Raw genomic sequence first — 286519 nt, 5'->3', positions numbered from 1 at the left:
GTCCTTCGGAATGCTGCTGCAGTTCAGAAAGGCCGAATCCATGGGAAACTCTCAGCTGCATGGGAAGGGCCTTATGAAATTTGTGATGAGCTTCAGCCAGGGACATACCGACGTCGGCAGTTGGATGGAACTAAGTTGAAAAATCACTGGAACGCTGATGTACTGAAAAAATATCATGTGTAAACCCTTCGGGGCAGAACAATCTTTGTAAGTACATTTTGAATTAATGAAAGGCCTTGGACCCACCATTTATATAAATATTTGCAACTTTTTATCCTTTCAAAGTTTTCTTGGTTCTATCTACTCTTTAAGGGTTTTTTATTCAGCTTCGTCTGAAACCTTCGCCTTCGGGTAACTGGGTTTCAGATTGCTGACAAAACTCGTCTTTTTAAAGAACACTGGTCTTTCAGCTAAAGTCAAACTTTAGTAAGACTTGTTCTCCAAAGACATGAGTTCATGGACAATTCTGGGATATTGCCTTAACTGAGCCTTGTATCCCAGAAAGCCATTATCCGAAACATTGCCTTCAGTTGGCCCTGTGTTTCGGATATCCATTTTTCAATGATAGACAGAAAATCAAGGATAACAACAACTGTTGGAAATTGTTTATTCAGCCTCGTCTGAAACCTTCGCCTTCGGGTAACTGGGTTTCAGATTGCTGACAAACTCGTCTTTTTAAAGAACTCTAGTCTTTCAGCTGAAGTCAAGCTTCAGTAAGATTTGTTCTCCAAAGGCATGAGTCCATGGACAATTCTGGGATATTGCCTTAACTGAGCCTTGTATCCCAGAAAGCCATTATCCGAAGCATTGCCTTCAGTTGGCCCTGTGTTTCGAATACCCATTTTTAAGAAATAAAGAAATTGTTTATTCAGCTGAAGCCATACTTCAATTTCTGGGGGGGGGGGGGCAAGAAGCACTACCAGTGCAAGTTTATGTTCAGCAGAATTGAAGAAACAGTAAAGCATTCAAAAACAAAGCAGCTGAAGAAAAGAACATCAAATTAATAATTCATGCTCAGAAATTGAGCTACAAGTTCAAATAAGTTAAAAAAACTATATCGGCAGCCGCCCACAAGCGAAAAATAACAGCTGCCGAAATACGTACAAAAGCAAAAAAATAAACTGTTTTGTACGACAAGGCAAGCTGAAGCAAAAAACAAACAAGGCAAAAATTCAGAAAGCGGCAAGTCTAAAGTTGAGCACATGATGAACCGCAAGATTCTGAAGACGATTGCCCGAGTTCCTATGCTTCAGCCCGAGGATCAGACTGGTCAGCATTGTTGGGCCCCATGGTGGTCTCAGCCCCAGCAACAGAAGAAGCAGGCTTTGCACTCTGCCGAGCCTCCCTTTCCCTCTGTTCAGCCTCCAACTCCATTCTCTCATCTTCTTCTTCGGCTTCCTCAGCCTTAAGGATTTCAGCTTTGACTGGAGTTGCATACTTCATATGAGGGTCTTCGGGATCCTGGACCCATTCAGCACATTTGGACCAGTCCAACTTCGGCTCAGCATGAAGGCAGACTCTTCGGCACACTCTGAACCCGTTTCTGAAACCCATTTCATATTCTTCCTGGGTATAGACACGGACTTTGAGTAGAGCCTCAGCATCAACCAACTTCTTCTTTGTCTCCTCCAAGTCTTCCTTGGATTTCTTCAGCTCATCGGCGAGCTTGGAGGAGGGACCTTTCAGCTCATTCAGCTCCTGCTGAACTTGGGAAGCCTCTGTCTGAGCCTGGGCCACTTCTTCCTTTTTGGCCATCAGCTGATCCTCAGCTTCTTGGAGCTTAGCTCTCTGAGCTTCAGCAGCAGCAGCAGCCTCTGAGAGTTGGACATCCCTGGCTTGGAGCATCTCTTCAGCAGCCATTCTGCTGGCTTCAAGAGCTTCTAGTTGTTGCTGCACTTCAGCTTGTGCAGCAGCTCCTTCCTGGATTCGGCTCTCAATAGTAGCCTTGAATTTGGAGATGTCCACTCCCATGTTCTCTTGGAGGAATTTTTCCCCTTCCATCAGTGGGGGAAAAACTTCCTTCTCCATAGCATCGCAGAAGGTTTTGAGGGCTTCAGCAGCTTTTTTCTCATATTCTTCACCCTTCTGCTGCTTCTCTTCAACTGCTGCTTGTTTCAGCTTAGCAAGCTTTAACTCCTCTTCGGCTACCTTTTTGTCGTGCTCGGCAGCGTCCACCCTATCTTGTAGGGTATCTATCAGCTCTACAGTTTGAGTCTGATTGTGCACGAACTGAAAACAGGAGCACAAGTTAAAATAAAAAATAATAATAATAACGATAATTGAAGAGCAGAATTTTAAAGGAGATAAAGGCAAGGAAAATCACCTGCACCATCAGCAGTTGGTTAGACCTGGCTGGGTCAAGAACTGATCTGCTGGATTCGCCCATCCCAGCAGTGGCCTTCAGCGACCAGATTCTTGCCCTATCTACTTCGGACATGCCAGCAAAATCGCCGAAGTAGGCTGCAGCACCTTCTCGGTTCTGACCCCATATGAGGTCCCAGATGTGATCTGGGATTGGAATTCGGGGGGCCGAGAAACCCATTTCTCCAGATTACAGAGTCTGGAAGGAAGGAAAGGATGACGATGGAGCTTCTTTAACTTTGGATGGCTCAGCATCCTCCTTCTTCTCAGAAGAGTCAATTATTATGACTTCTTCTTCTTCAGGGGTGAGGACGAAGGCCTCAACCTCTCTTGCAATGTCTGCCGTGAAACCCTCAGCACTGGGCATCACGACATCCTCATTCTTGTGGTCAGCAGCACTCTCTTGAACTTCTTCTTGGACCCCTCCCTTAGGTTCGGGATTTTTCTGATCCACCTCCATCTCGGGAGGTGGCGGAGGGGTCTTTGGAGGTGATTGAGGTGGTGGCCGGGGAACCCTCGGCGATCCATTGCCTTCCTCGGGTTCCCTTATTTCGACGCCGATGGTCATCGGCCTCCGCTGAAAGTCATGGGGACCGATGATGGTCATTCTTCGGCGCCTTTTCTGAAGCGGCTGCTCGTCCATGTCTGAGTCTGAGGACTCTTCTTGTATCTGGTCTTCGGGACGAACAGGGGCTTTCCCTTCTCTGTTTCTATTACTCTCTTCAGACTGTAAAAGATAGGGGAGGAGGAAGAATGTGAGTAAAAAAAACAAAACAACAAACAGAAACAGACAAAATTAAGTCTGAAAGCTCACCGAGGTTTTCAGCAAAGCCTCGTCTTCTTCAGCTGCCCTAGCTGCAGCTTCTTCTTCAGCAGCCCTGGAGGACCCTTCTCCTCCTTCAAAAGCTTCAATAACCCGTGCAACCTCTTCGGCCGTACGGACAGCTTCAGCTTCTTCGTCCAGCAGCTGAAACCAGGGATCTCTCTTCTTCCACCAAGGCTTCTGCCTCTGATACAGAGCAACAGCCTCAATTTGGAAGTGGGAAGAGTCTAGATGAACTTCTCTATGCCTCGCTTCAGTGATAGAGGGGGCCCGATCAGTTACAACTCGTTCTCGGTTGACGCCAAGACGAGCGTAGTTAATGCCGACGTTGGTCTCGTCCCGCTTTGAAAAAGAAAAGGGGAAAGGTCAGTTCAATTAGGTTGGCACAGCATAAAAAAGCAAAGTGAAAGAGGAGAAAAAGAGATAATTAAAAGGCCTCGGCCCCAGCCGAAGAAGCTTACCATCCTTAAACTTTCGGCTGAGGCCGACAGCTGCTAGTATGTTCTCTTGGAAAACATAATGCGTATCGGGGAGCCAAGTCTCCGGGATATGCTGCATTCGGCCGCTGCCCCCCCCCCCCCCCCCGGTTCGGCAGCTTGCCGAAGATATTCTGTTGATTAAGGTTCGGATCTGGGCCGTTATCTGCGGGGGGACCTAAACTTCCCATGTCGGGATAAGGCTCAGCAAGGTACCGGGGAGCGCTGAAGACGCAAGGGTGGCCCGGGTCCGTGGGTGCCCTAACCCAAATCCATTGACCTCTCCAGTCCTTGTCTGAAGAGTCGTTCGGCCACATGGTTAGGTACTGGGGCCGAGACTCAATCCGGTACCACCCAGAACCATGACTTCCGTGCCCACTTTGAATATTTGGCACTAGCCGATGAAGCTTTTTGAAGCAGTGCAGGTTCGGCACATACCTGAAGAACTTGCAGACCCATAAGTATGTCATCACCCTTCGGATGCTAATAAGAGTTAGCTGACATAGGGAAATATTGTAATGGATCAGCAAGTCTCGGACGAATACGTCCAAAGGGAACCTCAGCCCATACTGAAGTTGTCTTGTGTACACCCCCACATGCCCCGGGGGTGGACGATGGATTCTATCGGATGCCACGGGCATTCGGCACCAATACCCATCAGCTTCAAGGATGCCGTAATGCAACTCAATTTGTTCGGCAAACCGATACTGTTCGGCATTCTCCACCCACCATGAGTAGGGGCGGTTCTTTATCATGGCCGAATCTACTTCGACATCCTCCCACTCTGAAAACCCGGGAAGGATATCCCAAAGGACAGCGGGAACTTCATCGTCCCGCCCAGAAGCGCTCGGCCCCTCCGTTCTCTGAGGAGGAGCCGAAGAAATTGGAGTCGCCCTAATCCCTTCAGCAGGGTCAGACTCTGCTCTTTGTCCATTCCAGGTCCCAATCCTGTTCCTGGGATCGGGAATTGGCCTTCTCTTCTTGGAGCACGGGCTCTACCCCTAACTCCTCTCGCCATTGATAATTTCGAAGAAAAAAGTCGAAAAAAGGGGAAGGAGTTCAAATTCGAAGAAAAATAAACTAAAATCAAAGGAATTTACCTTAATCTGAAGCGAAAGTTGCCGATTTACGAATTGGTAGTGGCGAGTCTCAGTTTCTAAGCTTAATGCTCGGGGAATTTGCGAAGTTTTGATGCAGGTTCTTGGGTTCTCTCGAGAATTCTGGGTTTGTGTTGGTGAATAAGTGAGGAGAGATGACGCGCCTCTAATTATATCTCCAGAAATGGGAATACGGGGAGTCCGCGTTTCAATTTCTCTTAAATACCCCACTAAGTAACCGTTAAACACACGACCTTGCGATTAAACTGCCCATTATCCGTCCAACTTCCACAATTATCCGCCTTAACTGTTGTTATCTCATTAATTACGGTTTAATTACGATTTAAATTCAAATTTTTGGATTAATTAAATCATTCACTTCCCTCCTTTTCTGATTAAATCAAACCCGACCCGTCATCCTTCCAAATCGGGTCTGGGGGGCAAGTTGTTTGGGTCCAATTTAGTCCAATTGGGCCTAGGCATTAAATGATCCAATTAAAAGCCCAAGGTCAAGGTTCATCTCTCCAATTATGCTAAAGTCAAAGATCAGTCCTCAAGGCAAGTCAATTGGGCTAAGGCCCAACTTCTCCATATATGCAAAGGTATAAAAGCCATCAATATTACATTTGTACATTCATTCAAGCAAAGCCTCAAGCAATTAATTCTCTTGCATAGTGTTCTCTTTCTACACACTGTACTGACTTTAGCATCGGAGGGGCCTTCCTCGGCAACACCCCCGAGGCTAGTTTACGTGTGTTTACTGTGCAGGAAACCTTCGGCCCAACATCACTTGGACTGAATCCAGTCTTCTCCACTTCATCGGACCTTCGACAAGGTCCCATTGTTTTCACCCGAAACAGAATGTATAGATGATAGATATAATAAAGGGTTTATTAGTTCAACACAATTAATCGTAAAGAAATATTGAGGGACTTACAAGGACATCAGAGATGACTCTAGGCTGATTGAGAGGCTTAAAGAGGAAGCGCAAAATATTGCTAGTAATAAGAACCATAGACATTTCTAAGAGGAGAACAGTGAAGGAGAAATCAGGATGATTATTATAAGCACTTTGAAATATCCTATAGGCACGATTTCGACGATTCCTTTCACAAAGTATCTCAACAACTTGGCCATGATAATCTATCATAACAGATCCATTTAACATGGGAACAATTTGGTCCATTAGCACATAAATTGTTGATGACAATCGTCTTTCAAATGATAGAACAACCTGTGTGTGTACCGCGACAACTTCAACAACTTAGGGTCATAACGCATTGATTACCAAATCCATAATATCATCACAATCAAGCATGAATACTACTATATGACCATGCGAGCAAAACTTAAAAAATGATGAAATACAAACAAAAAATTATTGCATGATAATTTTATGCTATGTTTTTTTTTTTCCTCCCCCGTTTTTTTTTCTCTTCGTGCACTCGTATAATATTTTTTAAAAGAATTTTCCTCCTTAATTAGGGGAAAAAAAAAGGATTAATATGTATAATAAATAATCAACTTTTTTTTTTTCCAATGAGGATAACAAGTCACATAAACAGTACACTACTAATTTTAGATATCATAGTTAAATTTTCAAGTATCACATTTATAGGAGGATTTTAGATCTTATCATGCTAGGAAATTTTTTAGAGTAGCTTGAATAATAATTTCATCACTATCATGATCTTAATCACAGCAATCACATAATTATAGGTAGCATTTCCTAAGCTGGTTGTACATGTACTTTGTGTAGCTGTGTTTAGTTCCTCATTTCCATATATGCCGGTTAATAAAGACACTTAATTACTTTGATACATTAGGAGGACAGTAAATGCTTATTTAATGATCTTATTTGTATGCAATTATGTATTATTTAGTTACTGAAGCTGGAATTTATATCCTCTTATTATTTTTTGTTCGTTCTGTCCATATATATATATATATATATATATATATATATATATATATATATATATATATATATATATATATATATATATATATATATATATATATATATATATATATATATATATATTGTGAGACAAAAGTCAAATTGGAAAGAACAAAATGATCGTAAAGATTATTATACAACACTTTATATTTACATATTAAATTGATTTAGGTCTAGCAAAACCAAGTTTACTCTCATGTATTAGTAAAACAAAGTTTGGAATAATATATAACTAGTATGAGTCTCAGGCATGCATTGCACAGGGGTTACTACTTACTAATTTGAAACAAAAATGTTGTAAAAAAAATCTCTTAACATTGTCTTTATTTCATTGAGGCTATTCCTACGTGATTTCTAGGCAATATAATTATTTTTTATATCTCTTTTTTTGTGCGTAACATATATTGATTTATGTGTATATGAATAACATGAATTACTATTGGCTAACATGGTAATAAGATATTGATTTATGTAATCTCATGTCCATGAGGTCATGCATATGTTCGAAACTTGTGGGATGTTTTTACGCTTTTTAACATATAAGTATAGATGTACTCATTATATTCATGATATGTGGCAACTCATCTAGGAGGTCATAAATAAACCACAAATCAGATAAAATTAATGGAAATTGATTAAATCTAACAGGTTTAAATAACAAGAAAAACTTAAAAGTAAATGTAGCAAAAAATTCAATTTAATTGCAAGCCAAAGAACTAACTCGTTCATTTCTCAACACTTGTTGTTGCACTACCAGTACAGAGCCTAAAGTATTAAAATCGGCTGATACTAAAAAATCACCAATCAATCCTAAATCAGGATTTTCACTCCATTCTGATAAACCCTCCAGTAAAGTTGGATTGATTCCATTTCCCCTTCCTAAAATCCAAAGATCTATCGAAGCACTAGAGTTCAATAATTGTATAGTTGTAATCGTTTCAAAACCATTGTTCACAACTACTTCCCTATACACAACTTTTTCATTCTTCTCATTTTTTACCCAAAACCAAGTTATCACCCCATCATCCATTTTTCTTTCCGACTTAATATCTCCTATTTGTTCATTTGACAAGAATCGAACCACAATAAGTGATACATCTGGATGTTCAACCATGTGGCTTGCTAATGCAAGAGCCTCTCGAGCATCAGGCCCTCCAAGAAACAATAGAACAAATTGGCGACGAGTGCATTGATTTAATCGAGACGGGAATATCTCCCATGTAGCAGCATCCTTACATGCTAAAATTCCAACGGAGCAAGGTGCATGTGTTAACGTATTTGTATTAGTGTATTGTACCCCTGGCCTAAGTGTGGCAGTCGATAAATTATTCCCATCTTTAATACATTTCTTGTGGAAGGGTAAAATAATAAATCTTACCTTGTTCAAATAGGCATTCTCACAAATGTCTTGGTACATGGTTTGATTAGGGGTAACACTAGTAAATAAGTTCATTGTAATGCAATTCATACGATCCTTCTCGTATAGCTTGATGGCCTTGTGGACGGCGACATTGTTGTTGTCCCAATACTCGTCAATCTCCTTCATGTGGTCGATGTACATAGGGGTAGCTCGCCCTAAGAGTTCGATAAGGTGGATTACAAAAATTGTAAATGGGTTATTCGTTGTTGGATTGACGAAGTCCAAGAGGCTAAATAGGGAAGTCACGCTTTCTTGGTCGTAAATGCATGCCATCAATCGAAGTTTAGACACATCTACCGTGTGTTGTATGGTTCTTTTCTTGTTGATCATGTATGGTTTTGTTGGATCATACAGGTAGTTGACTATAGGGCAAGTTATGCTTGTCACAATAATTACTAAAGTCATCATCAATGAGAAAGATGATGTATCTAAGATCTGCATGCATAATAAAAGAAATTACATTGTCGTATATATTCAGTAAAATATGAGTATATAATGCAATGAAAATTTTACAGTAATCTTTTGAAATATGAATACTATAATATTTTAATGATTATATATTTCATAATTGATATATTTTATTCCAAGTAATTAATTATTTTACTTTATTAATGATATTAAATAATATTATCAACATTTTTTTGATTTATTAAATTTTTAGTTTCATTTATGTAATTTTTATTCTTATTTTATAGCTTCTCAAAAAATATTTATATTAGGTTGGATTAAATTTTTTAAAATTTTTTATTTACATTGTTGATATTATAAGACTAATTGTGGCTATTTTATAGCGTGAAAAAATAAATCAATCATATTATATATCATTAAAATAATATGATAATTGAGCTATCACTAATTAATGTTGCTTTTGTCAATTGTAAGTATTATCCTACACATATAATGGGGAATATATACGTAAAATACGTTTAAGTGGTATTCCAAATCCTCATAATTTTGCTGCATGTTCCTTCACATGTAAAATCAAAACATAATAATCACCGGGAAACATATTCATTTTAAGTATTGAGGTATTGATGAAGAAAATATCACTCTACTTTCGCATTATTAAAAGGTTGCATCAAGCTCAAATAAGATTAATGCTTATAATTGTACGTACCTTATAATCCATGTAGTGAAGAAAGAGAAAAAATTCCGTTTGACCTTTAACGTTGAATATGAAGCCAATAATAAGAGAATCTGTATATGACATTTCCATAAACCGAGCAGACATAACAATCGTAGCAAACTTAGCTATGATAGGTAGAACTGCCAAAGTCAAGATGGGAATTAAGCAAGACCAACACTTGAAGATTGCAAACACATCCATTGTAAGGCCAAGAGTGGCATATGCAAAGGGCATAAAAATGTCATTTGTAATAACCTCTGTATGATTTATAATGGTTTCGCCTATTAAGGGGCCGTCTGGTATGACTAGCCCTAGAATAAAAGATCCAACTCCAATTGATGATCCGAATAGATCAGTAATAAATCCAAACACGAAAACTCCTAACAAAATAGCAACGATATAATTTTGCTCCACAAGTTTAAATTTAGGAGTACGGTTATTAATCCATAGCATCACTTGTGGTACGACGTAGAGTAGTAAGCCACTGACCAATAAATTTGTAAGCATGTAATACAATACGTAAATCCTGCCAGCTTCGGCTTGCATCATAGCTTCAAAGGAAACAATATGAGATATACCAACTAGTTCAATTAAGGTTGCCGTTGTTAATATCGTAAGACCAATTTCCGATCTCAAAAGTTGCATGTCTCTTAAAATGGTGTAAAGAGTTGGAAATGATGAGACAATCATAGTTGAAGTAATAGCCGCAAAAGAAGATTGTTTGTGTAGCATGGGATTGTCTATGTATTTACGAATAATTAAAGTTACTATGTACATGATGGTATGAGGGATTATCACCCCAACAATTGAAATCACCCAATGCTTCTTTCCAGCCTTGTTGACCACCAAAAGGTCCATTTTGACCCCCGTTAAAAACATAAAAAATGAAAGCCCTAAGATCCCGATATTTTTTATTACAAAGTATGAGCTATCTGACTTGAAATTCTTCTTAAAGATATTATTGCGACATAAAACTGACGGTCCGAGGATTATGCCCGCCTACAAACACAAAATACATATTTTTTGTCTTAGTATTTTTTGTTATTAATAATTAAATAGCATGGTCCAATCAATTGATTTTTGGTATAGTGGTGATTGGGACTATACTTGGTAGGGAGGACTTATGTTCGATCCCCCGCAACAATAATTGGAAGGGGATTGCAACCTAACCACCCAAAACTGATCCCCGAATCCGAATTAGCTCAAAGGGTGAAGCGGGTGGAACATACAAAAAAATAAAAAAAAATAAAAAAAAATAAAAAAAAATTGCATGTGGTCCATGAAATGCCTCATGCCTTTGAAATCTTGTAACTGGTTAGACATGTTCATTCTTTGTTATTTGTTTTTTATTCACTATTTTGTTTATTTTGGTTTTGGAATTGTGTGGTTTTGATTTTTTAAAAATCTTTTTATATTAATTTTGAGGTTTTTTTTGGTTAATGGAGAACCATATATACACCTGTACTCTAAAATATTGACCATAAATCCTCATTACTCTCTAAGAAATAATATAGTCATATGGGATAGATAGATCTTGTTAGATTCGTAACAATGATTACTTTTAGGATATCAAATTTTTATAATTTTGCATGTATAAATTGAAGATAGTTATATTTTAAGACATGTCTTAGAGACGGAGAAGAGTCAAATAGGGCAAAAAATTAAGGATAGAGAGAGCATATTTTACCTAATTATGTTCAACAATTATTAATTAATTATCGATAAATTTTACTAACGATATATTGAAAACAAAGACTTAATCATATAATGCTATAGTCATTATATACTCTTCTTTTTTAGAATAATTGACACATCCAAATTTGCGAAGTCGCCCCGACCAATGGATGAGGCCTCGTGTATTGGAAATAAAACTAGACCCTCTTGTTAATGAAATGGAAGAGAAATTACCAAATAATTTATAAATATATTTAATTAAATCTAAACCCTCATTAAATGCATTGATTTTGGGTAATAGCTACTAAAGCCCTGTTCTTTTGAGCTTCTGGGCAGAGCATAGTAGAGCAGAACAGATTTCAGCATAGCAGATTAAAGTAGAGCAGAACAGATTTTATTATTATTATTATTATTATTATTATTATTATTATTATTATTATTATTATGTTTAATCAGAGTAGAGCAGATTGAAGCAGAGCAGAACAACTCTAAAGAACGGGGCCTAAGTAAGCTTATTAAGTAAAGGGATAAAAATTCTTGTAGTAGGTTGTGAAAGGGCTCGAGCACACGACCTTCGCTATGAATGAGAGTAATTTTTAATGACTAAACAAAAGCATACCTGGATCTTAACTATGTAGAATAATAAGACTAAGGCTCCCAAACAAGTTCGGCCTTGTGCGGTTGCTCAGCCTGCATCGCCTAAGCTAAGGGCCAGGTCTACAATCTTAATTTACACACATATGTCAATACATTAATTTGACCTTATATATATTAATAATAAAAAAAATAGATGTCATGATAAAAACTTGACCTTTTAATTCAGGAGTACTTCCTAATATATTATTGATATAGATACAATAGTAATAAATATTGATTTTTTTTTTATGTTTTTTTATTATTATTTTTATTTTGGTGAAATAGATATTGGTACATAGCCTAGAAATTTTTCAATATAGATGTGATAAAAACATGATTCAATTTCAAGTTTAAAAAACTTCAAATATGATACATTATGGATATTCCATTTATATGTTGCAATGAATTTTAGCAGGGCAGTCGCTGGGGCGGGGCAGGTGGGGCAACCGCCCAGGGCCCAGTTTGTAAGGCCCAAAATTGGTTTTAAAGAGGGCCTCAAATTACCAAAAAAAAAAAAAAAAAAAAAATTAAACTAAAATTGTTTAATTGCTTTATACTAAAGTTCGTCATTCATCAATGAATGAAGTTTGTCAGTTATTGTTCCCAAAGCAAATTGAATGTTCCAACTGCCAATTCCCTTAGTTTTTGCTTCTATAATATCTAGCTTTCCCAGGATGAATTCCCCTTTTGATATTTTTAAAAAGTTAATTACTTCTTTCAATCTTTCCAAAGTGTACTATTATCCATATTTAAATTATCCAAAAAATCCCTAGTAAAATTATTTGAAGATGAAAATTATTTAAAACGTTGATATAGCTTTGCAATTTCCAACTCTTGGCATATTATTATTATTATTATGGAGTATTATATACTCCCTAGATCATTAGCAGTTTTAATTATTATTAGTATAATTAAAATAGCGATTTGATTTTCATGTATCTTTTACAACTAAATATATTTTCATAATTGTTCTAAAAAATATTTTTCCATAATTAAAAGATTGAAAATCTAAGAGATTTTTTTAAGATTTATAACTAATACTTCGTACATTTTAATATTTGATATGTGAATTTAAAGTTAGAGTTGAGGAAGCTAGTCTTTTATTTTGCATACCCTTAAAATGCAAAAAAAAAAAAATAACGCTCGTTCACTAGGGCCCCAATCTATATGTTCGCCCTAGGCCACCAAAATCTCATAAACGGGCCTGAATTTTAGCATTTACTCATTGTATCCTTGCATAGCACAGGTTGTTTCATTCATTGTAAAATCAATAAGTAATTAACTGGGTTTTTTTTTTCACTCTTCCACCCATTTTACTTTTTTTTTTTTACTCTCTAATTTTCTTATATTATTTAAGTTGCAAATAGAATGCGTAAATTCAAGAACAATGATATATATTATTGTAAAAAATTATTAACGAACTTACAAGGACATCAGAGATGACTCTAGGCTGTTTGAAAGGCTTCAAGAGAACGCGCAAAATATTGCTAATTATAAGCACCATAGACATTACAAAGAGGTAAACAGTGAAGGAGAAATCATGATGATTACTAGCACCTTCAAATATTGAGAAGGGACGACTTCGACGGTTTCTTTGACAAAATATCTCAACAATCTGGCCATGATAATCCATCACAACAGATCCATTTAACTTTGGAACAATTTGGTCCATAACACCTCAACTTGTTGATGACAAATCAATTATGTTGAGGAGGAATGAAACACTATTTCATTCCAAATCCATAATATTATCATAATCATGCATGAATAATACTATATGATCGACCATGCAAGCAAAACTTCGCAGCTCAAACAAGATGAAATATAAGCAAAAAAATTGCCAACTTCCTTTTCTTTTCAACTTTTTTGTTCTTCATGCACCCGAATAATTAATTTTTTTTTTTTTAATTTTTATTTCCTCCTAAATTAGAAAGAAAGATGGATTTAATAAATTAAACAATTTTTTTGAAAAAAAAAAATAAATTCTGTGGGAATAATAAGTCAGAATATCAGTGCTTTACTAATTTTAGAATTCTTAATTGTAATTATAGGTATGATTGTAATCAAACTTGGAGATATTTTAGAGTAGCAAGGATTATCATATCATCACTACCATGTTCCTTGATATCACAGCAATCACATAGTCAAAGATAGCATATCATGAGCTTGTTATTGTATATTGTACATACCTTGTATAGTTGTACTACCCTAATTAGTTTTGATTATTATCCTTTTTTTTCATTATCTGTATCCTTCTTTACATGACAAATATATTCTAAATTTCTAATCAATTAATTATTTGTAAATGGACAAATTAAATTGACGAACAACTACTTCCCCCGTTTTCTTAAAATCTACTCACTCTATATTTTATTTCATTTTTTTTTAATGTTCAACTCACTTTTACTATATTCTTTTTATTATTATTTTTTTTAATCAACTATTACCCACTTTTATATTGATTATAGGCTTATATTCCATCTTAAAAACTTGTGTTTTACTCTATTCTTGTATAAGTTAAACTAAAGCTCAAAATCAAACTATGTGTACGCATGAATTACAACTAAATACTTGTTTGTCATTAACATAAAATTTCTTTTAGGATGGTGTAAAGAGTTGGGAATGATGAGTTAATCATAACTGAAGATATAGCTGTAAGAGAAGATTGTTTTTTGAGTGTTGGACTGTCAATGTAATTAAATACGCGACTAGATAATATAAGCGTTACGCACTGGGGGATTATCACACCAGCACCTGCAATCACCCAATGCTTCTTTTTGGCCTTGGTGACCGTAGAAAGGTCCATTTTCACCCCCATCACAAACAGGAACAAGGAAAGCCCTATAACCCCGATATTTTTTTATTACAAAGTGCGAGCTCTCCGGAGTGAAAATCTTTGCAAAGATATTGTTGCGACCTAGGACTGATGGTCCAAGGATTATGCCCGCCTATACACACAAAGTAAGTACACAATTTCAATTTGTTCTAATAAGTATGTATTATATTGTTAGTAATTATAATTAATATTCATATATACTATATAGAAGTGGTTAGCGGATTAGAGGTCGGGCATAATATATTAAAGCAATGTATTGATCATAATTTAATTTCAAATTGTTCTAAGAACTTTTTGACCATTTTAAAAAGTTCTTAAGAGTATTTAGTTAGGATTTTAGGAAGCTGTTTGAAATAGCTTTTTGGGTCCACACTCACACGAGCAGTTTTTTAAAAGAGCTTTTTTGCTTTTTGTTATTTTTGTCACTAAAACAGATAATGACTAAATACTATATATACAATATTTACCAAATGTTTTACACAATTAGTTTACATGGCCAATATTTAATAAATATACAATTCTATTAATTTATTTTATTAAGTATCATTATCTTGTAAAGTATTCAAAGAGCACCCCATAGTATTCTACTTTATTCCATTTGTTGCAATGATTTTTTTTATAGAATTTTTGCCATCCTTGCTCTACACTACTTGCCCTATTGTTAAATCAATAGACACTTATAGGCTTATTTCATGCTTAATTGTTTTTCCTTAATTCTTTTATTTGCAAAGAGAATTTGAAAATTAATGAGCTATGTAATTAACTTATCGTTTTAAGAGAGAGAGAGAGACTTACAAGAACATCAGAAATGAGTCTAGGCTGTTTGAGAGGCTTCAAGACGAAGCGCAAAATGTTGTTAATAACAAGAACCATAGAAATTTCTAAGAGGAGAACGGTGAAGGAGAAATCAAGATGTTTAGCACCATGAAATATTGAGAAGGCGCGACTTTCATGGTATCTTTGACAATTTATCTCAACAATACGGTCATGATAATCTATCAAAATCGATCCATTTAATTCAGGAACAATTTGATCCATAACATACAACAACTTAACTAGTTTATGATAATTTAATTTTAAAGGAGGAAAGAAACAATTTGTTTCAATTGTCTATCAGTGGATAGGCCGACGTCAACATGCATGTGTTTAGCTTAATGGAGACGATGATTGCCAAATCCATAATATAATCATAATCATAATCATGCATGTATACTAAGAGCATGCTACCCTCTTTCTTTTCTTTTTTGTTCTTCATACAGTTGTATGATTTTTTTTTTTTAAAATTTTAAATTTTCTCTCAAATTAGAAAGAATAAAAATAAGCAAGGGATCAATTAGAAAAAAGAAAATTAAAAACGGTTATTTTTTTTCTGTGGGAATAACAAGTCATAAACACAGTAATCTACTAATTTTAGATATCTTAATCATAATTTTAAATTTCAAAAATCACATTTATAGGTATAATTCTTATTGTTAGGAATATGTTCCGTAGCTTCTCATTGCACAGTATAGGAGAATATATACAAGAGTCCTAGGGAAAGATTACACAATCATATTAATTACAGCTACACGTTGACATATGCTAATACACCCCCGCAGTCGTAGCGGGAGGTAAACGAACGCTAAGGCTGTCTCGGAAGTCTTCGAAAAGGAGTTGTGGCAGTCCTTTTGTGAATATGTCAGCGATTTGGTAGCGGGAGGGAACATGAAGCACTCTAACTTGACCTCGGCTAACCTTTTCTCGGACGAAATGTATGTCCATTTCGATGTGCTTTGTTCGTTGGTGTTGAACGGGGTTGCCGGAGAGGTAGACGGCACTTACATTATCGCAATAAACCACCGTGGCCTTGCGAATTGGGCACCTTAATTCGAGCAGGAGGTTGCGAAGCCAGCACGATTCAGCCACCACATTTGCAACTCCGCGGTATTCGGCCTCGGCACTGGACCGAGATAAAGTTGGCTGGCATTTCGCGGACCAAGAGATGAGGTTATCGCCGAGGAAGACACAGTAGCCGGAGGTGGAACGCCGTGTGTCTGGGCAGCCACCCCAGTCGGCGTCGGTGTATGAGATTAGAGCTGAAATGGATGAAGGATACAAGTGAAGCCCGTGTTTAAGTGTGCCTTTTAAGTATCGAAGAATTCGGCGTAGAGCTTGCAAGTGTTCCTGCCTCGGGTCATGCATAAAAAGGCAGACTTGTTGGACGGCGTACGAGATGTCGGGGCGGGTGAAGGTAAGGTACTGCAACGCCCCTGCCAAGCTGCGGTATAGAGTGGGGTCTTCGATGGGGGAGCCCGATGTGGCGCTTAGCTTAGCTTTGGAGTCTACTGGGGTGGAAGATGGATTACATGAGGACATGTTTGCTTTTGCAATAATTTCTTCAGCATATGACTTTTGGGAGAGGAAAAGACCATTGCTGTGATGAGTTACCGAAATGCCAAGAAAGGAGTTGAGTAAGCCAAGATCCTTCATTGCAAATTCGGCCTTGAGTTTGGCCATGATGGATAACCGAAGAGATTTGGAGGAGGCCGTGAGAATGATATCGTCGACGTAGAGAAGAATGTAGGCAACCTCTTTGCCATGACAATAGATGAATAGTGAGTGATCGGATTTGCTATGAATAAATCCAATGGTGGCGTCGAAATTAGCAAACCGACGATACCACGCCCGTGGTGCTTGCTTGAGACCGTAGAGAGCCTTATCAAGAAGGCATACATGTGAGGGATTATTGGGGTCCCTAAACCCGGGAGGTTGGTGCATGTACACTGTTTCATCAATAGTACCATTCAAGAAAGCATTTTTGACGTCCATTTGGTGAATGGACCATGACTTGGATAGAGCAATGCTTAGGACGGTGCGAATCGTTGCCGGTTTGACCACGGGACTAAATGTTTCATCACAATTGACGCCAACCTGTTAATTCCTGCCATTAACAACAAGACGGGCTTTCTGCCTCTCAAAACCACCGTTAGCATTTTTCTTGTGGCGGAAAAGCCACATACAAGGTATAACATTGACATTAGAAGGCCGGGGCACCAACTCCCACGTCTTATTTTTAATAAGGGCATTATATTCATCAAACATAGCATCTTTCCAATTCGGATCGGAGAGGGCGGCAATCGGGTTGCGGGGGAGGGGGGAAGGCAGAGAGGAGGCAGTGAGGTTGAAGTGGCGTTTTGGCTTGAAAATGCCATTTGAGCTTCTGGTGGTCATTTTTGTGGGTTGGGAAATTTGCTGAGGTTAGATCTGGGCTAAAATAGGAGGGGAAGTAGTAGGCCGGCTTGCTGAGCCCATTTGATGAGTAGGAGGTGTGGGCTGAGTTGGGGAGCCCACGAGAGGAGAAGGAGAAGAGAAGGGAATGGGCTTAGGCGTGTTAGGGCCAGGAGAGGTGGGCACATGGGTCGTATTTTCTGGTGGGTTAGGAGGAGAAGCAGCATGAGTGTGAAGTTGATGTAGGATGGTTGGGCTGAGCCCAATGTCTAAGAAATCATACGAATGGGCTGCTGGAGTATGGATTTTGGCAAAAGGGAATTGACTCTCATCAAATACAACATGTCGAGATATAAAGATTTTGTGAGTGGACATATCGTAACATTTGTACCCTCTGTGATTAGGTGGGTAGCCTAAGAAGACACAAGGGGTAGACCGAGCTTGAAGTTTGTTAATAGAGGTAGAGGGGAAAAGCGCATAACAAAGGCATCCAAAAACACGTAAATGAGAGTAAGATGGATCTTTGTGGAAGAGCATTTGAGTGGGGGATTTAGAGGCAATAGTTTTAGAAGGTAGAATATTGTGAATGTAGGTTGCCATTTCAAGGGCATGATGCCAAAAGGAGGGGGGCATGGAAGAGTAAGCAAGAAGGGTACGAACCATATTGTTGATGGTGCGTATTTTCCTTTCGGCTTTGCCGTTTTGAGAGGAGGTGTGAGGGCAAGAGAAACGAAAGAGCATGCCATTTTGTTCACAAAGTGTACTAAAGGGGCCATTGTCATATTCTTTTGCCATTGTCACATTGGAAGCATTTGATTTGTCTTTCGAATTGAGTGGACACATAGGCACGAAAATGCATAAAGAAGGAGTATACTTGTGACTTTTTACATAGGGGGAAAGTCCATAAGAAGTTACTAAAATCATCCAAAAATAGCACATAATAAACATGCCCCGCCGAACTCATTTTCGGCGATGTCCAAAGATCACTATGCACAATATCAAATGGCATGCAAGTAGTAGGCATAGAAGAATAAAATGGCAATTTCACAAGTTTACCAAGAGGCCATGAATTGCAAATATAAGTGCTCAAACGTCTATTACATTCAATAAAATTGTTCTTTCTAAGACAATGCAAAATATTAACTCCGGGATGACCAAGCCTGTCGTGCCAAAGAGACGGGGAAATAGCAGCAAAACTAGATGGAGATTGGGCAGGATGTGCGACATTGGTGAGGGGATAGAGTTCGCCGGAACTATCACATCGCAAAATTGTTGTCCCCGTCGGGAGGTCCTTCACAGAATAACCAAACGGGTCAAACTCAACGGAAACCCAATTATCATTTGTGAATTTTCTAACAGAAATCAGATTTTTAATTAGTTTCGGGGCATGAAGGACATTATTTAAGGAAAGGGAATGATGAGGTGAGGGGAGAGAGGTGCAACCGATGCCATGAATTGGGATTTTGTGTCCACTGCCAACTATAATGCTACGTTGATTATTGCCCAAATTAAGATAAGGTGAGAGTGTACCTGAATTTGACGTCATGTGGGACGTAGCCCCGGTATCCATATACCACCCATCATCTGGTGGAGTGAGGGAGAGAGTATGAAGAGCTTGATCAATGTCAGTAGGAGCGTAACTAGAAGGAGGAGGGGCATGAGTGGAGTACGCTTGTTGTTGTGGTCTAGGGCCCAAAAGCCCTTGTTGTCGTGGGCCTGATGGGCGAGTCCAATTTGCGGTGGGGTAGGGACAAGGTGGGATAGCCCACGCTTGCGGAGTCCACTGACTCCAAGGAGAAAATTGCGACCAGGGAGGCAAAGCAGCATTCCAGTTTTGAGAAGTTTGGGGAGTTCGATGTTGCTGGTTGTAACCATGGTTCGACCCACCCACGCGGTTGTTGTTGTTGCGACCACGTCCTCGGCCGTTGCCGCCACGGCCGCGACCACCACGGCCCTGAGTTCTTCCGCCGCGGTGAGAGGAGCGGTGGTTGGAATCATTAGCGGGATAGGAGTCCCCATTAAAGTGAGTATTGTCATGACTGTTGGCAATCAAAGCAGAGCCCGCCGTGATGGCTTCAGTGGCAGCTTGGTCAGCGAGACGAGATTCTTCGAGGGTGAGCATGGATCTTGCTTTGTAGAAATCAGGTAGAGGGTCGGATTGGTGGATGACAGTGGCTACGCCATCAAAGGATTTCGGGAGACCGCGAATGAGGGTTAGCACCAATCTGTGGTTATTGACCGGCGCACCAACGTTGGCTAGTTGGTCGGCAAGCATTTTCACCCTTTGACAGTATGCAGAAACATTGGGGAAATCTTTCATTTCGACATTGGAGAATAGACCTTCCAATTGCACCGCACGAGAACTTTTGTTGTCTTGAAAGATATTGCGAAGACGTTCCCACGCTTGTTGAGCCGTGGAGTCGGGTTCAAGAATTGTTTGGAGGAGATCGTTGGATATGGTGTCGTTGATCGGCCCCCTAGGTGTCGTTAGTTCCTAAAGGTCGAGTCAAGAATAAAAAGAAAACCCACGTCCTAAACTAACCAAAGGTAGCATAGTGGAAGAGGGGTCGAATCCTCAGGGAAGGTCAAACGTCTCTTGCTTAGATCACTTATAAGTCAATTGAAAAGGGAGGAATAAATTTTTGATGGATTTATCTATAGCTACTAGGGAAACAAATAAACTAAGAACTAAATTAACAAGCAACAAGCAGAGGTATAAAACTTCGAAAATCAAGGAATAGCAAACACTAGGGGATAGGGGAGAATTCCTAACTAACAATGATTTCAACAATTAGAGGCAACAAGAATGGTTCAATCGGTCAACCAAACAATTGGGGCCTATGGTCCAACATCTAGGATTCCCTCTCGGGCTCACCTAAACACCGCCTACCCAACCCCGCCTCGGTGGTCGAGGTCATCCCTAACCTAGTCATCATCACATACAAGCTCACTCTCGCGCAACTAGCATGCAACACAAAATAGGGTCTTAGAGGTGATCAATCTCTAATTCCTAACAACTAAAACCTAGGTTGGAATCAATTGCAAAACTTCTCAATCTACCCAATCTTGCACCACATATCATTCATTTCATCATTAGTTCATCATTTCCCCCTCCCCTAGCTAGAAACCTAGCCTAGAGAAGGAAGGGTCATACCAAAGCACACAAGAACATTAACAAAAGCAAAAACTAAGTTTAATGAGAGAAACATGGCTAAAAACCAGAAAATAGGATGATTAAACTTTACTAAAGAAGTTAACTTTGAAGAGAATATGTTAAGTCTACTTGTAATCTATTCTAAATAGCATGAAATCTAAGCAAATAAGGATAATATTATACTAATAGCAAGAAAATAAAGGATCAAAACCAGAAATTGCAAGTTTAAACAAGGAGGCAACTAAGATATTAAACTATTCTATTGACTTGAAATAACAACTAAAGATAAGCTAAAACTAATTAAAATAGATAAATAAAGCAATAAATAAAGAGTAGGGATAGAAATAATACCAAAAGATTTAATCTTGGATTGAAAATGAAAGAGAGTGACAAAGAGTAGTGTTTTAGATCTAATGAGGAACTAAACCCTAACTAATCTAAAGTGCAAAAGAAAGAAAAAAAAACAATAAGCTGAAATCTGATTTTCTAATATTTCTCTCTCTACATACCTCTCCTCTAAAACCTAACCCAAATCAAGGCCCAAAATTTTAGGCATCACGTGCAGAGTAAAATAATTAGAGCCGTCGGCCTACGCGTGTAGCAGAGTTCAAATCGGTCAGGGGAACACGGAGCGCCCGCTCTAAGGCCAGAGCGCCCGCTCTGAAGTCTCGCAGAAAATGCTCTGATTATTCTGGGAGCTAGAGCGCCCGCTTCAACATTAGAGCGCCCGCTCTGAGGGTTGGGTACTTGGTTTTTCTGCAGCAAGGAATACAGAGCGCCCGCTCCATATCTAGAGCGCCCGCTCTGAACTCTTCATTCCTTCATATTTTGGGCTCTAATGCTCCAATCCCTTTGACTCCAAAGCATGCCTAATCCTTGCATCCAATCCTTGCTTTCTTAGCCACGGGAGGACCTGTAAGATGGAAAACACAAATCATAGGAAAGGTTCTAATAGGAGCAAATTGAAATGGGTTAAAGGAGAGGAATAAAACCTTAGGAAATGAGCCAAAAATGACTCAAAACCACTCCAAGTAACAAATATGCTCAATAATAACAAAACTAAGCTAAAATAGAGGAAAAAGGGCAAACAAAGGGCTCAATCGGGGAAGAAACGAAGTAGAAAAGTGGGCCAAATGGCCACTGATCAAATTCCCCCCAACTAAGTCCTTTGCTCGTCCTCGAGCGAAGTAAAATAAGCAAACAAAAATAACCAAAAGCATAAGTCTATACACTAACTCACTTTCGTAGGAATCACGGTCGTTTTTAGCGTAAACGACAAGCCATTTAAACCCCCAAGTCACTTAGGAGGACGAGTATGCTCTCGTGAGGGTTTTCGAGAGAGATTAACCCACAACTTCGCACTAAATCAAGGCAAGGTTTTTAGAGACAAATAGAAAAATAGAAAAATAGAAAAATAAAAAGGGAAAGAAACACAAACATGAATGGTTGAACTTTCACTACAATGCAATCACAAGGATGCGCAAGCTTCTTGACAAGATAGGTGGACAAGCTAGCTAATGCTCCTGGTTGAAGGCCACATAGCTCATGCTCAAAAGCTTGGACTATAAAGATCCTATCCTCCAATTGTCCCTCACCAAGGCAACCTTCCTCATCTCGATCATGTACACTAGGCGGCTAGTCGTCTCGAATTCCACAAGAGAATTAGGAGAACAACAAGGAGGTGGGCAAGGTAGGATTGCCCTAACTTAGTAAATGCAAATCCAATCTAAAAGCTCGACCCATGACTCTCTCCACCGACATTGACTCAATCACTCAAGGTCCAAAGGGCTTTTAAGGTGCAATGAAATGGCTTTGGGGTAAGGGTTAAAAAAAAAAAAAAAAAAAAAATTCTGGCTGGTGGTGTAAGCTCCTAAGAGTGAAACATTAATGAATCGAGCAAAACCAAGGCCAACTAACCTTAGTTGGTGGGTATTATACCCCCCAACTAACTCTAAAACTATATACAAGATCGATGCCTTACTTGTGCATTCTTATTCCAACTTTTTTTTTTTTTTTTTTTTTTTTTTTTTTTTACCAAAAGATTTAATTGGGGAAACAAACACGTCCCTTGCAATTTACATTATAGACATCCACTATGCCAAACTTTTAACTTAGATACAAAGCCAAGCTCGAGTTTCACTCATTTCTATAAAGGTGAAAATAAAATTAGGTTCATAAGGCTTGTAATGCGGGTAGACAAAAAGTGGAAGGCTCAAGGGGGTACGCAAAAGGTGAATGTAAACCCAAAAACCTGAAATTTGAAAGTAAAGGTGTCCTAGGAAATAAAAAAAGGATCTAAAAAGAACGAAAAATTATGCCCTTATCCCGAAATGAATGCCTTTATCATCCTATGAGTCGATTCGGTCGCGGTCTCAAGAGTCAAATGGAGCGAGTTTTAGATCAAGTAGCAAAACACTAAGTCTCCAAATTTCTAGCCACCTAGCTTTCATTCACAAGATGAGCTACGCCCAACAACCACAAACCGAGGACAAAAGGGATCAAGGCCTAAATAGCCCAAGATATGTCCAATAGGAGTCATTTGAGCAATGAAGCTATGTGATACATCAATATGCCCAACATTAATAAAGCACGATTATACATTAATGGCTTGAACTATCTCCGTTCAACTTCTGTCAGTGATACATCAATAACAGATCTTGTATTCGAGTTGCTTGTTAGGTGACTTAATCCGATGTCTAGTCCATCTCTGATGAAAAAACCGGGTTGTTCAGGCTCCGGAAGAGTTGTCGAGTGACTATCCAACTTACGAACTACAAATGCCATAGTAGGCCTTTTGTATGCAGATTTTTGAACACATAACAAACCTAGTTGAATCCATTTTATGAATTCAGTTGCTAGATCTAAATCTCTTATTCTTGCATCCACTAATTCCATGAGCACGCCATCTTTCCATTTCTTCCAAACCTAGATACTCTAATTTTGTTAGGAACAATTATAATTTTTTTTTTAAAAAATTTATATCTATATCCATCAACAAATCAGTAATCAAGTTTCTTACATAACTTAGAAGATCATCCTCGTAGCTTAGTTGTTGGAAAGTAGTATTCCTCTTTCCGCACATAATTTTTAAAGCTAGTACTTCAAAACTATAAACATCTGATTTGATTGAATATTGTCCCTTCAATGCGTATTCTGGAGCCATGTAACCACTATAAAAGATAGCATTTAGGTTAAGAGCACAAACATATATATACCTCTTAGAACTTTGAAGTAGCTAGAAAACTTGAAAAAAATTTCTCCCTTCTCTTGTTAATGTTGTAAAAGAATGTAATCAAAATAATTTTTTATTTTTTTATTTTTTTTTATTATTATTTTTTAACTTACTAAGTACCAACATTGATGCTAGAGGCTTTCAGATATGTTTGTGCTACTTCAAAGTGCTGAATTTTTTTAACCTAAATTGCTTAGCATTCTGGAGCCATGTAACCACTGAACTAAGCCTCTAACATTTTAACTTTGTAGTTCTCTGAATTTGATCTGCTCCAAAAATCCTAGCCATGCCAAGGTCAGCAATTTTTGGATTCATATCCATGTCCAATAAGATGTTAGAGGCTTTCAGATCACGGTGTATGACTCTGGAGAATGCAGGTAAAGCATCCCTCGAGCAACTCCTACCACGATTTTGTAACGTATTCTCCATCCTAATTTTTCATGCCTTTGGGGATCTGCGCATTAATTATCATATACACATTTGCATTTATATTAGGATATTAATTATCAAAGTTTTACATTGGTAAACGTAAAAATCAAGTAAATTAATTTGTTTGACAAAAAAAAAAAGTAATATGTCCTTGATGAAAGTCAACATACCATACCAAATAGAAAATAGTCTAAGCTTTTGTTAGGCACATATTCATATACTAGCAGCTTTTCCTTCCCATCTAAACAAAGTCCCAATAGCCTCACCAAATTTCTATGTTGAAGTTTGGATAGCAACAAAACCTCATTCTTGAATTCATGAAAACCTTGTCTAGATCCACTAGACAGCTTCTTCACAGCTATTTCTTGTCCATTTTTTAAGGTCCCCTGGATCAAAACATGATAGATTTTTTCATTTATAAATCACAATTTGTTGAGCCTTTTGGTTTTGATGGACAAATTGACAAACTCGACTAATGAATGTTTTGAGTCTTTGGTGAATAAAGGGTTCAAGCAAAGTTCGTTCCGGAGTAGGAACTTGGATGCGGAGTAGCATTCTCTAATAAGCCTCATGCAAATCTCACGTTCTAGTTTTAATTGTGAGCACTCAATAATATAAAGTCGGAAAGGAACTCAATGACTTATGTTATTAAAAAGACTACTGGAATAAAAGTTAGTTTTAAAAGATAATTTCTTAAGGAAAAAGATAATTTATAAAAAATTTTATCTAGTCATCTAATTTCGAATAAAGATAATTATCAAAGATAATTATCTAGTTGTTTTAATATAAATAATTAATTTATCTTTTCAAATAAAATCCTTTTTAAAATAAAATCTTTTTAAACAAACTTTTGATAAAGTTAGCAAAACAGTTTTCTTTGAGAATCTATGATTATACGGTTTTATCATAGCTAATGTTTATCAAGTTGTTGAGATAGTGGATTAGTGAGATAAGGCTAGGAAACCTCCTTCATGATCACCATCTGTCAAGATAACTCCACAAGTTGTTAGTGGGGTGTTGGCATGTGGACGTGATTATAGTGGAGGTTAATGACTAAGCCTTCTCTATAAATACTCATGCAAACTATCTCAGAAAAACACAACTCTTGAGCATAAAAATTCCAGTAGCCATCTAATAACATAAAGAGAGTTATTATCCTTCTTATATTCTTGAGTGCAATAGGTATTTGTAATCACATATTGTATTCAAGTACTTTGGGGTTGGGATTGTGAGTTTATAAAGTGAGGTCAAGGAAGCTTCGTTGCTGAAGGCTTCTGTGAGAGTTGGGAACAAGTTCCTAATTTGTGGAACTTGTTAACGGGTTTGAATCTTCACTTGTAAAGAGTTTGATTACATAGTGGAAATTTAGAAAAGCCTATATCTTCTCTCGTCATTATTTCATTTAGTTAAATTCCGCAAAAGTTTTTAGATTTCATCTCAAATACAATTCACCCCCCTCTTGTATTAGCCAGTTAGACTTTCAGTTGGTATCAGAGCGGGAACTCAGAGCACGCAGGCAACCCTGTTGAGTAAGTTCCTGGGAAAATGGCTTACACAGAGGAAAAGGAATTCGGGAGTACATCCATTCAAAGACCTCCATACTTCAACGACAAATATTATCCTTATTGGAAGGATAAGATGGAAATCTTTATCCAAGCAGAGAATTATCAGGTATGGCGGATTATACAAGTAGGAGATTACGAAATTACGAAAACGAATGCTAACAATGAGGTAATCCCTAAACCTATGGATGAATATGAAAAAACTGATTATGAAAAACTAGAAATGAATGCTACTGCCAAAAAGTTTTTAATTTGGGGACTTGGACTTGATGAACATACTCGTGTCAAAGGGTGCAAGTCCGCAAAGGAAATTTGGGATCTTCTGGAAGTTACACATGAAGGAACGTCAGATGTTAAAACGTTTCAAAATAGACATTCTTTTGTCTCAGTATGAGCGCTTTGAAATGGGAAACAAAGAATCCATTAAAGACATGTTTACTCGATTTAAAAGTATCATTAAAGAACTAACGTGTCTTGGTAAGATAATTCCTATAGATGAGCAGGTCAGAAAGGTCTTAAGAAGTCTTCCAGACAATGACAGATGGAGAGCAAAGGTTGCAGCTGTGCATGAATCAAAAGACTTCACCAAGTTCAATCTGGAACAGCTTGCGGGTTCCCTCATTACCCACGAAATCCAGTCGAACAATCGGACTCAGGAGACTGTCAAAAGTCAAGGGCTAGCACTAAGAGCTAATGAAGAATCCGAAGAGAAGTCTGACATTGATGAAGAAGAAGCTGCAATGTTGGTGAGAAGGCTGAAAAAATTCTACCGTAACAACAAGTTTTTAGACAAGAAGAAAGGATACAGTAAAAGAAATCAGGAATCCAAAGCCAAGTCTTCTTGTCACAAATGTGGAAGCACCAACCACTTCATCAAAGAGTGTCCATTATGGGAATCTGAGAAAGGCAAGGGAAAAAAGCTGATCAAAACAGAAACTCTAAGCCTAACTCTTCTAAAACAAATTTCAGGAAAGCAATGATTTCCACGTGGGGAGAATCAAGTTCCGAAGAAGAGGAACAGGAACACACAAACGATGAAGTAGCCAACCTCTGTCTAATGGCAAAGCATGATGATGAGGTAGTCATTCAACCTAGTTATTTGAAATCTCTCTCAAAGGATAAATTAATCTCTTTATTGTTAGAAACCTTAAATGAATATAAAGAATTATGTGCAAAACTAAGGCAAGCCGAAAAGGCAACTGGAATTTGTAGAGATCATGTAAAGTATCTGAATAGCTTAAGAAATGATGTTCAAGGCAGATTCTTTGAATTGTTAGATAAAAATATTATGCTAAAAGAATCCCTTGAAAGAGTCAAGAGTGAGAATATCATTCTGAATATTAAATTGACTCAATATAAAATGCTGTGTACTAACATTGATTCTTGCAGGTCTACTGAAGTTCCTTTAATCATCTTTAATAATGAACTAGAGCATGTTAAGAAAGAGATAAAGGAAACTAATGATAAAAATGAGAAACTAGAAAAGGACCTAGAAATAGCAAGAAAAAGTAGAAGTACAGCAAGCACGGGTGTTCCTAAGTGGGTACAGGAAGCTCTGACAAAAAGAACAGAAGGTCTAGGCTATGTGCATAAGAAGAAGTCCACTGGAAAGAAAAAGAAATATGTGAATTTACCTAGTGAGACCGTTTGTTCTTTTTGTGGTAAAAAGGAACATCGCAGTGAAGAATGTACTAAGAAAGCAAATCAGTACATTAAGAATGTGAACTATGTTTGGCAGAAGAAAACTGATTTAAATGTGTCAACACAGGAACCCATGAATGAAAGGGTTCCTGCTACTAACCCTTAATTTCTTTTGCAGGTCGCAGTGAGGGGGAACAACCAGTGGTACCTCGATAGCGGTTATTCTAAGCACGTGACAGGAGATGAATCCAGATTTCTCTCACTGACGGCCTATACAGGGGGAACAGTGACCTTTGGAGACAATAAGAAGGGCAACATTGTTGCTGTTGGCAAAGTAGGAAGGTCAAGTTCCCATGCAATTGACAATGTATTTTTAGTCGAGGGTTTGAAGCATAATCTACTCAGTATTTCTCTGTTTTGTGATAAAGGAAACTCTGTAAGCTTTTCTTCTGAAAAATGCAAAATCATCAACAATAACACTGGAAAAATCGTTTTGGAAGGAACTCGTAAAGGGAACACGTATACCGTGGACCTTAACAAAGTTCCAAAATACAATCTATCCTGTTTAAGTGTTATTGAGGATGATCCACTTCTATGGCATAAACGTTTTGGACATGCTAGTCTTTCATTTCTTGACAAATTAAGGTCAAAGGACTTTGGTAATCGGTCTACCTTCTATCAAGTTCCTAAATGACAAAATTTGTGAAGCCTGCATCAAAGGAAAGCATGTTCGATCATCGTTTAAATCAAAGAAAATGGTAAGCACCACAAAACCATTGGAACTCATTCATATGGATTTTGTTGTGGCCCCGTTAGAATTCAAAGTAGAAGTGGAAAAAGATATGTCTTAGTTCTTGTGGATGATTATTCTAGATTTACATGGGTCATATTCTTACATAGTAAAGATGAAACTTTTGATATGTTTATGACTTTCTTGAAAAAGACACAAAAATCAATAGGTAATCAACTTATTCATATGAGAACTGACCATGGTACGGAATTCGAAAATTCCAAGTTTGATGAATTTTGCAGGGAACAGGGAATAAGTCACAATTTCTCTGCGCCAAGAACACCACAACAAAATGGTGTGGTTGAAAGGAAGAACAGAACATTGGAAGACATGGCTATAACAATGCTAATAGCAAGTGGGATTTCCAAGGAATTTTTTGGGCAGAAGCCGTCAACACAGCATGCTATATCATCAACCGAGCCATGCTCAGACCAATGTTGGACAAGACACCTTATGAACTATTAAAAGGGAGAAAACCTAATATTGCTCATTTAAGAGCCTTTGGATGCAAATGCTTTGTTCACAATAATGATAAAAGAAATCTTGGAAAATTTGATGAAAGGAGTGATGAAGCAGTCTTCTTAGGATATGCATCTAATAGTAAAGCTTATAGAGTTTACAATAAGAGGACTATGTGTGTAGAAGAAAGTATACATGTGATTTTTGATGAAACTAATAATTATGAATGTATACAGGAATATGAAGATGGAGATTTTGAAATTGGTCTCACTCGTTCAACATACCAAGATGAAGAATTAATTTCCAGAAAGCAGCCTGTTCGAATTACTGGAAATACTGATAAGGAACCTACTGAAGTTCCAAATAATACTGAAGCCTCTGTTCAAAATACAGAAGAAACATAAAACACAGAAGGCGAAGCAAATGCAGAAGCAGAACACCATGAAGAAATGGAAGAAAGAGCAACTCAAAATAACACTTTTATACCAGCTCAATCATTCCAACCAAAGCCATGGAAACATCAAAGGTCACACCCCCTGGATAAAATTATAAGTGACCTAAGTAAGGGAACTCAGACGAGATCCCAACTGAGAAAATTTTGTGCATTCAACGCCTTCCTATCAACACTGGAACCTCTAAATCACAAAGAAGCCTTGGAAGATGCTGATTGGATTGTTGCCATGCAAGAGGAATTACATGAATTCGAAAGAAACAAAGTGTGGCACCTTGAACCTAAACCAAAGAATCAAAAGGTTATTGGTCTCAAATGGGTATACAGGAATAAGCTAGATGAACATGGCACAATTGTAAGGAACAAGGCAAGATTGGTTGTTAAAGGCTACAATCAGCAGGAAGGTATCGATTTTGAGGAGACTTTCGCTCCTGTAGCTAGATTAGAAGCAATTCGTATTTTAATTGCATTTGCTGCATTTATGGGTTTTAAACTTTATCAAATGGACGTCAAATGTGCTTTTTTAAATGGTTTTTTAAAGGAAGACGTCTATGTTGAACAACCACCTGGATTTGAGGATCCAAACTTTCCTAACCATGTTTTTAAGCTTGATAAAGCACTGTATGGATTAAAACAAGCTCCAAGAGCCTAGTAAGAAAGACTTTCTAAATTCCTTTTACAAAATTGATTTCACAAGAGGAAAAGTTGATAAAACTTTGTTCTTAAAATCAAAAGGAACTCATTTATTAATTGTACAAATTTATGTTGATGATATTATTTTCGGTGCAACTAATGAATCCTTGTGCAAGTACTTTGCCGATTTAATGAGCAGTGAGTTTGAGATGAGCATGATGGGGGAACTCAACTTCTTTCTTGGGCTCCAAATTAAGCAAAACTAACGAAGGAATAATGATCCATCAGCAGAAATATGTGAAGGAGTTATTGAAAAAATACAGTATGGAAAGCACAAAGATAAACCACACTCCATGGGAACAACCACAAGGTTGGACCAAGACCCCAAGGGAACTCGTGTGGACCAAACAAAATACAGAGGTATGATTGGTTCCTTGTTATATTTAACTACTAGCAGACCTGACATTTTGCTTAGTGTAGGTCTTTGTGCAAGATTTCAATCGGATCCAAAGGAATCGCATCTAACAGCCGTCAAAAGGATTCTACGATACTTAAAAGGGACGGAAGACTTGTGTCTGTTCTATCCAAAAGTGACTCGTTTGACCTAAGAGGATATGCTGATGCTGACTATGCAGGAGATTTAGTAAATCGTAAAAGCACGTCAGGTATGGTCCAATTCTTAGGCTCTTGCATGGTTTCTTGGAGTTCCAAGAAACAAAACACTGTTGCTCTATCCACTGTCGAAGCAGAATATGTGGCTGCTGCTGCATGTTGCTCTCAATTGCTATGGATAAAACAACAGTTGCGTGACTATGGCATTATTTTAGAGTGCGTTCCTATTCATTGTGATAACACAAGTGCCATTTGCATCTTTAAAGATCCAGTACAACACTCTAAAGTTAAGCATATACATGTAAGGCATCACTTTTGAAAGATAATGTTGAAAAGGGCTTAATTAAGCTAGATTTTATTTCTACTGAATGTCAAATTGCTGATATATTAACTAAGCCTTTAAGCAGAGACAAGTTTGAAAAGATGCGTGTGGAATTGGGGATGCTACGGCTCAAGTGATTTTTGTTTGGAACCCCTAAGGTAAAATCGATGTAACTAACAATGCTATGCTCAATCTTGTGTGCATAACACAGCTGAAATTACCTAGGGGAAATATTTGTGAAGTATTGAAAAGTCACTTATACATACTTTTAATCATTCTTTATTCTCTGTATTATGATCACGTAAATTATCATCATAATTTACGATCAATTTGCACTTATCTATCTTCTTAATTTTTTTTATCTGCTTTCCTTCTTGTTATTATTTTTTTTCTTCCTTATTTTTTATTCTTATTTTTTTTCTTCTTCCTTATTTTTTATTCTTATCTTTTTCCTTCCTTATTTTTTATGTTCAATTCTTTTTCTATTCCTCATACAATTCAAAAATACAAAAAGATTTTTTTTCGTAAGATAAGGAGCCAGTATATTCACTACTCCTTACTTTCCGTATATTTCTTATCTTTTACACGTTTATCTTTTATTGTGATAAGTTTTGAAAGTTGCAATTAATTCACCCTATTAAAATCCTACTACCCCTAAAACTACTCTACTACCTCACCATATAAACCGTCACTTTTTCTCACCCTTCCCAATTAAACTCTTTTTTTCTTTAACACTCCACCCTAATCAATCACATCAAATTAACTTCTCCATACACCCTCATAAAAACCGGACTCACTCTCTCTCCTTCCTATTTCACACTATTCATCTTCTCCTTCCTTTCAACTCACCTTCATAACCATGAAAACCAACCTAAACTCAACACCGAAACCACCAATAACCCGGAAACCTTCCTCTGCTGGCGGCTCCCCTGAACCAGTCCCACTTGCCGTCGTTCACCCTTAAGCTCCGACAAAGAGAAAGGCTACAACCGTGAAAGGAGGTGACAGAAAGAGGCGAAGCTCTCAAAAGTCTCCATCTTGGAACTACACTCACGGCTATCACATCAATTATGACTGGTGTACGGCAAGTAAGTTCTCCGAATTCATCTCCTTAATTGATTATCAAGAATGGGTGCATTTGTTCCAAAATTGTTCTCACTATCCAATTTACCCTAAGCTTTTGTTTGAATTCAAAAATACTTTCAAACACAACAATGGTGTATGCACGGCTACAGTAAAAAATACTCACATTCATTTTGATGTTGCATATTTAGGGAACTTGTTTCAAGTCCCCACCTCTGGCTATAGTTCGTACCTAAAACACAAACAAATTGTGCAAATTGGGCATTATGATGAGAATAGAATAATCAAATTTATTTACCTAAGTTTGTCAATGTTTGTCATCATCAAAAAGGGGGAATTTGTTGAGCCTTTTGGTTTTGATGGACAAATTGACAAACTCGACTAATGAATGTTTTGAGTCTTTGGTGAATAAAGGGTTCAAGCAAAGTTCATTCCGGAGTAGGAACTTGGATGCGGAGTAGCATTCTCTAAAAAGCCTCATGCAAATCTCACGTTCTAGTTTTAATTGTGAGCACTCAATAATATAAAGTCGGAAGGGAACTCAATGACTTATGTTATTAAAAAGACTACTGGAATAAAAGTTAGTTTTAAAAGATAATTTCTTAAGGAAAAAGATAATTTATAAAAATTTTATCTAGTCATCTAATTTCGAATAAAGATAATTATCGAAGATAATTATCTAGTTGTTTTAATATAAATAATTAATTTATCTTTTCAAATAAAATCCTTTTTAAAATAAAATTTTTTTAAACAAACTTTTGATAAAGTTAGCAAACAGTTTTCTTTGAGAATCTCTAATTATACGATTTTATCATAGCTAATGTTTATCAAGTTGTTGAGATAGTGGATTAGTGAGATAAGGCTAGGAAACCTCCTTCATGATCACCATCTGTCAAGATAACTCCACAAGTTGTTAGTGGGTGTTGGCATGTGGACGTGATTATAGTGGAGGTTAATGACTAAGTCTTCTCTATAAATACTCATGCAAACTATCTCAGAAAAACACAACTCTTGAGCATAAAAATTCCAGTAGCCATCTAATAACATAAAGAGAGTTATTATCCTTCTTATATTCTTGAGTGCAATAGGTATTTGTAATCACAGATTGTATTCAAGTACTTTGGGGTTGGGATTGTGAGTTTGTAAAGTGAGGTCAAGGAAGCTTCGTTGCTGAAGGCTTCTGTGAGAGTTGGGAACAAGTTCCTAATTTGTGAAACTTGTTAACGGGTTTGAATCTTCACTTGTAAAAGAGTTTGATTACATAGTGGAAATTTAGAAAAGCCTATATCTTCTCTCGTCATTATTTCATTTAGTTAAATTCCGCAAAAGTTTTTAGATTTCATCTCAAATACAATTCACCCCCCCTTGTATTAGCCAGTTAGACTTTCACAATTCGATAAAGAAATTTCTCCATCCTTAATATTGATTACTATATTTACTCTGTATTGTTTAATTACCTTATATACTACAACAAAACCGCCTTGGCCTAGTTTATTTTCGCGTGAAAATTGATTTGTTGCGATTTGAAGTTCACCAAGACTATATTGTAATGATTCAACATCTGTGAAATGGTCTCCTAGAACAAAAGATAGAAATTAATTAATTACTTTAAGATTAACCGAAAAAAACACATAACTTAATAAAGCAAGGATTAGAAATTATCTATTTTTTTTTTTTGGTTATTTACTTACCAAATTGAGTAGCAAACGTGACATACTTCTTTGCTTTCTTTCTCATGCGGCATATGAAAACGGCAAGTAATATTGTAACTAAGATAGATAGAACCACTGCAGCAACAACAATACCCATCTTCCATGATGTGATGTGTATAAATTTTGAACATAATGTACCCATTTTCGAATTATTTAGAAAATTCAAATCTTTTATTAGTTCGAATATCAATTTTGCAAATTTTAGTGAAAACTGAAATCTTCGCAACCAATTTAGAAATGGCTCTTTTCGTTATGACCACTTACTTAGTTACTTCTACATCAGATGGTGGCTGGTATGGATAATAAAGTCTAGTGGGACAACTGATGGAAGGTGGTTTGAATATCTACAGGTTGTATAATAAAAAAATGAGAGACAATTGGGGTGTAAGGAGTAATATAGATTAGTTATGTATTGACCAAGCAAATACATAGCAATATTAAAATATCCCGTAAAAAATAATATTAAAACATAATACAAGTACATGGCCTGGAAGAATGAAAACAGTGACGTACAATGAAATTTATTTATATTCATTAAGAGTGTATTTAAATTAGTACCACTATAAGCACTGCATATATATAGTACCATTGAACGTATAATGGTATTATTTGAGAATCTAAATTTATGGGCATCTACATGAAATTCTGTGACACGACTAGGATGCAATTGTTTTTCCATGAAAATTGTTTTCTAAACGCAAATGCAATTGAAGATTGTTTTTCCTTTGTTTGATTGTACAAAAATTTCCTGATTACGTACAATCATCTCAAACCCTCAACTCTCTTCAATTGATAAGCAAGTAGATGCCTCACTTGCTTTCTTTTATTTTTTTTTTTACAGAAAATGTGGCATTCCTCCTAATTTGGAGGAAAATGGTTTCCACAATACCACTAATTGGAAACTAAACATTCCATCCAATGTTTCCTTTTTTCATCCGGTCAAATTCAAACAAGGGAAATCTGAAAAGAGTTTTTATGAAAAACACTTTCCTCCAAATTAAAAACAAACAATCTTTGTATTTCACGTTTATAGTATATGTATAATCAAGCATGATTTAACAGGAAACAATATTACATTACCAAAAAGGCAGATTAATTTTTTTACTAGCAGTGTTTTGACTGGTCAAAACGCTAATCGCTACCTCAAACGCTATTACCAAACAGGGCCTTAGGATACTATTTATGAAGGGGCACTTGGTGAATAATTATACAGACATAACCTTTTATATCATCAATATAGCCGAATTTTGAACTAAAAAAATCTAAAGTAATTTTAGTGCGTGCCACCCAGGCACCCACATAGATCCACGTCCTTTATCTCGGTTCCATTTCAGAGATAGAGACGTCATTCACAGACCAAGGCATAGACTTGCTAGTCGATTGATCTGACCATACCGAGTTGCCAAAGTTTGATCCTGTCCTATCTTTGATAAAGAAACCCGGGTTTTGTGGTACCGGTAGAGTGACAGAGTAACTATCTAACATGAGGACTACTGTTGCCATTGTAGGTCTATCGTCTACAGACTCTTGAACACACAGCAAGCCAAGGTGTATGCATCTTAGGACTTCATTTACCGAGCACGAATCCCTTATACTTGGATCCACAAATTCCAAGGGTGCCCCATCATTCCACTGCTTCCATGCCTACAAATTTGATAATAAAATCAATTTCTCCTTCTAATATCATTAACAATATATTAGAGCTGAGTGACATACACTAATCAAAGGGGGTAATTAGAAAACTAAAACTCACATAGCCTAAAAGGTCCTGAGCCTCCCCTGATTGGTAGAAACTAGTATTCCTTTTACCACTTAAAATCTCCAACACTAGTACACCAAAGCTGTATACATCTGATTTCACGGAAAAATGTCCTTGCATTGCATACTCTGGAGACATGTAGCCACTGCAAGAGAAATCATTATATAAATGTTAAGTATTACGATGTATATATTAATTTTGTACATGTTTGAATTTATCCATGATAATTTGCCTATGAATAAAGAGTTGGAGTTATATAAGTACTTACTAAGTTCCAACAACTCTGCTTGTGTTTCCTTGGGTTTGGTCTACTCCGAAAATCCGAGCCATGCCAAAGTCTGAAATTTTAGGAACCATATCCACGTCTAACAACACATTGCTTGCTTTTAGATCACGATGTATGATTCTAAGACGAGAATCTTGATGGAGATAAAGCATTCCTCGAGCAATCCCTTGTATGATTTTATAGCGTCTTTCCCAATCCAATGACGCTTGTTTGTCAGGATCTATTTATGTACAAGCAAGCAAAAAAAATAATTATCATCAATTCAAGCATTATTATGAAAATAAATCTAATTAACTTCATTACAAGTATAGAATATAAAGGTCACGGAATATTGTACCAAAAAGGAAGTAGTCAAGACTTTTGTTGGGTACATATTCATACACAAGCAGTTTTTCGTCTCCTGCTATGCAAAATCCAAGTAACCTCACTAAATTTCTATGTTGAAGCTTGGCCACCAACAAAACCTCGTTCTTAAATTCTTGTACGCCTTGCCCTGAACCTCTCGATAACCTTTTCACTGCTATTTCTTGTCCATTTGACAGAGTACCCTGAAACGAAAATTTGATTATTAATTAGTATGACAAGTGTTAGTGATTATATCAATACTCATTCCATCCCAATTTAATTGTCACGCCAACTTTGCACATAATTTTTTCACTAAGTTATGATTAGTATTTACATATGATTTTACCTTATATACACCACCGAATCCACCTTCACCTAACTTATTTTCATCGTTAAAATTCGCTGTTGCATATTGAAGTGAACTTAGATCATATTGCAAGGAATCAGCAGTTGTGAAATCTTCATTTTCTGCACCACAAAATTGTAATTGATGAAGTAGTGTTACTATCACCAAAAAGAAAATAATGATCAACTTTGTTCAATGATACTTTTGTTGTGTTCTTACCATTTTGTGGAGGTAAAGCACCGTATTTCTTAGACCGCTTTCTAATAAAACAAATTACTAAAGCAAGTATTATCAATGATATAACAGAAACTGGAGCAACAATGGCGGCAATGATCCTGGCTGATAATTTTCTATGTCCTGTGTAGATAAGACAAGTAAGACTGATTAATTAACTTATGTATTAAAAAAAAAAAATCCTTGCGTACAAGAAGTTGTGCTTATAACAAGTCATGACACTATGACTGTATGGATCCATTTTACTACTCTAATCAACACGTATTAGAAACGCGACCTACTTCTACAGAACAATATTTTATTGTGTTACGAATAAATTGATTTATATACCTTTATTTTTTTCTTTGTCTTAAAAAAATAAGTTCAACAAAAATTGTCATTCTTGAGAGTTCAGAATGATATGTTCATGGACATAAGGACATTGAAATTATGTTTGAAGTTGTTTGTTAAAAATGCATGATAAAAAAAATATACAAGTTAGCTTAGAACACAAGGGTCAAAGATGGATTAAGAGTTTAAGACAGCCCAAAAAGCAAATATTGTTGGACCAAATCCAGCTTGCCAAGGAGAGTTTCCTAAAGTTAAGATTTGTTCATACTCACTTACAAAACTACAAAAATATGTTTCTTTCAAAAAAAAAAAAGTAAAAATAAAATAAATAACTAACAGTTAATTGTGTTACTTTTTGACCTGAGGTGAACGGATTAAGCCAACAAAATAAGTGATGGAGTTGACTAAAAGTCAAGTAAATGATGCCAACTACCAACCCCATAACCCCGTCAATCATTTAATGCCCCTTCACATACGTAACTCTCCTAAGTCCCAAGTGGTCCCATCCTCAACTAAAGGCCACACACACTCCATTATTCTTCCAATCTCTCAATTGACTCTTGATAAGAGTGGATTCCTGGAAATTTAAGAAAAATTCAAATACATTTCGTATTGCAAAAGGTTCCACACATACAATTGTTGTATGTGGTCCCTACATATAACTCTAATTTGTCATGTTTTGATTGACCAGAATAATGGGCCCAAGTTTCATTATATTCAATTTATATTTGTATCATAACAAAGGCTACACATACAATTATTGTGTGTGGTCCCTACATACAACTCTAATTTGTCATGTTTTGATTGAGTAGAATAATGGGCTCAAGTTCCATTATATTCAAATTCCATTTGTATCATAACAAACTCTTAAAATCTGAAAAGATATTCTGAAAAAAATGAGATGTTTTAGATATTTGTATCATAATAATAATGAGAGATAGAATGGCATAGCTTAAATATTTTATTCTAATTTTTTATGATTATATTTCATTTAATTATCAGCAAACACTAACTTTAAATTATTTGAATGTGTATAAAATGCTTCACATAATAATAATTAAAAAAAAAATAATGATAATAATAATAACACTTGCGTTCGTACATAAATAGCAAATAGGATATATGATTGATTGGATATTTGATTGTATCAACATATGTGAAGTGGATATAATAATTTTTGTATGCGGCTGGCCACATGGTGCGGCAGGGGTTACTTGTAGGGTGCTATTGGTTTTGTCAGGGGTGTTACTGATTTTGTCAGGGGTTACTTGTAGGTGTTACTTGTATGGGTATTACTGGTTTTGGTCAGGGGTTACTTGTAGGGTGTTACTGATTTTGTCAAGGGTTACTTGTATTATGGGGTTACTTGTATGGGTGTTACTAGTTTTGGTCATGAGTTACTTGTAGAGTGTTACTGGTTTGGTATGAGGTTTTGGTGTGGAGTTACTTGTAGGAGTTGCTCGGAATACAAGTAACCCATACAAGTAACCCCACGATACAAGTAATCTCATAATACAAGTAACCCATATAAGTAACCCCTGAATACAAGTAACCCTAGAATATAAGTAACCCTTGTTGCACCATGTGGCTTGCTGCACTGACCATTAGAAATCATGATATACCCCATGCCATCGAGATCGTGTGTACACATTTTTGGATTATAAAGTCTATAAACCACAAAATAACTAAAATATGGGATTCCTCTATTCATAATAGATTTAAAAAAAAAAAAAAACAATTCAAATTAAGTTTAAATAAAATCAATTGAATATATGTTCATATGCAAGGAATGAATGAAATGTTAGAAATTAACAACTGTATCTCCAAAATATATAATGGAGGAGTTTAAACATTTTGAAGTGATTAAAAAGACACTAATCTAAAAATCAAATTCCATCTATACAACGGAGTAGTTTTTCTGTAGCTCAATAAACCCAGGCCAAAGGCTAATAACAAAGATCAAGGAATAAGAATCTGAATAAGTAGAGATGTGAAATGACGTACCCTTCCCATTACTAACAACAGGTTTAGTACCCGGCGACGGCGACGGCGACGGCAACGGTGGCGTAGAGAAATTAGTGGCACCATTATAAAACGGGTAAGTCTCGTAGCGTACAAAACAACTAGGCTGCATAACACGAGCACCCATCTTAACGTCGAGCGACCCGATCGCAATCGTCAAGCATTGATTACAATCTGAGGCGCTCAAGTCAGGAGTACACTGCTCCATTGCATAGAGATTCTTCAAGCTGTTAAATTTCGCCACTTTTGTTGCATATTTTTTACCCGACTTACTATTCGAAGTCTGATCTAATAAACTACTCATTGTGTTTCCTAAAAGATCAGAAAACGCGGTTTGATTTCCAGTCATATTTTGAGTGTTGGTTAAGAACACTTTAGGTGATTGCTCCATTTTTCCAAGGAGCGATTCGTTAGAGTATCTTACGGTACACTCGTCGTACCATATTACCGCGATTTTTCTATTGGGACAGTATGTCTTTGGTAGGCCTGTTGTGGTTGCGGTCTTGACACAATCCCTGCACGCGGTGATGTTTTGATCACCGCGGCAGAGGAATAGGCCGTAGACGACATCGCTTGTGTTGGTGCCAGCAGATGTGATGTAGAAGCCGGTGGGGTTGTTGGTGGCGTTGGAGGAGAGGGATTTGAAGAGGGTGTTGAGGTTGGTATGGTACTTACTATTTGTGGTAAATTCAGTGGTGTTTGAGCAAATGCTATAGAGATAAGTAGGATTGGAAGTTGATTTGGAAATTAATTGAAGTAAGAGGGTAATTATTATAATTAGTTTGGAATTTGTTGCTAGATTCATAGTATACAGAATAATAATTATGATAATTTTGATGAAGAAAGTATAATCTTGATGAGGGAGGGATTATTTTAGATAAAAAAAAATAAAGGAGGATATGAAATATAAATAATGTGTGATAATAATAAAGAAATACGAAGTACATGGTACAATGTAAATGGCTTAAGTAGTAAAATGACAAAGTTAGGCATTCATGGAGAAAGTTTGCCCTTTGGCTTAGGGGACTAGGGGTGGGTCCTTTGATTTTTTTTTTGGTTGTTTGCATTCAATGTATTTATGTATGCTTTGAAATTTCCAATTTTCCACAATTTTATATGTTGATTGGTTGATGCCTCGTACTTAAGTCAATGTTGCTACATATCTCACCATGCTTCACCTAAAGGCCAATAGTATTGGTATGATTAACTATACTTACCAGCCAGATATTTCAATGTATGTATTCAAGACGTCATAGTCCAAACGTATTAGCATTGGATTGTGATCGATGTACACTTTTTTTTGGTAGCTGCAAAGATGCTATATTGAATTTGATAGTTGGGTGAAATTAGTATTTAGTAGGATCAATTCATTTGTTTTAATTGCAGAACAAAAAGGTTTGTAATATTTCGAATGATTATAGAGTTATTGTTAATATGTAATGATTTGGGAAGTTGATATAGTATGAAAGATGAAGGATAAGAGTATGTATATTGGTTTTTTTGCAAGTATTGGAATTTGATCAATGGGAAGAATGATATGATTTTTTCTTCTTGCTAACGATTAAGTTTATGTATCTCAATTTAATTAGTGAACGGTGAATCTAGCTGGTTGTTTGGTTCACAGTTGAGATGATGTAAATGAATCTTGCAACTTAATGTGTTTGGTTCTCTGATATTCCTAAATTTTAGAAGCACAATGATGAAAACCTTTGATGCTTATGAATTCATGTACAAGCACAACAGCTATATTAGAAGAGTTTCTAGACATAACCTTTGCATATGGTGTCAGTGATGAGTTCAGGTAATTTAATTTGGTGGTTGCTTTTAGCCTTCGAAAAAGGAATCCAAATTTTATGAAAGGCAGCTCAGGTTTGTCTTGGTCTACCCCTTGGCTTCTTATTTTGTCAACTTTGGTGCAAATTTAGTGATATAATGATGAAAATATAGGAAATCTTCAAAGGTTTTTTATAATTAAGTTGAGCTTGTTAATCCGTACATTTGAATAGTGGCCACAATGGTATCATTTCTTAAAATTAAGCTCTTTATTATTGAATACTACAACTATAAGAAAAATAAAGGATGTAGGAGTTTATTCTAGCAGTAATCTTGTCTACTTTTGATCTTTATTAATAAGTGACTCTAAGCTTCTTGGCATAAAAATATATTTACAACAGTGTGGCAAGTGTGCACAGGGCACATCAATTGTCCAGCTTATGCATTTGCCTTGTGATGCCATAGAATCTCAAAGACATCTCGGTGCTATGAAATTACTCTCTTATAGCTCAAGTGCGCTGTGATGTTTGATTATCTTGATATTTATGTTGATGTTTGATTATCTAGATATTTATGTTAGCATTACAGGGTACTTGTAACTAATAAGACCAACATCAATTCTTGCAATCTGGGATCATCTTTTGAAGAGCATAATGACTCGTGAATTGGCAATCTGGCTTGCACCTTTCTAGCTGCAGTTTTTGTTACATTATTGTCTTCACCTCTCTTATACAAATGTGTAATTTTAAATTTATGCGTTATTAAGGTTAAATTTATTCAGTATAAAAAGCTTATTCTTACTTCTATTTTTTTAGCTTTGTGATTTCAAATTTGCACGTGCCATGTCAACAAAGATTGTTGTTCTTCACTATGTCAAAGGTCGGGCTTATCTGCTGCTATGTCCCTCTTATACGCTGTAGACACCATAGCAAAAAGTTTTACCAGAATGCTGCCTCCTGTTCTATTCATTTGTGGCAAAACAACTTTCTCTTGTTACCTCCTTAATTAACACTTTTCTTCCCAGGTTAGATTGCTCTCTAATTTGTATTTTGGCAAATATATTCATGTGAGTAGTCATAAGTTTCACTTTCACCTCTTGAAATTATATGGCATTTTTCGGGAAGTTGAAGATATGTACAGATTTTCTGTTTTCATTTTGTGATTGTTCTGCTTAATTGCTGGTTTTGCTACAGAGTATTATTCATGTACTGTGTGAACTTGAGTACTTTGTTGGTAAAGTTGGAATAGAAAATATAAAAAATAAATAAATAGGTAACCGATTGCTGCAGGTTAGCTTGGCCGAAAAACTGGACTGAGTCCCCTGTGACAATTGAAACTTGAGTCTCCTGGTTAATTGATGCATTACTCTTGTTTACATGCTCTATTAATTGATGCAAGTAAAGTGTTCAAGCTATACCCTAGAATTTGGACTGGGAGTTTATTGCAATCAAATTGAGATCTTTGAAGTGGTCTTGATTTTTATTCTTTTTGTGGACTTGAAAATGGAACTTACTAAAAATCTGTAAACATTATTCTGATTTAATTTGACGTGGTGAAGAGATTTAGTGTAAATTAATATTAAGTATTGTTTAATATGTTGATTCTGACCATTTATAGTATAAATATTAAATGGTCACTACTAAGTTGAAGAGCATCCATCAAGTCTAATCAATTGTGTATATGTAACTTTGGTTTTCCGAATTCGTTAAATTTCCTAAAGTAATAAAAATGGTATTTCACAAAAAAGCTTCAAACGCCATGAAAATTGCACCAAGTATTCAAACAGATCTGATTCTCATTTCACAAAATTCTCATTTCTCAATTCAATACTTAACCGGGAGTGTGTCAAAACTCCAAGTTAAAATATGACGCCAATCTTCGAGTATTTCTCAGTGTGTAAAATTGGACCTGAGATGACGCCAATCTTCCTCTCAATTATATTGTCTATCCTCCTCCTCCCCAGTTTCCCATGCTATGTCTAATGGAAATAATATTTGGGGTTGATGAAGAATTGTTAGCTTAATCATCCTTTTTTTAATCACATTTTGAAGCAGGAACTAATTGCTTAATGTAGCAAAGACTGAATTTTTTTTTCCAAAAGCATAGGGTGTTGTTGCTTGGGTATATGCATCAAAGTGTTTTATAACATTAATCTTATGTTAGTTTGTATGTATTTGGGAGGGATTTCTATGCCCAGACTACAATGCATCATATTATTGGTGATTGTGGGATTATGTGAATTGAGGAAGACTACAATGCCCAGAATACAATTGAGGAATTGGTGATGTGGGGTTGTTATTGTTGGTGCAAGGAGATGGAGCAGCAGCAGGGTGCCAGGATTGCAGGTGGCTGCTATTCATGAGGAAGAAGGGAGTTGTGGTTGGGTGAGGTGGGGGATTCTGGCTCGTTGGTGGGGGTGTGTGGGAGTATTTGGTGGTGAGGGTTGGTTGCGATGGTTGGGAATTGGTGGAATCAGGGCTGTAGAAGGGTGGGGTGGAATAGGGACTGATTAGTGGGGTGTGGGAGTTTTGGCCTGGTAGGGTGGCAGGTTGGCAGCTGTGGTCGGGAAGGGAAGAGGGCGATTCTGGTGGTGGGATTGGGACTGGAGTGGTGCAATGGTGGTGGGGATGGAGAGAGGGGTGGGGCAGTGGTTAGGGTCGTGGAGAAGAGTACTAGAGTAGGTGTTGTGCGACAGCGGAAGCAAAGGTCGAAAACAAACAAGAAAACAATAAAGAAATTCAATGCAAACAATAAGAACAACACCAAGAATTTACGTGGTTCACTATCGATGTGATAGCTACGTCCACGGGCACCGAGATCGAATGATTTCACTATAAACTGCAAAGATTACAAAGATGATTCTTGTATTTCTCAAGAACGGCTCTCACTCTGTCTCTCTTCACCCTAATACTGATATTAGGGAGGTTTTATATTAATCCCTAAAATAAAAGATACTTGGGCAAAAAGATAACATAAAAGATAACTTTAAATCGTAAAATCCGCGTCTCCGCATTTTTCCTTCTCCGCCCGGTCAGACCGGGCAAGGTCTGCCCGATCGGGCGCGAGAAGAAAACTCCATACGAATGCTTCAACGTATCCAACCCCCACCGCCCGGTCAGACCGGGCAAGGTCTGCCCGATCGGGCGAAGGCTCGCCCGGTCGGGCGAAGGCTCGCCCGGTCGGGCGCGAGAGCAGCTTCTTCAACGAATTTGCCAGGCACCTCTTCTTCTTCCGCCCGGTCAGACCGGGCAATGTCCGCCCGATCGGGCGGACAAAGCTACGAAGTACGAGTCACCTAATATACTTATCAACAATCTCCACCTTGACGAGAACTCGTAGTCAGCAAACGACCCCATCAAGACATAGTGAAAAAACATCTCAAGCCAAACCCGATGCAGGACTCATGCATAAGCCATACATCCCGATAAGTCTTCAACCAAGACCCATCACATACTCGTCTCCAAGTATAACAACTCATAATGCTCCACCTGCATCACAAGCCCCGGGCAAGCTCCACCTTAAGGCCAACACACCTACACCAGGAGCTCCCCAACTTCGCCCCTCAGGGCCTACTACATCACGTAGTAATCAATATTTAGCAAGTCTAAGCAATGTTTAAACTTGCTAAACGGAACAGGCTTAGTGAAGAAATCAGCCGGGTTGTCAGCAGTCCCAATCTTCTTCACCTTAATCCTCTTGTCAGTACGCAAGAAATGATACCTGACATCAATGTGCTTCGTCCGATCATGGTGTACTTGATCTTTAGCTAAGCAAATCGCACTTAGACTATCACAATACACTGTAGCAAAATCCTGTGCAATACCCAGTTCACCTACTAGGCCTTTGAGCCAAATAGACTCCTTAGCTGCAGAAGTTAGAGCCATATACTCAGCTTCAGTAGTTGACAACGTAACTGATGACTGCAATGTAGACTTCCAACTAACCACAGAACCACCCAAAGTGAACACATAACCAGTCACAGACCTCCTGGTATCCACATCAGCTGCATAATCAGAATCACTGTACCCAGTGACCAAGCATTCCTTACCATTCCCGTACACAAGACCAATATCAGCTGTCCCTCTCAGGTAGCGAAAAATCCTTTTCACCCCTTGCCAGTGTTCCCTCCCAGGTCGAGCCATAAACCTGCTTACAACACTAACAGCATGCGCAATATCCGGCCTAGTACAGACCATAGCATACATCAAACAACCAACCGCGTTTGCATATGGAACTCTAGACATATAAGACAACTCCTCCTCTGATTGAGGTGACATAGACAAAGACAACTTACAACTAACAGTAGTTGGCGTACTTATAGGCTTCGATTTTTCCATCCCAAAACGAGACAAAATCTTTTCAATGTAGCTTTTCTGAGTCAAGAAAAGCTTACCTCTAGCCCGATCCCTGTAGATCTCCATACCCAAAATCTTCCTAGCTGCACCCAAGTCTTTCATGTCAAACTCCGAGTTAAGCATCTCCTTTAATCTAGCAATATCAGATTTATTCTTTGTGGCAACCAACATGTCATCAACATATAACAAAAGATAAATCATGGAACCATTATCCAGCTTACTATGATACACACAGCAATCATATGAATTCCTGTCAAAACCTTGTGAAACCATAAAAGAATCAAACCTTTTGTACCACTGTCGGGGGGATTGCTTAAGTCCATACAATGACTTTAGCAATCTGCAGGCATAGTGTTCCTTTCCAGGAACTTCGAATCCTTCGGGCTGCTTCATCAGAATCTCCTCCTCCAAATCGCCATGAAGGAAAGCCGTTTTAACATCCAACTGCTCCAGCTCAAGATCAAAATGTGCTACAATTGACAATAACACACGGATAGAAGTATGTCGAACCACAGGTGAGAATATCTCAACAAAATCAACCCCTTCTACCTGACTGAACCCCTTAGCAACTAGCCTAGCCTTAAAACGTATTTGCTCAGTTTCCGACAACCCTTCTTTCTTCTTGTAAATCCATTTACAACCCACAAGCTTCCTCCCTTCCGGTACCTTTACCAGTTCCCACACTCTGTTCTTGTAAAGGGACTGCATCTCTTCAACCATTGCGGCAAGCCATTGCGCAGACTCACTACAACTAATTGCTTGTTTATATGTGGCAGGTTCAAATGACTCTACATCATCAGCTACACTCAATGCATAACCTGTCATCGCATCAACACAGCAATTTCTTCCCTCCATCTCTTCAATCAATCTAACAGGCTTCTTGATAACTCGTTTAGGCATCTCAAGAATGGTGTCAGGTTGACTAGATGACCCCTGATTAGATTGCTCCACCTCATCCCCAGAGTTAGAATGAGTAGGAGTAATCTCAGGTTCAGGAGTACCCGGCACTGGAACATCAGCATCATCATCAATATATTGTACCCGAGGTAAATCAGCAATGGTAGACTGATGTACCTCAAGTACCCCATCTGTCTGTAATAAATTGTCTCCTTCCCTTCTCAAATCTGAAATCTCTGCATTTTTAATTGAATACATGGTGTTTTCATCGAAAGTAACATCCCTACTAAGAATGACCCGACCCTCCGAAGGTGAAAAAATTCTAAACCCCTTCACACCATCCCGTACCCAACAAAACACCCCTTCTTGGCTCGTGGATCCAGCTTACCCTCAATAACATGATAATAAGCAACACAACCAAAAATCTTCAAATTCGAAAAATTAGGCAACTTACCACTCCAGATCTCAAACGGAATTTTGGAATCAATTCCAGAATGAGGACCCCTATTAATGACATAACAAGCTGTTAACACAGCTTCACTCCAGTACCTCCTCCCAAGCCCTGCATTAGAGAGCATGCATCGGACTCTCTCTAGCAGTGTCTGATTAACCCGTTCTGCTACACCGTTCTGCTGTGGTGTCTTCCTGACAGTATGATGCCGACCTATACCCTCATCTGCACAGAACTGATTAAACTCGTCTTTGCAAAACTCTAGCCCATTGTCCGTTCGTAGCTTCTTGATCTTCCTTCCTTGTCGATTTTCCACCAAAGCTTTCCATTGCTTGAAAACTTTGAAGGCCTCATCCTTTGACTTAAGCAACCTAAGCCATGTGTATCGGGACTTGTCATCAACAAATGACACAAAATAGTGGTAACCTCCCATACCTTCAACTCTAGATGGACCCCAGCAATCTGAATGGATGTAATCGAGCACTGCATCAGTAATGTGAGCACCCTTGCTGAACTTTGACCTGTGTTTCTTACCAAACACACAATGCTCACAAAATTCAAGGTTGGCAACCTTGACCCCGGATAGAAGACCCCTCTTGGACAATAGCTGCATCCCCTTCTCCCCCATATGACCAAGCCTCATGTGCCAAATCTTAGTCATCTCCTGGTGAGATACAGATGCGCAAACCGCAGAACTAGGCAGTGTAACACCCTCAAAAACATAGAGGGTGTTCCTTTTGATACCCTTAAGTACCAACTCCGAACCTCTGAAAATACACAACTCCCCATCTGAAAACACACCATTGTACCCCAAGTCATCCAGGGTACCCAATGAAATCAGATTCTTTCCTAAAGCAGGAACATGCCGTACATTAGTCAAAGTTAACCTCCGCCCATCAACAGTCCTCAACCTCATGGAACCAATACCTGTGACCTTACATGGAGCATTGTTACCGACTATAACCATGCCCCCATTGCGAGGTTCATATGTATCAAACCAATCTCGACGTGGACACATATGGAACGAACACCCTGAATCTAGAACCCAGTTATCAGATAAATCATCAGACCTAGCAGAACTGACTAATGCTAAATCTTCCTCTGAATTATAGCTCTCATTCGGTTTCTCTTCAACTACAGCAGCCTGGGACTTGTTTTTCCTCACCGGACAATTATTCCTAAAGTGACCCGGTTCTTTACAGTAATAACATGTTTTAGTAGTAGTTTTACTAGATCCATCCTTGCCGTTTCCAGCACCCGACCCAGCATTGTTCCCCTTGTTAAACCCCTTATTCTTTTTAGACTTTCCGGACTTAACAAACAACCCACTACCATTATCCCCATTATCACTCGTAGCTTTCATTCTGAGTTCCCTAGTATGAAGTGCTGCCTTCACTTCTTCTAAGGTTATAGAATCCTTACCAACAACAAAAGACTCTACAAAATTCTCAAAGCTAGACGGTAGAGATACAAGTAAAATCAACGCAGCATCCTCATCATCAATTTTAACATCTAAATTACGTAAATCAAGCAAAATAGAGTTAAGTTTTTCTAGATGTTCCCGTAAGGAAGTACCTGACTGCATCCGGAGGCTAAACAACCGCTGTTTCAGTAATAATTTGTTGGTCAACGACTTAGTCATATACAATGACTCCAGCTTCAGCCACAATCCAGCCGTCGTTTCCTGATCAGCAACCTCCGTGATGATTTGATCATCAAGACTAAGTAATATGGTAGAGTGTGCCTTCTCTTCCATAACTTCTAACTGCGAGTCAGTCGGTCCGTCTCCTGACTCCGAAGTAGTACTCTTTGGAGCCAACGGACGCCATATCTGCTGTTGTTTTAACAGAGCCTTCATCTTAATTTGCCATAGCCCGAAACTATTTTTCCCGGTAAACTTCTCAATTCTTATTGTTGAATCTCCTGCCATTGTTATCTTCAAGAAACTCTCCAAGGATTGAACCTGAGCTCTTGATACCAATTGTTGTGCGACAGCGGAAGCAAAGGTCGAAAACAAACAAGAAAACAATAAAGAAATTCAATGCAAACAATAAGAACAACACCAAGAATTTACGTGGTTCACTATCGATGTGATAGCTACGTCCACGGGCACCGAGATCGAATGATTTCACTATAAACTGCAAAGATTACAAAGATGATTCTTGTATTTCTCAAGAACGGCTCTCACTCTGTCTCTCTTCACCCTAATACTGATATTAGGGAGGTTTTATATTAATCCCTAAAATAAAAGATACTTGGGCAAAAAGATAACATAAAAGATAACTTTAAATCGTAAAATCCGCGTCTCCGCATTTTTCCTTCTCCGCCCGGTCAGACCGGGCAAGGTCTGCCCGATCGGGCGCGAGAAGAAAACTCCATACGAATGCTTCAACGTATCCAACCCCCACCGCCCGGTCAGACCGGGCAAGGTCTGCCCGATCGGGCGAAGGCTCGCCCGGTCGGGCGAAGGCTCGCCCGGTCGGGCGCGAGAGCAGCTTCTTCAACGAATTTGCCAGGCACCTCTTCTTCTTCCGCCCGGTCAGACCGGGCAATGTCCGCCCGATCGGGCGGACAAAGCTACGAAGTACGAGTCACCTAATATACTTATCAACAGTAGGGTTGGGGACTTGGGAGTGGGCGAGTAGCTAGGCTTGAGATAGGCTGGTAACCGACTACTAATTGAGATCTCATCATCTGAATTTCTCTCCTATTTCTTTCATGTGTTTTTTTTATAAACTTTGATTTGATGTTTGATCTAAGCCTTTTAATAGCATTATTGTTGTTAATTTTTTATTTGGATTATTTGTGTTAATCAATCTCTAATTTCTAACAAGTTGTAGGGAGCAAGAAATCAAACAATTTGCAAAGGAAGTACAAAAAGATTTGCAAGGGAAGCAAAGAGAGTTTGAGGCTGACAATATATGGGGAAATGATGTGGGTGTATCTAAGGTTGGAATGAGTGTTTATTAAACCCTTAAAGTAGTACCTTATTATAGCCTACAATTTTTTGCTGATGAAATTTTGCTTATTATTGCAATTATTATATGTTGTCATTATTTTATGTTCTTTGGCTGTAATTTAAGAAGTGATATGGTCCAATGTAAACATTTTCATGGTCAACTTTCATTGCTTACAATATTGATTTGACTCATTTGAAGGTGTCTATTTAACTGCTTACAATCTTGAGTCAATAAAGTCACAAACATCAGGTCCAAAGTTCTTGAATATGACGATAAATCTCCTGAGGTCTTGTTTTTATTGAGTGTTATTGGTTAGTCATATTCATAATTGATCAAGTATCATCTGCTTTCTTTCATTCCACAGTGCTTTTTTGCATAGTTCATCTGCATTTGTAAATGATGACTGCCTTGTTTCTGCTATTGTACCAGTGGGTTTCTGTTCCTTGTCCAACTATTAATCCAAAATAAAAGATATGGCTGGATAGTGAATAGGGTAAGGTTGTGTGCATCTTAGTCACTGAAAATACTGTGAAAAGTAGGACACATCACATTTTAAAGTGAAATGGATTTAACCTTTGTGTCATTCAGAGAAACTTTAGGTTGAAACTTGAGGTTCTTTTGTGTTGCATTTATCTTGGTGGGATAATGAGTTTGATCATTTGATTGTGTTATTTTTATTTTGAGCTTGAAACTTGAGGTTCTTTAAATTGACTTTCTTTTTAATAGTATGGTGATAGATTGAGTGTGTGTGAATTCTTACAGAAACTAAACTTCAGTAGGTCCTTTGAGTGAGGATTTACAAGTTTAAAATATGATAGATTTGGAAGATTGTATTGGACAGTGTCGTATAATTTTGTTTTGTGTGGCATTTAATCACAGAATATGGACTAATATTAAGGCTGTGAAATTGTAATGATGATTTTGGGATTCTGTTATGGGTTGTGTCATAATTTTGTTTTGTTTTGGCTTTCATATGCATTGGTGTTTTGGACCTTAATGAATTGCAATTAATGAAAATTTAGAAGCTTAAGATCAATTTCAATTGTATTCTTTGCATTGAGAACTGTCTTTTCTGATGTCATTTGTTCTTATCGGAATTAATAATAATTATAATTGACCGTTAAAAATGTTTTAAAATATATTATTTTCAAAATTTGTGAGTAAGATTATGAGAAGAAGAATAACGAGACGATTTTGGTTTTCGATCTTGGTGGTAATTTTAATGTTTCGGGTGAGTTCTTCATAAAGAAAAACTCCAATTGTGAGAAATTCCATGTATGCCTTCTGCAATAGTTTACATTTTGATGCATTACATCAGATTTCTTACATTGCAACGAAACTCTTTCTGCCTTTTGCAGTTCTTGAGGTTGGAGAAAAAGTTTTCAAGGTGTTATCTACATCAGGAGACAAACTCATTTGGGTGGTGATGACTCCGATAAGGTAGGAAACAAGGAATCGGCGTGCCTAATTCTGTGTTAGCTTGAATCGGTTCTTTAATTTTATGCAGTGAAATGATATAGTTGTTTGTAATTGCTACTACACAGAATGGTAGATTGGCTAGCAGAAACTTTCAAGAAGAATGAGGATATTGATCTTCGGAATGACAAACAAGCTCTTCAGCTGAGAAGGCAAAGGTTGAGCTTTTGTCGTTAACTCATATTAGCATTAACCATGTATATGTGTATAATTCCTCAAAAAAAAAATAAAAAAAAAATTGTTTGTGCCTTCAGACATCATTTTGGATTTTACGAGTACTAAAATTGTCAATGGTGTGTTTTGACAGCTTGCCTTTCAATACTGCAACACAAGATGGCCCAAAACACCCCTCACGAGAGCAAAGTTCGAAGAGTTATGTTCAGACTTCTTTGGCTGGTATAATGTACATAAAACTGTTGTAGTTATTTGCTCAAATTGTGTCACTTTGGAATTGTTTTACTGACAGGTTGCTTTAAATTCTGCAGATTAAAGACACCGGTTGAAACTGCTTTAAACTGCTTTGAAGTGTACCCAGATTATACTGTAAGGAATCAGCTATTGTAAAATCTCCACCTTAAAAAACCATGAAATACAATAATTACAAAATTAAGTAGTGTAGAATATGTATTAATGGATGATGAACTCAAACATAAAACTTGTATTATCATCTTACTACATTCGATGGGTACGGAATGATGATAATTCTTAGATCTCTTTTTCAGAAAACAGTAGGTTATTGCAATTACTTTCAATGGTATTGCAACTAATATTGCAACAATAATTATCATCATCTTGTTTGATGATTTCTTCTTTTTTCCTGCATCAAATTTAATTCCACTATTAGAATTATCGAAGAATTAATTTAACCAAAAGTTTTAGTGTTTGAAATTTGCATACATACATAGTGTACTTCTAGTGTTAAATTATACACTTGTATGTAGCAAAATTATGAAACTCCTTCAATGTTAGGATAAGAGTAATGTCTTACACGTTTCCATGAGAAGTGCTAATTTATATATACCTTGAAATAAATTAATGTGAGACGGTATATATACACATAACAAATACGTGGCAATGGCCAATTGGTTGCTTTAATTTTAAAATCAGTAATTTAGTACTCCCTCCGTCCCTAAATTACATTTCTATTTCTAGCATTTATTCCTCACATAATAGAGGAAAACAGGAATGTAATTTAGGGACGGAGAGAAACCAACTAAGCACATTTTTGGATCAATATCGAATAATTTAAGTTTTAGTTGGTATCAAATATTTTTGTATAAAATAAGTATTAAAGGGAATATTATATACTACCTTCGATTCATATTATTTGCAACGATTTGACATAAAATAGAGAGAGAAAAAAGTTCTAATCGTTGCAAAATTATAAAACGGAGGTAGGTCCTGTTCACTTCAGCTTAATTTCAGTTCAGTTCACTTCAACTCCAATCAGTTTATTTCAGTTCAGCTCCTAATTTTCTTCTTTCATAAAATATTCATTTCATCCATATTCAGTTAAGTTCCAATCATTTCACTTCAATTCAATTCAGCTTAGTTAGTTTACTAACCTATACGATACGGCGACAAGCAGTACGATGACACGAAGATATATTTGTGTTATTGTTGGTCCGCGTATAAAAATGATTAACATAAAGTATATTCTCCGTAATGTTTGCTTTGCGACTTGGGATCAACGAAGTGGGGCCCATCATGGACTTTTATTTGGCATCATCCAGTCAACGTTGCTCTTCATCTGACTTTTACAGTATAAAAATGATGTATGTAGATAATTAACGGTTAACAATTAAAATATTTATTAAACTTAGTGTTTCTTGTAGCTCATATTTCTTCTTCCAATCAAATATGCTCTTCATATCCTTAAGAACATCACATTTTTATTTGTGTCAATTAGAATAGATATTTGGGAAATATTTAAGGCGGATATTTTTTTTTTTAGTTTTTCTTTTTCTTTCCCAATGTTTGTAATTAGGGATTTGCTTGTAATTTTATATAGTTTATAGCTACTAGCTAGAATATGCAATTAGCTTGGCCAAACAAATAAGCCTTGCTAAGCTAATCTGCTTGAAAAATTTGCCAAAAAAAAAATACTAAAAGTAAATTAGTAATTAAGATGAAAACAATCAAATAATTAATAATTTAAATAGTAAGCTAATAGCTAATCTTTAGGGCCCAAACTAGTTAGAAAGATGATTAATTTAAAAACTTACGTGACATGTCAAGCTAGTTTGACAATTAGCTTGTCATTGATGTTACTTAGTATCCATATTTTGACCAAAGATAAGGTTGCACAAAGAAACAATGTGTTGACCATATACCATACTAACTGCCAACAACACATAACAAATTAATTGCTGTTGCGCGCTAGTCCAACAAACCTTGACCCCTCTAATTCAGCAAAGGCCCAAATTATTAAACAATTTCGTACGAGAACACCACAATAACCGCTTGAAGAAGATTTGTCAAATTGACTATCCCACTGTTGAAATAAAAATTAAAAATATGACTCCGATTTTTTTTATTTATTTAATATTTTTTGTATTTTACCACAATAAGATTTAAACGAAAAAAACAAGAAGGATTAGAACGACCGAGGGAATGTTGATGTGAAAACAAAGATTTAAAAGACGGCCAATGTAATATAGAAAATTTTTTTACACTATTTTTAATTTTTTATACTCCAAATTAATTTTCACGCTTATATTTTTGAAAATGCTCAGCAATAACCAATCTCGTTCCTGATGTTTATGTGCTCTAAACATAATGTAAGATAAAAGCCTTTACACATAAATATATTTTTTATACACAATAAAGATAAAATAACTTATATTATTTAAATAATGCAAGTAAATCTTAAATCTCATAACACAATAGTAACTTTTCATGATAAAAAAAAAAAAAAAAAGTACAGTAGTGCTACCTTTGTACAATCGGCCACGCACTAAAGGGAAAGATGTCAAATATCAAGTCATTAACGCCGTATAATACATCAGAAACAACAAATAAAAAAAAGATGGGAGTAATTTAGTGATAGATGAATTATTTTTGCACCGATCTAATTTGTTAATTACCTTAATGATTGCCATGATATTAATTTACCAAATTTAAAGTGTTTGAAATTGGGTATTTAAAGAAGATGCTAAGCGGTGTTATTGGAAAAATTGTATTTTGGGAAGTTGTTGAGCATGGAAACCGGAGAAGCTAAGGAGGTGAAGAATTAAAATGTTGTAATTCCACTTACTCGTAACGACACTAGCCAATTAACTACCCGTTTTGTATGTGGCTGACCATACTATTTGACCACTTATAAAAGAATAAAGTAATCGCTATAACACTGACCTAGTAATCCTGTAACACTAACCGAGTAACTACTCTTATAGCACTGACGAAATAACCTCTTTAACGTTGACCAAGTAACCCCTATTATACTAATGAAATAATCCGTATATGGATGACCTTACCGTGTGGCCAACCACATATAAGACTTTGTGACCAATTAATGATAGGAAGTATAAATTACTCAAAATGCAACATAATTAAAAATTATTCTGTGAAAAAAATGACATAAATTAACTCACCACTCACCAGTCTCAGCAAATGGCGGCGCCGAGTTATTATGAACCGAAGAAGCCGAGTAATTAACTGCACCATTGTAAAATGGATAGATTTCGTACCGAACGTTACAACTAGGTTGTAACACCCTTGAACCTTGCATGACCGAGAGTTGCGTAATCGCACGTGTCAAGCATTGACTGCATTCATTGGGAGTCAAATCCGGTGTACACTGTTCTAACGCATACAATGCAATTGACCTAGTGAAATTCACCGCTTTCGCAGTGAACTTAATCCCTGACCGATTATTAGCGGTCTCAACCGCTGTTTCATCCATTGTTTTTTTTCATAAAATCTCCGAACCGGGTTTGTTTCCGTTTATTCTTTCGGAGTTCATCATGCTCACCTTAGGTACAATCGAAAGTTTACCAAAAATAGACACGTTGGAGTACCTTACCATACACTCGTCATACCATATTGTTGCTACCCTTGAGTTGGGGCAGTATGTATGTTGTAAGTCGGTGGTTGTTGCGGTTTTCACGCAGTCTCTGCACGCGGTGACGTTTTGGTCACCGCCGCAGAGAAAGAGGCCGTAGACCACATCGGTTGTGCCTTTGCCGGCTGATGTTGTGTAGAAGCCGGTGGGGTCGGTGGCGACGTTGGAGGCGAGAGAGTGGAGGAGGGTGTTGAGGTTAGTTGCATAATTGGTGTTGGGAGCGAAGGTGGTGTTTGGGCAAAAGTTATACAAATATAATGGAAGGGAAGTTGATTTAGGAATTATGAAGAGAAGATAGATTGATAAGATCATACAGAGTGTCATCTTATTTTTTTAGAAAAGGTGGCATCATAGTTATGTGCTCACGTTCAAAATCCATCAATTTGGTCCAATTACTATCTATATATATACACATGATACGGGTAATAAGTTTAGAGTGTACAACGTTAATTTACACCAAAAGAATAAATGTACATGAGTAAAAAAACATATCTTTGCAAGTTTGTGAAGCATGTGACATTACAGTTTACACGTATTTATTATTATTATTATTATTATTATTATTATTATTATTATTATTATTTTTGTTAAATCATGGTGTGGCCTAAGTAATAAAAAAAAAAAAAACAATCTTGTCTTTCGATTATTCCAAAACAATCCCACTGCTAATAGGGATTGATCTTCTTTCAATAATAATCCCTTTGAAAAATTGTCTGAAAATTCCGACAACTTTTAAAACTATCGGAAACTATGTACTTTATGACGGTTTTACTAGGCCATCAGAAGCTATTCAACAAAAATAGCGTGTTTTTTTTTTGTAGTGGTACCGAGGTATTATGGTTTGTTTACATTTATTGAACTGATTGAAGCTAAACTGAACTGATCTGATTGGAGCTGAATTGAACTTAAATGAACTGAATAGAAATGAATGAATATTTTATAAGAGAAGGAACTTAGTAGCTGAAGTGAAATTAAGCTGAAGTGAACAAACCCTTATTCTTAGGGATATTTATTCTTTATATAGAAACTAGCTTTTGTTCAATTGTTATGTTCATGTTTTTAAATAGGCGAAGTGACACATGTAAATATATGTGATGGCTCATCTCTTCCCTATCGAGTATTCCACTCGAGCATGGGTTGGGGATGGACCTGCTGCACGCTATCTCTAATGTAATAGGAGCTGATTAGTGCGTATATTTCAATACTTGTTGATTGCCTCTCGACTTCTTATATAAAAATAAACAATGATGAAAGTAGATGTTTTTGGTTTCATCCAAATATAATGTATTTATAAAGAAACATCATAAAAAACAATTTCTAAACTAGTAACAAGCCCAAGGAACAGCATGTTGTTCTCTTAACACTTGTTGTTGCACAACTAATACACATCCTAAGGCATCAAAACTAGCCGATACTAAAAAATCACCAATTAATCCTAATTCTGGATTTTCACTCCAATCTGATAACCCATTCAAGAAAGTTGAATTAATTCCATTTTTCCTCCCTACAATCCAGAGATCTATCTTCGAAACACTAGCATTCAAAGATCGTATAGCCGAAACTGTTTCAAAACCATTACTCACAACAACTTCCTTGTAAACTACTTTTTCATTCATCTCATTTTTAACCCAAAACCAAGTTACCACTCCATCATCCATCTTCCTTTCCGGTAATATATCTCCTGCCTGTTCATTTGCCAAGAATCGAATCACAATTAACGACACATCGGGATGTTCCACCATGCGGCTAGCCAACATGAGGGCCTCACGAGCATCCGATCCACCAAGGAACAGCATGACAAATTGGCGCGGCGTGTTTTGGTTGTTAATTCGAGTCGAATGTATATCCCACGCTTTAGCCTTCTTGCATGCTAAAATTCCCACGGAACATGGTGCATCAGAAAAAGTATAAGCATTAGTATGTTGTACCCCAGGCCTAAGTATTTCAGTTAATAAATCATTTCCAGCTTCAATATATTTCTTGTGGAAGGGTAAAATGATAAAAACAGTCTTGTTCATCAAGGCCCTCTCACAGATGTCATGGTACATTGTTCGATTCGGGGTGACACAAGTAAATAAGTTCATATCAATGCAATTCTTACGGTCCTTTTCGTAGAGCTTGATTGCATTATGGACAGCCACATTGTTATGGTCCCAATACTCATTTCGTTGCTTCACGTGGTCGATGAACATTGGGGCGGCTCGCCCAAAGAGTTCGATGAAATAGATAGCAAAAATCTTAAATGGGTTACTTGTTGTTGGGTTGGTGAAGTCCAAGAGGCTAAATATGTTGGTCATGCTTTCTTGGTCGTAAATGCAGGCTAAGATTCGAAGTTTAGACTCTTGTGGTGTGTGTTGTATGGTTCTTTTCTTGTTGGTCATGTATGGCTTTGTTGGATCATAAAGGCAATTAATTATAAAACTTGATATGCTTGTTGATGTAATTGTTAAAATTACCAGTAATGAAAAAGACGGCGTTTTCACTATCTGCACATAAAATTAAATCCATAAAGCACGTAAGAAAGATTCATACCTAAGTAACAACTAAAGTAGTCAAAATTTATAGAATCATACCTTTAAGGTGAACCAGTGATGGAAAAGAAGAAATTCGGTTTGACCTCTAAGACCGAGTATTAAACTCAAAGTTAGAGAGTCTCTATATGACATATCCACAAATCTTGCCATTATAACCACTGAAACAACCTTTGTAACTATGGACATAACCGCCAACGATAGCACAGGAATTGTGGTAGACCAATACTCAGTCATTGCAAACACATCCGTTTTAAGCCCTATAGTTGCATACGCAAAGGGCATAAGAATGTGATTCACAATGACCTCAGTTTGTTGAATGATGGTTGCCCCTACAGGCGGGCGGTCGGGGATGGCTAACCCAAGCCAAAAAGTGGCAACCCCAATTGTAGCCCCAAAAAAATCAGAGATAAATGCATATACAAAAACTCCTAACAAAGTAGAAATTATATATTCTTGATCCACCGGATTACCATTTATAGTTTTCTTTTTAATCCATCGCATTACTATTGGTATTCCATTAAATGTCAAGGCACAAAGCAACGATGTTGACAAAATGTAATATAACGCGTTAATGACTCTAAATTCTCCTTGCTTCATCGCTTCAAATGCAAAAATATCAACCAACCCAATAAAATCGCTTATGATCACCATTGTAAGTGCCATACGCCCAACTTCCGATCTTAAAATTTGCATGTCTTTTAGAATGCTATAAATACTCGGGAATGTTGTGATTATAATAGATGAAGAAATAGCTCCGATAGAAGAGTATTTTCGTACCACTGAATCGTCGATGTAGGGTTTGACGCAAACATCAAACATAAACATGATTAAATGAGCAATAATCATCGCTCCATTTGAAATCACCCATTGCTTCTTTCCGGCCTTGCCAACCACAGAAAGGTCCATTTTCACCCCCGTCATAAATAAGAAAAACACAAATCCAAGAAGTCCTATATTTTCTATTACAAAGTTTGAGCCCTTTGGAATAACATTATCTGCAAAGGTTTTGCTCCGACCTAGCACTGAAGGTCCAACAATTATGCCCGCCTACATACACCAACACAAAGTTCATCACCATTTTTTTTTTCAAATAACATTCAAATGTCAAATAACAATAATTAATAATATAAACTTTGACCAATTATATCTTTAATGAACAATAATATTTTGAATGAATTTTTAAACTTAGTATTTAAAATAATATGCATATTAAGTAATCTGATTGATGTATATATTTGAGAAGAATATATTGATATGATGTATATATTTGTGAATAATATATTGATGTACATATTTGAAAAGACGGCCAAATTAAGAAAGAGTTTATGTGCATGAATTATATAAATTTAAATCAATTATTAATTTTTCATTTGCTCAATGTTTATGTGCATAATTTTTTACCATAATTTATTTTTTAAGGACTTTTTGTGAAAAACTACCTTATATCTATAAATTTTTATGAAAAACTACCTTATAAAAAAATTGTTGTAAGAAACTACCTTATGAAAACTAAATGTTGTAAGTTGCTACCATGTGCTTAATTTAACAATGAAAGGGAAGAGGAATTAGGGGTTATATAAGGGGGCTATGGAGAAATTGGGTGGAAAAAGGAAAAAAAAAATGATTGAAAATGGGTCATTAAACGTCTTTTTTTCAATGCATATAATTCGGCAAAAAGTAGCTTATTACAATATTAATTGTTTTATAAGGTAGTTTCTTACAACATCTATTCTTTAAAAGGTAGTTTCTTACAACATTTTTTTAATAAGGTAGTTTTTCACAAAAAATGACTTGTATAAGGTAGTTTTTCACAAAAGTCCTTTTTTTAACGTTTGATTTGCATTTCCATTTAAGAATATATGAAGCACCAATTAAATCTCTTCCACGTTTCACAAAAAAAAAAAAATTAAAAAAAAAAAATAAAAAAAAAAAATAAATCTCTTTTATGTATACATTTGTTACAACCTTAAATAAAAAAGACTTACCTCTTTAAATTTTAAAAAATAAGATAAAACATAAACTTACTAGAATATCACAGATGACTTTAGGCTGTTTTAGAGGTTTTAATAGAACGCGCAAAATATGGCTAATAAGAAGAACCATAGACATTTCTAAGAGTACATTGGAGAAGGAGAACTCCTTATTGTGATTGCCATGAAATATTGAGAAGGCATTACTTCCAACATTTCTTTGACAGTATATCTCAACAACTTCTTTATGATGATATATCACACTAGAGCCATTTATCACAAGATTTGGGTCCATAATAACAACTTAACTTCTTGTTAATTGTTTAGGAGATACAAAACACTTTATTTTAATTGTCCTTTAATGGATAGGACAATTCACATTTGTACTGCAACATCTTGCTAGCTTGATGAGGCTTATCACCAGGACCATTAAAATGAATATAATATTGCATGTCACAAATTTACAATCATGAATACTATGACCATAAATTTGGAGCTTAGGCGGAAAAACAAAAACAAACCAAAAAAAAAATAAAAAAAAAAAATAATGAACAATTATTTTGGTGATGGTATTTATTTGCTTTCCCCCTCTTTCTTTAGTTTTTGATTCAAAAGAACTCGTTTAATTATTTATTTTCTCCTAAATCAGAAAGAAGAAAGAGGGGTTTGATAAAATCTATGAATGATCTTTTATTTTTTGTTGTTGTTGGGATGACAAGTAACAAGCACAATACTTTACTATTATTAGAGCAATTTATCACAAGATTTGGGTCCATAATAACAACTTAACTTCTTGTTAGTTGTTGGAATGCTAAGTATCACATTTATAGGTGTGCTTTTAATCAAACTAGGAGATATTTTTACATTAATTAAAAAAGAAATTAAGAACAATAGAATTATCGTCACTATGATGATCCTCAATCACAACAATCACATAGTCAAATATAGCATATCATGAGCTTGTTGTACATTACCTTGTAGAGTTGTATTTCCTTAAATAATTTTGATAATCATTATCATTTTAATTATTATTTGTTTCCTTCAGTTGAATCCTATTTTATAGAATTGAATTGATGATTTACTTTCCTATAATCTCTCTAAAAATCTCTATGTTTAAATGTTATGATTCTATGGTATTCATCATTAAAATAAATGACTACCATTACACTAATATTTTAGGGTTCGTTTGGCATTACTGTGGTTTTATGTTTTTTTGTTTTCTAAAAGTATATAATATGAGTCCCATAATGAATCAAAAATTATATAAACTTATTAAAATTATGATAATTTTGAAAACTGACAACAGAAAAGTGGAAACACCTTTTTCTTGTTTCCTGTTTTTGGTTTTTGGTTTTCAAAAAAACATAAAACTGAAAACCAAAACTGATGTCAAATTGCTTTTGATTTATTTATTTTTGTTTCAAAATTAATTATAAATCATTTATTTAATTTATAAAATTCATTAATTTCTTTTGAAATAATTTTCTATTTTTGTATAATTTTCCTAACCAATTCACAAATTTCAGTTTTAATATTAACGAAATTAACAAATAATTCATAAATTAATTATAAAAAAATAAAAATAAAGACATTTAGAGTTAGAAAAAAACATTTATAATTAATTTTGACATAATATAAATAAAATCAAACGTAACAAATTAGTATAATGATAGTAATTTTAAGGATGACGTTCGTAGAAATTTCATTAAATGCTGCTACTTGAATTTAGGTTGTTATATTAATATAATAATATAACATAACTATGTTGAAAAAAAAAGATTTTATGTTAATATGAAAGTCATTGTGTTATAAGAAAGTTCATAAGAGTTTTTATTTATTTAGTTATAATGGAGAAAATACAAGTTTATAACTTTGATAAACAAAAATTGTTTATCAAGGAGTGTATATGTATATTATATTAAACTTTTGGTTAATAAACTGTTATTTTCTCTCTTATCCTTCAAGCTTTTGGTATATTTTTTTTTCTCTTTCCTCTTTCAACTTTTTGTTGTTTTCTCTCTCCTCCTTCAATTTTCAATTTCAATGGTGGAAATTTGAAACCCAAAGTCCCAAACCCATAAACCACTTCTTTCTCCACAGCACCACCACCTATGGCAGTTAAAAATGCTATCGTAAATGAAAGGCTTTCCCTAAGGGTTTGATATGCCCCTAATTTACACTTTTTATAGTAGGGTGTCTTTTTGTTTCGCCGGGAAGTGGCCATTGTTGATGAAGAAGAGGAGGACTACGGGAAGAAGTGTAAGACGACGGGACGAAGCAGACGAATTAAGAGGAAGACTTTTGTGGGTTTGATCGGCGAAACGCGGACAGATGGTGGTGGTTATGATGGGTTTCGAATGTTGGTCGATGTGATGGTGGTGGACTAGATGCTGGCTATGGTGGTGCTGCCGGTTGAAGATTTCAGAAAAAGGTGGGAGGAAGAAGATGAATAATGACAAACAGTGAGTTAACATAGTTAACTCCAAAAAATCTGTCCAACTTGTTATTGTGGCCCACAAACAGGAAAAATATATTTTTTAATCAAAAACACAATTCAATGAAACTTATTTATGAAAATGTCATTTGATAAACAATTTTTTTTATCAAGGTTATAGCCTAGGGCTTGTTATAATGAAAGTTTTAATATATTGGCCAATATGATAAATGCCATTATAAATTAGCGTCGCAATATTTAATGTTTTTATTTTGGTGTTTAGAGAGCCACAGGGGCGAGGTGAGAATCGATCTCAAGATCTCCTGGAACCGGGAGGAAAGCTCTAACCACTTGAGCTATCCCTCACTCTCTCATATTTAATGTAACATTGGCTAGCACATTATTGTAGACCTAAGTTTAACAAAAATATTAATTAGTGTCACTATATCAAAATTAGGGTCACTATTATAGATTTATGGTAAATTAAAAGAGTTTCTCCTTGATAATTGGGTTGATCACATAGCTTAGCTTCTTGGATTACTATTTAAAACGTATAATAAGGTTTTATTTATTCCGTTTACTTGACTTAAGAAGACGGGTCAAACACACCTTCTAGATTAATTGTAGACTACGAATTTATTTTCTCTAGAAAAAAAAGGGTTTTAATTTTGTTTTATATTTATTTCATATATATATTTATTTATTTATTTTTGGAGATGTGAACACAGGGAAAGCGACTAATTGAACCAAATTTTGGATTAGTCAAGGCTGATTCATGAATAGTTGGTATACAGTTGACTTAGAATTTTCTTAGTAGTAGACTAGTAATCCAATACATAGTGACACTAGTGGGGTTAAATTTAAATGAATCATTTGATCGAATTACTAATAATATTCTTGACGTGATATTAATAAATAGTTATCATTCTTTTCCAACTACTATATCAAAGTATTCGGATCGGTTATTTTAAAAGCGCTTGATAATACATTTGTATTAATATGGTCTTATTTTATTTATTTATTTAAGGGGTTTATGTGCATCTAATTTACACTCTTTTCTAGTAGGGTGTCTTTTTGTTTCGCCGCGAAGCGGCCATTGTTGATGAAGAAGAGGAGGACTACGGAAAGAATGAAGTGGAGAACGACGAGACGAAGAAGACGAAGAGGAAGGCTTTTATGGATTTGATCGGTGAAACGTGGACAAATGGTGGTGGTTAATGGGTTTCGGATGTTGGTTGATGTGATGGTGGTGGACCAGATGGTAGTTATAGTGGTGCTGCCGGTTGAAGATTTGAGAAAAGGTGGAAGGAAGAAGATGAATAGTAACAAACAATGAGTTAACATTGTTAACTCCAAAAATCTGTCCAACTTGTTATAGTGGCCCTCAATAATGTATGGTTGGTGCATCCGGGTGCACCATGCGAACATTAGGTATATTTAAAAGAACGTGGGCGAAAAAAAGAACATTATAGATATTTATAAAGAACGTGAGCATAATATGTTCTTTTAATTTGATTAATATGTTCTTTGAGTTTAAACTATATGTTCTTTATATTATACAATATGATCTTTAATGTATGTACATTAAAAAAAAAAAATCAATCACCCGAGTAACTAGAAAAAAGAACATGTTCTTTACTGTATTATCATGTTCTTTTTGTAAAGACTTTATGTTATTTGGTTAGAGGTGATCAAAGTTAGACCGACCTGACTTGATTTTAGACGGGTTTTGGGCAAAAAAATTTCACCCCCAAATTCGGTCGGACCCGGCCCGTAAATTTAAATTTTTGGGCGGGTTTGGGATTGCGTTATTATGCATTTTAGTTGATTTTTTTTATACGAACTCAACACGAAAAGCCCGCACGACCGGACCATTTTGGGCACAAAAACTTCAGCCCAAAACTTGGCCCGACTCGAGAAGTGAGCTGATTTTTTAACCTTGGCCCGGTCCGCCTAATGATCACCTATATCTTTGTCAAACACGAACATGTTCTTTTTTGTCAAATATAATGTTCTTTTTCAGTAAACACTTTATGTTCTTTGTAATGTCATATTCTTGTCAAACACAAACATGTTCTTTTGTCAAACTCAGGTATGTTCTTTTTCAAAGACTTGTTCTTTTTTTTTTCCCATGTTCTTTAAAATATGTCTAATGTTCTTTCCGGGCGCATGGTGCACCCGAGTGCACTATACTATTTTCAGGCCCTCAAACAGTAAAAATATATTTCGTATTTTTTAAACAAAAAACACAAATTTCAATGCAACTTATTTACGAAAATGTCATTTGATAAACATAATTTGTTTATCAAGATTATAACCTAGGGATTGCTTGTTATAATGAAAGTTTTAATATATTAACTAATATGATAAATGCCATTATAAATTAGAGTCACGATATTTAATGTAACATTGGCTGACACATTATTGTAGACCTAAGTTTAACAAAAATATTAATTAGTGTCACTATATCAAAATTAGGATCACTATTATAGATTTATGTTAAAAGAGTTTCTCCTTTATTATACGGGTCACTATTATTAATTATTAATATTATTATTGGAAAATAAACAGAGTATACCATCTATCAATGCTCAAAGTATGACCAAGAGAAATTGAAACACGACTTGTGGTACAACATTATTACACATCAATTAGACATAATATGTTGTTTACCAACTTCAATTCACAGTAATTGAAAGTTTGAAGCCCACTATGAAAGGTTATAAAATCTCTTTTCAATTATCTATTATTTATCTAGGTTCAAGTTCAGTGATTGAGACATCATTGCTAGACCAATGTGCTGACTTGCTCGATAATTGTTGTGAACCAATCTCCTTGGAAACTCTACTCTTTATGACGAAACCTGGAGCTTCAGGCACCGGAAGAGTGACCGAGTAGCTGTCTAACGTAAGGACTACTGTTGCCATTGAAGGTCTATCATCCGGTGATTCTTGAACACATATCAACCCAAGGTGTATGCATCTCATAACTTCGTCCAATGAGCACGAGTCTCTTATCGTTGAATCAACGAATTCTAAAGGCATGCCATCTCTCCATTGTTTCCATGCCTGCATAAATTGAATAGATTCTTGTGAAATGCTACTCATATCATATATTTTTTCCCAACTATCAATAAGAAAATATTAAAATACTTACATAACTTAAAAGGTCCATAGCTTCTCCGGGTTCATAAAATGTATTGTTTCTCTTGCCACTAATAATTTCCAAGAGTAAGACGCCAAAACTATAAACATCTGATTTATTTGAGAATTGACCCTGCATTGCATATTCAGGTGACATGTATCCACTGCACAAAAAACCACAAACCAACATTAACCTATATGCATTCAATTTTTTTAATCTATATTCTAATGGCTCGTAAGTAAAAATTAGGAATTATACTCGATTTGATACTCACTATGTTCCAACAACCCTGCTTGTGTTGTCTTGGGTTTGATCCACTACAAAAATTCTTGCCATGCCAAAGTCTGAAACTTTGGCATTCATATCGGCATCTAACAAGACATTACTTGCCTTAAGATCTCGATGTATAATTTTTAGTTGAGAATCATGATGGAGATATAACATTCCTCGTGCTATGCCTCCTATAATTTTGTAACGCGTAACCCAGTCAAGAATTCCATGACTTTCAGAATCTGTACATTACATTTGGTTAATGATAATCGATGTTACATTATCACCTTGCCTAAAGTTTAACTTTAATTTGAACAGAAATATATAGGTTTTGAAACTAAATGTACCGTGAAGATACTTGTCAAGGCTCTTGTTAGGCACATATTCATATACTAGTAACTTTTCTTGCCCTTCAAAACAAAATCCCAATAGCCTAATCAAATTCCTGTGCTGAAGTTTGGCAACTAATAAGACCTCATTTTTGAATTCTTGTATTCCTTGGCTAGAATTCATGGATAACCTCTTCACTGCTATTTGTTGCCCGTTTGGTAGTGTACCCTATCGAAAACATGAAATTTTTTGCATCATTAACATAAGTATAGCGTGTTTTACATCCAAGCTATGTAATGCTACAATATTAGTTGTTATTTTACGGATTATTAAGCCGCCTTGGTATTGCTTGCAAATAACTTATTTTTGGTTCAAATTGTTAGAAGACCAAATCAACCATGTAAAAGCTTAATAGTGTCACGTTGGATATAATATCATATTAAATGATCAACTTAACCGAAAACTTACAATGATGGTTAAGTTTTTTTTTGAAAGACACAATGATGGTTAAGTTTATTTATGCTATATCACAAATTAGTTGACACACACACACAATCACACACAAAATCCTTATTTTTATGGTTGTGTTCGTTATATTATTTCTTCTCCATCACTCAAGCTAATTTATTAACGCCAATCATGAATCCATTCATAAACTAAACCCATTCTTAGGGTTTGTTCTCATTGACTGAACTCAGCTAAATTGAACTGAACTCAACTGAGCTGAACTGAATTTCAACGTATGAGACTTGACCCTTTTTTTAGGGTAAAACGGCGCTTAATTAATAGTTAAAGAGTTAATAGAGTTAATATGAGAACAGGCCCTTAATAACAAGTTTCTTTATCTTCGTAAAAGGAGAGTAATAAGTTTCAGCTAGAAATGGTTAAGAGAAACTAACATAATCAGGACAATTGTTGTCTTACCTTATAAACACCACCAAATCCACCTTCACCCAATTTCTTCTCATCCGAAAAATTATTTGTTGCTAATCGAAGCGTTGTTAAGTCATATTGCAAGGACTCGACGGTAGTGAAATCATCACCTTCAACATCATCATAAAAATCATAAATTAACCAGCAAAGTATACATATTATTGACGAAATAATTATACATATTTTTGTCTACCAGTTTCAGCAGCAACAGAGTCATAGGTCTTTGTTTTCTTGTATTTGGTGCTACAACAAATGACTATAACAAGTAATGCCACTGTAACAGCCACAATAGGAACTACAATGGCAATAATCGCCTTTGTTGAAATTTTGCTCCCTGCATGAAAAACATGTTACATTTATAACACGTGGTAAAAGAAGCGTAGCAACTTAAAAAACAAATGAAGCACTTAGTTTTTATCAAAATACAAAATGATAACATTGAAATCAAAGTAAACTTAAATTAAGTAAAAATAAAGATAGATTAATAGACAGTAGCACCAGTAAACTATAGAAAACTTCTAGATATCGAAGCATAGTGTTAATGTTCTCTATACATGAATTTAAGAAACATAATATTGGCATATTGGGCTAATAACAGCTCACTTTATTGGGCTTTGGTTTGGGCTAAGCCTTGACAAAATAGAACTTGTTTGTTGTACTTGGGACATGATGATTTTACTAGGGAGTATCATTATCATTTTATGTTTGCCAGCCTATATGTTTTTTTTTTTTGAACGGGATGTTTGCCAGCCTATATAAAGACAATAATTAATTTACAAAAAATAATTAATTTATTAGTTTTTCTCATGAATATTTATTAGGATGCTCCCCTTCCAATGGAGGAAAAAATAAAGGGCTTTTTGTCAAAAACTACCTATTAAAAGACATTTTTTGAGAGAAACTACCTAATAAAAAAAATGTTGTAAAAAAACTACCTATGAAAATGAAAATGTAGTAAAAAATTACCCTTTCACCGTATTTTCATCGTTAACTAATTTTTCCGGCGTTGACCACCTATTTGCCAATCACATGAACTTTTGTAACCTTTATTTTTTTCCATGCCCCACCACCTTTATTTTTTTCCATGCCCCACCAATAATACCAGCTATCATGTGACCGGCCGCACATGCTCAACGCCGGAGAAATTAGTCAAAGACGAAAATTCGAGGAATAATAGTTTTTTACAACATTTTTTGCTTTAATAGGTAGTTTCTTACAACAATTTTATTTTAATAGGTAGTTTCCTATAACATTTTTTTTTATTAGGTAGTTTCTCACAAAAAAAAATTGCTTATAAAAGGTAGTTTCTCGCAAAAAGCCCAAAAATAAATTGATTTTCTATTCCTAGGTGGTTAGGTTTGTGACTAGGAACTTACTCGTAAATGAGTTTTTTTTTTTTTTTTTTTTTTTTTTTTTTTTTTTTTGGACTTATGAACATTTTTTATGTATGAATGGTTTGACTAATTTTAAACAAAGTAATCTTTTACAAAATTTGTTTACTGAATACTTGTATGATCTGCATTTTAAATCAAACATTACCTTATAATTTAATCAATATGTCGTTACTTAATCGACCAAATTATAATTTTAAAAAGTTGTAACGAGTTCGAGGAGACATATATAAAAATAATAATTGGACTTACCACTAGAGACGTTAGAATTCGGTGTTGGTGATGGTGGTTGTGGTTGCGACTGTGGTGGTGATGGTGATGGTAGCGATGACATGTTAAAAAACGGATAAACCTCATATCGAACAACACAACTAGGTTGCAACACTCTTCCACCTTGAGTCTCTCTAAACCCGCCAGCAGCGCCAACTAAGCACGTATTACAATCGCTAGGGCTTAAGTCCGGCGTACACTGCCCCAACCCATAAATCGTCTCAAAACTCGTATAATTCACAAAAGACGTTGCAAATTTCTTTTGTGAACCGCCGGTTGCAGCTCTTACCCCAATCTCGTTGTTCAACATGTTGCTCAACAGGTCCATAAACCTAGTCGTGTTGCCAGATATATTATGCGAGCTCCAATAAAGCCACGAAGGGGTAGTATCCAATCTACCGAAAAATGACTTGTTGGAATACCTAACCATACACTCGTCGTACCATATTATTGCATCTTTCCGGTTAGGACAATATGTCTTAGGGAGGTCAGTGGTAGTGGCCGTCGTAACACAGTCTTGACACGAGCTTACATTTTGGTCCCCGCGACAGAGGAATTGGCCATACACGGCTTCGTTTGTGGTGTTTCCACTGCCAGACACGGCTTGATGGAAGCCGGTCGGGTTGGTAGCGTTAGAGGTGAGTAAACGGAATAGTGTATCAAGATTGGCTCGAAATTGGCTATTATTGGCGAACATAGTGGTATTTGAGCATGACTGTGCCAATAAGTTTGGAGCGGAATTAGATTTGGAAATCATCATTAAGATATTAATCATAAAGATTAGGGAAACTCGGACTAGTTTTTGAGCCATTTTCACAACTTTTTGTTTGTTTGTTTGTTTGGTTTTTTTTAGGATGATTGAGTTGATCACATAGCTTAGCTTCTTAAATTACTATTTTAAACGTTTAACAAGGTTTTATTTATTTCGTTTACTTGACTTAAGAAAACGGGTCAAACACACTTTCTACATCAACTTAGACACAATTTCTATGAATATATTTTTTTCAGGAATAACAATTTCTAAAATTTATTTTCAAAAAAAAAAACATTGGTATTATTTTCATATTTTTTAAATTTATTTTTCATTTATTTTTTGAGATGTAAACAAAGGGTAAGCGACTAATTGAGTCAAATTTTGGATTAGTCAAGGCTGATTAATGAATAGATATTACTTCGGATTGGTTTACAGTTGAATTGGAATTTTCCTAGAAGTAGTCCAATAGATAGTGACAGTAGTGGGGTTACATTTAATTAATCATTTGATCGAGTAACTATTATTCTTGAGTCTTGACGAGATATTAATAAATAGTTATTGTTCTTTTGAACTACTTTGTTGAAGTATTGGGGTTATGGGGTATATTGAAAGCGTTTGATATTGACATTTTTATTAATATATGGTCATTTTTTTTAATTATTTTTTTATATGTTTTTCTAATACCGGATATCTTTGGTTGTATTTTTCCTGAATGCTAGCTTGTACTATATGAAGCTTAGATTAACATGTATTATACCAATTTTTATTTATAAAAAAAACAACAAATTCAACGCCAAAGATAGATTATTAAATTTCAAAACAATATGAAATAGGCCAGGGCAACCCGAACAAGGAGGAGGAGAGTTTCGTCCATAAATAAGGCTTTGGAGCTTCTATACTAAAACCAATTGGCAATTGTAGGAGTAACTCCTCTATCTTATAAAGTGGAATCACCTCTCCTCTTTCTCCAATATGGGATACTCACAAGTGGGCTACAATGGGTTTCGACATAGATATCTGTTTTATTTCTAAGAAAAAAGTAATACAATGTTGCATCAAATTGATGAAGGATGTGTCAACAATAAAAAACGCCAATGATTCATAACGACCATATCTTCCTGTGCTTTTTCCTTACCCTTTCGAAATTGTATGTGCGACAAATTGTATTATCATTACAATATTGCATATGAAATTGTATGTGTGTGAGAAACAAATTGTATTATCATTTTTGTTGCTCAAAAGTGATGTACAAGATACCCTATCTACCTAGGACTCATCTCACTTATTGTTACTTGATTTTGTGTATATGGCTTTGAGTCGCATGAGGTGGATGATGTTGCTGTTGAATTTTTATTAGACCTTGTCATGATATAAGATGGTTCTGTACTACTATTGTAATAAAATCGAGGGCGTTGAGGTGTTGGAAGTGTACTTGTAGTAGAGTTTGTATTGAGCATGAAGACTATTGTTGACATGGTTGGTCTCTCATGTGCATTCTCTTGTACACATAATAAGCCTAAATGAATGCTTCTCATCACTTCATCAGCCGAATATGTGTCTTTCAATGTTGGATCCATAAAGTTCAATGTTGTTTCTTCTTTCAAGCTTCTCCAGGCCTAGAAGATAATAATTGAGGCATATAGTAGTAAATAAATTTTTCACATGCTTAAAATCAAATCCAATTTCAAAATGAAAAAAAAAAATAAAAAAAAATCAAATAATAATTTTACTTACATGTGTCAAGAGGTCTCCTACTCCAGAGGGGTGGAATTTGCTATTGATCTTCTTGCCACTTACAATCTCTAATACCAATACGCCAAAGCCATACACGTCTGATTTTACAGAAAATTGTCCATTCATTGCATATTCTGGGGCCATATAACCACTAAAAGACATTGCCAACAAATTGCAATTATTAGACTTAGGTTTTGTGATAGGGAGCGGAAAAACTAAGACAAGAAAGTAGAACCAGAACTTACTATGTTCCTGCTACTATATTAGTGTCATCCTCTGTTTGTTCAACTTTGAAGATCCTCGCCAAACCAAAGTCTGCAATTTTTGGGTTCATATCTTCTTCAAGCAATATATTAGCTGCTTTTAGATCACGGTGAACAATCCTAGGTCGAGAGTCTTCATGTAGATAAAGTATTCCTCGGGCTATACCTGTTATAATATTGTAGCGCGTAGGCCAATCTAATTCTCCTTGCTTTTTTGGATCTACAAATAGAATGAATACTCATCTACAAACCAAAAGACCTATAATGATCTAATGTAGTTGAGTTAATGGCACTTCAAGTTAAAAGACAAGTGAAAATGCATCTCAAAATTAACATACCAAATAGAAAATAGTTGAGGCTTTTGTTAGGAACATATTCGTACACAAGAAGCTTCTCCTCTCTTGTTAAGCAAAATCCCAAAAGCTTAACCAAATTTTTGTGTTGAAGTTTAGCTATCAATACAGCCTCGTTCTTAAACGATTCCATTCCTTGATTAGAGACCCTCGATAACCTTTTAACTGCTATATCTTGTCCATTTGGGAGGGTTCCCTAAGGCCAAAAACAATTAGTTTATGTTACCTTATATTAGAGTTTGGTTTTTCATATATGTTAAATATTGTATATTTGGAAAGTTTATCTTGTTTAGGAGTTTTAGGCAAGTTAGGTATTCTATTGTATATTGGTATATATTTGTGATTAATAGAATACAGAAGGCTAAGCCGTTTTCTCCCATATTTCTCCACTTTAACACCTTAAAAGCAATTTAGACCACCTTTAACTGATTAGTTTACATTACCTTATAGACATTGCCAAATCCTCCTCCGCCAAGCATTTGATCATCTGAAAAGTAATTTGTTGCAGCTTGAAGGGTGCTGAATTCGTATACCAAAGACTCTGCAGTCGTGAAATCCTCAAGCACTATGATAGCGCAACGTACAATAAGAAACTAGATCAGCACATGATTTTTAACCTTCATAACAATAGAGACTCGATGATTACCATTTTGAATATCTATGGAGAGAGACTTCATCACCTTCCAGCGAGCATAAGACGTGCATGATGCAATTAGCAATGTCAACACAACTATTGGAACAACGATTGCAACTACTACTTTCGTTACATATGTTTTATTCTTTCCTACAAAGGCAAGATAGTTGATAGTACGAAAAATATTAATTAAAATTCAAGAAATAGTCCCATTCTATGGATGATAAATAAATCTTGTTCAAAATAAGAAACTTGTGAAGGAAGTGCAATGGATATTCTTATATTCATAACACAATATCCATAAGGTCATTGACATAGGATTTGCTTGTAAGTATAAATGTAGGTAGTTTAGTGTTTGTTGTTAATTAAGGATATTTTCTATAACTTTGTGTTAAAGAAAAGAAAAAAAAAACTTTGTAGTGTTACTTGTATACAAAAATTTCACTACATATATTCCCTCTGCTTCATAATAATTGTAAACACTACCTATTACACAATGTTTTAGGAGAATTATAAAGCTGAGACTAAAAGGGGAATTTTTACTTAATATTATTTTTTAAAAGTGAAGTGAACAAAAAAAAAAAAAAAAAAAAAAAAAAAAAAAGAAAAAGAAAAAGGTGGAGTGAACCGGGTCTATTTTTTTTTGTTGCAAAAAAGAACATTGTAAGCAGGGTTATTAGTTTATTGAAAAAATAAAATATTTGTGCAATTAAATTGGGTGAGTGGGAGAGAAAAATATATTAAAATGGTTATTATGAAATCTTAGCAAATAAAGAAATTTTGCAAGTAATACAAAAAAAAAAGTACTGCGATTATTACTACTCCGTAAATAAAGAATAGTGTATGTGCTACAAAGTATATCGCATAGAAAGTTTTTTTAAAAAATAATAGATGCAACAATATTACTTATTACCTGATGGTGATGGCGCTGATAACGACGAAGGTTCTTGGACTGTTTGAAATGGTGTTGAGAACAAACTGAACAAAATTTATCAAAAAAAAAAAAAAAAAAAAAATTATCTAAGAAGATATAATATATTGGGCTTGTTTGGTAAATGGCTTTTCATTGGCTTTTTCATTTGGTCAAACATCCAAAATTTTTGTTTGGTAAATGGCTTTTTTAGCTTGCTGAAAAGCTGACTTTTAAGCCAAAATAAAAAAAAACTACTTGGAGTAGCTTTTGGCTTTTGGCTACCTAAATTACTAATAATACCCAACAACCAATTTTACCAAATATTTTTTTAGAGTAATAAAAATTCAAACAACCAACAAAAAAACCAATACAAACAGCCAGTTAAACCAGCCGACAACCAACAATCAGCAGCCAATTGCCAAACAAGGTCATTATTTATTCATTTAAGATCAAGTGTATATAAACATTTGTCTCGTACCATTTTCACACATGTCTGGAAAATAGGTTTAAATAATATCCTAATGAATATTGTTGATTTTGAAAGGGCTTCCATAAGATTTTCGGTTGAAAGACGTATCTTGTTTCTTAAAAGCTTTTTGTTTGTTCTTAGGCTATGATAATGCTTCCTCAGCAACTTGTCTCCCTCAAAAGTAATGATTTTTAGGGGGGTGTTTGGTTTATCAAATTGGAATGGATTGTTTTGAATTTAAAACCCATACTGTCTTAAGTTGTTTAATTGGTTTTATTGTAGATTGAATTCTATACTTCATTAATAGAATGGATAGTGCGTGAATCTTAAGGGGAGAGGTGGATATGGGGGAGAGTTAGAATCCCATGGGTATGAAATTCTATAACTAAAAACTTCAACCAAAAAAAAAATAGATGTAATGGATTCTTACTCCATTCCAACCCATTCCAAATAATCCAACCAAAGAACCCCTTAACGTTTTTTGAAAGACAAGGTTTTCCAATCTCAATTATTGCATGTATAAGCATTGATTTTTTATTTTTTAAAAAAAGTTATAAGCATTGAATATGTTTACATCATGATATACATTTTTAATTTGGAAGATAAAAAGTGGATGAGTGCATGAGTAGAAAAAAAAAATGGTCATACCTGGCCATGTTGGGAGATGGGCAAAATGTAACTTTATAAGACGTTTTGTAGCTCAGACAAGAGAACGTAGTGTTAATCAAGTCGGAGGGATTGTTACTTGCCCGCGGGCAAGACTTCCCAAAAAGATTCGACGATTCCACATAGTCACTACTCAAACACTTTGGCCATGTTTTGCAACATTGTTTAGCATCATAACAAGGATTTCTACACCCGATCATTCTCAAATTCTTATTGACCACACTCATACTAGGGGGGCATATGGAATTGTCGAGGTTGAACACGCAACCCGTGACTACGCAACGGAGTCCGATCACCCCTTCAGGAGTTGCCATCATAGGAAGATTGTAACCGGCTTCAACACTAATGTTGTACTTGTATTGGTCCTCAATTTGACTGATACTAAAGCCAGCCATTGTCACCAAATTCGGTGAAGATGTGGTTTGGCATTCAATTTTACCTGTGCCACAATCACCAGTCTCGCAAGAGAAATTCCCTTTATGGTCAAGTGAGCAATTGGTCCTTCCCCAAATGCTGCCCTCCCAATTGGATTGGATGTTAATGGTCTTGGACTCTCCGTTTAGGAGAGTAAATCCTGTTGGGACTTTGACACTGCTACTGATGGTGGATATTCCAGGCCATACTGTATAGGAACAATTGTTCACTATCGTAATTGTTGTAGCTTTGCCTGCCAAATTTTAAGAGGATCATTATACATCCATTTTTCTAAGAAACACAAAAGCTTTTCGTGTAGAGTTTTAGGAGAATCATACAAATGTATAAGTAGGGTTATCTTTGTTAGACTAAATATTATGGTGTGAGACCAGATGAAAAAAATAAAACAAGATTAATATCCGTGCAATACATGATTTACGATTTTCAATACTCATATTTATTTCAATAAAATTTAAAATAAATTGATTAGATTTAACTCAGTGACAATGAAATTCCTTGCATAAATGTATTACAAGTACTAAGAAGGTCTTGTTCACTTCACCTTACAAAAATAATATTCAGTAAAAATAAATTTCAATTAAATAAAAACAATTTTAGTTTAGAGAAAAAAAATTTAGTTCAGTAAAAATCAGTAACTGTAAAGAAGAAAGTATAATAGAGAATCAGTAAAAATAATTTCAGTTCAGTAAAATAATTTCAGTTTAGCAAAAAAAAAATTTGTTTCGTAAAAATAAGGAGAAGTGAACGGAGCCTAACTCTATAAAACCTAGCTGAATATTTTTCCCATTTTATGTGTGATTGATTTTTGTAGTAATATATATGTTATTGTATAGGTTTTGATAAATATATTTTCATAAACAATCACAATTCTATATATCGTTATTCCTTTTGTCCAAACACTAATTTTAAGAACGTGTACTAAAAAGACAAAGGATCTTAATTTAAATTTGATGAGAGAGGTTTTTTTTTTTTTTTTTTTTTTTTTTTGTATGTGTGTGTGGTGTATAGAGAAACACATATGTAGATAATAAGAATCGATTTCAAAATCTACTGAAATAATAAGGAGATTTTAAGTTTAAATTCAAATTAACAAACGGTAATAGTCACTTAAGCCCGGTTCACTTGACCTTATTTTTACTGAACCTAAATAATCGGTAAAATTATTTTTACTAAAATGAAATTATTTTTTCCGAACTGAACTTATTTTAACTGAATTGATGTTATTTTTACTTAATATTATATACTTAAGAGGAAGTTTGTGTTAAAAAATAAATAATTAAAATTAAAAAAAATAAAGTCAATTAGTCAGTTTTTTATCACTCTGTTTTTGCTACTCTTTTTTCATCCTCTATTTTTACACCTTTTTTGTTGAATAAGTAAAACTTTCCTTTCTCAATTTTCATTCCAATATTGACTATTCTAGTCTTATTACAGTGCGGAGTATATTATTTCAACGATCGAACTTCCCAATAAAATATTACGGTGCGGAGTAATCAATTTATTCCTATTTTCTTAATACCCATACTCTGTTTCCAAATTTATTTTTTAATGATATATTTATCAAACAAACACAAATTGAGTTATTAGATTAATACATGATCCAATTTATTTCATAAAGATTTAAATCAAAACCTTAGACAGGCAAACAAGAAGTATAAATTAAAAGAAAATGAGATGTGAATTACACATACAGATAAAATAAATACTTGTAATTTTCTTACCAGGCGATGGCGACGGCGACGGCAATGGCGGTGATGAGATATTAATGGCACCATCATAAAACGGGTAAATCTCGTAACGTACAAAACAACTAGGCTGCATAACACGAGCACCCCTCTTAAAGTCGAGCGACTCGATCGCAATCGTCAAGCATTGATTACAATCTGCGGCGCTCAAGTCAGGAGTACACTGCTCCATTGCATAAAGAGTCCTCAAGCTGTCAAATTTCGCCACTTTTGTTGCATATTTTTTACCCGACTTACTATTCGAAGTCTGAGCTAATAAACTATTCATTGTGTTTCCTATAAGATCAGAAAACGCGGTTTGATTTCCAGTCACATTTTGAGTGTTGGTTAAGAACACTTTAGGTGATTGCTCCATTTTTCCAAGGAGCGATTCGTTAGAGTATCTTACGGTACACTCGTCGTACCATATTACCGCGATTTTTCTATTGGGACAGTATGTCTTTGGTAGGTCTGTTGTGGTTGCGGTCTTGACACAATCCCTGCACGTGGTGATGTTTAGATCACCGCGGCAGAGGAATAGGCCGTAGATGGCATCGCTTGTGTTGGTGCCGGCGGATGTGATGTCGAAGCCGGTGGGGTTGTTGGTGGCGTTGGAGGAGAGGGATTTGAAGAGGGTGTTGAGGTTGGTGTGGTACTTACTATTTGTAGTAAATTCAGTGATGTTTGAGCAAATGCTATAGAGATAAGTTGGAGTGGAAGTTGATTTGGAAATTAATTGAAGTAAGAGGTTAATTATTATAACTAGTTTGGAATTTGTTGCTAGATTCATAGTATACAGAATAATAATTATGATAATTTTGATAAAGAAAGTATAATCTTGATTAGGGAGGGATTATTTTAGATAAAAAAATAAAGGAGGATATGAAATATGAATAATGTGCGATAATAATAAAGAAATACATGGTACAATGTAAATGGCTTAAGTAGTAAAATGACAAAATTAGGCATCGATGGAGAAAGTTTTCCCTTTGGCATAGGGGACTAGAGGTGGGTCCTTTGATTTTTTTGGTGGTTTTGCATTCAATGCTTTGAAATTTCCGATTTTCCACAATTTTATACTACGTATGTTGATCGGTTGATGCCTCATTCTTTAGTCAATGTTGCTACATATCTCACCATGCTTCACCTTAAGGCCAATAGTATTGGTATGATTAACTATACTTACCTGCTAGATATTTCAATATATGTATTCAAGACGTCAATATAGTTGAGACGTATTAGCATTGAATTGGATTGTGATGTACACTTTTTTTTTTTAGCTGCAAATATGCAGGCTAAGTGCATAATTGGGTTTGTGAACACACGTATCAATAAAAAAATATTTGAATTTGAGAGAAATATTAATTAAAACAATCTACCGTTTAAGAAATAAGCTAAGAGTGAAAACATAGATCATTTGATGCCTGCAACAGCCAAATTGCCCAAGGTGGGCATACGTGGGGTCCGACAAACAAAGATTTATTCGTTTAAAGCAAGCAGTGGTCATTTAAAATAAGAAGCAACACAATAGCTATAATTAAACTGTGCACAAATAAATGCACAATACATGACATACAACACTAAAGCATGTCAGCAATGAGTAAGAATTGAAGCTCTAATTCTCATATTTTTGATCGTTTACTTGTTTTATTTGGAATAATCACATTACGCCATACAATCGCTACTTTTCGATTAGGACAATTCGTAGGAAGGTCAGTGGCTATGTGTCACGGTCCGGGAGTTTGGACCCCGAAACGTGCGGCGCGCTCTAGCCTTTTGGCAGCAAGAACAACGCTAGCCTTGAGCGGAAGAGGGGCTTGTGAGCACAAAGCAACACAAGCGAGCAATAGAATCTCAGGAGCACTCACGTCTATCTGGGCGACGGAGTGCGGGTGGTCGGGGCTTGTGACGGCCGGTACTTCAAAGCGGGCACAAGCGGGTCCGAACCACGAGTCCTTAGCGCATCAAGTTGGGTTGGAGGGGAGCTAATATGCAAGTAAGACACAATATCTATAAAAGTCTAACAACAAACAAGCATAAAAGCAAGGAAACACTTGGTAGAAGGCTTTAAGATTTCATTAATCATTCGCCCTCTAAAGAGCATTAAATGACATACAAGGAGAATCCCTAGTGAACACTGATCTGACAGTAACACAATAACGGGACCTCAAGCTAAGAAAACATAACCTAAACTCTAGGAAAGCACTTAAATGGAATCTAATACATCAAAAGGAGTTGGATTCTAACATCCTCCCCCACTTAAGCTGTCGACGACCTCGTCGACTTACAAAAGTTACAACCAAAATTAGAAAACCCTAAACTATCTCAAGTTTCGGATGCGCCGTTGGTGCGGCTATCTTCTGGAATCTTATCTGACTCTTGAGCTGGATCTTCTTTGTTGACGAGGAGCTTGTCTCTGGAGTCGCTCAGCTCGAACATCTTGTTGAGAGCTTCATCTCTAAATTTCCTCCTGGGAGTGGAATCTGTTGAATTAAGGGGGACAGCTGCTTCCACCATCATCTGTTGGGGAGCTGCTTCCTTGAGACTGTGGTGGAGAGCTTCAAGTTGTGGCTGGTGCCTCTTGGGTGACCATTTTCTTTGTAATCCCTTGCACGCGCCCTGCGTTGTTTGCTCAACCACTGATTTTCCTCCCTCTTGGGAGGTTCTTCTTTGGTGTCTCTAGGCTCGTCGCTCTTTGCTTCGTACCTTGTGACTGATTCTGGTTTTGGCGGCTGTGTATCTGGGATGTTGCCAACTCCATGGGCTTCATCTCCCGCTTCTCTAGGTTTCTGGTGCGAGCTTGTTTCTTCGATGTTGCCTTCTTCTCAGGCTCCATCACTCGCATTGCCGAAAGATATCGGACTTCTGGTTCTTCTTGAGGTGCTATCATTCTCATAGCACTCAGGCGTCGTATGGAACCCATCCTATATGTGGGCTCCTCATCGCTGCTAGTCTCTTTTGTGGCCTCCTGAACGGACATGGATGACAATCTCTTTTGGATCTTGTCAAGTTCTTCTTTATGCTCGCAATCCCACCATTTGTGTGGACCTCGACAAAGTATGCAGTTTATTTCCCTTGTGTTTTCCGAGGATGCGCCGGCCCTCGAGTTTCCTGAGTTGTGGGAGGGGGTAGATGTTTGTCTCTGGGCATCACCTCCTCCACTTCTTCTATGATATGTATTAATGGTGTTGGACGATACTCGTGAGCCGTTCTCTGTACCCTTTGGAGAGCTTGGAGACGGACTGTTAGAGCGTGTTGACGTCCCACTTGAATCCTTCTCGGATTGACGACCCTTCCCGACTGAGTAGTCTATCAATCTCTCAGCAGCACACATAGCAGCAGCGAGGGTATCAATATTCTGCCTCAAAATCTCTCGCTGCGCCCATTCCTTTAACCCGTTGACAAAGTTGAACACACGATCTTTCTCATTCATGTCTGTGATGTCCAACATTATCACCGAGTATTCCTTAACATAGTTGAGAAGAGAACCCTTCTGGCGGCACTCTTGCAACTTCATCCGTGCAACAAACGCTGTGTTGACGGGGTAGAATTGTTCTTGAGTTCCTCTTTGAACTCCGCCCATGTATCAATCTTGATCCTTCCTGCTTCGATGTCTGCGTGCTTGGTGCGCCACCACAGCTTAGCATCTTCGAACAAGTACATGATGGCAGTATCCACCTTCTGATCGTCACTTAGTTGACATATTCGGAAGTACTGCTCCATGTCGAAGAGGAAGTTATCAACTTCTTTCGCATCTCTAGCGCCACTGTAGTCGCGAGGTTTGGGCGGCTTTATCTTCGCCGCACCAACACCCAGTGCGTCTCTGCCCACAGCGCGCGTTAAGGTAGCACATTTCTCAAGTGCTTCGTCGGCTTTTCCTTGAACAAATTGCAATTGTTCGCGGAGGGCATCTCTGTCAGCCATCAATTTCACAATTTGCTCGGCTTGCTCGTGTACAATGACTTGGAGCTCGGCCCATTTGTCCGCCTTCTCCTCGAGCCAAGCGAGCCTTTCTTCTACGAATTCCATCTTCGTGTAGCCGTCCTTGGTGCCTACACGGGTTGCTTGCGACGAGGTTTGAGCCTCGGCTCTAATACCAACTATCACGGTCCGGGAGTTTGGACCTCGAAACGTGCGGCACGCTCTAGCCTTTTGGTGGCAAGAACGCTAGCCTTGAGCGGAAGAGGGGCTTGTGAGCACAAAGTAACACAAGCGAGCAATAGAATCTCAGGAGCACTCACGTCTATCTGGGCGACAAAGTGCGGGTGGTCGGGGCTTGTGACGGCCGGTACTTCAAAGCGGGCACAAGCGGGTCCGAACCACGAGTCCTTAGCGCATCAAGTTGGGTTGGAGGGGAGCTAATATGCAAGTAAGACACAATATCTATAAAGGTCTAACATCAAACAAGCATAAAAGCAAGGCAACACTTGGTAGAAGGCTTTAAGATTTCATTAATCATTCGCCCTCTAAAGAGCTTTAAATGACATACAAGGAGAATCCCTAGTGAACACTGATCTGACAATAACACAATAATGGGACCTCAAGCTAAGAAAACATAACCTAAACTCTAGGAAAGCTCTTAAATGGAATCTAATACATCAAAAGGAGTTGGATTCTAACACTATGACATAGTTGACCCAAGTTTGGCACGCGCTAGTGTTTAAATCCCCGCGACAAAGGAAGTGGCCGTAGATAGTCTCGCTATTGGGGTTGTCATTGCTAGAAACCGCTTGGTGGTAGCCGTTTGGGACGGTCGCATTGAATAAGAGATAACGGAAGAGGGTGTTGAGATTGGCTTCACATTGGCTATTTTTAGCAAACATTGTATTGTTTGAGCAGTAATAGCTTTGAGCATTTGTTGATTTGGAAATCATCAATAAGATAATTGGCAAATAAATTGAGAACAATATCGAAAACCAACTTATTTTTTGAGCCATTTGGTACGAATTATTTTCTTTTAAGATCAAAATAGCTTTGATACTAAACAACCTTCCATAAAACAATATATTATAAATGTTCAGTTGGTTAAGGAACGGGTCAAAGAATTCATATATATGAGCAATGCTATAATTGATGACTATGATAACTACACATTTCACATTTGACTAAAATATATAATATGTTATTTTTCTACATCAAAATAATGTTGAATTTGTGACATTATTGGTCCCACAGAGAAATTAAAAAACACGGGAAAGACAATTTGTGACGTGTATTTGCATGATTTCAAACTAAACTATTTAAAAATCTACTCGTAGTTGGATTAGTCGTTATTGACTATTTGTATGAATAATCTACGTTAAGAAAGTTGAATTCCATTTTCCAGGAAGTAGACCAGCAGATGTGACATTTTGAATGGTGCTTTGGATCATTAACTAGACTTTTAAACTGAAGCAAGAGAAAATCGAACTGAAGTCTGAAGAATTACAATTCATTCGTTCTCTTCGATCAAAATATTTCCGGACTGGTCTATTCCATTACCAGCAATTATTGTTGGTTGTTCGCAAAATATAGATACATTAAAATGTACTCCATCCGTTTTTTTAATTGCCTTATTGGAGAAATAAGCATTATTCTTTAGAATTACTTTGACCAATGTTAGTGAATTTTAAATAAGAAAAAATAAAGTCTTATGGATAAATGTTGGAATCGTTTTAATGAGTAGATTATTAATATTCAATTTCCATGATTTGTAGTTACTGATAATTAAGATACTCTCGGGCTACAGTGCTTCTTCACTCCCCCTCACACGGACCTACTCTTGGCCCAGTGAACTTTAGCTATTTAAGGTCTCATATCGTGGGTCTGGCTCTGATACCATGTCAAATGCGAGTCTGGGCCGCACCCGCAAACCAAGAGAGAGAGTTCACTTCACAAGTCCATGGAGGTTCCATCCCAAAACCATATGGCAATAGGAGGAGTAGCCCCTTAGCCTTATAAAGTGTTTACCTCTCTCTTCTTCAACCAATGTGGGACACTTGCATGTGATGACACTTGAGAGGTTTACTATTCAACACATGTCCACTACAGGGTACTTAAAAAAACAGAAGGAGTACATCTAGTTAAAGCGGGTTCGTGCGACATGTGTGTCAATTTAACTGTAGCAGCAAGTGTACATATAAGAAATTAAAATTGATATTACAAAGAGAAGAAACAAAAGAAATACACAAGAAATAAAAGAAATTATAGTTGTTAAATATGTCAATCTATCACTTTCGCCGCTTAGTGAAATATTCCATACAACTTTACATTTTAGATTATAGGAGGGCAAGTTTGAATTAGTCAAGGCTGAATAACTTTAGACTAAATTTATTTGTTCTTTATTTCATCATGCCAACCTGTCCAATTAATGTATCTTTCCCAAAATATATATCTCAATGTTTGCAAGTCTGTGGACTTATATATAACAAGCTATTAAATAGCTGTAGTGAAGTTGAAGAAGAAGTCTAATAATTGTATGTCACTCCTTAGTATGTGGTTCATTGTTTACTTAACGAACTATTATTAATTAATAACAAGCAAATGGTGATCAATAGATAATCACTAGTACAATATTTATTTGGAAAATTCTATTATTATGAAAGCAAAAGCTAATAAGCGCCCCCGGAGCGTTAGATAAGAGAATTAAAGTACAAATATTAGTGTAAAATTTATATTAATTACACCGAACGACGCGTGATTTTATCATGAATTCCTAACTTAATACCATTTTAACCAATATAATTTATCCTTATCTAACACCCCGGGGCGCTCGTTAGCAAAATCGTATTATGAAAACGAAAAACATTCTTTTAAAGGAACAACAAATAAGTTGCATGACATATTATGTATATACCCATAGAATAAAACATGATTTAATTAATTGACGATATCTATAACCACGCATGACCTATAACCACGCATGACTATGTTGCCGATGCTTAATTAACGCTCCCTTTTCATTATTACTCAGATAGCATGATATTCATGGATCGGAGATAATAAAACTATTGTACTACAACTTTTTATCGATTCACGCCCCTATCTCGGGTCCATTTCAGAGATAGAGACGCCATTCACAGACCAAGGCATAGACGTTCTAGTTGACTGATCGGACAAAACTGAGCTTCCAAAGTTTGATCCTGTCCTATTTATGATAAAGTAACCCGGGTGTTGTGGTACTGGTAGAGAGACGGAGGAACTATCTAACATGAGGACTATTGTTGCCATTGTAGGCCTATCGTCCACTGACTCTTGAACACACAGCAAGCCAAGGTGTATGCATCTTAGGACTTCATTTACCGAGCACGAATCCCTTATATTTGGATCAACAAATTCCAAGGGTGCCCCATCATTCCTTTGCTTCCATGCCTACAAAATTTAATTTTTATATGATAGTTTTCAACAAATTTTTCTAAATAATATACACACTAAGTATATCATAACGAAAAAGATACGGAGTATTAAAATTATGAGCATGCATATATTTCATAACGAAAACGATATCAACGTACCGCTTGAATCACTTGCTGGAGATTCTCGTGAAGGTGCAGGGGGTTGCGATGATAAACTAAAGAACGGATATAACTCGTACCTGACAAAACAACTAGGCTGAAAATATCGTGCACCCTGAACCAACGTCGACAGTTTCGAAGCACCGTTCTCCAAGCACGACTTACAATCATTGGGGCTCAAGTCAGGCGTACACTGTCCCAACCCATATAATGTACCGAAGGCTGTGAAATTTGTGATGTATGTTGCGAATTTTTTCTGTGACCCGTCAAATGGAGCACGATTAGCAATCACAGACATCATGTTATTCACAAGCTCGGTATAATGGGTTATGTTCCCTTGTACATCGTCACCACTTAGCATTTGATCTGCCGGCATCTCGTCCAATTTACCAAAAAATGATTGGTTTGAATACCTTACCATACAACCTTCGTACCATAAAATGGCAACTTTACGATTGGGACACCGTGTCATAGGGAAGTCCTTGGTGGTGGCAGCGATAACACAATCGTAGCACAATCTAGGATCTAAGTCCCCTTGACAGAGAAAGTTACCGTAGATTGTTTCGCTTGAAGTGTTGCCGTTGTTAGAAACAGCTTCATAAAAGCCGGCGAGGTTGGTGGCGTTGCCAGAGAGATAACCAAATAGGGTATTTAGATTGGCTTCATATTGGCTACTGTTAGCAAACATGGTGTTGTTTGGGCAGTTAGATCTCCATAATTTATCAACATTTACTGATTTGGAAATAACTGTCATATAGATTGAGAAAAATACTATTACGCAGCTTATTTTTTTAGCCATCTCACTCTTTTATTTTCTTATTTTCTTTTTTTTTTTTTTTTTTTGGGAGGAGGGGGGGGGGGGAATGTGTGTGGGTGGTTTGAGTTTAAGGAGATGGCTCAAAAAATAAGTTGCTTTATAGTATTGAGAAGAGTACCCTTCTTTTGTCTTTGAAGTCAATTTCTTTAACTGCCACATAGTTTTAGTTAAGTTTTTGGAGTTTAATATATGGTAGGTGGGATTTTAAAAATTCAGCACGTATATAAAAAGATAGTGTATATAATATCTAATAGCAAAATAAAAGATGTGAGAATGAACGAAATATGTAGTAAAAAGTGGTAGTGAATTTAACTGGGCGACTTCAAATGAAAAGAGAGATATCTCATGTCCCTTAATATTGCAACAATTACAAGACCACTTTAGAAAGTTACAATAAAACTACAACCTCACCTTATATTTAAATTACATGCTTTAATTTCTCTCTATTTCTTTCTGTTTTTGTAACATATTTTGAGCTTTAGGGTGGTGTTTAGGTGCATAAAATGTATTTCATGACTTAGCTTTTTACTCTATCACAGATACACCATCCATATTTTCTCTAGATAAATATATATTAATATATACTTCGATATTAATGCAGTCCGGTATTACTCTATCACAGAAAGAAATGATCGATATAAAGAAGTTGAGAAGAAAAAGAACGATAGAGATCGAGATTAGTTAAGGTAATGGTGATAATTAATGCTAGTACTTCATTTTCTATGCAAATGACAAAGGAGCTGAGAATTGAAATAGCCGAAGAAATAATTCGATTTCATAGTTGATTATTACAAGTTTTTAGTTGCACAAGTTGAAGGGTATGAAATATATCAAGGATATTCAATTCGGAAAGAAAAAAAAGTTGTGGCCATATATGACAAGTTGCACCATTCTAGAAGAGTTCGAAAAAAACAAAATCTTTGATAATAATACGTATTGATAAGGAATCACTAAATATGATGTGAAAAAAGAGTAATGGTGAGAACTTCACCCCTTCTAATCAATGATGCTATTAAATATATGGACATGAAAATGGTAAATTGGTCTCTTTTATAAAACCAATTTCAACCATACTAAAATTAAATGTAATAATAAACCTAGGTTTAATTTCTCTCTCAAAAAGAAAAATAAAATGAAATATTGGTAGAAGTATCTCAATACAAAATTATAAAATACGGTTGTCAAAAAAAAACAAATTAAATACGGAGTATATTATAATATAGAGGATCTTGCTAACGAACGCCCTTGGCGCGTTGGATAAACATTTAAAATATTGCCTAAAATGGTATTAATTTGGAAAATCATGACAAAATCACGCGTTGCTCGGCGTAATTAATGTTCATTTTAAATTAATCTTTCTACTATTAGTTGGTTTATCCAACGCCTTCGGAGCGGTCGTTGGATTTTGCCTAATATAGATTAAGTACCTAGAAACAGGTTCGTTTGCACGACAAGGGTGACAAGAGAGATTGAATGTAACATAATTGGTCATATTATAAATAAATTTATGTAGGTTTCCAAAGTTGACCGTTGTTTGAAATTTCCACGTAATACTTTTCTTTTCCTTTTTTTTTTTTGACGGTATGTAATACTATTCTTTAGTTTGGGATACAAGGTTACAAATTGTTTAGAAATTTTGTGTTTTATCTTCTTTGGCTAACATTGCTGCCACATCCTTTGAAAAAAAATGTAATGGTTCATAAATCCATAATAGTCCATGGACCAATATCATTATTTGGGCACATAATCAAATTTTGTGACTGAAAATAAAGATTGATGAGGTTGAGGTCGATATTACATAGTGCAATTCTCAATTTCTCTTTACTCTAAAAATCCAATGGGGTTATTGCGAATTTGCGACTATGATATGTGAAAGTGATAATTGATATAAGTTGATAAGCCTGCCATTTTCTCTTGGTTACATTGGACTATATATCTGGAACGCATGTTTCATGTTGTTCCATACCCTCTATACGGCTAAAATACTTATTGGCATGTAACGTTAAATTAGCCAAGAGACAACACTGATGGTTGAGTGACTGTGTTCCAATCCAATTTGTCCATGCTTTTTTTTTTTTAACACTACCTGTCCATGCTAACTTACGTAGTATTATTCCAAAAATACGGATTACTCTATATATACTTCTTCTGTTTTTCATTATTGTATTACTATAAAAATTAAGTACATTTTTTTTTTTGCATATATACAGTATATAAAGTAACCCCTGCCGCACCATATGACTTGCCACACTAAAAAAATATCTATCTATATATAAAATTATAAAAAAAATGAATGAGATAGGTTAATTAATCGCGAGGATACAAATTTGTAATCGTCTTATTTCCTGTATATACACTACCTAGAGAATCATTATCTTCTAAAATGTTAGTACCAAAGTAATTAGGTGGCTTCGGCGTTGGGAGACAAACGGCTTGGCCATTGAGGGCTGCAACAATGGAGCTCATTCTTGGCCTTAAGGCGGCATCATCTTGAATGCATAGTAGAGCAATATGGATGCATTTAGTTACTTCATCTATTGGAAAGTCATTTTTTAATGTTGTATCAACAAAATATAAGGTCCTGTTTTCATTCCATAACCTCCATGCCTATGCAATAAACAAGAGATACGTTATTGACATTTCAAAAAAAAAAAAAAAAAAAAAACATGAACCCTTATAAAATAAAACTTACTCGATGTAGTAATGCCTCTTCAAGTTGCAATTGCTTGCAAAATCTATTTCTTTGACCGCTCACAATCTCAAGAACTAAGACTCCAAAACTATAAACATCTGATTTTACAGAGTAATGACCTGTTATTGCATATTCTGGAGCCATATAACCACTGTATTTCAAAAATAAGAAAATTAACCTAATTAATAAGATCATATTTTTTTTTCATTTAAATTAAATATAAAAATCAACGGTTAAAAAAAAATTGATACACCATTAAATAATTATGAGCTAGTTTTCATTTTATATATATATATATATATATATATATATATATAAAGCACAATTCATTAAATGGAAAGTATTTGAAAATAAGTTCTTGTTCTTGAAATATAAGTGTAGAAAGATAATAATCATTAAGTTTTATACCCGTATATAAAAGTGGAAGGGACTATATAATTTAAGTACTACTTACTATATTCCTTATCTATATACAAGATTATAAAAATTATGGGAAGGTTAGAGATCTTACTAAGTTCCAATAATCCTTTTAGTGTCACCTTGAATTTGATCAACTCCAAACAGTTTGGCAAGGCCAAAATCTGATATCTTAGGGTTCATATGTTCATCTAGTAATATGTTACTTGATTTTAGATCTCGATGAATAACCTTAAGCGGGGAGTCTTCGTGAAGATATAAAAGCCCTCTTGCAATACCAACTATAATATTGCACCTTATTTGCCAATTTAAAGATGATTGCTTCTTTTGATCTGCATTACAAACAACTAATAATGAGGAGCCAATACATAAATTAACAATTATATATTGTTTTGTTTACTTCTCAATACTTCGTCATTACCAAATATAAATTTGTCCAAGCTTGAATTAGAAAGAAACTCATATACAAGTATCTTTTCTTCTGTTGCCACGCAAAACCCTAAGAGCTTGACCAAGTTCTTGTGTCGAAGTTTTGCAGCCAAAACAACTTCATTTTTAAACTCTACAGCTCCTTGTCCGGAATTTTTTGATAGTCTTTTGACAGCTATTTCCTGTCCATTCTCGGGTTTCCCCTAATAATAAAAAAAAAACCTCAAATAAATGTTACGAAAAATGGGAGAATGACATATAGTTCAGAGGATGAATTCATCATCGAAAGTCAATACTTAATCATTCTCCCCTATAGATCAAGTTTGTAACGTGATAATCCTCAATTTAAATTGTACTTGTTTTCTTTTCACGGATGTGGTGGGTGAAAAATTAGTGATAATATTCACATGTAAAATCGGAATTTAGTAAGCATGTTTACAACTTTACATACTTACCTTAAATGCCACATAGCAAGCATGTTTTACATGAAAATATCATAAAAGTCTAATTTCTTTCATTTTTTTGGCTAATCAAATGACACAAAATTTTGGGATCATATAATAAATAAATAAATAAATAAATAAAATTGGGATCATGTTTTACATATTACCTTGTAAACTTCACCAAACCCGCCTTCTCCAAGTTTGTTTTCTGCAGCAAAGTTGTTTGTTGCTGTTCGAATCGTGTTTAGATCAAATTGCAAGGAGTCTATTACAGCATTTTTAATCTCACACACTTCCACTGAACAGAGATTCAAACAATAAATAAACCAAAAAAAGTTATCAAAGCTGGTTAACAATGTGCATGTCTATTGTCCAAGTTTAAGCCTTACATACAACAATTAGATATTTTGGTGGCCTTCCTCTTGCGCATACTAGTCCACACTCCACACAGCAACATAATTGATGTTGCAGCGAGTATTGGTAAACTAACTAAAAGAATAGTACGCTTCCTCTTGACATCACCTGCATGTTGAATTCACCACAATCACTGTATGTAACTAATGAGGATGTCAACTAAATTATTTGGTTAAATATTGTGATTCTCTCTACAATTTAAATAAAAAAATGCATGTATAGTAATTGTGGATTGTTGAGATTAAACATGATGAAGTTCATATGAAATGAAATCACAACATAATGTTAAAGCAATAAAGCTACATTAGATTTCACTGATTAAGATTTTATAAGAGGTAAGTTACACAACGTAATAGAGTATCATTATACACAACAATTAAAGCTTGAAATATAAGATACCGTAATCGATCAGGTGCATTAGTCATTTATTTATGTACAGTCTCAATTGTACATAAAACTGATATATGTATGAGTGTTTTAGTTATTACCTCTGTTTTTAAATAAGAGTCTCACTTGATCTAACAGTATTGATTCTAAATAAAACTCTTATTATATTAATCCATTGTCTATTATTTGTTCACTTTTGATCAATTAAATCTCATAATCTTGGTATTTACTTTTCAATTATTCTAGTCAATCAAACCTAGCCATATTATTATTTCTATTCACATTTAGTCAACCACATCTAATATTATGGTTGATTGTTAACTTTATTCAACAATAATCTAATCAGCTTTCTTATTCTATATCCCTCAAACGTTTGCAAAATTCAAATGAGAATTTCAATTGCCAAATTTATGATACCAATATGCCATACGTATAAAAATTATTAGCAAATAAAATTTTTAACTTACTCTTAGAAAGTGATGTTGTAGAAGTTGGTGATAATGAAGTTGACAATGATTGGAACGGTTCACACACCACCCTGAATAAAGTAGTGAATATAAATTACTAGAAAACAATTCATAGAACGTATTCAATAAAATTATGTTACCTACACTAGGACTATTTCTTTGGATTGGACTTACTAAATTAAATTTAATAAAAACATTAATGTATAATTATAACTACTTTGTTAAATGTGGTCCAACTAAGTTATTACAAAAATACTTCATATATTTAATAAACAATTTATTATGACTATTTCTTTAGACCTTTTATATTAAGCTTAAAATACATAAATCTTTATCTTTTAAAATTTTAAAAATCCAAACATATGGAATACACATAACTGTAACTATGGAGTAATTCGTATGAAACTTACAAAAGAAAAAAAAAAGACTAAGAAGTATGATGAAATTAGCAAATTATATGCTATAGTCCAACTTTATTTCTAATATCGACCTCGTCAAACATTCTACGGTATGAAGATAGTGCAATTATGCATTTTAAAAAAAAAATCATCTGTGTCTAGCTACTCATTGTTCCTATTTGGATAGTTTTTTTGTAAAAAAACAAGTCAAGTAGAAAAAACATTCAAAGATGTATAAAGTATGATACTCCCTCCGTTTTTAAATACTTGCTCCACTTTGTTTTTCGGCGGTTTTTAAATACTTGCTCCATTTCTTTATTTGGAAAATTTTTACAATATTTAATTTATTTCTCTCACCTAGTGGACCCATAATTAATCATATTTTATTAATTTCATATTCTATTTCCTTCAATTATCTCCACTACTTTTGCTTTTTATAATTTTTTATTCTTCCACCTACCCCACTACCTCTATATTTTATTATTTTTTTTAAGTTCTCCTAAAACTCTGCGCATGTAAAAGTTGAGCAAGTATTTAAAAACAGAGGGAGTATTTTAGTAAAAAGAAAAAAACAACTAGAAAAGTCATATGAATGCACCTGGCGAGGCTAGGTGACGGGCAGAACGTAACGGTATACGACGTCTGAGGGCTGGGACAGACGAAGGTAGAATTGGCAACATCCAAGGCATAATGGTAAGCGCGAGGGCAGCCCTTTTTGAAGATTAACGAGCCAGCCGAGAAGCTATTACGTTCACAGTCATTGACATTCGTACAACAAGACTCGTTTGTATGAAACGCGTCACACGAGCTTCTACACCCTATTACGGAACCATTAGTAATCACTCTATGATCGTTGGGGCATCCGTAGTCATAGTCAAACACACAACCAGTCAACGCACAACGGCTTCCATTGCTACCTTGTGGAACCATCGTCACCGCGAGGTTGTACCCAGCAGCGACGTTAGCGTTATAAAAATCCTGGCTACCATTTTGAGACGTATTCAAATCAATAAAATTTACCGGGGATGTATATGACATGCCCTGGCATGCTATCTTGCCAGTGCCGCAATCGCCGGTGAGGCAAGAGAAATTTCCTGTCGAGGTGTTAGTGGTGCAGAGGGTTCGCCCCCAAAGCCGGCCCGACCAACCTGGCTGTATGTTAATCACCTTCGAATCATTACGTAGTAAAGAAAATCCATTCGAGACATTGATGTTTGAGCTAGCCCCGTTGGTTGTGATTATGACTGGCCACACCGTGTAGTCGCAGTTGTTTTCTACCTTCAATATGATTGCCACTCCTGATATAAATTCATTCCCTTAAAAATAAGCTTATTAACAATCAAAATGTACCAAATATATAAATTTGCTGGTAAAATTTAATACCTGAATATAGCTGAATCATCGCGACGACAATAAGTAGAGGCAAAATCGAAGCATAGTTGGCCATATAAAATTGTTGAATTAGATGAAATTGAAAGGTGTGTTTATTAAGTAGATTTCACAATCATATAAACGAATCACATATAATAGTAAACCGTATTTCAGAAGTTGTTAGTTGTGAAAGATGCCCGATACATTTGGGTCACCGATTATGACCGTTGGCTTAATGATCTGGGTCATACTTTTCTTAAGTCAACAATGTAGGGATTATTCTATTTATTCATTGATCCTAAACATATATTATTGATAGGAATTTGGGCTGATACAAACTATAGATTATTTGTAAAATGAACTTAAACTACGACGTACAATATTATTTTGACCTCTTCTAGAGGAATTTAGTCAATTACATTACGTTTGTCGATCATGAATAAAAATAGTTTTTGTTTTTTAAGATGTAATTCCTCCATTTTTTTTATTGCAACGTTAAGAATTTTACTATATTCACATAAAATATTTTTATCATTTTTTATTATTTACTTCAACAAATTCTGTAACAAAGATGAAATTACCTTTCTTGAAGCATATTTTATGTATTAAATATCTATAATTACATAAGAGTAAAAATTATAAAAAGTTGATGTTTCGAAAGTATTTATGAGACAAATCTAACAAGACCTCACATAATTATAGTTTACTTCAGGTATAATTCATAATATATGATCAAATAAGGCGCTATGAATAGTGTAAAAATCCAATTGTGGCAATATTATTAGAACGGGGGAAATATATGTTAGAAATATCATAACATACATATTCATATAAAGTTTTGTTAGACTCATAAACCATGTTTTGTTTAATTTAATTTGACTAATAGAATACACCTAATATATTACTTTTAAAATATTAATTTTTTAATAATTTTTTGGACTTTTAGTAAAGAACTACCTTATACAAGTCAATTTTTGTGAAAAACTATCTTATTAAAAAAAAAATCTTGTAAGAAATTACTTATTAAACAATAGATGTTGTAAGAAACTGCCTTATAAAACAATTAAGGTTGTAAAAAACTACCTTTTGCCGAATTATTACATTTTATAAGAGACGTTGAATGACCTTTTTTCAATTTTTTTTTTCTCCTTTTTCCACCCAATTTTTCCATAGCCCCCTTATAACCCTTAATTCCCCTTGTCTATCATTGTTAAATTAAGCACATAGGAGCAACTTACAACATTTAGTTTTTATAAGGTAATTTCTTACAACAATTTTTTTTATAAGGTAGTTTTTTACATATTATGATGTATATAAGGTAGCCTTTCACAAAAAGTCCTAATTTTTTAAGATAGTATAATTATAGATATTAATAATATAAAATTTGCATTGATAAATGTGAAAACCACTATTTTGCAATTATAGAGTAAAAAAATAATGAAGTAAAACCACTACATTTCCTCTATACCATGATGTAGTACATTTACACAATTTTTAAGACATGCCTTTACTATCACTACTCCGTATCATTAAATACATGATACCAAAAATTACAAAATGTTGATATTCTTTCTCTCGTATTAGTACAATGTAAGGATAAAAAATGAAAGAATGAAGCAGGCTAGTCGCGAGGATACAATTCTGTAATCGATGCAGTACCTGTGTATACATCTTGAAAATTATATTGCATCTCATTATCTTCTACATTATTATTAGTACCAAAGAAATGGGGTGGTTTTGGCACTGGAAGACTAATTGATTGTCCATTAAGGGCAGCAACAATAGAGGCCATTCTTGGCCTTGCGATGGCTTCTTCTTGAATGCATAATAGACCAATATGGATGCATTTAGTTACTTCGTCGATTGGAAAGTTGTCCATTGTTGTATCTACCAAATCTAAGGTCTTCTCCTCATTCCACAACCTCCATGCCTGTTCAGCAAGAGATTATTAAGTATGTGAAGATAGGTTAATGACCTTTCAAAACATTGACATTTTATATGGATATCATAAATCATCATTATAATTAAATATGTGAAGATATGTTCATGAATTATGTGTTAAATTAAATTAAAGTTCTTACTCGGTGTAGTAATGCTTCTTCAAGCTGCAATCGTCCAAAAAATTTATTTCTTTGACCGCTCACTATCTCAAGAACTAAGACTCCAAAACTAAAAACATCCGACTTTACTGAGTAATGTCCTGTTATTGCATATTCAGGAGCCATATAACCACTGCATTTCACAATAATAAATAGAGTTAATTACTAAAATACAATAACAATGAAATTTATCATGAATACTAGCATGCTAAAATCTAGGTATAGTTTATCAACTAAGATTACAACAAAGGTGATAATTAACTAAATGATCACTAAAATAATGGTTGAAGTTTAGAGAATTTACTAAGTTCCAACGATCCTTTTAGTGTCACCTTGAGTTTGATCGACTCCAAATAGTTTAGCGAGGCCAAAATCCGATATCTTTGGGTTGATATCATCATCTAGTAATATGTTACTTGATTTTAGGTCTCGATGAATGATCTTAAGAGGGGAGTCTTTATGAAGATATAATAGCCCTTTAGCAATACCAATTATAATCTTGAACCTTGTTTGCCAATCCAAAGATACTTTCTTTGTCTGATCTGCATGCAATACAAATATGTACACAAATTATAAATGAGCGCACAAATGAATTTCTTTGTTTAATGTATGACTTTAATGATTGTAATTACCAAACAAAAATCTGTCCAAACTAGAATTTGGAAGAAACTCATAGACAAGTATCTTTTCTTCCAATTCTACACAAAATCCCAAGAGCTTGACCAAGTTCTTGTGTCGAAGTTTTGCAACTAAATCAACTTCAGTTTTAAACTCTGCAACTCCTTGTCCCGAGTTTTTAGATAGCCTTTTGACAGCAATTTCCTCTCCATTCTCAAATTTTCCCTAAAAAAATCCCCAATGCAACTAGTTACATATATCTCCGTTTTTCTTTCTTTGGGCCACTAGATAAATAAGAATTCACGAAATTGTTCATTTTATTGAATGAGAAGTGATTTGTCTCCATATTACCTTGTAAACTTCACCAAATCCTCCTTCTCCAAGTTTGTTATTTGCCGCAAAACTATTTGTTGCAATTCCAATTGTATTTAGGTCAAATTGCAAAGAGTCCACTACAACCTTTTTGATCTCAGATGCTCTCGCTGTTATAAATTCAGATAAAAGAAAACACAATTATTATATTGAAAATTACCTTATAAAGACAAATTTTATAATAATAATAAATAAATAAAAACTACCTTATAAATAATTTTTTGCAAAAAACAACTATTTAAAACATAAAATATTGTGAAGAGGTCCACATTGTCGGATTTCAAGTGTTTGACTGTTAAGGAGCATTGACTTTTTTTTTGCCCTTTTTAATTATTTTTTCCTTCCGTTAATGGCCCCAAAGACATTCCTCCTAACTCGCCACCTTCTATTCTCACTCTTCTCATTCAAATAATAGCAAATTTCTCTTCTTAATCCCTTCATATTAAAAAAACTCATTAGCTTCTTTCTATCTCTTTCTTTATTATGGTTGGTCTTCTTCAAGCACATGAGAGGGAACGAAATTTTGGGGTTTAGTGGGTAGTTTATGAAGGAATGAGAAGAACGACAGATGAGGGCTCTGAGATAGATAAAGATTTTGGGTGAAAATGAATGGGGAAGTAAAAGAAAAAAGACAATAAACAAAAAGTCAATGTGGGAAAATAGTCAAACTTTTTGGAAACTGGCTATAGATATCTTTTTACGATATTTTATGATTAATACGGTAGTTTATTACATTTTTTTTTTCTAGTAAAGTAGTTTTTTCATAAAAAGTGATGAGTTAGTTTCCCGCAAAAAATTCTTTATAACAATAATCAACCATTTTCGGAATAAAACAAAAAATGGTTTCAAAGCTAAGGGAAAATTAGTCTTTTACATACAACTATTAGTTATTTTGATGACTTTCCTCTTGAATATGCGAGTCATAACTCCATACAGCAACAAAATTGATAATGCGGCCGATATTGATAAGGCAATCAATAGAATAGTACGCTTCCTCTTAGAATCACCTGCATGTTTGTTGCTTTTATTGTTAGTTTTTTCATCATTGACTGTATGCAAACTTTAATTTTTGGAGCTTGTATACCTCTTTCACAATAGCCTTTTAGTTAGGACACCCAATAGAATAGTACACTTACTTCTCAAAATAAGGAACGGAGGGAGTACTAAAAAGTATAGGAAAGTAAAAATTTTAACTTACTTTTCAAACGAGGCTTCGTGGTGTTCTTTGGAATTATATTTGTAGGGGAAGAATTTGTTGTAGGTGTTGTAGGCGATGGCAGTGATGATGGTGATACTGGTGGCGAGGATGATGGTGATACTGGTGGCGAGGATGATGGTGATTGTAATGGTTGAGATACTGCACTGGACATATTAACGAAAGTTTATTTAAATATAAGTAATTGATGTACATACATGAATTATTAGTGAATACTCTGATGAGTTTATCAATTAGAATAACAAAATACGAACTAAAGTAATATAGCGTTAAGCTATAAAACACCATAAGACTGTGAAAGAACCACTTTCTACGCCTAAATCCCAACATCTATCAATAGCCAGAACAGAATCCATGATTAATTGGTCACATTGGAAAAGTTAGATTACTTAATAATATTGTAACTTTTAAAAGATTTTGTGCATTGCATTTTTATAAGTTATAAGTAAAGACTCTACTAAAAGTGCCTAGCAAAAGAAAGTTGTGGACAAAGATGAGAGGGGATGAGCCCGCCCACCAATGAATTCATGCATGATAAAACAACGCGATTTTGTACAGCTAGTCATATTGTGTGATTGCTAATAAATAACGGACTTTGAGCAACCCCTATACTATTGACGAAACAATCCCTTATATTTATTGAGTTACTCTTGAATAAGAAGTTACCCCTATAATAATGACATAGTAAAATTTGTATTATTACTCATTAAATAACCCCCCCCCCCTAACTCTAATAGAGTAACCTTAATAAAAAACTAATCGAGTTATCCCTTGATAGGTATGTGGCTACCTACGCAAATATAAAAGTTATTGTTTTAATGAATTATTCTAAGTTTGAAGATAAAAAAGGGAAAATAATTATACTTCCTCCGTTTTTTTATTATTGCACCACTTGCCTTTTTAGAAAGTTTCATAATTATTGCACCATTTCTTCTTTACGAAAAAAATTATTTGTGTTCACACTACAAATACCCAACATACCCTTGTTTTTTCACACTTACTTTTTAGTTTATCAATATGTCACATGGGCAATTTTGTATTTTTACCTTTCTCTCTCTTACTTTTTTCCACTACCAAAATATTTGTACTTAGCCCTATGGTGCAATAATAAAAAAAACGGATGAAGTATATAAAATGGGGAGGAGGGGAGTTAAAAGGAATGTACCTTGAAAGGTTTAGTGACGGGCAGAAGGTAATTTCTTACGATGTCTGATAACCGGGACAATCAAAGGTAGATGTTTGATCATCCAAAGCATAACTGTAAGCGCGTGGGCAAGCCTTCTTGAATATTAACGACCCAAGTGAGAAGCTATTACTTCGACAGTCGTTCGCATTCGAACAGCAAGACTCGTTCGTATGAAATACATCACACGGACTTTTACACCCAATCACATTTTGATTGTTGGTCACCTTTAATTCGTCAGGACATCCGTGCTCGTAGTCGAACACACAACCTGTCACGGCACAGCGGCTTCCACTCCCACTACCTTCTGAAGAGGGAGCCATTGTCACCGGGAGGTTGTAGCCGTCAATAACGCTAACATCATAAAAGTCGTAGTTATTAGACTGGACAGTAGCAAACTCGATCAAAGTTACTGGGGATGTGTAGGGCCTTCCCTGGCAATCCATCTTGCCAGAGACGCAATCACCGGTTAGACATGAGAAGTCTCCTGTCGAGCTATTTGTTGTGCAATTGGTTCGCCCCCAAAGCCTACCCGTCCAGCTTGAGTTTATGTTTATGACCTTGGTAGAACCATTGGTCAAGGAAAATCCATCAGCAGCAACGACGCTTGAGCTAGCGCCGTTGGTGCTTTGTATGACTGGCCACACAGTGTAGCCACTTGTTCGCTATTGTAAATTTAGCTCCTTCACCTGATCAAAATTCAGCCACAATTAAAAAAGAAAAAGAAAAAAAACGAGTCATGGATAATGCACCTAGAGAACATTCAAAAATTAACATTTGCAGTTAATACGAAATACCAAAGAATTTCTTCAAAAAGAAATTACCTAGAAATAGGTGCATCTGTATTGCAAAGACGACGACAGAGAAAATGATAACATAATTGGCCATATCAAAAAATTTGATAAAGAAAGTTCTTGAGTGATAATTTACGAAAGTTTGTATATTCATTTGGGTCGCCAATTCTGACGGTCGGTTTGAAACTCCGTGTAATACTTTTCTTTGATTTGGGATACAAGATTACAAATTGTTTGGAAATTTCGTGTTATACTTTTCTTTGGTCAACATGTTTGTTGGAGGCATTCGGTCAACATCTTTGGTACCCTATAATATGGTCCATCCATTGTCAGTATTTTGACACATAATCAAATTTTGTGACTGAAAATTAAAGAGTGTTGAACTAAAGTCAATATAAATAATACTCTGTAATAAATGTGATCGCTTAACTAAAATAAATAATTGCTTCTTATTATTATTTTTATTTTAGCACTAGATTAGAACCTTTTTAATGATGATCACTAGATTAGAACCTGAACAATGCACAAAATCTATTTTTTATAATTTGTACATATAAATTTTTTTTCTTTGTGACAAATTTTCGTAGAATTATGCATAGGGGTGAGCAAAAATTCCGGGTACCCGGAATTAGAACCGGAACCGGTTAGGAATTGGCGGGTCCGGAACCGAAATTGGACCCGGTGGTTCCGATTCCGGATAATAAATTAAGGACCCGGTTATAACCAATTCCAATTCTAATTCTCAACTTTTTGGAACCGGAACCGGTTGGGTACCCGGTTACCTAATATATGCTAAACTAAATAAATTTTAAATAAATAAAAAATATGTTGAATGTATCTAAATTGTAAATTAAAAAAGTATTTATTAATACCTAACATAAATACAAATAGCTTAATGCATATATAAATATAAGTATTAAACGCTAAAAATGAACCTAACAAAAATTAGAATTATAAAATGTATTATATTTCAACAATTACATATATAAGTAGGTACTCGGAACCGGAACCGGTACCCGGTGGTTCCAATACTAATTCCTAAATTTTAGGACCGGTTGAACCAATTCCAATTCCGGATCCGAATTTTTCCAACCAATTCCAAGTCCGGGTCCTAAAATTTTGACCGGGTACCCGGTTTGCTCACCCCTTTATGCACCTTAGCTTGTACAAAAATAATTTTAATTTTATAATTTTAAATTTAATTAAATCGAATGAAATAAATGTTTAATTATAACCATTCCCTGTATTTTAATGATGTCCTCCTACCTTACTCATTAATACTCGTAGCTCCCAACACTTTGGTAATGCATGCCTAGGAGGTTAGGAGTAAGGAAAAGGGATTTGTTCATGCGTGGTGAGGCTCAAACCTCGCACCCCGAGAATGCAAGGCGACCCCATAGTCATTTATTTAATTCCTTTAGTTATAGGACAATCTCAACCAAAAAGTTAAGCTGATTATAGAGGCGCAAGAATATGTTTTATACTATATCACGCCCTTTCACACAATATAGCCCGTTGGATTTGGACAGTGGATGAATTAGAACCAATGACCTTTGTGTCACGCTAGCTCCGATACCATGTTGCAATCACACTTGAAGCTTAATGAGTACTCGTGTGAGATGACGTGATAGAGTATAAAACATATTCATTGGCATCAACCATCAGCTTAAACGCAAGATTGACTTGTTCCTTTAACATACAATGAACCGTCTTGTATTTATATACATAAATCTGATTTGGTCGTGTATGTGGAATTGCAAATTACAAACCTCATTGTCATGTTACGTCAAAGCTAGGTAATATATATTCACACAGCCTCGTGTTAGTAATAGATAACGACATGTCCACATATAAAAAAAAAACTACTTTTCCACAAATTTGTCCTAACTAATTAAGTACTTATAAAGTAATATTTTAGTAATTTATCTCTAAAATTTATGCCTACCAAATCACAAATTAAAGTGAAAGCTTCTTGACAACAATAATTAACATAATAATGTTCATGTTAATACATATTATTGTCTCAAAACTATTTCTGATCTTAGCTCTTTCATCACTTATTTTTTCTGCATCGCTAATCAATAGTGATCCGGGGCATACCCTTATCAGATCATGGTGCTCGCCCGCCAAATTCGGTACTGATATCTCTTACAAGAGCAATCTCGATTTGTTGCTCAATTCCCTTCCAGCAAAGGCAGCCACATCAGGTCATAGCACTAATACTGAAAACTATTATACAAATACCTCGGCCTTAGGTGCAGGCAATTCAGAGGTAATCTATGGCCTTTTCCTATGTGGAGGAGATACTACTTCTAAGGATTGTAGCGGGTGTGTGTCTACGGCAACAGCCAACCTACCTTCGAACTGTCCGAATGCCAAAAGTGCGGTAATTTGTATGATAAGTGCATGGTTCGATACTCCAATGAGTCTTTCATTGGAAATGTTGATGGCTTAAATTTGGTATGGAAAAATAACGATGGAAATGTTCAAGCCATTAAAAGTTATGTGAACGAGAGTATGAAATTGGGGTGCGATATTTTGAAGGACATAGCGTCTCAATTGGGTTCGGCGAAGAATTATTCTCGATTGTTATGGAATGGGAAACAGAAGTACTATTCGACTAAAAATGTTTCGTTTAATAAATTTGTGAGAATAAACACAATGGCTCAATGCACGCCTGATCTTGCTCCTAAGGTTTGTGAGTTATGTCTTCGAATTGTTATCGATGAAATGAGGTCGTGTTGCAATGGAAGTCAAAGAGTTCGGATGTTGAATCCTAGCTGCAATATAAGGTGTGAAATATATCAGACTAAGGCCTCATTACTATTAGTACCAACACCTTTGCCGGTTTCTCAAGGTATGTTTGTAATTTTATATACTCCGGTTGAACTACATTGATTTGTATAATATTGCAATTGTTATATCATTCCTTAAGGAGCACCATTTTACAACCCAAAGTTTTACATTTTGGAATAGTTATCAAATAAGGTGTATCATCTATTTTCTCCTTTTCTTTTTAGTTGACATGTTTCTTTAATCACGTTTGTTAATGCACAAATTCAATTATTTAGATCAATTACCTATTGACAAAAATTTTAAAAAAATTGATATTTTAAATATATATATCGTGACGAATCTAACAAAACCCCACATGACTGTATTTTTCATACTTATAAATCACAAAATACGGTTAAAAGGAAGTGTGTGAATAATGCTAAAGTAAAAACGCGTCAACTAAAGAAAACAGAGGGTAGTATTTTATTCAATAGCTTGTCATATACTTGTAGGAGTATTACATTATAAAATTACGTGAAGTAACACCAATAAGTTCGTGGAAAAAGAAAAAAAAATATTGGTTTATTGAGGGTTCATATATATAAAATTAAAAAAAAAAAGTTAATAAAAGAAATTTTAATTGAAAAAAAAAATTATAGTATGTAACGGTGATGCTGATAAATTCTAATATGACGTACTTCCTAAGACTTGTTCTGTTCACTTTAAACAAGTAGATATGGTCTGATCTGATCTGAATATATTAAAGAATAAGTATTAAATATTTTAAATAAGTTGAAGAGGATAAGTCCTAAGTGAAAACATGACCTTAGATCTATAGTATATTAGTCCATACATAGATGTGACTTTTCTAACAAAACAAAATACAAAGCACAAATGACATTGTTGCGTACATTTTAACACGTCATTCAGGAAAACACCACAACAATAAAAGGCTTTCTAATGATATTGATTGAATACAAATATTTGTTCTTTTGCATATTAATTGATCAGTTATTACCAAGTGTGCTATCTATTTATCTCACTTTCACTTATTTTATTTTTAGATATTTAAGATTTATTAACCTTAATATCAACTTTAATTTTTGAACATATTTTGTTTTAAACATGTAGATGATTTAAAGAGGAAGCGTATTTTACTATTGGTTATCTTACCGATATTGGCAGCCATATCAATTCTTTTGTGTTATGGAATTTGGAGTTGTTTGCTCAACCGGAAGGCAACGGAAACAGCTAATGGTAAACTATCTTTAGCATGACATCTTCTGATAGAACAATGTATACTACAAGAGGGGGGGTGAATTGTAGTGTATGTAGACTATGGTAAATTTTGCGGAATTAAATCTACTACTAAGAGAAAAGACTCTGAGATAGGCAATGAATAAATTCACTATGTAAAAATGATTTACAATCACTAATACGTTGCCTAGACTCAAGTTCCGTGAGGAACTCAAGTTACCCAATTGTGATCCCTCAATCACAGTTTCTCACACTTTGTGATTCTACTCCGAATCACTTGTACAGTGTAAACAACTCTCTCAAATCTCACACTTTACAACTCTCACAACCCAAACCCAATTACACAATGATTACAAGTATTTTCTAAAGAACTTAAGAGACTAAGGATGGAAGGAACTTCTCTTTTAAACACTTTGAAACTCTATGCTCAGAATACTTAAGATTGTTTTTCCACTCTTTCAAAACTTAACGTTGATCTGTTTTTATAAGGAGTTAAACCAAGCTTCCATCAAGTTCCCACTTCCCCCTTAATCCCACGTTCTCTTTAACTGAGAAGTTGGGATGTAGGCTGAGGAAATTTAGGAACATGATTTCCCTAGCTTGACTCCTAAATCAACGTGCTTCCTTAATTTAAGTAAACAGTTATTTTTACTAAGTCAAAAATCAGTTAAGGATTTAAAAAGATAATTATTTATTAATTAAAAAAGATAATTGTTTATTAATTAAAAGATAACTAAATAATTAATTAATTTAAAAACTTATCTTTTAAATTAATGAATTATTTTGATTTTATTTATTTATAAAATAAATCTTTTTCAAAACTGATTTTATCTTTTCCTTAAATTAAGGGATATGAAAACTGTTTTTGAAAACCATCGTTTAAACACTTTTCTGAGCATCAGTCAAGTTCCTTCAAGAATTCCAGATTCCATCAGGAACTTTGAGTTTCTCATGAGTTCCTTCCAACACTTTTGTTTCTTAAGTTCATGCACTGAATAACTAAGTATACTAGAGTTGTGAGGACATCTTGAAAGCTTGCATTCATCATCAAGTCTTCCAAACTCTGTTGTTCCTACTCCGGAACATATATTCGTATACCTGAATCTTTCTGTTCAACCAAGACTTATAAACATCATTAGTCAGAGTTTGTTTTACGTAAGTCAATCATTAAAATATTAAGGTGGTCAATTCAACAATATTCCCCCTTTTTGATGATGACAAACTAAAACGAACTCGGGTAAACAAAAATAATCATCCAGGCAATCAGAGTAACCAATAACTAAGTGAAACAATAAAATTATTAAAGCAATAAAACAAACTAAGTTTAAAGAAGTCTGCATCATTCATGAAAATAATAAATTGTGAAATTTATAACTTTACTTAAATGATGAAGACTTGAAGGGAATCGGTTTGAGTCCGGCTTTTTGAGTTTGTTCTTCTCTTCCCCCTTTTGACATTATCAAAATGATAGAGAGAGCATGCTATATATAGTACTAAACTACGGAGGGATTAGTAAATCTGAATTCATGAACGATTAAGCATGCGCACACAGTTCATATGCAACCAAAATTAAAACATCAAATTCAAAGACAAACTTAGCCAGTTTAATACAAACCGAAATAAAAACAAAATAAAGTGTTCAAAACAAACCAAACAAAATAAAATTGAAGGACAATATCAGTGTTTAATAAATCACAAGAAAAAGTGGGGTAGGTTTGTTTTGCAAAGGGCTAGGAAATGGTAGCAGCTTCATGGTAAGGTAACATCCTTGATCGCATCAAGAATGGTCTTGTAACAACTTTGCTTCACTTTAGCTTTGAATTCCTGAGCTGAGGAGTCCATATGAGCATTTACTTTATCTTCCAGAGAAAGCATCTGAGTTTGCAGCCCCTCAACTTTAGTAGCCAGGTTATCCACTTTAGAAGAAAGGGTAGTTATACTCTGTGTAAGTGTAGTGGACAAAAGCTTAAGTTCCTCCTGGATTTGCAAGGAACTTGGACTAGAGCTAAAAGCACCGAAGCCGAGACCAGAAGTACGAGGCTGTGAAGCAGGTGGAGAAGGTGATGATGGAGTTGGGGATGGAATTGGAGGTGGTGATGGAGTTTCTTCTGGAACAGATGAGGAGGGACCCTGAGGAACTTGGGTGGAAGTTCCTTCAGAAACTTGGGTGGAAGTTCCTTCAGAAACTTTGGTTGAAACATCATCCAACTCAACAATAACAGTCTCAGATTGCAGGGTTCTGGGTTTAGATGTAGCAAGTCTGATACTTCTCCTTCTTCTGCCTGTTACAGGGGCAGTGTGTTTGACAGAGCCCCCAATTTCCTTAAGCAACTCTTTCATTAATTCCTCTTGATCATCCTCTTCCTCCTTCTCACTCTCACTCTCTTTTTCTATTGTGTCTGTCTCTTTTTCTTTTTCTCCTGCTTCCTCTTTTTCACTCTCTGTTTCCTCTTCTTTCTCACTCTCTTGTTCTTTTGCTTCTCCCTCTCCTTCTTTTTCTATCTTTTTCTCACTGTTTTCTCCCTCTTGCACTTCCCCCTCAGTTTGATCACCCTCTCCCTCAGAATTTGCATCTTTTACAAAACATACTTTTCCACGAACTACTTTAAGGCTCAATTTGAGAAGAGATTTTTCAGAAAGTATGTTTTCGGGTTTCAAGGGGTAATTCTCAGCAGTTCCTAGAGGAACTTGACATTTCTGAAAGATCACAGTGAGCAGGGGACCATAAGGAATATGAAGATCAGGGATGCAATGGTCTAGATGTGCAATCATCAAGGCAGGGAAATTTACAGTGACTTTGTTGCCTAAACAATATATAAGAGAGGCATCTAAAAGAGTAACAGTGCTTCTTTTCTGTGAACGAGGAAGAATACCTCGCCAAATTAAATTGAATAGCAATTTGTGAATTGGGGTAAGCACATTGTGGTTGGTGGTGGTAATTTTTGGGTTTCCTCCAATAAAGGATATGATTTCAGTTTCGGGGTGGCCATCTACGGTATTTTTTGACTTATTTTTTATATATGTTCGATAGCCAAAATTTGGGGTTTTGAACCACTTAGCCAAAGAGATTTCATCAAACTCAATAGCTACATCATTAACCGTAGCACTACATACACCATCAACACAAACAAAAGAGGAGCAAAATTCATCCATCAACTTAGGGTAAATTGGAGATTTTGCACACGAATCCAACAAGTAAATCCAATTTTGATAATCCAATAGCTCTAAAATTTCGGAGAACTTACAATCCGTACACCAGGAGTAGTTAATTGCATAGCCAATCAAGTATTTTTCGTTTTGGCCCTTGGTTTTCTGCGATGGTGGTGCTGTCCGACGGACTTTAGCTTTACCGGGCTTTTCTTTGGGTAGAGTAGCCTTGCGTTTTGGTGTTTGAGATAAGGAGGTGACTACCATTGCTAGAGGAAGGAGCTCCGGTGTGGAGTTCCGTCTGGATCTTGGTGCTAGAGGATTGGAATTGATGTTGGTTTTCATGGTTGGGTGAATTTCAGGAATATAGAAGAGGTGGGTGGAACTTTGAAGGTTGGAAGTGACGGTTGGTGTATTGGGGTTTTTGAGGTGAGTGGGTGCGTGTGGTAAGTGAGGTGAAAAGATAGGTGACGGTTGAGAGTTTAGTGGGATAGAGGTAAGGTTGTGATTTATTTTGACAATGATAAAAATTAAAGATAAAATAAAAAAAATAAGATAAAATCTAATTGAGAAAAAAAATCTTTTTGTTGTTTTTAAATTTATAAGATAACAAAAATAATAAAAAGATAAAAATAAAGAAAAATAAAAATTACGAAAGAAAAAAAATTCAGTAAGTTACTTCAAAGTAAAATACTGGTTGACATGTACAGAGCTTTATAAAAGGAACTTGAAAATAATATGGCTCAATTTGTCTTCTGCATCAACATAATCATATGATCACATACTCATTAGAATTACACGCTCTTTCATTGCAAGATTCGAGATTATGTTTTTCACACCAAGGTTATATATAGCAATGCTCAGTCGTTTCACTAAGACATACCTTGGGGTTCCAAGAAGAACTGCTCAATTCAGCTTTATCATTCCGAGTTCCAATCGCATCTTTTCGAATTTTTCTCTACTCAAAGGCTTTGTTAGAATGTCAGCAATTTGATATTCAGTTTGTATAAATTCTAATTTAATAGAGCCTTTTTCCACATTGTCTTTTAGAAAATGATGCCTAACATGAATATGCTTTACATGTGAATGATGTACTGGATCTTTTGATATGCAAATAGCACTTGTATTATCACAGTATATTGGAACACATTCAAGAATTTCAGAGCTTGCGATCTGAACACAAAGTTCACAATAAATCGAGCCATCTTTCAATAACCTTGATTAAGGCAACAACACGAAGAGGGCAGCTAGCAGAACCGACCACCATGACTTCGTCTTCTTCCGCCCTGCGCTTATCCCACATAAAGATCACCCCATCTTTCAATCCCACACTCTCATCAATATTCCAGCCCAATTGATCCCCTAAACTTCCAGCTAGTTTCCCAAAGTTAATCTCAGAAACACGGACCTCAGTAACAATGACAACAACAGGATTGTGAATATCCATCATCTTCTTAAAGTTGGACTCAAATGACGGCCTAGTAACACCCCTAGCATTCCATGTAATACATCTTGAACCTAGATCAAAGGCTAACTCTCCTTTCATAATTTCAGGCATTAAGGTCACTTCAGAATACCTATCACAAGTGTGGGAATCAGACCTCCCAATTGCTACAGAAAAGTCAATATGGGTCAGAGGAGAAAATAGGTAAAAAATTTGAAGACCATCAGTGTAACATCCCATTTCAATTTTCAACTACTGTCATCTAAGGCATAAACTGGTCCATTAAAGTCTAGAATAGGTTCTGGGTCAACAATTCCTTGCGGAAACTTAGGAATAAGTTTTGTGTTACTAGACTATGGGAACTCAAAATTAAAATTATGCAGCTTAACAAACACTTCATTAACATTAATTCGACCCACTATGTCAAACAAATTGGGGATATGGGATGGTGTTTTAATACCTTTAGGAGAAACCATTACCATCATTCACATAAATCGAACTTGACATAAATCGAGCCATATTGTTGCTTCTATTGCTTTACACTGTCTGAAAATTTCAGAGCTTGCGATCTGAACACAAAGTTCACAATCAGATGCTGACACATCTCCCCTGCAAAGTGCTTGAGCATATACTTTGTTAGGATCACTCCCTGCAGAACCATTGTAAAAACCTGAAATAGATGTATTCGAAGGAAGAGAATCGAGGAGGGTTCTAAGATTATGTTCAAACCGGCTATTTGCTGTATAATTTCCGATTTCATTTTCAGTACAGGAAATAGATATATGATCTGCACTAAAGACAGTTGCTGACAGAAAATACAAAAGTAGCAAAAATAGATTAATTGATAGTATTTCGCAATTCTTCATGTTTATTTAAGGAAATGTCAAAAGGATTTACATCTTTAGTAGAGATAAAGGTTTTAAGCTTTCAGATAAGATAACAGCTGCCTAGAAGTTGGTAAAAAAAAAAATCACTCGAATTTTCAAGTTGCTGTTAATTCTGCATTGAAAATAAAATCAAATGTTCAAAGAGTTGACTAAGCATATTCCTTCATAAAACACAGAAATGTTATATTTTATATACCAATTGAGCTGGATGCAATGATTTTTGTGCTTTATCTAGTTTATTATTTGTATGTATTATTTTTATGATTTTTAGGAGATGTATGATAAAATCCTGTAAACAAACTCTAGTCGTCGTGTAAGTTGTAATCTGTATTTCTCAGACTTTACATTCTCTACTAATGGATGTGGCAAACAACCTAACACATTATCAGTGAGCCACAGAAATTCTGTACGTATGTTGTTCTTTGCTGTTTGTAACCACTTATTAAGCTATATCTTTCTCGCACTCGTTACAATAATGATTTCGACATAATTGTGGCCCTGTTGTTAAAGATGCCCAACTGCACATGGTTGCTTGCTTAAACAATGGATAACATCAATTTGTATTTGTTTAATGAAGACAGTTTTAAACAATAATTGGAAAAACAGAACCAGTCAGATTTCTGAAGTCAAATCTTCCTTGTTAAATTTAAATCTAATGTTTTAAAGTCATCAGGGAAGTACTCCACATTAGCTCAATCTAAGTAGATGCACTGCATTTACAAAAGCAGTGACGTCGATCTCTTAATCTAAGTGTCGTAATTGTTGTCCTATTGTATGATGCATTCCGTGTATTTTTATAGAAGTGAAGCCATACATTGAGGACATGAAAATATTGTGCTACTAATCTATCGCGGTCAAGACTTGATACTCTCATTTTTATATAAGGATTTAGTCATCCTTCTGATATATTTATATAGTTTCAGACAAAGATTGTACAATTGAGAAGAAACAACTAATACAATCTAACAGAAAATTCTTTACAATTTACATAGAAATTCACTCACCAATTACATTCAACAGTCTAACGAAATATAGCTTCAAAAAATTGTACACTTAATCTATGAGTCAACTATTTAACTAACTAAAGCCATATATAGGACTAGCTAGCTATATCAGTGAGCAAATGCATCACGAATCATCGAGCTGAAATATCTGAAAGAGCAAAGCATCTTAAAGGGGTTGGTGTTCTAGAACTTGTTTCATAGTGATCACCAAACCTTCCAACAGTAAAGGCAGGTTGTTTTGGAGAGTGCAGATTTACATTTTCGTGTTTTAACATGTGAACCACGAATGACATTGTGGGGCGTTCAGACGGATCCTCTTGAACACATAGTAATCCTATGTGCAAGCATCTTAAGAACTCGGTAGTGACATCACACGAATCATTACTTGTTAACATTGGCTCCATCAATTCTTTCCACCTTCCTTGGATCCATAATTTCCATGCCTGCATTTTCGATAAAATCTTTTGAGTATGAAAATTTTTTTAAAAAAAAAAAAAAAGAAAAAAAAAAAGAGGTAAGAAGAAGCAGGACATTTTGGTCACTTACATAAGCTTGGAGGCTAGGACCATTTCCAGTAAAATGAAATCCAATGCTTTTTCTTCCTGTTATCATCTCTAGCAGCATAATTCCGAAGCTGAAAACATCAGATTTAACAGAATACATTCCTTCCATTGCATACTCCGGTGCCATATATCCACTATTAATTGCAGCATCATTAGTAAACAACAGCTAGTACTGCTAGACAACCATTAAAAAATGGAAAACAAGATCGAATTGTCAAGTTGATAAAGAACTCACTATGTACCAATTACTGTAATAGTGCTTGCTTCATTTTCTGTTGTTCCATAGATTCTGGCATTTCCAAAGTCAGAAATCTTAGGATTCAGATCAGAGTCCAACAATACATTTCCAGGTTTTAAGTCTCGGTGTATGATTTTTAGTCGGGAATCCTCGTGCAGATACAGGATTCCTTGAGCAATCCCATTCATAATCTCAATCCGTTTGCTCCATGTAAGTTGTGCACTCTTCTGTGGATCTAAGATGAGAACAGAAGTAAACAAATTTTCAAGCAAACTTAGTTATGCTAAAATTTTGAATTTCTTTAATTAAAGAACTAAAAGATCTTTCTTGTTGTTGTACCATAAAGCCAAGAGTCTAAGTCACCAGAAGACAAAAGCTCATAGATAAGCAGCCTTTCAGCTCCATCTACACAGAATCCCAACAGTCTGACAAGATTCTTATGTTGAAGCTTCATGATTAGCAGAACTTCATTTTTGAATTCTTCCGTTCCTTGATCAGATGTGTTGGAGAGTCGTTTCACAGCAACTTTAGTACCGTCTTTTAGGACACCCTATAGAGTGGATAACAAAGGGCAAAGACTTAATTAATTCGGTTCCAAAATTTTTAAATGTCAGACTGTAAAAACAAGAATATATTGTCTTTTTTCGTATGCTAACCTTAAAGACAGGACCAAAACCGCCTTCTCCTAGCTTGTGTTTTTCAGAGAAGTTTTCTGTGGCAGCTTGAATACTTGCCAAATCAAACAAAGGACTGTCCATTCCTCGAAAATTTGTAGCTGCATATAATGAAGCTGCTGCTTTATCTGAACAAAAAATGAGCATATTTACTGCAAGAAAAAATATAAACTCTTACCTTGACTTTTACGTCTTAGAATGATGTAGAACACACAAGATCCTACAAGAGTTGCCAGGGCACAAGCCAACCCAATCGAAAGAATACGAGCTGTCCATTTCTCACCTAAAATCATTAGCAACAAAAAAATCTCTCAAAGTTAAAAACAAATTGAGCTACTTGACTTAACAAAGTATAACTGAACACAAATTCAGAACACTTGCCCTGAATTGCAGGATCTTCTGACGTTTCCCCTTCATAGAAAGCGTAGAACTCATACCTTAGATAACAACTTTTACTAAGAAGTCTTCCACCTCGAAATTTATAGTTTTCTGAACCAAGAACATCTACAATACCCTTGTGCAAACATCGTTGACAATCGATTGGAGACAGGTCTAGAGTACATTGCACAAGACTATATACATGCTGTGCACCTGAAAAAGGCGTCGACTGAGTTGCGTACATATGATCCAAGGAAGTATTATTATAAGCAGCCTTCAGAGCAAGTTCATGTAAACTGGTGTTTACAACTGTTCTAAACTTCTCTGGTTCTGATACATATTTTTTGTTATACTTGTTGATATTTCCTGTCATATCTAAATGGCCGAAGAATCTTTGATTCGATACATGAAGCAGACTTTGCTCACCCCAAACTGTTGCATCAGATGAATTCGGACAAAGTCTACGCATTGCTTGTGTTGCCATGATCATGCTTGTCCTGCAGGTCTCGAGTGTGACATAATCGTAGCAAAGGTAAAGCCCATATGATGTAACACTACCATTTCCGGAAGATGTGTTGTAGAATTTAGAGACAGAAGCATTTGAAGAGATTGAAAATAGAAGACTGTCAACATTCTGCTGGAAAAAACTTTCTGATGTACTGTTGTTGCTGCTGTTAGCATCAGGGCAATTCCAGTATGGTGGATCAGCAAGAACAAGAATGTTATTGAAGATGTTGAACATAAGAAAAATACAGAGCAGAAGATTATGCATTTTAGCTTATAGAATTGAATGAAATATGAGGAAGTACTTTAATAATAATCATCTAGTTTATGCATAATAGAACAATAGCAATACAATATCTGAAGACAGTAAGACTTTTTTTGTTGACAAGCAACTAGAATTTAATCAAAGACTCCCCCTATCAGGACTTTAATAATCAAATACAAAGTATATTGATTTAAGATGTCCGAGAAAAAATTGTCACATTTTCGATCTAAGGCACTTGACTGGATTTTATAAATCGGGCCTTAAACTATGTGACGAGGAGATGATAACAATGACATAACAAAGGAGATAACTATATGTACGTACACGTAATCATAATGTATACGGAGTACTTACTAATACTATGTCAATATCAATTTTTTTTTTTTTTTTGGTTGTATATAGAGACACAACGGCTTAGTATTACATCTCAAGACTTTACCAACTAAGTTAGGCAATATACAAAAGTAAAGCAAAATCTAATGTAATATTGTTTACAGTTACCACTGATTAATAATCAGTGATTCTGTCAATATGTGTAAGATGGTTATCCACTTATGTGATAGTTAACTACTCAATTTTATTTATTTTTTTCAAGTAGCTTATCAATAGTTGAATTTCTTATTGGATGGTACAATTTTCCGTAAAACGTTTGACTTGGGATAAAATAATGGAATACAAGTAGTATACTCTTGATCGTTGTATTATTTTATTCCATGCATTAAACTTCCATGAAAGATTGTTTAATTAGTCAACTTTAATAATCTTAGGGTGTGATCAGTTGTTGGCTTGTTGCCCAAAGAATAGACAATCAAGATATCATTCGTAATGCAACGAGTAGACAACCGTAATAACTAGCACTGTCAAAACGGTTTGACAGTTCGGTTTCGGTTCGGTTTGAAATCGGTTCGGTATTAAATCGAGTCGGTTTGGAATCGGTTTAATTGTCTCACGGGTCGGTTTTGGTTCGGTTTAAATAGTTATCGGTTCGATTCGGTTTCGGTTTATTCTTGAGCGGTTTTAATTCGGTTTCGGGTTGTAAACAGTCCGGGTAATAAACGGTTCGGTGCAGACGGGTTGCGGTTTGTTAACGGTGCGGTGTAAACGGTTTTTATCCCGGTTCAAACAGTTTCGGGTTGGAAACGGTTTCGGGTTAGAAACAGTTCGGTTCTTTTTTGGTTCAGTTTATAATTGGTCTATTCTTTTTCGGTCCAGTTTTTAACTGGTTCGGTTCTTTTCGGTTCAGTTTATAACTGGATCGGTTCTTTTTCGGTTCAGTTTATAATTGGTTCGGTTCTTCTATGGTTTAACGTTATTCAGATCGGTTCCATTTCAAGTTTACTAAATTACGGTTCGGGTCGGTTTTCGGTTTCAAAAAATAAATTGTTTATCGAGTTGTTTGGATTCGGGCAGTTAAATGGTTTTGGTTTGAAATTTGATAGTACTTTTTTTTTTTTTGAACGGGAAGAATAATATCATTAAATAAAAGCCATACGGCTTCTACAATAATAAGGATCTGTAAACCACATATTTAGAGAAAATATCATAACTTTTACAATCAAAATCATAACTAATTTGCATATTTGGCATAGCTCATACTCCACCACTTCAAGCTTGACGCGAATCATTTAATAGTACTTGCTAACCTTTTGCGTTCACAAGTTTTATATAAAGTCGCGAATCATTTCATATTTAGGCATCATATTATAAACAAATTCTCCTTGATTTTATAAATACATATTATGTTTTGTTTCAAGTTTAGTCATACTGATCTTACTAGTTTATTACGAAGTAGATTATAAGAGTTAGTGTATTAATGTATTATTGTTTTACAATTAGGTTATTATATGCTTCTTATTTAATCATTTATATACTACGCGTAGTATCATAGTCATGATTTGATGAATTCTTGTGAAATGGAAATTTGCAATTTGGTAATTCGATAATTGATTAGTCAACAAGACTGATAGTTATGACTCGTTTATCATTATATATTTTCATGAAATTATGAAGATATTACAAAGTACTTTGATTTGTATAATGAAAGAAAACAGTAATGACTAATTAACAAGGTAATATTGATTAGTTCAATCGATCATATGTACACAATTTTAACACATGGCATCTAACTATCTCATAGTTAAATATTCGTATCATCGTTATTCGTATGTATTAGTACAAAGTTATAGACTCATGAGTGATCTTTTTAAATTTATCTATTTATACATTTTATTAATATAACGTTTTTATAATTTTTACGTGTATGAAAATAAAGATATATACTAGTAGATGTTTTAATACGTGTCTTGGGCACTGATCCCGATCAAATGGGGTAAATAAATACTTAAGAATTGAGGGAATAATATTTTTGTAGATGAATATACAACACACAAACACACACGGATCACCACTCTCAACCATAGATTAAAAAATCAATGGTTAGATTCTTTCTCCCACAACACACACGGATCACCACTCTCAACAATAGATTAAAAAATCAATGGTTAGATTCTTTCTCCCACAACACACACAGATCACCATTCTCAACCATAGATTAAAAAATCGATGGTTAGATTTACATGAAACCTTTTGAAACCCTTTCACTCTCACTCTCACTTTACCACTCTCACTCTATTCTCACGGGCTCACGGCGCCTCTCAAATCTCCCTCTCCGTAACATTCATTCTCACGGGCTCACGGCGCCTCCGTCTCCCTCATACATTCATTCACGGCTGCCAGAATACCAAACCTTGAAGTTGTCCTGATCTCCCTCTCTCTCATCGATGTTGTTGCTGCCCTAAATCTCCAAATTCAGGTATGAAATCTCTCTTTCTCGTACTTCTTGCGATGTTGTAGTGTAGAATCTGAGCTAGGATGTAGAATTCAGGTATGAAATTCTTAGTAACATGATTTAACCATTTTATAATGGAGGAAGTATACAAAATATATATAACAAATTAAATTGATGTATAATTCACATGCAAGCACTCCAATTCTTAGCAATCAAACATTAATTTATTTAGGTATAGTAGCTTGTCGATAATATATCATGGTCATTGGCACATGATATTTTTTGTTTCCATCAATTTTAATTGATATTTTTTGTTGGTATGAATTGGGTTTTTTTTTATTATTATTTATATTTTGTTTATGTATTTCATGTAATGTATGGCAATTGAAAATGTAAATTTGGGGATGAATGGATGATAGTAATAGTATATAAAAGATGGCCAAGTTGTTGATTTTATATATATAAATGAATAAATTGACTGAAAGTGTTGAAGAATGGGGTTTTGTTTATAAGGATATATAAGTTTAATTGTTTTAGGAATTGAAAATTAGAGTGAATTAGGAATTAAATTGACAGAAAGTGTTGAAGAATGCTATATATTCCATTAAATTATGTCCAGGAACATTACTAGTCTATTATAAACTGAAGTTTGGGCCCAAATGTTGCTAAAATAATAATGCATCAAATGCTGCTCTTCTATTCTGTTGCTAATCTGTTCTGCTGCTGCTGTTCTATTCTGCTGTTGTTCTGTTCTGCTGTTCTGCCATGCCTGCTGCTCTTCTATTCTGCTGCTCTTCTATACTGCTGACTGTTCTTTGTTGTTCTGATGTCTGCTGACTACTGCTCTTCTATTCTGCCATGTCTGCTGTTCTGCCATGAAATGTGTTGTTTTGTTTATGTTTTTTTAGTAATGGAGCAAGGGTTTGGAAATTATGATGAGCATACTATAGATTCTCAAGACACTGTTCAGAATCAAGATTCTTCTCAACAACAAGTCACTACCACTAGTGGTAGTAAGCGTCAACGAACATCAGATGTGTGGAGGCATTACACCTTTTTTGATAAGTTGGTTGGTGTTGCTCTGATAAGATATGCCCGATGCAATGTTTGCGGTAATGAATATAAAGCACCAGGTACGGCTGGTACCTCCACTTGTAAAGCTCATACTACCTCATGCATGAAAAAACATCCACATCATCCTGGACATAAAGAAAGTGGTGTTCAGCCTTTGTTTAATCAAACTCGTCATCATTTACAATTGCTTGCTAAAGCTATAATTTTGCATTCCTATCCTTTAAGTATTGTGGAGCATCATGGCCTTAGGGAAGTTTTTACGAATCTGAATCCTAATGTGAAGCATGTGTGTAGAAACACTATTTTGAAATTGTATTGTTGAGCATGATAAGTTTAAGTCCTTGTTGTTGCAAACTTTTTCTGGAATTGAAGGTAGAGTTAGCTTCACTTGTGACTTGTGGACAACATGCACTAATCGAGGTTATCTCACTTTAATTGCACATTATGTTGACAAAAATTGGTGTCTAAGGTCTAAAATTCTGAATTTTAGATATTGTGGTCCTCCTCATACTGGTGTTGAGATAGAAAATTTTGTGTTTAAACTTATTGGGGAGTTGCAATTACTGTTGATAATGCTCGATCCATGGATGTCATGGTTAATCTTTTGAAGAAAGATTTAATGTTGACTTCTCCTCTTCCTTGTAATGGTAAATTTTTTCATATTCGATGTTCAGCTCATGTGTTGAACATTATTGTTCAAAGAGGTTTGAAAGAAGTTGATAGTAGTGTTCAAAAATTACGTGAAGTTTGTAAATATATTGATTCTTCGGACTCTAGGCTTACTCAATTTGAGCATGCTCTTTCTGAGGCTAATTGTGTGTTTAATGGTAAGTTACGTCTTGATGTTGTGACTCGTTGGAATGCCACCTATACGATGCTCCGAAAAGCTTTAGAAGCAAAGGAAGCCTTGAAAGTGGTTATCGATAAGTTTATGGGTTATGAATTCAAACTTTCGGATGATGAATGGGATACCCTTGCAAAAATATGTAATTTCCTAAAGCCATTTTATGAAATCACTGTGTTATTGTCTGGTTCAGAATATCCTACTGCAAATTTGTATTTTGCTAGTGTCTTGAAAATTGAGCACACAATAACTAAAGCCCATATAGACCCTAAACTTGCACCCATGGCAAAAGTTATGCTTAAAAAGTTTGAGGGCTATTGGGATGACTATAGTTTGATCCTTTCAATTGCTATTGTTCTTGATCCTCGCTATAAGCTTATTAAAGTGACAAAGATGTTGAAAGTGCTTTATGTTTAGGAGGCATGTGTTGAAAAGACAAAGGTGATTAAAGATGCTCTTTTGGAGTTGTATAACTTTTATTCATCTATGTCTTCCGGTTTTAACTCAAATACAATTGTTCCCCCCTCCATCCCAATTGTGATCGATAAATCAAATGGTGACGATGATGACATATTCAAGGTAATTAATTTCTTTTTAAAAATATTACATAATAATAATTGTATGTTTTAATTTTATTATTTAATAAAAACATTTTGTTTGAACTTTTCTAGAATATTGATGATGATGATGATGGCCCATTAAACCGACCATCGATGGAGATTGATAATTATTTGAGTACTCCTCGTCAACCATCTATTGAAGGGGAGAATTATGATGTTCTCAAGTATTGGGAATCTCAAGTTAGGGTGTACCCTATATTAGTTGTTATGGCTAGGGATGTTTTGGCCATTCCTATAACATCGGTAGCCTCTGAGTCTTCTTTTAGCATGGGTGGTCGTATTTTAAACAAGTATAGGAGTGCGCTTTTGCCTAAGAATGTTGAGGCGTTGGTTACCACACAAAATTGGTTACGTGGTTATGATTGTGATATTGAAGAAGACGTCCTTGAAATTGGTAAAGAGGTGATAGATGAAAGTTTTGCATCTAATTCGGAAGGTATTGACGTCCTTTAATCTTTTTTTTTTAAATAGCTTTTTTTTCCTCCTGCCTCCCTTCTGCTCACATATAACTTTTCTTTTTCCTCAAGCCTAGGAGATGCTACATTGGGGTGAATGTCTGCTGATGGCTTATTGCTGTTTTGATGTCCGCTGACTGCTCTTCCATTATACTGACTGTTCTTTGCTGTTCTGAAGTATGCTGACTGCTGCTCTTCTATTCTGCTCCTGATTGCTGCTGCTCTTCTATTCTGCTGCTCTCTGCTGCTGTTCTTCTATTCTGCTGCTCTCTGCTGCTGTTCTGCCATGTATGCTGTTCTGTCTGCTGTGTTCTGCCATCTCATCTTGTTTAATTTCATCTGTAATGTTCCTGTGGAAAAAAATTGCTAATGGACTTTGCTTGGTTTTGGGATTGTTATATTGAAGTGTTGTGTATTGAAGAATGAATTCATAGTTTTTGTTTGAGCTTGAAGAAATCACTTAACACTCTACTGTTTTAGTTATCTCAGCACATTTGCTAAGCTTAAGGATGTTGATTCAATGCTTTGAAGCAGTTGGCTTTTCATTTGTTGTGTTACCCTACTGTTTTTGTTATCTCAGCAAATTTCTAAGCCCTTTTGCTGTTTTTTCTATTGCTTCAAATTACTGTTTTCCTGATGAATTTCTAGGAAAGAATAAATTAATTTTTTGCATCAGATGTAACCCAGTTGATCAATCATAAAGTATTATAACATGAAATTCTTGCTTGCAGTTTCTGTCTCTCGATTTCTGTTCTTTGTTGTCATGCCAAACTGGCTGGCCTATGAACTACATGAGAGCATTGCAGGTGCTATATTCTGTCTGGTGATTTGCATTTTACTTCTCGTAATGGAGATACATGCAAATGGAGGAGGCAGCAGTTGTATATGTAATTTGCAATGCTGTGCATATTAGCTCTGTATGAGCCTGCTTGTTTTGCTCTTGTTTGTGAACACTGATTAATGTTGTCAACTCTAGTCTCTAGTACGTGGTTCAAGAGCTGTCTGAATTCAGTTTCATTAGGAGACAGAATGATTTTAGGGGATGGGAACTAGTTAGGTGTGTAATTGCTTCAACCCGAAATAGAAAGACTAAGAGGAAAGGTTGAAGCTTTCATTGATAACAAATGATTTTTTTTACAAGTTAGCAGCTTTAGGCTGCAAGTCTACACACTCACTTTAGCTCACAACTCTTAAAACACAAACATCACCATTCTACTGCTATACTACTTCCTTTTTATAATCAATCAAACCTACAAAAAATAACCTAATATTGTATTTGACTGTTTGTCCTCTACTGATCAAGAGTATCAGAATTCAGTTCCATGCTGTCACACACTCACACCTCTTAGTAATCTTTTAATTAGTTTTGTCTTCTTTTCCATGCTGTCACACACTCACACTTAAGGATAATCATACATACGCAAGTGTTGCTAATCAAGTAATCAGTGATTATCCTTAACACCTTAATGAATGATTTTCCTTGCTATTTTTAAAAAAAATATTCTAAGATCTCTAATATTTAATCCATTTAATTATATCCCCGTAAAAAAATAAAATTAAAAAAAAAAAATAAAATCCATTTAATTATATAAAAAAAAGTTTGTAAACGGTTCGATTTAGAAGCGGTTTGGTTTATAACCAGTTCGGTTTTTAAATGGTTCGGTGCAAACGGGTAGCAGTTTGCTAACGGTTCGATGTAAGCGGTTTTTTTGCCAGTTTAAACGGTTTCGGGTTAGATACGGTTCGGTTCGGTTTTCTTTCAGTTCGGTTTATATTCGGTTCGGTTTGTTAACGGGTTCGGTTCTTATACGGTTTAAAATTATTCGGGTCGATTCGGTTTCGGGTTTACTAAATACGGTTCGGGTCGGTTTTCGGTTTCAAAAAAATCGGTTTTTAATCGGTTCGGTTCTCATTTAGGTCGGTCGGTTTCGGGCAGTTTAAACGGTTTCGGTTTGAAATTTGACAGCACTAGTAATAACAGCTACTAATATACTTGTAAAGTTGTAATCTTGTACTTGTATATAGTATCTTCAACTAATTTATGTGTATGTGGTTTAGGGGTAAAAATGGGCATGGACCATGCTGTATAGGCCCATATGTCGATCTAGCGTGTCTCATGTTCAAATGGGCCATTTTTGAGACAAACCATAAAAATTCCTATTCTGCTGGGCTCATGTCAATCTTTTATAAACAAGGCTTATGCATAGCTTACCCGGTGTGTTGTGTCAGGTAGAGCTTTAATTATCATATAAGCAAAAAAAAAAAAAAAAAAAAAAAAAAAAAAAAAAAAAAAACCAAGTACCTTAGGGCTTAGGTACCATATTCTTTGTGCTTTTCACTAGTAGAAAATATCAAAATGGCACCCCCTAATTGGCACCGGTTCAGTCCAAACCGGTGCCAAAAATGGCCTACAAAATTGGTGGGAAGCTAAACCAGAGTAAAAGGCACCGATGCCAAAAACATAAAGGCCACCGGTTTGAACCGGTGCCTTTTTGAACCGGAGCAATTAAAAATTAACAAAAAAAAAAAACCGGCCCTATAAAACCCCCCCAACCCTAATTTTTACGCTCCTCTCAGCCGAATCTCTTTCTCTCTCCTCCTCTCTTCCTCTTTCTCTCTCCTCTCCTCTTCTTTCTCGATCTCCTTCTCCTCCTTCTATTTCTCTTCCCTCATCTCCTTCTCCCTGGTGTCCTCCTCCCTTCTTGCATTCGAAGAATTCCAACATGCAAAGGTTTTTTTTTATTTTATTTTGATTATTATTTTTGATTTCTGGTTCTTTTTTATTCGAATTTAATAGGTTTTTTTTTTTCGATTTTGATTTATTTTTCTTCGATTTCTAGGTAATTATTTTTTGATTTCATTTTTGGGTATTTGTTTTTCGATTTCATTTCTGGGTATTTGTTTTTCGATTTCTGGGTATTATTATTGTTTTTCGATTTCTGGGTATTATTATTGTTTTTTGATTTTGATTCATTTTTCGACTATTATTTGTTTTTCGATTTCTGGGTATTTTTTCGTTTTTTTTTTAATTTTCTGGGTTTTTATTTTTTTTGATTTTAATTTTTTTCGATTTTCTGGTTTTAATTTAATTTTTTCTTCATTTTCTGGATTTTCTCGATTTTCTAGATTTTCAACTAATTTTCAATTTTAATTTTTTCGATTTTCTGGGTCTTAAATCCTTTTCGATTTTAATTTTTTCGATTTTTTTTTTAATTTTCTGGGTTTTAAACTAGCTTTCGATTTTATTTTATTTTTATTTTTTTTAATTTTCTGGGTTTTAATTTTTTTCGACTTTAATTTTTTTCGATTTTCTGGGTTTTAATTTAATTTTTTCTTCATTTTCTGGATTTTCAACTATTTTTCGATTTTAATTTTTTCGATTTTTTTTTTAATTTTCTAGGTTTTTAACTAATTTTAATTTCGCAGCTATTACATTTTAATTGATTTTTTTGGATGAACTAATTGGCGAAGGTATACTATCTTCTTTGCAAGCCCAAAATATTGCACATAATCGAAGAATCAAGAATCAAGAATCAAGAATATTGATTTAGATGTTAGGGGTTTTTTTTTATTGTGATGTTGTAATATTTTTTTTTTTGATTTATATTGTAGCTCTTTTTTATTTATTTATATGTGGTAATTGTTTAATTTTATAATTCGTATATTGTAATTTTTCTTGATTATATACTGTAAATTTTCGGTGATATTCAATTTTGTTGTTCTTATTTTTTTAAGTAAAAAATGACAACAAAAAAAAAAAAATTTGGGCTTAGGAATTTCAGTTTGAACCGGTGCCTTTTTAAACCCCTTTTTGGCACCCCCCACATTGGAACCGGTTCAAACCGGTGCCTTAGGCCGGGTTTGAACCGGTGCCAAATTCATTTTTTCACGTAGTGTTTTGTGGACAGATTGTATCATATGGTTTCTTGTAAAAGAACAAAGTAACCATTAAAACACAGACAAAGTAACCCCTAAAATACTAATCGATAACTCCTGTAACACCTGACTAAGTAACTCCTATAACACTAACAAAGTAACACAATTTGTTATTCTCATTAGCGCTCAATCATTTATTAAACCTAAATGATTACATTGAAGTTCAGTGAACCGAACACATCCTTAACAAATCACATTAAAGTAAATTAAAGTTATTATTAAACTTAAGTACATACTCCGTAACCCAATAAAAGTTAAATCTTCTATCATTCTATGTGGGAAATTTTGTCAATAACTACCAATTAAATCGTGTATTTAAGTAACAACCACTTATTAAATTTCTTTTTTTAAAGAATTACCCCAAAATTGTAAAAAGTTTAAGTAGCACTACCACTTAGGGATGGCAATAGGTCGGATTATGCAAAATCCGACTCCGACCCTACAAGTTATCAGATTTTTTATCTGCCTCGGCCTACGACTTCGAGAATCCAACTCCGATCCGACTTAAATTTCCATCCTTCGACTCCGCCCCGATCCGACTCCGACTTTAAAAGTAATTTTGACCCAATTATCAATAGCAACCAATATATAATCAACCAATATAAATTGAATGATTAAAAATATATAAGTACATGAAAAAGTCGAAGTCGGACCGGATAAATTGGATTCTAAGTAAACTCCAACTCCGACCCTCCTTTGACTCAAAGTCGGATTTTTTAAAAGAAGTCGGATAATTATTTCTCGGATTCGGTTCGGATTTTTTTTCTTCGGTTTGGGGGCGGATTTGGACTACATTGTCATCCCTACTACAACTCTAAGAATTCTAATTAGAATATTCGACAGGTAAGTTCCACATTTTTCCTTTACCTCATAAAATCATCATCTAAATTGACTAAATTATTCTTCATAAAAGTAAAAATTTAGACCTAAATATCAGATATTCTATCCAAAATTATACGAACTAATTGTTAATTTCTTAAGTGGTCCAAAGCCAAAAACAATTTAGGGGCAAAGGTTCAAACTTTGAACACTCTAAACAATTTCACGAAGAGAGAAAAACTCAAGATCATCCATGGCATACTTGGTACGAAACTTGAAGTTGTTGATCACCAAAATCCCATCTTCCAATTCTTCATCATCTCAAATTTTTCGAGGAGTAACAAATTTACAAAGTTCTGCTTCACCAATTAACACGTTTCGTTGCCTCAATACGTTTCGATCTTCAACTTGCTCGTTTCGTTCCTTCGGATCTGCTGCTTCTGAATCTGGTAATCCTACTATTTCATATCTTCTATACCCATGTTCTTATTTAACCATTGACGTAATCAGATTCCTAATCATACTTCAATTATAAGATGCACTCCAAGTGTTCGTGAAAATGCCTAAGTAACCAAAAAGTTATCATTTTGGAAAACTTTTGCTACACATTATATTAGTAATTAAGATATTGTATATGTTTTACTTGATTGGCCATTACGCAATTGTACAGTGTTGATCTTCTTTAGTTTGGGGGTAAAGATTATGTAAAGTTTGGCTTTCCATTCATAGTTAAGGCCTTTAAAAGCAATTGTGCAAATGTATTTGAGATGACAGATTTTATGTTGCTTAATTGTATGTTATTTTTTCATGAATATAATGTTATAGACTTATAGTATGAATGAAGATGATTTTATTGTCTTAATTTGACTTGTATGTGCTTTCCAAAGCATTGTACATCGTCTGGGGTGTAATTGTAGTCAAGACTTTAACACTTGTGTTGTTGGAGGTTATAAAACCAGAACTTGATATAGTTTTATTTTGCCGTTCAATTCAACTAAAATTGATATTGTGGAACTTGTAAATAAATATAGGAAGAATGGGGAAGGCGGGAACCTTGTTACATTGTTAGAGACATTATTGGGTAATAATGGTAAAGAGAATGATTGTATCATATTCTCCTTGTTTTGAGACTAGACAATGACATGGTGAATCATCAAGGGTTCCAGATGTGGAGTAATGGAGGTGGCTTATTTCACACATCAGCTTGTATTGATCCGACAGTAGTAGTCGAAACTGGTGCTGTTGTCCACCCAAAAGCTACTTTGGGTGCAAATGTTCATGTTGGATCAGGCGCTGTTATTGGACCTAGTGTTACAGTGGGACATTGTACTACACTTGGGTATGGCTTCTTTTTTTTTTTTTGTGCCTTGTCGACTTAAATTCTAGCTGTTTTCCTTAGCCTCCATTGTCATTATTCTGTAAAACTTGTGGATTTTATGCTTTCTTTATTTCAATATATATTTTAAGTATTCAGTTAAAATTATGAGAACATAAAGCTTAAAGAACACCATTGATAGATCTTCACTACTCCAACCTTAGATACCGATCTCAGGCAAATTATAACGAAAATTTAGAGATAAAGGTAATGGGTTTAGAGGGAGAAGCTATCTTACAGCTTTTCTTTATTAAAATAAAATATAGCTAGCTATCACTATTTATAATAAACTCTAAACAGAATGGCCTAACAGTAGCTAGAAATCAGGAATTCTGTTATGCTGTAAAAGAGGTAGTTATTTTGTTCTTTGTGCACGGTGTCATGCCAACTCACCTTCAATATACTTAATATATTCTCATAGGCTTGTTTATACGAGTATTTTCACCTGGAACACAATTTCAGCCTCTTTTTCATGTAGAATTTATTGAGGTGTGTTTAGGGCGAGAGTAGTATTATTATTTTACTGTCAAAGTGTCCAATCGTTCCCTATCTCTACATCAGACTCCATCAACTACTATGTGATCAAAATATCAACTTCTTTCCAGGTACAATGTTGCTCTGAGTAACTGCTCCATAGGTGATTTATGTGTTATCCACAGTGGAGTATGCATCGGACAAGATGGTAAAACTGGATTTTCCATATGCCTGAAACAGTTCATAGCTTCTTAACTTTCATTGTCATCATTAATTCTGGGCAATTAAACTTACTTTATGGAATTTGATTTGTGGCTAAAGTGATGTAAAGCTCTTCTGGTTGTTTGACTTTGTGTCGAGGCAAGTGTGTCTTCTCTTACCCACTTGCCCATTCCTACAACTACAAGACTGGTGTCCGTGAATGATATCCTTTTTTATACTTTGCAGGATTTGGGTTTTTCGTAGATGAACATGGTAACATGGCAAAAAAATCTCAGGTTGTATTCCTTAAAACTCAATCACCGTCATTTGATTTTTGTCTATATATGAAATTTTTTTGTCCCTTTTTAGCAATGTTTTATTATTATACTTATGTATGTCAAAATATAGTCTTTGCTGACACTCCTACACCCTTGTGTATGGATTTACCTGTCATGAAACTGGTTCTGATGACCCTATTAAGTTGTGGTTGTAGTCTTCTCTTGTGCAGCCACTCTATTTTTTCACCCTCGTATAGTGGTCATGAAGGTTTTGAGATAATCATGATATTATTTATTGCTCAACTGTTTTAGTGATGCTCAATGAACCACATGAAAATTTTCTGAGGTATATAATAGTGGGAATATCTCAGTATCTCGGTCCTTGGGTTGTAAGTTGCACTGAGTTGGCCAAAGCTACAATGAGACTGTGAGTCTTGAAATATACCTTCAGACCTAGACCCTGCCAATGAAATTTGAAGTTTGATCTGACTTCTTTTTTATGGCACTTTGTTGTTGTAATTGGTTCTTAAATTTTCTACACTTTGACTTATGCTAATGCTCATCAACATGTAGAATTTAGTCTGCAATGTGCATGAGTTGATATACTGTCCAAGACGCTTCCCCTCACCGGCTTGGAACACTATGTTTTTCTGTGGTTCGTGTTACAAAAGGGAATTAGTGTAGTATGTTAGATATATTTGTAAACTTTTATGATTGATGATGTAATGAAGCCTGGCCTACAGTTATTTTCTGCACTTTACAATTGTTTTTTTAAAAAAAAAAAAAAATCTAGTTTAGCCCTTTCTAAATCCGCCTCAACTCTTTTCCAGACACTATATGCAAGAATAGGAAATCACGTGGAGATAGGTGCAAATTCATGTGTTGACAGGGGAAGGTGAGTGTTCCTTTAATGTCAAACATAGAATGGGATATATATATATGTATATTTGTATATTTTATGGCTGATATTTTAATGTAGCTGGAGAGACACTACAATAGGAGATTATACCAAAATAGATAATCTAGTCCAGGTGCGTTGTTCTGCCCCGTCTGAATTTTAGCATTGCTCTTTGAAATGTTCAAGTTTCGTGATTAAACTCTTCTTTTATAGATTGGCCACAATGCAATTATTGGCAAGAGTTGTATCTTATGTGGACAAGTTGGAATTGCTGGTTCAGTGACGTAAGTTTCTGTATTCTACAACAGTTGCTTTTTATTTTGGATGGTATTCCCTGCCATCTAGATAACACTCTGTTTTTGGGTGAAGGTTTAATCAATGAATAATGTTGTTGTTGTTGCTGCTTCTCTCTCTCCCCCCCCCCCCCCCTCTTCCTTAGGATAGGTGACTATGTTACATTGGGTGGCAGAGTTGCAGTTCGTGATCATGTCTCCATTGTTTCAAAGGTACATGTATATTGATTCAATTCTTTGCATACATAACTTACTAACTTAGTGGATGTCTGTCTTCTCAAAGTTAAAATTTAAAATTACCCTTTTACTCATTGTCATGGGTTTTGTAACTTTTGATACACTTGAAATCAACTGCAGTGAGGGCTGCTTTAAGTTTTAGTGAAACTTTTTTTTTTGACTTTTTATCAAAATGAGGTTTGGTTCATTTGTTGAACTACTGTATTTAACTTTCTAGCATTAGATTCCTAGATTTTCAATTGAAAACTCATAGATGTACGAATTAACTTCTTGGTCTTTTTAGGTTCGCCTTGCAGCAATTAGCTGTGTCACAAAGGACATCAAGGAGCCTGGAGATTATGGTGGCTTTCCTGCGGTATGTTTCTTTAATTCTTAAAATCAAAAAATGAATTAATCAAATATTATGGTGGGTTTCCTGCAATATGTTTCTTTTTGAAGTGATAATAGCAATTCAAGTTAATTGAATTGTTTCTATCTGGGAACTGAGATTACTCTACAGGTCCCTGTCCAGCAATGGCGCAGACAACTGGCCTCTCAACGTTGGAACTGTAAGGACATAAAGAGCTCTTGAGACTATTAACAGCTGCTTTCTTATGATTTCCTGTGTTCTTGGGTTGAAACTTGAAAGAGCTATTATGGTTACAATTATCTGTTATTGTGACCTCCTTGGTGAAGCTGCTAGAAAGATAAAAGAGTTTCAGCTGTGAACTATCCTTCTGATGCAATTGCTGCTTTGAAGTTATATTTTGCTGATGCATGTTGGCTGTTAATATCTAATTCTTATATGAGGCATGGAACTAAAGATTTGAGATGATTTTAAGATGCAACTTCTTGAACTTCTGAAGGGAGCAGCATGCAGTCTACAATTTGTCAGATTACCAAATTTCTTTTTCTTCAGAGGCTTCTATTTATGACAGTGCTCAAAAGGTACCGTGTACATTTTTTCTACACATGTACTACATATATTTTTTCTACAGCAGTGAAATCACAATTCACGAGTACGTTGAATATTTTAGACTCTGTTTTAAAGAGCTTGCTTAGAGGCATACGACAGTTAAATTGATTACTTTAATAAAGCTGTAAACTATACTCCTTAATTAACATGCAATGTTTGCTATACACGAACTTTTATTGCTGAAAGGATAAATTCAATAATTCAATAATTACTATGTTTCCCCTGTTATCATGACAGATAATTACTATGTTTTCCCTGTTACCATGAACAAAGGAGTTGTAAAAGTAAGGATAATACTTCATACATCACAAATTAGTCTTCTTCATAGGATGATTTGGAGAAGTTATTTAGCATGAACCTTAGCTGAGCTTTACCTTCTTTTCCCCTGAAATCTTGCCATCTGATCCAATTTTGAACTGACCTTGATATCTTAGATTAAGTTTCCTACTGGTACGACCCAGATCGTGATAATGAAATTCTGTCTTGAGTTCAACCTTCAACATTGCTTCAGATGAATTTGATATTGCCTTTCGAAGGACTTTCCATTGATGAACATCAGCATCAAAATGATCAGATACCATGTTTGTTTTGTGTTTAGGTAATTGAAACCCAGGTGCAATAAGATTATGTGTCTGTCCCAAAGTATGTTTATCGTAATTAACAGTGAATAGACTGTTATTGTAGATAATGCCGTGAACTTTGTTTGGATTTTTTACGGCAAGTTGTATATCAATATTAAGGTGATGTTCTGAGTCAGCTGATGTTGGCACAGAAAAGTTAACGATGGTGAATGTAGGTGTTTGTGGACGCAAATCTAGCCAGAGAGCTAGTGCTAGGAGACCTAGGAGGGCGAAAATTGCGAAAATCCAAAATTGAAAGCTTTTGAATAATGTCATTTTCTTTCCCCTCTACTATGTGAATGAAAAGTTGCAGGTTGAAAGTTGAAGATGACAAAATAAACAAATTACTATTCTAGCTTATAATAAAGCAAAACTTCTATATTACAATATGGAGTATACTTGCTGAAGTAAACAATCAATTGATGAAAAATTGAAAAGTGGATTCAGGGAATAAAAACATAAAAATTAAAGACAAAATATAATAAAACTTGTAGATTAATTTTTGGCTTGTTAGTCGTTAACAAAGATGAAGCTCCTCTGGGTAACTAGAAACTAGTGTTTTCTTTCTACATGTTAATTCGATTGTGCATTGCTATGAGGTTGGCATGCTTGATGAAGACTACATCACAAATACGTCGGCCTCGCTTAATTAGTTTCGTCGATATACATGATATCACTCATCAGAATAGGGAAGTTCGTTAGTTCCTTTTCAGGGAAGCATTGCTCAAATGAATGAAATGGTTTACCTAATTTACACTCCCTAAGGTGCTTTAGCTGAATTTATAACAAGAATTTTTACCTGTATTGTAGACAGAATTATAACATACTTTATATCTAAGATGTGTTACTTCATTTCGGCCCTTAAATTGTATATATTCTTTACTTTTATCACAAAAGTTATATACACAATGAGGGTTTATTCTCTCATATTAATTGGTTTGACTATACTTTTAAGTGTGCAATAAACTATTTTTACAGCAGTTTCAGATTTCAAGTTTCTTGTTTTTCAGACTTTCAGAAGGCGCTATCTTTGTCTGTAATCTGTTATCTCCGTTCTGAGTTCATGTCTGTAATCTGTTTATCTCCATTCTGAGTTTGGAGATACAGAGTTCGGGTAACATAGCATAAAATAGTTGAGTTGATACTTTAATCAAGCTGTAAACTATACTCCGTAATTAACATGTTTGTTATATCAACGTTTATTGCTGAAAGGATAGTTTCAATAATAATTCTATAACTACTATGTTTTCTTTGTTACCATGAACAAAGGCGATATTTCTTTGCTAACTTAAGAGTTATACAAGTAAGATTAATACATCACAAAGCATTTAATTTCTTCTACATAGGATAAATTGGAATGCAATTTAGCACGAATTTTTGCATAGCTTTAACTTCTTTTTCCCTTTCCCTAAAATATCTCCATCTGATCCAATTTTGAACTGACCTTTATATGTAAGATTATACATCTTGCTCTTATGACCCATTTCTTGATACCGAATTTCTGTCTTGAAATCAGCCTTCAACATTTCTTCTGACGAGTTTGATAATGCCTTTCGAAGGGCTTTCCATTGATGAAGATCAGCTTCAACATGATGAGATACCACTTCTGTTGATTCTTTAGATTTTTGAAAATTAAGTTCGACAAGATTTTGTGTCTCTGCAAATGTATGATTACCATAATAAACAATGAATACATTGTTATCATAGATGATGCTGCGAACTTTGTTTGGGTTTTCTACGTGTAGATGTATTTGAACATAAAGGTGATGTTCACTATCAGGTGATGGTGGCACGGATAAGTTATAGATGGAGACTGAAGGTGTTTGTCGGCGCAAATCTAGCCATAGAGCTAGTGCTACGAGACCCAGGACAATGAACGTTACGAAAATCCATAATCTAAAGCTTTTAAATAGTGTCATTTTTTTTTAATCACTCTACTACTATCTGAAAGAAAGGCTGGTGATTGAAAGGTGAAGATGGACAAAATAAACAAATGGTTATACTAGCTTATTATAATAGAGCAAAGCTTCTGAACTACAATATAGAAGTATACTTGCTATTATAAGCAATCAATTGATGAAAAGTGGATTAAGGGAATATAAACATAGAAAAATTATATATATATATATATATATATATATATATATAAGATATAGTAAAACTTGTAGATTAATTTTAAAATGATGCTGAATTTATGACAGGAAATTTACCTGTTCTTTAGACAGAACTATAACATACTTTATCTCTAATGTTATACTTGTATTGTATATGTGCTCACTTTTATGACAAAAGTTGTGTTCACACTGTTAATTTACTCATCCTTGTTAACTTGGTTTGACTACACTTTCAGTGTTATATGATAATAGATGAACTGTTTCTACAAAAGTATCAGTACACTTGAAAAACTAACAGTTACATGCAGGTCTGCTTTTAGAGAAGCTTCTTAAGAATCTAACCAAATTCTGCACTCCTCACTTGTTGATTTGCAGCTAGTTTATCTTCTGATCTTAAGCTGTTAACTGTGATCGATACCTGTTTCCAGGAATAGCTGTATACAATGCGAGGATTGTTTAAAAATCGAGCAATACAACAGTACAATATGTATTATTTCTCTGCTGTACTGAATGAGTGAATGTTTCTAACTTATCTTTGCTAAAATATTAGTCATTAACATGAAGTTAATGATCTTTTACGAGCTTGACCTTCTTCTTTTTGCCCAAAATCTTTCCATCTGATCCAATCATGAACTTACCTTGATACTTGAGATTATGCTGCTTACTAGTATGGCCTAGATTGTGATATCTAATACCCGTCTTAAGCTCAACCATCAACATAGCTTCTCCTGATGACTTTGATATCGCCCTTACAAGGACATCCTGCTGCTGATCATCAACTATTACCTGACAGGTTACTGAAGTTTTTTTGTTTTTAGGTTGGTGGTTGATTACTATATCCGTCTCACCTAAAGTACGTTGGGCGTACTTAACAGTCAATACACTGTAATCATAGGTGATGCTGTAAGCATTGTTTTGGTTATTGACATCGAGGTCTATGTATATATCAGTGTGTTGAGGACTGCGGCCATTTGATGTTGGCACAGAAACGTTGACAATGGTGAATGATGGAGCTTGGTGGCGAAGATCTAGCCATAGTGCTAGTGCAACGATGCCTAGCAAAAATAAGACTATCAAACCCCAAATATAAAATTTTCTGTTTACTGTCATATTTTCGGGTTTTTTTTACTGCTACAGAGAAAGGTTATTGTTTGAAGATTTGAGAAGGTTAAACATTATTGTTATTGTATTTTTATAATGAAGTCAAGCTTCTAAATAACGGTAGGAAGCTAAGTATACTTGTTGAAGGAGGCAATTAGTTGATGTAAAGTTAAGGAATAAAACTACAAAAATGGCAACCTTTTGTTTTGTACCAAAGATTAAGATTATCAGATTGGCAGAAAATTTGTGCTTTTCTTCTTACATAGTTTATTCGATTGTACATCGTTGCAAGGGAAATTGACATAACCACTTACTTTATTCTAATGTACATACATATTGTTGTAAGGAAAAGCATAAGATTGTCCATGCTTTTAAGTTCATGAACTTTTCTCCTTTTTTTCTACCTAAAAACAAGAAATACTTTTTGCCACTTTCAAATTCTATGTCACAAATGTTTAATAGTTCTTCGAGGCAGATTACTTGTATTATTCTACTAAGGACGTAAAAAATCATTCATTTAAAAAAAGGTAATTTATGTCATATATAATTACATTATATCAGATCAATAAACATGCTCGCTTTCTTAGCTTATAATTCTATTTTAAATATAACATAAAATGAGTTTCTCCACTTACAAACATTTTCTTTTGATTAGGGAGCCAAGATCGAGCTAGATTCTACTCTAACTAAAAGGGGAAAAAACAACTATGTACCCTTCTTACCTTCTTTCAAAAAATCCCTTATCTTTTCGGATTTTTCATAAATCGTAACAAAGATATTTTGGAATATGGTTACCGATAAAGTAACCACACATTGTTTACTAGGGTTTATGTTTCGAAGGCTCGAGCTTTATTCCCTCATCACCCAATTCTACCTTTCCACTCACATCAATGGGCACAAAAGCTTCAAGGTTAAGGGAGTGTAATTTTGTTGTACTTCCAAGTATAATGTATCTCACCTAAGTTTCCAACCCAATCTTTAAAGTGCCACTTTCATTTTGACCTCCAAATTTTATCTTCTCATGGTTGAAATTCACAAGCACCAAATATGTATTATTGCTCTTACCACTTTGAAAGAAACCTTGCAATGTACTTATACCAACCAAAGAACCATTCTTGTACAAAGTAATCTTGGATTCATCATAAACAATTTCTTTTGCTTTGTTCGAGTTTGTAATCAACAACGATAAAATAATCGTCGAGTTCATCACTAGCTTGACTTCATTGAGATCTTGCATCGACAAGGTGGTGGTGTTGTCCAGGGAGCCGGGAATAGCGAGGTTTGTGATAGTGTATGTTGGAGGCCTTGGAATTATACACAATGTTATTACAACACAACAGAAAATAAGAACAGTAATAACTTCAAGGAACCAAATGTAAAGAGGAATTAGAGAAGGATTTGTAGTTTCTTTGGAGATAGCCATTTTTGAAAATGAGTGCGTATACAATATGACGTTGCATGATGACTAATTTCATTCATTATATACATACTGCACGCAATATTGACATAACTACCACAATAATTTTTTTTCCTAATAAGAAATGTTTTTTAATTTTAATTAATATCCAAATAAGAAAGCACTAACGCGTTTAATTATGTAAATAAAAAAAAAAGGCACTTTTTTATTTGCAATATTCTTTCTTGTTGATGAAAAGTTTTTGTAGTGGAGGTGTTCTGATCTTCTTTACTTGTTAGATAAGGGTTTTAGTTTAAGTAGTGGAGGTGTTCTGATCTTCTTTACTTGTTAGATAAGGGTTTTAGATTCTTAAACTAAAACTGTAATTTTCATTCTTCTTAGTTATGCAAGTATTTTCACCATTTCTATATATATATATATATATATATATATATTCTCCGTTCTTTTTTACTTAAAACGTAGTTTTATTTGTGAAGTTATAGGAAATGAGTAATTGCGATATTACTTTATTAGAACAACAAGCATGGTTATATTATCTCTTTCATTATCGCATAGATCATCGTTATATCTTTCTTCTCTCGTTAATTACCATGCATTATTTCTTTATGCAACTAAAAGAAAACAAAAGGAGAAATTTTTGTTGTTTACAAATGGAATAATCCAAATAACTAGAAGTTAGTTAACCGTGTTAAGATCGAGTATGGAAAGAACAATGAAGATATTCGTTTCAAATGTACAAACTTTAATTTATTCTGCTTAATTATTGTGTGTTGCATACTACTACCGTACCATGTTTAAAAGAAATAAAGGAGAATTACTCTATAATTGCATGCATGTGGGTTATTCTCTTGCATTGTTTAGTAATACCTTAATTACACTATTAATTAATAATTAAAATTAACATGGAAAATGTGCTTTCTATAAAGTTAGTTGAACATAAAGAAACAATTAAGAATACGTGGACTTAATGAAAGAGGTATGAACAGGACTTGATGAAAGAGGTATGAACGAACAGAGATACGAAATATGATTTATACTACAAATAAAAAAAGGGTCAATTTCAAATCTTAAAAACCTCAAAAATTATGCGATTGGAAAATCTGACGTTGATATGACTTGATTTATTTTTTTTTTTTTTTTTTTTTTGGATTTGAAAAAGGTTTTTCATCTTAAAATCCAATTTAACTTGGACTTCGAAAAATTGGTATAACAGCTTAGGTAACGTAACTCGTTGGCTTGAATGAGAAAATTCTTTAAATGTTTGAACACCTAGCTAAATTAAAATAAATGAAAAGTTCTTAACAAAGAAAATAATTACAACTCTTTTCTACCTTATTAGGCATATTATTGATATATATCTTTTGTATATATTTAGGCTTGTATAGCTGTCTTTCCTTAATTAGTTTTAACCTAACATACATGTATATATTAGAGGGGCCGCAAGATTTCACTCAAGAAAACACAGAAGAGAACAAACTCTCATTTCTTCATTCTTGATTCTAGCATACCTAAACATGGTTATTTATATCATAGATAACATCTTATGGAGTACTACTCATTAAATTAAGGTGTTATTCTCTCTCACTTATAAGTATCTCGAGATAAATTTGGGAGGCCTCTTCTCAAATAATTAATCTTTTATATGACTTGCAATCTAAAACTACTATAATTAAAGTAAAAACTAATTACATCATCTATGTATATGTGTCATATTCATGAAAAAATTTCCCACTAAAATTACATATTACATCATCTTTTATCATTCCTATTCTTTGCTCTCCCAAATTCAAAGATAAAGAAAATAACAAATTTTTTTTTTATAAAAAATGACATTATGAATATCAATTAACCAAAATCATGTTAATGACTTTTGTTTCCTTTCTCAAAAACTATCTTTTTATGTAGGTTATGTATTTGCTGCAAAATTAATTAGTTTGTGTTAGAGATATGATATATCGGAAAATATATGAGAATGAATAGCTTGTTTATTATTCATCAATAGGTAGAGTATTTATACAAAACCTACGAACATAAAATAGGAAACAATATTCCTAAAAGATATACCATATAATCTAATGATATATTCTCTAAATAATATCTTAACATAAGATAATACTAAATATATTATTCTCATAACAATATCTATACGGAAAATATATCACATATATTTTCCGATATATCATATCTCTAACAGTTTGCAACATTTTAATGATTTTTTTTTTAAAATTTCTATTCTAAATAGTGCAATGCTGAGTATTAATTGATAATCTAGTTAACAAGGGTGGCCTAAGGTAATTAATAATTTGAACTATTCATATCAAGGAATTAAAAGGAAGTATAGTCGGAGTTGTTGTTATTTTAAAATTAAATCGGGTAATTTAAAGCCTTATAATTTTACCATAAGTTATAAAAACCTGTCAAATTGTTGTGTTTATTTTTACACTATACTAATAAAACCAAGTGAGCCATACACAAGAACTTAAACAAAAGAAAATGCAAGTATGAAAAAAATTATATTGCTTCTTTTGAAACTCATAAACATTACTATTTAACTTGCTTTTTAAAAAAATAAAAACAAAAAAAATCAATTAAGGAGCAGAAATATTACAATTGACAACATTCAACAACATCACAATTTCTTTTTTATTTTTTTAAAAAAAAAAAAAAAGAAACAACCAATAATTAGTAATTACAATAGGCAAAATAAGCCTCCAAAGAATTCCCAAAAATATACTTATTACAATACATAAATATAATTTTAAAAAAATAATTGCATCTCACTAAATGCAATCAAACATTACAAAAAAATAATCAAAAAATAAATTAAGTAAAATAAACAGGGCATTTTGTTCCGACTAAATGAGGCAAGAGCAGACCATTAGGGCCAACTTGAGCAACACAATTAGCATGCATTTTATGTGTTTTACTCTTAGTACCCCAAGATAATATCTCGAATTTAAAAACTGATGTAATTTGAAGTCGAAATGGGACGAACCCAGCCGTTAGATCTTTTTGCATCTCCGCCCACCGTTGAATCTTGGCCGTCAAAGTGGGCCCTCCTAAACCCGTTTGAAGAATTACTGTAGATTTGGACTCTTGATCAAACTCACTCGTTACCAATGGGATTCCACCAATTTGTTGTTCTTTGTAGAAAACTGCACATTCTATTGAATCATAGTGGACTGTTACCTGGAAATCAAAAACTTTTAAGATTTAAAAGAGTTGATCATGGGTGGAGTTTTATTTTCCAAATACGTTTCAAAAGACAGGATAGCATCATCGTCAATTCGAGCTGACTTTGATTTGACATGCCCCGGATAGATCTATATATGGTATGATATGCTAGATTGACGTTTAAGATTTTTAATTTAATGTACTTTTTTCATCTGAATTGATATAAATTAAACTTATCAGACCTGATTATTTCTAATTTAGGTCACACATAAACAACCTTCATAATAAGACCAATAACTTATTTTTGGTATAGTAAACATAACACACCCATAATATTATGAGGAATATGTCAATATGAAGTCACGTATAAAGGACCAGGGTGGGGAATTAAACTTGCAACTTAAGCAAGATATATGCTTGATGTAGTTTAACTCATCTCATTCTAGCTATTTAGATTACTAGTAAGATTACTTATTTTAGTAATCAGCAAATTAGATTAAATCTAGCATTATGGGGAAAAAACAAAGATTACACTACATCAAATAAGAAATATGCTTTTAATTAAACAAAAAAATCAAGTTTGTAAAAAAGAATGATTATGTATGACAAATTTTATAGGTAACACTCAATGTAACTATATACTATTATGTGTGTAAAGTAGTTAAAGTAGAAATTTGAGACCTTAACTAAACATAATTATCATCAATTGACGTGTAATTTTATCATAAAGTAGTTTTAGTCACTTTAAAAAACATAGTAAAGTATAGTTTAATACTTACAATTAACCCATTAGGGCTACGTAACTAATGTAAGTTTATTAACGCTATTATGGATTAATTATATGGACAATACATGTGTAAAGCATACCTTATGATTTGGATTGCGGATTGTGACATTGAAATTAACAGCAACACTTTCCGGTGGCGCAGATTGTTGGGCCTGGGCCAAAGCTGGAATGGAAAACTCCTGAATGTGAAACCTGGGCCTATGTGGACGGAGGCCCAGCCAAATGATAAAAGCGATTAGGCCCGCAATAAAGAAGATAAATAAAAAGATGGTGCATATGAATTTGGAGACTCTTGTGCTTAGGCTCTCCTTAACCCGGTGGGCGTAGTACCGGACCGTGTGGGTACGGTGGTAGTATGGTTGTTGTCTGTTATTGTCTCCGTGGATCGGGAGGTGGCCGTGGTTGGGGTGGTTCATTCCTCGCGGCTATATGTTTTTCGTGTGTTTTTTATGAGTGGTGAATTGAAGGAATGAGATGGGTTTTTAGTTTGGATAAACACATTTACACATAGGTGTTTTAAGGTTTTAGGTGTATATGTAGAGTAACACTTGAAGTATAGGATTGTTGCATGTAGAAAGAAAGGAATATGATAGATTGTAAAATGAATGGGAAGTTTGTAGCAAAAGCTAGAGGCTAAAGATATGTTTTCTTACGGGATCTTGGGCAAGCATTATGTTCGTTCCAATTCTAAGAATAATGATTTCAATATTCTTATATATAAAAAATGTACGTACATGTTGGCTTGTAGAAGGATAAAGGGGGGGACAATTTATGACTTTTTATAAAAATATTCGGAGTATATACTTGAGCACCAAACATGGACTATGATATTCTTAAAAAAAATTATATACTCCTTGCCCAAACATGGAGTAGAAAACATTCAAATACAATTCAATCCTTTGATGATACTTTTTGGGTTGGTAAGGAAAAGGGCACTGTTAGACCGCGAGCTAAACACTTTGGGAGTGGGCGGTGTAGGAATCTCTACCCCAAAGTACCTCTAGTGAGGTTTGATATCACAACTTTATAGTTATAAGGTGCATACTTTTCACTCAATCAAACCTTACTCAATATTCGATCATTTGACAATATACATACAGTTATCTCTAACGAGTACATTTAGCGGCTATAATTTTTTTACATATGCGTATGAAATTATGTCATTGATATTGGAATGAGACTATTCTTAAAAAATATAAACGATCAAACGAGTACAAAAGTTCATTAATAATACGAAGAATCTCTCGATCCATATCAAGCTAGGTAAAAATATAGCTAGATCTAGTTTTAATAATGTGTGTTTCAAATAAGCTAGCAAGCGGAAATAAGAGTGTTTTGTGTATGATTACTTTAACAAAAATAACACAACTACGTTGATGATATAATTATAAGGTGAGAAAAGCAAATAGAATTTTATTCAATCCATAAAGTATTAAAAGGTACATATTTGTAACATATTTGTTGTTGCCTCAAGGCTTGTTACATTTCTTATGGTTTGGCATTGGTGAAATTCCTTGCGGATAGTTGAAAACGTTGCAAGGATCAATAATTGTCTTGGCCTTAACTAATCTCTCGTAATTGTTAATAAAGTACTTCTCACCCCATGATCTTTCTTTCTCAATTCTAGAATCAACATCATCATATTTCTTTTCTCCAAGATCTAAATCTAAGTAGTTAATGTAAGTTGCCCTAGGATTAGACGAAACGAAGGGAGTCATGAACTTGTATAACCCCCTTACCCAAGCTATATATCTATCGTTGTTCACATCATCCTCTTTTCCCCATACCGCAGAATATTGGATGTTGAAGAGATTACCTTCTCGATGAGGAAAAGCAACGAGTTGTTGGCTATTCGAGCCATTTTACCTCCGTAAGGGTCCATCGTGATATGACCCTTAGTCTCCTTGGCGAGTATGTTCATGACACCACGTACACCATCTATGGGAATTGGTGTTGTTACATAGTCCGACTTTGCTTTGAAATAGATTTTATTCCGTACAAATCGATTCTTTAGATCATCGATTGTGCCTCGTTCACCTAGGCTGGTGAAGTACAAAACCGAATTTATCCAACTCATATATTTGCACTCATTTTCCTTGATTCTCAATTCGGGAAACAATTCGTTCATTATAGAGATTGCTTCAAGTTTTGGTCCGAGGTATTGCCCAAAAATTAATGCAGCAATATTATTAGTATCATTTTTATCAGTATTATTGGCTTTAATAATAACCGAAAGGAAAAATTCATCTGGTAAGAAAGGCCCTACCTTTTGCCATTTGTGCACTAATTTAGAAATTTCATTGACTTGACCATTTCTTAAGACTTTAACCGTAGTAACCTTAGGAGGCACCTTCACCAAATTAATCTTCCAAGCATAGACAATTCCTAAACTACCCCCACCAACACCGCGAATGGCCCAAAACACGTCCACCCCCATGGCAGCCCGGTCCAAGACTTTACCGGTTGGGCTCACGAGGAGGGCGTCGACCACATTATCTGCAGCCAGCCCATATTTCCTAGACAAAAACCCAAAACCACCTCCTAATACATGACCACCAAACCCCATTGACCAGCACTTATTACCACCAGAGAATCCATAAACTCCCTTAGATTGTGTTACTACGTTATAATACACTTGACCTGTGGTTGCACCACCCTCAACCCAAGCTGTTTTCGATCGTAAATTCACCTCTACTCGATCTAAATTCATCATATCAATGATCACGAATGGTTTCCCATCAGTTGAAACGGATGAAATGCCCTCATAACTATGCCCACCACTCCTAATCCTAACCTCATAACCATTTTTCTTAGAGCAAAGAAAACTGCTTACAAGTTGTTCTTTGCTCTTTGGGAGTATAATAACAGATGGTTTCGGGGTTTTAAGGGTCGAAAATCGAAGATTTTGGAGAGAAAATTGGAGAAGATTGTAGTAAGATGTTGTGTTGAAATGACTATGTGAAGTTGGTAGAAGAGAGAAATTTGTGACATGGTTTTTACTTAAGCAAGAAGTGATCGATTGTGATGGTTGTGACAAGGAAACAGCACAAAGAGAAGCTAAAACCATTAATATGAGTCTAATAAGATTAAAAATAGCCATTTTTATTATAATCTTGTCTAAGAAATGTGTTATTAGGAATTGATCGATTTACTATACCAATTTATAGAACAGCTTTGTAAAGATGTTCAACATGCCTAAAACTCGTGAGCCACTTTTATTTATTTAATGCTGAATTATGTAAAAGTTTTTCATGTGGACATGGTCAATTGAATAGTTAATGTCATAATATTTATAACCTCCTAGTGAATTATTGAGATGTATTACCTTATAAAATAAATATACATGTACTCTGTATAACAAATATCAATTTTAAGGGAGATGTTTTTATTTTTTCTTAACAAATCAAGTGAGATATACATATACTCCTCCGTTTTTTTTAGTTGACACCGTTTGACTTTTACACTATTCACACAACACGTTTTGACTCGCTTTTGTGGTTTATAGATACGATAAAACATATTCATGTAGGGTCTTGTTTGAACCGTATTAGTGTATATTTTATTAATATCCAATTTTTATAATCTTATAGTGTTAATAATTAGAGATATTAATCGTTAAAAACATGCGTTGGCAAACGTGATAATAGAAAGGTGATGTCAACTAAAAAAAATAGATGAAATATTACCTAATATTTCCTCCATTAGAACCATTTACACATTTGACACTATTCACACGTTTCTTTTTAATTTGATATTCAAATCATGAAAAAATAGTCATTATGGAGTCTTGTTGCTGCTTTTACAAGGTGTTTTACAGCCAAAATCAAAAATTAATTAAAAAAAAAAAAAATGGGCTTTGCAAACTTCACCATGCCCCATGTCTTTGCCAATCTTTTTAATAATAAGAATGAGACTATCTTAATCACAAATACCTTTGTGTCTTCAATTTATAAAGTGTTAGCTTTACATTACATTATGTTAATGCTATGTTTTTCTCATCTTATTTTAAGAGTGGACCAACTTAACCAAAAGTTTAAGCTGGTGGTTGAGGCCCAGGAATATGTTTTATACTCTATCACTCCCCCTCACATTAAATGTGGATGCAACACAGGCCCACCCATACCTAGTGCGAATTAATTCCACTTTGAATGAGGGGCGGATCGGATGAGATTCGAACTCGTGACCTTTGTGTCACGTTGGCTCTGATACCATGTTAGTGGACCAACTCAATCAAAAGCTTAACCTGATGGTTGAGACACAGGAATGTGTTTTATACTCTATCAATTACTTGCAATAAACTAGCCTTTGTACGTATTGTACATCTCTTCAACAATTCTGTAGAGCATCAACAAGCTGAGCGTTCAAAACGATATAGGATCACAATGACTACCTCATTTTTGTCAAGTTAGCATAAAGAATATCTTTTCACTTACCAATCATTCACACACTCACAAATTTTGGATTATAGTTTGAAATTAGTGAATAAGGTAACACTTTTTGTCTACTCCCACCATTACCATATTTTCTACTTCGTATACTTGTCTAGTTGATTAGTTGTGATTAGGGGATTTTTATCCACCAATCACCGTCTGACAAGTGGACCAACCAGGTTCCGCCACGTGTCCTTCACGTAGGCCAATAGGAGCCTGCCACGTGTCAATCACAGATACGTCCTCTACGGACCAATTGAGACACGCCACGTGTCCACCCATGCCAAATGGGAAAACCGGCCAACAAGGCCCAATCCTGTTTAGAGGCCCAGTCAGCCCTAGGTTTACCCTAAACCTAGAGAGTGGCACGCTTCCCGAGGTTATAAATACCCCTCTTAATCCTCATTAAGAGGGGGAGGACTCGAAAACAACACATGGATTGCACATTAAACACTCTCACCTAGAGAGACTAAATCACTTTAATTTCCGCATTTATTACTCCTAAATCAGGTACTAACTTGACCGTTGGAGGCGGAGCTCCTACCACAAGGAGTCTTCGTTGTTTTGCAGGTACAGGCGTCCGGTTCCAGTCTCGGTGTTGTAACTCTCCCGCAGGACACCAGAAAACCCCGAAACATTTTGGCGCCGTCTGTGGGGAGAGTACTTCTGAGATGGCATCCACGTTTGTACCGACTTTTGAAGAGAGGCGTCCCCTAGACGACCCTCAAATCCAGTCGGACCATGATACTGACAATGAACTTGAAGTTGAAGCTCACACAGCTCCAGACGGGACCCTAAGGGCCCGACGTACCCGTCAGACCGAAAGGAGGGAACGGGAACATTTTCAAACTGTAAGCGAGCCAACAGGCGCACCGTCTGTTCGGCAACAGACGACTGATGGGTCTGCTCCCATCACAAGGAACGAACTCATGACCTTCATGAGGGACTTCAAGGGAGAAATTCAAGAGTTGCTTAATAAGAAGCCTGTTCCGGCCAAGGAACAGTCGGCTAAGAAACCTTCCACCTCAGGCAAGAGGAAGCCGGTTCAAGGGCGAGAGGGAACTCCTCATCCTAAATCCAGGAAGTGGGAGCCGCCTGCCCTTGACCTCACAAAATACCGTTTTCCTACTCCAGGAAATAGGAAACCTGTTCGTCATATTCAGGCGGACGGGTCGAAGAAAACATACACAGACGCTCGTCTGCTGTTAGAACAGAAGAAGAGTGACCGACTGTCAGAGTCGGCCTCTACTTCAAATTTTCAAGAAAGTCTGCGAAATACATCGATGAGGCATACCCAGTCGTATCATGAGAGTCAGTCAGGCGGCACCTCCCGTCAGTCAGGCTTTCATAGCGACCAGGCGGTACCAAACTTACCATTTGTACCACAGCAACAGTATTTTATGCAGCCACCTCCGTTTGGTGGACACGCAGCTAAAAATGTCCAACCTTTGGACTGGCAGCTACGGTTGCTTAGACTTGGTGAACAGCCGTCGGCCTTCTCCAAGGAAATCACTGAAGCCGCTCAGCCGGCCAAAGTGAAAAATGTGTTAGTAGGCGCCTATGATGGCACTACTAACCCAGAAGATCATCTGATGGCATTCTCCAACCTAATGTACCTTCAAGGGTTGGATGATCCCACTTGGTGCAAGTGTTTTCCAGCGACTCTCAAAGGAATTGCACAGCAATGGTTCGGCAACCTGCCGACTGGTTGTGTAAACAACTTCAGGACGCTTGCTTACTTGTTCACCTCCAACTTCGCCATGAACATTCCTGCGAAGAAGACGACCCTTGATTTGGGAACAATTCAGCAGGGTGAGAAGGAGGGGCTTCGATCCTACATCAGGCGGTTTAACCTGATGAGAATACAGATTCAAGGGTTACCGGATGAGGTAGCTTATACTGACTTTTTCAGGGGTCTCAAAGACGGGTCGACCTTCAAATTTGATCTGGTTCGAAAGAGGGTGGCGACTCTTCAGGAGGCCTTGATTGAAGCAGAAGCCTATATACAGGCAACTGATCTTTGTAGTACAGTGAAACAGTCGGACGGGAAAAAGTTCGACAAAAAAGAAGGGCGACAGATACAGTCGTCAAACAAGGAAAAGAAGAGAAAAGAGGTCTGGGCGGCTGATTCCTCTAAACAGCCGACCCAGAAGAAGAAAAAAGAATTCAAACCATACTCCCCAAAGTATGCGTTTAGCAAGGATAGCCAAACTATCCTAAACGAAATCAAGGGACGGATCTCTATTGAGAAGCCGGTCCCCATGAAGGGTTCTGCAAGCAACCGGAACCAAGATAAATTCTGTGATTATCATGAAGATGTTGGTCATCACACCAACGAATGCATCAGTCTCATGCGGTATCTAGACCGCCTGGCTGAGCAAGGTGATCTTGACTCTTTTGTCAAGAAATCCACGGGGAGCACTTCCTCGAAAAAACAGTCGGCCAAAAAGAATCAACAGGCCGACAGCTCTGATACAGATGATGCAGTCGTCTACACTATTGCAGGCAGCTTCGCAGGAGGAGGTCCCACTATTAGGGGCAACAAAGACAATATCAGGCGGCTAGATGTAAATTCTGTTCACCCAGAACGGCCCTCCAAAAATTCATTTCCTGAGATTGTCATTACTGAAGAAGATCTAGGAGGGGTCAGGGGGCCGCATGACGACCCTATCGTCATTGAATGTAAAGTGGCCAATCAGAGAGTTGGACGAATCCTCATAGATACCGGAAGCTCCTCAGATCTTATCAGTAGCAAATGTCTGTCAAAATTGAAGTACAAAACTGATTGTATACATCCGGCCTCCCACCCTTTAGTAGGGTTTGGAGGAGGAGTCGTCCACCCTGTAGGACGAGTAGATCTACCCATCCGCCTGGGTGAAAAAGGGGAAGGACGACACATGGTAGTCCGGTTCCTGGTGGTAGAAGAACTCTCGGCCTACAACATGATTCTGGGACGACCAACCCTAAATAATTCCAAGGCTGTAATAATCCCATCTCTTATGTTGCTCAAGTTTGAGAGGGACAATGGAACAGTCGGCTCCCTAAGGGGAGATCAGAGGATGGCACGAGAATGCTATCTCTCGGATGTCAAGCCCACTGTTATGGCCGTTGGGTCCAATGGAGGAAAGATTGACAATGTCAAGGATAATGCGCCTGTTCAACAAGAAGGCGGCAAAAAAAGAAAGGCATCCCAGATGGGGGCCGCAAGAAAAGATAAAAAATAGCAATCATTGGCAGAGGAGCGGTCGGATGAATTCCGCCCTCAGCCGGCTGGTGAGCATACGGACCTAATCTTAGATGTCTCGCGTCCTGACAGAACAGTCAAAGTTGGGACGACTGCTCTAGGGGTCCTAGGTGATGACTTTCACAATCTGTTGAAAGAATACAAGGACATCTTTGCATTCGAAGTCCATGAAATGCCAGGCATTAGTCCTGAGCTGGCGGTACATAAACTGGCTGTGGATCCAAAAAAGAAGCCGGTAAGGCAGAAGAAGCGGAACCATGGCGAAGAAAGAAGTCAGGCGGCAGCCGTCGAAGTTAAAAAATTACTTGATGCAGGATTCATTCGGCAATGTTACTTCCCAGACTGGGTTGCAAATGTTGTGCTTGTTAAAAAGCCGAATGGTACCTGGAGAATGTGTGTAGACTACACAGACTTGAATAACGCGTGCCCAAAAGACAGTTACCCTCTGCCTAAAATTGACAACCTGGTCGACTCAACAGCCTGCCATGCTTTGATGAGTTTTATGGACGCCTACTCTGGTTTCCATCAAATACCTTTATGGAAGAAGGATCAGGAGAAGACGACCTTCGTCACTGATCAAGGGTTATACTGTTACACGGTCATGCCGTTTGGTCTTAAGAATGCCCCGGCCACCTTCCAACGAATGATAAACACTGTGTTCTTTGATCAGATTGGGAGAAATGTCGAGGCATATATTGATGATATGATTGTCAAGTCTAAACTTCAGACAGATCATCTGTCGGACCTCCGAGAAACTTTCGCCACACTCAGGCGGCACCATGTCATGCTCAATCCCAAGAAATGTGTCTTTGGAGTTGAGTCTGGGAAATTTCTCGGATTTCTCATTAATCAGAGAGGAATAGAGGCGAACCCTGAGAAGGTGCAGGCGGTCATTGACATGCAGTCGCCCCGTACCGTCCGAGAGGTTCAGAAGTTAACAGGTTGTCTGGCGGCCTTGGGAAGATTTCTAAGTCGATCAGGCGACAAATGCCTATACTTTTTCCAGGCAATTAAGAAAAAGACAAGGTTTGAATGGGGGCCGGATGCTGAGGCGGCCTTCCAAAAATTGAAAGTTCATTTGCATTCCTTGCCGAGGCTAGTCAGCCCTTTGCCCAAAGAAGTACTTTACATGTATCTGGCCGTCTCTGATCATGCGTTAAGCGCTGTTCTTCTTGCTGAAAGAGACGGCTGTCAGCTCCCGGTCTACTTTGTCAGTCATGTGCTGAAAAATGCCGAGTTGAGGTATCCCTTAGTGGAGAAGTTTGGCCTTGCACTCTTCATGGCTGTTAAAAAATTAAAGCCCTACTTTTTGGCGCATGCAGTCGTCGTGTATACAGATCAACCGATCAAGCGGCCACTGACCACCATGGAGTCGTCAGGCCGAATGATCAAATGGGCCATAGAAATACAGAGCCTCAAAGTTACCTTCGAGCCTAGAAAAGCAGTGAAGGGGCAAGCCTTTGCTGACTTTATTGTTGAGATGACTCGTCCCCCTGACTCTCAAGTTCCAGACCAAGTCTGGAAGGTATATGTGGATGGAAGCTCTACTTCAAATGGTTGTGGAGCAGGCGTCATATGTCAGTCGCCAGAGGGCGACAGGTACGAGTATGCTTTACGCTTCAGTTTTCAGGCTTCAAACAATGAGGCAGAATATGAAGCTTTACTAGCCGGAATCCGCATGTGCAAGGCGGCAGGGGCAAGAAAAATAGACGCCTGTTCCGATTCACAATTAATAGTGAGTCAGTACAATGGCGAATACGAAGCGACCCATACGGCCATGATCAAGTATTTACAGGCGGTCCGTCAAGCAGTCGGCTCCCTTGAGGATTTCCATCTGGTCCAAGTGCCGAGATCAGAGAATAACCAAGCGGATGCACTTTCAAAATTAGCATCATCCGCCTCCTGTGATACTCCTCGAACCGTTTTTTGGGAAGTAGTGGAGAAGAGAAGCATTGAGGGAGACCCTATTGGAATCTTAGACAGAAGCTCAACCTGGATGGATCCAATCAGGGCATATCTGACAAACGGTACCCTGCCGGATGATCATCAACAGGCGGCATTGCTGAAAAGACGAGCCACCAATTTTGAAATGATAAAGGGAGAACTTCACAAAAGGGGGTACCTACAACCCTTCTTAAAGTGCGTTACTCCAGAAAAGGGGCGAGAGATACTAGACGATCTCCACTCTGGTTACTGTGCTTCACATATAGGTGGAAGGACGCTTGCTCAACGGGCAAGGCGCCAGGGCTACTTCTGGCCTACCTTAGAAGCGGATGCTATGGAGATGGTGAAAAAGTGTGACAAGTGTCAAAGGTTTGGCAAACTAATTCACCGTCCGGCTACTGACCTCACCACCATTCATAGCCCCCTACCGTTTGCTAAGTGGGGCATGGATATTCTGGGTCCATATACGCCTGCTACAGGCGGAAGAAGATACATACTTGTTGCCGTCGACTACTTCACTAAATGGGTAGAGGCGGAGGCTGTTAAGGGAATCAAGACGAAGGATGTAATTTCATTCATTTGGAGAAATGTCATCACTCGGTTCGGGGTTCCCATGTCTATGGTTTTTGATAATGGTCCCCAATTTGAGACGCCTGTTCTCAAAAGCTGGTTGGGTGACCAAGGAATTGCACACTTCTTTGCATCTGTCGGCCGTCCACAAGCAAACGGCCAGGTAGAAGCCTTTAATAAAATCATCTCAGATGGTCTGAAGAAAAAGATTGAACGAGCAGGCGGCCTATGGGCGGATGAACTACCACATGTTCTCTGGGCCATTAGGACGACTGAAAAAGGGGCGACTGGAGAAACTCCATTCCTCCTAACTTATGGTGCGGAAGCTGTTCTTCCAATAGAACACTACGAGCCGACTCTTCGAGTAATGCTATATGACGAAGAGGCAAACTGGGAAGCCATGCGCTTGGCATTAGACTCACTCCCTGAAAAGAGAGGCAATGCTGTCTTACGCCATGAGATTTACCGCCTGAGAATGACTCGATCATACAACAGAAAAGTGCACAGGCGTCCACTCAAGGTGGGGGACTTTGTACTTAGAAAAATGGAAGCTGTTGGTAGGGCTAACGAGTCTGGCAAGCTAACTCCCAACTGGGAAGGCCCCTACCGAATATATGAAGAGGTTAGAGACAGTACCTACCGTCTGGAAACACAAGACGGCCAGCCGTTACCTCGAACTTGGAACATAGATAATCTTAAGAAATATTTCTTTTAAAAAAAAATGTAAAGTCAAGGACTACTTGAATAAGTTGCAAATTACTATTCAATTTTGTATTAAGAGGGGCATGCCAACTGACCAACTGTCGGCTACTCTCCATGTTTATATTCATTTTTATTTTAAGAGGGGCATGCCAACTGAAAAACAGTCGGCCACTCTCTATGTTTAATTTAAGAGGGGCACGCCGCTTGACCGGCTACCCTCACATAATATAGTTCACCAAGAACTATCAAAAAACATGATCAGACCAGGCGTCAAGCCAACTGATCAAAATATAAAAATTCAATTCGACATGTCCCAACATTATAGCAGGCGTCCGACGGCATCCATCCGGATGAAATTCGTCGCAGAGAGCAGCTCCCTTTTGGGTGGAACATTGTTCTATAAACTAATCACACGGCACCTATACGACTGTCCCCAAGGGCAACCACGTAGCCGTTTTTGAGACAAGGATAACTCTATCACTAACCAAACCAGTGGTAGCAGTTGACATCTGAGTCGGATGACCCCCTGTATTACTTGGGATAAATTCAGGGGGTACCTCTTGAGTTAATAGCCAACAAACATTGGCGAATCAAGGGGTCCAGCCGGCCTCTGCCGCCTGGTACCTCTACTACTCAATCTAGAATGAGGACGACGGAGTAACACCAACGTTAACTCATAGTCACTCTCCCAAACTTGGTATGGAACCTAAAAAGTTTGAATAGACCACCTGTTTTTTGGCAAACAAGGGCATTCAAACTACTATTCCTACTAGGTTTCCCTTCGAGTTAATAGCCAACAAACATTGGCGAATAAAGGGGAACAACCGGTACCCACCGCTTGATACCTCCACTACTCAATCACTCGGCGACTAGGTAATCCAGTCTTTTAAACGGGACCAATACCGATTGAATAAATGGCCGACTGATCGCCCAGCTTGGAAACAGACAACCAGTCGTCCAGGGGCATAGGCGGACCATCCGTACCTGGCTACAATCGGCCATGCAAAACAGTCGATATAGTGTACAATTCAATATCAAATATTCAACACTTAGACAAATTTCAAGCAAAATAAAATTGCATTAAAGAAGATTAAAATATTCAGAACCCCGGCCCCCTGGCCGGGTAAATACAAGCAAACGGCTCGCAGGCCGTGAAAGAAGACATAAAAGCTTAAGAAGGGGGCAAGTCTTCAACATTAGCAGCGTCCGCCTGGTCAGCATTCCTCTTGTTAGACTCGGCCTCAGCTGCATCCTTCTTCGATGCCTTGCCCCCAAGTGGCACAAGCGCCACTATCGGCTGCTCATCCCCATCCAAGGCCTCCTCCAACGCCTCGTCCTCAGCAGCCGCCAGGATCTCTTGATTATATGTTTCAGAACACTGGCGGTACGTTTTTTCCCACGAGGCAAAGTCGGCACTGGGGAAGAGGCGGCTCCAGGTCATGCGCTGGATCTGGGAAGAGTCTTCCATCATCTCTCGGACGAGCTCTCTCTTCTCTTGCTCAGCCTTCTCCGAGAGCTCTTTAGTTAGACTCTTCTCCTGGGTCACCAGGCGTTCCTTTACGTTAGCCAAGGATTTCTCCATGGCTTCGTATGAGAGCATCTTTTGGCGGAGAGGTTTAAGCTCGGCCTTGAGATTGGAGACGGTCGCCTCCAGCTCGCTGTTCCTCTTCTGGGCCGCCTCTAACTGAGCCCGGATAGCGGCGGCAGCCTGCGCCTGATAATAAAGAATATCAATTGTCAGAACTTCATTTTGGGCAATTTGAAACATTTCCTTATCACAGTCAGAGGCGGCCATAGCTTTTGCAGCCTTTACCTCTTTGTTCTTCCGATCAAGCGGCTTGCGGAGGCCGTTCACTCGGAGCAGGGCCTAAGTAAAAAGGGAACAGGCGTCAGTTTCCAAACAAAAAAAAACAGGCGTCCTGGAATTCAAATAACCAAAAATATGCTAAGTATACCTCAGCAAGGACCCCTGCAATCCCATCAAGGTCAAGGGTGTCGACACCCCTGACCGCCTCCCTTTCAGATGGAGGAACTGCTTTGATCATGGACTTGGCTACCTCTACCAAGTCAGGCTCCTGAGGGCCGGCTGCATCAAGCGTAAAAAAGCAAGTTAGACCTAGTCAAGAAGGAAGCAAGTGTAAAAGTTTTTACAAGTAATTGTCCATACTTCTAGGCGGCCCCGCCGGAGTTTTAGAAGAAGTGGCCGGCTGCTTCTCAGCCGCCACTGTTTTCCTGGAAGACCCAGGAGAGCTTGCAACAGTCGTCCTCCGGGCCTTGGGGTCCGGCTGTTGCGAGGAAGAAGCTCTTGGAGTGCCCGACTGAAAAAAAAAAAAAAAAAAAAAAAAAGAGTTAGTATATGCATAAGACAACTCCTAAAAGAGGAAGAGTTTCGAAGCCCACCAAGGGTGCCCCCTTGTTGGGGGAGTCGGTATAAGACTGTTGCATGAGAGAGGCCCGCAACATGGCCGCCGCAGTCTTGGATGCTGTTATTTTACTCATGGCGTCAGCTGCAAAAAATAAACAGCAAAGTTAGTAAAAATCCCAAGTAAACAAGGCGTGAAAAAACAGAGTATTTGTCAGGCCGGCTACCTCTAGAGCACCGACTGCTGAGGCCACAGGCGGCCAAAAAGTACTCGTCATAGAGCCACTTGAAGCTCGGGACGCAGTTTAGGGGTACTTGCTCTCGTACCCCTGAAGTAGAGTTCACCCTAGTCTCTACTTTGAAGAGTCCTTTGTCTAGGATCTCTTTTTTAGCCTTTGGGGGAACAGGCGGCATGCTGCGGCCGCCTGCGAGAAGAGGCGGATCCCTATTCCACTTGTTAAAGCGTTTGTTCAGCTCCGTGTCTGAACCCTCGATTATAAGGAAGGTGTTCCGCCAATCCTTCCATTTGTTCGCCTTACCTCTCGTCATGAGGTAGCCCCTATGGCTTGTTAATTGATACCAGCCGGTACCGCCCGACTTAAGGGTCCGGCTGAGATAGTTCATGTGGGCGAAAGCCTCAAAGCTTGGCTCCACCCCGTACATTTCGCACCCGGCCACATAGCCGAGTACGTTTACCCAAGAGTTGGGGGCTAACTGCCATAACCCCAAATCATACCCATCTAAAATCCGCTGAACAGCCGGATGTAATGGGAAGCGCAGTCCAGCTTTGATGGCCGCCACATAGCAGCCAAAGCAGCCGTCATCATAGCTGGTACCAGCCGGGCAGACGACAGTGTCTTCTGGATCCGGCACGAACAGTAAAAATTCGGGGCCCATTCTGTGGTTAGCTATAAAGCTCTCCACTTTGTCTTGCATGGCTGCGATCCGGCCCCGGGGTACCGTGCAGTAGTAGGGGGTGTTTTCCTCTCTGTAAGAGGCGGACGGCTCCGCCCAATTGCCCCCCTTCTCAACTGCATGAGAAAGCCTCGCCTCTTGTAGGCGGTTGTTTCTTTCTTCTGAGCCTGGAGAAGCGTGGCCAGAAGAGCTGGACTCGGACTCGTCCTCTGACGAGTCCAAAGAGGACGACTCCTCCCCTCTCCCAGAGGGGCCCGCCTCCTCTCCCTTAGAAGGAGCAGGAGAAAAGTTAGACATATCAACGGTGAAATGGGAAGGGACCACCTTGACCCCTCCCTCAGAACTGTCGGCTTGGCAGCCGCCTTGTTTCACTTCTACATCTGGCGCCTGGTCAGATGTTTCACTAATGGGCACCCTTTGGGAGGAGCCGTCCGAGTGTGAGATCCTAGCAGTCTTTTTTGTTCTGGCCATCACGTTCTGCATAGACACAGATACAGTCGGACTTTGTATAAAGGGCAAAGATGGGTCCAGAAAAGGGCAGGCGGCACTCCTAGTCCTAGATTCAGCCGTCCCCGGTGACCGGCTGATCACTAACTTAGGTCGTGTCGTGTGCTTCCATGGTGCCATTTCAAAAAATAATAATAAGAAAAAAAATTAAGAATAAGAGAACCGACGGTTACCTGAACGAGTGACGACTGATGAAATTCTGAAATCCTTTGCAAACGGCTTGTCAGAGCAGGCGGTAGGCAACAAAATTCCAAAGTGTCAGAGCAAGTTCAGGGGTCCGAATGTTCTCTCGCAAAGTTCTCAAATGTGAAAATGACCGAAGTCAACACTTCCTTATATAGGCAAAGTGAGAAGGCGAAGGGTCGCTTCCAAATTCAAAATTTGGGCGGGAAAATCTCTCGGCCATTTGCAAGGTGACACCTGTAGCAGGCAGTCGCCTGTCACCATGCGACACCTGTCACAGGTGACACGTGACCAGTCACGTGCCACCTGTGAGGGGCAAATGATTAGGGGATTTTTATCCATCAATCACCGTCTGACAAGTGGACCAACCAGGTTCCGCCACGTGTCCTTCACGTAGGCCAATAGGAGCCTGCCACGTGTCAATCACAGATACGTCCTCTACGGACCAATTGAGACACGCCACGTGTCCACCCATGCCAAATGGGAAAACCGGCCAACAAGGCCCAATCCTGTTTAGAGGCCCAGTCAGCCCTAGGTTTACCCTAAACCTAGAGAGTGGCACGCTTCCCGAGGTTATAAATACCCCTCTTAATCCTCATTAAGAGGGGGAGGACTCGAAAACAACACACGGATTGCACATTAAACACTCTCACCTAGAGAGACTAAATCACTTTAATTTCCGCATTTATTACTCCTAAATCAGGTACTAACTTGACCGTTGGAGGCGGAGCTCCTACCACAAGGAGTCTTCGTTGTTTTGCAGGTACAGGCGTCCGGTTCCAGTCTCGGTGTTGTAACTCTCCCGCAGGACACCAGAAAACCCCGAAACAAGTTGCATACAAAACAATAATAAATTTCGGATCACAGATGCATATGATCTTGATGATAATTGATCTCAAACAACATTGGATTATTATTTCTCATTTCATCAAACAAATTAATGTACATTTGATTCACAACTCATCATGATATTGTACACTAGAAGAGGGAATCCCCTGTATATGATTGAATACATTTTGTTGATCAATAATGGTCTTGACTTTAACCAATCTATCATAGTTTCCCAAGAAATATTTCTCCCCCCAAACTCTAGCCTTTTTATCAGTATCCTCATCTTTATCCGTAAAATCAATTGTTCCAAGATCAAGGTCTATGTAATTTACATAAGCTGCCCTAGGGTTAGAAGCTACGAAAGGTGTCATGTAATCGTAAACTTTCCTAATCCAACTCAAAATCCGATTTTCATCATCTTCCTCTACCCAAAATGAAATGTACAAAATGTTATATAGGTTGCCTTTTCGATGAGGAAATGCTATCGAATCATTGCTTATCCGATCCATAATACCTCCATAAGGGTCCAAGAGAAGAAGTCCCATAGGTTCTATAGCAACCATTTCAAGTGCCCCCTCTAGTCCCTCAATCGAGATGGGTTCTCGAACATAATCATGTATGACTTATCTGCCCAATACGGCGATTTTAAATCTTGGGCTGTACTCCCTTTAGGAAGGCCCGAGAAATACAAAACAGACTCGATCCAACTCATTTCGAGGTACTCTTCTTCACTAATCTCCAACTCCAAATAACGTTGGTTAACATTTGACATTGCCTCAAGTCTTGACCCAAGATAAAGCCCTTTAAAAGTAACATACACTTGTTTACTTGTGCTAGAAGTGAGATAGATTGAGATATGAAAATCATCCTCCAAATATGGTGCAACAAATTGCCACTTGTATATTAATTGGGCCAACTCATGAATTGGGCCTTGTTTAACACTAAAGCAAGTAACCCTTTAGGAACATGGACTAGTTGAACCTTCCACCCATAAACAACCCCAAAATTTCCGCCACCACCGCCTCGTAAAGCCCAAAATATCTCCTCCCCCATCTCAGCCCGGCCCATTACCCGGCCCTCAGCATCAATCAAGCCCACATCCAACATATTATCAGCTGAAAGCCCATACTTCCGGCCCAAAACCCCAATCCCACCACCAGAAAAATGCCCACTAACACCAACTGTGGGCCCTAGCCCAGCAGGAAACCCATAATAACTACTGTGGGCTGCAATAGCAGAGTATAATTCCCCTAAAGTTGCACCACCTTCAACCCAAGCTGACTCAGATTCAAGATCAACAATCACACGGTTGAGATTCATCATATCAATGATAACAAATGGGTTGTTGCCACGTGGAATTGAGGATATACCTTCATAACTATGACCACCACACCTGATTATAATCTCTAGAGATAATCCTCTGCAGCAGAGTACAGAGTTAGCTAGCTGCTCCTTACTCTCTGGTAAAATTATAGCCGTTGGTTTTGGGGTTGAATCTTTAGCAACCCTTAGATTTTGGAGAGAGAATTTGAGAAAATGATTGTAGTGTATTGAAGAAATGTGGGTTGAATTTGGGTGTAAAGTAAAGTTTGTGATTTTATGATTATTAAAGCAATTAATTATGGGAAAATCTGTGGTTTGTGAAAGAATATTAGTAAATTGACTAAGAAAGATGAAAATTTGAAGAAAAAAGATTGGATCTTTGTGAAATTTCGACATTGATGAAAGGAATTACAAGTAGTGGAAAGAGATACTGTAACACTGATGCTAGTGAAAGGTGTTATATAAAAGGAAATTTATGCCAAGTGGTTGAGATTTGAGAATATCACTATCACGTGTTTCATGGCGAAAATATTTTTAACTCAGAAATTTTACTACAGTCTACGTATAATAGTGGAGGTGTAAAAAGCATACCCGACCCGATTTGAAATTAATTCGAAAAATATTCAACTCAATTTTGGATTTGCGTGGATATAATAATTCAGCATGACTCAACTTTAAAAATTAATCCAACTCAATCATTCGGATTAACACCTATAATTACAAGTCGTGTTACTGTACATCTGTACATGATAGTAAATCTAGTTTAGGCGTTGGAATTTTTTTTCTTATTCTTCATTAAGACAAGAGGGCTACTAAACCACATCCGCATTTTATCAGGTAACATTCATATTTTAACGTTGAATGAACTTACCTTCACGTGTTTTCCATCTCCTAACTCACTCTAACATTTTTTACTTGAAACTCATAAAATTTTTATGTGAACAATATTGTGAGACAGATGGATAATAATTGATAATCATTGCACAAACCTTTAAATAAAACGGATGTTCAGTAAAGACTGAACATCCATTATAAAGTGACAATAAAATACGCAAAAGTTACACTAAAACGCATAAAAGTTACCCTGATATATATGAGTTATTTATGCTTTATTAATAAATTTGACAAAAGTGACACTAAATTTGACAAAAGTGACATTAAATCTGACAAAAGTGTACCCGATGTACAGTAAATTACTGAAAACCAGGTGTATACAAAAGTTTTCTTAATCATTGAATTGAATTATTTGATAAAATCATGTAGGACTTATTTTAGAATTAAAAAATATCATAAAGTATAACTCCACTATCATTCTTCCTTGGCTCCGCTGTCAAAGAAACAAAAATTATTTGTATGATACGTCCCCTGAGCAGGTAAAAGAAAGCCATTCACATATTAGAATGGCCTATCGTACCGACGAAAGCAGAATATGGATGTCATTCTTTTGTCCATGAAATGGCCTTTTTTTTATTAGGAACGAGATAAAGCAATTTGTGACAAGATGGAAAACTGAAGGACGTATGCAATACAGCAATAATGTTGTTCAGCCCTCATTAAGTCATTAGACAAAATTTGGTCTAGACTTGAACTGGTTTTTTTAAAAAAAAAAAAATAAATAAATAAATAACCAATATATAGTGGGTTTTCGTATTCTTAATAGTAACGGGGCTAGGATTTTAATGTTGGTAGGGCACTACGTACTAATCCAATATAAGCACATCTGGATAGGAAAAAAAAAACAAGCAATTAGCATAGAATACCCTTTAGAAAGAAGTATCTAATGAAGTAACTATCAATTTATCAGTCATAGAGAAAGTTATAAACCAAGTCACATTCCAAAATGTGTAGGATGTAACAATTGAAGGTAGGCATGAACTATTAAAATTACAAACAATCATGTGTAAAACCCAAAACAAACAAATAAGGTACGTACACGGTTCACCTATTTTACCCTCTTGCATTAATACATTCGAAGTTGAACTAGAGAGAATTGGTTCTTCTAAATTATGTAATTATTATAATGAATAGACAAAATCAGGCTTATAACTAGCTAGTTAGATCTGAAATTCAGGATATAATATGTCACGTAGCATGTATCGTCCTTATATTAAGAGACCACCACCCTTTAGTTACCTGAATTTCCGAGACTCAGTTAAGTTATATCGCTTAAATTGTAAGCTAGGACGTTCATATTTGATCACCCAATGTCATGAAATGAACTACTGTATTACTTGGTATTATAGTATGATGAGTATATAATAATGGATACCGTTAATCTTCTCCCCCATGTGTTAGATAAGCCACACTTACCCAACAATAAAAGGTTGGTATAATTATTTATTTTTTAATCTATGTTAGTTTGGGGTTTGTAGTAGTTCTAAGTGAATGTTTTATGTATGTAATTAAGTATAGTATTACTTTAATTTATCTAAAATTAGTTGTCATATTATTTGAATCCTAAATGTCATATGAAAGTGTTGCAACGTGAATTATTCAATATTGTTTATTCTTTATTTTTCATAATAGCTTAATTTACGACTGTAACTAGTTCTACATATATATAATATAGTGATTAGTGAGCTTAAGTTTACATCTTAAAGGGTTTTAGCCTTCATTGAATAAAAAATTGTTTATAAACCATGAAGCTCAAGTAGATCAACAATACTAACTAAGTGACAAGAAAATCATGTTCATTGAAACAAAAAGAAATATTACTTCAAGTAGCAATAACCGAATGGCAAATGTATTATAATAAGTATGTTAAGATATATATAACTATATAAGAATGAGATCATGTTTAACCCATAGCAACACGTACAATTTACAAAGCTACTACATACATACACAAAGCTAAACCTTGTAGTATTAGAAATGGCTAGTCTTAAAATTATTACTACTCTCTTCCTTCACTTGGTGATAGTTATGCCATTCATCCTCCACGGCGTAAATGGCTATGGCCTACATCCAGGGTTTTACTCGACATCATGTCCACAAGCGGAGGCCATAACAAAGAAGATTATCAATGAAGTTATCGCGATTGCGCCTTCACTTTCTGGCCCTTTGCTAAGAATGTTCTTCCATGATTGCTTTGTACGGGTATGCATCTTAAATATAATCATCTCTTATTGTTGAGAATTTTTTTAGCAATTTTCAACAAAGGAAATTTTTATATATGTACGCTTTTTTAAAGTATAGGTATTTAATTTTCAGGGTTGTGATGCGTCTATTCTTTTGGATTCCCCAATCAAACAAGCTGAAAAAGATGCACCTCCAAATCTAACTCTTCGAGGGTTTCAAATTTTTGATAGAGTTAAAGATGCATTAGAGCAAGCATGTCCAGGGATTGTTTCATGTGCGGATATAGTTGCCATAATTGCAAGAGATGTTGTGGCCGCGGTAACTACATACACTACTACTTCTGTCCCCTTCTTATATAACTTAATCATGCATCTAATTTTATTGATTTACCAACTTTAACAAACATTATTAATTTATCAAGGTTTCTAGTGATATAAAATTAAAGAATTGAAGTATGAATTACAATATTGTAATTGTAATAATAACAAATTTAAGTTATACTTGAACATATATATATATAACAAGGAGCAATACATTCATATTACACCTAAAAGAAAATGAATACTATTATTCACCTTGAATTTATTAATTAATATTGTTATATACAAAGTATGTATTAATGTATATTTACCTCTATATATATAGGTGGGTGGACCATATTGGGAGGTCGAAACTGGAAGAAGAGATGGTATAATATCATCCCTCAATGAAGCCCTAATTAGTCTTCCATCACCCTCATTAACAATAAACTCTCTTAAAGCAAGTTTTCAACAAAAAGGACTTACTACCAAAGATCTCGTTGTCCTTTCAGGTACTCGCACTACCGACTTCCTATATAATTAAATTAACTAGAGTATATGCGTGCTAACGTGCAGTATATATATAACACGTAAATTTAGAATGAAAAACAATAGGAGATGTGGAAGTAATTAAAAAAAATGGTAAAGTAGAAGTTATTTAATTGGAGGTTATAGTAAAAAAAAAAAAAACAAAAATGCATAAGATTTTACAATTGGACTTTTATAGAACTGTGGTTAAGTGTTGAAAAATGACTTTGTAATAATATAAAAGATATCATACATATGATTCATATCAATAGATATAATTTTAGTATCTTATCATCTTGTTATTACGTACAATGTTGCAGGTGCACACTCAATCGGAATATCACATTGTTCGTCTTTCATAGATCGACTATACAATTATACTGGTATAGATAACACCTCGGACCCAACCCTAGACCCCGAGTACATGGCTAGGTTAAAATTGAGTTGCACAAAAAATGGTCCAAATGTATTGGTGGAAATGGACCCTGGAAGTTACAAGACTTTCGATGTGCACTACTACGAGCTCGTGTCGAAGAGAAGAGGATTATTTCAATCGGATACTGCTTTGCTCGATGATCCTGAAACCAAAGGTTATGTTGAAGCACATAGATATGATAATAGTAGAGAAACTTTTTTCCATGATTTTGGAACGTCAATGGTTAATTTGGGTAGGGTTGGGGTCCTTACTGGTAATTTTGGTGAAATTAGGAAAGTTTGTTCCAAGGTTAACTCACTCTAATTTCAACACATAGCCAAATGTTTAACTTCTTCCATTTTTGAATTATTAAATGATTAATTAATATTATTTTTCTTTTTGAATTTATAATGTTAATGTGTAAATTCAAATTGTTTGAAATTTTTTTCTTGTGTAACAAAAAATTACAAGTCAACAGTCGTGGTACACAAAGGCCCAACGTACTTGATATTAGAATTCCTTGATTAATAATTACCTCTTTTATTATCATAATTATTCAAAAAAAACTTTTGAATTCCACTTTGGGTATTTTAGAAATTTATATGGAAATATCTTCGATCGGCCGCAAATCCCCAAATCCCCAACATTAATGACAAGTCTAGTACAAAATGTGTCAAAATCTAATCTGGCCTATTCGACTCGAAAAATATCCAATTTAAATTTCAACTCACATAAACATAACAGTTTAGCATGATTTAAATTTGAAATAAGATCCAACTTAACCTGACCTTACCAAATCCGAATAGACCTAACCGACATGGGTATTCGAATTGACACATTAATTAAATACAAGCAAGGACAACCAAAAAAGCCTTAATTCTAATTTCTAATTCCAATTTCTAAAGGATATGTTGCGAATTGTGACCAGCAATGCTTGGTAATAAACTAATAATGATGAATTGATGATGGTTTGTTGTGTGTACACTGGGTAGTAGCTTAACATGCACAAAATTGGACCTTGAATCGGAAGCATAGTGCTGAAAATTTGGATCTAAATTCCAAATGTCAAGTTGTGTAAAGGCCCGGCCCAATAGTTTGAATGACCTTTTAGACAAGCCCTTTTATTGTTTTCGTCTGTGCCTCTGTGAGTCTGTGGTATTAAAGGCATGTTCGAGCAAACAACCAAAACCTTAATTCTATATTCTATTACCAGTGAGAAAAAAGGGGGAAAAAAATAATTACTTGACCCGCTTTGTCTTTTACCCTGTTTACCACCACTTTTTTTACCATCTTTTGTAATTTATATGTAGGGAAAGACATATTCATGTGAGATTTTATAAGAATTGTCTCAGTTAGTTTTATCATAATATATAATTTTTATACTTTTAACTTATGGAAAATTAAAGTTATTGATTTTTAAAAAGTTACTTTGGCAAACGTGATAAATAAAACAGGTCAAGTATAAAAGAACCGGGGAAGTATGAAGTATTATTTATATGCACTCAAACTATATTTGGTGTAGTTGAAGCTAATTAACTTTTTTAAAAATAAAATAATGAGGTGTATTCTATTAATTTGATTTTTACTTATCCATACTTAACTAAACTTATTAAAACTATTTTATTTGTAATTTATCAAAATTTATTTTTGTTTACCTGAATTTATTTGAATTTAAGTGTACCTATTAAACCTAAAATAAGTGAAAATAAGGTAAACAGAATCGGCCCTTACTTTATATTTCGTACAAATTATAATAAAGTTTATCAAATGTTAGTTAATTGAAATCCAAAGCAATGCTAATGAATTCAGGCAAAATAAAATAAATTTAGCAAGAATACTTTCAATTTTAAAATAAGTTGAGATAAAAGTTCAAAAAAAAAGGCGGATTAATTAATTTTAACAAATCTGTATCAGGGATTCAGGGATAACATTTCATAGTCTTAGCCAACTATTAACTACAGTACTATACTATGAGTAATATTTAACATTTTAACTAGAGAAAATTGCTCAAGATCTGATGAGCCACTTTTTAATTTGGTTCTTTTTATATCTAGCTCTTACCACAATAAATACTATTTTTAGGGGCCGTTTGGTTCACACGGGGTAAACGGAATGAAATGAACAAAGGGAATCAAAGAGAATGGAATGAAACCCTTTCTTTATACTATGTTGTTTGTTTTTAAAAATCAAAGGCATGGGAATGAGGGGTTGTGCATTGGTGGTAGTGACTTCTCCAACCACTCAACCGCCCAACCACCACCTCACCGCTCGTTGTCGTACCTCCTCCACCATTGCCGCCCGTCGCCACACCTTCCCCACCTCTCGCCGCCCGGAAAACCACCTTCCCCCGCCCACGAAAACCTTCCCCCCGCCCACGAAAAACCCTAGAAACCCATCCTCGTCCCCTTAAAACCGCCAGCCGTCACCTCCCTTACCCTCGAAACCCTAGCCGCTAGGGTTTCTAGGGTAAGGGAGGTGATGGTCGGCTGTTTTAAGGGGACGAGGATGGGTTTTCGTGGGTGAGTTAAGTTTTTCCGGGAAGGGAGAATTCTTTAGAGGGAGGTGCGACGAGTTCTGATTTGGAGATGGGAAGGTGCGGCACCTGCCGGCGAGGATTGGGCGAGCTCCGGCGACACCCGACGAGGACTAGGCGAGCTCCGGCGAGGTGGCGGCTGGGGTAAGTGGGTAAGGTAGTGACTGGTGTGTGTAGTGGTGGCTTAGGAAAGGAAATGGAAAAGGCTAGGGGGTGGGGAATCAAGATAGAATGATCATTTTAGGTAAAGTCAAAAATAAAAATGGGTAAAGGGAATGAAAAAAAATGACAAACAAACAACAACAAAGGGAATGAGGCATATTCATTCCCTTTCCCTTTGATTATTAACCCCAACCAAACGGCCCCTTAGTATAATCTTCATTGAGACATAGCTTAATTATTTAACAACTATTTTGACAATCAGACCATCCCTATTAATTAATAAGTTAATTGTTGTATGAATATTGACCTTCACAACTCATAAATGTTGACTATTGATCGAATACATCGTCTTATAATATTATATTATAAGGAGAATGAAAGTTGCGAATCAAAGGCCAATTAGGATGTTTTAATTTGCATGCATGCATGTGGGATGTGATCATAAATTTTCATGAGTTCCTGTCAAATCTTTACACTGCATCCTACCCTTATTTCATGGGTGCTCAATACAATATTCAACCCCTTTTACATAACAAACAAACCTGCCGCGTATTCTTCTTTCTTTTTGTTTACGTATATAATGATTGTTCATTTATTCACAAACGATAACCTTGTTTGGCTTGTTTTATTTTAAATAACATGTAGTAGTAGATCATACCTACGCAAATGCGCAATATATATCTATTTACAAAAAACATAAATCTTGATATCAAAAGGAAAATTTATTGAAAGCTATTAAGTTATTAAATATTGGTATAACTGATTCCTCTATTTATACGAAATATATAAATTATATATAATAATAATAGGATATTTTTGAAATGTAATACGTAAACAATAATAGAAAGTTGCCAGCAGAGATAATAGAAAGTACTGTATGAAATTTCCAATATTCATTTGGAGCTATATGTGTATTGATGATATTATTTGATAAAACAATAATCGATGAAATTCCAACACCTATTTTTGGAGCTATGCATTGATATTTTGATAAAGCAAATAATGTCATTTTTTACAACTTCCTCCTATATTTTGTCTTAGCCCTAGTTTGCAGTTTGCAGTTTGCATTTGGATTTTTAGTTGTAATTTTGTTAACATTTGAGCTTCATCTGTCCCTTCAACCCCCCTCCCCCCCTAGATTATAAAGACAAGTAACAGTAATTTATAGGTTAAATATTTAACAGCTACCGTATGAAATTTTTGGAGAATCATATATAATATATAATGAAAATTGAGAATTATTACTTTGGAGGGCAATTTTACAATGGCTACAATAATTATCGTATTCATGATTGGCATGACAAGCTTGGTGTGTGTTAATGGCAATCTGTTATTTTGCATCCTAAATAAATTTATTTGATTTATTTTTAAATATATTTTTAAATTTCAATTGGATAAACAATCAACATGAGCTTATGTTTAAAAATTTTAGAGCACATAAGTAAATAAAAAAAAATAAAAAATAAAAAGTTATAAGCTCCTACTTTACTAATCATAACTTCAATTCCTTTTTATTTTTGATTTTAAGAAAGGTAATTTGTTTAATAAAAAGTTTAGAAACTAAACTTGGATTGATTTTATTAGTTTAATCATTGAATATTTATCTGAACCAATACAATTTTATATTACTTTTGACGAATGTAATTGCTTCATTCCAATTGGCTCTCAATTTACAGTTTTCAGTTCTCATATTATTCTGTATTAAATTATGAAATATGTATACCCCATTACATGATTTTAAGGTTATAATACAAGATCAAATCTTACTGGCAAAGTTGGAGGAATACTTGGGGTGTAGTGAGATTGCCTTAAATTACCATACCCTCACGACGCGACCTCACCTCCAATATGCCTTGAGTCAGTGTAATGTGCATACTAGATTAGTAGATTGTAATTAAGATGAGTGGATGGAGACTTAGGGTTTGTTCACATTCACTTAATTTCAGTTCAGTTCCAATCAGTTCAGTTCAGCTCCAATTAGTTCAATTCAGTTCAGCTCCTAATTTCTCTCTCTCATAAAATATTTATTTCAGCTCAGTGCAGTTCAGATCAGCTCCAATCAGTTCAGTTCAGCTCAGCTCAGTTCAGTAAATGTGAACAGGCTCTTATACCTGTGCCTAAAATTATAAAATTAAACACAAAAAGAAAGAATAAAATACCTGTAATTAATATGAATAATCTAATAAATAATTTTAGGTGTATGAAAACCTTCATCCGCAACCATACTCATAGGCAGACCTATTACAAGTACAAGTTTAGAAAAGTCACCGATAAATATATCCTAATTCTATGACAAATATTATCACAATATAATATCTATCTTAAAAGAGAAAAAGGAAATTTCATTACTTTTAAATAGAACAAAAAAAGAATAAATACACCAAAAACTAACACTCAATTCAATTATTCTTAGCTCAATACAATACATAAAATAAAATTGTTTCTTGATTATTCTTAGAATTCTGGATCCACTACCACGACCAATCTTAATTCTTACATATAATCATCATCATTCACGAATTATTGATATATTTAAGTTTTTTGTTCTTTATGTTGTTGAAGGACAAAGTTCATTAATTAATAAGAATCTAATAAGCATTTCTCTATCTCCATGATATGATTCTAAACTTTTCTTTCTCCTTTTCAATTTTTCTTTTTGTCATTTTATGAAGTGTTCAAAACATCAAACGTAATTTGTCTTATAATAATTCAAAAATTAAAAATATTAGTTGTATACACAGAATAAATTTACTAGGATGTACATGTACAAGAAAAACAAAATTATTGTAAAAAAATATGAAGATACACTAATATGTTTATCCGTGATATATGGTATTATGGTTGGTCAGTGTCCTACAAATACATATATGAAAAAAAAAAAAATGAGATCTTATACTACTTTATTAATCAAATTATAGAGCTTGTCATTACCCTCTAACTAACCCCACCAACCAGATGATTCATATGGTACGCATAGCTGTGAATTTGTTTTTGTAATGGTAATTTTGTACCTTCCTTTCAATCATAATCCTGTAAACTAAATCAGTCTCCAGTACTTGAAAATCTCTTACTAAAGTATATTGTTCTAGGGTTTTGCATTTTGAAAATCAATGTGTATAAGCATTTTAGCAAGGATATACTCCTTGGCCTCGGATCCTTCACTTGTTTGCATTTTGCATAGCTTTAAATGTACATATATATACTGCGTCTTTGAACATCAATATCCTTTGCATAATTTTTTTTGGTTATATTGACTGGCTCTATTATCTATGTACATACTATCTTCCTCGAAATTCAAAATGTATATCATAAATTTTGTTGCAATGTTACTCAAACTCTTCACTTTACTTCAAATACTCATTTTGGATTTTGGACACTCTGACATGGATATAAACACTAACACTTCATCTTGGATGAAAATTTACACAATTTAGCCAAACCAAACACTTGGACACGTACTAGCTAGTGTCTGATACTAATACCCGAGCTCGTGTAACATAGGTTACAAATAAAAGAAAAGGGATGAACTTTAACTACCAAATTAAAGGCAACCAAAGTTTTTGATGATTGGTCATGCACATATATAGATAGTAAATGAGAAGATTAAAAAACAACATTATAATGAAGTAATATAAAGCAATAATGGCTTTTATTGTTGGTAATTAAATTAGGTGTATCAAGTATCATATCTATAAACCCTTTAAACTTAAATTGGGCATTAAATGTAGTATGGCTTAATAATTAGGTTTAATTATTGTTCACTTGTGATTTGACCTAACTATTATTGGTTGTATGTTAGTTTGAGTTATTGACGTTGGTTAAAATGAATTCATGATTAGCATTTTTGGATCACTTTGTTCAACATTGCAGTGGATTGGAATATATCCTTGTTCGTAAAGCATAAGGAGGAATTGGAATGAGTTCAAGTGTCTATAACTATTGTTGGCTACGTAGTTTGATGCACTAGCTTAGTTTATCTTCTAGGGCCGGGCGTGCTCGAAACACGGCCTACGGAGAAGATAGCCATAGCCAAGCTAGCCAGCCTACTGCCGGCTACTAGCCTATGAATATAAATGATTGCAGTAATGGTGCCTGGCTTGAAGATCTATCTCTAGCTTCCAAATTTAGGGTAGCTAGTGGCGGAACCCTACCTTCCTTAACTAGCTTAGAAGGTGGCCTCTCCCTATTCTTAGGTTGTTTGTACAATGACTTGTCATTTTTGTAGCATTGTATGCTCTTAATCAATTCGGTGTTTCAATACACTTAACTCTATTAAAAAGGTACAGAATATATATAATATAACGTGTCTAAATTGCTAACACTTCATATCTAGTACTGCATTGACTACATTACTAGCAATACGGGTTCATTTTAGCTACGTTAATTGCAGTTAACAATTTTTTTTTTTTACAAACAGTGTAAAAAAAGATACTCCCTTCGTTTCAATGTTTCATAATGTTAATCTCATATACTATTTTGAGCGTTTCAAAAAGATCTACCCATATTGAATATATTTCATTTATAACTTGATTTTTTTTAATTAATTGAGTGTGGATTGATGACATGACTGTAAGTAAGGAAATTTTTATCTTAAATTATGCAATTATGACTTGTGCTTTCCTAATAAAAAGTCAAAAAAGTTAAATAAGGTAAACTAATTATGAATTATGTTGTACTTTAATGTTAGATTCCAAATATATTTGTTTTCTTATTTTATGTGATTGCTTTTATATGAGACTAACAATATGAAACGGAGGGAGTACTTCGTACTTTGTATGATTTCAATCTCCCAAAAAAATCAGTACATTCAAATATGTGATTGTAATGAATCGTGGAAAAAAAATCTCACTAGCAATCATCTCTTTTAACAACATAACTAAGTTTCTTTGTATAAAGAGTAAAAACAAAAATATATTTAAGAATATAATCCGTTGAGATCATTGAATATATCGAGTTTAAGTAGTCAAAATTGTCACACTGTTAAATGCAAAAGCAATCGGTAAACCAATGCATAAACAATAAAGTCTTTTAAGGATGGTTTAAGAAGAACTAACTATTACTTCATCATCAAGTTATGTACAAGTATATAAAATGAAACTAACCCTATTATTATTCTTCAAAAATTAAACCCACGTGCGGTAGAAAGATAGAATTGATTTACAACAACATCATTTTGCAATAATTTGAAATTCTTGATTATAAAGCACACAACAAGCACTCCAAGAAACCTATCCAAATCAAAAATCAATTGAAGAATTGCAACATCATGATATACATACAATTAATTAATTAATTAATTAATAATTGAAAATAATTAATTAATTAAAACTTTTAGTAGGGTCTACAAAATATTAGAGAACGTGAAGGTGAATGAAAGGAATGTTGGTGGCACTTCTCATTCGGTTTGGAATGTACTTGTAATCGTGTATTTGTGGTGCGGATCATTTGCCGACCTCAACGCCCCCATAAAATGTCACTATTTTAGGGTCTTCACTTCAACTCCATCACTTTGTGTTAAGGCAATGAGTCAAATTTTTTTCTTTTTGTTTTTTTCTTTGGTTATAGATTGTGTGTTTTAATATTTTTTTAAGGCTCAAATACCAAAGAGAATGATTTTTTTTTTTTTTTTGTTTTTCTCCTCTAATTTCTTCTCCTCAATCACTACATTCATTCTCTAAAATTATTGGGTTCAAGAGAGGTTGTAATTGGATATTGGCAATGGTAAGCATCTATTTTGATATAGATTTTTTCATTTTTTTTTTTTTTTTGCTATTAGTAGTTGTCTAATCTCTTTGAATTATTTTCTTTTACCTAATGATGAGTGATATAGACTTGCTCTAATGAAGAGTATTATTCACCCTAATTGTTCAAATTATTGTGTGACAAGATTCTCATATTGATTTTCTCTTTGTGGCTTAATGGGGTACGACGTGTTTGCACCATTTATCGATTAGCTCCCTGTCAGATAATCTAAACTCCTTGATTAGAGTGATTTCCATTGATCAATATTTATAGGGTTACAATGAGTAACCTAATCATATTAGGTAACTATAAGATATGTATAGATATCAAAGATAATCTTATACAAAATATATCCTAAACCTAGGATGAGAATATTCTATGGATATTCTCTATCACACCCCCGTAGTCGGAGCGGGAGAAAATCGGATGCTCAGACTAGATCTGAATCACGCATCGAGCGGTAAGGATAGTATGGTAACCCATGATCAAAAGAGAAGTAGTAGACATATGCCGGTGATGACGACTAGAAGCAACAGCCACGACCTACGTAGAGTAGAGATAAGCACTGCTAGGCCAGAGGAGAAGGAGAAGAGCCGCACACAAACTTGGGCTAAGTTGCAGATCCAGAGAAGAAGAAGCTAAGGGATCAAACCATCATCGGGAAGAAGACACTACACTACTACGGGAAATCACAGTTGAAGAAAAAACAAATAAGATAGCATAAATCCCACACCACTTAACCACTAGTAAGTGTTTACCTCTAAAAAAAAATTGACCTACACAACAAGATAAATTCCACCAAATTAAAACAAGCTAAGTAGCGGTTGGACTTAGAGAATAACAAATTCCACCGCATGTACTTGTGATAATTAAAATTAACAATAAATTGAAAAGGTAAAAAATATAAGTGTTGTTAGTGCCAAAAATCCAATACTCCCTTTAAGTTATTGTAGTGTAGTTGAACAAGGCTCCTGCCAAGTAGAAGGGGTCAGGAGCAAGACTACAATGTAACTAAGGTGGCGGAGGCCAACAACGACATTGAGAAAAAAAAAAGACAAACAAAAGGGTGGTTCGTCTCGTGGGTCTGGCTCATCCAAGACTATTATCAGTCATCGGATACGCTATGCAAGATTGCATTTCACTCACAGATTAGGCTAAAGAAGGAAGACTATGAGTGAGCTAGGTGGCGTATTAGGTGGAGAACCAAGAGGTAGAGGTGGTGCACAAAGCTCCTATGTGTGGTGGGAATTAGTTGGAGCACAAGAGGGGTTGCCGGTGATGGTCAACCATCGTACTCCATAATTAAAACGCGGAAGCAAAAAAAAAGTGTGTTTTATGTAATTGTTTGTGAATCCCGCCGGTGGGTTTAATTTTCTAACCCACCGGCAGGGGAAGAGAAAATTTTAGATATAAACAATCCCAAGATCTAACCTAAGCTGTGATACCATGTCAGATAATCTAAACTCCTTGATTAGAGTGATTTCCATAGATCAATATTTATAGGGTTACAATGAGTAACCTAATCATATTAGGTAACTATAAGATATGTATAGATATCAAAGATAATCATATAAAATAATCTAAACCTAGGATGAGAATATTCTATGGATATTCTCTATCACTCCCAAATCTGCCCAAGCTTAGGCTTGCAACGGAGGAATCGAAGATATTTGTTTGATATTTTTGTAAATAATTTAAATTTAATAAAGATCTTCTCTGTGGTCTAACCTATTACCTATACAACATAAAATCTATTTTTTCACTAACGTTATGTATTCCTTAAACCCTGGCTTTAATTAGTGGGGTCACTTGACACCTTAGATTTCAAAATAGAAATCCACCCCTGAATAAATTTTACTGTTTTCTACGAGTATATTTTTACGGTTCTGATATCATATAAAATTAGAAACCTTAAATTGGGAGTAAAGCCCTCTCCATCATGGTAATATTTTTACTAAAAACAAAACATTTGAACTTCTTCGCTCATTAAATATTAGTCAATTTTTAGATAATCCTCTTGCTAATTAACTTTAAATTCACATGGAGTATAATTTTCTTAATTAGTACTCCAGAATTAGATATGCCTTTTTGGGTCCTTTAACTACCCTAAGAAGCATCTCGATATATAAACTTGTCCAATCTTAAATTATTGTTCAGAGCCTAAATTTGAAGTCTATCATCCAAAATAGTAGGTCATTTTTGAAGATTTTCAAGAATCAATGTCGAAAATTCAAATGATGATGAGAGGTGCGCCATGGGTCAAAAAGGTTGTTTAAAAATATACACATCCACTAATCGGTCACATAAAAGATTGTGGCAGCCTTAATTAGAGTCAATAACGGGAGGCATGTCCTTATATGGTTAAATGGATATATAATGAAGAGACAAAGTGGATTATTTCAACCACCTAAGTGAGTGAAAATATTTCAAAGATTTCGAAAATATTATGAATCCATGGAAAGCACCTCGATCCTTTTCCTTCTCAGATCCAAAATGGTTGAAAATATTTCGAAATTAAAGGCTATAATCCAAAAAATCAAGTCATTTTCAAAGATTTCAGGACCAAGTGTCAAAATTTCAAGTGATAGTGGAAGATTATCCTAGGGTGATATAATATTTTGTGAAACCATATACTACCTCCGTTAAATATTAGTTGCAACTTTGGGGTATTATTTAAGAGACATCAAATATTTCAAAGTTACAAGTTGCAACTAATATTTAACGGATGTAGTATGTCAATAATCGGTTATATAAAGGCTCAGAATGACTTTAACTAGCTAAACAATTAGTTAAAATGCAAATAATGTAGACAAACTTTAATCATTAATTATATCTATCTCTACCAAATTTAAGTACCTAATTAAACTATTACATCTCCCTTTCTAAAGCTAAAACTTGAAAATTATATTTGTACTACCCTATTAAAAAATTGAAAGATAAACCTTGAAATTATTAAAAACATGATAAGAATTCAAAATCTTTCTCTGGATATATTTAATTATAAAACCCAATATTTTTTAAAACGTGATTAGTTTTAAAATAGGCTTTCAAAAGAACATCAAATGTTCCATTATCATTTCTTCATAATTTAATGGTAAAACGTATTGAGGAGATCATAATGATGTCTTATTGTTACAATTAGTTTACAATCATAATATGGCCTTAGAAAGTTATGGTGGATGTCAAGTTATGTAGCTCAATGATTAAATTCATAGGCCATCCCACTTCTAGAAGAGCAATCGATCGAGATATGCCATTTATCATTTAACTATTAATAAACTTGTTGATAGTGACCCCAAAACTATCATTACCTTGTTGAATTGATCGATCATATTCATATATACTAGCTACATGGCCAAGAATAACATAAATAAAAACTAAGGTGCCAGATAATAAATAATTCTGGAATGAAATTTTTTTAGGATATATATTGATGATTAATTACATGAGGTGTAAAACGGGCCTGAGTCACACCATCCCGCCATAAGTGTCTACTTTACTCGACCAAGGAGGTTCTACCTCAAAACCATATGGCAGTGAAAGAGGAGTAGTCCATTAGCCTTATAAAGTGGACACAATTATCTTCTTTTTTCAATGTAGGTTACACATTTCAATACAAACTTTCACTTTTACACTCAATTAATGTGGGATAACACATAACTCATATGTGGGTTTCTCATGGCTCAACACTCGACCTCACATGTGAGTTATCCATAATATTGGCCCAGATCACAACACAACTCAACCTGCCTCTGATACTATGTAATGCGTTGATTGTTTGGTTGATCAATTAAAGTTAAAAATCAAACTAAACATAACATTAATAGGTACTTTCTTCGTTTCTTTTTAAGTGACATATGCACATGTCCTAATTAATTAGAGCTACTTAAATTCAATTTATAACTAAAATTAATTTCAAGATGTAAATTCATATATGTGAAATTCAGATGAACAAAATATAACATTGCACTCTCTTATTCGCATTATATCTAAATGTTTTCAAATATTAGTATTGTACCTTTCAATTCTCAAGATATGAAGATCAATAGCTTGTTTTTGGCTGCTTCTTTATTTATGATCGCGTGGCTCTCAGGTCTTACACTCACTCATACCCCATAAGTCTAAAGGTCAAGTAGACACGTGTCACTTGCTACAAATTAGTGGCCAAAGTGTATGTATTATTTGATCGTATAGTTTTATTTCAAAACATAAATGGGACCAAAATGCGCTGCAAATTTCGTGGGTCTCTTGTAATTGCATTGAAACTTGAAATATGGGGCCAAAAAGTACGTTGATTTTTGATAGATTTTTCCCTATTGGTTGCACTTGTGTTTTAGGCTTCCATGCAAATGAAAACTACTACTTTCAAGAAAAAATCAAGATAAGTAAGTTAAGATCTTAAGATAAGTTATTTTCAGGATAATAAGCTCAAATGAATTAATACTATGACCTTGTTTTGGCACCTGAGAGGTTAAATGCTAACCGGATACATTAGTTGTTCACTTGTTTGTATGATGATCGGAGCTGATTTGACTAGTTTTATGAGTTAATTTTATATGTTTGTGTCAAAGTGTTTAGTAAATACTGTAGTTATTAAATGATAACTACTTTATCAAGTAATATGACAAATATGAAAATATGCATAGCCAGTTGATTGCTAAAAAGAATGGTACTCCTTTCATTTTATTAAGTATCATATATTGAGACTTTTTGCACTATTTACTTGTCTCACTTTAAACAATGTTTGTAAATTATATATAAGAAAAAAATTTATCTTGTGGATACTTGTTGGAATCGTTTCAATGAAATCTTATTAATATTTCATTGTTATAATTCATACTTAAACATATTATTGATCAAAGTTTTGCATCGACATGTGAGCCAAGTTCCAATGGGCACTTAAAAAAACAGAGGGAGTAAAATTAAAGATGTATGATGTTTTGTTTCACTATTAGTTTTCTAGTTTTCACTTATCAATGAATTAGATAAAAACGTATTTTTCATCCTAAAATAAAATCAATACTTTCTTTGAATTAATTGAACAAGTACTTGATTCATAAAAGAGGCAAAAAAAATCATAATAGGGTTGGGAGCATAAATATTAAAGGTGTACCATATAATAATATTCTATTTCAGAAAAATTTACTAATATCCTTGAAAGATAACAAAGATATACAATAATCAAAGGTTAATTGCACCTAAACCTAATAGGGTGAGATATTGAATCACATAAATGTATTAAGGATTTAAGGATCATTATACATCTAATATCACTGTTAATCGGTTTGCAAAATTAATGTCATGTTCAGCGTACATAAAAGTAACGTTTTACGTAGTATTTTTTAAGACTTCACCAACCAACTAAACTCATTGATATCCACGAGACCTTAACAAAACAAGACACAAAAATATACACCGAACATGAAATTTTGACATGTTCATGACTTCGTTCCATGAAGCTAGAGACGAGGTAGGCATAAAACTAATACCTACTTAAGGTTTTGTACTTTAGTAGGTAAGAACTAGAAAGATCTAAAAAATACTAATATTGCCCGTGATTGGGAATTATCCTAGAAGATTATAATCACACAAATTAAATTAAATCCATATTATTATTCGTATAACCTATAGTTTTTTATGAAATTATAAATAAGACCAACCTTCCTACTAGCCACTTACATCATCACAACCTTTGCTTCACTTTCTCTCTCCTCAAAAACAGAGGCGTAGCAGTTACACACCAAGTTATAAAAATTCCACCCTACATATCTTTTTTATTCAAAAATTTCATCTTTCTTCTTCTTTAAACTTTGACTTACACAAATCCAATCAACATCATAAATTACCCATCACCAATTTTTTCTTTTTAATTTTTCACTACATTTTATGATATATTCTTGTATAAATATATTTCTTGATAAACCAAACCTAGCCTAAATTCTTTCACAGAATTCTCATAAAAATTTGACTTTAAAGTCAGTTTCTTTCTTTTGTTCTTGAATATTTATAAATTCCCAGATTATAACTCTGGTTAATTACGCTAAATTCTTCAATTTTTCCCTTATTTTGGGTTTTCCAGCAATCAAACAGGGAAAAAGCGGATTATCCGAAAATGGTAAGCATTTTTTTCAGAAAAAAGAAAAGAATTCTATTTTTGGATCAACTGTTTTATTGGGTACTGTGTAAATGTGTAATCAATCATTTCAATTTATTACTAATATTCCTCTGTTTTTTAAAAAAAATTTATCTTTGTTTTGGAATTATTTTCAGGAATTGAAGGCTGAATTTCTTGGAGAAAATTCATTGGGCAATAAAAAAACAGGGGTTTATGATGATCAAATGAATGGTTTTAAGTATGAAAATGGTGGTGATAAATCTGATTGTTACATAGTTGACTTAGAGAATTTCTCCGATTGTGTAATTGACAAACAGAACTCAACTATTACAAATTCATCAAGAATTACTGTAAGTTCATATTTTTTTTTCTTAATTTCAAATAGCAGTTATCGAAAGAATTGACATGTGTTTTTGTGTACATTCCTAAATTAATACATACTTGTATATTTTTAAAAATAAATACTTTTTCATTTTATGTTTATCTAAACCGTTTTGTTATGTTAATAATTGGTGGTTGGATTAGATGGTTTCTTATTATGAATATTAATCCTGCTTGGTCCATATTATGGCGTGATTATTGATTTATATGTGATGTCTACCTTTTAACTTTCGGCCATTATTGGGATAAGATTTTTTTTTTTTCCCTTGGAATTTTGTCATCAATTCTATCCACTTTATTTTCTCATATAATTTTTATTTTTATTTTTATTTTTATACTACTTGTTAAAGTTACTTTTATTCCAATGGTGTATTTGAAAAGCAACATAATAAAGTCAATAGTCAATCTTTAATTTTTGTGTATAACTCACTTATAAGTAGATGCACTCATTCAAGATTAAAGAGATTATATGTTACATTCTTGTAGTTTTGAATTTGATGTAAGGTTACATTTATGAAATTATACGGTGTGTCGTCCTAAATAAAACTTAATGTAAATCCAAACTTTTAATTACAATAACAACAACCAAGTATGTTGGGGAATTTGGTTTGTAACTAGTTATGTATTCCTTTTAAATTCCATAAATTTGGAATTACATGTAAATTATGAAATTTCATATGGTATGTCCTAAAAGAGGAAAGATATTGTTAGTAGAATTTTGTAATGTTTGCATAGAAAAATGGCATTTGGCAAGGACTTGTAACGTGGGCTACTTTTTGTGTGTTTTGTATTGAGCGGTTGAAAGAATTGTAACGATTTTTCGGTGAAATTTATTGAATTTACAAAAATTATATATTTATTTATGTATGTATAAAAAAATTGAATAGTTTGTTATTATGTGTTTGGTTTAGGTGAATCATGCCATTTGCTTGCTAATGATGTTTCTTTTTATTGATTTTGTTTTTATTTTTTAATATGTGGACATATAAAAGTTGCAAAGAAGCCTTTCTAGAAAAGTTCCTCAGCGTGGCGCCGAGAGGAAGCTTAATGACAGAGACACCCTTCCTCCTGCCTCATCCCCTAGAGGTATGACATTATCTTAATTATATCTTTTTCGTAGTTTAATGTTAAACCACACAGTATGTTACAGTGCACTAGATTCCGACTAATTTGAAATCTGACTAATTTGAAATTGAGCGTAATATATGATGTATCATTGACTTAATTGTATGTTATGTAGTTTAATCTTTGATGTGACATCATATTTTTGATTAAGTTGATGATAGTGAATATACCTATCCTTTGATGAGCCTGTCCTAAGTAGCTTCCATTGTGGGCCCATAGTTCTTACTACATCATTTTCATACAAGGGATGTGGGATGGGCAAGGGCACTTTGATTGAATTGGTTAAAACTAGATAACTCCACTCCTTAATCTGTTACGATACGTGTCATAAATAAAAAGTACGCAGCAAATGACTTGTTTAAAAGGCGAAATGGTGATGAGTTACAATAATGTTTTAGTATGATTTTTTTATATTCGATTTCGTGTTAGATTTGATCGAACGTTTGTAGTAATAGCTAGCACAATTTTGGCCTTTGTGGTAGTATATCAGAGAACTTGTGTAAATCAAACTAGTTAAATGTTTTTTGGTTTATAGATTAAAAAATTGAAGAGAAATGCTAATGCTCCATTTAAAGAGAAGCTTTATAATGATTAACTTATAATTGATTTTGAAATATAAAGAATTGTTCTGATTTTTTTATACCTTAACGCGGGATTTGATCAAATTTATTATTTGATTTTTGGTAAGTCTTCTCATTTCTCAGCTGTCAGACAGTTTGAATTAGCATACTTGAGTTATATTATAATCTTAGACTAATTAGTACACGTATTACTAATTTATAACATACTGGGATCTTCTCCAGTATTTTAGACAGCCGGGTTACGGGTGGAATTGAGATAAGATGGTCTAGTAATCGGAGAGAATCCTTGGTATTTATTTTATGTCCTCATTAATCCGTATCCACGTGTCCTTCGAAAATGGTGTTTAGCAATGATATTGACACAGTTGGCATTAGGATTATGAATACTATCATAATCATGATTATCATTGTCATTATCTTTTCCCTTATTGCTGGTGCTACTTGTTTAGTTGTTTTTGCACGTAACCAAATGTTTGTAGTCAACAATTAATCAAACATTAAACATCAAACATGACTTATTACAATTGAAAGATATGTTAGGATAACGCCTAAAGCACTACTCATTTAATTTTTTAAATTTTTTTATGTATTATCAGATTTCAGAAATCTGTACTGAGTCACATTGCACATAAATTTAGGTAGTGGCTAAGTCGTCTCTGTGCCAGGTAGCTTTATAGTCATGCTAGTTAATAAAAATTAAAATACTTAATCAAATATTTGATTTATGTATGCAAATTGTGGGGTTGGTCCACACAAATATTTTGCAATGGAATTAAACCACTTGCTCAGCTGTATTATGTCTGAGTTGTTGTTTTCAGGCCTCATAAATAACATAGATGTCAAAAGTTGACCTTTGGATTTTTAATGAAATTATAATGCTGTGACAGTGTATGTCAAAGATGTGCTATGTTACTCAAACTCGGATACAAGGGTCACTTACATGTACATATCTGGATGTTCTAGTGTCGGATTTGACTATCTTATGAAAAATTTCCATATTTTAGGCTCAAAATGAAATGTATAGTGTCAACTCGCATAAGTGCTAAGGCTATAATATAGGCCAATTGAAATGAAATGAGAAGTTCCAGTAACGCAATGTGTATCAATATGGTTGTGAGGTCCATAATTGTGTAAACCTAAATTGAAGTTTCATTGATTGTTTTGTTAATAATGCAGAAAATGTATTACTTGTATATTGTACCGCCTTTATACCACCAATGCAATGTTTGTGTTGTGCACTTCTGAGGGAACATTGAATAATGGAAAACTTAACTACTGATGCCATATTTTCCCCAATAGTCCAATACACTAAAAGTTCCTTTAAATTTTGCAGCTGCTCAAGTAGTAAGCAGTCTAAGCACGCCAGAAAAGTGTCCTTCTCCTACACTACCAATGGGGTCCCAAGATCACGCGGCTAACAACCACCAGCAGCAACCGCAGCATCAGATCACAATCAAAACAGGCGGCGTGAACACTATGGCAGATGGTAGAATGGGAAAGAGATCGAGTTTCAAACGATCTTCATACAGTTGGTATTCTGACCCTAAAAGAATCCTCCTCCTGTTTGCCACTCTGTAAGTCTTTTTAGTTATTCTGCATTCAAATCCACTCTGTTTGTCAGACTGATACTGTCAACTAACGCGATATTCTGAAATTCTTATAACAGATCGAGTATGGGAACGATGTTGCTCATTTACTTCACGCTGTCTACGAGTAAGGCTGATGGTGTAGAGGGTGTCTTAGATTGGCAGTAATGATTCAACACCAACACAATTGAGAATTGTACAGAGTATTTTGTCAGAATTCGAAACAGTATGGAAAAGTTTCGTCTTTTTTCGTTAAGTTGTGGCGTAGATTTGAGCTACACAGATGGAATGTTGGGGGCTGCATGAGTTATACAGCAAAGAATAGCACTATGAAAGATTCATACTTCAAAATATGTTATAGAATGTTCAGAAAGCTTTAATAACTTTAGCTTTTTGCTGATCTTAGCAGCCCCATTAATCTTCCTTTTAACTTTAATTTTTTTGTACTTTTGATAGTTAAAAAACCGCACCAAATTAGCTTTTTGTTATGTGTGGGTTTCATGTGAAGAAGTGAAGGAATAATTTTGTGTTGTTTAGCTCTTGCAACAAGAAATTCCCCCTATTGTACTCGTGCGCTTGGATGCATATTGCTTTCTTTTTGTCTGTTTGGTGAATACTTGTATCATTTGTATATACCCGAGTGCACCTAGAAATATTAATTTAATCATTAAACGAGCAAAGAATATTTTTAGTTACACTTATCTCTGGAATTAAAGTTTGATGTTTTTTTTTTTTCCTTTTAGTGATGTTTTGGGTGTATTTTACTTTCAATATCCATGTGTTGAGTAGTAGGCACTCAATTTTATTCACTTAAATATGCCGTTCAACCTTTGTGCTTGCAAAAGCAACATCATTACTACTCAATATATACCCTTCTCGCTAGAAAAAGTGGGCTTTGTTTTCCCCTTGTTACTTTTTGTTGGGGCCTGCCAAAGAAAAAATAAAGTTGGAGTTACTTGTACTCACATTTTTCTGCTATTTAGAATGTTTAGATAATTAGAGAAACAAAGATAAGACTAAAACACCTTAATATATAAGAAAGATGCGAAAGGTATAGTTAGCAAGTTGCAAATTCGAGCCATAGATGAAGGTGGAAAATATGGAGAGGGATTTTTGCACCACCGGTTGTACAACCTCCATCCCTTAAGGCTTTTTTCTCTTAAAGTCGATGGAGGAGCTTTGGTTGATTAAAGGTAAAAATAAAAAGAAAGATAGTGAAAAGATGTTAATTAGAAGAATCAAAGGAAAAAAGATAGCAGATTTGATACTTTGATAGTAAAGGTGAATATAAAAAGAAGGCAATGAAAGAAGTTTGATTTCTACTTGTTGGGGAGGGAATACTAATTTTGTAAAGAAGGCTTTTACTTAGAGACTAATCGTATGCTTGAAAACATACGCAACATATACAAGTATGTAAAATCCTCAAATATTTCATTTGATATCGACCTATAATTTACTAGATGACTCACATGTAATTTGTTTTTTCCTCAATAATGCAAATATGTATCATACTATTAGTAGATAACCAAGTATGGCTCGGAGCTATTGATATCGTACCACTCCATAACATTTATGGGTATGAAACGGGGTAGGAATAAGCCCCTTAAGATTCTTAAGTCATTCCATAGTATAGAGCGCTACGTACACCAAACGGTATGTACAAGTGGTATTGCCCATATCGGCCCGTAAGACATACTTCATAGCACTTTGCAACACGAGGTCAATGCAACTATAAGATATAAAATTTCCACGAGACACGGGGGCTGAAGAGATAATGGTAGTTGTGCTTGTGCATCAAAGGTACAGCATTGATAGTCGTATGGTAGAGATAGTTGTTAGGGACTTAGGGCTACAATAATTGGGACTATAGAATTGGTAGTTACTTATTCACGTTGGTGGTAGTTTGGGAAGGAAAGAATAATAGAACCAAGGGCCACTTTTAATTATTTGATTCCTTCTTAAAATTAATTTGATTCCTTCTCAAAATTAATTTGATTCCTTCTTAAAATTAATTTGATTCCTTCTTTGATGATGATGATTATATTTGGTCTAAAGTCAAAGGATGATTCTTTGGGCTAACAGATCCACTGCAAGGCCCATGAGTCAGAGTCCATTTACGCATGCGGGACCGAGCAATGGTCCAAAATACGTGGTTATCTTAAGGCCCATAGACCCATTTCAAGTCCATAGCCCACAAACACATTAGTATTGTACTTTGTACAATGTTGTATAAAATGACTAAAATTCAATCAGATGACAGTTATTAGCAACTATGACCTGAAATGAAACAACAGCTATGGAGTATTTCCCCTAGAAATGTAATCCTGTTGAAAACATGCAATTACCACACTGCATATTCTGAACAGTTCGCTACCAATACATATATTGACATCTTGTTATCGTTATGACTATACAAATATTGATAACAACCTCGTCCTCTGATCCAGACCATTGATATTAACATTTAACAGCCATATACAGATTATACACATAGTAGTACTATAGTAGTACTAACTCTGGCAGTCGAGTCTGATGATGAAAGAATACCAAAATTAAGGACCATATATACACTATAGGAGTAGAGACTTCAATGATGTACATGAACTGATGATATGTATGGATATTATGCAAATATGCCAATCAGCTTTGTTAAACAAGGGTTCAATGTCTTACTCTGCCTCCTTATTCACACATCGGAAACTTCAGATCAAGATCGGTCATCAACTCAACATCACTAATAGCGTTTTGATATGCTGGGCAATGATCGCTTCTGCTTTCTGTCAGAATATAACCTCAAGATAACAGCTGCTGTCTCTTCGATGGCTTTGCTAGTCACCTCTGTCAATAATTAAACTTAATGTCAGAACTCAGAATATGGCTGATGCTGAAAGAAGTAAATCATCAGAAAAAATAAATAAATAAATAAATAAATAAAAAATACAGTGCAATCCTTTTTACCCCTCGAAAAAGAAAAATGCTAATTAACACGAGCAGTAGGCCTATCTGAGTACTTACCAATTACAGGCCAGCTGGGATTTTGTGCAAAAATTTTACCCGCGTGTTCCAACTCCTTTTTTACATAACCCATCTGTGCATAGTTGTGTAAATCCTGTTCAGCTATGCCCAGGGTCTTGGCTCGTGATTTTCTAATTGTTTGCAAAACAACCGGATCAATAGTCAAACCAAAAACTTTGTGTGGGTCTATCTCAAATAAAGCTTTGGGTAATTCCACACCCATTACAATAGGAACGTTTGCTACTTTATATCCTTTTTGTGCAAGGTAAATTGACAGAGGAGTCTTTCCTGTCCGAGAGACACCAGTGAGTACAATATCAGCCTTGCGCAAGTTCTGAGGTAGAGCCCCATCATCTTGTTTTATAGTGAACTCAATGGCTTCAATCCTTTGGAAGTAGTCTTCACTCAATAAAATTCTACCTCCCGCACCACGGGGAAGCCCTGAAGGAGAAACTCCAAGGTGAGAAGAAATTGCCTCAGTTATTGGGCCAAGGACATCGGTGCATGGTACACCCCATAACTGGCAGGCTTTTCTTGCAGCATCAGCCATTGAAGGATCAGCAAGTGTATAGACAAGCAGAGCATTTTCTTTTGCAGCTTGTCTCACAACTTCTATAAGTCGCTCAATGTCATCTACCTGCTCAAGTATCAAGCACATATAATCAGGAAGCAGTATAAAGAGATAACTAGAGAAATTATTGGCAGGACAGCAAAGACACTGTTTCCACTATCTTGTATGTTGCTATAATTACTCGGAATAAAAAATCAGCCTTTTATAATAGATAGTCATGTTTGACAGAAAAAATTAATAAGAGAGATTATCTTAGAGGTTGTAAAACAGATCGCAGGCAGAACACATCTACAACAGCAATAATCATGCTTGCAAAGTTCAAATTACAACCAAAAGTTTTAAGAAAATATAGGCAATTTTCAAGTTCTTCACTTTTAACAATCTATCTTACTGAGAAAGGTCATTCACCTCAAGTAAAACACTTCAACAAGGCCTATTAAAAAGACACAAAACTCGTAATGTCCAGCAAATAGAATAGAAAACCATGGCAACCTAACCTTCCTTGCACTTAATAGCACACATGGTATAAAGAGAAGATTCACACCTTCAGTAATCCAAGAATTGCAAATATCACTCATTAGTAACAAAAGAAAGCGCTAATTAAATATTCTATCAGCAACTAATTCGTATTTTCACCTCTATGTAACTCTTCCATATACCAGGGGGATCTGAGGAAAGCTACCCTTGAGGTTATGAGCTGTCCAACGAAGGTCTAGAGATCAGACAATAACATGAATTCTTATAAGATCCTTGATCTAATGATTTTTACAATTAAGGTTACTCTATCTTCCACTTGCTTAACCAACAGACACTAAATTGTCTAGAGACAACACACATTAACATTCAACAACAAGTACACGACACCATCGTTACTGAACCACTGTTAATTAGATGCAGGTACTCATTGACATTAGACACAATCCCCACCGTGACTGAGACTCTAAAGCCATTAAGAAGAACTTAGGATCAATGTAAAGTCAGAACTGGACGCCGCCAGGAGCCACAGCAACACAATAGAATTTACAAAATATAATCTGTTATGACACTACAAACCATTGTTAAGAGATAGTTAATGTGAAGACAACCTTTTCATTAAATCATACACAATGAAAGATAATTTACTAATATGTTATAACACTACAAACTATTGTTCAAAGATAAATTGATGCTTCTTAAGTGGTTCATTCCAAGGCATTCTCTATGCTGGTAGAACATATTATTTCACCTCAAGTACCCATATTACATTCTTGTCCATCAATGCCACTCGAATACATCATTTCACTTCAATTACCCATGTCATATGCTTAACATTGAGTATAGACTATAGACACTTCAACAGACCAAATTGGCAAATTCATAGAAAAATCCATATCTCAACCAAGTCATATACCGTAGTACTTAACACTTAAACACGTACCTATGTCCGACACGAATAAAATTAAAAAAACATGACAATTGAGAGGTTAATTAAAAAAAAATTAACAAATGTTTCAGCAAAACTTACCCCAGAAAACAAGTGAGTACAAACAGAACAACCATGATCAACTAAACAATGATCAAACTGCCCTAACGCCGCACTAACGGAATGCTCCGCCGTCCAACCAGTGCCATCAGAAACCATGTATATCGTTTTTCCCTCTTTGTCATCTTCTCTCTCTGAATCAGATAAACCATCACCGGTTCGAACCGGAGCTTCAGCAACCGGTTCTGCTGCATGGACAGGTTTGTCGTGGAAATCCAATTTCCGGCCGGACCGGATTGATCGAGCTCTGGACCAGAGGTTGAGCTTCGCGCTACCCTTTAGTTTCCGAGGTTGAGGTTTGGAGGGAGGTTCGGAGGAGAGAGAAATGGTTGGTTTGGGTTCAGGTGGGCTCGGGCTCGGGTTTGGGAGACTGAACCTAGTCGCGGCTAACATTTTTTTTTTGTTTTTCTAAGCAAAAAAATTAAATATAAAAACAATTAAATCTAAAATTAGAAATTGACGATATTTTTTAAGGTTCTGTTGCACTTGCACAATTGGGCTATTTGGGCCTTTCAATCCAGGTGAATTGAATAGGCCTCATTGCCTAAATGATACCTTCATATGTTAAAAAAAAAAAAAAAAAAAAAAAAAAAAAAGTTGAAATAAAGTAGGAAAAACTAATGGAATACATTGAACTGACAAGAGTGGTTAATGAGCGCGTTATTTTTAAGAATTATTTCGATTATTGGCAACACAATGAGGGAAAATATATTTTTTAAAAAAATAGTATTTCCTCCGTGTTTTTTTAGTTGGTACGTTTCTTTAGTCACGTTTGTCAATGCACTTATTCAATCATTAATATCTCTAATTATCGATAAACAAAAATAATGCAAAGTTGATATTTTGAAAGTATATAACGTGACGAATCTAACAAGATCCCACATGACTATATTTTTCATTACGTATAAAGCACAAAACACGATCAAAGGAGGTGTGTGAATAGTGCTGAAGTCAAAACGTGTCAATTAAATAAAAACGGAGGAATAATATATAAGTATGTATAAATGTTGTGACACTATTTTAGGTGTTTTCCATAGATAATGTTTAAAAAGGCTAAAATTTCCAAATTACTCCCTTTTTACAAAATATTCCCTCCATACCGTCCACATAAGCAAGTTTGTTGTGTTTTTATTTTAAAAAAAAAAATCATTCAACACAAAACCGCTAATTGAATTAGCGGTTTCATAAAGGATAAAACCGCTAATTCAATTAGCGGTTTTATAAGAATTTGTGCATACAATTATGGAGATTATTTCACCTAACAACTAAACCGCTAATTGAATTAGCGGTTTACTAGTAAGTTGTAAAAAAAAATTAATTAATTTAAATGCTGAGTTGGACGGCATGGGGGGAATTTTTTGTAAAAAGAATGTAATTTGGGAATTTTTGAATCTTTGAACAATTTTTATGGAAATCACCCCCACAATTTTTAAGATTTTTAAAAAAAAACAATTCAGGATAACGAGAGCAAATAGCTAAATCATCAATTTAGAGGGTGTAATTGCCTTGACACTATTCACAAGAATTAAATCATAAAATTACACAAGTAAAAGCTTCAAACCAATTAACATCATATCAATAGAGATATATAAGTAAACAAATATATTAAGCATATAATTGTCCTCACACTATTCATAAGTATTTTCTTATACTTTTTTAAAGGTAGGAATAATCATATCATAAACTGGTTTTTTTTCCTTTTTTTTTTTTTTTTTGGGTTACGAGTAAATACATGAAGATTAGGGATGACAATTTAATCCGAGTTCGATTCGAATCCGATCTGATCCGAAGGAAAAAATCCGATTCGAATCCGTTTAAAACTAGTCTGAATCCGATAAAATAGATCCGAATCCGAATAGGAGGTGGATCGGACTTGGACCCTACGCAAAGTCCGACGGAGTCCGATCCGAGTCCGAATCCGAGAGTATAAGCATATGCTCTATAACTTGGGACAATTATTTGCTTGTTTTGTAGCAAAATTTTGTTATGTAACTTAGTTTATAATTTAAATATGTTATGTTTATACTTTAATTGGTATGACAATACAAGCAATTATAGGTATATGACATTACAAAAAATAAAAATAATAAAAAAAATATTCGGACCATTTCGGAGGTCCGAATAAACGGACCAGATTCGGATCCGAAAATTACTAGTCGGATCGGATTCGGACTCGGATTTTTCGGATTCGGACTCGGATTTTTCGGATTCAGACTTGGATTTAGATCCGTGTCCAGGGTCCGTTTACTAAACGGATCGGATTCGGATTTAGCCACATCCGACCCGAATCCGATCAGTTGTCATTCCTAATGAAGATATGAAGTACATGAAAATAGGTAGGTGGCACATGAAGTTCGTACATTGATACATAAACATCCTAGTAGGCTAGTATAGTAGTATGTTATCCTTCAACGTGGACATTATATGTGGGTTTTAGTTAGAAATGAGGAAACGAGAAAGTCCTATCTTATGACCAAATTCTTCAACATCTTGTTGAACTTGTTGTCTGTACTCTCCAAAGCTAAACTTCCTATAAATAGAAGGCTCTTTGATACTTTGTATAACTCCATCACGTGATGGACACAAGAAATACGCAATTGAAAACCTTTCCACTCTTGGATTTGCAACAACTCGATGCACCACACTCTTATACACACCATTGCTCCAAGCCTGCAACGAAATTTCTAACAAGTTGAATGTTCTAATCGTGTTTGGTTCAAATCACATTTATAGGGCTAATCATATCGAACTCAATTAAAGTATGTTATTTCAAGTCAAGTCTGCCTTGTTAAGTACATGAGAATTGAAATCAAAAGGATAAGTTACCTGGAATAAATCTCCAATATTGACAATAAGGGCCTCGGGATTAGGTCTAACTGAGATCCATTTTCCATCTTTAATAATCTGCAATCCTCCAACTTGATCTTGGTATAAAATTGTGAGGAAGTCACTGTCTGTGTGTGGCATCAAGCCAAGAACTTGAGAATATTTAGGGCATGGAGGGTATCGATTCATTCTTAGATAGCTAGTAGTTGACAAACACTTGTTCTCAATAAAGGTCAATTCATCATGCCCCAATTTTTCAGCCAATATATTTGCCAAATTATTTGACAATTCAAATACAATATTGGCAAACTGTTTCACCGTTGAGCTGCATACAAGAGAAAGGAGAAAAATTATATATACATTGATGTTAGTTTTCTCATAGACAAAGAGTTATTCAATTAAGGCCATTCAGATCTATCTTATTAATAGTTTTTTTACACTAATATAATACAAGTAGTTAATTTTTTTTTTTTTTTTTTTTTTTTTTTTTTTGAAACAAATACAAGTAGTTATTTTACACTAGTATCATTACCTAAAAACAGAAATTGAAAAGGACACATTTAAAAAGCTTTGGATTGGATTTTGAAAGCAAAAAACTGTGGGCCCAATATAAGGGCCTACCTCCTGCTGCACTCGGTGTACTTCACGTGGCTTCACGTGAGGCCCAACCTTTCCCTGAGGCCCAGGCCCACTTTCAAGCCATTTATCCAATACGGAATACATTGAGGATCTTATATACTTTTATACGGTCAGTCCATACGAGCATTGGTGTTCCATAAAAGGATAACAAAGAATCGAAGATAAAAACACACAAAAATGAGTAAAAATGACAGTTAAGTCATTTGTATCAACTCAACATATAATCGATGAAATAACACTGGTTTTAATTAGACAATAAGTAGCACAAAACCAATCAATAGTTGTCTAGGAGACTAGAACCAGTAAAGCACTGTGTCTACTAGGTCATGTTACATGGTAAGAATGATAAAGTCATCGAACCTCGTCGTTAATGTCATGGTGGCATAACACTACCTAACCTACTTCGAGTTCATGTAGTACCTATGCCACTATGCGACTTTGGGACTTTCATAATGTCTTAGTACAAATCATACAAAACCCATGCTTAATACTTGATTAGTCACCAACACGACCCAATATCAACTGTAGTATATATACCAGCTGGTCACAAGATGGTAGGACTTGGGACTTGGAGACTTGGAGTGTTAACATCCTAACAATAACATGTGAACTTTTTTCACAACATAGATAGTGCCCTTTGATTTTGGTTATAAACCACTAAACAGGTAAACAAGCATGCCAGCATGCCTGCAACATGTGTTACAATGTCCACGTACCTCCTGCTAAAAAACATAAAAGTACACATCTAAGCTAATACCACATTCTCCCTTGCTAAAAATCAATACTTTGGTTGATTGTTTAAGATTAGGGAGACGAAGTCTTTTACAACGTATACTCGTATAGAGCAACTGCAAGAACCTACCGCCCCGTTTCAAAAATATGTCATACTTTTTTTTTGAAGCAAAAAAAAATACGTCATACTTTATTGGTGAAACATTACATAATTAAGAACGTGAATTTAATTATGGGACGGGGGAGTAGCTAGTTGGCTAATTGCACGAATATCATTATATCCATAGTGCTTTATGAGAGTGAGGGGTAGCTCAAGTGGTTAAAGCTTCCCTCCCAATTCCAAAAAATCTTGGGATCGATTCTCACCCCCGCCCTTGTGGCTCTCTAAACACAAAAAAAAAATAAAAAAAAATAAATAAATAAATAAATAGTGCTTTATACATCTGTCTTTTGAGTTGTAAGGTTTTTTTTTTTTTTTTTTTTTTTTTTTTTTGACAAGGTAAGGTTTTTAGTTTTTACTGTTTGAAACTCTCTTTTATTTTTACTTCATTTTATTTTGGAATTTCATTTCTCATTTTCATGGTCCAGTTAACTATAAGTAAACTAGGCTTTGATTATCCTGATTATTGATTATGCCTCAAAATCCATGTTAATATCTTTGTTGCACATAATTCCTCCATTTTTATTTTATTGCACTATTAGAACTTTTACACTATTCAGTTAATCTTCTTTGACCATTATTTGTGATCCATTTGGAAAAATATAATCATGTAGGATCTAGTTAGATTCATCTCGAAATGTTCTTTTTAAATATCAATTTTTTATAATTTTTACAAAAGTATAATTGAAGATATTCATAGCTAAAAAAATGCATTGACAAGCTTGAAATCACTTGTGGTGCAATAAAAAGAATATACGACCATGATTTATAAATTTTCTTTCCCCAGAGAAAAAAAGAGGAAAAAAAAAAATTAAATTGTGATGCTTTAGATACCAATAATGGCCCTCTTTAAGACTATTGAAAACATCATCATAGTGTCTTCCAATACTTAATACATTGGAGATGGCTTTAAGCTGGCTAATTTGTCGTGTCCCGTAATTTGAGTTCGAACTAGTTCCATGTACCCTACTAACAATATATTGACATGAACACCTACATTGTAGGCCACCTTCTTTACTCAATTGGGAAGTTTGCCGACTACTCAAAAATGTAAGCTAAGGGACGATGGAGTTTACAATGGAGGTACCCAACAAATTGTTTCATTTATCCAATCAATAGCATAGTGCCACGAGGATTTGAGAGAATTCATTTTTTTTTTTTTGAATTTTGATTTTTTCAAGTTAAAACCTTTTTTTAAAAAAATAATCATATTAATGTTTTCAAAAAAAAATAATAATCATATTAATTACGTACGTAGTATATAAACCCTAATATTAGGTGAATTTATAGATAGGTGTGTTATTCTAATACAAAATAAATGGTATTTTTCTAACGATCTTGCTAACGAGCGTCCCGGGGCGTTAGATAAGGATAAATTATATTGGTTGAAATGATATTAAGTTAGGAATTCATGACAAAATCACGCGTCGTTTGGTGTAATTAATGTTAATTTTACTCTAATATTTACACTTTAATTAATTCTCTTATCTAACGTCTCAGGGGCGCTCATTAGCTTTTGCCTTTTTCTAATTATCTATTACTCCGTACATGATGTCCTTTTATTTAAAAATGATTAATTAGTTGGATGGTGTAAATTTCTAGCAATTACTGTCCAAAACATGCACTTCCAATAATTTCTTACTAGTCTTTTAATCTGTGCACGCGATGCCGCGGATGTGTGCGTGCTCTGGTTGATTTTTGAAAACTTAAAACATTTTGTGATATAATTTTGACCTATGACTTAAAAAAAAAAAAAAAAAAAAAAAAAAAAAAAAACCATTTATTAAGGATTTGTTCATATTTAACGAATTAAGTTGAAATGAACTGAAGGTGAAATGAATATTTCACTCCTTCTCCTCCCCTTGAGGCCTTGACTTGTACTTCTGTATATAATATAGTTTTAAAATACAAATGTGCATATTTCTGAAGATGGGTACATTATGAGGAAGTTTACTTTGTAGTTTGCACTTTTATAATAACAAAAATAAATTAAATATAATTGATAAAAAAACAAAATTATTGAAAACTTTGACATTAGAAATCGACAAGAGAATAACCGGAGTAATTTATTAGGTTGCTTTCACCACTTGATCACATTGATATGATCTAGGTTTGAAAATTAAGAGTTTTAATTTGGTAGAGGTATTAAACTTCGATTCAACCAATAAAAAAAAAAAAAAATTGAATACAATCAACAATATAATGCTTTTAAAGCTTTAAGTCATGATTTTGAGAAAATTGCATAAAAAGGGGGGTTAAAATTAAAAGTCTGTTTCTATATTCTTTATTTTACTTATTAACTTTATTAAAATTTATAGCTGTAATATAAACTTTTATTAATCTGAATTTATTCTTATATAAAATTATTATATTTATCAAAACTTATTTTATTTTATTAAAAAAATGAAAAGTACAATGGTTAAGGAGTACTTTATTTTATTAAAAAATAATAATCATAAAGCCGTACAAATATAGCTTCAAGAAATAAGGAAAACACTTTTGACAGTTTTTTTGTCTCATCCATAAAAAGTTAAGACTTTACAAAAAAATATTGTCAAATTCTTCATCAAATAAAGTACTTGGGACATTCATTGCTCCTTATCTTAACCTACAATGTCCACAGGTAAGAATATTCAGTTTGATTTTAATCATTTGTGAAGACAAGCCCATCCATTGAAAAGATGAACGTCATATCGCACAATTTGTGGTTAGGATTATCATTTAAAATGAGACGAGAATTATCCAACACCTAACCTAATCTAATTCAATAAGTTTATACAAGATGGGTGTACGTTAATTTTATTATAAGACAATTAGTTTGATAGTAACTTTAAGGTGTTTAACTATTTTTATGGTAATTTTAATCCCTTTCAAGGTAACTTTTGATTTAATTTGTTTTTCGTTTGGTTGTTATTTTAATGTATAATTTTTTAAAAAAAATTCATGATTACATATTATAAAGGATAATATGATTTATTTAATACATAATAAGTTTTTTGTAAGATCATATTTAATATTTGAAAATAATAACTTTTGTAGTATAAAGGATAAATTTAAATACTTCAACCCGTCTTACAATAAATTCACAAACACCCGTTGTGTAAAAAAAAAAAAAAACATACACCCGCCTTTTTAGTGAATTTGTACTGTGAACCTAACCTCCTATCACTAGAAAGATCATTATATGTAATTATACTTAATGTGCAACTATTTTTGGTTTGTGAATTTACCTATCGACATTATATACTCTACAAATTTTTATGTAGCATCGGTTTGACAATTAGAGATTAAATGCTAGTCGTTTGATGTTTGAGTTAGCTGCTAACTTTTAGTGCGTTAATTGTGTTAGCTGGTTATATATAAATAAATAAATAAATAAATAAATAAAAAACCTCTTAAATATATATTTCGTTTCGTTTTAATCATCACATTTTCATAAGTACATTTGTTAATATTATGTATGGTTTCAAACTTAATATCTACACTTAATAATAGGCAAAAATTATAAACATAATATATACTTTGTAGATTATTAAGACGAATTTTACAAGTGTACAAGACTGATTTGTTATTTAAGTATAAATCACAAAATGAAGGAAAAGTTAATTATGTGAATTGTGTTAGGTCAAAACAACATGTCAACTATTAAAAATAGAGGGAACAATTGTTAGTTGCTAGCTAGCTACTTTTAAGAAATAAAATGACTTACAAGGATATAATATGACTAATATAGGATAGGGTATGTTAATCACTTAATTTTTTTTAAACATAAATTCAACACAAAGTCTTATATGTGGTTGGCCACACCGCTTACATATTTTAAACATAAATTCAACACAAAGTCTTATATGTGGTTGGCCACACGGTGTGGCGGTGTGGCCAACCATTATAAGGGTTACTTCGTTAGTGTAATAGGGGTTACTTGATCAGCTAGTGTTAAAGGGGTTATTTAGTCAGTGTTAAAGGGATTACTCGATCAGTATTACAGGGGTTACTTACTTACTTGGTCAATGTTGTAGGGGTTACTTGGTCAGTGTTATAGAGGTTACTTTGTTTTTTTATTAGTGGTTACACGATATAGCTAGCCATACACGAGACGGGCTGTAAATTGAAAATCCTATCTTTCAAAATATAAAGCTATATATATAGCTAACTTTTTCATAATTAGAATTTTGAGCTCAAACCTCTGATCTCTTTCGATTCTCTAAACAAAACACTCCCGCCCAGTCGAGGCTAGGACTGATCAAATAAACTCACTTATCTTTTTGCTACTATCTCTCTTTTTACCACAATCCATTCTCAAAGAATTATAATTTTTAAGGGTTTAGTTTACGCTTAGCTTAAATAATCATATCGAATTATCTTTTTAATTCCTAATTAAACTAATTACTTTTTTTTTAAAACCAATTAAATTAAGGGTAATGCTATACATAGTCCTTAGGGCTATATATAAGCATTGAATTTACTCTTGGAAAATGTATAAAGTTAGGAATTCATGACAAAAACACGCGCAAATCGGTGTAATTAGTGTATTTTTGTCATGATTTTCTAAATTTAAACAATTTTCAAGAGTAAATTAAATGCTTATACTTAACTTTGGTGAACTAATTAATTTTAATTTGAAAATATTTAATGTAAGTTTTGAAGAAATTGAGCAATTTTTATTTTCTTTAATTGGACCTATCTTAACTTAGGTTTCTAAAACTTAAAATATTTGAACCAAATATTTAATAAATTAAAATAAGTAAAAATATGGTAAGCCTAAAGCCGCAAGTACACATTATAAATAAATAAACAACCAAAATGATCTGATCTGAATGCATGCATGAGCATGTACCAATAACGTACTTGATCATGAATTTTGTAGGGTAGCACAACACTAAGAAAAGGTACACTATCTAAAGAAAAATAGTTAAGAACGAAGCAATAGTTTTAGTTACGTACCATAAATTGCTAACTTGAGGATTGCAATTGCCAATATTTGTTGAACCAGTGTTGCAAATATCAGTCATAGGAATATGAAAGGCTTCGGACCAAGATAATTGTGTTAAGCAATTTGGTGTAGGAGAACCCCAACGGTAACTTCCAGGAGATAGCCTTGAGTTCATACAATTATCTTCTTTTTTCTTGTTGAATGGTTCCCTAAACACCTTCACTTGTTCCTTGGTCATCTCCTCTAAGATATGGCGCGATATGCCATGGTTCACCACTTGGAAGAACCCCCACTCCCTAGAGGCTTCCGCGATTGCTATCTTGCATTGTTCTCTCTCTTTGGCCGTGCCAGCCACCAGCTGCCCTAAGTCTATTAGGGGTAAGTCGTGCACTTTGATTGTGTTCGTGGTGGGGGTGGTTATGAGGGGTAGTGAAATAATGTTGTGTTTGAGAAAGAGATTCTTATATGTCTCTTCGAATGGAGGTTCTGAGTTGTTTGTATTATGTTCCATTGTTGCTTCCTGTTGATACATGTATAATAAGAGTTTAAATTTAAATGGTACGAGAACAAACAAACAAAAAAAACCTCTAAAATCTTGTTATATAGTTGGATTTTTACATGTAATTCGTATGTATGTATAAACTATATAGACATTGGATGGATAGAGATAGACAAATAGGTTAAACTAAAAGATATTGATGGAGATATAATATATTCAACTAATAATACAATACGTACTTCATAAGAATTTGTGATCAAAATGGCAAGTTAATAACGATTGGAGCTAGTATAATAGTAAAAGACCTTACTAGTTACAATAAGAAGATGTAGAGTACGTTGATCATATTCAAATAGAAAAAGGAGAAGGAATTTAAGGAGAAAAACTAACTTTATAGATGGATGAGGCTAATAAGAAGATGAGTCAGTAGAAGTTTTATGTGTGGATTGCATGTAATTTAAGGAGAGGGAAATTTTCACAAGAATCGATAGCTATTTATACATCTTTTTAGAAACCTTGAGGGTTGTATTACAGTTGGATACCGCTCATTAAAGATAATTCGTAAGGATAAAACGACGTGTGGGCCAAACTAGGTTAAAGTGGGCCTTGGGCCTTCACGTGGGATAATACTTCTTTTAGTAGGTCGTAGTCCAATGAATTTGTTGGATGTGACCTTTGCTAAACTCCCAAATTGAAATGTCATAGAGGACCATATATGTGAAATACTAAGCCACACACATGGCTAAATGGGATAAAAGTTATGGAACGCAAATGAAAAATATTTTGTGTCGTGTTATATTTATTCCTCACTAAAACAAAAGATTGATGATGATGTGAATTTACAATATCAAAAATATGGTTTTATAACTTTTCTGTAAGTAATGTTATATGTACACCTTAGGATTATAAATAATTAAGTATAAGGGTATGTTCCCATTTATTTAAAATAAGATATATGTTCATGATTAAAAATAAAGGCACGGGTATATATATATTTTTGGGTTACATCTTCTTAACGACTCGAGAGTAAGGCCTCGTTTACTTCACCTTATGCTGAATTAAACTTATTTTTAATGAACTGAAATTATTTATGCTTAATATTCTTTTTTAAGGTGAAATGAACAAAGCCTAAGTTTAAACCAATGTTACAATTATAGTTTGATCGAAGAACACTATATATATATATATACATACATATATATATATACATACATATATATATATATATTAACAGACGAGATAATCAAATAAGTTATACACATATTACTTAAACGAACCTTCCCAAAGTGTCAAAATTATTTTGGCAAAATTGTATGTTCACTTTTACTAATTACCTCCCAAAACAACGTATTTTAAGGTTGTGTTGTAAGAAAGGAAAAAAATGGAGGAAATAACGCATTTCGTATTCGATTGAGATTATACAATGTAAATGAACAAATGAATGAAGTTTAGTTTATTTTACGCATTGGCTAGCTAATAATCCTTCCCTATTCCCAGTGCTCAAATTATTTTGATATAATCAAGCGTTTACCTTCCGTAGTAATAGTGTCCGAAAAGTGTGTTACGATAAAAGAAGACAGATGTGGGAAGAATTACAAGTGTTCCGTACAAAACCAAGTTTAGAACATTATAATTTGACAAAATAATAAATATTTATTTTTTCGGAAATAAAGTTTTAAAGGGGGAGACATCAGACATGGTACAATCAAACATCCTTTGAATAAAAGATATGCCTATCTGCAAGATTTTATCTACTACGTATGATCATAGTTCGAACAGGTATACATTACATCTAATACTTCGTATATACTTCCTCCGTTTTTATTAAATTGCAACACACCCTTTTGACACGCATGTTAGGGAAGATATTAGACTATATAAACGGATAAATTAATTTACAAAATTTTAACACCCATAAGAAGAACACACCCTTTTGACACGCATGTTAGGGAAGATATTAGACTATGTAAACGGATAAATTAATTTACAAAATTTTAACACCCATAAGAAGAAAGGAATAAGTTATTACGGTTCAAATTTCATAGCTTAATTCATTCGTTTACCTAATTTAATCATCTTATTAATAAGGGTTATAAAAAATGTGTTGTAAGTATGAAAAAAGCAGAGGAAGTAAAAAGTTATAGTGTACCGAATAATATTTACCATTATCCCTAACCTAGGCTGCGAGAAGGGCCTGCTCTACTAAAAACATATTTCGCAAAAAATCGACACATGTACTTTAGTAACTTGCTTGTATATAGTTGTATTAAATATCCACACTTTTATTTTATTTGTGGTTGTGGAATATGCAATCACAAACACACTAATGCACGACCAGAAATAGTACTTGTTCGAAAATACGAATCAAATGTCACATAACTCTTCTATTTCTATAGAGTAGCCCACAAATACTATTTGCCTATTTGTAATCAAACCTTGTAAATTTGGATTACTAGTTTTGCCTCATTGTGGATTAAGAGCTAAAGACACTTCCACCTGTTAGGAAATTAGGGTGTAATTATGTTTGATTAATGCGGAACAAGTCAATGAAATTAAGAACGGAGAAAAAAACAATAAAGAAGATAAAAAAAACAACACAAGGATTTACGTGGATCGGTCAAAATAGACCTACATCCACGGGTGGGGGATTCGAGAGCTTCTTCACTATAATGGAGAAAGAACGAGAGAATAATACAAGGAGTCCTAAATCTAATGGCTCAATAAGGTATTATCTAATTGATCAACTAAAGAGTCCTTTTATAACACAAGGAATTGAAAGCCTAATAAAACCCTAAGATTGTTCCCCAAGTATACTCAAATAGCCGCCATAGAAAAGATATAATTTTAGGAAATATTCCATCAATTATCCTAGAATAACCTAACTACCGAGCTATAGCTCGGCAGCTAGCTCATGTCTGCCGCAAGTCCTCATAGGGCCGAGCTATAGCTCACTCGCATAGAGCTATAGCTCGCAGCCTCGTTGCAAATTTCCAGCTTCGTCAGGGTTTTGTAAAACGGTCATAACTTTCTCGTTTCTTATCGGAATTGGGCATATGACCTATAGTTGGAAAGCTCTTGAACCAAGATATCACCTCCATTTTGAATCATCTCAAAATCAGTTGTAGTTTGAGAGATATAATCGTTCAAAGTCAGCCCTACTAGATTTCGAGTCACAATTTAACACCACCCATGCCTTATGTGAGACGCCCATGCTTGGGCAGGTTTAGGTTGGTTTCACGTGGATTTTATTTCGTTATTCGTAGGATGTATTTCATATTTTAAGAACTACATATGTATATCCCTTCTTACGGTTAATCCTGGATGATATAAACTCTAAAATCTAAGAGTTCTATGTTGTATGTCCCATTTGTGAGTTTTGAGATAAATAGGTTTAGAAGTCTGAGAGTTATCATTCTATTTTTGTTGATTGTAATTTGTTTTCTTTCAAGATCAATAAAGCTATTACTCTCGATTGCTTGCATATGGTCATATGGACGTAGTCAACGTGTTATTTGTGAACCACGTCAAATCTGTGCATGCTTTCTTGTTTAATATTTTTACTGAATAAAAATTTGTTCTTTCTCAAATCCTATAGAACACATGTGATAGGGCTAATGAAACAACACTAGTACATAATATCTAAGAAAATTAAAACCAAAAAAGGGCTAAGGAAAAAGTGCAAATAAAATTAATAGGACCATGCATATATATTCCTTTTACACGCCTATACCAAAATCATTGAGAAAAGCCAACAATTCTTAGGCAAAATTAATAGTACTACTACAAAGTTATATCCACTATATCGGTAAATAATATATCTTTCTTAGCGTGTGTGGCTTGAACATCAATAATAAGCTAAGAGTTCTTTGCCACACTTACGACAAAAAAAATTAAAAATAATCGAGTTTTGGTAGTGTGACTAATCCTTACGTACGTACCACAATATACTTCGTATAAAACTTATAATCTCCTTAATCTATATACTTTTGTATATGAAAATTATTACTAGTTGCATATAAGGAAGCGAGAAAGTCCTATCTTATAACCATATTCTTTAACATCTTGTTGAACTTGTTGTCTATACTCTCCAAAGCTAAATTTCCTATAGATTGAAGGCTCCTTGAAACTTTGTATGATTGCATCACCAGATGGACAAAGGAAATACGCTGTCGAAAACCTCTCTAGTCTTGGATTAGCGACAACTCGATGCACCACACTGTTGTACACACCATTGCTCCAAGCCTACAAAATTATTTACATCAATTTAATTAAAATGTATTTGAATTTCATATTAGTAGATGACATAGGTCATACAAAGTATCCAAGTACCTTAAATCAAGTTATTTCTAGGTGATCAAGTGTGCTTTAATCATTAGGTTTTAGGAGAGAAAAAAATTACCTGAAATAGATCGCCAATATTGACAATAAGAGCCTCTGGATTAGGCTTAACTGAAATCCATTTTCCATCTTTAACAAGCTGCAATCCACCAACTTGATCTTGGTATAAAATTGTGAGGAAATCACTGTCTGTGTGTGGCATCAATCCAAAGACATGGGAATATTTAGGGCATGGTGGGTATCTATTCATCCGTAGGTAGCAAGTATTTGGCAAACAATTGTCCTCAAAAAAGGTTAGTTCTTCATGCCCCAATTTTTCTACTAGTATATTTGTTAATTTATTCGCCAATTCAGAAACTGTGATGGCAAATTGTTTTACTGTTAAGCTGCAAAAAAAAAAAAAAAAAATATCAAGAAATGCAAAATATGAAAGACATTCTTATATCAATAAACTTGCTTTAAAAATTATTATTAAACGATATTAAAGTTGGTTTGTTATAATGTTGACAAAGTAAGTTAAAATATGAAGTTTGGCTCGTCATCCGTGAGCTATTACGTTGGCCATATTAATTAAAGTAGTGTATCTAGTTGACCTAGTTGGCTATGTCACCACATACTATAACTTAAAAAAATGGTTCCCAAACATAACTTAGGTTAATTCATTGAAAACAAATTTGTTTTTTGGGGGGTAAAAAATTCAGCTGGGCTCAAGTCAATGAAAAAATGAAAAGGACAACATTCTAAATGCCTAAGATCTTGAGAGCAAAGTGTAGCTGGCTGTAGGCCCAAAGCTAAGGCCGGGCCTACAAAGTAATTTTTGATTTTATTTTTTTCTGCAATCCTTGTGAAATTCACGTGGTTTCACGTGAGGCCCAACTATGGGAGTGGTGAGTATCACGTGAGGCCAAAGCCCACTTTCCAGGCTAAAGAGAAAATCATGAAGATCCTACTAGTTTGGAGTTTTTGACCTGACCAGCTGTTACTAGACAGTAGAAAGTATTTTTCATCAATATAAAAAGCTAAAAATAAATACTTCCTCCATTTCAATTACATTACAGCAATGAAACTGGATCATTTACAAAAATATAACTTTTAAGAAACTTATTTACGGTTTTGCATTGGAATGACACTTATTTACGAAAATATAGTCCACGTAGGCTTGGAGATATATTTGGGGGACTTTTTTTCTTTAGAGACAACCCGCTACCTTAAGTAGCAGTTATAGTCTAAAACCGCTACTTAAGGTAGCCGTTTGTCATTAGTACTCTTAGTAAAGATACATTTAATCAATTTATGAAGGGTAAAACCGCTACCTCAAGTGGCGGTTTTAGTACATAAACATAAACCGCTACCTGAGGTAGCGATTTTACTTTGAAAAATAAAAAAATAAAATAAAAACTTATCCGAGCCTACATGGACAGTAATTTCGTAATTAAGTTTCATTCCGACGCAAAAGTGTAAATAAGTTTTAAAATAACCATACTTTCGTAAATCATCCCAATGAAACTTTTGCATTATTTATTACTCTTATTTGACCATATAATATAATTTATACGTAAAGCAAAATATAGTTATTTGAAATCCTATTGTCTCATAAAATACATATATACTACCTCCGTTAACTATTATTTGCAACAAGGAGGTATTATTTGTGAGATATAAAATATTCCTTTGTTGCAAATAATAAATAATAATTAACGGAGGTAGTATATAAAATGGGTTTTAGAATGCGTAATTTCATCCTTATTGGAATATTATTGGAACAAAGAAAGTATAATTTAATAAAAAAAAATTCCTCTCCTCCAAGTAAAAAATCAATAAATTCCACATCATGATTGATGATTCCGGAATTTTCATTATTATATATTTTAATTGCATAATTGTATTTCATTCAAGTTAGAAGGAGAGATTTTGAGCAATAGTTTGGGTTTATAAAAAGTGATAATGGATAAATTATAAAATAAGTGTTGCAAGCATAATTTCCAAAGATAGGCCAGGTATGTATGACCAGAATAAGTTCACATTGTAGATTGATGTATCAATAGTTCAAAACATCGATAAAAGGTTGAATTGTTTAGAATTTGAAAAGAGATAGGTGTTTAGATTATACAAAGAAATAAACCTTTTTACACTTGGTGGCATTGACATAATCTATTTGGGGAGGAGTTTATGGACTTAAAAAAAAATGTAATTAACCAATTGACTCGTTATCATAAAAAGAAATGATACTGTTGTTCAGAGAATATAGTATAAAATAGGTAGTAGTATTTTTTTACATTCTACGATGTTGGCATACCTGATAAGAGAAATATCTAGTCTAGACTTAAAGAACAAAGTTCTATATAAACAATTGATTTAAATTTTTAGCTTATGACATTTAAGTGTCGACAAAAACTTATAACTTTGCCACTTTAATAGCCCATGTGAAAGCGTAATATGAAATAAATAAAATAATCATAATAGTGTCACCTCATCACCAAACTTTTAAATGTTTTTTACAAAATTTCCTTCTTCCACGATATTCCATTAACAAATGTAAATGAAGATTAATGATGAAAGTGAGAAGATTAAAGTGAATTAGCTTCACCATAATTCTTAAGACAAGACTTTTCTTACACATTTACGTCACGAGTACATTTCTTGATCTATCACCTAGCTATTAAACAAATCGTGAAAATTTAATAAAAAAAAAAGTTGTGACTTTGATAGGGTGTTGATATTGGTTTCAAATCAATGTAACTTTTGTGTTCAACAAGAAAGCAAGCCACACAAATGAAGTTTCTATAATATAAAGTAATCCTTTTTGGTAAGTTTTCGTGTCATCCACAAAAGGATAACACTTTAGAATTGCCCACAATACGATTGATATTTTTCTTGGTATGTTCATCAAAGAAATTCTTGTGGCATTCTATCTCCTACTTTTCTTATCTTATTAATCTACAAAGTCCAAGGATAAGAAAATCCGCTATTTTTGGAGGCAAACCCCAGCATTGAAAAGATGAACGTCATATCGCATAATTTGTAATTTGGAAAAATAATAATATTAAATGAGGTGAGGATTAAGAACACCTAACCCAGCTTAGAATCACACAAAGAATATCATTATGCCTATTAGTATCTTGTGTGTAATATAGTACATAACTTAGGTCATAGGGCTAAAATTTCATTCCACTTGATTAAAGTTTTTTTTTAAGGCCCTAATAGGCTAATATGTCCACCTATTTCAACATAAAACAAGTTCAAATACAGTCTAATAAGTTAAGAAATGATAAATTAAAGAGAATTAAGTTCTAAACATCTAATAATAAGAATTAATTAAGTTAACTCAAAGTCAATTTACAACTAAAATAGGTTACAAATAGTTCATATGAGTTTAAGTTATTAGTTCAGTTAATAAGTTCATATGATTGAAAATCAAATTCATACCCTTAATGAAACCTAAGTCTTAAGTTTTTGACATGTCTTCTAATATCAATGTTAAAAGAGCTTAAAACCCATTGTAAATCCACTTAGGAGGAGTGGTTACACTTTATAAGGTAGTTACTAATATTGTTACCAATTGGTTTAGTATGAAATCTCATAGGGCTTTGTGAATCAAACTCTCATTCTCCTTGTTTAAATTGTTTAGGCCCATTTTATGTTATTAATAAACACATGTATACATTAGGGTCTGTTCACTTCAGCTTAATTTCAGTTCAGTTCAGTTCAGTTCAGCTCGAATTAGTTTAGTTTAGTTCAATTCATCTCCTAATTTCCTTCTCTCATAAAATATTAATTTCAATTCATTTCACTTCAGATCAGCTCAGTTCAGTAAATGTGAACTAGCCCTAAGTTCAACTATCATTATCTTTAATACTAGTATTAGATTGATATTACCTACAAGAACTTGAAATTTTAAAAATCTATGTTGAGACAAATCTAAGAAAATCTCACTTAAACTTTAATTTGTATTTAGCAGAAGCATTAAAATATATATGTAGTGCACGACAAATTAAATTTACAAAGATCAATCATAACTATACATTTCTTTATATGTAAATCATAACTATGCATTTCTTTATATGTATTTTCTTGTTTTAGAATGTATTTTCTTGTTAAATAATAATCAATAAATACTCAAAGTAATTAAAATATATAAATAGATTGAATGGTCAAATCGCTGCAAATAAAAAGAGATATTCTGAAAGGCAAAATTTGTCAAGGTGCAATGCAACACTACAATTGTTACGTACCATAAATTGCTAACTTGAGGATTGCAATTGTCAATATTTGTTGAACCAGTGTTGCAAATATCAGTCATAGGAATGTGAAAGGCTTCAGACCAAGATAATTGTGTCAAGCAATTTGGTGTAGGAGAACCCCAACGGTAACTTCCAGGAGATAGCCTTAAGTTCATACAATTATCTTCTTTTTTCTTGTTGAATGGTTCCCTAAACACCTTCACTTGTTCCTTGGTCATCTCCTCTAAGATATGGCGCGATATGCCATGGTTCACCACTTGGAAGAACCCCCACTCCCTAGAGGCTTCCGCGATTGCTGTCTTGCATTGCTCTCTCTCTTTGGCCGTGCCAGCCACCAGCTGCCCTAAGTCTATTAGGGGTAAATCGTGCTCTTCGATAGTAGTGGTGGTGGTGGGGGTGGTGATGAGTGGTTTAATGCTGTGTTTTAGGAAGAGGTTCTTGTATGTTTCTTCAAATGGAGGGTCTGATGATGACCTATTTGCATTACGGTCCATTGTTGTTTGCTGTAATAAAGGAGGATTAATTAATTACTTTGTTCATATATTCAAATAGAAAAAAAAAGAAAAGAGCTATCTAAGGAAAGTAAAAAAAAAAAAAAAAAAAAAAAAAAAAAAAAAAAAAAAAAAAAAAACTAACCTAGTAGAATTGGAGAAGAGGCTTACTAAATATGAGGTAATTTAAGTTTTGTGTTATGGATGGCGTGTGAAAGTATAATTTTTTTTCATGAACAACGATATATATTTATATTAAGTTATGAGATAGAAGCTTTAAAATGATATTATGGTTGACTACAGCTCATTTAACAGAGTCAATATGACAGTGTGGTTTTTGTGGACCAAGATATAATTGAAAACGTGTCATTACTTAATTGTCAATCTTGTATAACTCATGACTATTCATCACTCTAACTAGGTCGACTCTGGCTACACACATGATACTTGGCTAAAATTTTGGGATAAAAGTTTTGGGAGCATATTCATTAAAATAAAGCATTGATAATAGAAGCAAATATGTTGTAAAAAAAAAAAAAAAAAAAAAAAAAAAAAAAAAAAGCAAATAAAAGTGCTTTTGCAAACTACTCAAAAGTCATGGGTAAAGTGACTAAAGTCATACTTCATATTGAATACATATATTTCTGGTCAGAAACTAGGATTGGTCGCTATAATATCAAGAAAAATCTGTGATCAATTATATTATTCACATGACAAATTGAATGTATGGCAAATAGGTTCTTAGTTTCTTACCAAACATTACCTTGTTTTAAAAGTGAGAATGCAAGAATACTAGTTTATAAACTTTGCCTTAACGTAACTATATGACACGTAGTGAACATGTTCAGACACAGTAATAGACATACAATGCACACAATTATCGACATTCATTCATATAGATAGATCTACAAACATAAATGATGTGAATAAGAGTAATCCAATATAAAATATTATACTTTTTGTGTCAATATATATATACACTTGTGGAATTCCAACACTGGCGGATCTACATTGGAACCCGGGGGGCACGTGCTACCCCCGAAAAAAAAATGTATAAAAAAACCTTCCTCCTAAATACTTGATAACTATTAGACAATGCATATATTACATGAATATTGAATTTGCTTCAGCGGTACAAAGCAAGTAATTAAAGCTTCCTTTGAGGTACCCTGGAATCAGTGGTTCAATTCTCTCCCCAAGCACATTTTTTTCCATTTTTTTTTTCTTTAATTACAAAGCAAGTAATTAAAGCTTCCATATTTTTCCTCTCAATATTTTGCTCATTTTTCTTCTCATATTTTTTCTCATTTTTATTTTTTTTTTTACAACAAACACTTTCTTTTTGGTTTATTATAAGTCTATATTTTTTTATTTTTTTTGAAAAAAAATCACTATCAATGCTTTTTTTTTTCCACCCCAAATAGTTTTCCTCTTTCTTGACATTTAAATAGATAAGATAAAATTGACTTCCAGCAAATTTTGATTCTTTTCCAAATTACTTTTTACTTTCTTGACATTCATTTTAAAATACATTACATAAAAATAACTTCCATTAAGTTTTGTTCAACAATAATAATAGTATGAAATATATATATAGATTATTCGTCCGTGAAGAAAATTAGTAATATCTGATAAATTGACTAATTTTATTTTATTGTAATATGAAATATATATTTTGATAGCTATTATGTTGTACATGCATAATTTTATCCACAATAATAACTCATAGCAAAATGTATAGATAGTTGAATTAACTTGATGTGTTATCACCATCTTAATTATGCAAAATCACAATTATGCAAAAACTTTAAATTGATGTGTTATTACCATCTTAATTAAATTTAGTTTGAGTTTCATGTTCATAGGTGTATATTGGTTAATTCGTCCCTTTAATTTTTCTACTATGCGTTTAGTGCTACCCCTAATTCGGAATCCTGGATCCGCCACTGCTTATTATCACTTCCATCCATTTTCATTTCCAATTTGTAAAGGATTTTTCCTTATTTATCTGTCATGGACCTCATGATCCTATTTTCAGTCCACTGTAATTCACACTTTCTTTCGTATCATAACACTACATATTAGTATATTACGGAGTACAATATTAGCATAGTTATGAATTACACATTTACACTTAACAATAATATAATTTCTGCTGTTGAGTGCAGTAACGTACTCCCTAATAAAGAGTTTGTTTCTACAGCCAAAGTAAAGTTGGTATCATAAAAAAGAATTTTTTATTTTTATATTTTTTTCCCCATAAGACAATGCATACAAGTTTTTTTTTCCCTTAGTGACATAGGATTCAATTATAAAAATTGTACTTTAAAAAAATTAAAAAAATAAAATAAAAATTGTATTTTACAACCTTAAAGTTATGGAATTAAACCTTAATTGATACATGTCAAATTGTCAATAGAACAATATCTCTTACTCCGTACTACACACATACTTGTATATATAACCAAAAAAATTATTTTTTAGTATTATTCAATGACATTGGGGTTCAAGTTCATAGAAAAAAAAGGCTTTTGGGAAGGGATTTGTTAAACGTCGCCCGCAAATCTCCACATAAAGCCCACAAATATTTTTACTTTGACTCTTTTGCCCTTTTTCTAATTTTTACCGAAACCGTAATTCACTCTCACGAAGAATGTGGAGCTGGAGTGGATCGCCGAGGGACACCGAAGAGCCGTCATCGTCGCCGGAAAGCGAGATAATCCGGGGGAAAAATTACGAAAAGTAGGGGTGGCGTCTGGTCAGGACGCCGCCACCATGACTGTGGCGTCCTGGCCAGACGCCACCCCTACTTTTTGTAATTTTTTTTTTTTTTTTTGTAATTTGTTATTTATTATTTATTTTTTTTTCTTTTTTTTGTAATTTTATTTAAACTTTTTGTAATTTTTTTTAAATTTTATTTAAAATTTTTGTTTTTTTAATTAAACATTAACACAAAAAATTCTGATTTAAAAAAAAATATATATACATTAGAAATAAAAACATTAACACATAAAACAAAAATATTAAACATTAACAAAAGAATTCTGATTTTCCAAAAAAAAAAATATTAGACAAAAAAAAAAAAAAAAAAAAAAGTGGTAGGGCGCCTGGCCAGGACGCCCAGCCCCTGGTGGTGGCGTCTGCTCCGGCCGCCGGGACCAGGGGGCTGGCGTCTGACCTGGACGTCCAGCCACGGCGGTGGCGCCTCTGGAAAACGCCACAACCGTGGCTAGGCGTCCAGGTCAGACGCCAGCCCCCTGGTTCCGGCGGCCGGAGCAGACGCCACCACCAGGGGCTGGGCGTCCTGGCCAGGCGCCCCACCTCTTCTGGTTTTTTAAAAAAAAAAAAAAATTTTAAAAAAAACCCTGCCACCGTGAGCCGTCCTTCCCTCCGCCGCTGTGGCCGCCAAGTCCTTGCCTTGCCGCCTCAACATTGCCGTATTTTCGGGTGATTAGAGTGTGGGTATGGGTTAGATTTTTTTATTTTAGGTTTAGGGCAATAAGGTAAATTCAATATAGATTTGTGGGCTTTATGTGGAGATTTGCGGGCGATGTTTAGCAATCCACTTTGGGAAAGGCATTCCTTTCGTAGTTTCCTCCATTAAATCTAAAAGCCTAATTTCGATTTAATTGAGAAGCCCCATCGTTGGGGCATCCAACATTCCAACACATAGATAACTTCATTTTTGAAAAATATGTGCTAAAGCAACTTATAATTTATTGTTTATGCAATTTTTTTTTTTGAAACAAAGTTATGCTTTTTTATTTTTAACAATAAATACAAAAATATAACAGAAAATTAGTAAAAACAAATTTTTATAAGTAAAGATAAGATAAACTTAACGTCTTACCTATATTTAACACAGTATCGTGCGTGTGTTAGTTATGGTTACTAAACAATTGATATTTTAGGGCGAATCGATCTTATGAGTACTTGGTTTTGTGTAAACCACACCCCATATATAATTTTATATGCTGAAGCAAGGCTTGTTTAATTGGTTGATAATTTACTTGGGGTAATTAGTACAAGAATTAAATTTATTTGAATTATTGTCCCTATAAAGCCTTTTTTTCAAGGATTGTTTCACAACAAATCACATACAACTATACAAGCACCTTAAGGTGGTGAAATTGTAATGTCAAGCATGTACTTCATAGTATGTCTAGCAAACACACTAAATAAAGGCACCTTACACATCTTACATTTTAAGATGATGAAATGGATTGAGATGTTATTTTGAGAACCCCATCTAACTCTATTTTTTTTTAATTTAACTCCAGAGTTACTAATTGTAGATCGATGTTGCTTTCCAGATTTTATTATGAAGTCAAAGGCGTTTATTAATTGTAGATCGACGTTGCTTTCCAGATTTTAATTATAAAGTCAAAGGCGTTTTTAACAAAACCCTACCAGCTTTCTTCAAAACCAAATTAATATTTCTCCGTTCTAAATTAGATGACACAGTTTGACTTTGTGCACTATTCACATAACTTGTTTTGACTTCATTTTGTGATTTTGTGATGAAAAAAACATAATCATCATATATATGGGGTTTAATTAGATTTGTCTCAACATCTATATTTTAAACTAGTTAAGACCGGAGTCATGTTCGGATTTAATTAATGTAGTGATATTTAATTAATACACATTGGTCATCTATTTCTTTTTTTTTTAATATAATACATATTTAGTACTAAAAAAACAATAATAAAGAGAAATACGGTCATAAAATATGGATGTAGTTCATAATATAAAGTATTCAATAATTAATAATTGAGATGTAGTTAGATGAATAATATTATAATTTTGCTATATATGCTTTTTAGAAAATATAAATATATTTACTATTTTAAAAATCAACTAAAAATTAATTAACAAAATATTAAAAATAAAAAAAGAGATTTAGAAAGGAAATTCCCTCGAAAAAAAGTATCACTTTAGAACAGTAGTATAGATCAAATATCAAATTTTTGTAATTTTTGCTAATATGTAATAAAGGATATACATTATAAAGTATGCACTGACAAACGTGACTAATGAAATGAATCATCTTATATGAAACAGAGATTGTATAAATGAAACCCTAAACCTAGTATATAGAGAATGATTTCAAAATTGAATAGGGCTTTTTTTTTGAGAAAATGGGGAGAAATATTTATAATCACGTGTTATGTGTAGCTGGCCACATCATGTGACCGCTTATAAAAGAACAAAGTGATCCTTATAACACTGATTGAGTGACTGAGTAATCTTTGCAATATTGACCAAGTTATCTTCTCAATACTGACCGAGTAATCTTTGCAATAATGACCGAGTAACCTTTCCAATATTGACCGAGTAATCCCTATAACATTGACGAAGTAACCCTCATGATGATTGGTCATACGGTGTGACCAACCACATACTAAGTTTGTGAATGTTTATATCTTTGTAAAGAAATTGGTTCAGGATTTAATTAAAATAGATTATTGATACATATTACTCCAATATTCTACAAGCTAGTAATAACAAGAAAATGGGAAAAAGATTCAAGTGTATTACCTTTTTAACAGCATTTTTCCTGATGTGCTCCACTACCTTAGCAGAAGCCATTTGATTCTACAAATATACATAAATTAGTTTTAAAAAAAATTTACCACACAATTATAATATAATGAAAGTATAACATATTAACATCTAATAATCTATAACAAGTACTCTTACAGTATATAACTTTTTTTTTAAAAAAAATCACCGTCTAATAACAACTATTCATCAGATCTTGTAGATTTTGCTCATTACTTTATATAACTATATATACTTTTTCTATAAGGTTTTGCTCTTATTTCCTACAAAGTTTTAATTAAAGTTTGCAGCATCACAAAACCAACAACAATAAGCTTATGACGCTAAGGTTCTTTTATAGATGTGTCTAACCATATTTCTTCACATCATAGTTCATACTATACTCAATTTACTGAATTTATTGTCAAAGGTACTAATTTTCCACTGAAAACAAAATGTGGCTTATTATTACTTTGTCATAGAAGCTTCTTCCAAAGGTATACCTATCACATATGTCTAATATAATCTAGACTTTGAACAAGCACAAAAAATTAGCTAGACATCACCGACAATATTTTACATTTTGCAAAAATAACTCATATTCATCTTAGGCCCAAAAAATCAAACTTCAGAACATAATCCAAAAAACCAACGTGTTTTTAGTCGTTATTAGGTGTAACCTAGTGGCCTTTAGCCACGAACTTTTGTTGTTTATACTTTGTACCCTATTTTCAAGTATTCAAGTCACATCCCTCCCCTTCCCTCTCAAAAACTTTTGAGTAAAAGGTTATGTTAGTGATTCACTAGGATAAAAAAAAATGAAAATTTGGGGTATGAAGAAATAATTGAGCACAATACCTTAAAACGTATAAGAAGATTTCTCATACAACAATTGTACCATACAACGACAAAAAAACACATGGGATTTGATTGAATTTGCTCTTTATTCATCACTCGTCCTATATATATCTTCAATAGTATGGTAGCTAAATGCATTGAACAAATTTTGAATACTCTTCATATTTTCACGTTGTGAATCATAATTTCACATTCAAATGAGGACAAAAAACGTGGGGGGAGAGAGAATCTAATCTAACTAATAATGATAAGAAAAAAAAAGGTCCTACTGTAATGTCATTGTTGCATGAAAAGAGGCCACCCAATGAGGAAATAAAGAATGAAAAAGAGAGAGAGATCACAGAACAATTAGTATTATAATCATTACACATTAATACCGATTTAAATATTTACAAATGTTACTATAATTAGAGAGATTTCTGTTTTCTGATTTAATATAAAAAAGATAAAAATAAATACTTCGTAATTTAAAAAGAGTAGCATTTGTTATTACCTTTAGACAAAGGCAAGAATTTAACTAAATTCTATTTTCCCCATATTTCACTAATAAAAAAATGTTAAGAAATTAAATATAAAATGGTAACAATAATCATCCCTACCTACCTAACCTACACTAAACCCTGAAATGTGACTTTTCTGTCAAGAATATGCTTGTTTTGTTTATATTCTGACTTTTCATTCATAGATAAGTCAGTTTTGTTTATGAACCTTATAGAACTGAACACAGACTAGTATTGTTATAGTTTAAATTACCAAAATTTTACACCATATGAGTTTTATCATTACTTCATTAGTACTCTGTATTATCTTTTATATGCCCTACACTTGGTTATACTTCTATGTTTATGAACCCTATAGAACTGAACTTAGGCTGGCGTTGTTATACTTTAATTTACCAAAATTTTACTTCATATGAGTTTTATCCTTGCTTCATTATCTTTTTATATGCCCTACACTTAATTATACTTATATTAGTACTACTTTACTCACTTACACCAATTGTCACCATATATCATATAAACAACACAAAGGTTATTAACAAAAAAATTGCAAAAATATATGAGTAAGTTGAAAGAAGAAGCTGGAATCATACTGGAAATTAAAACTTACATGAATGGAGATAGATGTAGGAGGAGAAGAGTTGGGCAAGTGAGCAATGCAAGAATGATGTGAGGAAATATAAAAACTGTGTATTATATTTATAGAAAAAGGATTGGTTATTATTATATAAAGAAGCTAAGGTTAGATATTTCTTTTAATATACTTGTATATATAAGAAGCAAGGAAAAGAGACTATATACAGTGAATTTAAAATAGGTGATGCAAAATCATAGAAACAAGGATTGAGGGTTTATGAATATAAGAAAGAACACGCGTCTTTGTACGTGATCATAGAAAATGAAAATGAAAAAACTTTAATTTTCTGTAGGCTGTAGCAATATGTATGTAAAAGATTGCTAAGTTTTTATTTTTTTCGAAAAATATTAAATAAATATAGTACTATAATTCGGTTACCTATGTTTGGAATTAGATATGAATTGTTGATATAGTGAGAAATCATTTTCACTTTATTTGTAAATTATAATTATGGAGGAGAGAGAGAGAGAGATCCAAGGAAGAGGGAACATAAGCACTATGAGAGGGAAAAGACAGCACCCTTGCAAAGTTCAAATGGTGTGAATTGAACCAAGTACTTCAATTCTAAACCAATATATGTTGTGAATATTCCTTTTCTTTCATTTGAGGTTGTTCTTTCTCTCCCTCACACCTCACCTACCTGCACAGCACACTTGTACTACTAAGAAATGGAAAATGGATTATTAAAATTAAAGATGGCACTAGATCAGACCGAGTTAACATGAAAAAATCACCATATGACATGGGTATGGACACAAGTAGAGCATGTAGCTAGGCACGGTACAACATGCTACTATATATGTGCACTTGTTGAGTTGTGGGATGGGTCTATGTCACGTTTTTATCATAGAGAATCACGGTAAAGCGTAACACAATCGACACAACAATATTTGATTAAAAATTGGGTTCATTAGGGGATAAATCTAACTGAACCCTAGGCACGAAACACTACTCAATACAGCACTTACTCCCTCCGTGTTTTAATAAGTGTTAAAGTTTGACTTTTTCCACTATTCACATAATGGTTTTGACTTGATTAATTCACTAATATATATATAAAAAAAAAAAAAAACAAATGATATTGTATAATACATTGTTGTATTCGTTATAATGTATACTCCGTACTTTCATAACATGAATTTTCCTATAATTTTATTAACATATAATTAATAGTTAAATTTGTGTCTCGGCATACGTGTTTGGTCAAACTGTAATACTTATTAAAACACGGAGGGGGTATAAGCGATGCAAAATTTGCGAGACTATCTAAGTAGTTGTTGCAATATTGAAAATAATAAAGTAGTTCATTTTCATAGTTTTCACTCTCTTATTATGAGTTGATTTTAATTCAATTGATAAGAAATTTACCAACAAAATACACACACCCTTTAGCATTTCTCTCTAATTTTTTTATTTTTTTTTGAAAAAAAATGCGTTTTTTAAATTGGTATAATGCAAGTATAAAGTTTAAATTTGGAAATGTATAATGAAATGCCATGTGAATGTAATTAATGTTTGATTTGGTTTAAAAGTCCACTATCCACTTATTATATATTCAACCTATTATATACTGATTGGAATAGTTTTTAGAAGCGCGGTGCATATCATTTGTTTAGAAAAAAGTAAAAGTATTCTCAACATAGACACCATTGTATTTTTTTTTTTATTTATTTTTTTTTTTGAAAACTAGATACTATTGTCTTTGAAAACTAGATACCATTGTCTTAATTTCAAGCTTTTAAAAGAAAATGAATCAATAATGCCTTTCTCGATTAACCTCAAATGGAGTAGGTGGTTACAAAAAAAAAAAAAAAATATCAATAACTGATAATCTATCACTTGATAATCTGGATTGTTGTACTCCGTACCAAAAAGGAAAAAGTTAGGCTCAAGAATCGAAACCAACTGAATTCATTGAATTATGCCAGCTTGTGGAAATTTTTATTACTCCCTAGTTAAAGTTTTTTAAAGACATAAAAGTGTTAGTTTTGGCGTTTTGCACCTTAAGTAACATAAAGTGATATTATTATTATTACCAAAAAAAGGGTGTCTTTATTTAGTAGCTTCTTACTCCAATTAATTAGTGGCTTAGTGCTTGTTTGGTTATGTATAGAATGTACTAGGAAATCGTTTCTCACATGCATATAATTTCATATGTAATACCTCCGTTACATTAATGATTAAACATTTTTCCTCTTTATTTTATGTCAAATATTTGCAAATACGGAGTAATATGTAACGGAGGTATTATGAAGGATTAAATTTTGTTTGATTGATTATGTTCTATAAAAGTTGCAAATTCTTGTGTTTTTACCAACTATGAGTCATGTGTAAACTCTGTGTAAAATGTAAATCTTCCTCTAGAATAAGAAAGCTAGCCCTTGCCAACACAGCACAATTAAGTATTTAAGTATGTAAAATTTTAATGTCACTTAGCTTCAAAATCAAAGTAAACCACTTGAATACTAGGCATGAATTGAATGAACGGAGCGGGTGTTTCTCTCATTGGCTTATTGCTTTCAATTTGTTTACAAAAATAACAAAATTATCGAAAAGTGTATAAAAAGAAGGCAAAAGCTAACGAACGTCCCGGGGGCGTTGGATAAGCTAGCTAAAAGTAAAAAGATTAAATTAAAATGAACATTAATTACACCGATCGACGCGTAATTTTGTCATGCTTTCCCAAATTAATACCATTATAAGCAATATTTTAAATGATTATTCAACGTCCCGGGAACGTTCGTTAGCAAGATCCTAAAAAGAATGAGTATTGGTAAAAAAAATGTTTAAATTAGGTTACACATTAAAAGGTTGCTCATTTACTAAGAAGTTTAAAAGATTGTAACTTTCAATCTTAAGGTAGATGGTTTAATCTCCATTAGATACACTTTGAGAGTGAGATTCCTTACCCTTCCCCCGGCCCTTCTCATTCTCTAAATGTTTGACTCGCGAATATCAAACTAAAAAAATAGTAAGGGTTGAGGTTCAGTCAGAGTTCTTCTCTTTACCTGTTAATAAATAATAAATAATAAATAAATAAATCAAAGTTGGCTCATGTGGGACAAATTGACTTTACAATATTGTTTTTTTTTATTCTACCTGTTTTACTCTTTAGGCTAATCTGAATTTGGGGTTCAATTATAGAAGATTAAGTTTTAGTTTCCTCTCAATTGTTATTGCGGGAAATTAAACACGCGATTCTCCCTACTAAATACAAACCCAATTACTATGCACCAACAACGAACTGGTACTTTACATTACTGATGAGCGGCCGCCGGCCAGCAACTTCGGTGCACAGATATAGATTCATTAAAAAGAAAGGTCGTTGTTGTGATAAGATTTAATTACTATCATTTGTTCGAAGCTTAATTAACTCTTGTTATCTGATCACGATTAAAATACAAAAATAAAAATAACTCTGTAATTTATTTTTATTTTTTTTAAATAAAAAGCCTTCACGAAAGTTTTTAATGAAAATTTTTGATTTACTTCATGAAACAAGCAACCTTTTTTTTCTTTTTCTTTTTGACGAGGTTTCGAGGCCAACTCTCGTGTAACAAACAAATGTAATGAGAGTAAAAACCACTCAAAGTCTCAAAATCTTGTATACTCCGTAATTATTTTTATTCTTCGGGGAATAATTTAGGGTTTTCTTATGTTATACGGAATATAAATAAGTCAATTGGTAGACAATTAGAAGTGCTTGTATTGATTAATAATTAGCCTAGCCAATTCAAACCAATATATAACCCCACTTAAGAAATTTTGTGAGATGGAGAGCATTATATTTCATTTTGTTATATATCTTTTTTATCCACCATGAAAGCTACAAAATAATAAGAAAATATTATCTCTTACCCTGTGGATATAGGTCATGTTAATCTAACTATTACACTTAAATCTACGTGGTTATCTCATCTATTTTATACTTTACTTCTCAAATTTACGTGTTAATTTTGTTGTCTATGTTCCGTGCATATAAGCACATTACCTAAATCAATCAATCCATGTTAACTTTTTAAACAGTTCCAATGCAATTGTTTTCATTTACCAAAATATTTAATAATTGGATCACGTAGTCATCACGATCTATTCTAGATTTCAACAACCTTTGAAAAGCGACCAAATAAGTAACAATACCACACTTTTTTTTTTTTTTTTGAAGTAATGTTATATGTAGCCCTAAGCATTGAATACACTCTTAAAAATTCTATTAAATTAGAAATTTATGACAAAAATATATATAAATCAGTGTAATTAGTGTTTATATTTTCTAGTGTACAGATATATTTAATGTTTATCATCGTCTTTCTTTTTTAAACAAATGAAACAATTTGCCTAAAACACATTTACACATGTAGCAATTATTAGAGGATCTAGTCTATAATTAAAAGCTAGCCGACTTTCCTACAGTTTGGCGTGTGGGTTAATCATTCATCTGTGGAGACTTGTGAAGGAGAAGGTCAAAAGGACACAGTATTGTTGGAGCCAATTAGCCAAATTAAAAGGCCTGCTCCTTAGGTAACGCGTAATCAAAATACTACATGCATTTAGTTTGTTCTCACAGTATGGGCCGTAATGCCGTATGACTGGATGGGCTACGTTTCTTCTCCCTATTTTTCAACAATAAATCAAACGCTATTATATCTTATTTTTGCTGAAGTTAAATTATTTAGGGAAATTTTCATTGATACACTTTAGGTTTTAACTTTTTCCAACGGTACCACATTTTTTTTTGACTTCCTAATGATACACCCAAGTTTATGACTTACTAACTCACGTGATTAAGTCTGTTAATCAGACGTTAATAAGTTAGTAAATCTAGGTTAAAATATAATTTTGTAAAAAAAAAAAAAAGAAGACTAATTTACCCCCTTTTAAACCCTTCCCTCCAACGATAAAAAACCCTTCCCCTTCCATTTATGTCGATTTGACATAAACCAAACTCACTTTCAAATTTCATCTCTCTCTCCTCTGCTCTCTGTTGAATTCACGAAGGGTTTGCAAGGGAAAATTTGCTAATTTCGTTGGTCTACAAAGCCATTAGAGGGAAATCTTGCATAATTCATGTACTTTAGCACTACTACTGTTCATTTATGCATGATTTGGTGCATTTGTTTGATGTTCTGTTTTAATATGCGATTTTAGGTTTAATTCATGATTTTAATGATGTATATTTGTGCGATTTTAGGGTTCTTTCATGTATATTAGGTGGGGGCTTATGTTTGTTCAATTATTGGTTTAGAATATGGAATTATATTGAATGAAATGTCATGATCATGTTTGATTGATTGTTGGATAATTGAATTGGAATTGATTTGCATGTTATAAGTGTGTGCATTGTTTACCTTATTTTGCAGAATGGGTGATGTTGTGATAAGGTTTCATTACTGGGATAAACATGTTGATATTGATGTTGACTTAGATAGATGTAATTTGACGGACTTGATTATGGATTTTGAGGACACTACTGCATTAGACACTGAGTATCCCTTAATCAACCCTACCTTTGGTTATGGTCACAATGAAAAGAATCACCCTTTACTAAATGATGCGATTTTTTAAGATGATTCATACCTTAGGTGACTGTGAGATGTATCATATTTGGGTTGGGTTTGCCAAGAAACCAAGTGCCTTGAATAGAATGATCAACAGGTTAAGGAACAAATCCAAATCTGCACAACCAATTGATGCACCTTCCCAAACATTGTGAAAGACTCATCAAGGGAGCATTGGACCATTATTTCTGATAGGCAAAAGGCAAGTACTTTCCTCTTTGTGTTTCAATTTTTTGATTGTTTTGCTATGATATGAGTCTATCCCTAAGTAAGCTTATAGTGTTTGCATTAACCCAATTCCTGACATACAGCAATGGCCTGCAGATGAGTCAGGTACAATCATCATGCCTCCTAAGATGAAGAGGGGAATTGGAAGACCAAGTAGGAATAGAAAGAGGGAGGAAGGTGAAGAGCAACCTGGAAAAAGGTCCAAAACAGTCAAATGTAGCAAATGTGGTTGCTTTGTCCATAATAAGACAACTCGTAAGGGAAGGTTAACTGGGAAAGAACTGAAGTCAAATGAGCCTGTTGTCATAAAAAATCCTAGGGTCAGAGACCAAAGTAATGCAGCAAAGGCAGCTAAGGCAGCAAAGAAATCTAAAGAAGTTGGATCTCAGTCTGCAGCTTCAGCTAAACAAGCAAAGGGACAGAAGGGCAGACCCTCAGTTGAGGAAGCAATAGTACTGACAGCTTCACAGTTACCTAGCCAACCAGTGCCTATGTCTCAATGAAAATCAAATTCTCCAAGCTCCTAAGTCTTTTGTTCTGTAGTATAGTGGCATATGCATTTTGATAATTTTATAGAAAGTCAAAACTTGTAGTTAACTCTGTTTTTTTGTCATTTGGGATGATTTTTGTTGTTGTTATTTGGTAATTTAGTAGACAACTTTACTATTGAAAGTTGGATTTTTGCAATGTTCCCAAATAACCTATATATATTAATGAATGTTGGCAACTGATGTCATTTTGTCTATTTCAATCTGTCCCACATTTTAGTTACTTTGTCTATTTTAGTTGATCTCAATATTAAACATACACAGTCAATGATAAGTTTGCAGCAATGTCAGAAGAGAAGATAAGTTTGCAGCAAGGGAGCTTTAATGGAGATGAGATAAGTTTGTAACAATGGAAGAGAACTTTAATGGAGAATAGAAGAGGGGAAATTGGCTTTTTTTAGGGAGGGAATAGGGTTTGAGAAGTTGGAGGGAAATAACAGACAATTTAAGGGGAAAAATTTGGAGGGAATGGATTAAAAAAGGGGTATATTAGTCATTTCATCTTTTACTAAGCCTAAGATGTTAATTTATCAAGTTATTAACGTCTGATTAACAGACTTAGGTACGTGAATTATAAAGTCAAAACCTTGGGTGTATCAGCAGGAAGTCAAAAAAAAATGTGGTACCATTGAGAAAAGTCAAAACCTGAAGTGTATCAATGGGAATATCCCAATTATTTATACTGAACTGAAATTAATTTTACTGTACAAAAATTATTTTTATTGAACTGAAACTATTTTATTTACTGATTTTCTATTATATTTTTTCTATAAAAGTTCTGATGTTTACTGAAATGAAATTATTTTTATTAAACAAAAATTAATTTTACAGAACTTAACTTATTTTACTAATATGAAATTATATTTATTGTGTATCAAATTATACTAATGTCAATATTTATAAAAATCAAAAACTACTTACTTTTAATACGGAGTAATTATCAAATTAGGTAATTTTAAGGAGACGGAAATTTTTTATATACACTCGGTTGTAAGGTGCACCCAAGAGTATTTTCTGTTTATTTAATTTACTCATTTTAAAATCTTATTAAGATGAAAAAAACAACAAATAAGCAAAAAAAAGTTAAAAAAAAAAACATCATTGGAATTTCACGGTGAGAACATATGATAAGTATGAACTTCACATAATTACATAAATTATACATATATGACCCTCTGACGATGACTTTTTTTGAAGCTACGTCGATTTATACATTATACAAGTACTTAATTGACTCGACGGTGGCAGGCAGTGGACATACAGAGTGCAGCGCTAATATTATTTGTACAGACGTGGCGACTGTCTCACAAGAAAAGGACATTTTTCTCTTTTATATACTCCTTTATATATACATGTATAATGTATTCAATACTCTGTGTAATATCGTAGTCGGCAGAATACATATTTAATTAATTTATTTATTTTAAAATGATAGTGATCATCATAATAATTGTTTTAAAGTGTACAATTTGTGGGTGATAATGTGTACAGTTGAAATGACTTGTGAGTTGTGAATAATCCATCACAATCGATACAAAAGTTTGTGTCAGCTATTATTACTAATCAATCTTGTTTGGGCTTGACCCTCATTTGCATAAAAATATATACTTCATTGGTCATTTTTTATTTGCTCCATCCTGCAAATCTATTTTATTAAGAAAAAATAAGAGAAATATAATGGGATTGGTACTAGTCTCTACTCTCTAGTCAGTGTTAGTGTGTAACAATTATGACCCAAAATAGAATGGGGGTAATTAATAATGAAAATTCATTATAATAAATGGAGCAAATAAAAAGAAATGGAGGAAGTACTACTGTAATACTTACTTATCAAATATCCATTTATTCCCCACTAATTTTAAGTTTTTAACATTACTGCTGTAAATTTGTAATCTAGAATAGATCGTGATGACTACTGGTTATTAGAGTTAAAGCAACCGACAATGTAAATAATTATTAATATTAAAGGTGTCTTTTGCTTATGTGATCTAAATCGATCTACTCATAATTATTAAGGTGGCTAATGCATATGCACTTGTGTAATAGTTAGCCAAATTCGGGAAATTTTTCAACGATTGATAACAGGAAAATATATAATTAAATATTTTAGAGGTGTGGAAATACGCACACTATTCTTAACATCTCAAAAAAAGGGCTATTAACTGTAGTTAGGATAATTAAGTAAATAAACATTTACAGGGTAAAGTTGTCCAAATACTTAAGAATTTTCCCAAATTTTGTAAAAGGTAGAGAAGTCTAGTTAGGGTATTCCATCCACGTATTTCTTGTTTTTTACTTAAAAAAAAAAAATCCTACTAAATTCTATACAAGGGTCTGTTCTATTAGCTTAATTTCAATTCAGTTCAATTTCAATCAGTTTAGTTCAATTTAGTTTCTAATTTTCTTCTCTCATAGACAATTCATTTCAGGTCTATTTAGTTCAATAAATCGGAACAAACTCTCTAAGTTAAAATAACATGTACGGAGTATAAGTTCAAAAAAACAAGTGTATACAGTTAATTGCTACGGAGTAATAAAGAATATCCATAATTAAGAATAAGTTATATTTCCTAAAGGTTAGTTAATTTCGACGTTCAAGTAATAAAAGCATTATTAGTTGTAAATTGAATTTGGGTCCTTAGTTGGCGCAGAAGCATAGTCCACCACTTTCACCGTCCCCCCACCGTACACAAAACTTTCAGAAAGTACGTACTCCGTAGTATTTTCTTTTACGAGTACTCGGATCGAGTACTATTCGTCAGAGTAGAAACTACGTAGTACAAAGGGCAACTAGTTTTTATCACTTTATGGATCAAATTTGTATCATACGGCTATAGGTGTAATTATTTAATTAATTAAAATTTCTTATCTGGAAGACGGTCCAAATTTTAATGCAGATTCTTGAACATGACTCCCCCACAACAGTGGCAGGGGCAGCTGAGTGAAATTTTGATTTCTGAAATGAATTTATGTACAATGTACGAGTGCGACACTACTACAATTTCTGAGGAAAATTGTTGCCTATGTCATGGGCCTTTTTGTGAATTATTACTAGTTATCCCTTTGCAGTGCCACCACTCGACCTAGTAAGTATATAGTGGCATTCTCCGCCCGCGGTATAGCATGAGTAAGACCAATTCTGATTCGTACCGACTTACTCTATCTAGTACGAATACTACTGGTACCTTCCAGGGATGGGTTGGGCGATGGGCAATGGATGATCAGGGAATATAAATAATACTTCGTATATGAAGTAGTGAAGAAGCATTCTAGCTTGAAAAAAATCAAATGAGACAAGGTTAAAAAGGGATCTAATTTGTCAGCAAAAACCTTTTAAAGCAACTTTTTTGTTCAGAAAAACCTTATAAAAATTACTTGGCAATTTGAAACCTGATTGTAAATTTTTTTTTGTTGAAAACAACCAAAGATTACTTTCCGGCGTTGACTAGACTATTTCCGGCATTGACTCCCTCATGTGCCCTGCACATGTCTATTTTTCTTATTCCCACCCCATTTCTTCTAATTACCTTTTAATTTCCCTCTAATTTAACTCACTTAACATATAAATTAATTTATTAATAAATAAAAGAAGAAAAAAAACCACAACCACCTCTACCACCATCCAACCACCCTACCCCTCTTCTGCCAGTAGCCCGCTCCCCCATCCCACCGGCCGTCAGATCTCCCCGCCCCTAGCGAGCCGCGTCCACTGGCGACCGACCCTATTGCTCAACTCTAAAGTTCGAATTGGGAGATTCGTGAAAGGCAATAATCATACCATTAAAGATGTCTTCAACATCGAATTCAACCAAAGAATTTGGGAAATCAAAGACCTTGATTCTTCAAATGGTACTATTTTGAACTTCTCTCAACTCGAACCCCTTTCCCCTTCTGAAATTCGTGGTGGGAGAAGGGAGGCAAGAGGGTTGTCGGGGGTTAGGGTTTGTCTGGGTAGTCGCGGTGGGAGGTCAGTCGGCAGTGGAGGGTGAGGAGTTTTGGACGGCATGTGGAATAGGGGATGAGGGGCTGCTGACAGGAGAAGGGGGGTTGGTTGGTGGTGGTGGAGGCGATGGTGGTGGACTGGTGGTTAATATTAAACAAGGTTTAATAAGAGGGAATTAGAGGTAAATTAGAGGGAACAAAGAAGAAAAAGGGGTGGAATTAGTAAAAAAAATGAGGATGTGCATGTCACATGGGAGTCAATGCCGGAAAGAAGAAGTCAATGCCGGAAAATGACCTTTTGGTTGTCTTCAACAAAAAAAATTTACAATCAGGTTTTAAATTGCCAAGAAATTTTTATAAGTTTAGACTGAACAAAAAAGTTACTTTGAAAGGTTTTTTCTAACAAATTTTCCTATATGTTAAGGGGAGTGTTGAAGAATTGACCTTCGTATCAAGTGATTGTGGAGATTTACAAAATTGGTCTAACAGGTTAATTGGACAAGAAAAATTTGAACCCGCACAAACTTGCTCTACCATGAAGAGAAAAAAGTGTGGCAAAATGAATCTACCATGCATGTTTTATTATCCCTTTGTGTCCCAATTAAAGAGTTATTAGGCATCAAGTAAGATTTTCAATCAGGATACACAATTTCCTGATAGATTATAAAACATATTTTCGGTCCTCAATCATCAGCTTAATCTTTTTATTGAGTTGGTCCACTTACATGGTATCAGAACCAGCGTGACACAGAAGTCACGGGTTTAAATCTCATCCGCCTCTTTTCAAGGTGGAATTAATTTGCATCAGGTATGGATGGGCCAAAACGAGTTAATTAAGTAGTAAATTAAAGTAAAATTGGTTTGGGGGGGGGGGATACAAATAAGGACTTTAAAGGTTCATCTAAGTTTAATCTATACATGTCTTGAAAAATAAAGTTTAATTTGTAATTAGATAATAGTGTATTACATTTAAATAATTTTTACTTTTTTATTTTTTCAAAACCATTTAGATGATCGATTTTTACTATGTGAACTTAATTGAAGATATGAAATTGTCTTAAATTATTTAAACAAATATTTGTCTTTTCAAATTTATTAACTCATCATAAAAGTTAAGATCAACTAATTAAATAGATAGCAACCTTTAGTTGAAATAAAAAAAATATACGTAGTATTAATAAAATATCTTAATTATTACACTTTTTCCCCCTTCTACTTACTTGCATTTTGGCGCGATCACCAATACACATGTTTGGTCAATTATATCTTTAATTATATACTAACGTAAATTTTAAAATTTTACTAAAATTTTAATGTTTGGATATCACGCGATGCCTTTTGTTTTGGTGAATTACAAAATTAAAACAAATCTAACAAGATTACACATGATGATTTTTGTTTTGTATGTAATTAGCAATAAATAACCAAACTTTTTTTTAAAAAAAAAAAAAAAAACTTGATTCAATGAATTGTAAGTGAAATGGGTGTAATATTTGCTAATCATATCTATTACAAAGTAAATAATATTGTGTTATTCTTTCATCACTTTGATGGCCTTGTTTTTTTTTTATGAAAGATAATAATAATAATAATAATAATAATAATAATAATAATAATAATAATAATAATAATAATAATAATAATAACATTTTTTTGTTTACAAGAAGAAATAATATAATTAATAAATAGTCATAAGACATCTACAATAATAATAAGGATTTGTAAATCACACATTTAGAGATTTTAACATAACTTTTACAATTAAAATCATAACTAATTTGCATATTTGGCATATCTCATACACCACTGTTTCAAACTTGACATGAACAATAATTTTTTATGTCTTTGCATCTTTTCAAATATAGACCTTTGCAATTTACGATGATGTTTTGATCGTATAGTTAATGACAAACCTTTAATCTATATGAATCCAAATCACCTATCCTTTTTTTCAAAACCCAAGCTAAAAGTAAAATTTTCATCCATAGATGAAAATTAAAATTCCAAAAAATTGGAAAACTCCAACAAAATTGGGACAAACTCTAATTAAGTTAGGGAGAGAACAAAACAAAGCAAAGGCAAGCATTGAAAAATATTGAATTAAATTAAAGGAAAAAGGGTCATTACTACCTTAAGAGGTCATGTCTTGTAAAGGTAAAGGTGACCACTTTCATTGATAATCTGTTTTCTTTATTCAATCATCGTCCAGGCCCACTTAATAGATTCGTCCTTTACTTTTCATTAAGAATAGTGTATAGCCTTAACATTGTCAAGTTATTGATCGTGTTTGGTAAAAACTTGAAAAATTGAAATTGTTCATGTTGAAATCTGTTTTATTCACCTTATTTTCACTTATTTTACGTCTAATAAGCTAAATTAAGTTCAATTTTAGAAAAATAAGTTTTGATAAAGTTGTCCAAATTATTAACATTACAACTAATTTAAGTTTTAATAAAGCCTTTAATAAGTTTAGATAAGAACAGATAAGTAATAAAAACTAAGTGAAAAGAACACTCCGATCCCTTAGTTGATTTAAACTAATTGATTGTATTAATTAATTGTATCAGCATATGGTATAACAGATAATATTTCATATAATAGTTTGAGTTTGCAAATATTGATAAATTTTATTGTGATGGAATTTTTGGTTAAATGAGTGTATATTTGTCATTTCACCTTAAAATATTTTAATAAGCTAGTGAAAAACTCTTTTAAACAACTTCTTGAAACTGAGCTTATTTAATGGAATTTATTCTTTGTATCACCGATTCACCAAACACTCTAATTAGTGTTTAATAGTGGTCGTCGACTAATATTAGTCAAATTAGATCATCTTATCTAGCGTTTAATAGTGGTCATCGACTAATATTAGTCAAAATAGATCATTTTATCTCATGGTATCAACTCTTTGAATCAACTCATCACAAAACACTAATATAGCATGCTTGGTAAGGGTGTGGATTTGGTTGAAAACATATCCTATATCATTACTTATTTATGGTTAGTGTTTGGTTGTAAGGTTGGGTAACAATTAAAGGTAAGGGTAATGGTTTCAATCTATTTATTACATTTCTAAAACATAATAAGATAACAATTTCCCTTATCCTCCTCAAACAAAAAGAAAGAGAGTTAAGCTTAGTGATTCATTACCATGATTAAACGAAATTAAACAAATGAGAGTTACTTACATAAGTTCATCCCCCCCCCCTATTTTTCTTTCCATTCCATTTCCAATGTTTGTACTAAATGTCCCTTAATTATCAAGGCCAATCAAGTCCCTCGTATGGGTTAGTCATTTTTTAAAAGTTATATATGTAAAAATATATTAATATACAGCTCCTCCATTTCTGTAAACTTGCAACACTTCCCTAAAATGGAAATGTCATAATAGTTGCAATAGACTATAAAAGAAAGGTTTTTATCGTCAAAATTTTACAATCACTTTTACTTAAAGCTCACAACCCACTTGATTATACTCCTAACCTCGATCTTAACCCTATTTTAAGTGTATTATATCACATATAGAAGGTATACTTTTCTTAAAAACCATGATTAAGAGCATGTTATGATTTAATGAATTGAACTGAGCTAAACTATATTGTTTATGAGAGAAAAAAATTAGAAATTGAACTAACTGAAATTAAGCTGAAGATAACAAATCATAAGTGTGTGTTGCAATTATAAAAAGCCGGAGAGAGTATGTATTAAATTGCAGTAATTATGCGAGCAATTCTCATTTCAAGAACAATCAGCCTCAAGGTCACACCACTCATAAGGAGAGTTTTTCATCAACACCATCAATAACCTTGTTTGGTTTAGAAAATCTCATAATAGAGTAAAATTTAAAGTTGTAGAAGTGTGTAATTCTCTTTAGTTGGAGTATTCTCATTAATCAATATATATAGGTATGTGCAACCTAATAATGAGATCCCTAATTACACAAGATATCAATTACAGAATATTAACAAGATAATATATAAATCTATTATCTAACACACCCCCGCAGTCGAAGCGGTAGGAGGACGGACGCTGAGACTGTCTTTGAAATCTAAGAATAGTTGGCGAGGTAATCCTTTGGTGAAAATATCTGCGTACTGGGATGGCGAAGGAACATGTAAGACCTTAATTTCATCGAGAGCAACCTTGTCGCGGACAAAATGAATGTCTATCTCAATATGCTTGGTACGGTGGTGTTGTACCGGGTTGCAAGATAAGTATACGGCAGAAGTAGTATCACAATAAACCAAGGATGCCCGTCGAATAGGGCAATGTAACTCGAGAAGAAGATTCCGGAGCCAACATAGTTCAGAAATAACATTAGCGACACCTCTATATTCTGATTCGGCACTTGATTTGGACAATGTAGCCTGTCGTTTTGCGGACCATGAGACCAGATTATCACCCAAATAAACACAATACCCCGAAGTGGAGCGCCGAATGTCCGGGCAGCCGACCCAATCGACATCTGTGAAGGAAGTAAGGCTCGTAGGTGTAGGACGGTACAAATGTAGGCCATGATCAAAAGTGCCTTTGATATATCTGATAATACGATTAAGAGCATTAAAATGAGGTTCCCTAGGAGCATGCATGAATAAACAAACCTGCTGAACGACATAAACAATGTCAGGTTCGGTGAAAGTGAGGTACTGAAGGGCACCTGCTAGACTCCTGTAGATCAGAGAGGGATCCTGCATTGGCTCACCATCATGAGCACTAAGCTTCGACTTAGTGTCGACATGAGTAACAATCGGTTTGCAATTGTCCATCTTTGCGACATGGTGATAGAATTACACAAGATATCATTTACAAAATATTAACAAGATAATATATAAATCTATTATCAAAAGTGTATAGCAGCTATGCGTTTTGACGGTTGCTTTTTATGCTTGGCATATATGAGCATCACTACCACTTTCTAATCCTGGTCCCCATTGCAATAAAGATGCTTCTTATACTATAAAAGACTCTCTTGATAGGTCATATACTCATATGATTGGGATTATTGGTCTGCCCTCCTAGTAATTGGACGGTGGCCAAATATTACTCAATCAATTATGCATTAATTTGGCACAAGCCTTCGTTGTAGAGTTGTCCCACACTCTTATTTCAATATTTTCTATGTACAATGTATTGTGAGCAACATGATTATTATGATTGATTAAACGATTGCGATATACTCCGTATGTACTTTAGTTATTTATAAAAATTAAATATATTTCACATTATGTGAAGTGAATAAGTAAAAGCATTCACCTTTTGCTTTAAAAAAAAGAAGAAGCATTCACTTTTCAGTTTTCACTAACTCTTTCAATTTTATCACGCCTCACTACGTGTGTTTAAGAATGAGAATTTCCTTAGTACCTTTTATTAAGAGGCTTTCGTTTGTTAAGTAGTATGAGCTTAGAATTAAGAAGAAAAAAAAAGGGTGGTGCAACATTTATTTGATACCTGTATACTTCTTCCGTTTTCTTTTAGATGCAACACACACTTTTTCACGGTATTTAAGAAATGTGGGGTTCACATGATATAATACACTTTAAAATGGGATGAGTGGTTGTTAGGACTTAGGAGTGTAATTTAGTGGGTCATGTGCTTTAAATAAGGGAAATAGTACGGAGTATAGTTTTTCCCTAAAGTAACTTTCCTTTTATAGTGTGTTGCAAGTATTGTGACATTTCCTTTTTAGGGAAGTGTTGCAAGTAAAAGAAAACGGAGGAAGTATATGATATGAATCGTACCCTCCATCTTGAGTATCTAAAGTCTAAACCATATACTTTATGGTTTTGAAGTGTATGAGTTTCACCTAAATATACCTCGTTCCAATTTACAAATTATGAAACCAGACACTTCAGACGTCACCATGTCGATTAAATAGGGTTAATTTTCTCATCGAAAAAAACCCAAGGAAATTTTGAGAAGAACTACCATATAAATGACGAGTTTTGAGAACAACTATCATTTAAAACTTTTTTTTTATTTTTTTAAAAAACTACCACAAAACACATAAAATGTTTGAGTAGCACTACCTTATCAAGTTTTTCGACTAGAATCTCCGGCTGTGGGCCCCTAATCTATTCATTTCAATCAATTCAGGGCGAGAGAAGAAGCAAAATTGTTTGGAAAACACAATTGAAGATATAATATATATCTAATTTGCTTTGTAATTGACACAATTTTTCAATTGAATCTTCAAATTAGGGTTAATGGTAAAAAAAATTGAAATTGAGGGTTTTTGAAATAGGGGGATTTGAGGCAATTGTTCTATATTATCTAATGCAGGGTTCATTACACATTATTTTTTAGGTATTTATGGCAATTAATTGACTTCAACCATGAATAGATTAGGGTTTTAATTTTTTTAATAGAAGCAAAAAGAGGAAAATGAAGATTAACAATTATAAATAGAAGATAGAGAAATACTAATTGGTGAGCCAACAGCTAGAGATTCTAGCTAGAAAACTTGATAAGGTAGTGCTACTCAAACTTTTTATGTTTTTGTGGTAGTTTTTTTTTTAAAAAAAAAGTTTTATATGATAGTTGCTCTCCAAAATCGTCATTTAGAGCCTGTTTTCTTCAGATTCTGTTCATTTCTGTTCATTTCAGCTCCAATAAATACAGTTCAGTTCATCTCAATTCAGTCAATCAAAATAGATCCTTAAATGACAGTTTTTTCGCAAAATCCAAAAACCAATGTCAGAGAAGTAGAACACCTCAAAGTCCACAATCCTATGGTTAAACACCAAGTAAGTCCATAAACAATATCCCAAGTAGTTTAACCAAATCCGGCCCAGTTTTACTAAACGGCCCAATCCTAAATCAATCAAAACAAAACTGCATTAAAACCAACTACAGAAAAAAGAAGAAAAAAAAGGAGTTGAAAATTCAATTCTTTACTGTATTTGCTTGTGTTGTTGTTAGCTTTAGCTTCACTGAAAGCGAGAAGAGAGAGAAAAAATGGCGTCGCCGGCAGTGATCCGGTGTTACGCACTCACTTTTACACTCTCACTGTTTCTGCTCATCACACCGTCCATTTCCATCTACTGTGATGATGATGATTGCTATGATCTTCTTGGGTAATCTCTCCTTTTCTCTTACTTTTTTTGTTTTTATTTTGTTCTGTAGTGCGAATTAATTTCTTGATTTTTGGTATAATTTTTTCTAGGGTTTCTCAAAATGCGAACGCTTCGGAAATCAAGAAAGCTTATTACAAGCTCTCTTTGAAATAGTAAGTAATTAGATGAATTAATTGCTTTTATTTAGTTTGATTTGATTCAAATTTTGATTAATTTTGCTTTTTTTTTGGAATTTATTTGTAGCCATCCTGATAAGAATCCAGACCCAGAATCTAGAAAATTGTTTGTAAAGGTTGCAAATGCATACGAGGTATGATTGATGGTTTTTTTTTTAAGAAATCTTTACTTGATTTATTGAAATGCCTTTTTCGTTTTTGATGTACAATTGGAATATTCGATGTGGATATTAGCTAGTTTAGTGGGTAAAGTTTGGGGTACTTATGACACGGGATTGAATCCCGTCTATGTCATTGTCCTTTGTAGCTTTCGAGCACAAGAAATGCAAATGTAATTGTTCACTGGCTTTTGAGCACAAGTGTAATATCTTGCTTGCTCTGACTAGAATTTATGAGATATTGAGATTTAGTGTTCAATTAGGTAGGAAAGTTTTGCTAATAGTCTGTGCCGATAGGTCTATAGGAGAGTGTGGTATTGTTTCTTCAGGCAACGAAATTTAGCATTTGGTACTTGGTAGAGCTTAATGCTTGCCATTGTATGGGGATCAGTAAGTGAGAGAAGAACTGAAGAATGTGGGTTCATGTGGTTAATGACGTGCTGATTACATGGGCTTTTGGATTAAATTGAATCTTTTGTATTTGAAGATAGAGAATAATTGTTGTTGTTCACATCAATCGTCATGTATGAAAGCTATGTGAAATTATTGAATATGTTAATGCTGTTGTTGGATGGGGCGATGCGAGGGGAGGGGAGGAATAAAGGGAAGACTAGTTTTGGTAATCTTTGATAGCTGAAATAAAATAGTCCTTGTGAATATCAGTTAGCTTTGTTAGCAACATTTTTGGGTGCTACACTGCTACCTGCTAACTACGGAATGGGATCAAATCCCATTTGTGCCATTTTCCTTTTAGGTTCCCTATACATCCCCTTCGCTCAAAAAAAAGGAGGTCAAATGCACTAGTTCATTGGTTGTGCGAAGTATAGTGGCTATCTTTCTCTGACTAGATTTTGAGGTTTTAGTGCTCAATCAAGTAGGAAGGTTTTGCCAATAATTTGTACCTAGACTAGAGCTTAGTTTTGTGAGTATAATATCTTTGGACAATGAAAATGATACTTGGCAATGCTTGGTTCTTAGTGTGGGCCACTCTGTCAGCCTGGTTAATAAAATTCTGGATACGACGATACGCAGGCTTTTGGATTAAATGGAATCAGGAATCTTAATTATTTGAAGGGATAGAGATTGATGTTGTGTTCACATTTATATTAATGACACGGGTTTAAAGCTTTTGCTTCTTAGTGGAAAGTGAAAGGTCAATCCCCTAAAACTAAGAATGACGTGGTTAATTTGGATATACTCCTGGTGTTGTTTGACGGGGTGTTTGATGGAGAGTGACTGTGTGAAATTATGTAAAATGTAAATGATACTTTTCCATGTTTGTGCATCCAAAAGATGTCAACAGACTCAACACTCGATTAATTTGTATGAATGTAAGAGTGAATATAATGTACTGTTGGTTTCTAATATATTATACACGTTTTTGGTAATGAGAATTCTATAATATTTATAGCTTAATTTGGATAGTTTATAGCCATTGAATTTACCAAGGTGATAAAACACTCTTTCTTGAACAAATGAATCTGTTCAAATCTAGAACAAAAACATTGAGACTATGTCAGTTGGTATATTATAGTTATAAACATGAAGTAGTTTGTATGATAATGGAGAAACGTGTCATTGTCATTATGTATGTAATAAGCTAAAATTTTGATTGAGAATTCCATCAGTAGACACTAGGCAAAAACATGTGCGAGTAGCCAGACTACTGTGAGAGCATGTTAACGAATTGGAAATTATTTAGGAATCACTGTCCCTTATTAATTTATTATATAAAGAATTTGGAAAGGAGAGCCTGAGTAAGGTCCAAGAGCAAGAATGCTTTTTTTAAGTATTTATGTAACTTGTTAAGTACCAGTATTGTTCACTGACTTATGTACTTCGGATGAATGCTTGCCTTATTGTCTGCAGATTTTGAAAGATGATGAAACACGTTCACAGTATGATTATGCTATAGAGCATCCAGAGGAGGTAATTTGTATTCCACTCTTTTTCCAATTACAAAGAGAACTTAGAGGCTTTAATTTGTGCTGATGATGATCTAGTTGTGTCGTTAAGTCATGGTAAAAGTTACTGCATGGGCTGAATATTAAGTTATATTATACACTTGTGAATGGTTGTGTTCTCTCTTGTCTGATTGTTTCATTGCTACGTGTTATAGAAAAATTATCGGTTCATAATTAATTGGTTAGAGGTGGCTGTCTCCATTTCTGCTTACTGCTAAACTTTAAAGATATTGCATTGCAATGCTATGCTATGCACTGTCTGGATGCTGATGGGTGTCGGTGATTGCCGTACTCAATTGAAGCATCTGTGTTCTGAAAATCTTTATTCTAAATTAATATGTTTTTAAAGTAAATTAATTATTGTTTCTAACCTCATGTGCTTGTCTCCTTGATGTTCCAGTTTTTCTATAATACTGCAAGATACTACCAAGCCTACTATGGTCACAAGACGGTAAGAACTACTTTTAAGTCATCAAGGTTTTCTAGATTTGGATTGGTATGTTATATCTAGCTTCTGATGATGTGGTACTCTGTAATGACAGGATCCTCGAGCTGTTCTAGTTGGTCTTCTTCTTATTCTCTCTGGATTGCAATATGTAAATCAGTGGACAAGGTACAATCAGGTATTATTGTGTACGCTATACTAAAACCATGTATTGTCATTTCATCTTATTTTTTGCAGTAGCATATTATAAGGGGTGCAATTGGTATAAGATTTTGTCTTTTTGAGTCTTTGACAATGTAACAGATATGGAAGAAGAAATAAAGTAGAATCACGTAGGTATTGTAGAATCTAGGGTTCTTTACGACATTTAATCAATGAACTTTAATCAAGGTACTTTGAAATTGCTGATAGTTTAGGACAGGTTATGGTTTTTTTATGCTGCAGTGTTGATTTTAACATATTGTTTGTGAATGTCCTCACAGCTTCTTTTGTGGCAAGAATTTTATCATCCATTTCAATTTTATATTTAAATATCTTCTACGTTGCCTAACGTATGATTAGTTCAATCCTTTACAGCTGTACTCCAGCAATTCTACACAACTTTCGTATCGCAATCTTCCTTAATGACTGATTCTTAAGCTGATAAAATTCATTGTGATACTTTTGAAGTCGGATAGAAGCATCAGTTGTATATTTTCCATCTTTGCTTTTGTATTAGTTGGGTTTGGTACTATAGTGAGCAATAAGTTGATCTTTGAATTTTCTTTGAGTGTTTAATGTTATAATGACGTTCGTTGTTTCTGTATTTCTGAATTTCTCCTATGAACCTTCTTTAAGTGATGTAACTAAGTCTCTAGCTTGTTTCTTTTCATGTCATTTATGTATTCTCATATTCCAATGGGCCAGTGCCTATGAGTATATTAAAAAGACTTAATTTTGATCTTTTCTTGTTGCTTACATAGAATTCCAATTCCTGCAGGCTGTAGAGATGGTTAAGAAGACACCTGCTTACAAAAATAAGCTACGGGCATTGGAACTTGAACGCTCAGGAGGAGTATCTAATAGGAAAAAGAATATCAAAATGAACAAGTTTGTACATGACCTCATTTCATATTATGTCTTTGGCCGTATTGATCTGATCTTGAGCTAATTCCTATCATACGAATGGGTTTAATCGCAGGACAGTACAAGAGGATTTGAGTAAAGAGCTTGATTTACAAATTACAGGAGCTGAAAATCCGTCTGTATGGGGCCTAATTTGTGTTCGAATTGTCCTTTTACCGTACACTCTCGTCAAGGTCATACATATTCCTCAGAAAAGATTGAGTTTTTTCGTCCGGTATAATATTTTCTGTCTTGATTTTAACATATTGTGTGTGAATGTCCTCACAGCTTCTTTTGTGGCACGGGTGTTGGTTTTGGAGATACACCTTTAAGAAAGCGCCATATTCTTGGGAAGATGCCTCATACCTTACAATTAGATCACTTGGTGCATCTGCTGATGCATGGAGGAATCTTGGTAATAGTTATTTGCTTATTGTCTATCAATTACCAAAAAAACCAATTGGGTGTTTGATTGCTGATTTTGCTTGGGGTTTTGGGTTACTCTTAGGAAATTTGTTTTCTGTTCTATTGTTGGAAAAGAAAATTACCCCTGAACTTATGTGAGGGCAGTGAATGTTTTGTCTTATGTGAGGGCAGTGAATGTTTTATCCCAGGGACAAATTTGGTTGTCAGAATTTAGATTCACTGGGTTGTCCAGGAGGTTTTCTTATATGCAAGCTGATTTAAAATCTCGATTCATCAGGGCTCATCTGTTTATTGGACATGATGTAGCTCAGGTTTGATACTGATATCATCCTTGTTAGCCTATTACCTCACCAAAGCTGACCTTTCCATCAAAAACAACTGCAGTCCCGTTCCATGGTCTTGGATCTTCTCATCTGAAAGTTTTGCTTTATCGCTTCAGTCGTTTAATTTGTCTCTTGAAATACTTCTATTAGCTCAATGGGATCACTCTGGTTTGCCTGTTTGAAACTCTGTGCATCCTTGCATTTTTGTTCTGCATGTATCATATACTTGAGTTCTGATAGAGGTTTTGTGTTGCTGGTTCATAGATGAAGCGACTAAGGATGATCTTGTTAAGAGAAAACTGTGGGTGAAATCCAACATGGACAGCTACGTGTCGGAGATGCGGAGAGAATCAAAGCGTCGAAGATAGCTGATATTCTTTTGCTGACAATTTTGTTCCAAAATATGCCGAGATGACATTCTTTTCATTCAGTGATGCAAACCATTCTCAGTGGAAGGGGCAGGAAATGGCGCTCAAATTAATGGGATGGGATTTTCTTAATGAAATTGTAATTCGAGTGTAGATCTTTGTGTAAAAGACTTGCTCCATCTAAGAACATGGAACGAGATCTAGAACATACTCACACCGGCAATGGGAACATAGGATAGTTATACATTTAGGTCTTCAATTTTGATTCTAGTAATATGAACACAAGATATTGCATTTTTACAAAAGACATTGTGATGAATATACTCACACTGGCATATACCAAACAAGTATTCTGTTTTTGTCTACAGTTGACAGGTTGTGGCTCTTATAGCTGGAGAGTTTCATCTTAAGCAAACAAGTATTCTGCATTTCATAATTTTGATTATTTTCACAGATCAATAATCAAGACTTTTGCAAAAGATTCTTTGGTGCCCCATGTTTGGGTAATACCACTTTGGCAAATCAAAGTTGATCTTTCAGTCGAGCATAAAAGATTGTTTTGACAACATAGTAAAAGTAAAAAGTTTGTTAAAATCATTTTTAAAGACGTTAATCACCCTATGCATGCTGCCAATCCAATCCCCTAGAAAAATTAATACAGTTTGTTGAACGATATAATTAGCTTAAAATAATACTATGTATTAGTTTAATTATTTCATGCTCATAGTAAATAAAGAGCAATTAATTTAATTTGATTATTAAAAAATTATGCATGCCATATTGCGACATTGGCATTGTACCAGAAATTTAATGGTGGTAGAGTCTGATAAGAAATTCTCTGCCTCTAATAACTTGAGTCACTGATGAATGACTAATAATTTTCATCAGTAAAATTTGTGCTTATTCCATATGATTATACTTCTTTGTTAATCTCATCTCTATAAATGAAAAATGTAAAGTGAATTTTACGCTTGTGTCATTGTGTGCACATTTGCGTGTTTTTTTTTTCAAATTTTATTGTTGACTTATTTATCGTGCTCGTAACACACTAGCGTCTATGTGTTTAGCTGCCTCACGGTGTCCAACTGATAGACCAAATTGCACCAAAAACAAACCTGCCGCAATATAAAGGCGCAAAGCCTGACAAACGAATACACAAAACACTAAACAGCCCCAACACCCCCAACCCAAGTATTTCAAACTCATTGCTTCTTCCTTGCTAGAATGCTAGTGCGATTATAAAACCTTGCCACTCTACCGGCAACGATATGATTTCATATTCATAAGCTTCGCTTCGCTTCACTTCACTTCACTTCGCCGGAATTTCCACTCTCAATTCTCACCTACATTTCCTCTCTCTCTCTCCTAGGGTTCCAGTTCCATTCTCTCTCTTCTCCGCTCCTCTCGGAGCTTCTTGTTCATCTTCAATGGTGTCTTCTCAGGTATTTCTCTCTATAACGTTTCCTCTTTCTCTCTCTTAATTTCAATTTTTAACACATTTTTGTGCTTGATTTTCTGTGTGAAGGTAGGAATTTTGATTCCGTTGAATAAGAGCTTGGAGAAGGAGAAATCGTTGCCGGAATTGCCGGTTTCTGAAGGTGATAATGTGATCGGCCGTAGTAATGTTCCGGTGACTGATAAAAGACTTAGTCGCAAGCACCTCATTTTGTCTGCTTCTTCTGATGGCTGTGCTGATTTGCTTGTGGTATAATTTTTGAACTTCCTAAATTTTTTGAGATTTTAGTTTGTTTTATTTTATGTATTTTGCATGAATTTCTATTGTAATGTGTGGTTTTGGTGTGTTTCATTTTGTGCATTTTGCCAGAATTTCTCTTGTGATATGCAATTCGAGTTGAATTTAGATAGAACTTGTATGACTTCGTTGAATTTTAGAATTGTTTTTTGTTTATTTTGGAGTTGATTTTTTTTTTTTTTTTTTTTTTTTTTTTTTCTGTTGGAAATTTATGTTTGTTTGCGCAAGTATACAGTATTAAATGGAAGCTAATAGTCGATATTTTTGGTGTACAAACACGCGAAGCATAGTCTTTTAATATAAAGAGAACCGCCAAGTGCAGAGTGGACTCTCACACTGAGAAAGCTAGAATTTGTTATGAGAAGTGTCTATATGCAATATAAAAACTAGGAAAGAAAGTTAACATGAAAGAATACAGTTGCGTGATACCTTGAATCAAGGTGAGAGTGCGATTCATGTCCTCAACTGTCTCTTATATGAAATGGTAGTGATGATATTAGTAATGTTTGGCATTAGCTGCCAACAATTTGTTAGAATTTTGAGGGCAATGCTTTTTCCTTTACGCTTTGTTTGGATAGGAAGAAATAGAAGGAAAAGAAGAGAAGAGAAATGGAGGGGGACAAAATCTCTTGTTTGGGTAAAAGATTGGGGGAAGGAAGGGGAAGGAGAGGGAGGGATCCATTTTCCCTCTCTCTTTAATAACCATAATCTCTCCAAAATTGGAGAGATTTGGAGGGAAAATGGAGCTCACCTCCCCCTCCCTTTCTTTTCCCTTCCCTTCCTCCATTTTCCCTCCCCTTATTTTCCTTCCTACTTTGCTATCCAAACCAAGCGTTAAGCCTGAAGTAATGAAGTTTGAGTGGTTTGATAAGTTCTTGAAAGTCGGCTAATCGAACTTGGTTAGTTGTGCCTGATTCAAGATGTATTGTGAGGTGTTTGAAGGGTTAGTTCAAGTTATGTTGGCTGATGTTCTTTATATCTCTTTGTTTAATAGGGATGTACTATTGTGAGACTGTTTGTGTATTCCAAGGATTAATATCATCATTATGGCTTGTATAAATGGAAATAATTTGTCCAAGTAACAATGTACGGAGTATCTCATTTTTATCTTAGGTCTTTACTTATGATCTGGCAGGAAGGAATGAATCCTGTGGTGGTTAATTCTGGTGGTCAGAGGAAGGTTTTGAATTCTGGAGAAAAAGCTTCTGTTAATTATGGTGATATCTTAGAATTGATACCAGGGAGTCATTATTTTAAGTATGTAGCCTTAAGTAACCAGAGAAATACTGATGCTGTTAGCAAAGGGATTAAAGGTGCTAGGGAACGGACAAATCTCGGAGATGGTAGGAAGAGAGCACGAGAAGACTTGAACTTTGGAGCTTCTGCGGGTCACTTGACGGTATTCTCTGCTATTTGGATCCTCATATGTATTGCTCCCTTTATTGGTACTTGCTATCTATTTTATCAGTGTTTATCCATGGATGTAAACTTTGTTTGCCTTTGAGCATAGTATCTTACTTCCTCCATTTCATATTAGTTGTCACATTTCTTTTAGGCGCCTATGTCAATGTGTAACTTTTAATAAATACATCTTCAAATATTTATAATGTTGAATAGATCTCTCAAATATCACCATATGTAAGTGCCCCACATTGGTTGAAGAAGAGAGAGTTAAACACTTTATAAGGCTAAGGGGCTACTCCTCCTATTGCCATATGGTTTTGGGATGGAACCTCCTTTGGACTTGTGAAGTGGACTTTCTCTCTTTGTTTTCCAGTGGACTATCTTTATCTTAAGAATAAATAACAAAGTGGTAAGAGTAATTGGTGAGAATAGTTGTGAAAGTCAAAACATGTCAACTAAAATAAAACCAAGGATGCATGTTCAATAGCTGGGTATTTGCAAAAGATTGACAAAACTATGGTTGTAATTTGATAATCTTCAGTTTTTCTCATCGTTATGCTAATTAGTGGTTGACATAAGGGACTCTTACTATCTCTCTTTCTCTCTCCCTCCCTCCCTCTTATTTTTTTGATTTTAATAGAAGTTCTTATAAATAAGATTGACAAATTTATACCTGCAAATTGCAAGCGGTGTAGAACTTGTTAGTTTTTTCTTACCTGCTTTTTTGCTTTGTGTATTTGTACAGCTTCAACACAGGATTGGAAGAAACGTAAAAGAAAATATTGATAATGTAAGTGTTGAATCTAATAGGCAGAATCATTCAGTGTCCAGGAACACTGAGGAGGCGCTACGTGATTTTCATGTGTCTAATGATAGTCTGCCTTCAACATTTCGCCTTATGAAAGTGCAAGGGTTACCAGAATGGGCAAACACCTCTTGTGTTTCTATTGACAATGTGATTGAGGTAATTTATGATTGTGAGGTTTAAACTCTCCTGGATCTTTTTACTTGTTATTCATCATTTAGGAAGCTGCACAGATAATGGGTTGCATGAAAGGCATATTTGTATATTTGACATGACATTGCTAGAATACACTTGATCAAGGTTGTTATTAGGTGTGAATATATTTATATTGCCCTATGTTTGAGGAATACGTTGGAGATCTCAGGATAAGATCCTCAACTGTTCTCTGTTTTTTGATCAATAAAATTATCTATTATGATGTTTTTGACCACCTGGTTTGAATTTTTTGTATAATTCAACAGTATTTAAGCTAGCGTGTCTTTTTTTAACAATCTATTTATTGTTACAATATGAAAATATATTTAGGTACATCTGTTTTTGCTGTCTATTTTGATGCTTCATCTATCTTAGCATGCAAATTGAACTGGAACATATCTTAATCAGAATATATCTTAAAGCTGGAAACATGCTTCATGAAGTGATCTGGTTGATTGATTACTGGTCTTTCCTATAGGGGGATGTGATTGTTGCTGTACTTTCAAATTACATGGTGGACATAGACTGGCTGTTATCGGGTAATTACCTTGTGAAATCACATCTTGTACCGTGCATTTTGTCATATCATGTATAATGAAGGTTAAGATACTGACAGGTTGCGTGTTTGTTATGTATCTTTTATAATAGAGTTGGGTCACATAGAGCATATGATATTATATTATGATGTGGTGTGGGACTTTATATTTGAATATGCATGGTTGTCTCTTTGCTTCTATGCTGTATTTATGTTAATTTATTTATGGGTTGTCACCATTTCGATCTATATACTGTTATATGTAATTCTATGCAAATTGAATTTTTTTTTTTGGGATTTGAGGAGGCCCAGAATTTAAATAGTTCAGCATTCTTCCAGTAATTTTTAGTTGTGTTACTGTGTGCAGTTGCTATCTTATATACTACCTCCGTTTCATATTATTTGCAACTTGGGATTTTTTTTTTATATCTCACAAATACTACACCAAAGTTGCAAATAATATGAAACGGAGGTAGTTCATAATTTTGAGGGTGCTTGTGGGCTTGAATATACATAAAAGGTTGTTTGATACGTTGGTTACATTAAGGCAGATTTGTAATGGAGTTTAAACTTTCCTTCTTTCGAAAAGCTATTCCTTATCATTTGTCTTACAAAGACAGTGCAAAGTCCAGCATAGGCCGCTATATTACCACTCTAGCTATTTTATCTCGTTATTAAAGCCAATATCTATGCAATTGACACTATTAAAAGGCACACTTTCAAGCTTACACTCGTTACTATAAATGTTGACTACAACTCAATTCTTAGATAAATAACAAGGTGCTGGAAAGTATATGGTAAAGTATGATAGAAAGCAAATAAAATATAAGAGTAATGTTCAAGTGAAGAAATTTCAACTTATCAAATAATGCTGTTGTGACCAATCTGACAATGACAGAATATAATACCCTTGTGATGCTGTCTCAGTAATTCTGTGACCATTATTGCTGTCATGATTGTAGCTGTAGGTTTTTCTAATTTTATGTGCTTGTAGAATCTTATCTATTCTTTCCCTGTTTCAACTGTCAAGTGCTTTTCTTCTTAACTGCTGCTTTGGATTTAGAATAGAGCTCGTGTAATTCGTTCTTAGGTGCTCCTTTATAATTGTTGGATAATTTTTATTGCACTTCTTGACACAATTTACGGTCTCCACTTCTGGTTTCCTCTGTAGCATGCCCAATGCTTAGAAAAGTTCCTCAGGTGCTGATTGTACATGGAGAAGGTGACGGTACAGTTGAATACATGAAGGTGTGTTGTGTGGATTAATATTGAGACTCAGCTATCTTAGATGTGCTCACTTTCTAACTCTGAATTTCTGATTGATATACTTATTGAGCATTAGATATTTTTACTTTTATTTTGTAGAGGAACAAGCCTAGCGATTGGATTTTGCATAAACCACCATTACCTATCTCATATGGGACACACCATTCGAAGGCTATGCTTCTTGTATATCCTCAGGGTCTGAGGGTCATTGTGCATTCGGCAAACTTGATTCATGTTGATTGGAACAATAAAAGTCAAGGCTTGTGGATGCAAGACTTTCCTTGGAAAGACCAGAATGCGACAAGCAAGGGAAGTCCTTTTGAAAGTGATCTTATTGATTATTTACAGGCTCTAAAGGTATTAATACTTGATATATTTTGTGCACTATGTGTTTTGGTTATCTAATTCATTTAATTGTTAGAGTTTGACACTATATTCACATGCTTTGACCATAGTTTTTTTCAATAATATATAAAACAATTAATTAGAATATTATTGTACCTACCACAATGAATATTCTCTAAATATTAAATTTATAATTATTATACTTTTGTATCATTATATGTATTAATGATCACATGTGCATTGGGAAATTTGAAGATCAAAATGGAAATAAAATAATCAAAACTAAGGGAGTATTTTATTTTTCTTAATTTGTTTTTCCTTATCTCTGTTGGAGTGGAAAGTGTTTTACTTGCTCTGTTTTATATTTAGATCGTGGACCAACACTACTCCCATTATATGTTTTTCTATTATTGTTTTTACGCTAGTGTTGTAGGCTCTTTATCATAGGAAAGTTTGAAAAAGTTGTTGTATTATGCTCCTTTTGGTAATAATTTTATTTTTTTTAATTTTTTTTTTAGAAAGGGTTTGTAAAATTGAGTAGTGTAAGAAAACAGTGGATTAAGACATTGACTAAGAGAAATGTAGAGAGCGAAGAGAGAGAGAGACTTAGTTTACGTAGGTTTTTTTTTTTTTTTTTTTTTTTTTTTTTTTTTTTTTTTTTTAACTACTCTGTCTTATAAATATAATTTGTTTAATCATCTAACTGAAATTAAGGATTTGGAAAGAGTGACAATTGTAGTTTTATACTTATGTCCTTTGGTACGTATAAAGTATAGGACTAGAGGTTTAAGGAGTTTATGGGCTTTCAACTGATTAGTTTTCTAATTTACTCTCTACTGCTGACAAGATTATGTCTTAGGTGTTGGCACTTTGGCATATCAACTTGGGATGGTGTTATCTAAACATTTCCTAAGAAGCATAGTTCATTTGTCGCTAGTAGTTATATTTTGGATGTCGCCATTGTTATGAGATGATGGAAGAAAATGAAGTTTACATATTCAAACGAAGTGGAATCAGAGATGAGTAGATTACTTACATGTGGTTATGGATTCTATTATGATGCTAGAAAAAGGAAGGTATGATTAGCCGAAAGGAGGAACACATTAGAAGTTAGTTACAGAAAGAGATGATGTAAAAGGAGTGGAAGTAAAATAAATCATAGAGGCAAGAGAAATTAGAATGTTTCAATGGTAATTTCTTGGTAATGAGTTCGCTAATGGAAAGCCGTACCATATAATGTACAATATTTTAAAAACTACTTTGTTTCTGCTAATTAAGGAAAATTCAAAAAATCTATGTAAGGTAGACAGTTTTTTTAAAATTGTCACTTAATACAAAAAAAAAAAAAAAAGTATTGTGAATGAAAAGTTTGTTGTGAGAAAGGACTTTTTGCCTCGTTTTGACCTTTGATTGTCAATTTTCGGCTTTGACCCTCACTTGCTAAGCATGTGGCTTTGGTTTGTCCGAGATTTTTCCTTTTCTCCTTCCCAACTGCCACACATCACCATCCAACAACCCTAACATCTTCGGATATTATCATTTTCATAATCATCTCTTCAAACTTTTGTCTTTCCTCCATTAAAACTCAACCTACCCCAAATGAAAATCAATTGAATCAGATGAAACCCCCTTTTTGAAGCTGCCTAATATTCGATTGTTGGGCAAACACCCTGGAGTCACACTACCTAACTACCAAACAACGAGTATAAGACAAGCAAAGGATCGTATCCACGTGTAATTACTAATAAGAACACAGAAAGTGTAAAACAACTATAAGTTAACTCAGTCACAAGATTGATTTATTGATAAATTAATTACTTTTTCGCAATTGAAATAAACTAGGGAGGTGATATTATGGGAGATAAATGCTAAGTGGAGACAAGATCGAACTTGGGTGATAGAATGGGAACTTGCCTTTTTTCAAAGTTAAAATACTAAATAGTTTCCTGACTAAACAATAAACATGATAAGACACTAAGTCTTAATGATAGAAAGTGGATTTCTAACTCAAGTCAGTCTTTTGGTTGTTTCAAGATAGCATGAAACACAAACAATTGTTATTTTTCACCTAATTGCTACACTAAAGCATACTAGATTCCTAGTCATTGAAACTAGGCAACCACTATCATGAAAGAAATATAGTCTAGTTGCAGAAGAGAAGCTTCAACCAAACTTTATTTCTCAATGCAAGCCTGAGAGTTAACCACATGAGCATAAAGTTGCCACCAAAATACACGTGGAAACAATTTACTCATGAATAAACAAACATCAACCTAATTAGAACATGAAAACATCCTAATTTAATCTACTCATGGCTAGGTTGGGCCTCTACCCAACCCTTAGCTAAGGGACTACTCACAATCTATGGCTATGACAACGTGCTAACAGTAAGATTAACGTTCACCATTAAGTTAATAAGTTGAGAAAAGTAATGGAACAGAGGTAGATTGAACATGCAAGAACAATTAACAAGAATTAAGAGAAAATTGACATTCACAAAACATATAAAATCAGAAAATTTACTAAAGTGGAAATAAATTGCTAAAGTTTAAGCTTCAAATTTGGAAAAATTGTTGAAATTAAGAGAACTGACAAAAATTGAGTTTAAGGGAATCTAAGCTAATTAAGAGGAGTTCCATGCATAAACTAAGTGAAAAAGGGTGTAAAAGTATATTTGTATGAGCTAAAGGGGTATTTCTGACTCCCAAATAAAAAGATGGAGAAAAGGAGAAAATGGTCTGTCGAAGTTGGCGGATGTGCAAACCAACTAAGGTAGTAGCTACTGGTGAGACGTGCCGAATGTTGCAAGGATGTGCATGCCTTGAAGAAAGTAGCTGCTTGCCACTAATCTGCTCATAGGATCAAAACAGGTTAGTTCTGAACGACAATAAGGCCTACTTTGTTATATGGTACTGTGAGAAATTTAAGGAAAGAATAGGATGAGAGCAATACAAGGAGGATAATAGGGATGTTTACCTTTGTTTAGTTATTGCTAATTACACGAAACAATATTAGTGATTGTTAGGGAAACAATGTGAACCATTGTTTAATTAGCTTTGCATTCATTATAAATGTGTAGAATCATAATGCAGAAATATATAGTAATCATTTATTCATGTCAAAAGTTGATTAGCATTAAGAAGTTTATTTTCTTATATTTATTATTTCCTTCATAGTGTTTATTTGTCTATCCCAAAATATTATTTATCTTTGTGAGGTATCGGTTTCATATTATCTAGTAGAAGCCACATTTCTGTTGTGAGAGCTCTAACAGGTACAAAATGTTCAAAATGTTAGGTCATAAAGCATTTCCATGTGCAAAAGATGTATGTGGTAGAGATGCGTATGTTGCGATGGATAGTTGGTCATACAAGAAAGGATTAGTGTAGGAATGAGATAATAAGGAAGAAAGTAGGGGTTACATCGATTGAGTACAAGATGAGGGAGAATCACTTAAAATAGTTTGGTCATGTAAGAAGGAGACCAAGTGGCGCTTTGGTAAGGAGGCCTGAAAAATTGCCAAGTCTTGGATTGCAAGAGGTAGGGGAAGACCTAAGAAAACTTGGAAGAGGGTGATTGAGAGTGACACAAGTGCTTTGGAGATTGAGGAAAATATGGTGTTGGATAGGGCGGTGTGGAGGGAGAAAATTAACGTCAATGACGTGTCGTGATTATATATACTTTCTAAATTTATTTTCGTATTAATTTAGTTTTAGCCCACCCATGTATTATGAATTGTATTGTTTTCCTTTGCTAAAGTTTTCTTAAACCTTTATGTTTTCTATATCAACATGTTAACCACTCTTTTAAAACTTTCTTCAATTTTATTCTTGGTTCTTTTCTAAATCTCCCTTAATTTTTCTTAAATGCTCTTTCGTTCACTCATTTTACTCACCTTTTCCAAACTCTTTTAAATGATGATTTTTCTATGTCCTTTTATTTATATCGCACGAATCCTTATTTTGGGACTAAGGCTTTGTTGTCGTCGTCGTCTGATCTATATATTTCCGGTTTAATTTGATCTAATCTATTATTGACAAGAATAAGTGATCAGTTTCTTAAATAAGTTGAAGAGAACAAGCCTACAAAATTTATTTTCCTTTTAACTATGAAGATATCTTGTGACTTGCTGTGAGGTAAAAATTAATGTTGTTTGTTATGATGTTAATATGCATTCAAGTTTGATATTATTTTTTATAGGAAAAATTAGAAAAAATAATCCCAACTTTGTCTAATTTATGTAGAATAATCCCAACTTTCATTAATACTGGAATAATCCGAACTTTGTGGGGTATTCTTTTTCTTCAATCCCAAATACCGATAACCGGTTCAATGGGTTAATTATTATTTTTTTGTTAAAGTGACACGTGTCACAAATTAATTAGCTAAAAATATTTATAAAAAAACAAAATAAAAAAAAACAAATTAAAAACAAAATTAAAAAAAACCATAACCACCGGCCAAAGCCCCAACCACCAGCCACCAGCCCAGGCCAGCCACCTCCCACGCCGGACCTCCAGCCTTCCCCCACCCCTAAAGTCGCCGCTCCGAGCCAAACCACCATCCCCCCTCTCCGAAACTCCGGCACCCCTGTCAAAAGCCACCAGATTCGAAAACCCCAAAAGCCACCAGATTCGAAAACCCCGAAAGCCACCAACCTCACTCTCAAAATCCCTCACAGCCACCAGCCCACTCCCGAAAACTACCAAAACACTCCTCCTCCACCATCGAAAACCCTAGACGCTAGGGTTTCGAGGTGGGAGAGGAGTGTTTTGGGGTAACGGTGGTTTTTGGGGTTGGTGATTTAGGCGGTTGCGTGGGGTTTCGGGGATAGGGGAAAAAGGCGACTCAAAGGGCGGGGGAGATGCGGCGGCCTGGCTGTGGTTGTCGAGGTTAGGGTGGATAGGTGGGGCGGCGGGCTAGGTTATGTTGGTGGTCAGGTGCATGCTGCGGTGGGGAAGGGGTTGCTGGGTGGTTTTCTTATTTTTTATTTATTTATTTTTATTTTTTATTTTTTATTATTTATTTTTTTAATTTTTTTTAGACCAATCAGGACTTGACACGTGTCAAGTGACCTGATATAATAGGTCATTTACTTTGGTTGACCGGTTTGGGATTGAAGAAAAAGAAGACCCCCCAAAGTTCGGATTATTCCAGTATTAACGAAAGTTGGGATTATTCTACATAAATTAGACAAAGTTGGGATTATTTTTTCTAATTTTTCCTTTTTTATATGTTTTGTTGTTACAGATTACTATTTGTATGTGTATGTGTATGTGTATGTGTAAAAGTTATAGCAAATGGATGTACAACATCCTTTTTCAAATTCTATATCTTCTTCCACTTTTCTTTACCAATTATTGTTGATATTCTTCTGGCTGCTGTTTATTCTAAACCATTGATTGTATTTTTACAGTTGCCAGAATTTACTGCCAGTTTGCCAGCCCTTGGTAGAGTGAAAATAAATGCTTCCTTCTTTAAGAAGTTCAATTATGAAAATGCAGCGGTATAGTTGTTTCCCTTTGAATGCTTAATGACTTCTAGTTTCTGGTGGTATTTCTTATGTTCAGATAACTTGTTTTTGAAAGTTAATTTGTATCTGGTACTGCTAAAAGAATATGTGATTTATTTACTCCCTTGTATTTTTTTTTTCCTTTCCTACTTTTTGTTTTGAGTTTTTTTTTGGTTGTTTGTTTTACCACTTCTACTTTATTCTATATATGGGAAACACCTTTTACCATCTCAACCTTCTTACACTTTTACACTCATCCTCTCTTGTTTTATCTACCCTTTTTCATTTTGCACACCTACCTTTTTACTCTATCTCTCTTATTTTGATACTCCTTATATCTACATCCACCAACTCACCTAGAAACAATAGTCTAACCTGCATGAGTACCAAAAAAAAAAAAAAAAAAAAAAAAAATCTCGGACGGAGTTCAATGGTTCCTTGATGTATGCTCAATTATCCTTTGATGTATATGCAATAATTCACTTAATGTATCTACAATGATTCCTAAGTATTTTTTATCACCCAATGTTCCTAAATCCTCTCCCTTACGTACATTTCATGTATACAACTTCTGTAAATTGTGTTCCTTTGACTTGATTACAATTACTATTTGCTCAAAGGTTAATTAGGGTAGGAGAGTGTAGCAACTAGCAAGTGAGTCATGTAAAAGAAAAAGTAGAAGAGAATGAGAGATGGTTTGTAAGTGGGATAAAAAAAAAAAAAAAAAAGAAGAGAATATTATATGTGGGGTTATGTAAGAAAAAGACGGAGATATATTTGTTCATATTGGGTTGAGACGGGCGAAAGTTTAAATAATCTTCACCGAAAATGGATGAGAGAGGAATTGTTACCAACTTTAAGGAGTTGAACAAAACGGGAAACTTTAACCAACTTGAATTGTATGTTCAAATTGTTACAATATTTTGTATTTGCTCTTCCAGGTCAGATTAATTGCATCAGTTCCAGGATATCATTCCGGATCCAGTCTAAAGAAGTGGGGTCATATGAAACTACGCTCTATCCTAGAGCAATGCACTTTTGACGACGAATTTAAGAAATCTCCTTTAATTTATCAGGTAATGCCTGATCATATTGTTAGTCAACTAATTTCTTTGAAGCTTTGATTCATGCTGGTGCATCTAATTTCTAAAGTACTTTTTAGTTGATATTGGGTAAGTTGTGAATCAGTCATTAAAGATTTGATTACATAAAGATGGCAATGTGTCCTCTAAGAGAAATTAATCTCGTAGACCATCAGTTATCATTCTTGTTTGGAGGTTCAATAATATTTGAGATTTTTTTTTTTTTTTTTTTTTTTTTTTTTTTTTTTTTTTTTTTTGGGGGGGGGGGGGGCTTAAATAAATTTTGGAGGCCTGAGGAGTAGAAGTGTGGTCATCTGGTATGAAGTACATCCAGTGCAGCGGTCTTTTTCTTTTTGGTTCTTAGTAACTTCATTACATATAGAGCGAGAAAGAGCAGATAGCTGTTAGTTTATTAATAATAGGCGTTGTTCAAGAGTAGATGATTTATTGATATGCAATGTTTGATGTAAGAAGATCTATTCTCCTTTCCTCACACCTTTGCTTCTGTCTTTTCTTCCCCTCTGTTTTTGTTGCTTTCTAATCTGCTATGGCTATGAACTGATGAGCCCTATTCCAAATTCTCCAAAAGTTTTCAGAGATAATCTTGATCAGAGTAACCTTAGGTTATACCGATTATCTACAGGCTACATCAACCAATTATAAGTGTATTATACTTTGGAATTCTGATGTAGTCATGAACTCATGGTTGAAGCTATTGGGAAAGGTGATAAATAGGTGTTTTGGGATTGATGCCTTGCCTGAAACCCCCGTCATTTTCGTAGACGACTATGATGACTGACCCCCACTGCAGACTGTTATTATTCCTAGGTTGTGGCCTTCACTGGAGGCATTACTCCGTGCTTAAATAAAGTTGTTTTTTGGTCATGGTTATAATGGATTCTTGCTTGGCTGGAATTGCAATGATTTGGGTTGTTGGTGACCAATTGACAGCAAAAATGTTTGTTTTTTTTTTCTTATTTTTTTATTTTTTATTTTTTTATATAATTCTTTTTTACAATGGATCACTGATGTAATTAGAATTTAGATGAGAGAGGGTCCTTATCTGCTAGAATTATTAGCTTTAGGGGTGGGAGGAAGTGAACTTGGTTTGGGGGTGGGTGGGGGGAGAAGGGGAGGGGGGCTATTGCATGTATAAAACTAAGGAGATAGATGGGGCCATGTAGTTTGTTGCCTACATGAAGTTAGGGGGTGCTGTTTTGCATTTTTATAATTTTGCCTTTTATAACAATGGCTGCTTCACAGGCATCTTTCGTTCTCACCAGTGTTTGTTTTGGTTCAGTTTTCCTCTCTTGGTTCGCTGGATGAGAAGTGGATGACTGAGCTAAGAACTTCAATGTCATCTGGATTGTCAGCTGATGCATCCACCCTAGGTTTGGGCGAACCATTGATCATATGGCCTACTGTGGAAGATGTCAGATGGTCACTTGAGGTAACTTGTAAGAGATTCACTTTTATCTTATGTAATTTTAATAATAAAATGTGTATTTTTGTTCTCTCTTGCCGACTTGTTTTCGACAGCTTGATATTTAATTGGTTTTCATGGTTCATTTTTTGCAGTTATATATATATATTTTTTTAATTTACTTTGTCTTTGCAACAGAGTAACATAAATGTTATGGAGTTAAATACAGTTATTCATGCTTCTTATAATTCTGTAAATTATCTGTAAACAACAATATTTTTTGCATCTTTATCATTTAAAATATCAAGTGAATGTTTGCTGCAATTGCTGATTGCTCTTGTCTCTCTTTCTTTTTTTCATAAACCCGGATAGGCTGTTGCTGGAATCGAGGCCCAATTACTCGGTCCATAACAGGCAACTTACTAGTTAGTCTTAAAAATCAATTGATTTAGTGGTCTCTGATTTGTTAACAATTTTAAGAGATAATTTTTATTAGAGGAGCCATTTACCCTTACTTCTTTTTATTAAGGTCCATATAAAATTTATTATTCTATTAATTCAGTTACACCTTACACTTCATAAGTAGAAGTGTTGAATGCATTAAGTGGTGTGAGTTCTGTGACATTGAAATTGAGGAACATTATAGGTCATTTCTTGTTGCTTACCAAAAATTTTTGTGTTTTTTTTGGAAAGCCTTTTAAATAAAAACTAGTATTTAACCCGTGCGATGCACGAATAACATTATTCAGTTAAAAAAAATTGAATTGAACACTTTTTATGTTTCATATCTAGATTAGTCAATAGTAAAATGAAATTGTATTATACAAAATTGTACTAGTAAAATGACTTTTATTCTCCATAAAAACAATGTTAAAAAAAATAAATAAAAGTATACCAATAATAGAGGGACACGTGAAAATGTATATTGAAAACACCACGAAGATATATCCCAACAGAACATACAAATAAAAAAAATAAATTTGCGAGTGAATCATCGAGAATTACAAAAACTCTCAACTGAGATAAAATGAAACCATTAAAACAAAACAACACGGATAATCAAAATGAAAAAAAATACCCAATAACTTGATCATTAACTAAATACGAAATATTTTTCTGAATTAACCACAAAATTTACATCTTGTTGAATGAATAATAAATTTTTAATTCATGGGAACCAATAAAAAACAAACAAATAAACTAATTTAAGCAAAAGCATACCCAACTATCTATCAGGCTATCACCTTGACTTCAGATTAAGCAATTGCGTTGTTCCAGCAATTATATCAAGTGATTAAAATGACTAACTTCATGAATGCAGAGCAATACAGTGACAAACTGACAAATACTCATCAATGCCGACGCAAATACAACCTTCTGGATGGAATTTATTCAATTCAGCGAAATCAAATCTGTGTACATGTCAATTTTCGAGTTTGGTGAATCTTCAGAGTGGGTACAATTGTAAATCAATATCTTTATAAATTTTGAATACAAAAACTGAAGAAGATATCGTTGTTTGAGAATTTTGCAGCAGTTTTTTTTTTTTTTTTTTTTGATTTTTTTGACAGGCTGAACCGGAATGATAATTAATGAAGTGTTGTTTGGGAAGGAAAAAAAAAGACAAAAAAACAGGAATGATAATTAACGAATTTTTTTTTAATTAATCACAAAAAATAGGGAGAGGACACATGTCCTTTCAACTCCCTGTTTTAAAATAGAGGTATAAATTGAATGAAGACTAGATATTTTGAAGCGCATTCTTCTGTAGCTCTATTTACCTGAGAAGTCTGTAGTGGAAAATGAAAGTATGGTAAATGGAATAACTTAGCCTCTAACTCTTTGCCCAGTCTTTGCAACTTATTGCATAATGGGTATTTGTGGCCACTGGTTGTAAAATATGGAGACTGTAAACTGATGTGAATCTGTGCTATATATTTATATGGATGTATGTAAAATAATAAAGATTCTTTATGATTTTACTATTTAATTACAAGGTGCTCACATTTTTATTTTTATTTATTTATTTATTTTTCATTAAAGGGGTATGCAGCTGGAAATGCCATCCCGAGTCCACTTAAAAATGTGGAGAAAGAATTTCTGAAGAAATACTGGGCAAAGTGGAAGGCTACCCACACGGGTCGCTGGTACTATCATTTTATTCTGTTCACAAACGTGTGCTTCATTTTTTTTGTACTCTTAGTGACTTGGTCTGTAAGCTGCATAGCATGTACAAAGACTCCAATCTGTAGTGATTTGTGGTTCTTATGTATGCTTCCTTAGAAATATGGGTTTAGAAGTTGCCAATATTCCTTCTGATGAATTGTTTATGATTTGGCTTCTAATAAGGAAAAATGGAAACTAATAATCCCGCCTTTGCCACTTCTGGTCAAAACAATCCACCTTTTCGAATTCCCAAAACAATCCCACCTTTGACCCCCATCTTCTCAAAATGAGCCTTTTACCGATTTGTGAAATGGGTAACTTATTTTAGCAGGTGACTTGCCACGTGTCACCTTCTGATTGGTACAATTTTAATATTTTTAATTGAAAAAAAAACAAAAATAATCTTCCCTCCCCAACTCCCCACCACCGCATCAGACACCACCTCACCAACCCTCCCCTTTCCCCACCTCCCTTTCCCGGTTTCCTCACCATTGCAACCTTAATCCCGGCCTCCCTACCCACCGGCCACCGCAAATCCGCCACTTACAATTCTCTCCTCACTTTCTCTCTTCAAATCCGCCATGGAAGCTCACACTCAAAGCTCGAGAAAACGAAAGCAACCACCATTATCATTAGCAGCAGCAAATTAAAATTCGAATCCATTTTCGATTAAAGATGGGTGAGATCGGGGCTCGTGGGTGAGATCGGGTTTTCGGGTTGAATGGAGATCGGGTTTCAGGGCGGTTGAATGGAGATCGGGTTTCGTGGGTGAGATCGGGTTTTCGGGTTGAATGGAGATCGGGTTTCAGGGAACGGTATTTCGGGGCGGCTGGGGTGGTTGGTGTTAGGGGGTTTAAGGGCGGTTGTATTTCGTTGGTAAGATCGAATTTCAGGGCTTTGACAAAGGGGAGATCTGGGCTATCGGCGGCTAGTGGTTAGTGGTGGTCATGGTTCGTGGTTAGTAGTTGTCGTGGACAGTCGTGGTTAGTGGTAAATGGTGGTCGTGGTTAGGGTGTCGGGGTTGAGGTGGTTGGGTTAGTGGTGCTGGGGTTGAGGTGGTGGTGGTTAGTAGTGCTGGTGGTTGAGGTTAGGAGAGAGAAGAAGGTGGTGGGGTTAAAGGGGAGGTGCGTGGTGGCTGTGCGGTGGTGGTTAAAGGGGAGGTGGTGGCTTGTTAAAGGGGAGATGGTGGCTGGTGCGGTGGTGGCTGGTGAGAGATTATAAAAAAAAAAAAAAAATTAAAAAATATAAAAAAAATAACCTGTTAAACAAGTTGTAGGTTAAAAGGCTCATTTTGAGCAGATGAGGGTTAAAGGTGGAATTATTTTGGAAATTCGAAAAGGTGGGATTGTTTTGAGCACAACAGGCAAAGGTGGGATTATTAATTTCCATTTTTCCTTCTTATAATGGATTGTGTAGTTCTGGTATAAATTTTTTGTAGAGAACTAACTAACTCAACTTTTGCAAATAACTACCTTATAAATTTAAATTTTAAAATATCTACCATATATACAATTTTTGTTGTTTGTACTACCTTTAAATGGAAATCATCCGACTTTCTATAAGTGGGGCCCATTACTAACCTCACAAATTTAACGGAAATTTGGATGATTTTTGTTTAGCAACAACAAATTGTATATATATAAGCCTTAAAAGGTAGGTTTTTTTTTTTTTTTTTTTTTTTTTTTTTTTTTTTTTTTTTTCAAAAAAAATAATATAAGATAGTTATTTGCAAACTTGTACCTCTTCTATTCCCCTAATATTGCAACAATTACCATTTCCGGAAGTTTCACAAATATTACAACATTTCCCTATTAGTACATTTTTTTCTCGTTCTTTTTTTTTTCCTCATTACATGGGTCCCTATCTTTATACCTCTCCATCTCTCATCTCTTCTTAAAATCCGTGGTCAACCCCTATGGTGCAATATTAGGGGAATGGAGGAAGTATTAGTAAGGTGGTTAGTTACTCACAAAAGTCCTAGTATTTGAGAATTTTTTCATGGGATAATTAGTCCACCAGATGTTAGTGGCGTTTAGGGGAGTCACTTGTCTATTTGTGCTGGGGTTTCCTCAAAAATTGCTTATGGCACCAAAGTAGTCTCACTAGTTCTACTATTGTTGTCCTAGATTGGGGATAAGAGGACCAACTTGTTAAGAGGTTTTTTTTTTTATTATTTTTTTTATTTTTTTTTTATTTTTTATTTTTTTAACCTAGTGCTGCACGCAAGGTGTCATTGTCTTTTGACACCGGATCAAGCGGCGCATTCTTGTCTTTTGATGGCAAGCTATGTTAATTGCACATGGCTAAAATCGCGAAGTGTCAATGTTGACACAGACACAGGACTTGTGTCCAACCCTTCACGTGCACTCGGACACTTCCATTAGAGTGGAGAGGAAAAAAGAGGAGAAATAGGAAAGAAAAACTCATCTTGTTCGAAGACCACCATTGATATAGAGAAGATGGATAGAAGAAGACTGTCATTTATTGGGGAATTTACCGAGGAAAGAATTAAATTAAAAAAAATAGGGGTGGACGTAATGAAAAATTCAAAGCTTTTGTAATGTATAATCTATTTGTATAAATTTAAGTGGCGTATTGACGTGTCCCCATACCTGTGTCTAAATATTGGATAGTCTTTGTGTCCTAAAATTTTAGAACTTGCCTTGTGTTCCACGGCTGTTGTAACATCGGCGGCAAGGATACAAGCCTTGTACAGAAATGGGGTTTTTAAGCACAAAGCGACTCTAGTAGGCGTCTAGATCTCAAAGGGGTGCTCTTGTCTTTTGGCGATGGAGTGCAAATGAGTGGGGCTTGTGAAAACTATGCAGGTAAAGGCAAGGCACAAGCGGGGTCGAATTATGAGTTTCTTTTAACGTCTAGTGAGTTTGGGGGTGCTAATATGCATGTCATAACACTATCTATTGAGGTCTAATAACAACACAAGCATAAACACGAGACGCCATTGTGTAGAAGGCCTTTGGATTTCATTTTTCACTTGCCCTCTAAATAGGGATGACAATCTAGTTCGGATCCGACCCTACTCCGCCCCGATTCGAGGTAAAATATCAGCTCCGAGTCCGAGAAAAAAGTAATCCGAGTTCGACTTCGTTAAAATAATCCGATTCCGAGCCGGAGGAGGGTCGGAGTCAGATCCTACAAAAAATCCGAGAAAAAAATCTGACTCCGACAAATGTCCGACTTTAACGGATTATCCGACTCCGACTCCAAAAGATAGTGGATTTTTGTGTGGGTCATGGTGGCATTGGGTGTGGGTTGTAAAGGCCCAAATAGCCTAACATCTCAAAGTATATTGAATAATGAAAAAAAAAACTCGGAGTCAGGTCGGATCGGAGTCGGAGGTCAGATATTGAAGTCGGAGTCGGATGTCGAATGTCGGAGTCGGAGTCGGATGTCGGATCCGACTTCGGGTCGGAGTAGGAGTCGGATTTAGCATGATCCGCTCCGAGTCCGACCCGTTGCCATCCCTACCTCTAAACAACGTCTAGAACTTAGGAAATATAAACAAAAGCCTAGAAAAGCATTTGAAGCATGGAAAAGAGGTTGGTTTCTAACACAAGGGCATTGTTTAAGTGTTAAACACTTAACCCTATCAAAATGGCCCTCCAACCGTTTGCATTTTTTATTCTTTGTTGATCTAGCTATGAGCCTGTGAGCTTTATGTGTTTGGTTATTTGTTCATCACTTGTTGAGTCCCGTTGGTTGTGGTATCAGCATGCTTCGCAGTTTGTCCTAGACTGCCTTTGTTTCCTCATTTAAAACATTAGTTTGGCAGTTGTCAATGTGTCACGCTCAGGGAGCCCTGAAACGTGCGGCGCGCTCTAGCCTTTTTGCCTTGTGCGGAAGAGGGGCTTGTGAGCACAAAACATTACAAGTGGGTAATTAAATCATAGGAGCACTCACGTTTATTTGGGCGATAGAGTGCGGGTGGTCAGGGCTTGTGACGATCGATACTTCAAGGTGGGCACAAGCGGGTTCAAACCACGAGTTCTTAGTGCATCAAGTTGGTTTTGGGGGGGGGGGAAGCTATTATGCAAGTAAGACACAATATCTATAAATGTCTAACAACAAACAAGCATAAAAGTAAGGCAACACTAGTAGAAGGCTTAAGATTTCATTAATCATTCACCCTTTAAAGAGCTTTAATTTGATTACAAGGAGAATCCCTAGTGAACACTGCACTCATAGTAACACAATAATGGGACCTCAGGCCTATAAAACATAAAGTTAACTCTAAGAAAGCATCTAAAGGGAATCTAATACATTAAAAAGAGTCAGATTGTAACACAATGTCATCACTCAACAGACCTTGATATGTCAGTATGATATTGTTGAGTTCCATGCTAATTAGTTCGTTTGTCAGATCCCCTCAAACTTTATCCATGACAGTATAAGTATATTTCATTGGCTTGTTTGATAGATGTACATGCTATACAAATCTAGGCTATACACTTAGTGGGACCAACATAGTCCTAGAGATTCCAAAGGTGAGAAGCGTTTGCTAATTTCAGAAGGGAAGTGGATATGAATTTTTGTTCCCTCCCTCCCTCAGTGTGTTTGTCATTTACAATTGTACACTGATATGTTTTATTAATTGTTAACAGTGATAGTGACTTTTTTTGTTCAGCCGTGCAATGCCCCATATAAAGACATTTGTTCGTTATAATGGTCAAAATCTCGCGTAAGACCATTCAGCACGTTTCTTTTTTAAGTTTAATTTCATTTTTTAAGAGTACATCATCAAGGTTTTGACATGTGTTCCATACATTCCAAAACAGTTGGTTTTTATTAACTTCATCAAATCTCAGCAAAGCTGCCTGGGGAGCCCTTCAAAAGAATAGTTCTCAATTGATGATCCGTTCCTATGAGGTATTTATCAATTTCACTGTGTATGAATGAGATGTATGGTTAGACGTGGACACATGATAATGTTAAGGATACATGGTTACCTGCATTAGGCTTTTATCACATCATAAATGACCTTTTTTTTTTTTTTTTTTTTTTTTTTTTTTTTTTTTGACGGAATCCTAAATGGCATCCTTAGTGCAAATTGTATTTGATATTTTATTTTTATTTATTTACTTATTTATTTTATTTAATTTTGTTAATAAAAAAGGTTTTATTGGTTTGATATGATAAAGAAACGGAGGGGAATATTAAGCTTTGAATATTATTTGAATAAGGTGAAGCATGGCTTATTTAGCTAGATTAGGAGTGGTACACTGATTTAGACCTGGGATCTATTTTATGATTTGTATCACACTTTATTTATACACAATCCTTTTCTTGACATACCCACTTTATTTGAGGTTTTCTTTTATTTGATGTCCACTTCTACTCTATTCTATTTTGGAAAACAATTTTGTTATCTTTCCCCCATATCCTACAATACCTTCATCAATTTACACCCTCTCTTACTTAATCCACCATTTTTTTTACACCTATTCACCTTTTTACTTACTCTCTGTCTGTCTTACTTCATCCACCTTACTTACACGGTTACAACCCTATCACCTCTCCTAGAAACAAGAGTCTATATAAATTGGGTATGTCAAAATGGGGGGAGTATGTATAAGTGCATGGTGGTATTTTAGGAGGTGGGATGAGGATAAATGTAATCTTAATTTCTCTCTTGAGCAAAAAACAATGATAAAACAGTGTTTAATATAATATACATCATGACTGGAACCCTGTGGTTGCTTTTACAATTTTCCATTGTGCATAAATATTCACTTGCCTTGCTTTTATAAAGCTTGTAGAAGCATAATCACAACTTCCTCCTTTGTGTTTATATATAAAGGTTATTGATATCCTCTCATATTCTTTTGACTTTTGAGTGTACGGTGATGATGTTAAATGATTTCGTTACTTTCACTTGCGATCTCTAGATTCTATGCTCATCTTGTGCTATTTATTGGTTATTTATCTCATGCTTACTGTTTATTCTGTTTGAATGACCCAGCTTGGCGTGCTATTTTTGCCTACTGTTGTTAAAAATGATTTTGGATTTTCTTGTACAGATGATAAAAGCTCTCTAAAGGTATTTATATATAATTTTTTTCTTTCTGTTCTGTTCTTTAGCTTAAGTTTATGCAACTTTATCGTAGTTAGTTTTGTGTATTCTGAATTTAGGATGTCAATGGCAGAATACAAGGGGACCAACAGGTAGCTGTGGAACTCGAAAGATAAAACTGGTTACTCTGACTTGGCCACGAAGAGATAATGATGATTCTGATTCTGAAATAGTTCCTCTTCCTGTGCCATATGAACTTCCTCCAAAGCTGTACTCCTCTCAAGGTCACTTTTTTTTTTCTTTTCCCGTTTCTATTTGATGTATTTTTTCACACTTTCTCCCACTCTTCAAAGGTTATTTCTTCATTTTCTTTCGTCATTTCTTGTCTAGTTTGATGCCCTTGTACAGGCATGTCTCTAAATTCTTTTTTGTATGCAGATGTACCATGGTCTTGGGATCGTGTATACCGACAGAAGGATGTATATGGTCAAGTTTGGCCTAGGCAGGTCAAGCTTTATAGCTCTCAAGATGCCTAAGTCAACTTTATTACTATAATAAAGCGGCATCAGTGTTCTGAGCCTCTGACATTGTGAAACTACTTCTGGAAGGTGTGAACTGCCTCTCTAATCCTAGTAATTATTCAATTTGTTAGTAGTTTCGTTTCTGTGGATTCTTCAAAGTCCATGCATAGCTCAATTTCTGCTTCAGGAGTTTTATTTTTAAATTGATTTGTCGTCTACAATGCTCAAATTTATTTCATGGCTTCTCTCAATTTATTGGTAAAGTAGCCTGCCTGGTTTATTATCTGAAAGTTCAATTATAAGCTTCTGAAAACTGTGACCCATGAACAACTGCTATGAATATTGTACTTAAATGTTTGCATGATTATAAAAAATGTAAAGAAAAAAAAAGATATAGGAATTTTTCTCTTTATTTTATTTATTTATGTTCCCTTTCCACTTGTTGATAGGCGTATCGCGTACCTAACAAAAATAAACCTAACTAGACCACTACTATGTAGACGGGCAAGCAAGGGTCGGATCCCAAGAGACTATGGTTTAACCAATTAAATAGACTCAAGCAATTACCAAGCAAGTAACCAAATCAATAAATGAGAATCAATATCTAAAGGACTAGTCAAAACGATTAAATCTAAATAAGATGACAATTTAATGCTAAAAACATCCAAGATCAAGCTTCACCACGAATACAATTAATGCAATAGTCGTTCTACCCCTAACACATAATTTAATTGATTAAAGAGGAAAAGTAATCCATGAATAATACCAATGGTCTCTCCCGAGTTATCAATGGCTTCTCTAATCATAATCAAACCTACTTCCGTGGAATCATGTAAATTAAAGACCTTAAGAACATTACTTTAACATCCTAATCATCCATTCAACTACTCCCGTGATGAATTTCAAACCCTTAATTGATTTATTCAAATCCGTCAAAACCCAACTCCCGTTGTAATTAGAACAAAGGACTAATAACAATACCAATTATCCCTAATCTAGTATTGGCATAAGCATAATCAATTAAACAAATCAATTACAATTATTATTAGAGAATTTAAAGAATTAAATCATGCATTAATCATATTCGGGTTCCGCTAGATCTTGGAATAAAGAAACTACTCGCACATATTAATGAAAGCAAAAACAATATTCAATGAAGAAAACATAATTATTAAGCAATTAAAAGTGAGAGAAGAAATAAAGATGAATACCAATAGCTTGAATGAAGAAAAGTACCAATTGTTGATGAGTAAAGATTAAAACTTGAAAGTAGAATGTAATCTAGATCTAGAGAGAATATTAGGGTTCTAATAGTGTTTAAAAACTGCTAAGATAACTAAGTGTTTTAATCGGCTTTACAAAGGGGTATTTATATCCCTTAAAATAAGAAACCCGAAAAAACGCTGAAAATAGGTTCCGCGAACTCCGCCCGGTCAAACCGGGCAAAGCCGCCCGGTCGGGCGCGATCACTAGCTTAGCTCTTCACATGAAGTGTTGTTCGCCCGGTCTGCCAAGGCAATGCCGCCTGGTCCGGGCGGACAGAGGCTGAACTTTCCACTTCTTTTCTTCTTCGCCCTGGCTGCCAGGGCAATGTTGCCCTTCAAGGCGGACACGGGAAATATCTCTTCCATCCTACTAAGCTCTCGTGGCAATCCAAAATGCGTCCAAATCATCCGAAAATCTTCATATGCCTGTAAAATCAATCAAATAGACCAAGCCACACTAGAGGAGAGGATATTAGCAAGAAATAGCTCTGTAGAGCTTAGAAATCACATAGAAATAGCTATAAACCGAGGGTAAAATGTGGTATAAAATGTGTACATCACTTGTGTACATTGAAACGACTGGAAAGTAGAAATTACCAGAAAATCGCATTGCTTGAATTAATCTGGGTAACCTTCTTAAGTAGATTATTTCTTGTTTAAGGTTTTTATGTAGCATGATGAACTATTAAGAAAGTTATGGTATGCAATTCACTGTGTAGTATGATGAACTCTTAAGAAAGTTCTGAACATTCCTAGAATTTACATGCGAATAGGATTTTTTTTTATGGTTTACTTAAGTACTCGACCCAATCGGTAATGTTAGGCCAAGTCATATTTGACCGCTCTGGGGTTTGGGGTTTATATTAGGCCTGTTCACGGATCGGATATAAGAAATAGAAATCCGAATCCGATCCGAAAATTTCGGATATCCAATATCCGATATCCGAAATCATTCGGACCAGATATGTCGGATATCCATTATCCAATGTTATTGAAAATTCAAAATTAATTATGGGTGACTGGCTGTATTCTTGTAATCCTGTACCTGTTAATTCCTGTACTTTTTTTTTTTTTTTTTTTTTTTTTTGAAAAACCTGTACAATAATTGTAGTAGTCTTTTTTGCAAATTAAATTAACAAAAAACCATTAAATAACATACAACTCCTCAAATACAAAGCAGTAGCATACTAGCATTAGTCTTAGTGCATTACAAATCCAACTCCTCAAATTAAAAATACAAAGCTTAATAAAGTCTCAATATTACAAAGTTTACTAAAGTGTCAATATTAAATTTTACTAAATAATAAAAACAGTAGCAAAAAAAAAAAAAAAAAAAAAAAAAAAAAGAAGAGAAAAAAACAGTACCAATAATACCCCTCAAATGAATGCCTCAAATGTAGTCATCAACAATCGAAACCCAAAAAAAAAAAAACAAAAAAAGGTTAATAGTTATCATTTAACTTAAGGCTAAAATAAAGAAAATAAATTATACTTGAAATCATATAAAGAAAAAATATATTACCTTCTTCAATCTTCTCTAGATCTTCAATACGCTCTTCGACCACAAGTGGTTCATTTGTCATTTGCAACCAATCTTGTGCACAAATTAAAGCTTCTACCATTGTTGGTGAGAGAGAACTACGAAATGGATCAAGCACGCGACCACCGATGCTAAATGCAGATTCTGAAGCTACAGTGGACACGGGAATGGCTAATACATCTCTAGCCATAAGAGAGACTATGGGATAGCTTTCCTCGCGTTTTTTCCACCACTCTAATGCATTTAAACTCTTTCCAATGACATGTGGCTCTCTCTCATCTCTAAGTACTTGTTTAAATCACTCTTCTTTTGAACAACACTTTGTGCACCAACATCTCTCTCAAATTCATAAATTGTCATATCATGCTCATCATAGTTTTCCAAATCTTGTGAAGACAAATCATCTACAAAGAAGTGGTGGACTGATTTTCAGATTGTTGTGTGGCATAATGCTCATCATATAAAGAAGTCAAAGTCTCCTTAATCGTACCATACAACTCCCTAGCTTTATCCGAATCATATTGATCATCAATTGCCCACTTAACATAATCCAACTTACGCCTAGCATCAAGCACAACAGCAATATACAACATCAAATTGATACTATCTATATTTTCCCAATACTTATCATGCTTTGCCTTCATCCCATAAGGCATCATTTTCTCATTATGATCATGAGAATCACACCTTCTCTTAATCGTTCTATTGATTGTCACAAGCTCTTGCAAGTACGTATTAGAGGTAACAAACAAAGAACCAGAAAGTCTAAGAGCGGCATCATAAAATTTTTTAAGAAATGGTTTTAAAGAAGCAACACGGTCCCAATCTTCATCTTCGAGAACACCACAAGTCTTTGACAACTCGGTTCTAAATTTACCACCATCACAAGTTTCAAGCAAATCAAATGCTTTACGATAAATCAAGGCATAATCTAACATCAAGTAAGTGGTGTTCCATCTAGTATCAACATCTAGACAAAGTTTACGTTTTGACTCGATTTGCTCTTGATTTACACAATTTTTAAAATTTTGCATTCTTGCCGGAGAAGATCTTACAAACCTCACACCATTACGAATTCTTTTTATTGAGTTATCCGTTTCTTTCAAACCCTCCTTCACAGTAAGATTGAGAATATGAGCTGCACAACACGTATGCACAAACCTACCATTCAAAACAGTACTATCTTTCCACCTTTGAAACCTCCTTTTTAAATATTGATGTCTTACATCATTTGAGCTAGCATTGTCTACTGTTACGCTTGCCCCACTCAAGCAATCGTTTCTCAACTTCTTTATCAATAACTTCTCCGGAATGACCACTAATTGGATAAAAGTTCAAAATTTTTTTTATGTAGTTTCCAATTCTGACCAATTAAGTGGGCTGATAAACACATATAACTCAAATTTTGACAAGATGTCCGTGTGTTAGTGGTGAGACAAATATGTGAAGAACACTTACTAAATTTTTTTTTAGATTTTTCTTTTCATCTATGTAGACACGATAATAATCCCTAGTCACAGTAATTCGAGATGGAATGAGAAAGTTTGGTTGGACAACCGACATAAAGTAACGAAGATCCTCACGCTCGGAAAACCTAAATGGCAATTCATCCATTATTACCATTCTTGCAAAAGCTTTACGATCATCATCTTGCTTAAAGTTCCACAACTCTAACTTCCCTTTCTTTTCCCCCACCACATTTTCCACTTTGTAAAAAAAGTTTTCTTTGTGACTTATCAATGTTAGGGGGGTATTCTTTACAAATGTTAAGGTGATTTTTCATAATAGATGTGCTAAGTCTAGAGCTACCAGAAACACCAATTTTACAATACAAGCATTTTGATCTTTCAACTCCATTTTTATTGAACTTCTCAAAATGTTCCCAAAGCCAAGATCGTTTTTTTTACCTTTACTTGGAGCAACTTCTTCGTTTGGTCTTTTATTTGGATTAGGAACTTCTGTCTCAGATTGTGGAGTTTGATTTTTTGGAATTTGTGCACCTTCCTCATTCAAAGGAGTGACATTCTCACTCGTCATATCAAAGGTTTCATCCATTAACCTAAAATTATTCACATACAATTACAGAATAAGAATTTGAATTCTCCAACAGAAAACTTAAACTCAAATAATTATGTTGAGGAGTATCAAGCAGTAAAAAAAAATTAGAATTTGATCAAAAATTGACAAAGAAGCACGAAATTAGGAAAATAAGAAACAAAAAATAAGCACGAAATTCAGAAAATAAACAATAAAAATTCAATGAATTTAACACAAATAGATACAAAACTAGATGACAAATAAACTAGCAGAAAACTAGAAACAATAAGTTGATCAAAAATTAACACAAATAGATAGGAAAAATCAGATAAAAAATCGAAATTCCAAACAAATACTCGTTGATCGAAAATCTAACAAACAACCGAAATTCCCAACAAATAGAACGAAATTTAGATAACAAAACGAAATTAACAACAAATATTAAAATAAAATTGACAAGAAAACCACCGAAAAGGGCAAAAACATCAAAACAATGACTTCAAAATACATACCGAAGAGGCGGAGATGGACTGAAGGAGATTTTGAGCGGCTGAGCTTGAGGTGGCAAGTGGCGCCGTGGCGGTGGGGTAGGGTGGAAGCTTGAGGCCTTGAGCGGTGGAGCGTAGAGAGAGAAAGGGAGGAATTTAGGGTTCTTAGGAATTTAGTGAGAGAAAGTGAGTAAGGTGAATAGGTTGTGTAGTTGTCTGATTATTAATTTGTTTTAAGAATATTTTTTTTTAAAAAAAAATATACTATATCTAATTTAATTATTTACCTTTTAAATTATTGGATATCAATTCGGATATCTGTCCGATCCGAAACGAAAACTCGGATCGGATAGGATATCCTAAAATTCGGATCGGTTGCGGATCGAATTTTCGGATTCTCGAATTGTTTTGTACAGGCCTAGTTTATATGTGGGTTTCGAGGAGTTAAGTATAAGATTGGGATGACCTAACATGTTAACATTTATCATTTTTCAACTTTTGGGATCTAACCCTTGTTTCCATCCAAAACCATACGAAAGGTGAGTTAAAAACTCAGTCGTTTTAAAAATGTGTAGTCCCTTTCATTCCAATTTTTTTTAGAAAAAAAAAAACCATTAATTTCTGCTTCAAATCCATGAATACTGTTGCAGATCCCATATTAATCATTGCTTATACAACAAAACCCCATTATCAAGAGAACCCTTTTACATGGGGTTTTGTTTTGTTTTTTTTTTTTTTTTTTTAATTTTTTTTTATTGAGGTTTCTCTTGATGATACTACTGCAGACCCCGTCTTCTTCTCCCAAATCCAACCTCTCATCAATTCGTCATCTTCTTCAATCTCTCTTTCTCTCACCTTGTTAACTCTGCAATAAATTATGCAATTCCCACTTCTTCAAATTAATAAAACAAACCCATTAAAACCTTTGATTTCTTCTCGTAATAACGACAACCTTGAAGCCATATCATCCGATCAAAGTCAACCCTCTTCTTAGGATTCGACAATGTACATAAACCTCATGAACCGTGATAAACTTATCAATTGATGATGTGACATTTTTTAATTCTTTAGACGTGACAAGAACAATATCAGGATGAAGAACTCTAACCTATTTCCTATATGCAACCTTGATCTCTTCACTAGGGAGGACTTTTAGAAGCTACCCCTAGAGCTGTCAAAAATTGACCCGACCTGAACCGATAATGATATGACGTGTACCCGAACAATGGGGTGAAACTAGTGACCTGTAACACGACCTGGTTAACCGACGAATAATTTTATCCAATACTTTATGACCTGAATCCGAACCCGCACCCGACCCAATAGTAACAGTCTAACCTATTTATCCGACGTGACAACAATCCGAACCCGAACTAGTTCCCGACCTTATTAGAACCTTAAAATGTTTATAACCCAACACAACCTGTTATTGAAGCGAGTCATGGACGGTTTAATAAAATTTTATATACCTTTTGTTCTTTATTACTTCGTATATAGGTGTAATAAAATCTTGATAATGCTTGAATAGATTATGTTGAGCGTAATTAAATAAGTTAACTTGACCACATCGAATTTATTCGAATTGAACTTAAACCAAAACCAAGAATGATCCAACTTTAAGATTATCCGACCAAAAAATTATCTGACCCAACCTTAACCCGAACCCGAATGTACCATCTATTAACTCGACCAAACCCGACTCAATACAACCTGAACCTGACCTACACCCGAAAGGATGAACGACTTGGAATAACCTGAACCAAAATTTACCCGATCTGAACCTGAACCTAATCTAAGGCTAGAATGACCCGACACAACCTGATCCTGATTTGAACTGAGACCTGATTTGACCCGACCGGAACCCGACTTGAATACCTGAATTGACAGCTCTAGCTACCCCTGTGAAAGAGGTGGAATAGCCGCCTATGTACATGGTAGGGAGAGTTTGTTGGAATGAGAGATGATACAACGATATGGCGGTGTTACAAGGATGATTGGTGGTGGAGGAGAGGGAAGAAGTTAAGGACTTAAGGTGTTTGATGAAAATAATGGTGTTGTCGCAAATGCAATTTAAGAAGGTGTATTTTGTATTGCGGTTCAATCATAGTGGTTGATTTAGATTTCCACCACTGTTGTTTTCTCTATGTTCTTGGTTTTCTTTCAAGCTTTTTTTACAAATTGTTTGGATGGGAGTAAGTTTTGCAATTCAATTTAAGGACCTAAGTTTTAGGAAAATTACATGTACCATTTGCTCTGGTGGGTTATTGTTGAGTTAAATGGCCAGATTGTCAACCACATGTCTCAATGGGTGGAAAAAAAGTGGTGAGTCCTAAAAGAACACCATTTGTTGGTTCTGTCTTGATTTAATTAAAATTTATTTAGCAGTACATGTTGCCATGTCATTGCGAAGTGGCAAGTGCTATGTATGAGGTCATGTGAACAATAATTACATAATTAAGTCTATAGTATATGGATAAGATAACTAGACAAGGGCTAATTTTGATTTTTTTTTTAACTTTTTATTATTTTTCTTAATTAAAAAAAGGCTATTCAAAGGATGATTTTACATAAATCTTGAATGTCATAAGGACGAGTTCTGAAAAAAAACATAAAAAATTCAAGGCCACAATGCTCATGAATTGCCGTGAAGACCGTTTGGAGATTCATGAGATGTCACTTTTTCCGTCATCAGTGCGATTGGGACCGCAAATTAGCCTGAAATTTATTTATGTGAGGAGAACCCTGTTCCGATGCAATGGGATTTGTTATCTGTGAGGGTGTTGGATGTTTTCTATAGCTTGAGTGAGATCCATCAGAAGCAGAAGAGGCTGTCTGATCATTTGAAGAGAGGCTTTTGGATGTTGTCGTTAGAGCTTGCTCATGGAGTAAAGAGGCTGGACATTGGCGAAGAGTGAGGTAGTTTGTTGTCTTTGTAGTAGTAGTCTCAAAAAGCTTTAATTCACTTGATTGAAATAGAGATTGATGTGACTTGTAGGTTGACTGGTATATGTCCAGCAAAAGGGGGTACTGCTGTAAGGCAAAAAGGGTGACGGGTATTGAAGCAATTACGGCAATTAGAGTAGGAGCCCATTGTACCCCTTCTCGGAAAGTGATGAAGAATGTAGCAGTGAAGGCCACTATCATGGTTGCTATTGAAATGAGCAGCAAAATAAGCCCGCTCATGAGTTTCATTGGCAATGATACAAGGAAGTCACTCTCTGCGTATCTTGAAGTAAGGATTGATAAGAAGATCAATATTGAAGCAGTAGAGGTGAACAACGATACTCCGTTTGACACTGAGAAAACCACAAAACAACCCCTTTTTTGTAGGACTGGATATCCTTTTTCGTTAACTCCTCCAGGTAATTGGAAGGCTGCAGTGAACACCATGGTAGCAATTAGAGTTGCAACTAGAGCACATGATTCTGCTGTTTTCTTCATCCAATCCTCCCCTTTTGTCCTTAATCTTTCATGCTCTTCACTAAACAACGCATGAGGTGTTTTATGATCATTATTTTCAGCTTCAATGTACTCAGGCCTCACTATCCTCTTCACTGCCTGCAAATCAAACTCTTGTTAGTTGTGATGATGAGAAGTCTATAGAATTTAAACAACTCTTAAGGCTTATAGCCTAATTTAAAATACCTTGAACCACAAAAGCTCTCGTTGCATTTGCAAAGTTGCCCCAGACACACAATTTAGCCTATGAGCAGGTGCCAACTTACTAGCCAAATGCAACATGTTATTTCCATTATCATCTTTGTAAGTAGCTATCAAGTCTTTGATTGCTCCAATTTCATATATAAGTTTGAATATCTCCTCTTGGCGGTGCTTTACTGCTATATGGAAAATAGTATACCTGTTTTCATCTACCTTCCATATAAGGTCAGGATAAGATTGGATCAGTGTCTTTAAGAATTCGACCTTCCCCAACTTAGCTGCAACAAACAGTAACCGCCATGGGTAGCCAATCAGTGCAGATATATCCTCTTCCTTCTGTCTGATGACTTCATCCCAAAGGCTCTGTATTAGGTCAATTGCAAGTTGTGGCTCCATGTTTTTACCTTGATCTATAGCGGTCCCTGAAAAAAATTTATTTATGTGCTCATAAATCCATTTTTATCTTATTGTGAGATTGACTAGGTATGTGTCTTGGAAGTTACATTGCAATGAGAACCTAACATTCAGTTTTCCATCAGCTGGCTTTAAGGGTTTTCGAGCCAATGCATGTAATGCGGTCTCTTTCTTTGCATCCCGAAGAAGGGCCAAGTTGCGGTGGTTGCTTAGAATTTGCAATGCCACATCTGTACTATGAAACATTTTCAAATATAGAGAAGGTTAAGAAGTTAGAATTAGTACACGAAAGCATATTGCTTTTACCTATATGACTATCATTTCACCTCAATTAAAAGCATTAGATATAGGGTGGGTGTTTAGGGTGTGACACTGCTAGTGGAAGTATCTAGTATTATATGTCCACATATATGTGTCCAAAAAATAGAAAATATTCAACATGAGTTGTTGAGATGAAAATCTAAGTAACAGTCTGTTGTTGCCATTGATAGAGGAATTTGGCTTACCGAACATATCGGTGTCAATTGAGCTGGTAAGCAACCCTATTCGATCCTGGTCTGTCATCTGTTGATGGTCGGTGACTTGAAGAAGGTACCACACCATATGCTGATGACCTAGCAAGACTGCCATTTGGAGTGGAGTCATATTTTGACTGCCTCTGATGTTTGGCAGTCTTTTGTTTTTTTCTACCATCAATTGTGCAATATGAACCACCCCGGAAACAGCAGCGAAGCAGAGAGCTGTGTTTCCAAGTTTGTTAGTTAAAGCTAGAGAATCTGCATCCATAATATTAACTAGCTTCTTAACAAGATGGAGATGCTTGGCTGCTGCTGCTATGTGAAGAACTGTTTCCCCACCTTTTGTGATCTTTGAGTGAATCCATGTAGGAGATACACGGGCTACCCTTTCTATTTCTAACCAGTCACCTTTAAGTGCTGCTCGATAAATTTTCACTCCGTATGCCAAGAAATCATCACCTATTACATATATGGATGTAGCCAAACATTACTCGAGGACATTTAATACTCAACTGCTAAAATGTTTTTTCCATTTTGCTATGTGTTTTACCTACAAAACTCTTTTGAGATTAGAGATTGAAAAGTTGTCTAGCTCCTCAATAGCTTTGTGGCTGCTAGAGTGCCAGGATTTGAATCTTGTGTTAACTGAATACCTTTGTTCGTTTTAGTACTCTTGAAATACACGAGAGTTGCCGCCAAAAATAAGATTTATTTATTTATTTATTTATTTATTTTTTTTTTTATTTTTTTTTTTTTGAAGATGAAGGAGAGGTGCTAGGAACCAGAAATTTGTTTTGTTGTACTGTCAAAACTCAAAACAAGCTTTTTTGTACTTCGATTTTTCTTGATAAGTTGTTTGAACGAGGGGATTTAAACCAAGTCTGATATCAAATTATTGTTAAGTTATTTGTTGTCTATATGTTTATTGCTCTTTCAAAATTTTAGGTTTGTTCTTATTAATTTTATTGCAGACAAGTAATAATATCATTTGGTGAATTTTCTGTAACTTGTCAAGATTAGGCTGCATTTGTTTTTGTGAGTTAAGACTACAAATAGGCCCTCAATTCTTCATTTTTTCACCTTTTAGGTAGTCAAACTTTTTTTTCACCCTTTAGGTACTCTAACAAATTTTCAGGCCAACTAACTCATCACTAACTCACCACAAACCAATAACCATACATAATTAAAAAATTAATTAAATTTTAAAAAAAAACATTAATCAATTTAACTGTAAAGCAGCCAAAAAAAGCCATGAATACATCCTTGCAAAACAGAAAACAGATCAAGTTCTCTAAGACTAAAATCACCATCCACGATTAGCCCAAAATTTTTAATAAAAAATAAAAAAAAAATCTTGAAAATGGAGTTAGAAATTGAAAGATTACTAAGAATGGCATGGTTAGCAGCGATTTTGCCCATATTAATTGCTTCATTCCCATCTTCTCTTCTTAATTTTTTGCTTCATTTTCTTGTGTTTGCTGGTCGTGGCAAAATCCTCAACTCATCTTCGCGTCTCAATGTAATCCTTCCTTCTCTTTAATTACTGTATATTTAATTTCAATTTGTGGATTTGATTTAATTTAGTACTTTGAAATTGCAATTTATATAATCCGACATCACTCACAACAAATTATTCAAACAACATCACAAGCACAAATAATTCGACAAAACAACAAAAAATCACCATTTCAATTTCGTTATTAACCCACAAAACCAAAACCCTAACTAGCAACAAAACTATAATCAATCGCCCACTCCCACCCTCTTGTACAAACCTTCTTCCCCTTCACCTTCGTCTCTTCTGACATATCCGCCATTGCTAACCCTGCCATTAGCACTATCATTAACACCACCGCCCACAACTTCCATGTCGACATCTTCGCTAACAACAATACAATAAGTTGTGAGGTTGGAAGATGAATTAAAAAGGAAAAGAGAGAAAATGATGGATGAACACGGGAATTGAATTGATTGCTTTAAATGGGTGTTTTGGATCTTGAGTATGGTGGAAGGGAAGAGGGGAGAGAGAGTAAATGTGTGTGTGAAGAAGGAAAGAATTGGGAGTTGGGCTATGGTTGTCGAAGTAGGAAAGAGAAAGAGGAAAGTGGGGTCGGAGTTGGAGATCAACGGTGGAGATTTTTTTTGGGTGGGGCCTACATGACTTAACTCAAGGTACTCAATTCTTAACTTTGGGTACTCAATTGTTTGGGGGATTTAATTTTTTTTGCCGGAAAAACGGTGAAAAAAAAATTGAGTACCTAAAAGGTGAAAAAATGAAGAATTGAGGGTCCAATTATGATCTTAACTCTGTTTTTGTGGAAAACATTTTCATGGAAAATGATTTTCCTTCATTTCTTCATTTTCTTTTGTTTGTTTTGTGGTAAACAATTTTTTAGGTGGAAATTACTTTTAAGAGAAAGAAAGACGCTTTCCTTTTGTAACAAAGGTATGCTACATTTTTCTCATTACTCTATTTTCTCTTCTCTAACCTTCTCCCTCTATTGCCATTTCCCCTTTTCTCCTTAAGTTTCTTATAATCAAACAAAGGAAATTAATTCCCCCAATCATATTTTCCATTAGTTTTTATTTTATTTTATTTTATTTTAAAAAATAATGATTTTCTAAAGATCTTTTCCATTAAAACAAACGGAGCCTAAATGATTTTTGTTTGAAAGGGTCAATTCCTGCAGTGATGCAATTAAAGACATTAAGCTTAAAATAATGAGTATTTTTATAGATGAACTCACCAGGTTGGTTAGCGGGAGGAAATGGTCCTGCAATTGATGTTGGTGGTCGAGGCAGAGGTACAGGTTGAGGGAGCGACGGAAATACATCTTCTGTCTGCTGTGAACTCGTCATTTGCTGGCTTCTTTTTGTGTCTTTTACTGCTAACTTGTAGGTATCAGACTTGTGGTTTAAGCTTGCTATTATGATTCGAAAGATAGATACTTATCACCAAAAGGCAATTTTAATCCAATTGCAGTTGTAATACTAGTTACATTTTCTTTTTTGGAGATAAGAAAATGTTGAAATTTAAATCGGAGCTTGGTGAAAATACGCATGGGAGAATGATATATCAAGTCAACTTTAGTCCGTGTCCACTGTCCTTTGTGCAAATGTAAATTTCGTTCAACTTTCATGTTGAAGTAGCGTTTTTATTTCATGATTTATCTCTAAGTCAAAACGTGTGGGAACTAGCACAACTAGGAAGGAAAGGGAAAGAGAAGCATTCATTACTTGGCGGCTTTACGAAATATATCAAATTTTAGATTTATATGATACTCCGTAGTAGGTAATTCTTGAGCCATGCTCGGTTATTTGCAACGTTTCATATTATTTGCAACAATTTGACATTAAATAGAGAGGAAAAATGTCTAATCGTTGCAAATAATATGAAATGGAGGTAGTATATATTATAAAAGTGATTTAATTATTTATATGCAAAATTATTAAATTTGTTATTATGAAATAGGTATTGAGACAATTCTGGTTCTATGTGAATGAGCTTTATTATAAGGATCTTACTAACGAACGTCCCCGGGAAGTTGGATAAGCATTTAAAATATTACCTAAAGTGACATTAATTTGAGAAAACATGACAAAATCAAGTGGCGATAGGTGTAATTAATGTTAAATTAATTTAATCTTTCTACTTTTAGTTAGCTTATCTAATGCCCTCGATGTGTGCTTTAGCTTTTGCCTTATATATAAAAATATCAAAATAGAGTTTGTAAATAGTGTTTAAATTCAACCTTGTCAGTAAAAGTTATTAAGCTTGTATTGAAATCGCTACTTGCGTAAGCACTATAAATTAACATTTTAAGATCTTGATCTTATTGAATATCTGTTATGTCGGTATATCTAATATTACAACTGCAATTGGATTAAAAATCTGAACTGATGAATTTCTGTTATGTCAGTGTATCTATTATTACAACTGCAATTGGATTAAAAATCTGAACTGATGAATTTCTATTATGTGTATTATTTGAAAGATTTAGGAGTCTTACAGATGATGCTCAAAAAAGTGAAATGAGCAACATGTAATAAGAGGCTATAAGAGCGTGTAAAATTTTATATGGCATGGGCCACGATATTATATGGCATGGGCCACGATCATCGGGTAGATATTGATGTTTGCTTAATTTAGAACATAACACCATATATGATACATTTGAGTATTTAACTATTGTAAGAATCAGAATTGTTCACTCTCATTATGACAGTACTCTAGGATTAAAAACAGGTAATTAGCTAAAAGAATAATGAATTATTAATCATTAGTCACATATGAATTCAGTTGAATAACTAAAGAATGATTAAATGAACAAACTAATAGCTTAATGGCCTAAAAAATGATAGTAATAGCTCAAAAAAAGATGAGCAAAAGCTTCTGGCAGATATAAGCTGATATGAGTATTTCTCCTTGCTAACTTTAAAATCCGCTTCAAGGATCAGCTTCTGAAAACAAATCATTTGAGGAATAAAATTTGGGTGTGTTATTCTCTGAAGCACAAGGTGCTACTATCTGTGAGGGTGTTGGCCTATGGGAAGAGTTGTGGCGAGGGATGTTAGAAGTTAAGGAGGTTATTGGATGAATCTTAATTGAGCGTATGGACACCATTGCTGCGGCATTTACAATGAGATCGTGCTGAGAAGAATGGTCGAAAAGCTTTGTTTTGCTTGATTCAAATAGAAATTGATGAGACTTGTAAGTTGAGCGATATATGTCCAACAAGAGAGGGCACTGCTGCAAGGCGAAAAGTGCAACAGGAACTGAAGAGATCAGGGCAATAGGAATAGGAAGCCATTTCACACCTTCAATAAAAGTTATGAAGAAAGTAGCAGTGAAGGCTGGTATCATGGTTGTAATCGAAACGAACAATAAGGTGAGTCCCATCATGAGCTTTAAGGGAAGTGAAATGTGGAAGTCACTTTCTGCATACCGCGAAGTGAGAATTGATAAAAACATCAGCACAGAAGCGAGGGAGGTGAACAATGATACTGCATTCGAGGAGGAAAATACCACAAAGCATGCACTTTTCAGTAGGACAGCACTTCCTTTATCGTTAACACCTCCAGTTAGTTGGAAGGCAGCTGAGAATACAACAGTAGCTATAAGAGTAGCAACGAGTGCACATGATTCAGCAGTCTTCTTCATCCATTGCTCGCCTTTGGCCCTTAATTCTTCATGTTCCTCGCTAAACAAGGTTTGAGGAGTTTTCTTATCCTCATTTTCAGCTTCAACATACTCAGGTCTCACTACCTTTTTTACTGCCTACAACAAAGCAAGAAATTAATTGAAGCTTAAAATTATGTATCAAATGAAATGGATTATAGAATTTGCATTCACAGAGTTATCATCACCTTGAACCACAATATTTCGCGTTGCATTTGCAAAGCTGCTCCGGACACAGAGTTAAGTCGATGAGGGGGTGCTAACTTGCCAGCCAAATGCAACATGTTATTACCATGATCATCTTTGAATGTAGCTATTAAGTCCTTAATTGCTCCAATCTCGTAGATCAGTTGAAAGATCTCCTCATGGCGGTGCATGATTGCAATGTGGAAAATAGTACGCCTGTTTTCATCTACCTTCCATATAAGATCTGGATAAGACCGGATCAGGGTTGTCAAATACTCAACCTTCCCTAATTTCGCTGCAACAAATAGTAGCCTCCAAGGATAGCCTATCAAGTTCGATATATCCTCCTTCAGTTTGATGACCTCACCCCAAAGGTTTTGTGTTAGTTGAAGTGCAAGCTGTGGCTCTACCCTTTTCTCTTGATATATGCTACTCACTGAAAAAGATCGAGTCCACATTGATTAATTGATCGATTTGGCACTAATTGGCAATTATAGAGAGCAATTTTACATGCATAAGTAGCAACTTATTCAATCAATTGTTCCATTTTATAAATAGCAATTCTTTTACATACATACATACATACATAGTAACTTACTTAATCGCTCCATCATCACATTCCATATACTCGATTGATGGGCTATTGGCTTCAGAGGTTTATGAGCTAGCGCATGTAGTGCAGTCTCATTCTTAGCATCTCGTAAGAAGGCTAAGTTCCGATTCTTGTCAAGAATATGTAATGCTACATCTGATTCATGAAACATTGATCATAGAATTAGTTGGAGACTTAGAGTAGCAACAAATACTTTGTGATGTAATAAGAATAATTTCAACTTGTGTAATCTTTCATCTTAAATGGTTACATGATATAGTAGTATAAAACATATTCTTGGGTCTCAAACTTGAGTTGGTTGTTTTTTTTTTTTTTTTTTTTATTAAAACAACCTTGAGTTGGTGACATGGTATTAGGTTAGCATGACACAAAAAGTTATAGGAATATGATTTATAATCTATCAATACACTTTACATCTTTTTAGTCCAAGATGAAGTAACAACTGCCTTGAGAATGAAGGTTCTTGAGGTAAAATAATGAAGAGTCCGAGTAAGAAATAAACTTTAGGCAGTTATTAATTTGTAGAGAAGGGAATTAGCTTAATTACCAAATATGTCCGTGTTGATTGAGCTATTAAGTAATCCAATGCGGTCTTGATCTGTCAATAGTTTATCTTCAGTGACGTCGAGGAGGTACCAAACCATGTCCCGGTGGCCAAGCAAGACGGCCATGTAAAGTGGTTTCATCCCTTGACTTCCTCGGATGTTTGGCAACTCGACATTCTTCTCCACCATCACTCTTGCAATCTCAACAACACCGGACACAGCCGCAAAACAAAGTGCTGTATTTCCAACCTTGTTTGTCAAAGCTAGAGAATCGGAGGACATAGAGTGTACGAGCTTTTTAACAACATCGACATGTTTTGCTGCTGCGGCAATATGAAGAGCTGTTTCGCCTCCCTTCGTAATCTTTGCGCAGATCCAAGGAGGGGATTGACGCTTAATCGTGTCTATAGTCAACCAATCACCTTTCATGGCTGCTTGGTATAGTCTCACACCATATTGCAAGAATTCCATGCTTGTTTCATCTATACTTTCATCATATGTGAATATACTTAGAAGAAACATAATATGACAACCTGCTACTTAGAATTCATTGAAATGGTTCCACTTGATTTTTCACGATTTTAAAGCACACATTTGATTATTTATACATAGTATGATAGTTAGTACATAGTACTTTGTTCTTTCTAATCGCAATAATGTATTTTATTGTGGAAAGTTGTAAATTATTCTTTCAAATATTCAATGAGACTGAATCATTACCAAATGGTTTCAAAAAAAAAAAAAAAAGACTGAATCATACCAAATCAATATTTTGATGTTAATTGCAATAGTAATACTATTTAATAAGTTGTACTAAAAAAAATTACAAATTAAAAAAAGCACCTCCTTACCTGGTAGAAAAATGGGTTGAAGCTGAGATCCAAGTTGAGCACCTTCTCGGGCTAAATTTGGGTGTGGTTCTCCATTTTCTCCCTCCGACATTTTCAAAAAATAAAATTTTAAGAAAATACAATAAACTAAGAAGTATATGAAAATATTTAGCAATTTTTAGCCATTGTCATGGATAAGAGCAGTACATATAAGGAATACAAGTCAACGAGAGAAGTCTTTCCAGCTATTTAAGAGTGCATTCTAAAAGGCTTCTATTTCCTCTATTTAAAAGAAATTAATATTCCATAAAAGAAATGACATATTTCACAATAAGCAAAAGGTAAAGATCTATTCCCCCGTTCTTTAGTGCTCTGCTTTGTCTGCTATGCTCAGATTAAATCTGCTCTGCTCTTCTCTGCTCTATTTTCAAATAATAACAATAATAATAATAATAATAATAATTAATATTTTATTGGTGATAATAATTCATTATTTTAAATAATTATTAATATTTAAAATAATTATAATAATAATTAATATTAATAATAATTAATATTTATTTTGTCTCAATAATTAATATTTATTATTCATAATAATAATTAATAATGATTATCAATAATAATTAATAATTCAAAATATTAAGAATTAATATTTAATAATATTATTAATTAATAATTTTTAATAATCTTAACAATTCTTTCAAAAAACATTAATAATAATAACAATTTCTATTTTTTTTGAAATAAAAATAATAACAATTTCTACTATTTACCGAGAATAATAACAACAAATATTTAATATTTTTTTTAGGGAATAGACGAATAGTAATACTTAATATTTTTATTTTGAAAAGCAATACTTAATATTTTATAATAATACTAAATACATAATTTTATTAAATAATAATAACCAATGATAAAAAAAAAAGAATAAAAAAAACTGCAAAAAAATTGTGTGCTTTAAAATATGTGATAACAACGAAGATCAAAGCGACAATGAAAATGATAACAACGAAGATCAAAGCGACAATGAAGATAATGAAAATGACGATCATATGAAAGTAGATGTTTAATTCACCATGATGTTAATTAAACTCTTATCTAATTATGTTCATATTTTGATATGCAGTTATAATAATTTGAAAATGTTAAACTATTATATTTTATATTTCTACTATTAACATATGTTAAATATGGTACACAATAAATGTTTTCACTTACCTAAATCAATGGTATATGCACTTCAGAATTTAATAGTAATAGTAATTGTAATAGTAATAGTAAATTAGTAATAGTGGGGCTTGAACTTGTTACCTCAAAGTCACAACTCACAAGGTGAGTTCCCTACTAACTCCACGAAACTTTGCTCTGTAAATACAACATTTACTTGCCCAGTTACGCTATTAGGTAAATATATCTTTCTTTAATTTGATATAATGCCAAGGTCGACCCATGTTTAATTCATAAACATTATCACAATGTTATTGTGGGCTCAAATAGATTATTTTGGTGATACGATTAAAATAACGAACTTTCAAATACGTTATACTTGGTCATAATATTTACTTGTGAAATATAGCTAACCTAATTTAAATTTAAATTAGGTAGCTATATTTCACAAATATATATTTTATTTTTTTACCTAATTAATTTATTTTTTTTAATGTATGTGCTAAAATTTGTTATATATTTAGATAAAATTCATAATACCAAAAGATAATATTTTATATTTAATTAATTTAAACTTAAAAAATCTCATTCGATAATTTTACATATATGGGATTTGAATTATTTAATTTAAAAATAAATTAATAATCTCTTATTTTATTGGCTACAATTAAATTTATAATTCTACGTGGCGTGTTAAGAAAAATTAAATCCTATATATATATATATATAAATATTAGATTGTGTATTAGAAGCTACAATTAAAATTGAAAAATTTGCAAATTGCAGCCATTTAAAGTTCGTATTTTGCAAATTGCAGCCATTTAATTTATTTTTTTTTTGCAAATTGCAGCCCAAAAGTTCGTATAAATTGTAAATTGCAGCCCGCTTTAATTTTTTTTATCGGTTTACATGTTGAAAAATCTTCGGTTGAGGTTTTAGGGGTCATTTTAGCCCTTAGGGACCCGAATTGAGCTCGGAATTAGCAAAAAAAATAACGTAAGTGTCTCATATTTACAGTTTCCCACAAATCGATACACTTTTGTTACGCAAAACGAGATACTTGCGTTATTTTTTTGCTAATTCCGAGCTCAATTCGGATCCCTAAGGGCTAAAATGGCCCCTAAAACCTTAATCGAAGATTTTTCAACTTGTAAAACGATGAAAAAGTTGAATTGGGCTGCAATTTACAATTTATACGAACTTTTGGGCTGCAATTTGCAAAAAAAAAAATTTAAATGGCTGCAATTTGCAAAATACGAACTTTAAATGGCTGCAATTTGCAAATTTTCCATTAAAATTTAACATATCACATACTTTTATTATTATTTCTCGACCAATTTATGATTATAATTTTTATTTATTAATAATGTATAACGATCACATGCATGGCACAACACGCGTCATCTCCCAGTGCGTCTTTAGTTTTTTTTTTTTAAATAAAAATAAAAATAAATTTAATAAAAGTATAAAATCTTATACAAAAATAATTTCTTACATAAGTTAACAAAGATAAGTAATTACTTCAAATAAAAAAGATTCGATATATTTTTTTCCCATAATAATCAATATTCGCGCGAATGGTTTGTAGGGGAATCCTTAATAAAAATAGAAGCTCATTAATTGATTAGATTTCACATCAAAGTAATGTGTATATTTATTAATTTATTTAAAATTTTTAATTTTTTTTTAAATAACCAATTATATTTAAAAGTTGATACGGATTGGAGTATTGTTTTTAAAAATTATCATGCGTGGTATGAGACCTAAATTAGTGAGAGTATATGTATAAGACCCTAAGAAAGTTAGAGGATTACAAATCTTAATTTCTTCCTACTTCCTCCGTTCTTTTTTACTTGACCCGCTTTGACTTTTACACTATTTACCATCCTTCAATTGACCGTGTTTTGTGAATAATATGTAAGGAAAAACTTATTCATGTTAGATCATTTTGAATTCGTTTTAATAAGAACTATCATAATATATAACTTTTATATTTTTTAATTATAGAGAATTAAAGTTATTGACCGTTATAGTTTTGCATTGGCAAGCGTGATAAAAGAAATAGGTTAAGTAAAAAATAACAGATGAAGTATTTAACATTCATTGCTTTTGAAGATCATGCAATATTTTGCTCGACGTTTCCCTATTTTAGACTTTTCCTTAGTATAGGTTGGCGCCTTGGCGGTACCTTTGTGGCTTTCTGCATAAGAAAGTGCCAAGTAGTCCGTAGTAATTTCGTGGAATGTAGCACTATTCCACAAAATTTATACTTGTATAGTCGTGGAATGTTCAATTCATTTAGGCTAACGTGGCCCACGAGAGCTGGTTTTTTTTTTTTTTTTTTTTTTTTTTGACAAGGGTTAAAACAAATCACATGCTAGTATTACATATTTTCTCCGTTCTATTAATATTGCAACAAGGAGAAAATTACGCATCACTATGCACATTTTATATGCTAAATATCTATAATTGTGTAAGGGTAAAAAATATAAAAAGTTGATATTGTGAAAGTATTTTATGAGACGAATCCAACAAGATCTCACATGACTATATTTTGCTTAACGTATAAATCATATTATATGGTCAAACAAGAGTGATGAATAGTGTAAAAAGTTCATTGTTGCAATATTAACAGAACGGAGGAAGTATTACGAAGTACTAGTAAAACAAATTAATATCTACCACAATTTAATACGCTGTCTATCAACCTTGTAATGTTAAAAAATTGATTTTATGGCAACTTAACGAGAATTCTTCACTATCATTTCAATATTCATTTTATTTTTTATATATACTAGGTTAGAACCCGTGCGATGCATGTTTTATGTAAAATCTATTTTTATAATTTTCACATTTAAAAGATGGATAAATATTGATATGAATTATCTTGTACAAAAATATTTGTAATTTTAAAATTTTAAATTTTCATCAAAAATATAATACCTGTTCAACGTGGTCTAATACATATTTTTTAATGTATGAGCCCATTTATTAGTGTGCTGTTTACAATTATTTTATTTTTTTGTAGGATGAATTAATAGGTTGTAGTTGTAATGTAAAAGCTAGGGATGGCAATATTAAGTGGATATCCACAAATCCGCTCCACCCGCTATAAATATATGGACGAAAACCCGAATTAAATGGATGAAAAGCGGGTGACGGATGAAGCGGGTGATGGATCGGATCGGATGTGGATGATACTTTTTTCATCAGCTAACCATCCACCCACCCATTTAACATATATTAGATTTTTTAATTTAAGAATTTTAATAATAAAATATGAAATGTGCAAGAAAATTACTTATTTTTTATGTTGCAAATTAATTTTTCAAACATATATTGTTATTGTTTCATTTTTAATTAATAAAATAAAAAAAATTATTGTACAAATAACCGAATTTAGAGTTTATGTGAGTTTTTTTTCCATTTTAATACTTATTCATTAATCATCCGCTCCACCCGTTTCATCCGCGGATGATGGACGGACGGATATGGATGATGGGTGAAGCGGATGATGGACGGACGGATATGGATGATGGGTGAAGCGGATGATGGATGGATATGGATGGAGCGATTAAAGTAATGGATGGATGCGGGTGAAGCTCCACCCGATTCGAATCCGATCCATTGCCATCTCTAGTAAAAGCTTCTATGCTTCAATTTTTAAAATTGAAAAATATGATAGCTCTACAAAAAAAAAAAAAAAAAAATAAATAAACATGACACCATTCTTGCATTTAGGCGGGAAATTTTTTATTATGGGTGTGACATGTGGATAGTGATGACGTCAGGAACGTTTTGTTTTAGTAATAGTTAATATATACATATACATATACATATACATATATATATATATATATATATATATATATATATATATATATATATATTTGACAAAAGAGCTATCAAATAAAAGGAACAACAAACAAAACAACAACTGTCAACCCAAAAAAACTAAAACAGAAAATACAACAACTGACGACGCCGGACACAACCAGCCAACCAGTGAGCAGGATTGACCCACAAACGAGGAACCTTTTGAACCTGACAAACCAAAAGAGACTAAACCGAAGCTCGCAACTCCTGAATGAGCCACCAAGCAGAGATTTCCATTGAACCAGAAAGAGGAAGATGAGCAAGGAGGGCAGCACAATCAGTCAACCAGTGAGCAGGTCCTTATTTTATACTTCGTATATTGTTACAATTGTCATAATCAGCTGGTATTTTTGTAAGTGTTAAATTTTATATTTGACAAAAATACAAAATACTACTTTCTTTATTTCACAATAGTCGTATTATATTGAATTCTCACACTATTTTTATATATACTTTGACCATGTTTAAATACTACGCCACTACGGAGTAATAGTATGAGTAAATAACTTTATATAAGTTGTGACCTGTGGTTGGATTACTCAATATATGTTACTACCTTCGGTCCAAATTACTCGTAATTTTGGAATAGTTTATACCTCACAAATAATACCCCCAAAGTTGCGAGTAATTTAGACCGGAGGTAGTATTAAAATTTACTGTGATTGTTTATTATTGGAATATAACTAAAGTTAACTTAGGCAAAAGTAATGCTTTGAAAATTTTTAACGTATGCATCGTTATTTACTTTGACCATGTATAAGTTTGGAAGTTTATTGAAATCTTTTACAGTATTTTTATTGAAATACAAATATTTTCCTTCACTACGGAAGATCTTATATACACAAGTATTTTAAACAAATTCATGAAAACAAACCTTTAATTTTACATTTGAAAAAATTTGGAGACATTGAGGACAAAAATGAAGCACCAACTACTAACAAATTATGTTCACCTTATTTTCACGTATTTCAGATGTAATAAGTTCAGATAAGTTTTGTTAGGTTCAGATAAGTACAGTTTAGGTTTAATAAGTTGGGTTACCCAAGTACAAATTAAAGCTAAAATAAGTTTAATAAAGTATAATAAGTTTAGATAATTTCAAATCAGTGAAAATTAGGTGAATAGAACACATTATATTACCTACAAATTGGTAAATTTGATCAGCAACGTAAATTGTAATTAGCCCATGACTGTCATAAATGGCATGTTAAGAATAGCCCTGTATCTGACTAAAATTTCAAAGTAATCAAGATAGCAACCAACCAAAATTCCCATGTCAACCCATCTAATATAGGCTCCATTGTTCCATGAAAATCCTCCAAGCTTATCTTACCATCACCGTCGAAATCAAGCTTGCGAGTCACACGATCGATCACTTCATCCGATGGATATCGACCAAAGATGGCAGCAAACCTACGAAGATCAGTAGATGAGAGGAATCCATCTTCGCCTTTGTCCATTAAAGAGAAGAACATTGACGGGTTTTGCTCTCCTAGATTGTCAAACATTAGAATATGCAGCTTTCCAAACAAATTTCGACGGTACAATAATTTGTACAAGCTCGAACAAGAAATAGTTCCATTGTAATTTTTTATGATCATATTTATAAGGTCTCGCACATGTCTCTCGTAAGAATGTGGTAATTTTATGAACTTCTTCACATCTTTTGTGGTAAGTCCATGGTTTGATGAACCCTCCAAAACACCAAGAATGCTATATATTCCAAGGAGCATTATTCGAGATCCATCTCCTGTTCCAATCAAAGATACTTAGAACGGTTAGTTCAAGTCACACCGGTCCTTAGAATTCCGAGACCTAGCCATTCACAACTTCACAAACCTAAGTTGGTCCTGTGACGGACCTTGACTGATCAAGGTCTGTCTTAAAAGGCTTTACATCTACAAGCAAATGAATGAAATAAAATAAAAAGCTATAAAAGAAATCGTATTTCTCACCTAAATATTTTCCTTCCAAGAGTTCCCTTATATAGCAAGAAAAATGCAGTGGTGAGAGCAAGTTATCTTGATAACACTTGCTTGCATGCCTTAATATACTTAGATTAGGCTCCTTCATGTTTGAGAAACTGATTGTTGAAGCAAGAAGAATTTGCTTATTTTCAGAGTTCATGTTAAACATCCCACGTTTGTTCGGGTCAAGTTTTTTCACAATGCTCAGAGCACTTGTGTTCTCAACACCATAGATGTACATGATGGCCTCAACATCGGCCACAGCCAGAAGCTTATCTTTGCGAATTTGATAAATATAATTGATGTTGCCAGCATAAAATACTCGGTTTTTACCTACAGAAACAGGAGGAAAGGGAGCTAAACAAGTGATTACATGATCTTATATAGGTTCTGTACTTCAGAATAACTGATTTAATAGACAATGGCTTACACTTTCTTTTCCAATACGAGTAATACGACACATTTATATAATTTTAGGACAATATTAGTAACCTTTGAGAGGTATCAACCAAACTACCAAAGGAAATGTTCTTACCTGAAGGTGGAGCGCTACTAAGAACAGAACCCCAATAAGTTGTACCATTATAGGCTGGTAGAGCCTCAGCAAATCCATCCCATCTTGGACGTTGCAAGAATTTCACTTTTCGTCGAGCAATTTCTGAAGCAGAAGCCGCTTGGACACTGCCACTGGCCACATCTACAGTAGCATTCGAAGACACTACTTTTTGGATGGCAATGCTGCGAGCGTTGTTAGAGTTTTCTGACTTCTGATGAGAAGAAGAATAAGAGGTGGTTTCTGATGGTCTCCTGCAAGAAATGTCAGAGGCCACCAGATTGTTAGACAGCCCTATAAAAGAATTCCAAGTGGAGGCATTCCGAGGAGCCAGTGAGGCAGATGTATTGAAAGCAGAAGGAACAATGATGTCCTTCATATGAATCATATCTGTAGTGCTAATACTAGTAGCATCACATACTGATGCATATCTGGTGGCAATGTTATCAGCATTGGGATAATCTGGCGCCGCCAGAGAAGTAGAATCAACAGTATATTCAGATGGCCACCTGCCAGAAATGTCTGAGGCAGTTGGATAGAGAGATGGGTAAGGAAAAGAGTCCCACCTAGAAGCATACCGAGGTGCCGGTGAGCCAGATATACTAAAAGAAGATGGAACAATGGAGTTAAACTTGAAAGAACGCCAACGGCTGGAACATGGAATTTGTGAAGGATCCATGGTTCGGGTTGGCACAATGGCACACACTCGGCTTTAATGGTTTGTAGTTTCTGAGTAGAAGTGAAATGAGTATTAAGGTTAGAGCTTTAGCCTTTGGAGTTGACTCAATAGTCAACTCTTCTCTTCAGATCAATAAATGCTATGAAATTAATAAAAGACTTCCTAAAATTTTCTCCACCGCCCTCCATTAAGGTAGTAGAAGAAAATGGTCATGAGAGTTGAATTTTGAGTGGATGATGGATTACAAGATTTAGTCGGTTTGGTTGAAATGGACTGTTACAGAAATTCAAGTCTTTTCAGAATGAACCTTCCTCTTTCCCTTTCCCTTTCTCCTATTGTCAAATTTTGGCCTGCATTCGTATAAGTCATACTACATCCATGCTCGTTGTTCGGGTTATCAACACGCATCGCCCTTAAGCTGCAAATATAATTGATGGTAAGTTTGAATGAAATTGGTCACACTAACATGTAAATATGTAATGACAACACGCCGATCATGCAAACCATATTCTGAGCTCTCATGAATGTCTACTACTGAATTGTTATGTAGTATGTAAAATGTTAGCTCTTTAATGTAAAGCTTAGATGGATTACATTCCTTCGACATTAATCATCTTATTATTCACATTTTTAAAGGGAAACATGAAAAACAGAAAAGTAAAGTAAATGAAGAGTTTACAATGAGAAGAAACACTTCTGAATTGTTGCAAATATCTGTTCATTCAGCTGTACTTCATCACTTATGTTGGATAACTTGGGAAAAGCTTTGGTTTAGTAGGTTGAAACAAAGACCACGATCTGTAAGTTGACTGATATATATCTAGCAAGAGAGGATATTGCTGGAAAGCAAACAGAGCAACTGGAACTGCAGCAAAGAGCGCTATGGGAATAGGAATCCAATACAGACCTTGGCGAAAGGTAATAAAGAAGGTAGCTGTGAAGGCTGCCATCATAGTCACTATTGAAATGAACATCCCTGTTAATCCTAACATCAGTTTCAGCGGCAATGACTTGACAAAATCATGCTCCGCATAGCGAGAGGTCAGGATTGACAAGAACATCAGTAATGAAGCAGAGGAGCTAGACAATGATAGAGCATTACAGATGGAAAAGACTATAAACAATGGCCGATGCACAAACATTGGGGCTCCTTTGCTGTCATTACCACCGGGCAAGGTAAATGCTGCTGCAAAGACTACTGTAGCGATGAGGGTCGTGACTACAGAACAGGATTGTGCAGTCTGCTTCATCCATTCTTCTCCCTTGATCCTTAATCCTTCATGCTTTTCAGTGAATAAGGCACGAGGAGTCTTGTGGTTATTATTCTCAGCTTCAGCATATTCTGAACTTACAACCTTTTCCACAGCCTATTATCAATAGATATGCTAATCAGTAAACTTAAGAGTGAAAACAAATTCCTGTGCAAGCACATATCAGCTCAGTTAGTTGGCCCTCTAAGTTGGTTTGATAGCAGAAAGTATGGAACGGAAGCGGGAAAAAAACTGTGTGCATGATGTGATTTGGAAAGTAGACATTGTGAAATAATCTGATATCACTCAAATAGAAACAAATCCTTTATTTTTCTACCTATTAAAGATAATATAGGGCTATTATGCCATTAGGCATTAGCTTACTTTCTGTTCAAGTGTCTTAAGTTGGTCTGAATTCTGAAAGTGAACCCAATCATTTCGAAACATAATAACATACGGTGAACATTTTGAACAGGAAATTCTTCAGGGTGTGTGTAAAAGCAAAGAAGCTGCTGCTAAATAATCTTAGTAATTGCTCCTCCTGAAAAAATTAAGCTTATTAAAAAAGGGAATACTCAAAAGTGAAGTTACCTTAAACCACAAAAGCTCTCTTTGCATTTGAAGAGCTGCTCCTGAGACACAATTGAGACGATGTGAAGGAGCTAAGGCACCTGCCAGATGCAACATATTATTGCCATTTCCGTCCTTGTCAACAGCTATCAGGTCTTTAATTGCTCCTAATTCATATATCAGCTTGAAGATCTCTTCATGGCGATATATAATAGCAATATGAAAAATACTACGATTCTCTTCATCAACTTTCCATATTAGATCAGGATAGGTTCGTATAAGTGTTGTTAAAAACTCTACATTACCACATTTGGCAGCAATGAAAAGCAGTCTCCATGGAGATCCAATAAGGAACGAGATTTTCTTTTCTTCTTGTTTGATAACTTCATCCCAAATCCTCTGTACTAGTTGTAGCTCTAATGGCTGTTGTGGGACCTTTCCTTGAGCTAGCTTACCTCCTGGAATACAGTTACAATTCGTACTTTAGAAATTAAAAACAAGCTCATTTACTCCAAGCCAAGCAGCAATGATTACCTAGTCCAACAAGTGTTTTCCATATGCTTTGTTCATGATAGCTTCCGGACCTTACAGGCTTCCGAGCCAATGTATGTAATGCAGTTTCTTCCTTCCCATTACGAAGAAGTGCCAACTCGGGATGCTTAATCAGTAAATGATTCGCAACATCTATTTGCATACAAAGGTAAAATTAGATCCTTACTGTCCAGGTATTATAAATTAGCTCAGGGGAACATACCAAACAGATTAGTGTTAATGGAACTAGTAAGTATTGCTATGCGATCAACATCAGTCAATTGATCATCATCAGTGACAGTGATAAGATACCACACCATATCCCTGCGCCCTAGCAAGACCGCCATCTGAAGGGGTGTCATATCTCGGCTACCTCTGATAATTGGGAGAGCATCGTTCTTGTCCACCATCACCTTGGCAATCTCAACAACCCCAGATGTTGCAGCCAAACAAAGAGCTGTGTTCTTGGCATCATTGCTTAAGGTCAAGTCATCTCTGCTCATCAGCTTCACCAGCTCTTTTACAAAATGGGTGCGCTTGGCTGCTGCAGCAATATGAAGAACTCTTTCTCCTCCTTTTGCAATTGGCTTTCGGATCCAATCAGGAGATTGATGCAGAATTTGTCCTGCAGATGCCCAGTTGCCTTCCAAAGCTGCTTTGTAGAGTGGCAAGCCAAATTTTAAAAAATCCTCTCTGCTGCTGTTTCTGATATCTGTAAGATCATGCAGTTGCAAAATCAGAGAAAATTGGGACATAGACATAATTAGTACAATAAAAACAAATTTACAAAAATAAAAATAAAAAAAGTATTTAAACTAGATAAATTCTATGTATGTATTACTGTACTACACATACTCTAAACTCTATACATATTTATCTGGATGCATCGCATTTTGTGTGTGGCCAGCCACAGCATATGACCGCTGTAAAATAACAAAGTAACTTTTATAGCAATGATCGAATACCCCTACCCTTATAACACTAATCGAATAACCTCTGGCCTCATGTGGCCACCCCACATATAAGAGTTTGTATTATACATCAGGGTAACAAAAAAAATGCCAAAACCAACCAGTAAAATAAAAGGTTGAGAAAGTATAATGGTTTCCGGAAATAGAAAAAGAAATATATAAATTCTACATTATTTGCCAAAATAGCAACCAGATTTTTACTTGATTTGGTAATAAATTTATTACCCAAAAGAAAAACAGACCATCATACACCCAATTGAGTATAAATCAAACAAAACAATACCCAGAAATTCTACAACAAACAATTGCCAATTGCCAAAAAAAACCTAAATTTCAAACAAAATTTCATTCAACAAGACTGATTATTTTCATAGGTTATTATACAAGCTAAACAGTAATTTAAAAATTAAAAAATGACAGGGAAAAAAGACAGAAATTATTGGGCAAGAATTTAATGGGAGTTGAAAAGACACTCACTTGCTGACAGTGGTGGTGGTGGTTGTGAAGGCGGCGGCACAGCGGTGGTGGAAGAGGATTCCGGTAAAGGAGAAATAGAAAGTGCTACATCATGTCTGCTTGACGATGCTGCTGCTTGGGTAGGTGGTGGCTGTCCGTACATTTCCTCCAAATAAACTAGTCAAGACCAAAAATTAAGAAGGGTAGAAGGTGTAATTAATAATCTCTCATAAAGTTAAAAATTACTCTTTTTTTTTTTTTTTTTTGGTTAAAAAAAAAATTACTCCTTATTCTTTACTTTTTTTTTTTTTTTAATATACTCCTTATTCTTTACTTGCATAGTTGCATGCCTACCAAAATTAGCAATTTTAATGTATTGGACCCTTATTGGCTCATTTTATCTTTTTATCGTTTTAGACTTTTTACATGTTCTATTGTCTTTAATACTTCCTATTTTTTAAATTGAAATATTATATTATCACGCTTGTCAATTTATCTTTCTAACGAGTAATATCTCTAATTATCAATATTCTAAAATTATAAAAACTAGATATTAATAAAATATAAATCAGGATGATTCAAACAAGATGTCACATGATTATATTTTATGGTATTTATAATTCACAAAAGCAAGTCAAAGTGTAATGTGTGAATAGTGTAAAAGAAATCATTTGTTTAGTGAATAGTAAACGAATGATTTCTTTTCAAAATTGTATTAACACTAGAATTAGTGAAAGGTTAAGTATCGTGTGTAAAAATTATATTAATTAATTTGATCATTAACATTATATAATGTCGATCTCAAAGTGTGTGCCACAAGGCTATGTTGCAAGTATTTAAAAACATAGAAAACGTCAAATCATTATTATCTTTAAATTAGGGGTGTAATTTAGGTCAATGGGTCTAGTAGTATGGGGTAAAAATATGTTACATAGGATAAAATAGACTTTAAATTGAGCAAGACGTGATTTATAACCTAGATAAGCAAAAATATGTTTAACAAATGACATTTTTGTAAATGAAAAATTGTTAAGAATAATCTCAACTTTGCCTCATTCGTTCAAAACAATCCCAACTTGGATTATTTTTTAATAATCCGAACTCTGATATGAATTTGCTTTCAATTGTCCCACCGGTGATCTAACTTGTCATAACAAGTTATATGACACGTGTCAGCATATGATTTGATAAAAATAGATTAAAATATTAAAAAAATAAAACAAATTTAATACGAGTAATTTAGTTAAGAAAATAATAAATACATAATAAATTAACTTAAAACTTCCACCAGCCAAAGAACCCACCCAGCCCATGTCGTCGTCCAGCCAGGCCGCCGTCCAGAATAGAGCTGTCAATTTGGATAAACGGGTTGGGTAAGAGTGGATCGGGTCAACTTGGATTGGGTTAATTCAGATTAATTCCATAACATATGCGGGTCGGGTTTGGGTTGGGTCATGCTTGAGTCGGTTCACGCGCGTCGAGTCATACTTCTTATCGGGTTTAGGTCGGGTTAATAACATGTCGGGTTACATTCGGGTCGGGTGAACAATAGTTCGGGTTTAATTCGGGTTTTCACGGGTTAAAACGGGTTAGGGTAATTCTCGGATTCGAGTCGGGTTCGGTTCAAGTCAATAATTTGCGGGTTAGAATCAGGTCGGGTCATTCTCGGGTTTGAGTCGGGTTCGGTTCAACTCAATAATTTGCAGATTATAATCAGGTCGGATCATTTTCAATTCGGGTCATTCTCGGGTTCAAGTCAAGTTCGGTTCAAGTCAATAATTTGCGGGTTATAATCAGGTTGGGTCATTTACAAGTCGGGTCATTCTTGGATTCAAGTCGGGTTATGTTCAAGTCAATAATTTGCAAGTTACAATCAGGTCGGGTCATTTCCAATTAAGTCAGGTCATATTCGGGTTCAACTAACTATAAATAGATAATTATCATTTTTATCAAGCTAATTATTTCCTTTGACTATAATATATATGGAAATATACTAGGGAACTATAGTCTATAATTTAGGAAGATAATTATCTCCTTTGACAATACAACAAATATATACTATATTTAACTCTTAAATTTGAGTATGATGCTCCTTTCTTTTGCTGGCCTGGACCGACTTGGTCTCCCAAGGCAAAATGCTTTGATCAACAATAATAAGGTGGTCTAAATTTCTTTTAAGGTGATTTAAAATTGGGTCATGAACAATTTGGGTTGAATTTAATTAGGTCAGGTCAATAACAAGCCGTGTTAATTTCGAGTCGGGTTAGTAAAAGATCGGGTTGAATTTTTGGGTTGGGTAAGTAATAGGTATGGTTAAATTTGGGTTGGGTCAACAACAAGTCGGGTTGAATTTGGGTCAGGTCAATAACAAGTCAGGTTGATTTCGGATCGCGTTTGTAACGGGTTGGTTTAAATTCGGGTCGGGTTAGGAACGGATCGGGTTGAATTCAGGTCAGGTTAGTAACAAGTCGTGTTAAATTTGGGTTTTGACGGTTTTGGGTCAATCCGTTCAAGTCGGGTTCGGGGCAAGTTAATTAAATTAGCAGTTGTAAAGCGGTAAATCGGTGCAAGTTGTAAACCGGTAAATTGGCCGTTTAAAAGCAAATTGAATGGTTTCACACACCCAATTGGAATCCCAAAAGGTATTAGAAACCATGGTAAACATTTCAACAATTTTTATTTCCGGCAAAAAAAAAGTCAAAAAATTCCAAAATTGAAGGCTAATATCCACGCTTTAATTTTGAGAGATTTTGGAGGTTTCGGGGCCAGGTGTCGAAAAGTCTTGAAATTCTATGGGATACATCTTGGGGTCATATAATTCCATTTGGAACCATATATGATCATTATTTTTTTTGTCATAAATGTTCGTGGTAGGCTTGAATTAATGAAATCGGTGCAAGTTGTAAACCGGTAAATTGGTCATTTAAAGGAAAATTGGATTATTCCACCCGCCTAATAGGATTTTCGGAAAATATTAGGGACCATAGAAAACATTTTGGAAAATTTTATTTTTGGGCAAAAAAAGTAAAAAAATTCCAAAATTGAAGACATTCACGCTTTTTGAGAAATTTTGGAGGTTTCGGGGCCCGGTGTCAAAAAGTCTTGAAATTTTAAGGGATACATCTCGGGGTCATATAATGCTATTTAGAAACATATATGATCATTTTTTGTTGTCACAAATGTTAGTGGTAGGCTTGAGTTAATGAAATCGGCGCAAGTTTAAAACCGGTAAATAGGTCGTTTAAAGACAAACTGGATAGTTCCACCCACCCAATGGGACACCCGGACAGTAATTATAGGGACCATGGTGAACATTTCGGCAATTTTTATTTCCGGGCGAAAAAAAAGTCAAAAATTTCTAAATTGAAGGCTAGCTAATATCCATGCTTTTTGAGTTTTTGGAGTATACAAGGCCCGGTGTCGAAAAGTCTTGAAATTCTAGGGGATACATCTCGAGGTCATTTAATGATGTTTGGAACCAAATATTATCGATATTTGTTGTCATAGAAGTTCGTGGTAAGCTTGAGTTAATGAAATCGGTGCAAGTTATAAACCGGTAAATAGGTCGTTTAAAGGCAAATTGGATGGTTCCACCCAACCGATTGGACTCCCGAAGGGTTTTAGGGACCATGGTAAAAATTTAGGCAATTATTATTTCCGGGCGAAAAATAGTCCAAAAATTCCAAAAAATTTGAGAAATTTTGGAGGTTTCAGGGCCCGGTATCGAAAAGTCTTGAGATTCTAGGGAATACATCTCGAAGTCATATAATGTCTTTTGGAACCATATATGATCACTATTTGTTGTCATAAATGTTCGTGGTAGACTTGAGTTAATGAAATCGGTGCAAGTTGAAACTAGTAAATAATTGGTCGTTTAAAGGCAAATTGGATGGTTCTACCCATCCAATTGGCCTCCCAAAGGGTATCAAATACCATGGTAAAAGTTTCAGCAATTTTTATTTCCGGGCGAAAAAAAAATTCAAAAAATTCAAAAATTAAAGTCTAAGATTCATGCTTGTTGAGAAATTTTGGAGATTTCGAGGCCTGGCCTGTTGTCGAAAAACCTTGAAATTTTAGGATTACATCTGGGGGTCATATAATGCCATTTGGAACCGTATATGATCATTATATGTTGTCATAAATGTTCTTGGTAGGCTTGACTTATTAGTGAAATCAATGCAAGTTGTAAACCAGTAAATTGGTCGTTTAAAGGCAAATTGGATGGTTCCACCCATCTAATTGGACTCCCGGAGGGTATTAGGGACCATGATAAACATTTCGGAAATTTTTAATTTATTTACGGGCAAAAAGAGTCAAAAAATTCCAAAATTGAAGGCTAATATCCACGTTTTTTAAGAAATTTTGGAGGTTTCGAGACCCGGTGTCGAAAAGACTTGAGATTTTAGGGAATAAAAATCAGAGTAATATAATGTCATTTGGAACCATATATGACCATTATTTGTTGTCATAAATGTTCGTGGTAGGCTTGAATTAATGAAATCGGTGTAAGTAGTAAACCAATAAATTGGTCGTTTAAAGGCAAATTGGATGGTTCCACCCACCCAATTGGACTCCTGGAGGGTATTTGGGACCATGGTAAACATTTTGGCAATTTTTATATCATGGCGAAAAAAAGTTAAAAAATTCCAATATTGAAGGCTTATTATCCACGCTTTTTGAGAAATTCCTAATGTTTCGTGGCCCGGTGTCGAAAAGAATTGAGATTTTAGGGGATACATCTCGGGGTCATTTAATGTCGTTTGGATCCATATATGATTATTATATGTTGTCATAAATGTTCGTGGTAAGCTTGAGTTAATGAAATCGGTGCAAGTTGTAAACCGGTAAATTGGTCGTAAAGGCAAATTGGATGGTTCCACCCAGCCAATTGGAGTCTCAGAGAGTATTAGGGACCATTGTAAACATTTCAGGAATTTTTATTTCCGGGTGAAAAAAAGTCAAAATATTTCAAAATTAAGACGTTATTGAGCCCACTTTTTCACTTTTACGTCCAATGATCGAATCGCACCTGATAAGATCATATTGGATCAATTTTTAAAGTTGAGTCATACTAAATTATTATGTCCACTCAAATTCAAATCTAAATCGAATATTTTTCGGATCAAGTCGGGTCGGATGTGCTTTTGACACCTCTAATTGTGTCTTCGTTTTAAAATCTTATCGTCTTTAACATGTCTTTTATCGTCTTTAAAATTTACTCGTATTAAATTATTAATTTTTTTATTTTTAATTAGGGGTGTAATTTTGGTCAATGGATCTAATTTCGATGATGATTAAAGATGCTTATCAAAACATACTTCATACTAACAAAAAAAAATTAAAAAATAGTATACAAGTAGTACTAAATCTATTACTCCCTCCGATTTT

The 286519-nt window shown here is 34.6% G+C and overlaps 28 protein-coding genes and 1 long non-coding RNA gene across 40 annotated transcripts; 8 read left to right on the top strand and 21 right to left on the bottom strand.

Moving 5' to 3' along the window:
* Positions 1 to 7405: 7405 nt before the first annotated feature.
* On the bottom strand, positions 7406 to 10121 carry LOC110731179 (cation/H(+) antiporter 24-like). The gene is made up of 2 exons (XM_021911010.1): positions 9255 to 10121; positions 7406 to 8572 (listed from the first exon to the last, which is right to left on the bottom strand). The coding sequence occupies exons 1-2, from the start codon at positions 10119 to 10121 to the stop codon at positions 7415 to 7417; spliced, it is 2025 nt and encodes a 674-aa protein (XP_021766702.1). The 3' UTR covers positions 7406 to 7414.
* A 5869-nt stretch (positions 10122 to 15990) lies between these two features.
* LOC110731178 (uncharacterized mitochondrial protein AtMg00810-like) lies at positions 15991 to 17217 on the bottom strand. The gene has a single exon (XM_021911009.1). It carries the CDS (start codon positions 17215 to 17217, stop codon positions 15991 to 15993), a length of 1227 nt encoding a protein of 408 aa, XP_021766701.1.
* A 12115-nt stretch (positions 17218 to 29332) lies between these two features.
* Positions 29333 to 30898, top strand: LOC110731177. The gene is made up of 3 exons (XM_021911007.1): positions 29333 to 29767; positions 29876 to 29955; positions 30448 to 30898. Exons 1-3 carry the CDS (start codon positions 29333 to 29335, stop codon positions 30896 to 30898), a joined length of 966 nt encoding a protein of 321 aa, XP_021766699.1.
* A 3835-nt stretch (positions 30899 to 34733) lies between these two features.
* On the bottom strand, positions 34734 to 39964 carry LOC110731404 (cysteine-rich receptor-like protein kinase 10). The gene is made up of 7 exons (XM_021911272.1): positions 39001 to 39964; positions 36652 to 36789; positions 36433 to 36554; positions 36079 to 36289; positions 35724 to 35961; positions 35450 to 35600; positions 34734 to 35340 (listed from the first exon to the last, which is right to left on the bottom strand). The coding sequence occupies exons 1-7, from the start codon at positions 39821 to 39823 to the stop codon at positions 35011 to 35013; spliced, it is 2013 nt and encodes a 670-aa protein (XP_021766964.1). The 5' UTR covers positions 39824 to 39964; the 3' UTR covers positions 34734 to 35010.
* Positions 39965 to 40336: 372 nt separating this feature from the next.
* Positions 40337 to 51767, top strand: LOC110731410. The gene is made up of 6 exons (XR_002513301.1): positions 40337 to 41815; positions 49335 to 49443; positions 50813 to 50894; positions 50999 to 51088; positions 51238 to 51326; positions 51416 to 51767. It is a non-coding gene; the product is annotated as an uncharacterized LOC110731410 (long non-coding RNA).
* Positions 51768 to 56315: 4548 nt separating this feature from the next.
* Positions 56316 to 58433, bottom strand: LOC110731176 (cation/H(+) antiporter 25-like). Its single transcript, XM_021911006.1, has 2 exons — positions 57567 to 58433; positions 56316 to 57479 (listed from the first exon to the last, which is right to left on the bottom strand). Exons 1-2 carry the CDS (start codon positions 58431 to 58433, stop codon positions 56316 to 56318), a joined length of 2031 nt encoding a protein of 676 aa, XP_021766698.1.
* A 6013-nt stretch (positions 58434 to 64446) lies between these two features.
* On the bottom strand, positions 64447 to 69260 carry LOC110731405 (putative receptor-like protein kinase At4g00960). Of its 2 annotated transcripts, none has more exons than XM_021911274.1 (7): positions 68252 to 69260; positions 66802 to 66942; positions 66600 to 66718; positions 65693 to 65903; positions 65350 to 65536; positions 65088 to 65238; positions 64447 to 64999 (listed from the first exon to the last, which is right to left on the bottom strand). In XM_021911274.1, exons 1-7 carry the CDS (start codon positions 69078 to 69080, stop codon positions 64682 to 64684), a joined length of 1956 nt encoding a protein of 651 aa, XP_021766966.1. In that variant the 5' UTR covers positions 69081 to 69260; the 3' UTR covers positions 64447 to 64681. The 2 variants fall into 2 exon arrangements, with proteins under 2 accessions (XP_021766966.1, XP_021766965.1); XM_021911273.1 differs by having other exon boundaries at positions 65350 to 65587; positions 68252 to 69258.
* An 837-nt stretch (positions 69261 to 70097) lies between these two features.
* On the bottom strand, positions 70098 to 91683 carry LOC110731175. The gene is made up of 23 exons (XM_021911005.1): positions 91555 to 91683; positions 90770 to 91469; positions 89774 to 89844; positions 88899 to 89027; positions 88673 to 88803; positions 88055 to 88265; positions 87728 to 87965; positions 87217 to 87367; positions 86834 to 87131; positions 83873 to 84454; positions 83708 to 83787; positions 83496 to 83564; positions 79745 to 80381; positions 78921 to 79649; positions 76212 to 77069; positions 74038 to 74722; positions 72921 to 72985; positions 72020 to 72157; positions 71817 to 71938; positions 71359 to 71569; positions 71003 to 71240; positions 70758 to 70908; positions 70098 to 70639 (listed from the first exon to the last, which is right to left on the bottom strand). Exons 1-23 carry the CDS (start codon positions 91616 to 91618, stop codon positions 70286 to 70288), a joined length of 6912 nt encoding a protein of 2303 aa, XP_021766697.1. The 5' UTR covers positions 91619 to 91683; the 3' UTR covers positions 70098 to 70285.
* LOC110731406 (cysteine-rich receptor-like protein kinase 25) lies at positions 83399 to 84800 on the bottom strand. The gene is made up of 2 exons (XM_021911275.1): positions 83708 to 84800; positions 83399 to 83564 (listed from the first exon to the last, which is right to left on the bottom strand). Exons 1-2 carry the CDS (start codon positions 84504 to 84506, stop codon positions 83545 to 83547), a joined length of 819 nt encoding a protein of 272 aa, XP_021766967.1. The 5' UTR covers positions 84507 to 84800; the 3' UTR covers positions 83399 to 83544.
* A 1294-nt stretch (positions 91684 to 92977) lies between the features above and the next one.
* On the bottom strand, positions 92978 to 97476 carry LOC110731174 (putative receptor-like protein kinase At4g00960). The gene is made up of 8 exons (XM_021911004.1): positions 97052 to 97476; positions 95830 to 95993; positions 95510 to 95638; positions 94611 to 94741; positions 94274 to 94484; positions 93946 to 94183; positions 93624 to 93774; positions 92978 to 93472 (listed from the first exon to the last, which is right to left on the bottom strand). Exons 1-8 carry the CDS (start codon positions 97474 to 97476, stop codon positions 93164 to 93166), a joined length of 1758 nt encoding a protein of 585 aa, XP_021766696.1. The 3' UTR covers positions 92978 to 93163.
* A 2275-nt stretch (positions 97477 to 99751) lies between these two features.
* LOC110731401 (cysteine-rich receptor-like protein kinase 25) lies at positions 99752 to 101877 on the top strand. Its single transcript, XM_021911265.1, has 2 exons — positions 99752 to 100681; positions 101731 to 101877. The coding sequence occupies exons 1-2, from the start codon at positions 100231 to 100233 to the stop codon at positions 101874 to 101876; spliced, it is 597 nt and encodes a 198-aa protein (XP_021766957.1). The 5' UTR covers positions 99752 to 100230; the 3' UTR covers position 101877.
* Positions 101878 to 108240: 6363 nt separating this feature from the next.
* Positions 108241 to 110971, bottom strand: LOC110731400 (cysteine-rich receptor-like protein kinase 10). The gene is made up of 6 exons (XM_021911264.1): positions 109992 to 110971; positions 109796 to 109914; positions 109479 to 109689; positions 109137 to 109374; positions 108885 to 109035; positions 108241 to 108781 (listed from the first exon to the last, which is right to left on the bottom strand). The coding sequence occupies exons 1-6, from the start codon at positions 110104 to 110106 to the stop codon at positions 108470 to 108472; spliced, it is 1146 nt and encodes a 381-aa protein (XP_021766956.1). The 5' UTR covers positions 110107 to 110971; the 3' UTR covers positions 108241 to 108469.
* On the bottom strand, positions 110106 to 110970 carry LOC110731173 (cysteine-rich repeat secretory protein 38-like). Its single transcript, XM_021911003.1, has one exon. It carries the CDS (start codon positions 110961 to 110963, stop codon positions 110106 to 110108), a length of 858 nt encoding a protein of 285 aa, XP_021766695.1. The 5' UTR covers positions 110964 to 110970.
* Positions 110972 to 121641: 10670 nt separating the features above from the next.
* Positions 121642 to 126349, top strand: LOC110731399 (probable UDP-3-O-acylglucosamine N-acyltransferase 2, mitochondrial). 2 transcript variants are annotated; one of them, XM_021911263.1, is made up of 10 exons: positions 121642 to 121945; positions 122655 to 122835; positions 123477 to 123553; positions 123793 to 123842; positions 124655 to 124719; positions 124804 to 124855; positions 124936 to 125006; positions 125162 to 125228; positions 125536 to 125607; positions 125752 to 126349. In XM_021911263.1, exons 1-10 carry the CDS (start codon positions 121750 to 121752, stop codon positions 125821 to 125823), a joined length of 903 nt encoding a protein of 300 aa, XP_021766955.1. In that variant the 5' UTR covers positions 121642 to 121749; the 3' UTR covers positions 125824 to 126349. The 2 variants fall into 2 exon arrangements, with proteins under 2 accessions (XP_021766955.1, XP_021766954.1); XM_021911262.1 differs by having other exon boundaries at positions 122631 to 122835.
* A 7401-nt stretch (positions 126350 to 133750) lies between these two features.
* Positions 133751 to 136116, bottom strand: LOC110731117 (protein NDR1-like). Its single transcript, XM_021910951.1, has 2 exons — positions 135501 to 136116; positions 133751 to 134648 (listed from the first exon to the last, which is right to left on the bottom strand). Exons 1-2 carry the CDS (start codon positions 135834 to 135836, stop codon positions 134283 to 134285), a joined length of 702 nt encoding a protein of 233 aa, XP_021766643.1. The 5' UTR covers positions 135837 to 136116; the 3' UTR covers positions 133751 to 134282.
* Positions 136117 to 137182: 1066 nt separating this feature from the next.
* Positions 137183 to 138487, bottom strand: LOC110731171 (reticuline oxidase-like). The gene has a single exon (XM_021911001.1). It carries the CDS (start codon positions 138485 to 138487, stop codon positions 137183 to 137185), a length of 1305 nt encoding a protein of 434 aa, XP_021766693.1.
* A 12685-nt stretch (positions 138488 to 151172) lies between these two features.
* LOC110731398 (reticuline oxidase-like) lies at positions 151173 to 152872 on the bottom strand. The gene has a single exon (XM_021911260.1). The coding sequence runs from the start codon at positions 152825 to 152827 to the stop codon at positions 152012 to 152014; it is 816 nt and encodes a 271-aa protein (XP_021766952.1). The 5' UTR covers positions 152828 to 152872; the 3' UTR covers positions 151173 to 152011.
* A 2394-nt stretch (positions 152873 to 155266) lies between these two features.
* LOC110731170 (peroxidase 27-like) lies at positions 155267 to 157075 on the top strand. Its single transcript, XM_021911000.1, has 4 exons — positions 155267 to 155527; positions 155642 to 155827; positions 156155 to 156320; positions 156657 to 157075. Exons 1-4 carry the CDS (start codon positions 155303 to 155305, stop codon positions 157073 to 157075), a joined length of 996 nt encoding a protein of 331 aa, XP_021766692.1. The 5' UTR covers positions 155267 to 155302.
* A 13773-nt stretch (positions 157076 to 170848) lies between these two features.
* Positions 170849 to 175561, top strand: LOC110731397. The gene is made up of 5 exons (XM_021911259.1): positions 170849 to 171303; positions 171459 to 171653; positions 172677 to 172770; positions 174724 to 174964; positions 175057 to 175561. The coding sequence occupies exons 1-5, from the start codon at positions 171301 to 171303 to the stop codon at positions 175142 to 175144; spliced, it is 621 nt and encodes a 206-aa protein (XP_021766951.1). The 5' UTR covers positions 170849 to 171300; the 3' UTR covers positions 175145 to 175561.
* A 1694-nt stretch (positions 175562 to 177255) lies between these two features.
* LOC110731396 (probable pyruvate, phosphate dikinase regulatory protein, chloroplastic) lies at positions 177256 to 180610 on the bottom strand. The gene is made up of 3 exons (XM_021911258.1): positions 180067 to 180610; positions 177992 to 178628; positions 177256 to 177814 (listed from the first exon to the last, which is right to left on the bottom strand). Exons 1-3 carry the CDS (start codon positions 180475 to 180477, stop codon positions 177711 to 177713), a joined length of 1152 nt encoding a protein of 383 aa, XP_021766950.1. The 5' UTR covers positions 180478 to 180610; the 3' UTR covers positions 177256 to 177710.
* A 1185-nt stretch (positions 180611 to 181795) lies between these two features.
* Positions 181796 to 189888, bottom strand: LOC110731394 (gibberellin 2-beta-dioxygenase 8-like). The gene is made up of 3 exons (XM_021911257.1): positions 189386 to 189888; positions 182911 to 183235; positions 181796 to 182754 (listed from the first exon to the last, which is right to left on the bottom strand). Exons 1-3 carry the CDS (start codon positions 189883 to 189885, stop codon positions 182518 to 182520), a joined length of 1062 nt encoding a protein of 353 aa, XP_021766949.1. The 5' UTR covers positions 189886 to 189888; the 3' UTR covers positions 181796 to 182517.
* A 3933-nt stretch (positions 189889 to 193821) lies between these two features.
* LOC110731393 (gibberellin 2-beta-dioxygenase 8-like) lies at positions 193822 to 206736 on the bottom strand. Of its 2 annotated transcripts, XM_021911255.1 has the most exons (5): positions 206456 to 206736; positions 204485 to 204541; positions 198444 to 198955; positions 194273 to 194597; positions 193822 to 194115 (listed from the first exon to the last, which is right to left on the bottom strand). In XM_021911255.1, the coding sequence occupies exons 2-5, from the start codon at positions 204533 to 204535 to the stop codon at positions 193879 to 193881; spliced, it is 1125 nt and encodes a 374-aa protein (XP_021766947.1). In that variant the 5' UTR covers positions 204536 to 204541; positions 206456 to 206736; the 3' UTR covers positions 193822 to 193878. The 2 variants fall into 2 exon arrangements, with proteins under 2 accessions (XP_021766947.1, XP_021766948.1); XM_021911256.1 differs by lacking the exons at positions 204485 to 204541; positions 206456 to 206736 and adding an exon at positions 199089 to 199441.
* A 14011-nt stretch (positions 206737 to 220747) lies between these two features.
* On the bottom strand, positions 220748 to 221524 carry LOC110731169 (uncharacterized mitochondrial protein AtMg00810-like). Its single transcript, XM_021910999.1, has one exon. The coding sequence runs from the start codon at positions 221522 to 221524 to the stop codon at positions 220748 to 220750; it is 777 nt and encodes a 258-aa protein (XP_021766691.1).
* Positions 221525 to 223611: 2087 nt separating this feature from the next.
* Positions 223612 to 229162, top strand: LOC110731392 (chaperone protein dnaJ 50-like). Its single transcript, XM_021911254.1, has 10 exons — positions 223612 to 223831; positions 223921 to 223983; positions 224075 to 224141; positions 226035 to 226094; positions 226530 to 226580; positions 226672 to 226752; positions 227554 to 227663; positions 227755 to 227872; positions 227967 to 228093; positions 228692 to 229162. The coding sequence occupies exons 1-10, from the start codon at positions 223713 to 223715 to the stop codon at positions 228793 to 228795; spliced, it is 900 nt and encodes a 299-aa protein (XP_021766946.1). The 5' UTR covers positions 223612 to 223712; the 3' UTR covers positions 228796 to 229162.
* Positions 229163 to 229940: 778 nt separating this feature from the next.
* On the top strand, positions 229941 to 264582 carry LOC110731390 (tyrosyl-DNA phosphodiesterase 1-like). 6 transcript variants are annotated; one of them, XR_002513294.1, is made up of 18 exons: positions 229941 to 230237; positions 230321 to 230500; positions 231684 to 231947; positions 232698 to 232916; positions 233431 to 233491; positions 234659 to 234735; positions 234853 to 235110; positions 240515 to 240604; positions 241552 to 241686; positions 242993 to 243142; positions 245159 to 245262; positions 249927 to 249980; positions 250078 to 250168; positions 251262 to 251339; positions 251446 to 251596; positions 251751 to 251920; positions 264152 to 264201; positions 264493 to 264582. XR_002513294.1 is itself a non-coding variant. In XM_021911251.1 (16 exons), exons 1-16 carry the CDS (start codon positions 230223 to 230225, stop codon positions 251846 to 251848), a joined length of 2025 nt encoding a protein of 674 aa, XP_021766943.1. In that variant the 5' UTR covers positions 229941 to 230222; the 3' UTR covers positions 251849 to 252559. The 6 variants fall into 6 exon arrangements, 2 of the variants coding, with proteins under 2 accessions (XP_021766943.1, XP_021766944.1); XR_002513295.1 differs by lacking the exon at positions 264152 to 264201 and having other exon boundaries at positions 264493 to 264565; XR_002513293.1 differs by lacking the exon at positions 264493 to 264582 and having other exon boundaries at positions 264152 to 264356.
* Positions 254416 to 264645, bottom strand: LOC110731389 (ankyrin repeat-containing protein ITN1-like). 2 transcript variants are annotated; one of them, XM_021911248.1, is made up of 6 exons: positions 264503 to 264645; positions 261744 to 262214; positions 261327 to 261467; positions 260809 to 261245; positions 257188 to 260721; positions 254416 to 256697 (listed from the first exon to the last, which is right to left on the bottom strand). In XM_021911248.1, the coding sequence occupies exons 1-5, from the start codon at positions 264612 to 264614 to the stop codon at positions 259852 to 259854; spliced, it is 2031 nt and encodes a 676-aa protein (XP_021766940.1). In that variant the 5' UTR covers positions 264615 to 264645; the 3' UTR covers positions 254416 to 256697; positions 257188 to 259851. The 2 variants fall into 2 exon arrangements, with proteins under 2 accessions (XP_021766940.1, XP_021766941.1); XM_021911249.1 differs by lacking the exon at positions 254416 to 256697 and having other exon boundaries at positions 259524 to 260721; positions 261744 to 261977.
* Positions 264646 to 265153: 508 nt separating this feature from the next.
* Positions 265154 to 269504, bottom strand: LOC110731391. Its single transcript, XM_021911253.1, has 5 exons — positions 269130 to 269504; positions 268281 to 268760; positions 267719 to 267868; positions 267123 to 267556; positions 265154 to 267033 (listed from the first exon to the last, which is right to left on the bottom strand). Exons 1-5 carry the CDS (start codon positions 269218 to 269220, stop codon positions 266203 to 266205), a joined length of 1986 nt encoding a protein of 661 aa, XP_021766945.1. The 5' UTR covers positions 269221 to 269504; the 3' UTR covers positions 265154 to 266202.
* A 5775-nt stretch (positions 269505 to 275279) lies between these two features.
* LOC110731388 lies at positions 275280 to 277365 on the bottom strand. Its single transcript, XM_021911247.1, has 3 exons — positions 276657 to 277365; positions 276110 to 276454; positions 275280 to 275904 (listed from the first exon to the last, which is right to left on the bottom strand). The coding sequence occupies exons 1-3, from the start codon at positions 277351 to 277353 to the stop codon at positions 275384 to 275386; spliced, it is 1563 nt and encodes a 520-aa protein (XP_021766939.1). The 5' UTR covers positions 277354 to 277365; the 3' UTR covers positions 275280 to 275383.
* A 313-nt stretch (positions 277366 to 277678) lies between these two features.
* LOC110731387 (ankyrin repeat-containing protein ITN1-like) lies at positions 277679 to 281618 on the bottom strand. Of its 3 annotated transcripts, none has more exons than XR_002513292.1 (6): positions 281153 to 281618; positions 279928 to 280416; positions 279708 to 279857; positions 279195 to 279631; positions 278033 to 278720; positions 277679 to 277771 (listed from the first exon to the last, which is right to left on the bottom strand). XR_002513292.1 is itself a non-coding variant. In XM_021911246.1 (6 exons), the coding sequence occupies exons 1-6, from the start codon at positions 281292 to 281294 to the stop codon at positions 278094 to 278096; spliced, it is 1641 nt and encodes a 546-aa protein (XP_021766938.1). In that variant the 5' UTR covers positions 281295 to 281616; the 3' UTR covers positions 277851 to 278093. The 3 variants fall into 3 exon arrangements, 2 of the variants coding, with proteins under 2 accessions (XP_021766938.1, XP_021766937.1); XM_021911246.1 differs by lacking the exon at positions 277679 to 277771 and having other exon boundaries at positions 277851 to 278720; positions 279195 to 279274; positions 279479 to 279631; positions 281153 to 281616; XM_021911245.1 differs by lacking the exon at positions 277679 to 277771 and having other exon boundaries at positions 277851 to 278720; positions 281153 to 281617.
* Positions 281619 to 286519: the final 4901 nt, after the last annotated feature.

Source organism: Chenopodium quinoa, unplaced genomic scaffold (genome assembly GCF_001683475.1).
Source record: "Chenopodium quinoa cultivar QQ74 unplaced genomic scaffold, ASM168347v1, whole genome shotgun sequence".
Classification (NCBI taxonomy): Eukaryota; Viridiplantae; Streptophyta; class Magnoliopsida; order Caryophyllales; family Amaranthaceae; genus Chenopodium; species Chenopodium quinoa.
The sequence above is the reverse complement of the archived record's forward strand: the minus strand, read 5'-3'. Positions and strand labels throughout refer to the sequence as shown.

Coding starts and splice junctions, on each gene's coding strand:
- LOC110731179 (XM_021911010.1), bottom strand. CDS start 10,121: ATGGACCTTTTGGTGGTCAACAAGGCTGGAAAGAAGCATTGGGTGATT. Junction 8,573..9,254: donor TTCACTACATGGATTATAAG/GTACGTACAATT, acceptor TTATGCATGCAG/ATCTTAGATACATCATCTTT.
- LOC110731178 (XM_021911009.1), bottom strand. CDS start 17,217: ATGGACGTCAAAAATGCTTTCTTGAATGGTACTATTGATGAAACAGTG.
- LOC110731177 (XM_021911007.1), top strand. CDS start 29,333: ATGGAAGAAAGAGCAACTCAAAATAACACTTTTATACCAGCTCAATCA. Junction 29,768..29,875: donor TTGAGGAGACTTTCGCTCCT/GTAGCTAGATTA, acceptor GGTTTTTTAAAG/GAAGACGTCTATGTTGAACA. Junction 29,956..30,447: donor TTTAAGCTTGATAAAGCACT/GTATGGATTAAA, acceptor TGCTTAGTGTAG/GTCTTTGTGCAAGATTTCAA.
- LOC110731404 (XM_021911272.1), bottom strand. CDS start 39,823: ATGAATCTAGCAACAAATTCCAAACTAATTATAATAATTACCCTCTTA. Junction 36,290..36,432: donor GATTCGGTGGTGTATATAAG/GTAAAATCATAT, acceptor TTTTCGTTTCAG/GGTACTCTGTCAAATGGACA. Junction 35,341..35,449: donor CTCAGGACCTTTTAGGCTAT/GTGAGTTTTAGT, acceptor TCAAATTTGTAG/GCATGGAAGCAGTGGAATGA.
- LOC110731176 (XM_021911006.1), bottom strand. CDS start 58,433: ATGGACCTTTCTGTGGTTGGCAAGGCCGGAAAGAAGCAATGGGTGATT. Junction 57,480..57,566: donor ATCACTGGTTCACCTTAAAG/GTATGATTCTAT, acceptor TTTTATGTGCAG/ATAGTGAAAACGCCGTCTTT.
- LOC110731405 (XM_021911273.1), bottom strand. CDS start 69,080: ATGGCTCAAAAACTAGTCCGAGTTTCCCTAATCTTTATGATTAATATC. Junction 66,719..66,801: donor CTCTGTTGCTGCTGAAACTG/GTAGACAAAAAT, acceptor ATGATGTTGAAG/GTGATGATTTCACTACCGTC. Junction 65,904..66,599: donor GATTTGGTGGTGTTTATAAG/GTAAGACAACAA, acceptor TGTTTTCGATAG/GGTACACTACCAAACGGGCA.
- LOC110731406 (XM_021911275.1), bottom strand. CDS start 84,506: ATGGCTAAAAAAATAAGCTGCGTAATAGTATTTTTCTCAATCTATATG. Junction 83,565..83,707: donor TCCAGCAAGTGATTCAAGCG/GTACGTTGATAT, acceptor TAAATTTTGTAG/GCATGGAAGCAAAGGAATGA.
- LOC110731175 (XM_021911005.1), bottom strand. CDS start 91,618: ATGGCCAACTATGCTTCGATTTTGCCTCTACTTATTGTCGTCGCGATG. Junction 83,565..83,707: donor TCCAGCAAGTGATTCAAGCG/GTACGTTGATAT, acceptor TAAATTTTGTAG/GCATGGAAGCAAAGGAATGA. Junction 74,723..76,211: donor GTCGCCGTCGCCATCGCCTG/GTAAGAAAATTA, acceptor AAAATTTGGCAG/GCAAAGCTACAACAATTACG.
- LOC110731174 (XM_021911004.1), bottom strand. CDS start 97,476: ATGGATTGCCAGGGAAGGCCCTACACATCCCCAGTAACTTTGATCGAG. Junction 94,742..95,509: donor CATCAAAATAACTAATAGTT/GTATGTAAAAGA, acceptor AATTTATAACAG/CGAGAGCATCTGAGATCAAA. Junction 93,473..93,623: donor AAGAAGCATTACTACACCGA/GTAAGAACTTTA, acceptor CTTGCTGAACAG/GCATGGAGGTTGTGGAATGA.
- LOC110731401 (XM_021911265.1), top strand. CDS start 100,231: ATGGTTCGATACTCCAATGAGTCTTTCATTGGAAATGTTGATGGCTTA. Junction 100,682..101,730: donor ACCTTTGCCGGTTTCTCAAG/GTATGTTTGTAA, acceptor TTAAACATGTAG/ATGATTTAAAGAGGAAGCGT.
- LOC110731400 (XM_021911264.1), bottom strand. CDS start 110,106: ATGATTTTAGGTGAGAAATGGACAGCTCGTATTCTTTCGATTGGGTTG. Junction 109,915..109,991: donor TCTAAGACGTAAAAGTCAAG/GTAAGAGTTTAT, acceptor CATTATATGCAG/CTACAAATTTTCGAGGAATG. Junction 109,375..109,478: donor CTTAGACTCTTGGCTTTATG/GTACAACAACAA, acceptor TTCTCATCTTAG/ATCCACAGAAGAGTGCACAA.
- LOC110731173 (XM_021911003.1), bottom strand. CDS start 110,963: ATGCATAATCTTCTGCTCTGTATTTTTCTTATGTTCAACATCTTCAAT.
- LOC110731399 (XM_021911262.1), top strand. CDS start 121,750: ATGGCATACTTGGTACGAAACTTGAAGTTGTTGATCACCAAAATCCCA. Junction 122,836..123,476: donor GGACATTGTACTACACTTGG/GTATGGCTTCTT, acceptor ACTTCTTTCCAG/GTACAATGTTGCTCTGAGTA. Junction 124,856..124,935: donor AAATAGATAATCTAGTCCAG/GTGCGTTGTTCT, acceptor CTTCTTTTATAG/ATTGGCCACAATGCAATTAT.
- LOC110731117 (XM_021910951.1), bottom strand. CDS start 135,836: ATGAACCACCCCAACCACGGCCACCTCCCGATCCACGGAGACAATAAC. Junction 134,649..135,500: donor TCCGCAATCCAAATCATAAG/GTATGCTTTACA, acceptor TTTGATTTCCAG/GTAACAGTCCACTATGATTC.
- LOC110731171 (XM_021911001.1), bottom strand. CDS start 138,487: ATGGTTTTAGCTTCTCTTTGTGCTGTTTCCTTGTCACAACCATCACAA.
- LOC110731398 (XM_021911260.1), bottom strand. CDS start 152,827: ATGTCGAAATTTCACAAAGATCCAATCTTTTTTCTTCAAATTTTCATC.
- LOC110731170 (XM_021911000.1), top strand. CDS start 155,303: ATGGCTAGTCTTAAAATTATTACTACTCTCTTCCTTCACTTGGTGATA. Junction 155,528..155,641: donor TCCATGATTGCTTTGTACGG/GTATGCATCTTA, acceptor TTTAATTTTCAG/GGTTGTGATGCGTCTATTCT. Junction 156,321..156,656: donor AGATCTCGTTGTCCTTTCAG/GTACTCGCACTA, acceptor ACAATGTTGCAG/GTGCACACTCAATCGGAATA.
- LOC110731397 (XM_021911259.1), top strand. Junction 171,654..172,676: donor CAAATTCATCAAGAATTACT/GTAAGTTCATAT, acceptor GACATATAAAAG/TTGCAAAGAAGCCTTTCTAG. Junction 172,771..174,723: donor TCCTGCCTCATCCCCTAGAG/GTATGACATTAT, acceptor TAAATTTTGCAG/CTGCTCAAGTAGTAAGCAGT.
- LOC110731396 (XM_021911258.1), bottom strand. CDS start 180,477: ATGTTAGCCGCGACTAGGTTCAGTCTCCCAAACCCGAGCCCGAGCCCA. Junction 178,629..180,066: donor GTACTCACTTGTTTTCTGGG/GTAAGTTTTGCT, acceptor ATACTTGAGCAG/GTAGATGACATTGAGCGACT. Junction 177,815..177,991: donor TCCCAGCTGGCCTGTAATTG/GTAAGTACTCAG, acceptor AATTATTGACAG/AGGTGACTAGCAAAGCCATC.
- LOC110731394 (XM_021911257.1), bottom strand. CDS start 189,885: ATGGAACATAATACAAACAACTCAGAACCTCCATTCGAAGAGACATAT. Junction 183,236..189,385: donor CCTCAAGTTAGCAATTTATG/GTACGTAACTAA, acceptor TCTTGTATGCAG/CTCAACGGTGAAACAGTTTG. Junction 182,755..182,910: donor ATATTGGAGATTTATTCCAG/GTAACTTATCCT, acceptor ATTTCGTTGCAG/GCTTGGAGCAATGGTGTGTA.
- LOC110731393 (XM_021911255.1), bottom strand. CDS start 204,535: ATGGCTTCTGCTAAGGTAGTGGAGCACATCAGGAAAAATGCTGTTAAA. Junction 198,956..204,484: donor GGAAAAATGCTGTTAAAAAG/GTAATACACTTG, acceptor CCTTTATTACAG/CAAACAACAATGGACCGTAA. Junction 194,598..198,443: donor CCTCAAGTTAGCAATTTATG/GTACGTAACAAT, acceptor TTTTTTTTGCAG/CTTAACAGTAAAACAATTTG.
- LOC110731169 (XM_021910999.1), bottom strand. CDS start 221,524: ATGGACAATTGCAAACCGATTGTTACTCATGTCGACACTAAGTCGAAG.
- LOC110731392 (XM_021911254.1), top strand. CDS start 223,713: ATGGCGTCGCCGGCAGTGATCCGGTGTTACGCACTCACTTTTACACTC. Junction 224,142..226,034: donor AGGTTGCAAATGCATACGAG/GTATGATTGATG, acceptor TATTGTCTGCAG/ATTTTGAAAGATGATGAAAC. Junction 228,094..228,691: donor TGATGCATGGAGGAATCTTG/GTAATAGTTATT, acceptor GCTGGTTCATAG/ATGAAGCGACTAAGGATGAT.
- LOC110731390 (XM_021911251.1), top strand. Junction 232,917..233,430: donor CTATTGACAATGTGATTGAG/GTAATTTATGAT, acceptor TCTTTCCTATAG/GGGGATGTGATTGTTGCTGT. Junction 234,736..234,852: donor GTACAGTTGAATACATGAAG/GTGTGTTGTGTG, acceptor TTTATTTTGTAG/AGGAACAAGCCTAGCGATTG.
- LOC110731389 (XM_021911248.1), bottom strand. CDS start 264,614: ATGACGAGTTCACAGCAGACAGAAGATGTATTTCCGTCGCTCCCTCAA. Junction 261,468..261,743: donor AATTGACACCGATATGTTCG/GTAAGCCAAATT, acceptor TTCATAGTACAG/ATGTGGCATTGCAAATTCTA. Junction 260,722..260,808: donor GAGAGCTTTTGTGGTTCAAG/GTATTTTAAATT, acceptor TTTGATTTGCAG/GCAGTGAAGAGGATAGTGAG.
- LOC110731391 (XM_021911253.1), bottom strand. CDS start 269,220: ATGTCGGAGGGAGAAAATGGAGAACCACACCCAAATTTAGCCCGAGAA. Junction 267,869..268,280: donor AATCAACACGGACATATTTG/GTAATTAAGCTA, acceptor TTCATGAATCAG/ATGTAGCATTACATATTCTT. Junction 267,557..267,718: donor TGTGATGATGGAGCGATTAA/GTAAGTTACTAT, acceptor GATCTTTTTCAG/TGAGTAGCATATATCAAGAG.
- LOC110731388 (XM_021911247.1), bottom strand. CDS start 277,353: ATGGATCCTTCACAAATTCCATGTTCCAGCCGTTGGCGTTCTTTCAAG. Junction 276,455..276,656: donor TAGTAGCGCTCCACCTTCAG/GTAAGAACATTT, acceptor CTGTTTCTGTAG/GTAAAAACCGAGTATTTTAT. Junction 275,905..276,109: donor CTTGGAAGGAAAATATTTAG/GTGAGAAATACG, acceptor TGATTGGAACAG/GAGATGGATCTCGAATAATG.
- LOC110731387 (XM_021911245.1), bottom strand. CDS start 281,294: ATGTACGGACAGCCACCACCTACCCAAGCAGCAGCATCGTCAAGCAGA. Junction 279,632..279,707: donor GAAAACACTTGTTGGACTAG/GTAATCATTGCT, acceptor ACTGTATTCCAG/GAGGTAAGCTAGCTCAAGGA. Junction 278,721..279,194: donor GAGAGCTTTTGTGGTTTAAG/GTAACTTCACTT, acceptor TATTGATAATAG/GCTGTGGAAAAGGTTGTAAG.